The sequence below is a fragment of the Equus asinus genome, chromosome 5 (genome assembly GCF_041296235.1).
Source record: "Equus asinus isolate D_3611 breed Donkey chromosome 5, EquAss-T2T_v2, whole genome shotgun sequence".
Taxonomy (NCBI): Eukaryota; Metazoa; Chordata; class Mammalia; order Perissodactyla; family Equidae; genus Equus; species Equus asinus.
The window spans coordinates 105,340,311-105,625,000 of NC_091794.1; the positions used below are offsets into that span (position 1 = coordinate 105,340,311).

The 284,690-nt window shown below is 48.0% G+C and overlaps 5 protein-coding genes and 3 long non-coding RNA genes across 15 annotated transcripts in view; 3 read left to right on the forward strand and 5 right to left on the reverse strand.

The window, feature by feature from the left end:
* Positions 1–27,863: 27,863 nt before the first annotated feature.
* Positions 27,864–31,023, reverse strand: LOC123285452 (uncharacterized). Its single transcript, XR_006527182.2, has 3 exons — positions 30,890–31,023; positions 30,077–30,218; positions 27,864–29,916 (listed from the first exon to the last, which is right to left on the reverse strand). It is a non-coding gene; the product is annotated as an uncharacterized lncRNA (long non-coding RNA).
* Positions 31,024–108,465: 77,442 nt separating this feature from the next.
* Positions 108,466–118,803, reverse strand: UBIAD1 (UbiA prenyltransferase domain containing 1). 2 transcript variants are annotated; one of them, XR_011503635.1, is made up of 3 exons: positions 117,970–118,803; positions 112,678–112,959; positions 108,466–110,918 (listed from the first exon to the last, which is right to left on the reverse strand). XR_011503635.1 is itself a non-coding variant. In XM_014849802.3 (2 exons), exons 1-2 carry the CDS (start codon positions 118,496–118,498, stop codon positions 110,431–110,433), a joined length of 1,017 nt encoding a protein of 338 aa, XP_014705288.1. In that variant the 5' UTR covers positions 118,499–118,803; the 3' UTR covers positions 108,466–110,430. The 2 variants fall into 2 exon arrangements, 1 of the variants encoding a protein (XP_014705288.1); XM_014849802.3 differs by lacking the exon at positions 112,678–112,959.
* Positions 118,804–123,982: 5,179 nt separating this feature from the next.
* On the forward strand, positions 123,983–243,574 carry MTOR (mechanistic target of rapamycin kinase). 7 transcript variants are annotated; one of them, XM_044769665.2, is made up of 59 exons: positions 123,983–124,123; positions 126,058–126,233; positions 127,156–127,264; positions 127,961–128,193; positions 129,778–129,978; positions 130,745–130,879; positions 134,699–134,974; positions 135,059–135,167; positions 137,938–138,124; positions 139,097–139,225; positions 139,941–140,185; positions 141,913–142,128; positions 142,481–142,686; positions 145,151–145,273; positions 146,195–146,284; positions 146,406–146,498; positions 147,209–147,343; positions 147,583–147,712; positions 149,049–149,299; positions 157,993–158,079; positions 160,644–160,811; positions 161,311–161,423; positions 161,730–161,904; positions 163,060–163,152; positions 163,835–163,981; positions 168,168–168,310; positions 170,894–171,056; positions 171,192–171,337; positions 200,914–200,989; positions 204,067–204,206; positions 204,636–204,704; positions 210,632–210,732; positions 212,512–212,627; positions 213,872–213,949; positions 214,158–214,265; positions 217,519–217,644; positions 217,742–217,873; positions 221,459–221,574; positions 222,691–222,808; positions 225,189–225,440; positions 226,119–226,219; positions 226,901–226,997; positions 227,279–227,377; positions 227,695–227,817; positions 227,997–228,179; positions 228,598–228,732; positions 228,953–229,127; positions 230,462–230,597; positions 231,229–231,376; positions 232,007–232,129; positions 233,313–233,395; positions 234,501–234,573; positions 235,129–235,203; positions 235,591–235,726; positions 236,258–236,323; positions 238,806–238,886; positions 239,164–239,244; positions 241,817–241,922; positions 242,607–243,574. In XM_044769665.2, exons 2-59 carry the CDS (start codon positions 126,072–126,074, stop codon positions 242,620–242,622), a joined length of 7,734 nt encoding a protein of 2,577 aa, XP_044625600.1. In that variant the 5' UTR covers positions 123,983–124,123; positions 126,058–126,071; the 3' UTR covers positions 242,623–243,574. The 7 variants fall into 7 exon arrangements, with proteins under 7 accessions (XP_044625600.1, XP_070367191.1, XP_044625598.1 ...); XM_044769663.2 differs by having other exon boundaries at positions 123,985–124,123; positions 126,030–126,233; XM_044769666.2 differs by having other exon boundaries at positions 123,985–124,123; positions 126,030–126,233; positions 161,742–161,904.
* Positions 179,269–186,073, reverse strand: ANGPTL7 (angiopoietin like 7). The gene is made up of 5 exons (XM_014849808.3): positions 184,859–186,073; positions 182,333–182,433; positions 181,534–181,728; positions 180,649–180,847; positions 179,269–180,415 (listed from the first exon to the last, which is right to left on the reverse strand). Exons 1-5 carry the CDS (start codon positions 185,226–185,228, stop codon positions 180,246–180,248), a joined length of 1,035 nt encoding a protein of 344 aa, XP_014705294.3. The 5' UTR covers positions 185,229–186,073; the 3' UTR covers positions 179,269–180,245.
* A 2,774-nt stretch (positions 243,575–246,348) lies between the features above and the next one.
* EXOSC10 (exosome component 10) lies at positions 246,349–266,526 on the forward strand. The gene is made up of 25 exons (XM_014849809.3): positions 246,349–246,776; positions 248,444–248,580; positions 249,276–249,399; positions 250,458–250,562; positions 250,876–251,041; positions 251,205–251,319; positions 252,388–252,463; positions 252,667–252,777; positions 252,981–253,124; positions 253,635–253,825; positions 254,833–254,989; positions 255,157–255,305; positions 255,470–255,520; positions 256,118–256,229; positions 257,514–257,564; positions 257,725–257,803; positions 257,898–258,007; positions 260,046–260,141; positions 260,394–260,468; positions 261,637–261,724; positions 262,954–263,027; positions 263,858–264,026; positions 264,822–264,883; positions 265,455–265,531; positions 266,385–266,526. The coding sequence occupies exons 1-25, from the start codon at positions 246,666–246,668 to the stop codon at positions 266,413–266,415; spliced, it is 2,661 nt and encodes an 886-aa protein (XP_014705295.1). The 5' UTR covers positions 246,349–246,665; the 3' UTR covers positions 266,416–266,526.
* Positions 266,527–268,792: 2,266 nt separating this feature from the next.
* Positions 268,793–271,586, reverse strand: LOC123285663 (uncharacterized). Its single transcript, XR_006527473.2, has 4 exons — positions 270,802–271,586; positions 270,399–270,613; positions 269,648–270,107; positions 268,793–269,241 (listed from the first exon to the last, which is right to left on the reverse strand). It is a non-coding gene; the product is annotated as an uncharacterized lncRNA (long non-coding RNA).
* A 100-nt stretch (positions 271,587–271,686) lies between these two features.
* On the forward strand, positions 271,687–278,016 carry SRM (spermidine synthase). The gene is made up of 8 exons (XM_014849810.3): positions 271,687–272,151; positions 272,719–272,839; positions 273,281–273,373; positions 274,180–274,333; positions 274,947–275,030; positions 275,120–275,265; positions 275,351–275,473; positions 275,577–278,016. Exons 1-8 carry the CDS (start codon positions 271,985–271,987, stop codon positions 275,595–275,597), a joined length of 909 nt encoding a protein of 302 aa, XP_014705296.1. The 5' UTR covers positions 271,687–271,984; the 3' UTR covers positions 275,598–278,016.
* A 3,799-nt stretch (positions 278,017–281,815) lies between these two features.
* The window catches only part of LOC139045368 (uncharacterized), a 9,142-nt gene continuing 6,267 nt past the window's right edge, over positions 281,816–284,690 (reverse strand). Inside the window, exon 3 of the long non-coding RNA XR_011503639.1 lies at positions 281,816–281,949. This is a non-coding gene — a long non-coding RNA (uncharacterized lncRNA). The remainder of the gene's footprint in view (positions 281,950–284,690) is intronic.

Consider the following 284,690-nt stretch of genomic DNA (forward strand, 5'->3'; position numbering starts at 1 on the left):
CAACCTAAATAGCAAGTGCTGCCATATCTTGAGGGCTTATTATATTCCAGACACTGGATCAAGCCTTTGATGTGCGTAGCCCAAGGTGCCACCAACTCCTCACAACAACCCCATATACTCATCACCCTCATTTGAAGAACCCCGTCCATCTGCTCCAGAGCTGATCCTCTTCACCTGGGCGGGTGGGTGGGTGAGCTGGTTCATGCGGGTGAGGTGGATTGATGGATTGAGTGATGGGTTGGGGGTTGGGTGATGGTAGGTTGGCTTGGATGGGTGGGTTGGTGTGGTGGGTTGGGTGGGGTGTGAAAGGTGGTAGGTGATGGGTTGGGCATTGGTTTGGTGGGTTGGATAGGTGGGTTGGTGTGGTGGGTTGGGTGGGGTATGGAAAGGTGGTAGGTGATGGGTTGGGCGATGGTTTGGTGGGTTGGATGGGTGGCCTAGGGCTGGACAGTTGGGTGGTTGGATAGGATGCATGGCGGACTCGATGACCCCAGAGCACGGTATGCATTTTCCAACCTCCAAATCTTGGCTTTGCCGTTCTTCCCACCAAGGGCTCCTTCTCTCCCCTTCTCTTATGCCTCCTTCAAGGCTCAGCCCAAACCCTGTGCTGTCTTCTCATGCCACCACAGCAAAAAGCAAGTTCATCTCTGCAAACAGCCTAAGATGCCCCTGTTGGTCCCACTCACCTTGCACCTCATCATCTACTGTCTCCTTCTACTTGCCGAATGAGACAGGAAGCTCTTTGAGGCAGACACTGTGCCGCGTTCATCTCAGTATGGTGGTGCCAGATACATTGGGGGCAGGGAGCAAATAGCTGACCAAGAGAAGGAAACTCCAGAGGTTCTCGTCCTGTGCCTCTCAGCCATCTGCCCTGGACCCTTCAGAGGTTGAACCCTAAAACACAGTGGCGCCAGCTCTCCGGGGCCACAGCCTCCAGAGGGCCCTGCAGGTCTTACTGTAGATCCTTCCACTGCAGGGCATCCCCAGCTGTGTGGCTCTCAGTCCTGGAAAATGAGTTTCTGACAGTGTCAGGATGCCCAGGCTGCAAAGACTGCACAGGAGCCCATGGTGGGGACACAGCTGGGGCAGAGACCAGCTGCCCCAGGGTTGGTCCAAGAAGCTTCTAGCAGCCCCTGGGCCCATGGGGAAGGCAGAGCCTGTGGCAGGGGAGGTCTAGGCCAGAGTTTCTGGCAGCCTTTCACAAGATCCGCGGTCACCCCTGTGGATCCTCACTGTCCTCTGCTGGTGACATTCAAGCACAGCCCCCTCCTCCACGCTGCCACTGCCCCCCTCCCGCTTGTTTACCCTCCTGCGGGGGCATTGGGGGGCACACTGGAAGGAGAACCAGTCTCCTCCTATCAAGGCAAATACTTTCTCTGCTAATTGGTATTTGCATGGCAAATCCCGGGTAAAGATGGGATCATTTGCATGTTCTGGGTGTAATGATATTTGATGTTGTCAACTTATTACAATCTTAATCACCACTCAATTTCCTGCTTTCCAAGCTCCCAATCATGCTGCCGCCCAAAAGAACCACCTCTTTGAGACTCTGGCAGAGCCCCACTGGGAGGGAGCCATGTGGGGATCCCCGAGCTGAGGGGACTGCATGACATTCTGATCCCAATGGTGCTCCTCCTCCCTCCTCCCCCCTCTCTCCCTCATCCCCCTTCCCCATGTGCCCCTTTCCCTCCTCCTTGCACGCCTCCTCTCTCCCTCCTCCCCCCCCATCCTCCCCCCTTCTCCCTTCTGCTCCTCTTCCCCTCCGTTCCTCGTCCTCCTCTTTGCTGCCCCCTCCTGCCCAAGGGCCTCCCAGTGCACGGAGTCCTCACTTCGCTAAATCTACCTGTTGTCAGTGGGAAACAGGACAAAGGAGCAGGTCTCCATTGCAAGGTCCGGGGAAGAAACTGCCTCACAATGCGGCCAGCATCTCATTAGGCTATTTGTCTCCAGGAGCAAGACGGAAGCTTCTCTCCAAGGCTGCACTAGGACCCCACTGGACCCCATCACAAAAAAGATAACTATTTTATAAGAACAGCAAAGAATAACTAACATTTAGGGGCACTACCTGAGCCAGGCACTGTGCCCAGGGCTTCACCTGGATTTCTCACACCCCCATTCCACTCAGAGTAAAGCAGGAGGCCTTACCAAGACCTCTGCGGCCTCGCCTGATCTGCCTTCGTCTCCTGCCACCCTCCCTCCCACTGTCTCTGCTCCAGCCATGCTGACCTGCTCACACTGGGCAGCCTCCTCCCTGAACACTGGGCGGCCTCCTCCACAAACACCAGGTGGCCTGCTTCATGAACACTGGGTGGCCTCCTTCGGGCATTGTGCTGGCTGCTCCCTCTGGCCAGAACACTCTGTTCCTGGACGTCTGCTTGGACCACTTTGCCTGGTCTTTCCTTCTCCTGTGGCCTGCCACGACCCCCTCCTCCATTTAATCCTGTAACCCACTGCTCCATCGTGCACACACACACACGCACACTCCTGCCTCCAGCACTTGGCATCCTTCTTGTCCTTCTCTTCTTTCTCTCGTCCTCTTAACAGGCTCCCATGGACTCACCGAGTCTGTGTCTCATCTATCTCCCAGCCTAGACCGGGGCAGGGTCATATTAGACACTCGGATATTTGTCATCTGAATAAAGACACCTTCACAATGACCTGGGGAGGTAGGCACTGTTGTCACCTTCACTTTACAGACAAGGAAACTGAGGCAGACAGAGGTTCAGCATCTTGCCCAGAGCCACACAGGTTAGGTGGCCAGCCCTGGATCTCAACACAGTCTTCCTGACCCCCGAGCTGTGCTCTTACACAGCCCAGTGCTGCCCGGGAATGACAAGCCCAGGGCCCACCCTGTTTGGCTGGAGTCCATGCAGAGCTGCCCGACCAGGTCTAATGGAGAAGTTAGTCCCTGTCAGCGGCGTGGGCTGGGGTCAGACAGACCTGGGTACAAATCCTGACTTGCCACCTAGTCCTGAGCGACTCTGAGCAGTTACCTATTCTCAACCCGCCTCAGTTTACTCATCCACGAAATGGCGCCTGCCTCCTAGAGCTGGATGAGGTGCAGGGAGCAGGTCCTCCAGCCTATTGACACAGCACCCGCGCACGCCAAGCGTTCAGTGAATGCTGGCCGCCCTCATTACCGTTTCCAAGATGTCTAATAAATATTTCCCAGTGTTTCAAGGCTGGGCTATCTGCTGGGTAGTATTACCTGGCCAGGGGGTAGGTCTAATGTACTGACTGGGTGATGTGCCAAGGGCCACAGGCCAGCCCAGCCTATTCAGCGGGACCCAACCCCAGGGCTGAGGCCCCTGTTGTGTCCCCGGGCTCGGTGAGCTGTGCCCCAGGCAGTCTGCTCCCGACGCCCTGAAGTTCACAAACTTGCACAGCATCTGCTTCTTGTTATCAGTTCGGCTGATATTATGATGTCACCACACCCTGTTGTGTTCCCTGGTTGAGAGAGAAAGAGGAATTGGGTGTGAACCTGGGACACACCGTGGAAGGGGCTGTGCCTGGAGCCACATGACCCGGGGGGCTTGAGGAAGGGGCAAAGAGAGAGGAGGCTGGAGTAGGACACACATCTCCCCTTCCTCCAGCCTACAGACAGGAGGAAAAGGGGCTCGCTGCTCCCAACCTGGAGAGGGCTCACTGTATCCAACCATGGAGTTTAAACTGGATCTTTCGAGAGCTCAGGAAATTGGGGTGGGGGCTCTGGTGAATGTGCAGACAAGCAGACAAGCCTATCTTTGGGGACTGGGGAGAGCTGGTGGGCTGGAAGTCCCCACCTGAGGTAGTCACCCTTCCCTGTGCCCTGTGGCCCCGTTGGAGCTGAGCCCCCAGGCAGACCTTGGGCAACAGGGCCCTTCTATTCCACTGACCACAGCTGTGAAGAGGACGGGGGTCCCCCAGATGCTGCTTCCCCAGGCCCCCTCCTAGATAGCCTCGTGCCAGCAGCAGCCGCCCCCCTCCCCCAACACACACACACACCTTGGGCACCACGGCCTCTAATCAGCATCATTGGGTAATCAATGCTCTCACTTTTTGCCTCTAAACGGCCAAGGAAGATGATCATTAAATACTCATGTAGTAATTCGACAAATTGTGGCCTTTTAAACCATCTCAAGGAGGAGAAGCCGGGCTTGCGCCCAGCCTCGCTCCTTCCGTATAGATTTTCCGCGGGGAGGAGTTGGGGAAGGCAGCTTGGCGCGGCTCCGCGGAGAAGCAGGAACAGCCCTCGTGCCGGGAGGGTTTCCCGGGAAAGCACTTTGAAGGAAGGAGGTGCTGGGGGAGCGGGGGGGGGGGGGGGGGGGACAGGCTCTGAACCGATGAATTAAACATTTGCTGAGCTCTTTCGAAGCAGCTGCTACCAAGGAGGGGAGGTGCTTTAATTAATAAAGCTCAGTCGGGGAGAGGGAGCTGTTTTCCGACGCCGCACCCTGCGGCTCCAAGAGCAAGGTAGATAAAGCAGGAGGCAGCCAGTGCCCACGCTGGGAGGGGTGAATGCTCCTCCCTCGGGGTCCAGGCTGAGATGGCTGCTCAAGTGTCCATGCAGCCCCAAGGAGGTGGGAAGAAGGCCTTTCCTGCCTCAAGGCCCAGCCAGGGCTGAGCCCACCTGCCCCATAGGAGACCCTGGAGATGTGACAAAAAGCTCTAAACTGGGAGTCCCAGGACAGGCACTCCATTTGCAGTTCTAAGTTGCTGTGTGACCTCAGGTAAGGCCCCTCCCCTCTCTGGACCATCCAGGGTTCTCGGATGGGGTTCTGGGGAGCCATGAGGCTCCTTGAAGGTGTCTCAGGGCTGCCCATGGGGGTGCAGACAGTGAGGGGTGCAGGCAGGTGGGGCTCTGGGCCCCAGACCCAGCTTCCGCCAGAGCAGCTTTGCTTTGGTCTGCTAATACAGGACGGGCCTCGTGTCAGATGTCCTTTGAAGAAAGAGCCCCGCAGGTCTAAAACGAAATTGAAACCACTGGCTTAGATGTTTTCACCTGTCTCTTCAGGAGCCTGGGCCTCAAAGCTGAATGATTCCCAGTTGGCGGGTCAGCCAACATCAGTCATGACCAAGCACTTAGGTGTGCCAGGTGCTAGGGGCTGCAAAGGAGAGGAAGAAGGCCCTACCCTCTTTCGGGGGGGCTGCTAGCCTAATCCAGGTGTGGCAGCTATGGGGCATACATACCGCTGTTCCTGCCGTGGTGCCCGTGGCAGACATTACTAGTCAATCACAGCCCTCTCTCCTACAGAGGTCAAACCCCGTGCTCCAGGCAGCCTCCATCCATCAGTTGGCCCAGGTACGTGAAGTGAAACCTCTCCCTGCCATCTCTGATTGGTTCTAACAAACAGGAGTTTCCCAAAATGCAATGGGCTGCCTCACTCAGGAGTGAGGATCCCATCCCTGTTTGTCCATTCAGTCAACAGGCATTTATTGAGCACCTGCTGTATGCCGGGCACTGCTCTAGGGAGACAGCAGTTCTGGTGGCTGCTATAGGAGGGAGAGAGATGGAGGATAAAGGTATAAACAAGGTAAAAAGCAAGAGTACCTCGGGTGGTGAAAACGGATGCAGACAATTAAAGTGGTGTGATACAAAAGAAAGGGACTGGCCGGCTACTCTGTCTTGGGTGGACAGGGCAGGCTTCTTTGAGGAGGTGACAGGTAAGGAGAAACCTGAATAATGGGAAGGAGGGGGTCATGCAAAGACCTGGGGAAACAGCATCCTTAACAGAGGGAACAGCCAGTGCAAAGGCCCTGAGGCAGGACAGAGCTTGGTGTGTTGGAGGAAGAGCAAGGAGGCCCCTGGGGCTGGGGCCTGGGGGAGGAGAATGAGGTATACGATGAAGTGGAAGAGGCAGGCGGGGGAGGAGCTAGCGGTTTTTGTGGACCATCATCAGGGGTTTATTTGAGTCTCAGAGTGATGGAAGCCGTCAGAGGGGAGTGACTGGGTCTGATGTATATTTTAGAAAGATCTTCAGCAGCAGCTGGACAATTCCCTGTTGGAGCTATGATAGAGGGGATTTTTTTTCTTAGGAAAGTGTCGATATTGGTGAGTCCAGCATTATGATTCTGTATTCTTGCTGGTTCTTTGTCAAATATTGAAGAAGTCTGCATCTCAGTGTCTTTCCACCTCTGTTTCTGGCAATTTCCACCTGGGGAGCCTCTTTTTTTATTTTAAAAGTTCTCCTGCTGCCCCCACTGCAGTGCGTCCTAGCCCCATCCCAGCCGACCCTGCACGTCCCTTGTGCCCCGCGTCCTTTCCAACTCTCTCGCTCGTCGAAACGGATACTTCCTGTGCTCCCCTCCTCGCTATCTAGCCAACTAATTAGGCAACTCATCTATGCTGATGTCTAAGTGGGTGGATTTCAAGGAGTTAAAAATGGGTTACCTGCCCCAGGTCTTTCGTGGGATGGGGAGCATGGGGGTTGGGGGGAGTCCAGAGACGCCACCTTACCCTAAGGAAGCGGCTAGAGCAAGGAGGAGAGAAGATCCGGAAGCAAATACAGCAAATCACAAATTACATCTCAAGTGGCTCAGTTTACACGTGCGACACGTGCAGGTCCGAACCCATCCCTCTCTAAACCCCAGCACATACCAGGAGGCGCTCGCACTGGCTCCTCCCAACCCAAGCGAGCCACGGATCCTAAGGGGCCACAGATTGATTACAAGGGGTCCTCACACATCCACAGGTTGCCTGCAGATTAAATAAATAATGTGTCTTGCCCGTCTATGCAAGACCATTTTCAAGGGTAGGAGGATGCTGTTGTGGTTCATAAGGGATAAATTCATGTATGCATGTCGGCTGGATTCATGGTCACTTGTTGCCATGTTGGATGTTCTCAGTCAGTGCGTGGGAAAGCACAGCTGACGGCGGGGGGGGGGGGCACCCCGTGGACCAGCTGAATGTTGAACGGAGCGGCTTCACAGAGCGCGCTTCTAATGCACTGTTAGGTGGTGGGAAAGCAGCTCACAAAGAAACGTGTACAGTAGGAGCCTGTGTTTGTAAATATACGAGGAGAAAGGAGGGAAAGCCGCAGCACACAATAGATAGTGAAATTTTATAGATAGCCATTTTAATTTTTCTCTTTGTACTCATCTCTTTTCTCAATATTCTTCCATGGGTATGTGTCACTTTAACCAAATTCTATAAAAGGACAGGAGCTCTCAAGCTGGAAAAGAGTGGGAATGACGGGGCACCAGTGGAGAATTCCATTCATCCTCCCTCCTGTCCTGCTGGGGGGCAGCAGGAGCTGGGTCCCGGGGTTGCCTGGCCCGGCCCCCCCCAGTTCTGTGGGATGAGAGGGGATGGACAGCCTGGGCAGCCGGGGAACAGCAGGCCCTGGGCTGCAGGATCACTCTGAGGGGGCTCTCAGACGCAGCCCAAGAAGACAGGAAACCCTTCGGCCACCCTGGGGGCTTGGACAGCCAGGCTCCCCCAGCTGCCGTCTGCCCCATCGTCAATGTGTCTGGCACCCAAACTGGCCTTCTTGGGGCAAAAAGACTTTGGCTCAGATGTCAAAAAAAAAAGCCCTGTGTTCTCATTCCAATCTGGGGAATGAAAGCCTATATAAAACAGCTTCTTATCGGCCGCTCCAACGCTTTATACCTTCAAGGCTCTTTATTTCACTCCGCTGGCAAATTTCTCCCAACAATTACTGCCTTTGACGAGCCTGCCAGGCTGCAGCGGGCAGGCGGGCAGCCTGTCCTTCACATCCTGCCTGTGGGAGACATACAGCCAGGCGCTCCTGGGGCAGAACAGACGATGGGCGACAGTGGTGGGGCAGCTGTGTGCTCTGCCCAGGCCCCCACCTGCTGCGGAGAGGAAGACCGCCTGGTGCTAAGAAGCCAGATGGGGACTTGGACATATTTGTGAGACAGACTCTGAGCCCAAGGGCATCTGGGAGGAAAGCATTGCCCGGATCCCCTGCCCAGTTGCTCCCCAGAGTGGGAGTCTGGTCTGGCTCTGGACCTCTGGGCCCAGATGCTTCCGGGGAATGGGGCTGCCTCAGTCTTCTCAGGCATCAGTGTTAGGTGTGGGCCTGGGAGGGGACAGAGGAAGTGTCCTCCATGGGCAGCCACAGGGAGCACAACTGCTATGCCCCTGCCATCTGCTCTCTGTTCCCTAGGGGGCTGAAGCAAGCTCCCAACGCCTGCCTCCCTGAGATGCTGGAGAAGGTCCCCGGAGAGCAGGTGCAGTCAGCAGCAGGGCCAGGTTGGAACTGCAGGTGGCAGAGGGGATGACAGATGACGTGATTTGTGTGTTCCTGGGTGAGAGGTTGGACCCTTAATAGATGACATGCCCCTCAGTCTGCTGTTCCTGGCTTGGCAGCCTGGCGGTCATTAGCAGAGCATCCTCCCTTGCGTGGGCGAATTCCAAGGCAGTGATGGGCCTCCTGAAAAGGGTGGTACACAGCCGGCCAGCCAATGCCATGTGGAGGGCCACCTCCACAGTAGCCTGGGCGACTGGCCCAGGAGTCAGTGAAGCTTGAGGGTGTGGGCTGGTCAGCGGCCAGCCTACCCCCAATGGGGACATCTGCCAGTTCTCAGGGCGGGTTGCTGCTGAGACAGATGGGCAATCTCTGAATGCATCCCGTTCCCCATCTGTACCTAGAGCAGAGGGCTTGCCATGGACCCCGGGGCCCCTCCACCTTGGCACACTGATGTTACAGACCAAAAGCTTCCATTCTTGGCCAATACTCAGCCCTCCTCCGGATTGGCCCCACTGCATGGTCTCAGATTCAGGGCAGAGAAGAGCCCGTCATTCATTCAACGAATCTTGGCTGAGCACCTACGAGGTGCTGGGAACTAGGGACATGGCAATGAGCAAGACAAGACAGCTGCCCTCCTGGGCCACGTCTCATCGACCTCTGAAGATGCTGCTCCAGCTCCAGGGCCTGGCACATCGGAGGGCCCCCCCATGGTTTTGCTAAAGAAGACAAAGACCCATCCCTCACCTCTGCCAGAGTATGTCTTCTCCGCTGGTCCTCTCCTCCAAGAGAGAGGAGGGCAAAGCAAACACAGAGAGGCCGGCCGCTCTGTCCCAGATGCTGAGCTCTGAGGGCACAGGGTGCTGCTCATTTTGCCACCAGTGCATTCCCAGCCCAGGACAGCACCCCTAACATTCGCTCATTTATGCCACAAATGGTTTGTGAGCACCTGCTGTGGCTTAGGTATGGTTTTAGACACGGGGATATATCAATGAAGGAAACAAAGTCTCTGCCTTCATGGAGGTTCTTCTCTTGGGAGGAGGGAAATGATAAATAAGTAAAATGATACCCGTGGAAGGGAATGGATGCTGTGGAGAAACACAAAGCAGAGACGAGGGGAAGCGTTGCAATAGGGCTTAAATAGGGTGGCCAGGGAAGTCCTCGCTGGACGGATGCCACCCAAGCGAAGACTTGAAAGAAGTGAGTGTGTGAGCTGCAAGGACTTCTGAAGGCAGGGGGCACCCTGAAACCAGAAAGTTAAGGAACAGTGTGGAGGCGAGTGTGGCCGGAGCGAGTGAGTGAGGGGGAGAGGAGATGTAGGGAGAGGAGGAGTCTCGATTAGGCTGTAGTGGGTTCAGTGGTGGCCCCCAAAATATCTATCCACATCCTAATCCCCAAACCTGTGACAGCGACCTAATTGGGAAAAAAGGGCCTTTGTGTGTGATTAAAGTAGGATCTTGAGATGAGGAAATCATCCTGGATTATCTGGGTGGGCCCTAAATCCAATGACAAATGTCCTATAAGAGACAAGCAGAAGAGAGAGGCAGAAGAGAAGACACGGACACACAGGGGAGAAGGCAATATGAAGACAGAGAGAGAGATGCAGCCACAAGCCAAGGATGCAAACGGCCTCGAGGAGCTGGGAGAGGCAAGGGAGGATTCGCCCCTAAAGAGAGAGCGTGGCCCTGCCAACACCTTAATTTTGGACTTCTGGCTTCAGGATTGTGAGACAATAAATTCCTGTTGTGTTAAGCCATCATATTCACGATAATTTGTTACTGTAACCACAGGAAACTAATGTGGGGGCCATAGCAAGGACCCCAGCGTTCACTGTGAAATGGGAGCCCGTGGAGGCTCTGAACAGACGGGATGTGCACTTCACCGAGTACAGATGATGGGAGGAAGGTTGGAAGGAGAGAGAAGGGCAGGAGGCCACAGCAAGTATCCAGGCAGAAACTTGATAAAGACGCACTGAGTGTTGAGGGCAGGGCACGGCGTGGGGCACAAAATGCCCCTGGGACCTGGCCCCGGCCCTCTCAGAGCTCACTGCCCAGGATGTAGCATGGAGAGGGGACTGCAGAGACAAGGTCTCTGTGTGCAGGGACTCGCAAGTGGTCAAGCTGCTCCTACGAGTACAAAGCGCACGGTAAATAGTGGAACGATTGCACTTGACGTTTACTGCATACTCCCCATGAGCCGGGCTCCTTGCTAAGTGTTTTTCATGCCTTGTCTTGTTTCATCCTCATAAGAACTGTAAAAGGTGGGTCCTGTCTTTCCATTTTGCAGATGAGGAAACTGAGGCTTGCTCAAAGACGTAGAGCTAGCGAGCGGCAGAGGCCGAATTTGAACCAGCTCTGGCTGAGGTCAGAGCTGGGATCCTCCTGTGTCTGGAGCAGCAGAGGGACAGTGGTGGGGAAGGGAGGAAAGGAGCTCGGCTAAGGTCGCCCAGGCAACTGGAGGCTGAGCCGGGACTCGAACCCAGGACCTCCATGGTTCACAAAGCACAGTGCACATGTAACAACCAGCACCTGCCAGTGCAGTAGGAACCACGGGAGGTTCAGAAGCAGGGAAGCTGGGCAAGGGTGAGCAGAGGGTGTCTTCTCCAGGCACATGGGACTCAGCTCAGGTGGCAAGAGGGCGTGGGGCGTGTGAACCCAGTGGAAGAAGTGAGTCCCCCAGTCCAGCCCTCCCTGCCAACTGACCACCAAGGTCCTCAGCTGCTGGCCCAAGCCATCTCTGCCTCCACCAGGCCTGGGACCAGGGCCAATGAGAAGCCAGGGGCCCTCGGATAAAGACCAGCAGCCAAGCCAGGAGCCATCTGGGTCTGGCTGACTTTCATGGGCTCCGCCTCCCCTCCTTCTCCCTTCTTCTGGATTAACATTATCGTCGTCGAGGCCTGAGCAAAATTAGCCACATGCTGGCAGCTTATTTTTAATTGTTTCCAAATTCGCATCCTAATTATTATGCAGTTCTAAATAGGAAGTGATGGCAGGAGCAGAGAGTTTGTTTCGGTGACACGAGGAATGAGGGATTACACGTCCTCAGCAGCTGCCTCGGGGACCCCAGCCCCCACCTCCTCGCCTGGTGTTTTGTCTCTTCTTGTAGCTGTTCCTAATAACTACATCAGGCCGGAGAGTGGAGCAGGGAGCTGACACCTTCCATAAAACACCCGTGGAGACGGGGCACTGGGGAGGCCCGGATGACGGGCAGAGGAGAAATGGAACACGGCATGGAGGCAGGTGCCGGGTCCAGCCTGCTGCACGTGGGAGCACACGCATGTGCCCAGCCAGGCCTGTGATGTCCACAGGCTGCTGACAGGGGAGAGCAGGTGGGTGGGGAACGTCAGGGGCCAGGACAGGAAAATGAAGAGAGCAGGGACCTGCCCCACCCATCTCCATCCCAGCTCACACACACACACACACCCTCCTCCACTGAGCTCACCTCCACCCCCATCCTCATCAGTAATTCATAGAAGAGTGAGCCTTAGTTTTGGGTTTTAGATCCTTTTGAGAATCTGACAAAAGCTGTAGGTTCTCTCCCCTAACGATGCACACACACGCAATTTCAGGGGGCCAGAGCCTCCAGAGCCTGTCCGGGTCCCCCGATGACCTTGAGTCCGTGATGCTACGCAGTGGTGAAGAGCACGATTTGACGGCGGCCCACCTGGGTGGAATGTTGACTCCATCATGTACTGACTGTGAGGGATCTTGAGGCCACTTCTGTAGCTTCTCCATGCCTCACGTAGTGCATTTCTAAGTGGAGAGGGGATAATAACATCAACCCTTTTCTAGAAGAGCTGTGGGCAGTCTAAATGAGCTCATGTGCCTTAAGCAGTTAGTACAGCTCCAGACACATAAAAAAGATTCTGAATTAATGTTGGGTACTGTCAAAAGGAGGGGAAAGGACTCGAGAGAGAAGCATTTTCGTCCTGATTCTGCTGCTAACCTGCCGTGTGACCCTGGGCAAGTTACTGCCCCTTTCTGATCTTTGATTTTTTTCCTTCCATTGAGGACATTCTTTGATTCTCCAATTTGTTGAAATCAGAGATGTAGGGCTGTTGCCTCTGGGGTAAAAAGAACAAGAGACCTGGCCCCACCCTCCAGGAGCCTTCACCTGTCTCTGGCTCATTTCTCATTCTTGTGGTAAGGATGACAGGAAGGAGAGGTGTGCACTGGGTCAATCAGGGAGGGCTTCCTGGGGCCTCCAGAGCTGGGATTTGAAAAGCAGGAAGGGTTTGAGTCCGAGGAGAGGCAGGCAGAGGCAGTGGGAACAGGGTCAGGCCTTGGGGATGGGGGTAGGGGACAGTCCTAAGGCCCTTCTCAGCTCACAAAGTCCTGCTGTCTGCCTGGGGTGTGTGGGGAGGGGTCCTTGCCTTGCTTACCGCCGCATCCTCAGCGGCCTGCACGTGCATGCACATAGTAGGTGCTCAAGAAATGCTTGCGGACAGGCAGGTGGGCACACCTGTGTTCCCAAGCCCTCGGCCCCTGCCTCCCTGAGGTTGCTGGTCCAGGCTCTCCACTCTTGCCGCCCACCCCTCCCCCGCAAGCAGAAGGGAGCCAATGAGCTGTGGGTGCACAGGGTTGAGCAGAGAGTTGTGACCTAAAAGCCAGTGAGGATAAATGGGGCTGATTCCGTTACTCCGCTGTCATAGCAGAATGAACGCTGCACGTTGGGGGGCCAGGGACCCAGAAGGTGAAAGATCAAAGAAACATTTGCTCCACCCTGTCCCCAGCTTGGGCCTCTGGAAGCTGGGGTCTCCCAAGACCAAAGGGTCTACAGCCGGGTCATGGGCCTGGGCACCAGGAATGAGGGCCAAATTACCTTTGTTCCAGCTGGCGGGTGAATCTAGACAAGCCCCAGGTAACACACACGGTGCTGGGGGCGGGGGTGGGAAGAGCCTGCTCAGCATGGAGTGTACAGGATGCATGGGCACTTACAAGTCACTTCTTCCGCTCCCGGAGCCTCCGTTTTCCCACCTCTAAAATGGAGATATCATTACCAGGACTAGAGATCGTGCTGGTAGCCTAGCGCACAGCAGCTGTTCTTCATGCCCCCTGGGTGGGGTGGGAGTCTGGGGCAGTGAGCCACTTACTCTAAATCCCATTGGATGGGTGGGGGCGGGTGAGGGAAGTGGGAGATGGGGAGAATTCCCACTACTGAGGCTGCACAACAACCCGAAGAAGGCCCGGCTGTAGGGTGACGTTAGGGTCCTAAGAAAGCCCCTTATGGAGTCCCCTCTCAGTTATTTCTCTTGGGCCATACAGTGCTATTTAGGGAAAACACATTGGCCTCAATCAGAGCTGGCTGTGGACCCTTGCACAGTCTCCTGGTGGATCGGCTTACAAAAAGCAGGAAGGAAAATTGACCCAAATGTGTCCACTATTGCTGGGTGTGGGACCTTGGAATGGCAAGGACGTGGCTATGAACGAGCCCTTTATTGGTGGGGTGACCAACCTGGGCTGGTTCTCCCAGGACTGAAAGGCCCAGGCAAGCGAGGACAGCTGGTCACCCTATTTACAGACCACTGGCCATGTTGGGGTGAGGGTAACACACACCAGTGGATGAGGGAAAAGAATTACCTTCCTTATTCTGAAGCGCGGGCACCTGTAGCTTAGGCTGGAATTCCCAGTGACGGCAACACACACAGACTCAAAAGTGTCAAATCTTGGGGGCCGGCCCGGTGGCGCAGCGGTTAAGTTCGCACGTTCCGCTTCTCAGTGGCCGGGGGTTCGCTGGTTCGGATCCCGGGTGCGGACATGGCAGCCATGCTGTGGTAGGCGTCCCACGTATAAACTAGAGGAAGATGGGCATGGATGTTAGCTCAGAGCCAGGCTTCCTCAGCAAAAAGAGGAGGACTGGCAGTAGTTAGCTGAGGGCTAATCTTCCTCCAAAAAACAAACAAACAAACAAACAAAAGTGCCAAATCTTGGACACCCCAGATGGAGGCCAAGTCTGTGTTCTGAAGACAACTGGAAATGCGGCCTGGCAACTTCCCGGAACTGGTGGGGGGCGGTCCCTGGAGAGGAGCTTGAGTAAACTAATTTCATAAAATGCACTGAGTAGAAAAATCCACATTTCTAAATTAGCACACCTTATTTTAGATATGCGCTTTTAAATAGATGCATGTAACTAAACTAATAAATAAATTTATAAGTAGATATTTAACCACTTTTTCCAATGACATAAGAAAACATAAATTCAAGTTGGCCCAACAAAGTCCCGTTTGCTGTCTTGGGTTACCTTCAGCATCACACCCCATGCCTGGGTGACATGGGCCCCATGGACAATCGGATCTATTCATGCTGCACAGGGCAGGGGCCTCATTCACTCATTCATCAAACAAATATTTATTGAGCACTGTGTGCTAGGGGTGGAGTAGGTTTGGGGGATAGATCAGAAGCTCAGTTGTGTGTATGTTACATTTGAGATGTCATTTAGTCCTTCAGGCGAAGATGTTGTGTGGGCAGCTGGATATCCGACATCTTGGGGCTGAAAATAGACCTTTGGGGATCATCAGCATTTACGTGGTGTTTGAAGCTATGAGCTTGGACGAGAGCATCTGGAGGGCGCGGGTAGATGGAGAAGTCTGAGGACAGAATGTGGGGCAGGTCAGCTTGAAGAGGAGGAACCAGCCAAAGAGGCAGAGAGGAAGCGACCAGGGATCACAGGCAGAGAGCCAGGAGAGGAGGGGTCCTGGAGCCAAGAGAACAGGTTCAAGGAGCGGGGAATGGCCCAAGTCAGCTGGGGTCAGAGCCCCAAGACCAACGTCAAGGAGCTTTCTCCCTACGTTTTCTTCTAGAAGTCTTACAGTTTCAGGTCTTACGTTTAAGTCTTGAATCCATTTTGAGTTCATCCATTTTTGTGAGTGGCGTAAGATAGGAGTCCAAATTTACTCAATTCTTCTGGAAAGGACAAGAACAGAGAGAACCAAGAATTGACCACTGACTCTAGCAATGCAGATGTGATTGGCGACCTTGGTGAGAAGTTTTGATGGAGGGGTGGGGCTGAGGGCCCGATTGGGTGGCTTCAAGAGGCACTGGAGGAAAGCAATTGGAGACAGCAAGAGAACTCTTTCAAGGAGTTTTGGTGTAAAGGGAATGAGAATAGGGAGGCAAGATAGAGAAAAACACGGTGTAGAGAAGATTCTCTTCTTAAGATGGGAAAAATAATAGCATGCTTTATGGTGCTGGGAATGACCCAGCAGAGAGGGAAAATTGATGATGCAGGAGAGAGCGAGAGGAGGACATCAGTGGAGCACTGTCCTTGAGTGGGGACGGGATGGGACACCAGGGCATATGTGGACAGCAACTTTCCCCAGGGGTGCAGGGCCCCCTCGTGCCCTGGGCTTGGCCCCCCCGGCCTGTCTTATGTTCCGGAGCACCCAGCACAAGGCCTAGCTCCCAGCTGGTGGGTGAATGAGTGGATACAACGGGGCTCAACACACATCTTGAAAGAATTTTAGAAAGCAAGCTCTGGACCCAGATAAACCTAGGTTCAAATAGTTGCTCTGCCACCCAGTAGCCGTGCGACCTTGAGCAAGTTTCTCAACTCCTCCAAGCTTGCATTTTCCTCTCTAAAAGGAGGAGACTAATGGAACCCACCTCGTAGGCTTGTGGGAGGATTAAGAAGGTAGTCGTGCACAGTGAATCCTGAACGTGGTATCTGGAACGTGGGAAAGTGCTCTGGAGGGGTTAACTACCCTCATTATAAGCAGTTCAATAAATTCCCCATCTGAGCTCATGCACAGTTTAATAATATCCAGCGTGTAGAAAGAAATAGACGTACCTATAAAATTGCAACGCACATGCCCCACGATCACTCACAGCCACCCTGACCGTTTATGACCCTCAGTTGCCACGGCGATGAGCCAGCCCCAGGACCTGCTGTTCCTAGACTTCAATCCCCCGCCCTCTTCCCTGCAAGGAAGTACATGGGATGAGTGACAGCAACCTTATTAGAGAGATAACACTAAATCTACTCTATTTGATCTTTTTTTTTAAAAGCAAATTACTCACAGGGGTTGGTACTTCAATGACTATTAGTGACACGTTGCTTGAGCATACTTGCAACTGAACTGCACACCAGGGTGGCAAGCAGACTGTGATGCTAGTTAGGGAAAAGCAAATGAACAAACCAAAAATGTGAGACGAGCTTGGGCGGTCAAGTAGGGCTTCCTGTAGGAGGCAACCCCTCAGGTGAGCATCAGAGACAAGAAGGCTTTGACCAGGTAGAGAGGAAGAATTATGTGGTTCTGTTTTTTTGTTTTTCTTAGCAAACAACTGAGCAAATGGATTTGATTGGATTTGTCCTTTTAACCACCTGCTAAGCCCGCCAGAGCCACCTGCCTCCTCCCCAGGGACCTACACTGCCACACCTTCACCCTCCCAGAAGACATCACCAGACTCTCACTGTCCCCTGCCCTATTGAGCCACCCAGAGGAAGGGGCTTGGGGCAGAGAGAGAATTCGATCAACCCACAGCTACCACTTGGGAAACGGTCAATCATTCAGCTCCAGGGACAGCTCCAAGCCCTCTCCAGTCAACCCCGGGGTCCCCACTAGAAGGAGAAAAGGGCCTAGCAGACGGAGGAGCAGTAGCCGTGGTGGCAGCTGTGACATTTGTGGAGCCCTGCCTGTGTGCAGGCCCTGGGCTGGCTCTGTTGGGGAGCTTTGCTTTGCATAAGCTCATTTAACCCTCACAACAACAACTTCCAGGAAGATACTATTATTGCCATTTTACAGATGAGAATAATGACGTCAGAGAGCTTAGGTGACTTGTCCAGTGTCACACAGCTAGAGAGAGGCAGAGCCAGCCAGGACTGAACTCTGGCTGTGCCACGCCTGACAGCAAAGTCCAGGGAGTGGGGGAGCACAGGGGCAGAGAGAGCCAAGGGGCCTGGAGGAGGCACAGATTCTTTGCCCCTTTGCATAAGATGAACACAAACAAGCTTCCACCTCCTTCTAGCCCGGGTTCCTGAACTATAGAAGCCGCACAACCGAAACTGGGTTTCCCAGACTCCCTTGCAGCTAGGGTTCTGGGAGCAAATTAGGTCCTGCCAGTCACACGAGTGATATCCAAACCATGTGACCCACCAACAACCCATAAGCTGCCCTCGTGGGGCCAGCCCACCTGACTCCAGAAGCAGGGAGGGTCCCACCTGTTTCCCAGGAGGCAGATAGCAGACTTGAGAAGACAATGTCAGCCCAGCAGGTCTCAGGGAGGGAGGGGGAGAGCAGGGACATTGAGGGAGGGCCAAGGCAGGATGTGTGGTCAGAGGCAGTGTGGCCTAGTGAAGACTACAAGCACAGACTGTGTTGACAGTCTTTAATCCTGGACTTTAATCCTGGCTCCACTGCCCCCCTAGCTGTGTGACCTTGGGTGAATTACTTAGTCTCTCTGTGCCTCAGTCTTCTCATTTGTAAAACAGAGATAATAGCACCTACTGTACAGTATTGTTGTGAGGATGGAACGAAATAGTGGATGCTGAACAGAATGAGGCCTGGCACCTGTGAGCACTTCATAAATGTGAGGTACTGTCATCATCACATCGTAATGTCTATTTGTTAAGCTCCAACTCTGAGCAAGCCATCCCCACATCGTATGTCATCCTCACGACCTTCCCGCAAGGTCGGTGGTGTCGCTTCCATTGTACCAGGTGAGGCTCCAGGCGGTGCGGCTGGCAAGGGGTGTGGGGGAAGGAGACGATCCCAGATTCCACGGGCCCATGCTGCCTCTCCGTGAGGCACAGGGGGTCTCAGGAGCCTGTGCAGACGGGAGGGCTCCTGGGGCACCAGAGGTCCCATGGCCTTCCCTTTGCCCAAGACAGCAGCAAAGAGACATCTCTGTCTTCGTTGCCTCCCTACCCTGCAAATTCCCAGCCCAGAGTCAAGGCCTTGCTCCCAACCGCTGGGAGAGCGTGGTTGAGTTATGTCATTCTCCCAATCCCAGGCGGCCTCCTCCCGTGCTCCGGGCAGCCCCCGAGGTCTTGAGTCTCTGCCTCTGGGAGTGGAGACTGGCCCCTTCCTGAGCTGCCAGGGGCCTACCCACCACTCCTAAGGAAACCAATTATATTTGCGTTTCATTTGGAGTTGAGACAACTACTGCCGAGGGCTAACAATGCGCCAATTGATTACCAGAAACATACGCGGGGAAGAGGAATCATTCATTGGGCAGGAGCCACAGCTCCTGTTCCTCTAACTCAGATAACCAAGCAGCTGTTGGCAGTTCTACCCCCGTTCTGGGCCTGTTGGAGTTTGGGGAGCTGCCAGGACGTCTTTTTTGGGGAAAACGAGTCTCCAGGATGGGGCTGTGTCCCAGGTCTCACTCCCTTCTCAACCTTACCTCTGTATATGGGGATAATAGAACGCACCTCATGAGGCCAGCTGAGATCACCAACAGTCAGTCAACAAACACTCAATGAGCCCCCACTGTGGGCAAGACTCTGTGTCTGAAGATGCAGAAAGGAAGAAGACACTGTCTCCAATCTCAGGGCGCTCCACAGACCTTGGTGAGAGCGACAAAAGCTGTGGGCCCTGGAGCCGCCAGAGCTCAGAGGAGGGAGACGGGGCGGTGGAAGGAGACCTGCAGTGGGCACTGCGGGGTCGTCAGCCGCTGTTCGCTTTGAAGAGCCCAGGTCTCCTCACAGACTTCCCTTTGCTCCCTCCGCTGGTCTGGCCGATGAGGTGAGGACTACCCTGTGTCTTTGTGGCCCCCGTGCAGCGCCCCACTCCCCTCTGCTGTGTGAATGCAGGCACCTCGCCCCACCTGCGGGTCAGTGAGTCTGGGCTACAGGGAGGCTGTGCTGGTCAGAGACACTTTGGCCACAGATGTTTCAAAGATGAGATTCTGAGGTCTGGAAAAATCCAGGTTATGGCTTTTCTTGGAGACGAGCTTCGGATGGCACCCAGCTCCCAGCAGAGGCGCTTGACTTCTCAGAGAGGGCCGTCCCAAGTTACCAAGAAGCAGCCTCGTCTTGTCGGCTCTGAGTAATCTGCGACTCTTAGGAGGCTGCAGGAGCTGAGGGAAGGGTCTTGGGACCTAAGGCCTCGGATTGTCAGCAGGATGCTCTGCGTGCATTCTTCAGGGCTATCGGTAGGTTTCATCAGATTTTCAAAAGGGTCTGTGACTCCCTAAAAACATTAACAAACACTGCTTTCTTGTGGCCTTGAAGAGAACTCCACTCTCTCTTCCCTTCGCCCCCCCCCACCTATGGCCCCCACCCTGCCCCCAGGCTCATCAATTCTGAAGGAAAAAGCCGGGCATCTGATGTACTTCTTGGGGGCGACAAAGCGGTGAGAAGGGGGAGCGCGTGTACAAACAGACGGCTCTCCAGAAGAGAGGAATTACGCGAATTACAATTGATTTTCCACCGTTAATGAAGCATGAACCCGTGTGATTGCATCTTGAAAAGATTTATAATTATTCATTGAATCTCGGAAGATAATTAAACTTCATTAAACGCAAACATGACAAGCCTTCAGAGCAAGCCGCGACCTCCACGGAGGGTTCCAGATCAGAGCAGACGACGCGAGGCTGGGACCCTGTTGGGGTGCAGGGTGCGAGGACTGACGAGGAGGAGAAGGGAGAAAAGGAGGATGGGAGATCTCAGGGAAGAGGTGCCCACTGAAAACGCAGACACTCCTGGGTCTTCTGATTGCTCTCCCTCGCCTTTGGGGACCCCCTCCTGGGGACCCGTCCCACGCTCCCCAGCCACCCCTGCCCCACCTCCTTCCTCTTGGCAGAGGAGGAATGCTGGGAATACAGGGCAGCATCTGCCATCCTGCTCCGTGGCCCTGCTGAGCCCAGGACCTCGGAGGGGTTTCGGGGACAGCATGACCTAACAACAGGGGGAGGATGACAATGGGGGTTCTTCCAGACCTGTGGATGGCAAAGTAAAGTTGGGGGTGGAGAGGACCCGGGTGTCGTTGTGTGCGCAGGCGCACGTGTGTGTGCACAGGGTGTGTGACGTCTGCTCTGTGAGAGCAGTAGCTCCTGCAGTCAGGAAAACCATCCGGCAGGAGACACACCAAACTGCTATCAGTAGGTACCTTTGGGGGAGGGGGGATGAGAAGGGGTGGGATAAACAAGGCAATTTCACCTGTTTTTCCATAATATGCTTATTTAGTGCTTAAATTGCACAGTGAGCATATATTCAGATATAACACATGTAATTAAATTTTTTTTTTTAATATATATCACCATGATCCGTTTAGTGGATATTTATAGTTGATCGCCAGGCTCTTAGCTAAGTGAGCCGGGCACAAAGAGACGACTGAGTCCAGTCATGTCCTTCCTTAGGGAGTGCACAGTTGTGTGTGTGTGCGCACACGCACACACAGGCGCATGCACACACAACACAGGACTGGCTGGGCTGGTTATAAAGAATGTCCCCCATGCCACTTCTATAGGCACAAAGGAGTCAGACCCAGCTGGGGGGTGGCCCTGGTTGTGACCTCCTGGGGGTGGGCACCCAGTCCCCCCACCTTCATCTCTTCCGGGCTATCCCTCTCCATCCTGTGGGGACCCCGCCTGAGGACCCCTCCCATCCCTCTCCCCAGCCTGACACCTCCACTAGGCTAAACCCACTCTCATGAATGATGCCACAGAGCCCCTCCTCTTGCCAGGTGCACAACCCTCTCCCCTGTATCTCACTGTTCCCTGAAAAGTGACAGAAGGCAAGAACATCGCTGAGGCCGCCCTCCCCTATCCTTTACGGAGCTACCTCTTGGCTGGGACCAGGTCTTTCTAAGGACAGACCGGGAGGGAGTCACGCCCCAGCGTGTGTCTGGCCCAGATTCCGTGGCAGGGCTACGAAGTCACTGATGAGCCAGGCGCTTGATGGAGGAGGTAAGGATGGCGGCACAGGGGTGTCTTCAAGGCAGGAGGATAGAAAGGTGGGGTACCCTCCCTTAACACCAAGGTTAAGATCCCAGCTCCTCAGCCAGACAGCCTGGTTTCCAGTTATAGTTCTACTATCTTGCAACTATGTGACCTTGGCCAAGTTACTTAACCTCTCTGAGTCTCAGTTTCCCCATCAGTGGTTTAATAACACAGCCTCCCTTATGGGGTTTTCAGGAGAAGTCAGTGAAATGATACACATAAAGTATTTGGCATAGTGCCCAGCACAGCAGAGGAGCTCAAGAAATGGCAGCCATTGTGATTTGTATAATTTGAATTATTTCTCCAGACACCATCCAGTCACTTTTTAAGGGCCTTTACTTCATGGTGAGCTCCCAAGAACAGAAAATGTGTCTTATCGATCTCTGTATCCCCTTTGTCTGACCCAGGACTTGGCCCCTAGTGGGTGCTCAAGGAAATGTTTGTTGCATGAATAAACGAAGAAAAAATAAAACCAAGCCATATGGCTGACTTCTAATCTCAAGGTATCTTCCCTAGATGAGCTACTTAAAATATCTTTTAATGCATGGATAGGCTTGTGGGAAAGTGAAGAAAACCTTCAGGAGTCAGAAAGGACAAGAGATGCAATTCAAGAGAAGCAAGCCAGCGTTTCCCTGGAGCCATCTGGTCAACCCAAGGCCTGGCCTCTAACACACTGTGGTGGGAGGACGGGAGACCAAGTCTGAGCCTGTGTAAGGAGGGAGGTCAAGTTTGCCAGCCCGGCGTAAAGTGAGATGCCTCCAGAGGAGAAGCCTACCCTGGCACTGGTGGGAAGGGGAAAACGGGGGAAGAAAGCTCCCTCTGTGCGAATTCTTACCCACAAGCTCACCCTCACTGGGCTTGGGGCCAGGATTTATTCTACTCACGCGGCTTAAAAAACCACAAGCAGAAAACTGACCCACCATTGGTAGTGGCCCCTGGCAGCAGCATACATTAATTCTCTTTGAAGAAACACCCTCTAAAGCCAGGCCTCGAAGACTTCCTACAGAAAACAAGTTCCAAGAAATGTGGGTGCACAGTAAAAAAAAGTCGAAACACACAAGGAAACAAGCTCCTCTGAGCAAGAGCAGAAACAGCTACTAATCAGACCTGCAAATGCGGGGGTTATCAGAGAAAGACTATAAAATAAGTATGCACGTCTGTTCAAAATGTAGAAGTGGGTACCAAACGAACGACAGTGGAAAATGAGATTGTGAGAAATTACCAGGACGATCTGAGAAAGAATCAAATAATATATCTAGAAACGGGAAGTATAATAGTTGAAATTAGAAACTTAATTAACGGGTAAGACATAAGATGAGACACAGCCAAGAAGAGAATTAGTAAAGTGGACGAAGGATAGGAATGCCTTTCCCAGAAGACAGCAGAGAGAGACAAAGAAATGGAAAATATAAAAGATTAAGAAACGTGGAGGGTAAAATGAGAGGATCTAACATGTGTTTAATCAGAGTTCCAGAAGGAGGTATTAGAGAGATTAATGGAGAGGCAAATTCAAAGAGAAAAGAGCCGAGAGTTTTCCAGAACTGTGAAAAATTCCAAAACTCAGATCCGGAAAACTCAATGAATCCCAAGCAGGATAAATAAAAAGAGGTCTCCACATAAACACAGCATACAGAGACTACAGAATATCACAGACTTTGAGAAAATCTTAAGCAGCCAGAGATAAAAGAGAGATTGCGTCAAATAGACTGATGGCGGGGTTCTCAAAGAAAACCGGAAGCCACAGCATAACACCCTCAAAAAGCCAAGAGAAGACAGCTGTCACCTGAGAATTCATAACCTCTGAAACTGTTTTTCAAGAATGAGAGCAAAATAAAGACATTTTCAGACAAACAAAAACTGTTGGAGTTTACAGCCAAAGCCCTTGCCAAAGGAAGTCCTAAAGAATAAACTTCAGGAGGAAAGGAAAATGAGCCCAGCAGGAAGGTCTGAGATGTAAGAAAGAATGGTGAGCAAAAAAGAAACAGTGGGTAAATTTAAACAAACATTGACGATTTAAAATGCTTAATTTGTGGGGTTAAAACAAACCAACAAGAAAGATGCAAAATCCAGGGCAAGCAGACTGGCCGCATTTTCAGGTCTTGGATCTGTGTGGGAGCAGGGTGAAGACAGAACTCAGCGATGACAATTAGAGCCTAAATGTGCATGTTAAATTTTCTAGGGTAATTACACCAGACTAGAAATAGCAATGTATTATAACTTCCAAATTAATAGGGGGAAAATGGAATGAGGGGGTGAAAAAGCTTCAATTGATAAAATTGAAAGAAGGGAGGAAGAAAGGCGAAGGAAGACGGGAGGGAGGGAGGGAGGGAGGAGGGGGAATCTGGGGACCAGAGAGCAAGTTAGAGGTAAAGTGAGGACGAGGGTGCCCTTTCCCCAAAACCACGCCATCTCCCCAAGTCTGCACAGGGGTTATCGGAGCAGGAAGCCACTGTGCTTTCCCAACCACAACAGAAAGGTGTCTGACAAGAAATCCTTTGATCAACAGACACAGAGAGTAATAACGATTGTCTCCGTGACAAAAGTCATTAACGTATGCACGGCAACTTACACTGTGGGCCGCTCCGTGTATAACTCATTTGATGCTCACAATGACCTATGAGGTGGATGACGGTAACGTGCTTGTTGTGCAGATACAGCACCCAAGGCCGAGGAACATGAAGTGACTCTCAAGGTCGCCCAGCTGGGAGGTGGCACTGTAGGGATTTGAAGGCAGACCGTGTGACTGCCCTGCCTCGGTCGTCACAGTTGGACGCGGGGCCCGGCCCACAAACATCCAGGTACAGGGACAGGACTGTGGAAGTGGGCAGTGTACCGGAATGATCCTAATTAGAGCCTGCGTCTAAAACAAGAAATAAGACAGCTATGAAGGACAGCTTTGAGTGACTAGGGAAATTTGCATATGGGCTCTATGTTAGATGATATTATTGCAATAAGATTGAGTGTCTTAGTGGGATCGTGGTAGCACGGCCGTGCAGGAGGATGGCCTCGCTCTTAGGAGATAGATGATAAAGCGTGTGCAGTGGAAGTGTCATGATGTCGCAACTTTCAAATGTTTCAGAGAAAGAAGTATAAAAGGAACAATAAAGCAAACATGGCAAACGTTAATAATAGGTCAATCTAGGTAAAGGATAAACAAGCATTTATTGTCATATCTGTTGTTTGTGTTAACAAATCATCCCTGAATTTAGAACAGCAGCCATTTATGATTTCTTGCAAGCCCCGGGCTGGGTGGGTCATGAGTCTGTCTTCAGCTGGTGGGTGGGCTGCAGCCCGGCTGATCTGGGGTGACCACGGTTTGCACAGCTCAGCTGTCCCCCACGAGTCTCCCATCCCGAGGGCGGGCTGGCCTGGGCGTGTCCTCGTGGCGGAGTCCAAAGCAGGAAGAGGAAAAGGAACACACGTGCTTTCAAGCTTCTGCTTGCCTCAGTGATGCTGCTGTCCTTCTGTCAAAGCAAGTCACAGGGCCAAGGCCAGGCTCAGTGCAGGGAGACACTTCCAAAGAAGGTGACACGGGGGCAAGTGTCATTAATGCAATCAATTTACCACAATTGTATGCAATCTTAACTTTTTAATAAACTTGAAATCTTTCAAAATAAAAAGAGGGCTATATTAGGGTACTCCAGAGAAACAGACCAATAGGAGATATATATATATATATACACATAAAGAGAGAGAGAGAGATAGATATGAAAGAGAGAGAGAGAAAGAGATTTATTATAAGGAATTGGCTCACATCATTGTAGAGGCTTGAGAAGCCCCAAGATCTGCTCCCAGTAAGATGGAGACCCAAGAGAGCTCACGGTGCAGTTCCGGTCCAAAAGCCGGCAGGCTCGAGATCCGGGAAGACCTAACGTTTCAGTTCGAATCAAAGGTGAAAAAGAGCCCATGTGCCAACTCAAGGCAGTCAGGCAGGAGGAGTCCCCCCTTACTTGCAGGAGGGTCCGTGTTTTTTTCTATTCAGGCCTTCACCTTATTGGATGAGGCCCACCACATTGGGGAGGGCACTTTGCTTTACTCAGTCTTCCAATTCAAACGTTAATGTCATCCTGAACACCCTCACAGACGCACCCAGAATAATGTTTGACCAAATATCTGGGCACCCCATGACCTAGTCAAAATTCACCCTAGTCATAAAATTCACCATCACAAGGGACAGAAGAAAAAAACCAATCTAATCATGTCACTCCTCTACTCAAAACTCTTCCCTACGCCCACTAAAAGGCGTTTACAAGAACGTTTGCTGCAGCTTTACTAGTCAAAGCCCCAAACTTGAAGCAACCATGATGTCTGTCAAAGTCATCATGGATAGGGAAACCATGATATATTCCTAACACGGAAGAATAAACAGCAATGAAAAAGACTGAACTGGGACACGCAACAGCACGGATAGATCTTATTTACGAGCAAAAGAAGGGAAAACTCAAAAGCCTGCACACTGTAGATCTCCAATTATACGACATTCAAGAAGAAAGAAACGCATCTAAGTGGTTGTCTTGGGGAGGCTTTATTGGGAAGGGCCATGAGGGAACGTCCTGGGGTGCCATAAATGTGCTGTATCTTGATCTGGGTGGTGTTTCCATGGATATGATCATGTAAAAAAATGTATTAAATTGTACACTTAAGACTTGAGCGCTGGGGCCGCCCCATGGCCATGTGGTTAAGTCCGCGCGCTCTGCTTCGTGCTCGCCAGTTCGGGTCCTGGGCACAGACCTAGCACCGCTCATCCAGCCATGTAGAGGCGGCGTCCCACATACTAGAACTGGAAGGACCTACGACTGGGATATACAACTATGTACTAGGGGGCTTTGGGGAGGAAAAAAAAACAAAAATCGGGAAGATTGGCAACAGATGTTAGCTCAGGGCCAATCTTTAAAAAAAAGAAAAGACTTGGGGCTGGCCCCGTGGCCGAGTGGTTGAGTTCGCGCGCTCCGCTGCAGGTGGTCCAGTGTTTCGTTGGTTCGAATCCTGGGCGCGGACATGGCACTGCTCATCAGACCACGCTGAGGCAGCGTCCCACATGCCACAACTAGAAGGACCCACAACGAAGAATATACAACTATGTACTGGGGGGCTTTGGGGAGAAAAGGGAAAAAATAAAATCTTTAAAAAAACAAAAAATTATGAAAAAAAAAGAAAAGACTTAAGCTCTTTGTAAATTCGATCTCAAAAGGATGGAAACACACATAACATCTCTTAAAACTTGGGTTTGCAACACCCCTGAGTAAGACCCAAACTCCTGAACGCTCAATTCAATTTAATTTAGTTGAGCACATGTTTATTCTCTCTCTCCAAAGTGCCGGGTTTAGCAAGCAGGGCGGCCTGCTAACCTCTCGCTGCCTTGCATAGGTACTTGATAAATGTGCGTGAATCCATGTGGGGACCTCCAGGGATGGGGACCTCGAGCGTACTGGGGCATCAGATGGGCTGTGGGTGGCGTCTCTGGTTCCTGGCTCCTTCCAGGCCCACTTTGGTGACTGCGCAGTCGCTCCATCTCGCAGGGGTGGCTCCCGTCCCCCTCCTCCACCCAGGCCCGCGGGAGCCAACCCTGCCCCTCACTGCCGCACACTTTACAGCCATTGTCAAACATAATGATTCTTACCCTGGAGAGAAATTGGGTTCCATTTTATATTTTATTGCCTCAAAAAGGACGTTTTTTACCTTCACACAGTCTGCAGCCAGCAGGAAAAGGACGATAAATCTCAGCCAAGATTTCCACAGAGATAGATGCTCCAGCAAGGAGACCACAGTGTCCCAGGCAGGGAGAATAAACAAGCAGTTTGTTTCTGCCTTGCCACCCCACAAATGTGGGGCACCTGTCCCCAACACCACCTGGCAGCCTCAGGGCTGAACACAGAATGGGGGAGGGGCTGTGGCTCCAGATCCCCAAGAGAGGGCCAGGTGGAAAGAACGGCCTGAGCATCGGAACTTGCGCCTCCTCCTGCCCTCCCATCTGCATTTGGCAAAAGCCTTCTTCCCCGGGAGAGGATGCAGATGGTTTGCCAGGCACTCATCACGTGCTGGCCATGTGCTTTATCACGTGTGGTTTTCAGAGCCCCGGGCTGTGGGTGTGTGTGTTGTCCCATTTTACAGAGGAAGGGACTGAGCTTCACGGAGGTAGGCATGCAGCTGGGGAGGAGCGAGCTGGAATTTGAACACGGGCCTTCTGGGAATCCAGTCAATGCTCCAGGGGTTCCCCTCGGCTCCCGAGGAGCTGGCCGGGGAGACCAGAGAGACGCTGAGGCGGATGGCAAGCAGGAACCCAGGTCCACGGCTGGGACAGACTCCTCAGTTGAAGGCCTGCCCCGGGAGTTGCCCTGAAGCACGGCCACTGTAGTCACTTTCCCTCAGTCGCTGTGTGACTTGGACAAACCTGTTAGCATCCCCAGAGAGGTTGCTGTCTTGCACACGGTCACACAGTGAAAGGCAAAATCAGGACAAGAACTCAAGCCCTGTGACTCCTAGCCCAGGGCCTTTCTTTTCTTTTTCCCAATTTTTTTATTGTGGTAAAATACACATAACATAAAATTTACCATTGTAACCATTTTTAACTGTACAGTTCAGTGGTATCAAATACATTCATAATGTGCAACCAGCAGCACCGCCCACGTCCAGAACGCTTCATCTTGCAAAACTGAAACTCTGTCCCCACCAAGCTATAACTCTCCTTGTCCCCCGCCTCAGCCCCCAGCAACCACCAGTCTACTTTCTGTCTCTATGAATTTGACTTCTCGGGGTACCTCAGATAAGTGAAATCATACTGTATTTTTTCTTTTTTGATTGGCTTATTTCACTTAGCATACTGTCCTCAAGGTTCATTCACCTTGTCCCATGTGTCAGAATGTCCTTACTTTTTAAGACTGAATAATATTCCATTGCATGTATAGACCACATTTGCTCACCCTCTCATCCATCCAAGGATGCTTGGGCTGTGCCTGCGTTTGAGCTGTCGTGAATAAGGATGCTGTGAACGTGGATGTACAGACATCTCTTCCAGACCCACCGTCTTTCTTCTTCCCCATCATCCTGTCTCACGGACTGTCTAACAAATATCTACTGTTGTTCCTTTCTAACACGTTTGAAAGTGTGTAGTTTAACCATTGGTTATTTAATAACATCGTGGAGTTGTAAAATCTAGCACAAAATAAGCCAGTCACACAATACCACATATTGCACAATCCCGTTTCCATGAAATGTGAAGCACAAGCCAATCCTGAGAGACAGAAGGCAGATTGATGGTAGAGTGGGGAGCAACTGCTAACGGATACTCTTCTGGGGTAACGGAAACCTTCCAAAATTGATTGTGGTGAGGGTTGCACAACTCCGTGACTATACTAAAAACATTGATATTTTAAATAGGTGGATTTTATAGTACATGACTTATGTCTCAGTAAAGCTTAAAAACATCTGTTAGTCTCTCTCAGCCCCAGTTTCCTTGTCCGGAAACGTGATTGTGAGAGCTGCCTCGTGCTGCTGTTATGAGGCTGAATTAACACTTGAAAACCTCCCAGCCAGATGCCCAGCCCACAGGAGAAGCGCCCCAGCCTGCTTTAAGCATGATGTTCTCAAGAGCACCAACCTCTCAAGAGGCTTGAGAGGGATGGGGTAGGGAATGTCTACAGACGGTGGCCGAGAAAATTCTGTCTGAGGAGGTGACATCTGAGCAGAGACCTGAAGGAAGGAGTGAGCCATGCAGCTATCTAGAGGAAGAGCATTCCAGGCTGAGGACACAACAAGAGCAAAGGCCCTGAGGCAGGAGCATACTAGTTGATTTCAAGGGATAGCCAGTGTGGCTGGTGGGCGGGAGCGGGAGGGGAGAACAAAGGAGGAGTTCAGAGAGCAGCAGCGGAGCAGATCGTGTGGGACTATGGGCTGCGGAGGGACCTGGCAGGGCTGTGAGCAGAGAAGGGACATGACCAACTATGGTTTTAGCAGGACCCCTCGGGCTGCTGGTAAACAATAAACTGGCAGGGGCAAGGGTGTCATCAGGGAGACCATTTAGGGGGCCACAGCCACACTCCACACAAGACTCGATGGTGGCTCCGACCAGGGCAGGGCGGTGGGGATGGGAAGAAGTTTCTAGCTTCTGGTTATTCTTTGAAGTCAGAGCCGACAGAATTTCTTGAGACGGCGTGGGTGTGAGAGAGAGGCAGCAAGAACTACTCCAGGGTTCTAGAGCTGAGCCGCTAGGCAGTTAGGAGCGCCATTCAACAAGGCAGGTGGGATGAGGTGGGGTGAAGGAGAGGGGTTTGGATCTGCTAAGGCGGGGAAGCCTGTTGGGAACCCTCAGGATGGCGCGGGATGTAGGAGAGCTCCAGGGTCCCTGATCCACGCTCCCAGGGTGTGGAGGGCCCAGCCTGACCATCAAAAGCCCTCCCCAAAATGGACAGGCGTAAGTGGGGAAACCCCTCTGTCTTTCCCCCCGTCGGGAGGAGGCAGTGTGACCATGCTCAGAAGGAAGATACAGATGATCGCTGAGCAGGAGGCCGGAGCAAGACCTTGTCACACCCGCTCTGTTGCTGGGCCTCTCCTGAGAAGTTTCTGAGAGGTTCCCCAGAGGCAGCCTGGCTGGGACAGAGACCATTGCTGGGCAGATGAGGTGGACAAAGGCCTCGAGGAGCCGGCAGCTGGAGCTGGGCTCTTCCACATCTTGGCTGCCAGGAGCGAGGTGCCAAGTACATGCTTTCCAAGGATGCCCTGGAGCTGGGAACGGACCCTGCAGAGGCTGGGAAGGAGGATCCCCAGAGGCTGCTTGCTCGGTCCCAGGTGGGGCTGGAGGAAGAGGAGACCAGCCTGTGTCCAGCTGGACACAGCACGGGAGGCAGCCGCAGCTGAGGAGGAGCAGAAAGTGGGTCAGCAGCCCGGGAAGATGGAGCAGCGGCCCCCTGCCCACTTCATCAGCCACGACCCGCGTAGCTGGCCCACAGTCGGGCCGAGACCGCCCCTCCATCCCGGGCCCTTGCAGAGACCAGAAATGCTGAGGAGATGTACCCGGACGGAGACCTGGAGTCCGTCCCTCCGCAGGGTGGCCAGCCTATTCCTTGGCTTCGAGGGCGTTCACACATGCATTCGGTCAACACGTGTTTCTTGAGTGCCTACCAGATCCCGGCCACTACAGAGCCTTGGGATACCTCTGTGAACAAAACAGACAAAAGTACATCCCAATGGCGGGGGCAAGGCAATCAGAGACAGACGAGAACCAAAGGAAACAGAGAGAGGAAGTAAATTAGATGGTGTGTTAGAAGAGAATGTGGGCCGCGTAGGAAAACCAAAAGAAAAAGCAGAGCAGAGTTGGAGGGTTGGGAGTGGGGTGAGCGGTTGTCATTTTAAACAGTGAGGACAGAGGGGGCTCTTTGAGAAGGTGACATTGGAAGAAAGACTTGGAGGCGGTAAGGAGTGACACTCCGGCCCAGGGGTGCCCCTTAACCTTTGCCTCCTTCTCCTCTCTTCCTGGCCCTCCCCAGGGACCCCCATTTTCCTCCCCCTTATCCTTTCCCACCTCCTCCTCCCTCCTCTCTCCCCCTTTCCCTCCCTCCTTCCCTCTCAGAGAGGCCGGGTGTAATCATGGTGAAAGATGGGGTGTGGGGACAGCAGAGAGAAAAGGACGGTGGAGAGGAGCCCCGCCCTCTCATAACGCCCCCCAGCCTGGGAAACGGGGCTCCCAGGGGAAGGGGAACGGGGAAGGGGCTGGAGCAGCAGTGGGTCCCTGAGGGGTCCCTGTCCCCCAGGGGGACCACAGGACCAGAGAGGCTTCCAAAGACGTAAGAAATATGGTTTGTGGGGAAGGGGAGACATATGGCTTACCGCCTCCATAGCAGGGCCAGTTAGAAAACTGGAAATTAGGTCACGGTCTCTGTAGCCAGAGCCAGTGTCTACAGCTGAGCCAGGTCTGCCCTGGGGCTTTGTTTCAGGCTGCCAAAGAGACAGGGAAACTGCTGCCAAGTTCTGGTAACTTCCCACAACCTCCCCTCCACATCCACACCCTCCCATCAGGACACGGTACCCACCAAGTCTCCCTGGGGGCGAGGGGAGGACATAGGGCATTGTTTATGGGGTGAGGGAGGCAGCCCGTGGCAGCTGTGCCCTTCCCTCAGTGTCCTCCAGCTTCACTATTCCACATGGCCACACACCTTGGCACTGCAGGCCAAACCTCAAAAATCCTAAATTCTACATTTTCTATACAAAACGGGAGGGGGGTGGTTGGCCGACACCTTCCACGTTTCCTGCCTGGAAACAGCACCCAAGGAGGTGTGGACGGTTTAAGGAGGAGTCCTGGCTCCCCCAGAGGAAGGTCACCAGCTGACAGGCCCTGGGCCATGGCCACTCCCAGGAGGAGTGAACGGGTGAGAAGAAAGCTTGACAGTTCCCTTCCGTACATCTGGAGGACTGACAGGATTTTGACTCTTCAAGAAACCTACAGCCGCTGGACAGCCCACCGGCCGGGTCTCACCCCCGACCAACCTTGACTCACCTGGGCAGGGGCAGGACCACTGAAAGGAGCCTGGAAGCCCCTAAGCCTCCCTGAGGCTCTCTGCCAAGTGCAAGGTCCAGTTTGCTGTGGCTGCTTCCCTGGGGTCTCCAGAGGCCCCACTGCCCCTGGCAGGACCCCCACCCCCACCCCCACACACCCCAGCACTTCCCCAGACAGAAAGCAGGTGGCAGAGGGAGAAGCTGGGGCTGGAGGCAATTTCAACAAGTCGACTGCCTCAGTGGATGGGGCACCCCTGTGGACAGGTGTCTCGGCCTGGGGAGAGGCCGGGGGTGGGCCCAGGAAGACCAGAAAGAGAGGATACTGAGGGGGCTCGGAGCCCCACAGCAGCAGCCTGGGCTGCTGTCTCCACCGATGTTCTCACCACCTCCACACGCTGACCTGGAGCTGGAGGACCTCACGGGGGCGGTGAGCAGGGAAGCAGAGACCCTGGCAGCCAGCAAGCAGGGTCGTGGTAGGTGGGCTGTGTCCTTGGGAAGCTGGGAAGGAAGAGAATCATCACTGTGGCAACCGCCTTCTTCCTGCTGGAGGAAAGAGGCCTGGATCAGGCACCATTGTCACTACGCCCCATCCTGAGCAAGAGGCAGGGGGCTGGAGGGGGAAGGAGGGGGCAGCTGACAGGTGATCTGCAGCAGAGGAGACCAGGCCCTGTCCAGCTACAGGGGACACACTCCAGAGAGACAGGACATTGCCCACCTCCAGAGGGTGACGGCATGGTGCCCACACCCAGCTGGGCAGTTAAGTTTCGCAAGAAGCATGATGGGACCCTGGCAGTTTCTCTGCCAGGAAGGAAGACTGGGATGGAGGGAGCCAGGTTTCCTGAGCGCCTCCTGTGGCAGGTGCCTAAGTTCTTCCATACTTCAGCCTCGTTTCCTCCCCATCACGATCCCGCCAGCTCTGGACCACAATCCTCATCTCGCAGATGAGAAAAGTGAAGCACAGACAAGTAAAGTGCATTGTCCAAAGCCATAGAACGCTGAAAGAACGGCTTTGACAGTTCAGGATAAAGGAATTTGATGGGAGGAAGAACTAAGATACGGACCAAATGGGACTGTGAAGGGTAGGCAAATGATTACGCCAAATGGCGGAGGGGGCTGGGCAGGACTAAAAGGGCAGATAGGGGCAGGGCCACGTGATGAGGGAGTCAGCAAGAGCGGCAGAGGACGCGGTGCCCTACGGAAAGAGATGTATGTCATGGGTCCTGTGCATGCCAGGTGCGTCCAGGCAAATTGCTTGTTGCTTCCTGAGCGTGGAGTGTAGAGTGGCTATTGGGTGTTGTGTGTAGTCATGATGGCTGTCAAGTAGGGTGTGTTGAATGGCATGAATATTGAGTGGCTTAAGCTTTCCGTGCCTCTCCCTATTCATCAGCAAAAGGAAGATAATCGTACTCACTTTCTAGATGTGTTGTAAGGATTAAATTAGTTTATTTCTGGGAAGGTCTTAGAACAGTGCCTAACACTGTAAGTGCCCAGTTAACATTAGCTATTATCGTATTATTATAAAGTTCTGTATGTTTTGCAATGGATGCACTGCATGATGTGTGCCCTGTACATGGTGTGTGTGTGTTCTCCGTGGGGAAGAGCAGGTGATGTGTGCACACACTGTATGGGGGTTACATGTTGTGTCTGTGTGTACGCATGTTGCACAGTGTGTGTTGCATGGGTGTGGAGTGCATGGGTTTGGTGGGTGTGTAGTGTGGGGTGTGTGCATATTGTGTGTTGCCTATGGTGTGGTTTGTGTATTGTGTGAGTTGGGTGGTTTGTGGGTCTCGTAAGGTACTTGTATGTTCTGCCCTTTAATTAGTTCATGTTGCAGAAAAACCAACCCAGAGGACCCTAGGCCTTCCAATGCCCAGTTTCCAAAGGGGGGTTGCCCCACCCTGGGGAAAGGGGCAGAGAAAGGAGGGAGGGGGCTGAACAGCTCTAGCTGCCCACCGCCTGCCAGGCCCCCAGCACCCCGCTTCTAGCCCTCCTGGACCTCCTGACTGGGTCAGGCCTCTCCCAGGCCTTCAAGACTGGAGCACGCCCTGGAGACCCAAAGGAAAATATCACGGGCTCAGCTGGAGGGATGATGAACAGGGAGAAGGGCTGGTTGTGATGGCTGTAATGAGTGAGCAGCCCTGCCGGCCTCGTAAAGGCCGGGACTGGAGCCGCGCAGGGGAGAGCCAGGCCAACTTACCGGCTGCCCAGGGAACAGGCACAAGGACCCTGCTGCTTCCTCTGGCAGGACAGGCAAGGAGAGGGGAGCTCTCCAACCATTGGATAGTTTACGGGTGAGCCAGGCCTGGAGCCAAGGTTGGGCTGGAAGACAGAGACGTCCTAGAGAACGGCTGTGGGGTCAAGCCACTCACCCTCTCCCGGCCGCCAGGATCACACGATAAGAAATGATTTCCTCCTCCCTACCTCCCCGGGCAAACCAAAACCACTTGAGACTCTGCAAAAGGAAGGGGCCATAAGCATCTCAGACAGATCAGACCCACAGGTCGTGCCCACCTTCTACATGGCAGCCAGACCCAACTGCCTGCACACAGCCAACACTCCGGGCTCTGGCCTCAGGCCCTTGCACATGTCTCTCCCTCTGCCGGGTATCTCTCCCCTCCTCACACCACCACCAGCTCCAGCTCATCCTTCAGGTCTCAGCTGAAAAACCACCTGAGTTGGAAGCTTTCCAAAAACCTCATTGTCCCAGCTGGGGCGGCCCCTCCTGTGGCCCCACGGACACCTGACTCTTCCCCTCTTGCAGCACACACAACCACATGTCATAATTGCCTGTGTACCTGTGGGATCCTTGAAAAAAGGAACCATCACTTATTTCTTTCTTTATCTCCGATGCCTGGCAGAGTGCCTGGAACACGGAGCCCTCAATAAATGTTGGCTCGGTGAATGGAGGGGTTTTTGAGTAGATGGATAGGTGGGTGGTCGGGTAAAGTCCTGAACTTTTGCAATGTGGAAAATATGCTTTCAACTTACGCTGATGGCAAACCTTCCAGGGTTTGTATAATTCCCAAGATGACGTTACCAAAATATGACACTGAGTTCCTCTTCCCCACAGGCACCAGACAAAGCTAGAGTCAAAAAGGCAGAGGGAAGGATTAGCACTTTGGAGCTGGGAATTTACAAGCCATAATTCAGTGCCTTGAGCTGCAGGGAGCAACGGCCAGAGTAGAAGAGGGAGCCACGCAGTGCAGCCTCAAACCAGCCAGTCCTCCGGGACAGGGCCTAGTGGGCGGGAGGTTCCGGAAGGGAGTTGCCCACCCTGCCCACCACCACCCACAGACCTTGGGCCTAAGGCCAGGACATGCCACCCTTCGAAGTCAGCAGAATTAACATCTCACAACCCAAAACAGGCAGATGCACCATCTTCAGAGATGGTGGGTCAGGGTTGCAGGAAAGAAAGGAGGCCTGGCATCTCCTGTGTCCAGAGGGCAGAGTGGCTCTCAGCTGAGGTGCAAATCTCAAAGCTTCCCCAAGGGATTGGAGAGTCAAGTCTAACCAACCATGCTACGACCTGCCTGTCGTGTGCAAAGAGTGTTCCTCCTGTGCTGTCCTGGAGAGAGGGAGGGACACTGTCTGACAGCATGAGCATCCTGGCTGCTTAGAAGCAGTGGGCCCTGCTGTGGGCAGGGCTTGTACCGCAGACAACTCTCAGGGCCTGACTCTGCCAGTTCCTCTCTCAGCCACAACCTCTGGGGAATACACAGTCCAGGTGTCCTAGACGGTGGGTGGGTAGGAGTCAGGGTCATTGGAAGGGCTTCTCCTCACTATAAACTGATCAAACTGATCACTTGGTTTATCAGGTAGGAATAACACTCAGCTACAAGTATCAGATCACTATGAACTAGTGGCTCAAACCCACAAGGGTTTAAACTCTCATGCGCAAAAGTCTAGAGGTAGGCAATACAAGGCTTGTAGGGTCTGTCCATGAAGTCGTCAGAGACCCAGGATCTTTCTCTATTTCTTCAAGGTCGCTTCTTAGTCCAATATGGCTGCTGGTGCTCCATCTATTGCAACTACATTCTAGGCAGAAGAAAGGAGAAAAGAGACAAAAGGGACAGCCCCTCTCTTCTCAAGAGACTGCCTAGAAGTCTAATATATCACTTATGCTTACTTTTCACTGGTCATAACTTAGTCACATGGACACATCCACGTCTGGGGACTTTGATTGGTGTAAGTTCTCTTGAGAGCCTTGGATGAACTGAGAACATGGAGTATTTGAACTTTTAAGTCTGATTGCAGAGCCTGGACCCCCAGGAGTCCCAGCCTCAGCCGTCAGTGGGCTTCTATCTTTGCCAAAATTACCCAGCTAATAAGTGAAATAGTCAAGATTGACACCAGCGCTTCCTGTCTTTGCAGCTCCTGCTCTTAGTTGCTATGCCACACTGTTGCCTTGAGTTCCAATTCTGCCTTCACCCCCTTACTAGCCATGTGATCCTACGCAAGTCTTCAGAGCCTTGATTTCTATACCTATAAAATTGGAATAATAATAACGCCCACATCAAATGGCTGACTTGTGGAGCAAGACAGATAATGCATGTAGATAGAGGATCAAGATCAAACGTAGCAGATCAAGAAAAGGACCTAAATCTGTTTAATGCTAGAGCTGAATTCACGAGAAAGGTGCTGGACCTTGCTGGCACCTGGATATTCTCACAGATCTTATTGATGGAAGAGGCCATTCTGCAGTAAGTGAGAAGAGAGCAACCAGGGGCTCCTGGAAAAGTCCGTTCTATAGCCCAGGGAGGGGAGCAGTTGCACAAAGTTCTTGTCTCCAAGATATCCATGGAGGGTCTGAGGGAGTTCCCTCCCCTTCCTCTGTCTCTGGCCCAAAGCCCTTGGCCCTATGACTGTCAGTTGGTCCAGAGAGGAGCAGACTGCAGAAGGAGGCTGCCCATTGCCATGGAAACAAAGGCCGGAGCCCAGCACCCTGCAACTCCCAGAGACATAGCGGATGTGCCGCCTCTGGGTTCCCAGTCCCCAGACAGCCCTCCCACCCAGCACGCACGCACGCATGTGCACACACACACACCACACACACAGACTCCCAGCAACCAGCTGGCTACCCCAGTGGACTAGCAGCCATTCAACTGGGCTGTGCCAGGGGACCAAGTTTCTCTAGCTGGCAGAAGACCAAGTCTCTTGCCAGAGAAGCCAGTCCCAGTGGTCAGGGACAGCAAAGGGCAAGGCTGACGACAAGGGCTGAGACAGGCCACTGAGGACAATCCTTGGTTGTCACACTCACAAAGCCACCCACCGGGCTGGTGCATGGAGGGAGCTCACATGCCCACGCACATAAGCCACATGCCAGCAGAGGCTCTGGCCCTGCAAGAGGCAAATGCACTTGCTGTCCTGGAGAGAAGGAGGGACGCTGTCTGACAGCATGAGAGTCCTGGCTGCTTAGGAGAGAGGTGGGCCCTGCTGTGGGCAGGGCTTGTACCCCAGGCTCAGCCCTGCCCAGAATCAGACACCTCTCTGCAACTCCAGCGTCATAATTGACCATCAGTGGATGCAATAGCATATTCACACAGTCTCGCGATATCTCCACAGATTACTTATTCATCACAAGACGGAAAAGATACCTTTCTAGTGGATAAATCTGGGAGACAGCACCTTAACCAAGTGGTCAACATAGGGCCACCAAAAATGGGACAAATTAACATTACGTGCCTTTTCAGGAGATGAAATAATAAGTACACGACATCTCCTATGTAGTATTCTCACCAAAAACGTTTGAAGTGAATCAGATCAGGAGGAAACAACCAGACGTATTCAGATTGTGGGGCATTTTACAAGACATCTGATATGGACTCTTCAAAAATGTCAATTACAAGAAAGACAAAAAGACTAGATTAAAGGAGACTAAAGGGACGCGACAATTAAATTCAACGCACGATCCTTAGTGGATCCTGAATGACGGGGAAATGGCTCTATCAGACATTTTTAGAACAACTGCGGAGCGGGAATGTGAACAGCACGTTAGATAACATTATTGGAGCAGTGCGAAAGTCCTTGGCTGTGATAACTGCATCATTCTGGTTATGCGGGAGAAGGTCTTTGTCCAGAGATGATAGGAGCTTCTGTATGTAGGGATGACTGCAATTTACTTTGAAATGATCAGAAGAAAATAGAGAAGGAGAGAGAAAGTAGGAACATTAAGAATTGATGAATCCCTGTGAAGGATAGACAGACGTTCGATAGACCGCTCTTTCAACTTTTCTGTGGCTTTGGAAATTTCAAAATCTAAAAATAAAGCCTTAAGAGAAAACGACTCTTTAAAAAGGAGTCAAAAGATTCCATATCCTTCCCAATTTTTCCGGGCATCTCTGCAGTGGGGGACGGGGGCCTCTTCCATTTTGTTCTGGTCACCTCGGCCTCCATGCTCTCTGTCTTCACCCAAATTAGCTTAGTTTGTGGTCCGTCTTGCCATCCCATGTGGCTTTTCCAGTTTTGCACTAGGTCCCTCTCCTGGATTTCGAGAGGGGACAGTGAACCCCTCAACGGCGCTTCCTGGTGACTGACAACTTTATTGAAGGTTTAGCAGGTAACGGAGGTGGGCGTGGCAGGAAATTTAGTATTTGGCAACCTCTTCTTAAAAGCTACCCCCGGTCTCATCACTCCCTTACAGCCCCACCCTGTGGCTTGACTGCTTACTTGAGTCCCTCCCCTCTCCTCTCCTCTTTTTGCTTTTCCCATTTCTTTCTTCTGCCCTGTGGTTTCACAGTCTCTTTGCAGTCCCCTTCTGACCTGTGTGCAGAGGACCAGCCCAAACAGGCGAAACAAAGAAGGATCCTCCATCACTTTGGCACCAAATTCCTCTTGGTGAAGCCAAGTTTACTCACTTAGTCTTCCATGCTCTACACTCAACTCCTTGAGAAAACTCAAGACCCCCACTCCCATCCTAGTAACAATAAGAGCTATGACTTTTGAGCAAGGACCGTGTGCCGGATATTGAGCCAGGCCCTTTGAACGCATCATCTCTAACATTCCCAACAGCCCCATGAGGGGGACACTAAGGAATGTGAGATTCAGGATGGCTGATGAACCAGCTCCCAAGTGGAGATGCTGCCCAATCCGGGCCTTTTATGATGCTGTCCAACTCAGCTGAAGGGTGTTTCATAAGCAGAGGCTGCACACCTTGCAGAAGGGCACACCCTGCCCAGGGAAACAGAGTGGGGACTGGGACTCAGGACGCTCCCTCCCAGGCCTAGGTGCTCACCTACTGGCCCAAACTAGGCACCACCCCTCCTGCAGAGGGCGGGAGGCCCGCTCTTGCAGTTGATAGCTGGAGAGAAGGCCACGCGGCAGAGAGGCTGAGGCAGGCCCGAGGTTGGGAGGCCAGGAGTGGAGACTGGCAGATGGCCACCCATTCACTCCATGATTTCAGGGTGGCGCGAGGGGGACTGCGGGCTGGACTGGGCTGGCTGAGCCTTGTGCTGTAAGAACAAGGTACCCGAACTTGGGTAGAATAAAACAGATGGAGTTCGGAAAGAACTAAAGAGACTGGGATGGTGGGGAGTGGGCAGCAGTTAGAGTAAGAAGGTCTGTGACGATGGGTCAGCTCAGTGCTTCCCAGTCCAGAGTGTGGATCCCAGGCATCAGGAATGTACTGGGGTGCCTACCCCCAAAATGGGAAAGGCCACTCTCCTCCACCTCCCCCGTCCTCTCCTGACTCTCCAGCCATCCCCAGAGATTCCGCCACCTCTGCTCCCTCCTGGATGCAAGCAAGATGAGAGACTCAGGAGAAATAAGCTTGAAAGGAGACTGGAAATTTAATCCAAAGTAGCAACAGTGAACTGTGCGCTGGAAACCAGGGGGAAACTGAGTTGCAGGCAATCGGCGCACAGCAGCAGAAGGCTGAGGCCTGGGAGCTAAGGCAGAGCAGCAAAGGGCAGAGACAGGGAGGGAGTGGAGAGAGGATGGGGAGAGGCCAGCTTAGCCCCATGGCCACGGAGGCGGAGGAAGCTGTGACAGAGGGGCCCGAGGCCTCCCTCCTGGGAGACTGGGACGATATTAGATCTAGATGGGAAGCCTGGTATTTCTTCTGAAATATGAATGAAGGTCATTTTGGTCTGGGGACATCTGAGGAATGTGAGAGGAGTGTCTGGGAACCAGGAATACAGAGAGACAGACAGAGATGGAGGGAGAACCAACTTTTTTGTTGTTTTTTTTTTTTTTTGTGTGAGGAAGATGGGCCCAGAGCTAACATCTGGGCCCATCTTCCTCCACTTTGCTTATGGGACGCCACCACAGTATGACTTGATGAGCGGTGTGTGGGCCCGCGCCTGGGATGTGAACCCGTGAACCCCGGGCCACCAAAGTAGAGCACAGGAACTCAACCACTACACTACCTGGTGGCCCCAGATGCAACATTTTTTGAAGACTCTTTCCTGTGTCCTCTAATTTAATACAGCAATCTCCAGAGGAAGATGTTGTTATGCCCATTTTGCAGGTAAGAAAACTGAGCTCAAAAAGGTTCCATTATCGGGCCAAAGTCACCCAGTAGAAGAGCCATTGACCCCAAACCTCCCAGACTGGGCCGAAATGGGCCTCCATTTTGAATTTATTATCAAAATGGGATCCCTTCAAACTCTTGGGTGAAGTTGAAGATTGGTGAAGTGGGAGACAGAGGACTTCCTGAGGCCACATCCTGAGTCCAAGAGCTGGGTCTGAGCAAGTATGAGCACACAGGATGGGGGGGCAGGTAGCCCCAGAGAGACGGCGGCAGGCATAGGGAGGCAGGGGGACCAGGACCTCACCCAGAGGGCTACTTCATGGCCCTTTCAGCAGCCCCATGGACTGGACTTTGGGCAGAACCAGAGCACCTCCAGAAGATGGGGTAAGATGGATGTGTCAGTAAGAGGAGCCCAGAGAGGCCACGCCCTCCTGTGTGGTGTCCCCAAACAGCAGGCTCCCTCATGACCACTGTACCTCCTTTTGGGAAGTAGACTTGCATTTGACACCCGATTCTGCTGCTTCGTGTTTGACTATGGTCAGTCACTTAACTTCTCTGAGCCTCAGTTTCCCCTTGTGTTAGATGGAGATTATGATCATTCCAGCCTCATAGAGTTCCCAGGAGCCTTCATCGAGAGAATGATGTCTGGTAGTCATACAGCTACAAACCCATTCCCATTATCTTCTTATTCAAATACATATTTAATGCACCAGAAGCATCGCCTGTAAATTGCCCTGGTGATTCTTATGAACAAACGAGCTTCCCTCATGGACACGCTTTGGGAGCCCGGATGTTCAGATTTGGGGGGGACACCTATGTGCTACTACATACTACACAGTCTTCCTCAAATTTCCCAGCTGCCGTTTGTGCTGTAATTTTCATCTTTGGCTCCTACGTCTCCTCCCCCTCACCCCTGCAGAATTCTGTGCTCATTTCCAAGTCCACAGTCGGAATGCAGGAGGTGAGCAAATTCAGAGCTGCCTGTTGACCTCTCCAGGCCTCGTGTGGACAGGGGGCTGCACCAGGACTTAGCTTAGCCCTCTGTGGCTGCGCTTTACGTCAAGCCATTGGGCCAGGAACGGAAACAACGCCCGTGCCTCACCATCTGCAGTGTCTTAGGTCAAATTCCCCAGGAAACAAACTCCAAGGCAGAGATTTGCAGGCAGGAGGTTTGGTGGGGAGAACTCTCCTTAACAGCATCTTTGAGAGTGCGAGGGAAGCAGGATCAGTCAGAGGGAGGTGTCGAAGTGCGACGCAGCTGCAACAGAGGCCTCAGCCCATCCCACAGGGATATCTGGAGCTGGGCTGGCCCTTCAAAGCTCTCCCAAATCAAAGCAAAGGGCTCAAACGTTTGCACCCCTGCACTGACCAGTCATTGAATCCAAGCCTCCCTTGGAGAAGGGACATAATCTTGGGTGAGGGTGAGACCACTCCTGTTGGCAGAGGCGATTTTGAGAGAGGGACCATCAGCAGCCAACATTTCCAGCAGCTGGGGGATGGGTGCCTTGGCCCTCCGTGGGAGATCTCTGTGGGTCACCACAGCATCCACTACAGTCCACCCCTTGTTCTGCTGGGACCCGCTTGCTCCATATGGTAAGTCTGCCCATCTAGGGTCAGTTCTTCCAGGACTCCGGTTGGTCTCTTTCCCTGTAAAAACTTAGAAGAAGATGGCTAGTGGGTTGAACTACAGCTTCTCTGACACTGCAGCTGGTCCTGAGGGTGCAACTGATACCCTTGCCTCCCTCCTCTCCTGCCCACTTGAGATGCCCCTCAACCGCAGCTGGCACCTCTGCTGGTCAAGAGAGTTTACCTAGTGGGATGACCCAGACTCATCTCAAACTGGCCTGGGCCCCTGGTCACCAAGCCCTTCTCAGTTCTTGACTGCTACACCTGTCCATTTACTGCCAAAAATGGACAAGGGAGTGGCAAGAGACCACCTAATGGATCACTGGGGTACCAAAATTGATCTGCTTTCTTGCCCTCCTTGTGTAACAGCAATCCTACCTTCTCCTGCCAGTTGGTCAGGGTCAATTACTCTTGCCAATTTGGTGTCTCCTTTCCTCGCCTGCTAGTCATGGTACAAGGAACCTGAAATGACCGGCTGGCCAATGTAGGCTAAAGTTTAATGGAACTCTAACTCTGTACCCTGGAGAAAGTGTTCCCCATCTGGGAACCAAAACAGATCTTAGACACACAGAGCTGAACAGTGCAGGGACAGGAAACGTAAGTTGCCTGAGAGTGACAGTAGTGAAGACTCTCCTGCTTGTACCCCTTAGATTCCAGACTCACGTATTTTACCTAGTGGGGACACAGCACCATACAATGGTGGTTAAATTGGGATGTGTATTGTGTTCTAGAGGATAGCGCTCTGTCCTCACAGGGTGTCATCTCTCAGCTGTCTCTATCAGGCTGATCAGATGCTCCAGCTCTAGCAGGACCCAGAAGTACATGAAAGCTATTTTCGAACAGTGTATAATTTTCCACTGCAGATGGCGTGGCCTTGTTCCAGAACTCTAGGGATCTATGTTGTTATCGCCTACGGGCTTGCCATAAACTCCTCATCGTGTCTTTTCTCACCACAGATCCGTCTGTTATCAAAGAGTCTGCAGGTCACATGACCCAAGTAGCGGGACTGTTTGTACGCCAGCCGGGAGCTGCTGCAGACTCTCCTGCCTGGGGCCCTCCCCAAGCTGGCAGCCTTCCATGCCGCTTGGTGAAATGGGTTGGAGCAGTATTTGTCAAGTGTGGAATAGGCTGCTTAAAGAACCTAAAAAGGCCTACTGGATGTTGTGCTTCCTGCTGACGTGTGGGAGGTGCGAGATGCCATCATGTGGCCCTTCCTTTGGAGGGGATGTCCTGGCATGCCTCAAACCACTGTACCCCTACAAATGTCACTGAGATGTAGCCCGCACCTTCTAAAGCGCATCTGTCTTACCAAGGCCTCCAAAGTACTTGCCATGTCTTGCTCACCAGGCAGATTAACACAATGTCATTGATACAACGGAGAGTGGGATGTTCTATGGAATGATGTGAGGGGCCAGACCCCTTTAGTCCAGGCTTTCTCAACCTTGGCATGAGTCACATTTTGGACCAGACAATTCTTTGTTATGGGAGCTGTCCTGTGCACTGTAGGATGTTTAGCAGCATCCTTGACCTCTACCCACTAGATGCCAGTAACATCCCTAACCGACCCCCCATCTGTTTTGAAAACCAGAAATATCTCCAGACATTGCCAGATGTCTCAGTGGAGACCCACTGTTTTACACTACCTTATGACAGAGGGTGGCGAAGTTCACATTTGCATAAGGCGGAACTGTCTGTGTTTACTGTTATCCATCTCACGTGAGGGCAAGCTGCTTCTGATCACCCCTCCTGATAGAAATGGAAGAAGAATGCATTCTCCAGATCAACACAGCCCACCACGGACCTGAAACTGTGCGGATCTGCCCTGGCAAACATCCATATGCAGCACGGCAGCTGCGATCAAGGCTACTGTTGGGTTGCATTTATGGAAATCTACTCTCATCTTCTAGAATTCATCCAGTTTTTTGTAGGGGCCAAACTAGTAAATCGAATAGGGTAAGAAGAGGCTCACTGCCCAAGCATCATAGGTCTTTAAAGGTGACGCTAATCTCTGCCATCCCCCTGGGGTGTGAAGTTGGGTTTTGGTTATTTGTTCACTTGTTTTGGTTTCCACTTGGCCAGGATGGAGGGCAGTTTCGGAGGCTTCCATTCGGCCTTGCCCGCTGCAATAGCCTTTAGCCACAGGCCAAGGAACACGTGGGAGCTCTGTCAACCATGTGTGTCCACTCAAATTACATGTTCAGGAAAAGGGAACAGGTGGGTTCATGGACTCAGTGGATCTTCCATGGTCAAAGCTTAGAGCAGGATTCTATGTATTTTCTGGCTCCCATCTGCCCCTCTTCCAACAGGACATCATAATGACGTCTCGGATTCCTACATACCAACGTCATCTTGGACCCTGTATCCAATAGTCTTAGAAATGTCTGGTTAATCCCCTTTTCCCCTTGGAGTACAGTTACCCAAGTAAATGGCCGAAGGTCCTTTTGCAGAAGGACTGCGGTAACTGTTGTCATGTACAAGTGCCATGGGGATGCAGGCTCCTTCTTCCTGGGGATCCAGCCTCTCCTTCACTGAATGGGTTCTGGGTCTGAGCACTAGCTCGGGTCTGGAAACCAAGCAAGGGCTCACGGGCTTTTATTGGGGCAGCCGCTTCAGCCTCCTGGCCATCTGGCCTTGAATTCTTTGGGCTCTGTAAATTACATAACACTCTTTTTGGCTGCCCACCTAGCTTGCCCCTGGGACGCCGTGTTCTATTATTGACCGTATTCATAGCTCTCTGCAGGCCGGGCTCCCTACTTGCCACTCTGACCTTGTGGCTTACTGCAGTAATGTTGCCCGCTTTGCTCATGATGTTGAAGTTCCACCACTGGCCTCTATTATTTCAGGATGCCGTCATCCCTCTCGCTCTCAGGGAGCCCAGCTCTGTCACAGCTTCTCCTACCATCAGCCTCGGCTTACAAACGAAAGCCACCATTGAGCTTTTCAGCCATGCTGTCACTCCTCTCACCAGTGCGTTCCTTATCATTCCAGTACACGGAGTGTCCTCGGGCCTTTCCAGAGAACACAGTTAGCAGGTGGGTTTTCTGGCTTTAACGTGGTCTGTCCATCCTGGCATGCCCACTTCTCTGAGCCTTTGATATCTTCCTTCACCATCTGCCATGGCATCTCTGGCGTTCCTAGTTCGCCTAGTAGGAGCCCTTGCTTTTTCCAAGCTTCCAAGAGCCATCCTAACATCAGGTTAGCACCATCTCCTGGGCTTCATGCCAGGCTGTTAACTCCTGGATCCCGGGACGGGTTCCCTTGTTGAGGAAGTCTCCCCATCCCGCTTCATGTTCCATTGCCTTTGACCCCAGCACCCTCATGACCAAATCCCATAGAAACTTCCAGTTTCTGCCGGCACGTGTTGACCAGATCCTGCAGCCTCTTCGGTGTATAGTATCTTTCTTCTCTGAGCATAACTGGATTATGTTGTAACTTGACTCTAGTTACTAAGGTTTGGCGGCCAGAACGGGAGGTGGAGATACAAATTGCCTTGCAAGCCAGAGGCCTCTGCATCATCTACAAGCAAGGCGGGGAGTACCCGCCTTTGACAAGGAGGAGTGGGCCACCTCTGCAGGCCTAGGGGGGTAGGAGAACTTGGGGATGCAAGATTTTCAAACGCATCCACCCGGATGTCCCCATCCCTCTGTCATATATCAGTGTCCCACTCTTTCGGGGGCTCCGACCTTGGAGTAACAGACTTGCCAGAGCTGGGAGTTCAGCCTTCTCTGCGGCTCCACTGATAATTAAGTTCGGGGCCTCATCCTCAGCTCGGGCCGTCCTCGAGCTGCACGCGATGAGCGTCTCTTGATCTCCGCTGCCAAGCAGGCTCTCTGGATTTCACACCTCACTTCGATTTGTGATTAATCACCCTCAGCCTCTCATCGTCTTTCTCCTATGCATTGGCAGGCCCCCCGGCACTAGTTATCTGACTCCATAGTCCTCGTAATTATACTTCCTCCAGACGCCTCAAAGGCCCAAGATAGGATACCGCCAATGCCATTCCTTCCATGACTCTCCATCCCAGCTCCCACCAGTGACAGCCTGAACAGCCGCACTGCTACAGCATGACAGGCGCTCTCAGGACCCCGCCACTAGAGATGGGGCTCTCATGACCAGCTGACCAGCAGGAATGCAGCTCAAAACCCCATTTTAAAGTCTGTTTCTGTGACCTCTTCCAATGCCAACTGTCTTCACTCAGAACTCAGAGGTAGGGATTTCTGAGAAGGAGAAGAGCAGCAGTGGGCGGAGGGAGGAGTGGACTGTGCGGCGGCGACCACAGATGCCTCACGGTGATGCCACAGGCAGCTCTGGGGCTCGGGCAGCCCCTAGCCTTGTTCTCAGATCAAAGAGTCTCCTACAACCCTACGAGGAAAACACTATCATTATCCCCTATTTATAGATGAGGAAACAGCTCAGAGAGGTAAGTATCTTGCTCAAGATCACACAGCTTTAAATGGCTGAGCTGGGATTTCCACCCAGATCTTTCCCTCTCCAATGGCTCCTTCCAGCTTGTTCTCCACCTCTCCTAGGGCTTGGACTTCTCTGTTGGATCTTCAGCTTCTCACCAGCAGAAAAGAAGACAGAGAGAAAGGGACTGTGTGGGAGTTATCCCAGGCCAGCCTGGGCATGGCGGCCGTCACTTCTACCCATTCCATTGGCCAGAACTCAGAGCTCCCCGGTTCCCCGGGAGCCTGGGAGGCGTAGTCTAGCCATGTGCCAGGAGCAAAGGAGCAATGGGTTAGGCCAGTTTCAGCCACAGTAAGGAAGCTGGGTTCCTGCTCTCAGAACAGGGAACAGAGCCGAGAGCCTGCAGCAGACAAAGCCTTCCGTCTCATTAACTTCCTATTTGTTCTCAGCAAGGCAGGGGGTCGAGGAGCACCCACGGATGACGCCCGGGAGCTAAGTGAAATGGCAGCGAAAGGGAGTGAGGTGGGAGGTTCGGTCCATCCAGCCCCACTCGAGGGCATGTAGGGAACAGCCACCTGAGGGGAAGGCAGGCCTGGAATCAGGTGCACGGGTGTACACAGGGACCTAGAAGGCGGAAGCTGCTGTTACCCCAGCAGAAGTGAGAAGTGAGGCTGGGGGGTCCGCGTGATTCACCCGCACCTGGGTGAGTGAGAGCCCTGAACAGTCAGGGAAGGCGAACCCTCACTGCTGTCAGCCTGCCTTGTCCCAGGGAATTCCTGTGAGGTGTGTGGAGTCGGGCCTCAGCTCCCCCTGCCATAGGCTGCATCCCGATGGGAGCCAGGGCCTTGAAGAGCAGGCCAGCCGTGCCCTGCGGTGGGCTGGGGTCCTCCACCTCACAGAGTGGGCATGAGGAACTAGTCCTCTTCCTGCCGGAGCCTCCAGGGTCCCAGGCCCCAGCTGCTTCCATCCCTCCTCCCATGAAGAGACGTGATCCACTTTGTTAAAGGCTCTGAAAAGTCCAGCAGGCAAGAAGCTTGTTTCTCTTAGCTCAAGCAGCATTTCCCAGCCGTATTTCAAAATTGGAAAATACTGTTATAGTTAAAAGAAAAAACCTAAAGGTAAGTCTAAATGGCAGCCTGAATACGTGCAAGCTATGGCCCCTGTGCCTGTCTGAGCCTCCCGGAAATGGAGATAGTAAGAGAAACTTCTAACACGTGGGACCAGCTTAAGGATGACACAGGATGACGTGTGTAAGAGCATCTGCCACTGAGCCGGTGGTTTAGAGACTAACTCCTCTGCCTCGTCCCCAAGCCTCCCTGTCCCCAGGGAGACCCCAGCTCACACCCATGGGATGCCCTCAGGACTTTGCAAGCTGCCACCTTCTCTGGATCAGGAGGTTCCGCTCGGCCAACGTTGCCGATGGCAGGGAGGAGCCAGAGCTCCGGGTCAAGTTGGAGCTGCTCTCCTCCCCCAGGATCCAGAGGCAGAAGCACGGCTGTCACTCCGGCCCCAGCCCCGAGCCATGTTCACCTGCTCCCACTTGGGGCCTCTCACCCACCCCCACAGTGGCCTCTCCCAGCTCAGAGCCGTGATTATGGCGGCCGCTGCAGATGGCCTGCTGACAGTGATTACCGGCAACCTTCAGAGCTGGTTAGAAACATGATTTATAACCAAATTACAGGGATTCTATCGCAGGAAACCTGGAGGGTTTCAGCAGCCGCCTTCCAAGGAGGTCCCCGCCCCACCCCCAGCACGGGATAACACGGGAGTAGGCTTCTCCATCAGGGAAACGGGAGCACCGAAGGGGCTGGAGAGTCCCGACCACCTAGGATTAAAGCTGAGCTCTAGCTTTTACTGGCTGTGTGACCCTGGGCAAGGCACCTAACTCCTCTGGGCTCAGCTTTCCCATCTGTAAAACAGGAACAATAAATATAGTGCCTACTTCAAAGGGTTGTGTGGGGATTAAGTGAAATAGTCCGTACAAAGCGCCTGGCACAGAGCAAAGCGGCCCTCGCTTGCTCCATAAATGGGCGTTGTTCTTACCAGTAAGAGAAGCAGAGACTGGGGACAGGCCAGCTGCCCCAGAGCCACACTTCTCTGGGGCTCACACCTGCTCCCTCCTCGTGCTTCTATGGATGATTATTGATGGGCCTCTGGGAGAAAAAAAAAAACGAAAAGTTTGGCTATTCATCCAGCATGGCGTCCAGTCTGAGCAGTCAGTACCTGGCCAAATTGCTGGTGCGTTCTTTCAAATGTCATCCCTGCCATGACCCTAGGGGACAACGAGTCTTGGAAAGCCTGTGTTAGGTCCAGTCACCCGTGGGGTAGGTCTCCCCACCCCATCACAGAGGATATTTGCACCCCTCACTCTGGAAAGTGCCGGAGTTCAGGCTTTTGTCTGGGGCTAAAATGGAACACACCTGGCAGGGGCTGCAACAGCCAGGGTCACCGTGACCCCAGTAACTGGCCCAGCCGAGGATGAAAGGTCTTCCTGAGAAAGGGCAGCGGCAGCCCCAGGAGATGAACGGGAAGGTGATCACACGTGGCCCTGAGAGCACCCTGGTGGACACGACCCAGTCAGGGAGCTCGGGGGCTCTCCCTCCGGGGCTGGGCTGGGCTAGAGGAGGAGGCAGAGAGCATGGGAGGAGACGCTGCGGGGCCGCTGTGGGCGCAGCTTGTGGTGGTTGAGGCGCTGCCTGGAGCAGCCCAGGCTGGACGCTGGGAAGGCAGGTGGGATGGGGGTGCCAGGCGCGCGCGCAAACACACAAACACACACACACATCCCCCACATACCCATCCACACCCCACACACCCATCCACACCCCACACACCCATCCACATATAACACACACAAACCCACACGTACACACACCCCCCACATACCCATCCACACACAACACACCCATCCACATATAACACACACACACTCATCCATACACCACACACACAGACACACTGACAAACACACATACACACATTCACACGCTTGCACAGGGCAGGCACTGATTTGCCAAGGATTTGCCCCTCGCACCGCTCTTATCCAGGATCCTCCCATAACCTTCCCTGATCGGTCCTCCCTCATGGGTCCTTGGAAGCCCAGATCTGCCTCGAAGCCAAGAGACTCTGTTCTCTTTGAAAACACCACAGAGAACAAGCAGGACAATGGCAAGAGTGAGCCCTGCCAGGCAGTGTGGCCACTGCCAACACTCCCTCATCTGCCCCAGCCTGGGCTGCTCAGAAATCTTGTCACATTCCCGATTGGCCTGGTCCTCACAACAGCCATGCAAGGGAGGTGTCATTATCTGCAGATTACAGCAAGGCTCTTGAGGCTCAGAAAGGGCAAACAACTTGCTCAGGGTCGCCCAGCTCCACTCGCTCCCCGTCCAGTGCTCCTTCCATCCCTGCACAGGCCTGCAGAGATGGCTTCAGGGGAAGAAAAATTAGGTCACGAGGAGGAGCCCAGAGGCTATTGCAGCCATCCCCTAGCCTTTAGGCAGCCTTGCCTCCCACTTATTTGAAATCTTCTTCAAGAGAAGGAAGGAGCCAGAAAGACCAAGATTCCAAAGCACAGAGATCTGAGCATGTGCTTCAGAACTGGGCTTTCTGCTCTTCTTCCAGCGTGATGTCACTTGACCTGCCAAGCCTCAGTTTCCCCATCTGTAAAATGAGCTTATCTGTAAAATGGTTGCCTAAAAAAGGTAACCAACTCTTTCCGGGTTGGTGTGAAGATTAATTGAGATAACACTGGGTCTGCTGCAGCTCAACAAATAATAGTTATTATTAAACATTAAAGGGCTTATCACACTCTATGTATTTACAATCTTTTCCCAAATCCAAAAATACGGCAGTCGTTATCTGATGCCCGATTCTGTCCTCCTTAAACTTTATACGGAACCAGGGTACGTTTAAATAAGGCAATACGCACATCCGCCACGAATGTTGGTTTCCCTTTGAAAATACAATTTCTTTACTACAAGCTCAACTATGACCGGCTGGCTTAGCAGTCCTTAGTTATTTCTCCCGGCTTGACCCTGGTACACCCAACAGCTGTTCCAACCTCCTCTCCAGCCCTCAGCCTGCCCTCCCTGGCGGTCAGTGACCTCCATTCCTGCCACACTGTTCCTGCTTCCCAGGGGATGAGGCCTCTGGCTGTCACCCAGACTTTATGCTGACCCCCAATCTCATCTCATCAAACCAAATTAACGTGCCATTTTGTGCACTCCTTTGGGTCAGGCTATTGTTTCTCTCTACTCCCTTATTCCTCGCCTTTCTCCCCACTCCGGAGCAGAGACATTCTTCCTCCCTCCGCCAATGTTCCTCGTCTGTTTCCTTTGCTGGTTCCTCTTTTGTCACCAATCCTCATCCCCGCAGCTGGAGGCTTCCCACCAAGGCTGACCCCTCAGCCCCCACACACTCTCCTTTCTTATCTTTCAGAAAGTCAGCCATCCCCCCTGGCTTTTTAAGCATAGCAAAGCCAAAAGAAACCTACGTTTTAAAGATGTGAGGAAATAAATAGCTCGAAAGAGTGGGAGTGGGCTTAACCAAAGGCATATAGCAAATTGATGGCAAGACTTTTAGTTACCCAGCGATTCCATCCCTAGGTGTAGACCCAAAAGAATTGAAAACAGGGGCTCCAACAGATACTTATACGTGAATGTTCACAGCGATATTATTCACAGCAGCCAAAAGGGGGAAACAACCAAGTGTCCCTCAACAGTGAATGGATAAACACAATCGATGTGGTATCACCATGCAATGGAATATTATTCAGCCAGGAAAAAGAATGGAGTTCTCATACATGCTACAACGTGGATAAATCTGGAAAATGTTGTGCTAAGTGAAAGGAGCCGGATATCTACACACAAAAGGACAAAAATTGTATGATTCCACTTATTTGAAATCTCTAGAATAGGCAAGTCCAGAGAGACAGAAAGTAGAATAGGGGTCACCAGGCGTGGGGGAGGAGGGCATGGGCAGCCACTGCCCCCTGGGCACTGAGTTTCTGTGGGGGGTGATGAGAAAGCTCTGGAAATGCATAGTGGTGATGGTTGCACGACAACGTATGCTTAACACTACTGAATTATACACTTGAGAATGATTAAAAGGCTAAATTTTATGTATATTTTACCATAATAAGAATTTTTTAAAAAATCATAGTTAGAGGACCTGGATGCACTTGCTATTCTGCCATTAATTAGATCGCAAGTCACCTGCTTCCCAGGCCAAAACTCTGAGGTGCATACAAACGGTCAGCCACTGGCTATTGATTGCCAAGTCCTCACGACCAGACCTTAGCAGCTACAGTTTTCCCCCGAAACTTCAACAACCCCGACAATAATGACCATTTCTTGAGCTCCGCCCACACCGGGCACAAGGGCATCATGCTCAACCTCAGCCTAAACTCGGCACGCCCTCCGACTCAGCCCTCTTCTTCACGCGCCCTTCTGCTCCTTCTGTGGGTTTCTGTCACCTTTCCTTTAAATACCTGCCTTATTGGCCCCTCCCCCTGTGGCTGTCACCCACACCCGGCTCATGTAACCTGCGACAGCCGCCCAGTTGCTTCTCCAACCCTGTGTGCTCCCCGCTCTGGGCACCCTGGTCAGACCCAGCAGCAGAATCTGTGCCCTTCCCTCTCCGGAGGCGTAAATGTGTCTACACAAAGGGGCCTAGAGTGGGGGCTCAACACCTCCAGGAAGGGGCAACTGACTGCTCTCCGTGGTCTATGAGCAGAGTCCACGCTCCGGGGCACGGCATTTGGGGACCAGACCACTGCCCCCTCCTCCAGCTGGCCTCCAGACAGCTTCCCACACACCTTACCTTCCAGCCAACCTGAAGGACCGGCCAGCGCAGCACCCACCATGCGTTTAAACTTCCACGCCTTTGCCTTTGCTCTTCTTGCTGCTAGGAATGGTCTCCTCTTGTGACTCAGACAACCTCCCCACTCACCCCTCAAGCCCCGATTGTTTATCTGCTGTGTGAAACCTTCTCCGACGCACCCCGGTGACAGCAGGATTAACGATCCCATCCGTCTTTGTGCCTCGCTCACCCTCTGGCTCCCCGCACTGCAATCTCGGTGTCTGTCTCCCTCCCTCCACCGAGAAGAACTCCCTGAGGGCAGGTGATGGGCCTTAGTTCTATGTTCTCAAAACGCAGCCAGGGCTGGCCTTTAACAGTTAACTCGCTTTTATTTAAAAAGCAGTTATTGACAGTTATTGACGGGTATACAGTGGGAACACAAACCATACAGTCCCTCCCTCGTAGAGCTTAGAGTCTGCAAGAAGGACAGAACAGCCAGCGCAGAAAAGAGACGTGCGAGCGGAAGATATTGATGACTGCTAAGAAGATAGAGATGTTATGAGAGAAACTCAGGGGGAACCTACTTTGTGTGAGTGTTTGATGAATTAACAAGTCAAAGAATAAATTAAACCACCCAATCAAAGAATGGTGGAGAACTCTATCACATAAGGACCAGTTCTAATGTAGTGGTTAGAGCACAGATGTTGGAGCCAGCAGCCTGGGCTCGTATCCCAGATGTGCCACAAACTAGCTGTGCAACCTTGAACAAGTTGCTTAACCTCTCTGTGCCTCACTTCCTTCACTGATAAAATGTGGGATAACAATATTATCTCAACTCATTGGTTATTTGTCAGTTTGGGCCGTGTAACAAACAATCTCAAAATCTCAGTGGCTACAACCTCTACATTCCTTTTCTCTCTCCTGGTTTTTTGGGTCAGCTGAGGTTCTGCTGGGCTTGGCCTGGATCAGGCAGTCTTGGCTCCGGGCCGCAGACTGGGTTCAGGTCAGTTCCGTGTTTCCTCCTTCTCCGTGGACATTGGGGGTTAGGGTTTCAACATGTGGATTTGAGGGGACACAATTCAGTCCATAACAGGTGGGAAATATACTCTCCTCACTCTAGAGGGAGCGCCTGCCAAGTTAGGGGGGGAAGACAGGGTAGCAGGAATCCCACCCACCACAGACCATTACAAAGGATAAGTGTGCTCATTCCTGCAAAGTGTTGGAGGCAGCGTCTGGGGCTTAGTAAACGCTAAACAAGTTTGGCTCTTTGTTACTTCAGGTTCAGCTAAAATACCTACTACCCGATAGTTTCACAGTGTATGAAATCGTGCATTTTATAAGCGTTCAATTCACTCTATGTCAATTATATCGCAATAAAGCTGCTTTATAAATGGATAGCTAGATGATAGATAGATAGATAGATAGATAGATAGATAGATAGATGTATTTATTTATTAAAACTCAAGGCCCCTTAATGCATTGTGGCTTCCTGGATTTGATCCTGAAACAGAAAAAGGACATCAGTAGACAAACTGATGAAATCTGAACAAAGCCTGAAGTTTAGTGAACAGACTGTACCAATGTTAATTTCTTCGTTTTGATAAATGTACTGAAATCACATAAGATGTTACCATTAGAGGGAACTGGGTGAAGGGGTGCCAGAACTCTCTGTACCATCTTTGTAACTTTTCTGTGAATTTAAAATGGTTCCCCCAAAAGTGTTAAAAACACACAAACAATCCCTCCACAGCTCCCTCTTTCTGCCACAGGGTAAGGAATTTCCGGCTTTGGGGCCTTGCCTTCATTTCCGCCGGCTGGTGGGTTAGCTGCCAAGATCTGATCACACGTCCAAAGTAGCAAGCACAAGAGCATTTTAGTGCAAATGAGGAGCTGAGCTGAAAGGAAAAGGCCAAAAATCACCCAAACTCTTGCAGGCCACGAGCTGCTTCCCTGAACCAGGTGGTGAGGTGGCGACTGTCCAGCAGGGTGGCCACCAGCCACACGTGGCGGCTGAGCACGTGCAATGTGGCGGGCTCAAATCGAGATGGCCTGTAAGAGTAAAGACTTAGTACAAAAAATAGAATGTAAAATAGCTCACTAGCAATCTCTACGTCAATTACGTGTCGAAATCCTAATATTTTAGATATATTGGATTACATAAAATATATTAGAATTAATTTCTCCGTTTCTTTTTACATTTTTTAATGTGGCTGCTAGAAAATTTTAAATTGCCTTTGTGGCTTGAATTACGTTGCTACTGGACAGCTCTGGTCTAGAGGGAGGGAGCGAGGCGTTGCAAGGGCCAGAGGAGTCCGGCGGGCAGGGTGGGAGTCGGGCTCAGGCCCCAAGGAGGAGAGCAGTCCTGGCAGCTGACATCAGAGGCGAGCAAGAGTCCAGAAAAGCAGTGGGATTTACTCAGGCTACTTCATGCAAATCTAACCTTTCTACCTGCAAAGCAGTCAGACTGTTTATGACGGCCGGGCTGCCTAAATTAGAACAGGCAGCCGAACACAGCGGCATATAGAAAAGGCCAGAAGGTCCTGAGACAGCCACAAGCATCCTCCCCCTTCTACCCTGTCTGGGTGGCCACGTCGCCTGGGAAGACACAGTCTCCGGAACTCAGGAGTCACCCTTCCAGTCCAAAGTCCACAGGGAAGGGGAAGCCTTCTCTGTCTCCAAATGTTCGTGTGGACAGTCCCAGGGAAGGATTCTGATTGGCCCAGCTTGAGTCCTGTGCCCATTCCTGAGCCCATCACTGTGGCTGTGGCTGGGTCACATGGTCTTAGGATAATGTGATTGGCAGCTCCTCCAGAAGCACATGGAGTAAGCAAGGAGTGAGGAGAGAGCAATGCTCCAAAAGGAGGTGAGCATTGTCAAAATAATTCAAATAATATTTTAGATATATTGGATTAAAATCCCAGCGGCTCCTAGGCCCTTACAACCCCAACACCAGCTTGGGTTGCATTTTCCTGTACGTCAAAGTAAACTGAGCGTTAGCCCTTTGAGAGATCATTATGCCAGGGCCAGAGACAGAATCCAGGAGGTTATATCCCATGGGGCTTTCTGGGCATCCCTGACTTGCCCCACATGGGCGAACAGGACCAAGACCAGTCTAGGGTCACGAGCTGCACGCATCCTGACCCCAGCCCCACCCAAGGATTTGGTTTCCTCCACGATGTATGTTTCCTGAGCCCCATGTTGGGCTCTGGGCAGGATACTGGCAACCCAGAAGTGTAGAAGTGTAGGTTCCCTGTTCTTGGGAGCTCACAGCGTGCAGGAGAGTGGAGTGGAGCAGGTGGCAGTGGGACTGGCTCCATTTGGGGGGTCCTCGAGCCCAGTCCTCCAAGGCCGCCCTGCCCCTGGCACCACCTGATATGAGGCACATGCCTCTGATACCAATGCTGCATCCCCAGAGCCAACCTCTGATGTTAGCTGCAGCTGCAAAGGATGGTTCTATGAGGATGCTGACGCCTCCAGCTGGCCGCATCCCACCTTGAGGCACTGCAGATCAAAGACCTTCTCAGGCAAATGCCGCCCAGAAGTGGTGGCAACCGTGGAGACCTCATTTCCAGACATTGCAGTCCTGAGATGAGGAAGCCTCCATAAGCCTGGGTCCTTGAGGGACTGTGCTGGGCAGAGCATGGCCCACCCCCTAGACCCACTGGACATACAGTGTGAGACATACGTCTTTGTTGGGTTAAGCCTAAGCCTAAGCCTAAGGGGAGTTGACACCCCCAGGGCAACGCTCGGCCCATGGGGAAGGGAGCCAGTGGATAGACCTCCCGTCCCTCGGCACACGTTCTGGAAGGCACTCCACCTGTACCAACAGCAACAACCTCAATATGGCACCCTTATATGGCTTGTCTTGCCTCCCTGACTCTCTGTCCCCACTCCCGCTTCCCAATTAAACCACCTGCACTCAAGTCCTTGTGTCAGGCTCTGCTTTGGGTGGCAGCCGACCCCAGATAAGACATCCAGGTACCCGCTGGCACCATGGGGGTGCAGAGATGAAATGTACATCATCCCTCTCTTGCTACAACTAAGAGTAATAACCTACCGAAAGACCCCACTGCATGGGGCAGCCAAGGCCACTTCAAGGGGCTCCCAAGGAGAGGCCAGGGGACAGCCCTCAGTCCCCCTAGCCCTAAGCTCCCCCACCAGAGTGATTCTCTGGCCAAGGCTACACAGCACAGCCCCACAGAAGCCCCTGGGAGTGGCGGCAGCTTAGCTGCCAAAGCCAAATGCACAGAGAGAAAGCAATTTCCCCTTCTCCACTAATTGCTTTCCGCAGCCTGGCCCAGCCCTCCTGCTGCCCGCCCTTCTCCTCCTCCCCTTCTCCTCTCTCCGCCTCCCAAGGACAAGGACACAGAGATACAGCCCCCCTGGGCCCAGCTTGTCTCTCTCAAAACGAGTTTCTGAAATGTAATCCGGAAAGTGACGGGTAGACTGCGCTCGTATGGCCCCCAGGGGAGGGGGACCTTGGGACTCCGGTGGGCCTGAGAGGGCTCTGGGGCTGGGAAACAAGCAAGCACTTCAGCTCCACTCCTCACCTCATTCACTTCTTCACTGGGGTGCTCTTTCCCTCCCTCCTTCAATCGCTCCTTCACTGTGGCAGAGGTGTTGGCACAGCCCGCCATAACCCACCTTCTCCTCCGCATTTTCCAGTCCCCTGGCAGTCAGGAAGGGCCATGTGACCTGTTCTGGCCAAAAGGCTGTAAGGGAAAGTAACATGACTCCCTTCGAGGCTGAAACATTTGAGAGCCAGTGTGCAAGCTTCACCTCTCTGATCCCCTGCGGTGGCAACTGTGGAGACCTCATTTCCAGAAGTTGCAGTCCCGAGACGAGGGAGCCTCCATCAGCCGGGGTCCTTGAGGGACTGTGCTGGGCAGAGCATGGCCAATCCCCCTAAACCCACTGGACATGCAGTATGAGACATATCCCTTTGTTGGGTTAAGCCTAAGGCTTGGTGATGGATTTGTTGAGCAGCACAGCCTGTCCTGCCCTGGCTGATCCACTTGTTCACGGACTCACACATGCTCTTGCTCTTCTCGTTCTCCTCCAGTCCCTCCCCTGTATACACCGAGTGTAGAAGCCCAAACTTGGTCCCTTGAGATGCGTCGGGTGGCCACATCGGGCTGATTGATGCAAACAGTTTCTGGAATGCCTGCAAAACACACAGAGACTGAGGGCAGCGGCTGAACACACGAGTGCAGACCAACAGAGCAGGCTTCTTGTAGCCGCATGAACTGAAGAACCTGTTGCTGACGCGGTGGTTGCCCCCGAGGCACAATTTCCGAGGACGTTGTGGTGGCCAAGGAGAAGAAACAGGACAGGGCACCGCAGAGGAGCTGGCATCACGTGGGCGTGGAGGAGGCTGCTAGAGAGCATCCCGCGTCAAAGAGCCTCAGAGTCACCAAACGCCCCGCCCCGTCTCCTGGGTGAGGAAACTTTGGCTCAGAGAAGTCCATGGACTTCCCCAAGCTCCCAGGGTTAGGGCCCATGGCTTCAGATTCCCACGAGAACACCTGCCTCTCGAGGTGTCCCGAGGACATTTTTGGGAAGCGTGAATGCCAAAGTCCCACTCTCTGGAAACCCAACCAGAGTCCCCAGTCTCCAGAAAAGGCATCATTTACCAAGCACTTCTGAGGTGCAGAGCCTGAATAAGCTGTTTTAATAAAAACAGAAGAAATAGAAACCCCAGGCCCTGCTCAGCTGTGGGGAACTGAGGATAAATACCCCCAAATAAGGGACAGAGACAAAACAGCCGCATTTTGTCATAACAGGTGTGAAGGGTCAAACCTGGCACGTGGTTTGAAGTAGGGCCTTCCTGGTGGCATTTCCTGTCCTTCCCTCTTCCCAGCCTTGTCCCCTCCTTGCTGAAGCCCAGGGAAGTTGCCCCCAGTACACCTTTGCGCCCCCCACCCCTCTATGCTACACAGGGCTCCAGGCTCCCCCCACCACCAATCCACCACAAACTCCTTTCCTCCTGCACTTCCCCATGTCCTCATGATGCTCCAGGAGTGGTGGCTGAGCAAACTATGTGCTACGAACATCCTGCTGCATCTTTACCCAGGCTGCACCTTCACTGAAACACCCCCTCTCTCACCCGATCCCCTTTGCTAAGCTGGCTCCTACTCAAGCTTCAACTCCCAGCTGAGGAGCCCCCTCCTCCAGGAAGCCTTCCCTGCCCTCCCCCCTCCTCAAGGCTGGCCCTCAGCAAGTTTGGTGGTCCTCAACAGTGTTCCAGCGCCCTACGCGTGATGCCTCACTTCAGGCCTCGCTGTGTTTGGTTGGCCTGTTTGTGACTCTTCTTTCTCCAGCTGAGAGTGAGTTTCGTGATGGTAAGCAGGGACTGGCTTTCATCCGTTTCTGGTCCTCCAAGCCTAGCCCAGGGCTTGGCACTTCAGGGGTGCTCAAGAGATGTTTGTTGAAAGCATTCGTGCACGCATAGGGGCTTGAACGTAGGAATAAATTGTAGACAAAGGAATGAGTCTCTGATGGAGAAAATCTGGGAGCTAAGTACGGAGTGGAAGTGTGTGTGTGTGTGTGTGTGTGTGTGTGTGTGTGTGTTGTTGCCAGGGGACCATATTGTTCAGTCCGTTCAGCCACGCCACACAGATATAACCCTCTACCTGCGTGTTTACAATTTTCGTGGCAATCCTCATATTCTGTCCTGTCGCCAAATCTCTCAGCAGACCATGTGCTCTGGTCGGGGGTTCATAAACTCCAGTCCCTGTACTGTACGCTGAACCTGCTCACGGTCATGGACCAAACCATTCAGTGTGTTCTGGAAGCTCAGCCAGAATGTAGGAGGCGGAGAGAAGAGGGCAGTTTTGGGGGAATCTGCTGCCCCTCCTTATCAATCTTGACCTGAGAAGACACCAGGAGGCATCTGCTCGCAGCCGCCCACTGACGCCACGGCTAGGCCACACTGCATGTGGACCGTGGAAGGGAAAAGTACCTGCTTGTGTAATTAACGAGCCACCCAGTTATCCGAGCGGCTTCTTGGACCAGGTGGAGTAGGAAGGCCAGGAGGTGCGGCGGGCTTGGCCACACACTTTCCAGACAAGGCAGCTTCCCAGCTCAGAGGAACCTCCCCACCCTCACCTGTTGAGGGTCAGCTCTCCAGCCCTGACCTTCCTCTGTAAGCAGAAGCGGCATCCCCCTTCTTGGGTCCACCCCCATCCCTTGCCACAGCCTCTGTTCAAACCTCTCTCACGGCCTTGCATATTTGCTTATGTGTCTGTGTGTATGTCTCCCTCACTAGCTTGCAAAATCCCTTGTTGCAGGAACTAATCTTAGTCATTTACATACCAGGGTGTGGCAATCCACGTTTGATGGATTAATTGATGGGTGAGTGGACGGATGGGATGAGATCTGCCAGGAGACACACTGTGGTCATAGGCACCTTTTGAGATCTTACTTTGTGCAAAGTGCCGTGCTAAGGCTTGTAGACATGCAATTTTCTCGTTTAATTCTTACAGCGACCCTATGAGTTAAGTAATTATAAGCCCATTTATGATGAGAACACAAGAAGACTGAGGTTGAGACAGAGCTCCATGTCACAGCCAGAAAGTGTCAAGGCAGAAATTCAAAGCTAAGCCGAGTGAGTGACTCCAGATTCCATACTCTTAACCACTCTGGCTGATAGCCTCCTCGTGGATAGCCTGCCTTTTCTCTGAGCCTTGGTTTACTCGTCCTTGAAATGGGCTTGTAAGGGTGGAGCTGGGCCATTGTGGCTTCCAGGTCCCCAGGGAGCGTGTCTTTCTGGGTCGCTAGCTTGTGCCCATAGTGGGGCCCCTATCCAATAAGTCACTTCCTTGGTCGCTCTCCTCCCCCCTACAGTGGCTCCTTGACTTTTCCCCATCCCCCCACTCCTCTGCAACGACGCAGATGATCACATGTATGTTCTTTTGCTGCGGGAGGGAGGCCACCCTTCAGCCCCTGGGAGGAAGCTTCCCTGTGTTGGCAGGAAACCCGTCACAGTGCATGCTGGATCCTGCTAGCTGGTCACCAGCTCGCCGGGGACAGGTGGGGGTTCCTTTCAACACGCTCTCCCCAAATTGCCTTCTCTCTCCCCTCGGCCTGTCTCCCTTTAATCCAACAGGCCATGAATATGGGAAATATCCGTCTCGTTTCTGTGCAAGCAGCAGGCAGTCCCCCACACTATGGAAAAGGTCCAAGGCTCCGTTCATCCACCCGGAGCTCACGACGGCCCAAGTGCTGTCAGAATCCGTAAGAGATCCAGGCTGACAGCTGACCCCACAGCCGCCAGCACCGGAGCGCAGACTCCACATTTCTGACCACTGAGGGGGACAGGTGGGTGCTGCCAGCTTTTCCAGACAAGAAGGTTGAGGAGGTGGCTTCCCGGAAGCTTGGTTGAACTGGGAGCAGATGACAATTCTTAACCGGCCTAAACCATTTCTATCAAGGTGGGCTTCTTGGAAGAGGAGGGATTCAAACTAATGTTGAAATGAGAGTGGGGACATTGAGGAAGGCTGGTTGGGAGAAGTGGAGAAAATGAGGTATTCTATTGGAAGCGAGAGAAGAAGGCGGTCAGGAAAGGACAGGAACAAGGTGTGTCTGGCGGGCTGTGGAAGAGGGGAGGGGCTGACAGGGGCCGCCTGCCTGCTGATGAGACACAGCAGGAATCAAAGCAAGGAGGTAGGGGGCACAAGGGCAGGGATGGGGGGAGGGGACCCTGGAGGCCAGCAGGCAGTTGACAGTGGGGCCAGCCAGAGAATGGCGCTCTCCAAAAGGAACCAGCCAAGAGCTGGGGAATGAATGGCTTTGCTAATTGGCTGTTTTGTTTTTATGTATTTTCATTAGCAAGATAAAATAACAACTTATCATGTAACTGTCTCCTTGTCTGGGAAATAAATGCCTGTTAACCACCAGAGTGTTCTTGGCTGCTGAGTGAGCCATAGCTCCTCTGGCCCAGGGCTTGTGGGTTCCCGCCGGGCAGAGGGCGAGAAGGTCACGCAGCCAGTCCCCTGACCTCATACCCCAGGCAAAAGCCACAGCACTGAGCCCAGGACTTCCCGCGGGGTGGCGGAAGGGGAAGGTCATTCAGCATGTGTCTGGGTCCGGTTGGAAAGAGCTGGACTAGGGTGAGGCCAGCCCCTTCCTCAGACCCCCAGAGTGACACGTCTTAAAGAACCAAGAGGTGAGTGGCCGCCACAGGTCCTCTTTCTCCCTTGGTCGGAAGAGTCTCAGTCATTTCTCTCCTCACTCAGTAAAGCCCTCACCCCCAGCCAGATGAGGATCTCACCCAGAGACCCCTCCCAACAGCCATCTTGAGACAGGTGCTCTGGAAAGGGGCAGTGGGAGGAAAGCCAGGTCTCCATGGTGACCCTGTCCACTCTCCCTCACATCTCTAAGCGGGGGGAAGGGCTGAGGAGGTGTGGTTGGTGGGGAAGTGGGGCAAGGGAGCCTGGTTACCCAGGCAACTCTCTGAGGTCCCAGCCAAGGGCCCTGCTCCCACGGGTGGGGGCTGGTGTTGTCATGGAGACTCCCTGGCAGCATTGCCAAGGCTGGAGGCCTGGTTCCCTCCCAGCCCCGGGGGCACGAGTCACCGGAGGCAAAGGGATCAGGAGCCTCTGGGAATTATGTGGATGTCAGGGCGGCAATTTGCCAGGGAAGAAAGTTCCAGAAGACAGTGTGCTCTCCCCTTGGCTTCTCCCCACCCACCCCCAACACACACACACACACACACACTGCCCCTGCTCCTAACCTGCCTCTAGAAACCTGCCTGTGCCCAGCGCTCACCCTGTGGCGTGTGTTCCTGTTTCTCCATCTCTTGGCCCTCCTTTCTCAATGATGCTGATCATTTCAGGCAGAGAGCCTTTCCCAGGGTCGCCATGACGACTAACCAAGCTGTTGGTCTCCATAGTGACAAGCCCTCAAAGTTATTTTTATTTATTTACTGGGAATTTCAAAGGATTTCCCACTCCCTTGCCCAGGCCTGGCATTTGGGACACTGAGGTGGATCATTCTCCACTGGGCCTGGAGAAGGAGAATGAGGCCTAAGAATGTTGAGATTGACAGTTGAAATGTGGCAGGAAGGTGGCCAGTGAGCACCTCCTCCAAGCAGAGCAGGAGGCCTTTCTGGGCTCTTCTTCCATCTGCCAGACGCCTGGGGAGGCTCTGAAGAGCCACTTAGCAGCCACCATCCTCAAGGAGGTTCCAAGCGCAGCTTCAGGGGATGGATGGGTTGATTGAGGCATATCCTGCTTCACTCTAAAGAATAACCGATGGAATTTACAGAAACATACAGAGGCCCAGAAGAATAAAAACAAGTGGATGAGAAACTCGCAACCAAGGGACAATAAGATGGTGCCTGGCTAAGGGGAGAACACAAGCATGCAGACTATAAGGTCCCAACAAGTGAGAGGTGCCATAAACCCAACTCTGAGCTGCCTGGTGGCCATAGCAAAAAAGGAAACAAGATTTATAGTCTTGTAGGACAAAAAAATGATAGCTCAGGAGAAGCGTTGGATCTAGGAAAAGTATAAATATGAGGCTATGCCCCCTGCCCACCTTAAGTCCTCCCTACCAGCATCTGACTCAAGCCCTCACTTTTTTCGCTTGTTGGCTCTGCCTTGTTAGTTTTCTCTCTTTCCAATAAACCCTATTCTTTAACCCATGTCACAAGATGTTGTGTAATTTAGCCCAAACCTTGTGCATGACAGGAACCCAGATAGGACCCACGAGACAGAATAAATAGAGACCTGGAAGAGATCCACCTGTACAGCAACTTATCACCATCTAAAATCATATCCACTGGGATGATTTTGGTTGCAAACAACAGCAGACCTGACTCAAAAAGGCTTCACCAAGTAGGGGATTTGTCACTTCACAGAACAAGACATTCTGAGGTGGGGTGGCCCCAGTGGTGAATTCTGAGCTTCCCTCGCATCATCCAGTGCCCTGGGTCCTTTCACCTTTGAGCTGGGCCATTTTCAGTGTGTCCGTTCAGCTTCCTCAGTGTGGCGGCTGGGGTGCCAGCCATCACTCGCAGCTGTGTCCAATAAGGGAAGTGGATTCTCTTCTGTGTCTTGTTTTAAGAAAACCATTCCCAGAAGCTCCCAGTAGATATCTCATCAGGTGTCCTTGGCCGCATCTGGGTCACCTGCTCCTGTTAATCCAACCCAGGGCAAGGGGGGACGAGGTGAGCATGACTGGTCAGAACAGCTGGTATTCACGCTGTCACATGGGAGGAAGAAGGGACCCCTGAACGAAATGAAGGTTCGGCCCACTGAGGAAGGAAGGGGAGGGGTTTCAGGTAGGTGTCTTAAGTGAGGGCCCCACAGAAGCAAGGCTTGAGGGGGATGAAGCTTTGGGTGCTGGTGACGTAAGGACGTGTTCCTAGAAGGAACCCATAAGGGAGCAGGGAAGCAGGACAGAGAAGCTCTATGGGAGAGCCCTGGAGCAGAAATTACAGCCCAGGGGCCCAACTCAAGGTGAGAGAGTGGGACTTTCATTCTCCAACACTCATCAGTCATTGGCTAAGAGCTGCCTCTGGGAAAACGTAAAATCCTGGGCCCTTCTGGTTCTCTACAGGGGAGCATACCAGCTCACGTAGCCCAGGGACAGACCTCTGAGGACAGTCACAGGGGCAGGCCAGCCTTTAGAAGCAAAGCACGCACAAGCTGAGGGATACACACAAAAATAGTAGCAGGGATCCCAGAGGCATCTGGTCAACCAAGAGTGTCCACCACAAAAATGACCTGTTCCCCAGCTGGAATGCAAGCACCACGGGAACGGAGAGCGGGTCTGTCTTGCTCATTTGCTGGTTTTTCAGCCCCAGCACAAGGCTTACACGTGTCGGCACTCCATAAATACGTGTTGAATAAATGAATGAATGCCCCAGGGTCTGGGGCTTAGGAGGGAGCTTCAGCCAGGCCTCAGGGCCTTACCAGCAGATGGGCCCACAAGGTGCGTTCCAGGCTCACCGCCGCCATGCTGCTTTCCAGCCCCAAGTCCCTCCTGCCAGGAGGCAGCCCCCCACCTCCAGTCCACTCTAGACTTTTCCAGGTAATTGCTCTGTCTCCAGAGAGCTGGCGGCAGCCCCTTGGAGAGCTCCCAGCAAGCCAAGCCCACAGGTTGAGCCTTGATCCAGAGGCACAGAGGGTGGGGGCCATGCTCAGGAACTGAAGGTACCCACGGGAAACAACTCAGCTCAGCGTTGTTATTCTTTAAAAAAGTGTAAATGAATTCATAGCAAACAGTGCCGGTGCCTCACCTTCCGAAGGCTTCTACAGACATTACCTCATGCATTTCTGACAACCACTCTGCGTGGAGGGTGTTACTGTGTCACCGTCTTCACCCCGGAAGGAAGGAGGAAGAAACTGAAGCGCAGAGAAATGAATTTACCTGCCTACAATCAAAGAGCCCCAAGGGGTCAGACTCTTTGATGCCAGACCCCATACCACCTTGCCTCCTGCGAGTTCCAAGAAGACCCCTTTCCTGGCGCTGAGCCCCCTGGATCACCACTGACCGCATCAGCCTCTTCCATCAGCCTCTTGCACTGGACCATGGGCTCATGCAGAGAAAAGACCACGTCCCTTTCACTGTCATGCTCCAGGCCCGAGGCAGTGCCTGTGAGATAGTCCTCAGGGGCACTCACAAATATTCCTTTTCTCTCCCCTTTGGGGCGCATGGTAATGGGACACTTTCCTGCCCACTGGAGGCTGATGTGGCCATGTGACTTGCTTTGGCCCATGAAATAGAAGTGACGTGTCATTTCTGAGTGGAAGCTTTAAGAGGAGGTACATATGACAGCAACATACAAGATGGTGGCTGCTCCACCAGCCTGCTTCCCAAAGTGAGCATGACATAGAGCAGAGCCCCAGGACGACCTGCGATAACAAGAAACTTGAGTGAGAAATATGCCTCGCGACCTTATGCCACTGAAATTGGGGGGATGTTTGTTACCCCACCACAGTCTACGTCTCCTGACTGACATGGTGCATGTTAGTAGAGTCTTAATAAATGTTTATAGAAGGAAATAAAGAATGGAGAGAAGAGGGAGGGAGGGAGGGAAAAAGAGAGGGATGCGAACAAGGACTTGTGGTCCCCTCTGAGCAGAGACAAATACTTCCAGACCCCAGCAGTATCCTCCAGAAGCTGATCAGGTAAGTGGGTTCCCGCCACCCAAACACCCTCCCCCTGCCCCCCACCACGCTCCAGGATTCTGAGGTCCGGAGGTTGCCAAGAGGAACCTGGATCTTCCAGCCCAGGATTCCCTCCCCAGCTGTGGAGAGGGCAGCCCAAAGCCAGAGAGTAGAGAGGCTATTTCCCCCCTCCAATTGAAGACTTCTTCAGCCAAATGAATAATTCATTGTAAATGACTTTGAGATGAGTCGAGTCTCCATGTTGCCTCCCGATTATATGTACCATAAAAAGCAATGGCAGTAATTTATCTCCTTCCTCTCCAGGGGTGGGCCATGGGGATGGGGAGGAAATACTCGGTGCCTGGCGTGGGGTTATGAATCATTCCTCTTAGCAGTTAAGCTGCAAGCTGCTGACACTTTTACTGATTTGGCATTAAATAATTCCAGCCTTGGTCTGGAGGCACAGAGAGGGTCCCACTTCCCTTCTCGAGGGAGCGCCAAGGGGATTGAGAGAAGTGGGGCAAGAGGCCCTCAGGCGGGGAGGGGTAGAGGGAGGAGGTGTGTGCAATTTGGCCTCATTTGTTCACCCTGAAGTTGTCTCTTTTCTGAGATTCGGGGACAGAGCCTGCTGCACGTGACAAGCCCTCATCTGAGCCATCTCAGCTGCATGGGCTGCAGAGGGACGCAGCCAGCAGGGACCAGCTGCTCCCGGGATGCTCCCAGCCTTTCCAACTCCCAGGCAGCTAAGAGGCAGAAGCTCCCGGCCCTCCTTCAGAGGAACCAGGTCTTTGTGCTGGAGAAACCCCAAGAACTTCACAGCCACTACTGCCTCCTTCCATCTTAGACAGCCACAGGAGTGAAATACGGTTCCCAGATTGCAGATGGAGAAACTGAGGCCATAGTGAGGCAATAACGAGATAAAAGGCACAATACAAAGAGAGAGAGTGGTGGGTGGGACACACGTCCTCCAAAAGCCAGACCAGAACCTTCTCCCACACCCAAACGGCCTATTCTACTCATATACCAAGAAGACAGAAGTAACCCAGAGAAATCCAGAGCTGTGCATCCCGTCCACAGATCTTTATTCTGACAAAAATATTTCTGTTTTACACTTGAGGGGCATGGTCAGGATCCTATAGAAACCAAACTCTACTCGCCTAACTCCACGTTCCTGCCCCACCCTGGCCAGCGACAGCACAGACGTTTTGACACAATCCCAGGCCCCACCCTAGAGCCACCAGTTTATGTGTCACGACCTCCAGGGGAGGGGTCTATTTGGCTGAGTGTTTAAAAAGAACCCCAATAGCAGCTTTATTTGCAACAGCCCCAAACTGGAAAGCAGCCAGCTGTCCTTCACCAAACAAACTGGAACATCCCTACAAGGGAAGAAGGCCCAGTAACAGGAAGGAGCAAACTCATGACGCTGCCAACAACTAGGATGAAATTTCAGGGAATTACACTGAGCGAACAGAGCCAGTCCCAAACGGCTACACACTGTACGGTTCCATTGATATAACACTCTCGAAACGACAAAATTATAGAGGCAGAGGACAGATTAGCGATTGGCAGGGGTCAGGGATGGGGCTGGGGTGTGGCAGGGATGGGATTGGCGTTGACGTGGTTATAAAAGGGCAACACCAGGATCCTAGCACCAGCGAACTTTTCTGCTTCTTGACCGGAGGTGCATATGAAAACTTACCCATGTGATAAAATTGCATCAACACATGCACAAATTAGTGCACACAAAACTGAAGAAATCCAAATAAGACCAGTGGATTACATTAATGTCAATTTTTTGGCATGATATTATACTACAATTTTGAAATATATCAACACCGGAAGGGGAAGGGTACCAGGACCTCTCTGCATTACTTCCCACAACTGCATGTGAACCGATAGTGATGTCAAAATAAAAGTTTAATTCAAAAATTTTTCAAAAGCTCCCTAGTGATTCTATTCAACCAGGGAGGAGAACACCTGCCACACTGAGCTTTCTTTTGTAATTCAATGTCCCAATCAATACAGTCCACACGCTTCCCTCTTTCACGGTCAAGGAGAAAATGTGCACCCTTCAGGATGCGGCTGTCCGTGGCTGGCCCGGTGCTAACCGGATGACAGACAATTCCTGCATCTCGAAGGCTTGGAAAGGGAGCAACTTCGGACAGGCCCAGGCTCTCCTACGCACCAGCTCTGCAACTTTGTGAAATGATTGAGATGCATGAGTGTCTCTGCAGAGTGGCACATTAATTACCCCTGCTTTAAAGGTGGCTTAGGCTGGAGATGTGGAGGGGAAAGGCCTGAAGAGTGAAGTCACTCGGAGACAGAAGCTGTTGGCAAATGTCTGGTGGGTGGTGAGGAATCTGGGGTAGGTCTTCACTTCAACTCCGGGTCTCCATTCCCATGGGCACACCTGTGCACCTGCCACCCCCTCAGCCCCCCTGAACTCTCGCAGTACAGGATTCAGGGGCCAAGGTTGATTCGAGGCTTCCTCTGTCTCTGTAAGACCTGCTGTGTATCTACCCAGGTAACACAGGGCAGAGCTCCTAAAATGGTTTCCCCTCCGGAATCAGACACTGGTACCCTCCAAGCCACCAGCCCCAGAGGGCAGGTGGGCACTGAACTTAATCAGGGATATCTGATGTTTTCCCAGCTCGTGTTTAAAATAATACAAAGCCTTTCTCTCTGTCGATGGGAGCCTTCTTGTAAAGTCCGCAGTGTGGACAACCCAACTGCTCAGTCCCGTGTGTGCAGACCCCACCCTCGGTGTGCACATGAGTGCATACAAACACACACAGACACACACAGACACACTCCTGTGCCACACACGCCTCCTTCCTGTGAAGGACTTGGATTCTGACGCGAGAAGGGTAGTTTTGAATGTCAGTTCCTTGCAGAGCCCGTCTCACCTGGATGAGACACAGGGAAGCGGAAGCTGCAGCTGGGACCCAGGCACTTTCATTATTTATGAAGCTTTCGTTATTTCACGTATAAATAATCGATGACTGCAAAGTGTGGCGGGCCCCGCCGTGGAATATTCATGAGCCACATTTTCTGGGGTTTCGGCTGCCACCTCGGCCCATATGTGCACGCACTCACATATGCACACGCTCACACACACGCCCCCAAATAAAAATCATCGCAGTAGAGATTTCATCTGTCCGGCTGGGGCCCCGTCTCCGGGAGAGCGGCCGCTTGCGCTGTCTCAGCACTAGGAGGGTTTGCTCGCCTGGTAACGCCGGAGCTAAGCAGTTCACCAGGCTCCCAGTCAAAGATCAAGAATCCTCTGCGTGTGCCCGCTGAGACCCTCCCCCCAAGCCCGGACCTCGGCCTCCGAGGGGCTGCTGCTGCACACTTGGACCCCTGTGCGTCTGGGAAATAGTTTTGTCCCTGAGTTTCGTGTCTGCTGGCCCAGAGAGCAGAAAGGTCTGACCTCCTCTCATCATGGGATCCCACAGGGGGAGGGGGAGGATGAGCCAGATGGAAACAGCACGGCCCCCCAGGTCCTGCAAGGCTGGCCCTTACCTTTTCAGCCCGTATTCTGCGTCCCACTCCGGGCTGCAACTCCTTTCTGTTCTCTTGACTTGCTTTTTTTTTTTTACTGAGGAAGATTATCCCTGAGCTAACATCTGTGCCAATCTTCCTCCATTTAATACGTGGGTCACCACCACAGCATGGCTGACAAGCAGTGTAGGTCTGCGCCCAGGATCCGAACCCACAAAACCCGGGCCACTGAAGCAGAGCATGCCAAACTGAATCATTAGGCCACGGGGCGAGCCCCATGTTCTCTTGACTTTTAATGCTCTTCTCTCCTCCAGGGCTTTCCATTTGCTATTTATTCTGTTCCCTTTGCTTGAAATACTTTTCCTTTCCCCACCAATGCCTGGCTAGTGCCTACCCACCCCTTGGGTCTCCAGTAGATGCCACCTCTTCTGGGTCTTCTTCTCCAACTCCCCAAGTTGGGTTAGGCCCCTCCTCTGGGTTTCAGGACCTGGACTCCTGGTTCTGGAGCTTATTCCACCATGTTGTCATGATCTCTTTGTTAATGTCCCCCTCCCCATGCACAAACACTGGATTGTAAACTATGTGACAATGGAAGGCTCTCAAGAGGCCTCATTTTGAATCCAAGTTCTGCCACTTACTAGCTGTGTGTCCTTGGGAAAGTTATTTAACCTCTCTGTGCCTGAATTTCTTCTGTAAAGCTAGCATAATAAAAACAGAACCAACCTCATAGCGCTGTTACGAGGATTTAATGTATCAATCCAGTGGACGTGCTTGGCCCAGTGCCTGCCCAGAGCTCAGTAAGTGGACAGTCCCTCATCCCTTCTTGACCGTCCCAACCTCCCCAAAGCTCTGAAAACCAAAAAGCTCTTCGAAACTCATTTGGCAGCAAAACCTGAACTGAACTGACCTTGGAGGTACTAATGGTCTTTATCCACTTGCTGGAACTAGTCATAGATATTTTGCTACAGAAATATGAATATGTTGACATGTTCTGTAATATATAGAACATTAAGTTTCTAAAATCTGGAAAAACTTCAGAATGTGAAATGCATCTAGCCCCAAGAGCTTCCATGAGGACTCACAGACTGACAGCCTTCTCATGACTTTTATTATCGATAGGATAGTAATGGGGACGCACCCATCCCACCCAGCACCATGCCTGGCACAGAGCAGCCTCCGTAAATCCAGGGTGACAGTTGCCATAGCGACTGGAGTTAGCCCCGCTTCCCTCACCTCCTGGGAGACCATCCTGCCACCCACCCCCTCAGAGCCCCGAGCCTCAGGCCCAGCTTGCTGACTTCCCAGAGCTCACGCTTTGCTGTGGTGGCAGAAGCGGGCCACCTGGCCTGTCTGAACTCTGGTTTTGCACAGGAAGCAAATTACTCGTTCTAAGTCACAGGTGAGGAGCAGGGAGCCACTGCCTCTGTCCCTGCTCGCGGGAAGCGGCTTCATTCTTCCAGGAAGGCAGGGGGATGCTCTCAGGTCCTCCCTGCCCCTCTCTACAACAGCACCAGGAAGAGCCTGGAAGGGAGGGACCCATCAAGTGAAATTGGACTGAGTGCCGATCCGTGCTGGTCCTAACGTGTAGATAGTAGAGATGTTAGAGAGCGAGCGATAGTATAGCTAGACACTATGGATATAGATGCTATGGATAGAGAGACAGATGAAACAGACCTAGCTAGCTGGACAGTATACCACCACTCTTTCCATCCTCACATCCAGCTCATGGGGTGTGTTAAGATTTAATGGATCCTAATAAATAAACTCACTGCCTCCCCACTCGAGTTCAGATCCAAGTGAGAGAGAGATGCTGGCACCCCACAGATAAAGGTCAAATGCCAAGTTTAGCACTTGCCCAAAGCTCAGCTGCAGAATGTGACAGGGTGGGGAAAGGCTGGTCACTTCCCACCTCCTGAAAATATAAAGCCCATTTTGTTGATGAGGAGACGGAGGCGAGTGAGTGGAGGAGGATTGGAACCCAGGGCTGTCTGTCTCCCCACATCATTCGGCCTTGCTTGTTGCTCTTGACAGGCCCCAGAAACACCCGCTCAGGACCTCTGGGAGCCTGCGGGAAAATGAATCCCATATGAAAAGATGTTAGAGGTTGGGGAGCCTGCCGCAGAGCCCTGGAGTCTGGCCAAAGGCTAGCCCATTATTTCCCTCCTCCCTTTCTCTCCCTTTCCCCCCCTCCTCCCCCTTCCTCCCTTTCTCTCCTTTTCCCACCCCTCCTCTTCTCCCCCTCTCCCCTCCCCTCCCCCCTCCTCTCCCCTCCCCTCCCCCCTCCTCTCTCCTCTCCACGCCCCTCCCCTCTCCTCTCCCCTCCCCTCCCCCTCCTCTCCCCTCCCCTCCCCCTCCTCTCTCCTCTCCCCTCCCCTCCCCCTCCTCTCTCCTCTCCACTCCCCTCCCCCCTCCTCTCTCCTCCCCTCCCCCTCCCCTCTCCTCTCCCCTCCCCTCCCCCCTCCTCTCCCCTCCCCTCCCCCTCCCCTCTCCTCTCCCCTCCCCTCCCCCCTCCTCTCTCCTCTCCACTCCCCTCCCCCCTCCTCTCTCCTCCCCTTCTCCCCCCTCCTCTCCCCTCCCCTCCCCCTCCTCTCTCCTCTCCCCTCCCCTCCCCCTTCCTCTCTCCTCCCCTTCCCTCCCCCCTCCTCTCTCCTCCCCTCCCCTCCCCCTCTAGTGCCCATCCTTATCCTCCTCTGTCAGATCACCCTTGCTCATTTCCTTCTGGTTACCCTGCTTGGTGAAGCGGCTGTCCTGGTTCCATATCTGATCTGCACACCTGAGCCAAAGGAAGGACTTGCTTTCAGGAGCCACTTCCATCTCCAGCTCATTAAACAGCAGGTACCCTTGTCTGGGTTCACCTGTCATAAGCCTGATCCATGTCTGCCAGCTGGAACAAATCCCACGAGGGAATCAAGCAACCCCAGTCACTCTGAACACCTGCGGGGAGGGCAGGGGGCCCAGTGGCTGGAAAGCCGGATCTCAGGCAGTGCCCTCTGAGGCTGCCCTGATTCTGTCTCATATACTAGAGTTGTGGTCAGTTTATAAATCAGGCAGAGAAAGCTGCCACAAGTTCAAGGAACAGGGTCCCAAGTCCCAAGATTGGGCTGTTGCTGTCCCCCACACCCAGGAGACCCTGGCCCTGCCGCAGAAATGGCAATATGCTTCCTTTTATGAACCAGCCACAAGCGGGCTTTCCAGAATCCTGAGGTTGCATGAGCTCAGCATGAAGGAGCCCTGTGATTGATTAGGGGCGTCTGCCAGGGCTGCAGCCTGGGAGATGGTGGCGCTCAGGCCATGTGTTCACTTTCTCAGCATTTGTGATACCTTATGGATGGCCGTTAGGGAAGGACACTGTGGCTGTGTCACTCTGGGCGTCGGGGTTCTGTGTGTATGCATGCATGTAATTTTGAAAGATATACCTTTACAAAGCTGCTCATAAATCAATGGTCAACGAAAGCCCTTTCTTCCACACCATATGGCCTGTATGACCTCCAGCCAGCACAGAACTTTCTGGAGCCTCATTGCCAATTTACAAAACAAAGATGAAGCTGCCAGTTGGAGCAAGGTTGAATGCATTAAAGTCCTCCATCCATTTATGGAAATAAAGGATTTGGGCTTTTTAAAATTATTATTAAAAAGCCATACATTCTACAGATCAGAGACAGACAGGGGAATGCAGGACACAGAGCCTCAGACTTGCTGGTCTCCAGGTCCCCAATAGGTAGGAGCAGCCAGAATTTCAATTCCTCTGGGATGTCGGAACCAAAGGGCCTGCTGGTGCATGTGAATTCCACCATCAAAATTCTGCAAGAGCGTTGCATCTCCTGGGGCAACAGATGAAGTCCTTACAGCAGGTACAACAGGCTACATCCTCCGGCCACCCTCCCCTCCTTCACTCCACACCTACCACGCCCCCCCCACCCGGGCTGTTCCTTACACACACAAGCACTTCCTGCCCCAGGACTCCCTCGCTTCATATTTGACCTATTTCCTCTTGTCCCACCTTCCAGGGAGCTGGACAGGGCCAGCTCAGGAGCTTCCGACACAGGCACTGTGACCATGACACGTCATTGAACTGGGAAGGGAGAGAAGCCACGGGCTCCGTGCCCCAGCAGTTCGCCACAATCCGAGAACCCCAGCTCCTGAGGCTGGGGCTGTGTCAGCACTTCGCCCCGCCCGCCTCACCACAGTGATTTATGGGCCCTGTCAATCTGCAGGCTGAGCGGGAGACAGCTGGAAGAAGAGGGGATCAGGAGCAGCGATCCGATCCGATCCGTCAGGCCAAGGCAGGACTGCGGTGGGGGTGGGGGGGCGGTTTGCAGAGAGGGGCTGAGGGTTCATCAGGAGGGTGGGGTGGGGCGGAGGTGAGGGGGTAAGGCGGCGAGAGACCCAGACCCTCCAGGTGACAGTAAGACAGAGACCAGGATGGGGACCCCAGCATGCTGGGTCAAAGAGGCCACCGCCCCCAGCCAGACCCAGTGGCTGGGGCACAAAGACACCCAGAGTGGAGAATAACAAAGAAAGCAGGAGGAAGGGAAAGACAGCGAAAGCGAGCTGTGTAGAAACCCACCTCAGGAGTTTCTAATTCTCTTTATTCTGAAGACAAAAGCGAAATGAAGATGACAGACGGTGAGAGACGTTTAGTGGGGTCTGCTTTTCTGCAGACACGCTGGAGGACCTGGTTGAAATCACAAATTAGCACATTTCCTATCTCTCGTGTGTCACAAGCCCTGGCAGGGATCAGAAGCACCAGCTCCACCTCCCCCTAGGTCCCAGCCCCTGCCAGAGGCAACTCTCCCGCTGTCTGCCTCACCCTGTTTATGTCTCTTTGCCCCTGCAGCTCCACATCTGCCCCACTCTCAATTGCTTCTCACCTTCCCAGCCTTAGATTTTTCTTGCCACTCTCTGCAGATCTTACTCCTTGCCAGCCACTCTCTCAGTCAGCCTCCCTGTCCCTGGTACTTTCTACTCCTTCACAGTGTCTCCCCCACCTGCCTCCCTCCTGGTGTGTCCCCCTGGGTCTCCACCTCACACTGTCCTGGGTCCCCCATCTTTCAGTTGGCAATTGGCCCCTAATGTTCACCGACTGCAGATGCCCCTGTCCCTGCCGTGAGTCCAGGCAGCAGATGGAGTGGGAGAGTGGCATCTCCAGGCCTGGAGGGAAAGGGAGCCCCCACATCTCTCCTAGCTGCAAGCAGCTCGGCACAAAGGCGGGGCAGCCCCGGGAGTTAGGGGAAACAGAACAGCAGCCAGCAGCTCCCTTTTATCCAGAGTGGATTTGATATTCCAGGTCAGGCCCCGCTGAATGCTCAGGCGCTCGTGCACACGCGGGAACACAGCACAGTAGCCACGCACTGAGCAGCCTCAGACGGCCTAGCAACCAGACGTGCAAATCCACGTCCCTCCACAAGCGTCCAGGAACCAGAGACCACCCCCAACTCCAATCCCCAACCCCCCCAACTCCAGCCCCAACTCGCCCCAGCACAGAGATGTCCCCCTTCCCCCAGGGCCCCAGGAACCCCGCGGTCGGGGAAGGTGCCTCCGGGCGTCTGCACCGCCCGCGCCCGCGGGAGAAGGACGAGGGTCCCCAGACTGCAATCCGCCGCACTATGAAGACGCCAGCCTCTCCCAGGCGACGGCCGAGCAGGAGGAGGGACGGCCTTCTGGACCAGGCTCTTCAGCTGGAGGAAGGAAAAGAAGAGTCGCTCCCAGGGCACCGCGTCGGCCCGGGACCTGCCCCTCTCCCGAGGAGGAGCCCATCTGTTTCCAGGCTTCCGCCATCTCTTTGTTTCCCGCTTTCTTTGTATCCCCTTGATTTATGAGACTAGGGGAGACGATCTCTTCTCATTTAACTTACTTTGAAGCTGATTCAAGTTGTTTCAATAATAAATTAGTCTAAATAAAAAGCAAAGTTTTCACCTGCGGCCATGCGGTCTGGGGGGCGCCGCCTGCTCCCCTGAAGGTTCCGGTAGGGTGGGCGGTGCGCCCCCTAGGGGCCAGTGTGGAAATGGCAGTGCCTGCCCCGGGAACCAGGCGGCGCCGATAGGCGCTACATATACACAGTAATCGTGGATATGGACTACGCACGCACTATGTACATTATATATGCACTGTATGCACATTAAAAGTGCACTATATGTACACTATGTGTATATATGCACTATATATGCACTACATGTGTACACGTACACTATTTACAGTATATGTGCGCTATATGTGCACTATATATGGACTAATCTTATACATGCACTACACACACACTAATCATGTATCTGCACTACATTTACTCTCTACATGCACTATGCACAGCACACATGCACTATATACACTATATATACGGTAATCACATATACGCACCACGTATACTCTCTACATGCACTATGCACAGCACACATGCACTATATACACTATATATACGGTAATCACATATACGCACTACGTATACTCTTACATGCACTATGCACAGCACACATGCACTATATATACACTATATATACGGTAATCACATATACGCACCACGTATACTCTCTACATGCACTATGCACAGCACACATGCACTACATATACACTATATATACGGTAATCACATATACGCACTACGTATACTCTCTACATGCACTATGCACAGCACACATGCACTATATATACACTATATATACGGTAATCACATATACGCACCACGTATACTCTCTACATGCACTATGCACAGCACACATGCACTACATATACACTATATATACGGTAATCACATATACGCACTACGTATACTCTCTACATGCACTATGCACAGCACACATGCACTATATATACACTATATATACGGTAATCACATATACGCACTACGTATACTCTTACATGCACTATGCACAGCACACATGCACTATATATACACTATATATACGGTAATCACATATACGCACTACGTATACTCTCTACATGCACTACGCACAGCACACATGCACTATATATACACTATATATACGGTAATCACATATACGCACTACGTATACTCTCTACATGCACTATGCACAGCACACATGCACTATATATACACTATATATACGGTAATCACATATACGCACTACGTATACTCTCTACATGCACTATGCACAGCACACATGCACTATATATACACTATATATACGGTAATCACATATACGCACTACGTATACTCTTACATGCACTATGCACAGCACACATGCACTACATATACACTATATATACGGTAATCACATATACGCACTACGTATACTCTCTACATGCACTATGCACAGCACACATGCACTATATATACACTATATATACGGTAATCACATATACGCACTACGTATACTCTCTACATGCACTATGCACAGCACACATGCACTATATATACACTATATATACGGTAATCACATATACGCACTACGTATACTCTCTACATGCACTATGCACAGCACACATGCACTATATATACACTATATATACGGTAATCACATATACGCACTACGTATACTCTCTACATGCACTATGCACAGCACACATGCACTATATATACACTATATATACGGTAATCACATATACGCACTACGTATACTCTCTACATGCACTATGCACAGCACACATGCACTATATGTGCACTATATGTATACACTAATCATGTATATGCACTGCATATGCACTATGTACATTATATATGCACCATATGTGCACTAATCATATACATGCACTACCATTACACTATATGTACACTACATGTTATAGACTGAACGTGCCCCCCCCCCAAATTTACGTTTGAACCTAATCCCCAGATGGTCTGAGGAGGTGGGGCCTGCGGGAGGAGATTGGGTCATGAGGGAGGAGATCACAGTGTCTGACCCCAGAGACTGCTCCAGCTTCTCCACCTGCACCTCTCATGCAGGCCCTACCCTCTAGAAATGCCCACATGGGGTCCCTGATCAAGTATGGGACAACTTGTGCCATGGGAACTCAGGGCCAGAGCCACTCAGACCTATATCCCAACCATGGTTCTGCCAGTGTTTAGCTCTGTGACCTTGACATCTCTCAACCTCCGTTTCCTGGGTTGACAATGGGGATAACAGTAGGTCCCACCTTGTAAGGTCATGAGGATTATCCCAGAGTTGGATGGAGGCGCGGGAGCTAGTGGAGGGACTCAGAGAAGAAATCTCAATGGAAGAGAGGGGCCTGAGAGCTAAAATGATTCTTAAGGCCATGCAAGGACACCCCTAGGCACACTCCCCCAACCCAACAGAGGAGGGCAACAGCGAGAGGCGGCAGGAAGGAGCCGGAGGGCTGGGACAGTTCACAAGTACGTGGGGGGGTGGGTCTCAGGCACCACCCCAAGGAGTGAGATGTAAGGAGCATGATGTTTTCTGGCACAGCTCAAGCTGTCCCCACAGCTGGGGAAGTGTGGCTCAGTTAGGAACCTGCTAATGACATTCTCTGCCACCTCCAGGCTGACTGAGCAGGCCTCCAGGCCTCCCTGCCAACTCCAGGCTGTAGGGGGGAGGGTTCTGTCTGGGTTTTAGGATCAGGGCTGGGCTGTGGGATGGATGGAGAGCACCTGAAGGATTTTCAAAGACCCTAAGTAGTGGAAGCGTAGACGTGTGCTGGGGCACGGAGCTCAGGCCAGGGGACCAGGGCTGAGAGACAGGACAGTACTGGGCAGCAGTGGGCCGGGTGAGAGTCACGGCTGGGTGTGAAGATGGAGACGAAGCTAGGGTCACAGCCCAGCAAGGAGGGGCTTGGTGGGGCATAGGGGAGCGGACAGGGGCTCCAGGCAGGCTGGGGAGAGGGGAACCAGGATGGCCACAGACCTGGGCCGGTGAGGGGTCCTGTCGAGGCATCTGGGTCAGGGAGAGAGGCCACAGCCTCCAGGTGGGGGGAAGCTGTCGGCAGCATGCTGCATGGCAGCCACTGAGAGGTACTGCGTGCTGGGGACAAAGGAGCCTCAGGAGGTGACAGGATGCTGTGTTTCCCCTAAAATAACAGTGGCAGGGGTTCTTTTCTTGTCGAGAGAGAGAACAGTTCAACTCTCCTTCTGTGAGCAGCTCTGCGGGCTCCTCGAAGCCCCTGCCCACTCCAGGGCCAGGGCTGGGCCAAGTGTCCAGCGGGGTCCTCATCAGGCCTTCCTGCCCACGCCCCGACTGCCTCCAAGCAGCCTGCACCCTTTCTGTCTCTCCTTCTCCTTCCCCCCATATTCAGCTTTATTTTTATCTCTCACTTCCACCTCCAGAGGTAGAAGTTCGCGCTCCTCAGTCCCGGGGCCCAGGCTGCTCCCCTGTCAGCTGTGGCCTCTGTGGGGACCGGGCTGGCCAAGGCCAGAGATGGGAAGGGGACATCCCTCTGCCCGCCCCTGGCTGGCTTGCAGGGTCCACTCAGTTGGGGCAGAACTCTCCATGGAGGGGCCGTCTGCAGGGAGGGCCGAGGATCAGCCACAGACCCATTTATAAGCCAGCCCTAATAAAAAGTGACATTCTTGCCTGCTAGAAAATATGGTGCCATTTCCCCATTCGTGTCCAGCCCAGCTTGTGGGAGATGGAGCACATTATTCCATTTCCGTCACAGCCGCCTCCCGCCCCATCACCTCCTGGCATGTGCTACGGCCCTTATTAATAAGGAGCTGCCTCCCCGGGAAGCCGCCCACTGTGGGAGCAGCCATCTCCCTCTGATGCTCAGCACCAGAGGCGGCACTCAGGCTCGGAGCTCCAGCGCCACCCCAGCTTCCCTCCCCGCCTGCCTCCCGTACTTCCCAGTATTGCCATATCAAGGCCTTGGGGCATGAGGGAGCTGAGTTGCCCAGCAGGGATGCCCCAGGGGAGCCCCACTCTGGAGGCTAAATATGCATTCATTCATTCAACAAACGTTTATTGAGCACCTGCCATAAGGCACTCACTGTTCTGGGCCCCAGGGTCAGAGCAGTGAGCAGACGGGTGCCTGCCTTGATGGCACTGACAGTCCGGTGCAGGATATGGACGTGAAATGAATAAGCTCCGAACAGATGAGGTAATCTTAGATTTTAGACAGTCCTGCTAAGTCTGATGCAGCAGTGAAACAGGAAGAGCAGATGGGGAGAGCCTGGGGCTACTGTCAGCAGGGGGTCAAGGGGTGCTGTCCTGTGGGTGACACCCGAATGGTGAGAAGCCAATGCCTTGAGAAGATCTGAGGGGAGAGTGTGCGGGCAGAGAACGGCGGGCAGAGGTGGGCAGGGGCACCGAGCGCAGGCAGTACAGGGGCGGAAGGGGCCCGTGCTGGGGGAGGGGTCTGGTGGAGGAGGGGTCACGGCTGAGAAGCTAGAGCAGGAAGAAGGGGCTGCATGAGGTGCAGGGCACCAGAAGGACCTGGGATTTTTTTATAAGTAGAATTGGGAAGCCGTTGACAGTTTTAAGCAGGTCTGTTCTTTTAAAATCCCTCTGGCTGCTGGGCAGAGAGTAGCCTGGGTGTGTCGGGGGAAGGAGGGGGCCATGGGCTGTACCAGTGCAAGGTGATGGGGAACTGAGCGATAGTGGGGCAGAGGGTAGAGAGGCATCAGATTGGGGGTACATGTTGCAGGTCGAGCTGGCCGCATTGGCAGATGTACGCTACCTCTCCACTTCCTCCTCTCTTGCAGGAGTGTGGACTGTGACCCACCTCCATAGCCACCCACCTGGGGGCTCTGTCTTCTCTGTCCCTCTGCCCCACCAGCCTGAGGCTCACTCTCACGCCCTGCCAGGTCATGAAGCCATGTCTTCGTTACCTGGAGGGAAGAAGAGAGAGACCCCGCACCAGACCGTGTGCCTGGCGGTCAGGCCCCAGCTCAGCAGAGAATCCAACTCTGCTCCCAAAACCACTGAGCAGCTCAACCCATTTTGCAGAGGGGAATGTGAAGGCACCGAAGTTCGGGTTATTCTCCGCTTCTGTGCTAGACCTGGGACCCGAGCTCCTCCCAGCAGCATGGGGAGCAGGTAAGAGTTCAAACTGTGCCATCTGCAACCTGGGTGTGAATTTCAGCTCCACCAGACACAAACTGTGTGACCTTAAGAAAATGACTTACCTGTCTGAGCCTATTCACTTGATTAAGTCTTTCGTTTAGTCAACAAATATTTAGTAGCACCTAGTATGCTCCAGGCCTTACAGTGGATGCTGCGGATGCTGCTGTGAACAAGAGGAACTTACACTCTCAGAGAGAAGATAGGCAACAAGTCAACAATGAGTACCATGACTTGTGATCCCTTCCAGGAGCGGAAGATAGGGTTCGATGGAAGATGATAATCAGGAGAAGGAGGCCTCTTTAGACAGAGCGCTTGTGAGGATGAAACGGCATCATACATGTAAAGCCCTCGACTCAGGGCCTGGCACATGGTAAGTGCCAGGACCCGCGAGCCCCTATTTCTAGGGGCCCAGGAGAAAGGGGGAGGGTGTCAGAACTGCCTTCAGCTCCAAGCCCAGAGCTGGCCAAAGCGGGGAGCCTGCTTTCTCCCCCCACAGGTCAGAACTCAGCACTGGCCACTCTTGTGGGGAGGCGGGATAGCCCGACTCCTGACTCTGGTCTGGTGCTCACCTCACTTCCTGGAGTGGGAGAAGGAGAGGGGACTCCTAGGCCCCTCCTCCAGTGACCAGCCCTCTGGGCTCAGATGGGGGGACACAAGGGACAGCATGGAGGAGGATCCATCTCTCTAGGCTCCAGACAGAATTTGCAAAACCTCCACTGTTCCTGGTCACCCAGGGCTAGAAACCCCTCTGAGACCCTTCCTGGGGACAGCTGGGGGAAGACACGGGCCCCTGCCCAAAGCGGGAGCCAGCCCTGCCTCCTGCCTTTCCCCACTCCCTGCAGCAGCCGTTCGCTGCAGTCATAAAGATGCTTTATAACCCTCTGGTAGGGAGACAGTTCAGCAGAGCTCCTGAGCTGGGCGGGTGGCTGCCCTGACCTTCTCCCAGACGGGAAGGGAGGAGCTGCCATCTTTCACGGGTTTGGAGTTGGAGTGAGAAGGGACAGCTGGATATCAGTCTGAAATGGTCCTTGTCTGTGGGTGCCCCTGCTCCCACCCCAAGGAACCGACAGCAGAGTTGGGTCTAGGCTCCCTTAAGAAACACCCTCCTGCTCCCCAGGGACCCCCATCCCAGCCCCACTTCTATCCTGCTCACCGCTCCCGGCATTCCTTTCTCCCCTCCCCTCTCCCTGCTGGGGCAGGAGAGAGGCACACAGCACCTTGAAAGTCATCCCAGACCTCCAGGGGGACCTCCTGATCTTTTCCAGGCATCTCCATCTCCTGGGGTCTCCTTTGCCTTTTTGAAAAAGAAATTAATAGACTTTATTTTTTAGAGCCGTTTTGGGTTTACAGAAACAATGAAGGGAAAATCCCATATACCCTCTCCTCCTGCACACAGTTTTCCCTATTATTTGTGTGTGTGTGTGTGTGAGGAAGATTGGCCTTGAGCTGGCACTCGTGACAATCTTCCTCTGTTTTATGTGGGATGCCACCACAGCATGGTTTGACGAGCAGTGCTAGGTTGGCTCCTAGGATCCAAAGCTGTGAACCCCGGGCCTTGGAAGCAGAGCGCAAAAACTTAACCATGATGCCACCAGGCCGGCCCCTAGTTTCCCTTATTATTAACACCTTGCATTAGTGTGATCCTTTTCCTTTTCCACTTTCCAACTTTGGGCCCCAGTGTCCTACTCTGGTTCTGCTTCCCCCGCCCTGGTGCCAAGGCTAGTACACCAGGTAACCAATGTACCAAGCAATTGATACAGCAAGTGACTGAAGCACCAGGTGGCTGATGTGGATGCTGCCCTTCCTAGCACTCGCCCCTGCCTCCCCCTGGGCCCAGCTCATATGACTGGTCTCCTGGCCCCACCCACCCAGGAAGATTGACAGCTAGGAGAGAGGGGCATTGGGTTGGGACACCCAACCGTTCTTCATCTCCAAGGTCCCCAGCCACCTCTTCCTCTGAGGACCCCAGCCAGGTAAAGGACAGTGCTGAGACTGGGTGGGGCAGAACAGAGGAAACCCTGGCCTCCCTGTGGTCCCTCCGACTTCTCGTAAGAAGTTAATAAAATTGCAGGCAGGAATGACCCAGAGGACATGATTTACTCAGACTGGGGAAAAGCTTTCAATAAGGTCCCTCCATAAAAGGCCATTAAGGGAGTGGAATAACCACAGGCTAAGGGGCAAGTGTTATGGATTCCAGAGTGGTTTAAGTGGAGGAATTAAAGAGGCATTCAGAGCCGCGAGACGTTATTAATAACCACACTGGGCGCTTGTAAGGACTTTTCATCTCAGCTGGCTTTGCAGGCACTAGCTCCTCAGCGCTCAGGTCTCTGGTGGAGATGGAAGGAACGAGCACTCTGGGGGCCAGGCTCACCCCACTTTTAAGCTGAATGAGCAGGTGGGATGGGCTGAGGTCTGGGAGGTCAGGGGTCCCTGGAAGATTCTGGGTGACACACTTTCTAGTGCTGAAAGATGAGACTCCGGAAGGAAGGGCAGCCCTGGGGGAGGGCAGGAGCGTGGGGGTGAGTACGACGTCCAGCCTTCAATCCTATGACCAGGCTGAGGGGCGTGTGACGTTTGCAGCATGTGGGAGCAGAGAATCCACGTTTCCCGTCTGCAGGCTCCAGTGGGAGAGTCCCTCCGAGGAAGAAGAGGCTACTCTCCCTGGCCTCCTTCAAGCTTGCCCATGAGGACCCCTCTGGAGCCTGGACACGGGCCTGAAGAAGCTGCGGTCTCATCTTGTATGTGGGCCACCCCAGCCCACCCGAATCTCCTGGATGAAAAGCCCAACACCCATAAGGTCCGAGTCCCTCCTCCTAACCCATCTTTCAAGGCTCAGGTTAAGTGACACCTCCTCCATGAAGCCTTCCCAGCCCTCACTTTGACCTTGACCCTCTGAGCTGTACCCTCCTCACTCCCTACTCTTGATAATGCAGACAAGGATCCCCACTTCCACAAGGTTCCAGCCCAGCAAGGCCCAAACCTAGGTCCAGGGTCATCCCATTCAACCCAGTTTCCGCTTTGGGTCTTCCTAGAGGCCTGTGCTCCTAGAGACAGAGGGGCACAGAGAGGCCACAGAGAACCTCAGATGGGGCTGAATTCCAAGCAAGGCACCTGCACCCCAGCTCTGTTCTTCTCTGTAAGGTACCCTTCCCAGAATATCTCTCTCCTGCTGAAATTAGCATTCTTTTAAATGTTTTCACGCTCTCCCATCCTTCCTGAAATGTGCATATTAACGGGGAAGATGACCACCTCAGCTACTTCACTGGGCCTGACATTAGTCTCCAAGACCCCATTACACTCAACGCACCTGGTCCTCTGGGCTTAGCCTCATAAACTCAAGTCAACTCCAGAACATTCCCCGCTGCCCAAGGCTTGCAGCTGCAGAGGGCCAGATGCCGCCTGGAGGGCCAGGGGAGGCAGCGCGGCCCTGCTGGGCTTGACGTCCATGGGAAGAGACCCCAGGGGGAGCTGCCTGCCTTGGCTGCCCCTTACTGAGTTTCTCACACCGGCAGCCTCACCGGGGGCAAGTGACTTCCTCATTTCACAGAAGAGGAAGCTGAGCGTGTGAGAAGTAAAGGCATTTGCTGAAGCTGAAGCCAAGATTTGAACCCTGGGTGTTCTGGGCTCCAAGCCCTTGACCACCACACTGGCACTCCCCAAGAAGTGGCTTGCGTAAGGAAGGTGATGGGCAGGGGGCAGTCCTGTGATGTGGCTTGACCACCTACTGACTGTGTGAACTTAGGCAAGGGCAATTAGGAGATAAGAGCAGATTTTTATTTATAGCTCTTCATGTATATAATACCTTTAATCTTCATTGCAACCCTGTGAGGTAGATACTATTACCACCCTTCTATAGATAAGAAAGTTGATGCACAGAGAGGATATGTAACTTGCCTAAGGATGAACAGCTAATACCTAGCAGAACCAGGATTCAAAACCAAGGAGTCTGTCCTCTTAACATCCACATTATATTGCCCCCTCGGTAAAGACAGGGCAAACCTACCTATTACTCCATTCTTCCAGATGGCCTCCCGACCATTCACAGCTGGAAACTTCTTGTCCTGAGTCCAGTGTAACTTTCAGATCAGACTGCATCTTTAGAGCCCATGCGACCTCTCATTTGGCCCAACTGAAGACGACAAAGAGCAGGGAGCCCACCCCTCAGCTCTGTCCTGCACCCCACCCAGCCAACCGCTACTTGGGGAGATTCCCATGGGCTGATGGTCATCCAGCAGCTAAGCGTGTGTGGCTTCATCCTGAAAATTCCTCAATAGAATTCTTTGGGCTTTTCCACCAGGATTGGGACTCCCCATTGGCAAATCGGGACACCCTCTCTGCATCAGCCTAGGTCTTGGAGGCAGGTCAGGGCAGCGTCCAGGGGGTTCAGGCCCTGGGACTCCCATTCCTACCAGAAAGATGCCAACAGGACAGGTGACCCAGAAACACCCCTCTCCCCCCAGGTCCCTCCACTGCTGGGCAAATGTTTTGAAGCCTCCACCATCAGGCCAGACTCTAAGAGTGCCTAGAACCAGATCTCTGTCCTCCAGAATCTCACCCTCTGCCCCTAATGAGGGTCCTAGGCCACTGTCGGGTCTCAGGGACACATTCCTGAGTTTGCTCCAGCCACAGAGGGCAGCGAGGAGGCAGGCGAGAGGTGGGCTGGCCGGTGAGCTGCCAGGTCAGGAATGGGGTCCCTTCTCCCTCGCGGGGATACAGCAGTCCTGGGGCCTCCCTGATGTGATTTATCAGACAATGACAACCTTTAATGTCCTCTCTGCTATAATCTCCTTTATCTTAATACAATCTTTTCCTGTCGAACTCTCCAGAGCCCCGACTGCTATTTTCAATGGAGGGATTTTTTTTTTTATTACGACTTGATACTGTGATTACCGTCGAACTCTCACTCTTTGTGGAGGGGAAATTAATAAGTTTTTCTTAAGCACTCTGCACAGGCCCTGCATGCTGATTAGGCCGGCCGGCTCCCCCAGGTGGGAGTCAATTATCAATCTGGCCTCTCGCCTGCCAAGACCCAGCAGTTCTCACATCTGCGGGGAGCTGGTTAGGAGGTGCCAGCTCTGGTGCCAGCACCTCCGGCAAGTGCTGGACATCCCGTGAGGGTCAGGGGTTCACCCCGCTCCGTGCCTGGCTGGGTTTTGGGGCAGGAATTAAAGATGCTGAATCCTAGAACCAAAAGAGACCTTGTTTCTCAGTTCTTCAGTCCTTCCCTTCCTGCATTACAGAGGGAGGAACTGAGGCCAAGCAAGATGTGACTGGGTTTCAGTCACAGACAGCTAGGGCCAAGGCTGGGGCTGTCACTCCTCGGTGACGTTCTGGTACTCTCACTCCCTCCCTCCCGGGAAAACGCGTTTGCTCTTTCCTCTCCGTCTGGCTGCAGCCCCTCTGGCTGCACTGCTTGCCTTTGTCCTGTTCTAATTGGGCTGAAGGATTGACAGGTGAGGTCTCTTCGCCCCACAGAGACAGTAACTGGAAACACAGCCCCAGCCCCACCGGATCCTGCTCTGCTCCCAGCTCCAGTCATGCTTGGCTTGGTCAAGGGAAGGGCTCCCTTGGGCATCCTGCCAGCCGGCTGCCTACTCGGGCAAGCATGGTGGTAAACAAAGAAAACAAACAGCACCCCTTCTCCCCTGACCATGGCCGTCCTCTCAGCCAAGCTTGTCACAGCCACCGCCCTGGGAAGTGGGGAAGGGGAGGGACCAGGCTGACGCCACCACCCAAGACTAGGGCAGGCTTGGCAACAAGGTGGTCCTAGTGCAAAGAGGGACCAGGGGACCTAGAGGTGGTCTCAGGAATGGCCTGGAAAGTGGAAGAAAGCTCCTAGGTTGCCCCTGAGGAGACAGCCCTACCCTAGCCCCCACCCAACTACACTGACGGAGAGCAGAATTGGGTGCAATAGGAGGGAGTCGGGTTAGACGGCAGGAGAGGACTGTCAATCATAAGGAAGGTTTGCCCCTCCCTGGAATCACCAGAAAAATGACAGCAGTCAAAGGAAGCTCAAGTTGAAAGCTTGAGACCATCCCTCAGAAATCGAGACCTGGGCTCCTCTGACCGCGTGCAGGGCAGAGAGTCTTGACCTCCTTGCTCCAAGGGAGAACAATGGATTCAGATCATCAGGCCTCAACTTCTCTTCAGCCTCTGAGCTGCATGATCTTGCTTGCCTCAGGTTGCAGAATGAAGACACTGGGCCACTGTCACCTATAGACAGCACCTGAGAGGAGAGCTGAGCGGAGAGACACACAAAATTTGGGAAGAAAAGCAACAGATCCAAAGCCGTCCTGTTAGCAGGACTGAGGCACATGGGGTTGGGGAGTGAGGCACTCATGTACTTTTTCAGTCATTCAACAAACAGAGCACCTGAGACGGTCCCTGTCCTCCTGGGTGCCCACGTTCTAGAGCCAGAAGGCGGTCATGAAACAGGGAACCACATAAAATGACTTCAGCCAGGTGAGTGCTCCATGGGGAGAGATGCAGAGAGGTGAGGGAGCTGGGGAGAACCAGAGATGAGGGGGCTGTCTGCCCTGTGCAGAGGTGACTCGGAGGGATGGGACGGTCTCCCTTCTCCCACCAGCTGTGGCCCCACAGCTCTCTAGGGTGGAGACAGATAAGAAAGCTCCTCCCTTCCCCAGTGGGGGGCAGCAGACAGGCTCCAAGCAGGCAAGGTGATGGGCAGGCAGGTGCCTGGGCTCAAGGGAGGCTGGGCTATGAGAGGGGAGGCTTAGGTGGGCACCTGTAGGGGGTAAGGGGAGGGAGTGGACGCTGGGGCTGAGCTCTGAAAACAGAGTGACAGAGCATTACTCTTACCAAGTAAATTAAACACATTAATCACTCTAATTAGCACAACTGCTCAGCAGGCCCTTGGCTGGGCTATTAATACATTGGCACGGTCTCCCCCCATGGACTGGGTGACCTCCCCACAGCCGACTAGTGCAGGAAGCCTTGGTGCCAGCTGCCAGCCTCAGCAGTAGGAGGATGGAGAATGGGGACCTGGGTGCTCTGAGCATGGGAGAGGCCATGGTACCTCTGGCCACAAGATTTCTTCGGATCACCTAAATGGCCACATTCCACTAGCACCTAAGCGCCATGAGGTAGGGACCTTGTTGGCCTGGTTCGCTGCTGTAGCCAGCCCCAGCATCTAGAAGAGTGCCTGGCACACGGTAGGTGCTGGGAAAGTATTTGCTGAATGAATGGATGAACGAATGAATGCATGCTCTCTCACTTCTGGGCATTTGTACAAACTGACAAGACCTTGCTTGAAACACTCACTTTGCCTAGCTAATTCTGCAGATCCTTGTGTCAGCTTAGATGCCGTCTCTGCCCTGAGAAGCCTTCCTGTCCCCCAGGTGGGACGACATGTACATCCTTTTTTGCACCTGGAGTCTCCTGTGCTTAGACCTATTGTAGAACTTGACACACAACATTACAATTGCTTGTTTATGGATCTCTCTCTCCCATGAGACTCAATGCTCTGTGACAGCAGGGGCTGGGGCTGGGTCACCATTGTGTTCCCAAGGCCTGGCCCAGTGCTTGTACGTGGTAGGGTTCTCACTAAATATTTGTTGAATGACTGAGTGAGTGAATCAGTGAGGAGTGGGAAACCAGCTGCTGGGCTGCTCTGAGTCGCATGTGCTCTTCCCTGACTTTGAGTGGGCTGAGAGCAACAGGCACGGACAGCGAAGGGAAGGCGGAGCCTGAGCCCACAGCCCTGAATGCCCGGGCTCCTCTTCCAGGCACTCGCATCTCCCCGATCTGTGCTTTAATAAGAGAGATGCCAACCTCACAGACCAGAGCCTCTGGGTCTCCAGGTGAGGTCTTCCTGTTAGCACATGCCTGTCTCCAGAATTTCTTGGTAAGGCACCCCCAGGGCTGGTCCCTCTACCCGGGCCCCACCTCTCACCCCCAAGAAAGGCACAAGGCCACGCTGGGAGCTCCCTCTAGTGGCAGACAGGCCCTGAGGCTCAGCTCAGACTTGACCTTGTGCCCAGGGTGGGCGGGCAGGTGTCCAGGATGATGTGGTGGCCTCAGAGACCAGATGTTTGTCCTTCCATGGTGAGAACATGTGGAAGTACTCAGGGAACTGGAAGATGCCGCCCAGATGTCAGTGGGAGCAGGGGAGAGGGTACAAGATGAGGCTGCAGGAGAGTTGGCTGGGTCTCTGACTCGGAGGGCTGGAGAATGGAAGGCCAGGAATCAGAAGATGAAATCAGGTCCACATGAGGCCCCTCACTGGGCATGTGAGAGGTGGCTTGGGGCGGGCACCCTCTGCTCAGGCGTGCCTCTGTGGCCCCAGGGCCCTGTGAGCTCAGTGCGGGGCCTTTGGAAGCAGCACACCTGAGTGAGCATATTTCTGTTACTTAACCTCTCTGAGCCTCAGTTTCTTCACCAAGAAAATGGGATAACACCTACCTGGCAGGTGTGGGGCTTAAATGAGACAAAACTGGTGAAGCTCCAGGCACATAACAAGCACTCAGTGTTTATTATACCCAACGAGCCCTGACCAGTCCACCACAATGGGACCAGGAGCCCCTCTCAGTGCCTGCTCCCCAACATGGACTCCCCCTGACACCCTCTTATGCCCCATCATTTTTCTTCTTCCCTAAAATGAAAGTCACAACTGAGTTGATGTTGGGTAAACAGTCCTGACCCCCGACCTTTCCTCTGAGCAGGACCAGAGGGAGATTTCGCCCATGATAGGCCAATGGCTGAGCCCTTCAGGGACACCCTGACCCCACCCCTCTCAGAGTACTGGGGCCCAGGCGTCTCCCAATGGAGGTGGGAAGGTTATTGGCCAAGGAAGAAGGACTATGATCTTCCTAGGATCCCACAGTTCAGTGGATGTCAGTTATTTCTGCAGCCTAGTCCCATTTCGTCTGAGAAACCGCCCCCATTCCAGGTGGTCCTGGTGAAACTGTCAATCAAGTGCCCTGCCTCTTCAAAGGGGTGGGCATCTGGCCTGGCTAGGCCAATCACAGTATAGACTTATTCCCTTGGGCACTGGTGATTGGTCCAAGTGTAGCCATGTGACCCAAGCAAAGCCCATTGGATCCCTTACCAGAATATAAGCTGTAGGAGGGTAGGGAGTTTGCGGGTGTTAGTGCTTTGCATGTGGTAGTGGTTCATAAATGTTCGCTGAGTGGATGAATCTGATGGAGTTGCCAAGTGTGGGGATGGGGGTGCTGGTGTGAGGCTGGTCTCAAGGCACCAGGAGGAGGGGTCAGGGTTACCACTAGCCTAGACAGCATCTGACATGTATTAGGAGTAGGTGAGTCCTCCTGGCAGATGAATTAGGAAAAGTGCCCCACTGGACCAACGCTGCCTTGTCCCAGGGCACAGAGCTTGGCAAGGGGAGCATTGGGTGTACTTCGGCTCCCACTCGGCTCCTCAGCTAGAGCCTTTGAGCAGTGCCCAGACCGCCAGCATGTGTAGCCACCACCTCCCTGCCACGAGGACAGAAGAGAGAACTGCTGGTAACGAGGCTAGAGATAGACAGACGGACAGAGCCCTGATGACATTATTTGATCCCTGATTCCCCTACCAATGGAACCAATAAAGCCCCTTTTGTGCTGAAGCTACTTAAATTGGGTTTCTATAGCTACCGAAATGTCCTGATCGGGACAACAGCCAAGTCTCAGCCTTGCATTTCCTGGGATCCTTAGGCACCCGGACACAGTCCCTCCAAACCCATCCCTCCTGTGGGCGTGAGGATATCAAGCCAAGAATAACTGGGGCTGGCCCCGTGGCTGAGTGGTTAAGTTCGCGCGTTCTGCTGCAGGCGGCCCAGTGTTTCGTTGGTTCAAATCCTGGGCGCGGACATGGCACTGCTCATCAAACCACACTGAGGCAACGTCCCACATGCCACAACTAGAAGGACCCACGACGAAGAATATGCAACTATGTACCGAGGGGCTTTGGGGAGAAAAAGGAAAAAAATAAAAAATCTTTAAAAAAAAAAAAAAAGAATAACTGTGGTTTTTAGGAACGGGGCGTGAATCCCAAAAACTGGACCTGATTTCCAGCTCTGCCCCGTAGTCCCTGGAGCCAGCTGACCTGGATTGCGATCCTGGCTCCATCACTTACAATCCCTGTAACCTGAGGCAGTCCCCTAACCTCACTGGGCCTCAGTTTCCTTATCTGCAGACGCGGGTAAGAGCAGTATCCACTTCATAAGGTTGTTGGGAGCGTTCAATGAGTTAATATGCGTGGAGCTCCTTGAGTAATACCTGGTACCTAGCGGCAAATGTCAGCTGGTAATGTTATTACTACCTGTGGACCCTTGAAGAAATCACCTCCCCATCTGTAGAATGGGAATAAAGATCCCCGAGCTAGAAGGTTGTTATGAAATTAAAATGGGCAAAGCCATAGGCCCAGGCCTTCACACACAGCACGTGCGCAGTAAATGCTAGCGGAATCTGAATCTTCGGCTGCTTCTCTGAAACCTTTGAACTGAGTTCTCCCGCTGCCGGAGCCCAGAGAAAACAAGTGTGCATTTCAGCAGGAAGCCCAGCAATGAGGAAATAAATCCTCATGCATATTATTCCTGAGTAAAAGTTCTCCTGGGATGCTCCTTGCTGGTAGCCTTCTCATTCCACAGCCAGCACGCGGCAGGGGCTGCCGCGCTCACCTCTGCTCGCTCGCTCTTGCTGGCTCGTCCTCCAGGGGAGAGAGGAAGGGAGAGGGGAGGAAATTGAAAAGTCTTTGAGCCTGCCGACGCATGTCACGGAGTCCTGAGGCCCAGTCCGCCAAATCACAACCCAGTTCCCTGCCCGTCCTTCTCTGCTGTTTCCTGTAATTAGTCTGCCTGAGCATTTAGGGGAACCCTGGGAGGATGGGAAGAGGGGGCAGGAGCACCTGAGGCAGGGGCTGCAGAGCAAAGCAGAAGGGAACCAGCTGAGAGGACCCCTGCCCAGCAGAAAGGGAGCAGCGGGGACCCACGCCCTGATGTCCCGTCTGGAGACACGGCCTTCCAGAGAGCTCGTCTGTGCTGGCTACGCTGTCTGCTGGCCTTTGACACCACAGGATAAGCCGGGACCTGTTTCCAGCCTGCCTCGGCCATTTACTAGCTGTGCCGCTGAAACTGGGGGCCGGGGGTTGGGTGGGGAGGGCTGAGCTTCCTCATCGGTAAAAGGGGAATAAGCGACACTGGCCAAGTCTGCGATGAGACACGGCAAAGACTCCATGGAATTGAAGTGTGGACATCATCCTGAGATGGACAGCTTTCCCTGCCTTTTGAGGAAGTTTATCTTCCCTCAGAGCTCCAAGCTTGGTGCTTCCTGGCTGGATCGCCTCCCACTTCATTTCTGGGGCACAGGGAGGACTGCAGTTGATTCTCCATTTTAGAGTTGAAGAAACTGAGACTGAGACAGGGGAAGGTGGCAGGGTCAAAGTCAAGCCCAAGAGAGGCTTTCCCCAGGATGAGGCAATCTGAGCCCTGCCACTTTTAGCTGTGTGATCTTAGGCAAGTCACTTAACCTCTCTGGGCCTCAGTTTTCTTACCTGTAAAATGGTAGGGTGATGATAATCATTAATAAAGTGCACGGCACATAGGAAATGTTCAAAATAATAGTTAATACACACTGATCACTGTCTCTGTGGCACGCTCTGTTCTAAGTGCTGTTTTTGTTATCATTCTCATTAGCAAGCACAAGTCTCCCCTCGTATTTTCTCCTTTCTGGTGAGGGTTACATTGTAAAGCTCCTCTCCTGCCGCTGCTGCTTCGGTTTCTTTCCTTCTCAGAAACACCTTCCAGAAAGCTGTCTCCCTGAGCCCTCGGTGGGTAACGAGAATGCCCAAATACGACCAGATTTGCAGCCTCCAGGCTTGGAGGAGCCCAGGGAAAGGGGAGAGCAGTTTGGTGCCCCTTCTAGTCCCTTCTCTGAGCCTCCGACTACGTTTTCAATCTGAGGACACGAGGCTGGAATCCAACATCCGCTCGGAAAGGCAGCGAGAAAGCAAGCTGCCCAAGTGAGCTGCTGGGAAATCCCCTGAAACGGCTCCCTCCATTTCCCTCATTTTCACAGACGATGATTTATGAAGACATCTGTCTTCCAGCTTAAATCTGCTTCCTAGGACTTGAGCCGTCTTCGATGTAAAACTAATGAAAGGTTTATGAGTTACTGAGCTCCAGGTACTGTTGATAAACTCCCTCGCATGCCGTTGTTACGGCTCGTCGTCTGCACAGCCGCACCTGCAGCGTGGATCATTCTCACCCTCCCCTCTGGAGAGGAAGCCCGTTTGTGCCGCCGCTCGTCCGCTCCACCAGCGGGCAGGGAGAGGTCCAGCCGGCAGGGGAACTAGGGGCTGGCAGAGACCCCAAGATGACGTGGAAAATTTCCAGAAACAGATGGTGGTGATGGTTGCACAACAATGTGAGCATACTTAATGCCACTAACTGTACTCTTCAAAATGGCAAATATGGTAAATTTTATATTAGGTATATTTTACCACAATTTTTTAAAATTGATTTTAAAAGGCCACAGCCCTTGGCCTGGCTGCTGCCTCAGCACTCCTTGCAGTCTGGAAGATCCATTTCCTAAATACAGGGCACAAAGCTACTCTGGGACCTCATAACCTGTGGCCTGGAGAGCCTTCCAGGTGTCTGCTTCCATCTTTCTTGCTGTACTGTGAACCCCCTTATCTGTCTGATGAACTGTGGCTCCCTCGTGGGAGGATGGAGCCTCACATCACAGATGCAATAAATATAAGCTTAGTAGATAGAGTGGACCCTGGAAGCAGATCCTAGCTCTGCCACTGAAGGGCTGTGTGGCTTGGAGCAAGTTACTTACCCTCTCTGTGCCTCAGTTTCCTCATCTATAAAATGGGGAGGTACCTACCCCATAAGAAGCTGTAAGAAGTTAGCACTTTTACTATACTTGGCACCAATAACACCTAGTAAGTGCTCCATAGAGGTGGGCTATTCTTGTCCCCAGCTTCCCCTCTGCTTCAGTTGCTGCTGATGGCATTTTCTTTGGCGTGAAAGATGTAGCAAGGTGAGAGGGGGAGGCAGCAAACAGATGGTAAAGCTGGGTGGAGGGTGCGAAATGGTGGCAGAGTTTGAAGTAGGTATGCAGTGAGGGTCTGCCTTCCCAGACTGCAGTTGCTCACGTCCTAATTTCTGAAAAAGAGTCACAGGACACAGTTGTCACAGCCTTTAGGGGCTGGCCACTCTGGAGGCAGATACAGCCACCCCAGGGACCCCTGGTAGCCAAGCTATCAGCAGGGATTGGCTGGAGTGTAGGGGAAGCGGGGAGCAGTAACAGCCAGCCCTTATGATCGTATGTGACTTCTGAAGCCTGTTCATAAAAACCAAGGCAGCTTCTGCCTTGTTCTCTCTCGTCTCACTCACTCTGAGGAAGGCACCACCGTGTCAGGAGGCTCATGTAGGGAGAAAATGAGGCCTCCTGCCAACAGCCAGCACCATGGGAGTGAGCCATCTTGGAAGTGGGTCCTCCAGCCCCGGTCAAGCCTTCAGATGACCACAGCCCCAGCGGATCTCTTGACTGTAACCTCAAGAGAGACCATGAGTGAGCTCCTGACCCACAGAGACTGGGAGAAATAATAGATATAGGTGTTTATTATTGTTTCAAGCAACTAAGTTTTGGAGTAATTTGTTATGCAGCGATGGATAATAGAGGTGGGCCAGGGGGATGGGAAGGCAGGGCCAGGAGCGTCTCACACTGGGGTGTGGAGCCGATGGAAGACACCCTGTGCACCTCCCCTACACTTCCACCCTGGTTTTTACTCAAGTGAAATTCACTTCTGAGTTTTGCTGCTTCCCAAACCCAGCCTGCCCTCCGCCCTCCACGCCTGGAACCTGCTGCCTTCTCGGTGCCTGGAGGCTGGGGAGGGGGCTCGTCCTTCTCACCACCCCGGCTGGTGGCTGGGGGCTGTCTAATAGAGAGATCGAGGCGCTGCTGGCAGGAAAGGCTCTGCAGCACCCGGGAGCCCTGGAGATTTTAATCCTCTCCCTCTTTAATCTTTCTTTCACCTCCTTTGGTTCACAGGTCTCCACACACATCGCAGAGTTTCGAAAGATAAGCCCCACAACTAGAGATGGCAACACACCCTCCTCTGCTCCAACAGGAGTAGAATTCAGCCAAGCAGGAATCCACAGAATCTCTCACTGTATTCTGGGAGCTGGAGGAGCCTGCAGCCTCAGGGACCCAGGAAGCTCCGCCCCAGACTGTTGTTTCCTTTGGCCTCTGGGTCAGTCCTGCTGAAATCCCACAAGGTCCCTGGATGGGCTGGGAGCTGGGGGCCTGCGTTACCTCCGGACTGGCTGGGCCAGGCAGAGGCAGTGTGGCTTAATGGTCAAGAGCAGCGGCTTTTGAAGTCAGACAGGTCTGGAAACAAATCTCACCTTGGCCACTTCCTGCCATGGGACCTCGAACAAATAATTTCTTTCTCTGGGACTTGATTTTGCTGGGCACTCAATAAATAGGCCAGGAGTAGGACTTGAGTGTGCAGGTGACCCCTCCCTGACCTCGGTCCCCCTCAGCCTTCCTCTCAGTAAACCAGCAAGCAAGGCAGCTCTCTGGCCTCTGGGCGCCGGCCAGGCTGGGACACCGTGTGACGTAAGGACGTTTAGCAATCCTTCAGGCCAAAGAACCCCCACATAACAAATTCATTCTGTGCAATAAAAAACTTGGCTGCACCCCTGCTCAGGGCGTCTGAGACCCAAATTGCTGTCTTGGCACCTCAGAGACAGAGAAAGAAGAAATGAGCTCAGGGTCTCTGGGAAAAGACCTTAAAACCTGTTTAGAAATCAGATATGTCTGCCTGGCCTCATCTGCCCTCCAGGTGAGGATGAAGGGAAGGGACTCTGGAGGGCTGCCTGTCAGGCACGGAAAACGGTGAGCAAGGAAGAATAGGGTTCCAGGAAGGGGTGTGACAGGGACCCACAAACACAGGGGCCTCCCAGGCGATGCTCCTTCCCCGACCCAGTGAAGCTCTCGGGGCCGAGGGAGAGAAGAACTCCCTGGCTGGTGTTAGGATGAACAGACCTGAAACGCAGACACAGACCAATAAACAGCCACCGCCTTCCATTCATCCAGGCCCAGCTCGCCCCTCCGCAGACCTCGTCCGGTTCCTCTCTTCCTCCCCAAGGCTGCCTTGGATGCTTGCTCATTCCTTCCTTCCTTCCTTCATTTGACAACCTGACGTTGCCATCCTGTTGGTGCCGGTGAACAGGGAGGGCCGGCAGAGTTAATTAACCAAATTGAAGTTCTGAACTCCAGAGCTTACGGAACCAGTCAACCCCCTCAAGTATCCGTCAAAAAATAGGATATCATGGGGGTGCCAAAGAAAGTGAGAAAAATTGCCCAGGGAGACTGGGAAGGCCTTCATAGAGGAGGGCACATTTGAGCTGGGTCTTAAAGGCTGAGTAGGAGCTCATCTCATGAGTAAAAAGAGAAACAGGAGGAGGAAGAAGTGGAGGAGAGGGGGCAGGTAGGGCATTCTAGGCAGAGAAGGCAGCACATTCAAGGCACAGAGGTGGGAAAAGCATAGAAGGGTGTTTTGGGGGGACACAGCAAAACACAGAGGTGGATTTCACTTGAATGTGTGGAGAAGGTACATGGGAGTGTCTTCCATCAGCTCCACACCCCAGTGTGAGATGCCCCTGGCCCTGCCCTCCCATCTCCCTTCTCACCTCTGTTAGTTATCCATTGCTGAATAAGAAATCACCCCAAAACTTAGCTGCTTAAAATGATAATAAACACCTATATCTATTATCTCTCCCAGTTTCTGTGGGTCAGGAATTCAGGGGCAAGCTCACTCAGGGTCTCTCTCGAGGTTGCAGTCAAGATGTTGGCCAGGACTGTGGTCATCTGAAGGCTTGACCGGGGCTGAAGGACCCACTTCCAAGACGGCTCACTCCCATGGTGCTGGCTGTTGGCAAGAGGCCTCAGTCTCTCCCCACATGAGCCTCCTGACATGGTGGTGGCTTCCCCAGCGTGAGTCGGACGAGAGAGAACAAGGCAGAAGCTGCCATATTTTTTTATGAATTGGCTTCAGAAGTCACATACAGTCATTTCTGCAGTATTTTACTGAACCCCCAGATCAGCCCTATTCAGTATGAAAGAATACCACACAAGGGGGTGAACACCAGGTGTTGGGGCACCTCCACGGGGCAAGCCTTAGTCTACAGAGTTTCAGGGAAGCAAACACTCAGATTCCAAAGCAGGCTCTTCCATCAGTTTCCATGAGGCTTTTCAAGGCGCCTTCCAATAGTGACTGGGTGGGTGGGTGTGGTATAGGACAGGGCTGGTGCCGACCTTCCCTGGGGGATGGGCCTGTGGGTCAGGAGGACCATCTGTGTCTCTCAAATCATGCCAACATGTATCATATGTGGCATAATCATGCCAACTGAATCCTCCTCTAGTCATTGTGCAACTACCCAGCAGCTTCTGGAGTGGTTATCCTCAAAGCAGGCCCATAAATGTGCCCTCAGCAAATCTCTGAGACAGTGGCAGTTGGGTGCCCCACACTTGACAGGGACCAGTTGTGCTCGTGAGATCCATGCAGGTGCCTGGGACCGACTCAGAGGTTAGAGAGGTACTTGAAAGCTCCCAGGAAGTCTCTGTACGCCCAGCCCAGGTCCTGGACCTCAGACCTGCCTGCCCCTCAGGCTGCACAGGCCATGTATGATTGGAATGCCAAGTAGCACCTGCAGACAGTTTTATCACACTCTGTATAATGTGTAAATACCATTAAGTTAGACAGATTTTCTCATTAATTCTCGGTCCCAGTGACAGACCAGGAATTAACACAATTGATTTTCCAGTCCCTACTCATTATCAATCATCCCCAGAACTTAGTCACATTTCATCTGTTCCACCTGGGCCCCAGCATCCGTTTGGAAGCTTCAACATATATTAAACTAATAAAGAGCAATGGGCACTGCGTGTCAGGCCTGGAAACTGGTGGGGATGAGCAAAGAAACAAATCTTGGGCAAAAGTTGCTTCTGGAGTTTCTAGATGGAAGAATGCACAGAGTATTTGAGGGCACAGTCCTGTCCCCTAGGATGCTGGCATTGGCCAGTGGACGCCCAGGCAAGGGTGTTAGTAACTAGATCAATTATGATTCGCTATGTGACAAACCACCTCAAAACTTAATGGCTTAGAATAACAACTGTTTATTTGCTCGTGATGCTGTGGGTGGACAACTTGGGCTGGTCTCTCCTGGGCTCACTCGTGTGCAGTCAGCTGGTGGCTGGGATGGCCAGAGAGTCTAAAACTGACTTCACTCACATGTGTGGTGGTTGGTGCTGGATGTCAGCTGGATGGTCTGAGGACCGCAGCTGGGATGGCTCATCTTTGCTTCGTGTCGCTTCTCACCCTTCAGGGGGCTGGACCCGACTCCTTCACCTGGCAGTCTCAGGGTTGTCCCAGGTGGAGGAGAGCAGAAGCTGCAAGGCCTATTGAGGCCTAGGCTGGGAAGTCGTACAGCATCCCTTCTGCCACATTCAGAGTAAGACAAAGTCCAGCCCGCACTCAAGGGGCTGGGAAAGAGACTGTGGCTCTTGATGAGAGGAGTGGGGCTAAGGCACACTGCTAAGGGGCGTGCCACAGGGAGGGGGCTTGTTGCAAACAGCGTACCACCGTCCCCAATCTAGGATCAGGCTCTCGGGCCCTCCTCCAACCCTTAATACCGAGAGGAAGTGGCTCTGATTCAAGACCTGACCTTGGTACCCATCAAAGCAGGAGAGAAGTGTGCGTCCCAGTGACCTGAACAGTGACCACATCCAACACTGAGTGGAGGGACAGGAGATGGAGGGAGGAGAGGACCTATGTCGAATTCTGAATCGTGCCTCAATCTGACTTCCCTGCTACCTGGAATGCTTCTGAACCATCTCGCCCCCAAGGCTGAGCAGCGTGTGATCAGAACTGCCCGTTGGTTTTAACATCAGCAAGAGCATGCGCACTTACAGAAGCAAATCTCTCGCAAACAAGTGTGTGTTGTGTGTAAGACACTGATTCCAATCCAAGTCGAAAACAATTGAGGATTATCCGCTGCCTTCTCCTGTCTGTGTCATCCCACCCTAATAGAGAGTACTTGATTCCAATGATATAATTATGGAAATGTTAGCAATCTCTACTTGACAAAGGGGTTTTGGGGTAAACGTTTTACTGAGGTGTATTGTACATTCAGAAGAATGCAAAAGTTGTACGTGTGTACTTCAGCGACTCTTCTCAAAGTGAATGCCTGCTTAATCTGTGCCCTGAAGCCCCCTTCGGATCCACCCCCCAACAAAGGGCAACCGCTCTCCTGACTTCCGACACCATAGATTAGTTTTGAAAGGTTGTATATTCGTAGGGAAGGTGCTTTAAAGACGCCCATCCGCCCAGCCCAGGTCCCAGCATGGGCGATAACTAAGTTATCGTCACTGGCTTCAGGGTTATTGGATCAGGCGTCCCTGCTCTAGGGCAAGGAGATGGCCTTTCAGCTTCTCAGGGCTCCTCTGCATCCTAAGTGTCATCAGGGCAAGCCCTTTGCTCCAGAGAGCACCTCTTTTGCCACACGAGATCCAAGCATGGGAGGAGGGGTGGGGGTGGGGATTGGGCAGAAGAGTGAGGGGAGGGAAGAAAGGGCCACCAGAGGTCAGCAAGCCCCTGGGGGCTCCAGCCAGTTTCCTTCCATTTTCTCCTGGATGACGTTCCTCATCCAACCCCTTGTCACTCAGGATTGCGAGGCAAGCTGTTAGATGGCGTATTAATGCTGGCGTGGAAGGCAGCAGAGCTGGCGGGACACAGTGAGGAGGGGAGGGGTGGGCAAGCTTCAGCAGACCCTTCCTGTGCTTCCCGGAGCAGGACAGAGTGGGTGGGCCTCAGGGAGATGGGGCAAGCCCTCCCTCAGCTCTGGTACTCAGGGAGCCCGTGCGCTCACCTGGAATCATCACTAGACAATAATGATTGTCTTTATGGAAACCATTTCGGATGAATTCTAATGTGATTCATTATGTGACTTTTTTAGAAGTTCTGCTACAAGGAGGTGAAATAGGTTCTGAATATTAAGTAGTAAGAGGTTACAAAGGGCATCTCTGCCTGTCGGTATTCTCCCCAGTTAATTCGCTTCCTAATACCCATCAGGTAGAGGGGGGATGGGAGAAGAGGGCCTCCTCCAACCCCTACTCTCTCTTATTTCATCCAAGTTGTCCAGGTGGCCCAGGGTACTCTCTGCCCGTGGGAAGCCACTGGCTGGGGGCCTGAGCTCACCTGCCATCAGCCCTTTGGCCCTAACTGGGGGAGGGGACAGGCACAGAGCAGGGTGTGGCACCAGGTAAGGCAGCAGGGGCGTGGGAGATGGAGGAGATGCTGGGCTTCCCTCTCCGCCCCATCTCTGCCCCTTCCACCCTACTGAGATATGAAGGAGGCCCCTGTGCGGACAGAAGTGGCTTGAGCTTCTGGGGGTTGAGGGTCAGCAGGGCATAAAGAGTTTTCCCCTCACTCCAGCCAGGGGCACAGGCCGGGCCAGGTCTTTAGTCTCACCCTGCCAGTCTCAAAGCAGAACGGGGCAACCAGCGATGCGTGGTACCAGGTTCCTCTCAGAACTCTCCCTTAAATTCCTGATTCTCTCATACAGCCTCGCAGGCCTTCCCTCCCGGGCAGCAGCCCATGGGCTGGATATTTCTCTTCTCATCTGTCTCCCATGAAAACTTACCCATAGTGTATATCATTCATTTTGGGTCCCCTCCTCTGTTCTCCACGGTGACCGGCAGATTTCTTTTCCCTCTGCGAGCCCTCCTTAGTTATGTGCTCGTATTTTGGCAAGGACCTTTGGGAAATATAATGCCTTCATTCAAAGGACTGACTGATGGTGGAATTCGAGGCGCTGGGGCAGGTTGCTGCAGAGCTATTCCGGAGCAGGCGAGCCTCTGAGCTCCATTAAATCGTAGCCACGTGACCTGATGTAAGAGGACAGACTGTTCTTCCCGTGAAAAGTTTTCATCTGCAAACCAGCATGCTGCTGTCAGGTGTAGGGTTAAGCCATCAAGAATGCGCTCAGCAGTAGATGGTTGACTGACTCACTGAATGAATGAATGAGTGAATGGATGAATCCCAAACAAGAATGGAACTCAAGACCTTGATCTCATCAGCCCTTGACCTCATACAACCTCCCAAATTCTGGGAGTCAAAGCAGAAGGCCAGGGGTCCCCATCATCCCTTCCTCTAACATCAGGGTGCAGTCCAGGTGGTGGATGTAGGCACGAAGGAAAGCAACCCTTCCCAGAACCAGTCATCAGCACCCACTGGCCTGGACAAGGGGCCAGCGGGGCAGCTCCTCCCCAAGGCTGGCCCAGAACACCCAGGGCAGGGGACGAGGTCTCTCCCTGCCTCCACTCCATCCAAAACCCGAAGTCCCACAGAAGTGCATGTTCTGGAAAGAGCCTGAAAGAGACGCGTGATTCTGTCCCGTTTCTCCGTTCCCCCTCCTGCACTTAACTGCCTATTAGGGACAACGAGATGGGAATAGAGGACAATAACATCTGTTTTTCCAACAAGCCAGTGACAATGCAGATCTGGAGGCGGAGCTCACGTCAGCATTGGGGCCCAGATGCAGCCCTGCAGCTGCGGAAGCAACTGGCACTTGATCATTTCTCAGAGAGATTATCTCCTGATCAGCCGCTCCTCTCCTGTTTGCTTTATCCTCACCCGAGGAGCCATCGCTGCTCTCTGCAGGATCAGGCCGGCCCCTCTGCTTGCTTTTTATCCCTGTCACGGGCTGGGCCCCTGTTGCAGAAGCAACCTGGAAGCCACAAGTCCTCCAATCTCAGTCCTCCCTTCTTGAGGCCAGGACCAAGGCTGGGACACTGGCCCATACCACAGAGCATGGTGGAAAGAGCACTGGGTTAGGAGCCAAAGGACCTGGCTTCTAATCCCAGCTTGGCCACTGGCTCTGCGAACTTAGACAGCTATGTCTGCCTGGGGACATTGACAGCAAAGTGCTTAACCTTGCTGCAGGAGCCTCAGTTTCCTCTTCTCTAAGATGGGCACTCTCATAACTCCATCCTAGAATTGCTCTGAGTCTCAAAGGTGGTAACACACATATGTGAGCCTCATTCGGGTCAGACAGCAGATGAGCTGAGAACAAGGAGGGGGAGATGTGCTCTGTGGGTTTTTGTAGGCGATCTTGTCTGAGGCTGCTCACGCCTAAGGATGATGTCTACTAGATTTGCAGAAGCCGCACTTCTGGTCCAGATGAGAGGGACGGCTGAGGCAGCCTCATGGGCCAGGCTGCACAAAGCAATAGATTCATCCGCCCCATTCTCAAGCAGTGGGAACCCGAGGCCCTCTCTCTGCTGGGCCCTCAACCCTCCCTCTTCGGCCTCCCCTCTGACTCCTCCACCTTGTGCGACCAGCACGGGAAGCCCCCACGTGCAGCAGGGGCTGAGGGGGAGCTGCAGAGAGGGTTAGGGGAGGGAAGTGAGAGGAGAGCAGGAAAGAGAATGGAGAGGAAGACAATGACAAGAGAGGCAGCTGTGGTTCTTTCAACATTTTAAAAGAGATTTAAATTGAATATGAGATTATAAAAATACAACCCATCATGCTTTCCCTCCTTCAAAAGAAAGAGGTGTTGAAAATGAAAGAGATTTTTAACCAAATGAGTGCCACATTTAGAGTCAGAGAAGAGCTGATTCGGGTTGAGGCGCTGCCGTCCTGCAGCCACGTGACCTTGAGCAACTCACCTACCCACTCGGCCCGTGAAACCAGCCCAGCACACACTCTCAGGGCCATGGGGAGGCCAGGCTGAGATGCACGGAGAAGGGCTTGGCGACCCCCGGGTTGCTGCCCAGACCCAGAGTCTCTCCCGGGATGGCAGTTAGGCAGTGTGCACGGGCTGCTGTCAGTCCCCCTGCTGCCTCAACTTCCCCATCTCAGGACAGAATCCCAGGGGTGAACGCCCTGCTCACAGCAGCCCAGGCCACCTCCAGGGGTGGCCACCCAGGCCAGGTACCGAACTGCTGAGAAGGACAAGAGAACGCATACCACAGATCAGCCGGGGCAGGCAGTGGGGTTCCCAGCGCAGAGCCTGGCCCCTCCCAGGAGATGGGGCCCCTCCTGGAGAAGCAGGCTCTGGGCTCTGGGGAAGCAAGATTAGCTGCAGCCACCGATGGCCCAGGGCACAGATTACACAGCACGCTTGCCCACTTGACGAATTCGGTTATCCTTGCACTTCACCATCCCCTCACTGTCCCTTCTTGGAAGAGGAATGACTCTTCTCAGCAGAGCAGCCCACCTCGTGCCCAGCCTCTGTTCTGAGCTGGCAGGATAACGAACGGCTCCATCTCCCTGCCTCTGCCTAGAGTGGCTCTGGGCTATCATTTGCTCACAGCCCCCATGGTTTCCTTTTATTCTCTCTGGAATTGCGCGGAGATTGGTTATCTGGTAATTGAGATTGTTTTATAAGATGTCACTCATTGCATTGGGTTCCATTAATTTTCGGCCCTTCCTGAAACCCAGAATAATAACTGCCCTGCTGGCTGGTGGGGAGGTGTCCCCACATGTACACAAATGCACACACACATATGCATACACATGCACATGGGCAAATTTTTTAAATATAATGACAACCCTGGTAAAACAGACTTCAGACGTTTTCTGGACTTCCTTCTCTTGTTGACCTTCAACAGGAACCCAAGGAGATGATATTACCTCTCCCCATAGCACAGCTGGGAAATAGGGCCCCCTCAAAATTCCTTTAACCTAGAGATTTTGGAGCCCCTAGGAATGACAGGCCGTTCACAATCGTGGTGCCTAAGACCATCTGTCTCTCCATCCAACACTTTCTTAGCACCTGCTTAATGGTCAGGCTCCCAGGGCCATGGGGCATTCAGATGGGAAGCCACCTTGACAGTCTCTGGCCCTAAAGCTAGAACCTCAGGGATACTGGGCTGGGGGGAGTGACAGCCATAGTCACCTCACTGGGATTCCAGTCTCAGCACAACCAGGCTTAGGTCTCCCGGAGAGAAAGGCTCCAAATGGGTCATCCCTCGGTTTCCTTATAGAGCCCTATGTGGGTGCCCCCCAAAGGAAATCCCCAAAGGGACCCCCCCACACACACACACACACACACACATAGTTTTACAATTTATAGTTTCATTTCTTTTCTGTCTCCTGCCTATCTTATAAGCTCTTTTGAGGACAGGGACCTGGCCTTGTTCATCTTCTATTTTTACTTTTTAACACAGTGCCTGGTACTTATCAGGTGGTCAATAAATGTTTGTTGAGTGAATGAATGAACGTACCAGGCATTGTGCCAGCACTGTGAAGAACACCGTCGTGTCAGTCCTGGGTCCTCAGCCCTTTAGTTGGGAAGTCTGAGATTATACAGAAACAGCCACATTATAAGATGTTCATCAATCAGAGGGAAAAGGGGACTCGCTTTAGGAAGTACCTGCTACATACCAGGCACCATGCTAAGTACTCTAGGAACCATATTTCATTTAAACTCAAAACTACCCTGCAAGGCAAATACTATCATCTTCTTTCACACAGAAGGACCTGGAAGCTCAAAGAGGTCACACAGCTTGACTGAGCCCACCCAGTAGGCGAATGATACACCCTGGACTTAATTAAACCCAGTGCTGTCAGACTCCATGAGTGTTCTGCCAGTCGAGCCCTGTGAAGGATATGAGGAGTGTCCGGTTATCTGTCTTTCCTCTGGGTTGTAACATTCCTGGGGATGGGGACCAGGTCTTATTCTCCATCATACCCGAGAGCCTGGCAAGTGCTGGAACCTAATACTTGCTCAATTAACAGTGAATGACTGACTGGTGTCACAGCCGCCTGCAGATGGCGCCAGAGAGGATCAGGGGTCAGAAGACAGTGAAAGGCGTCTGTCCAGAGCAGTGAATTGATCAGAGTCTGCAGCAGTGGGGCATGGAGAAATTAACCTCTGCTGCCCTCATTCTCCCACAGCCCTTGTGCCTCTGTTATGACACTTGGGATGGCATCAGACAACTCACGGATGTGCTCTCTCCCCACCAGCTCTCTGTGAGTCCTCACAGGGCAGGGGCGTGCCTCACTTATCTTGAGTCCTGGGACAGAGCTCAGAGCAGGATCTCAGTAGAGGTGCTTGGCCAGGGGAAGTGTCTGCTGGAAGGCCTGAGTTGGTGACAGTGGTGACCTCTGACCCTCTGGGCAACTCCCCCAAATCTGGGCTCCTCATCGCCTGGCCTTCTCTGGCCCCAGTGCAGCCTAGAGCCGATGCAGTCTTCCCATGCCCCTGACATGATGCCTTCCCTGGGCCTCGTCCCTCAAAGCCATTCATCTTGATTAGGTATTGGCAGCCTTGGTTGATTAAAGGCCCCATCATCCACTCCTGTTTGTTTCTCAGGAAGGAGGCGTCAGGGTTTCTCATTCTTCAGGCTTTGACCTTGGCAGTGGTGCGATGGCCCTCAGCACACTGGCCTCAATGCTGCAGTTGTCTGGCTGTGTGCCAAAGAGGTTGATTAAGGAGATCTTTGCCCACACTCTCAGGCAGCAACCAGAGGGCATTCTCCAGCTGGGGGGAATTGCTGACAGCTGTCCACCAGCATGTCGGCATCCAAGGAAACAAGCACCCTCATGGCCACCTCTTCCTAGAAGCTTTGATGACCACTCATCATCACCTCTTCCTGGAAGCCTTCTTGATTAGCTCCATGCAGCACCTCTGTCTCAACCCTCAGTGCGCTGTGGTCATCTCTGCTCATAGTTGACGTGGGTCAGCCTCCCTTCACTGAACCCCAACAGTGAGTCTTCTGTGTCCCAAACAGCATGTAACTATCAGCTCCTGGTGCTGCTCACCCTGAAGGTGGGGAGGGGCTCTTTCAGTCTCCTCCCAGGTGGCCCCCCACATTCTCAGGAAGCAGAGTCACCCACGTTCCTGATGTGGGAACTCTGATGCAGTGGCCGGGTGAGGACCACAGAAAACAGGGAAAATGAAGACAGCCAGATAGAGGAAGGAGTAGAAATTTAACCTGAGAATGGACCTTCTTGTGTTGTTGTGGGTGGGCAGTGGCCACTCTCCATTATTCAAGGATGGGCAAACTTTGACCTAAAACCTTAGTCCAACCAGCCAGAGCAGGTTACACAGCAGGCTTAATTATTATCCCTGTAGGGCCAGCCTCCTGGAGGCGTTGGAGGATACAGGCGGAGGGGCTGAGGGGGCCTCGCCTTGAAGACCAGAGGGCAGCAGACCAGTGCCAAGGCTGAGAGCATTGGTGGGGCCAGGGAAATTGTGAAGGCTGTGTCACTCTTTGACGCTTCCGAAGCCCCCTTTCCCAGGCACCCCCACCATCAGCCTTGTTCTCCCTTCCCCACTACCCTCCCACTCCCAAGGGCAGACCAACTGAGTCCCCACTGTAGAAGGCACTGCAAGACACACAAAGACAGAGACGAGGAGCAGAACTGGCACTGAAATAGTCCAAGGTTTGCATCGTGCTTCCATCACTAGCTGGATGACCCTGGGCAAATTGAGTAACCTCCCTGAACCTTGGTTTCCCCTCTTATGAAAAAGAGATCTTAATATCCTATTCATGGGGTTGTTATGGAGATTAAAAGAATGTATCTAAGCTTTTAGAACAATGCCTGGAACATAGTGATAGCTTTATTACTGTCATTCACTCAGGCATTCAGCAAACATTTATTTAGAGGCTTCCATGTTCCAGGAAGATGAGCTGGACCTTAGAGATCTTGAGAGTTCCTGGCATATTTCCCTTCCATGTCCAACCTCAAGTGGAATTCACCTGCACTTACTGCTCAGGGGCAGCACAACTCATGCCCACTTAAAGCTCTGCCGCCTGTTGGTCAGCCCTAGACGGTCCACCCACTCCCTGTAACTCAGTCAACAACCAGTGATGGAGCCCCTGCTCTGTCGTCCCCACGACTGCGCTACTAATGACTGAAGATGATAAATAAAACAGAGTCCTTGCACTCGAGGCCTACCACCTACCGGGGGAGGTTGACAATAGATGTGTTGACAAACTGATAGATGTGTCACACACACACCATGCTGGGCCCTTCCCTGTTCAACCCACTTGTGACCCTAATGGGAGACAATTCTAAGGCAGGCTGGGGGACAGAAGGATAAGGATATGGCAGGAGTGAATGTGGACTTGAGGTGGCCCTGGAGTCACACCACACAGAGGACTGCCTCTCTGGACATATTAGCATCATAACAGGGCCCCAGACCAACCTCCCTTGACCCCTGAAACCTGGCTGAGTGCCTGTGATCAAGACCTTCACTGTCCCTCTGAAGACCCTCCCAGAGCTCCCGCATCTTGAGGTGGGTCAGGAGCACGGAACAGGCCTGTGCCTGACAGTTATAGCCTCTCCTCCACCCCAGGAACCTTGTCACCCCTCCAGGCAGGGGAACTGACCTGGTTTACACCACCATTTGGCAGCCTGGCTTAGTCACCCATGGTGGGAGGGCTGTCCCAATGTGAAGAAGGGCAAATCACAAATGTCAACTGGCTGAGACGCAAGTGCCAGGTCCTCGCCAGAGGCACTACTTTTACAGCAGCCGGCACAGTCTGGAGCCCGTCGCGAAAGAGCTGACAGTCCATTAGCAGCAGAGTGGTCCACGGGGCTCAGAGGAAAGGAGCTGTCGTCCACCTCGCTTCAAGGGCTTTCGAGGATGAAATCTACTGTGTGTGCATGTGTGTGTGTATGTGCACACACGTGTATAATCTTAAAAAAAAAGGAATATCGATCACAGCTCTGCCTGTTAAAACGGGCAGACAACAATCTGACATCGCAGAGGAAATGTCAACACATTTCTTGTACTCTGTCCTCCCAACCCCTGGGGGCGGGTCTGAGACACAAGCCTGTAATAACAGAACCACCACATCGAGGGATCAGAAGACCCTTAAGGTCTTCTCATACACCCCCTCTCTGATATGCAACTCTTCGCTTCAGTGTTCCTGACAGGGAATCAACCCTTCGCTTGAATGCGTCTAGTCACAGGGAACTCACCGCCCATTGGGACATTTCAAACATCTCACTTGCTGATTCCTCTCGTGGCTAGAAAGTCCTTCCTGACCTAAGAGCTTAAACTTGGGGCCACATAACTTCCACTCATTTGGTCCCAGTTTTGTTTTTGAAGTTACACGCAAAAAAAAAAAAAAAAAAAGGCCCAATCCCTTTTCCCAGGACAGCCCTCTTGCAAGTCCCCTTTCCATGCTGACATGGCCATAAGCTGTCTGCCTCCTGCTTTCTGGTCAAGATCCAGTTTGTTAATAACATCTGCAAAATGTGGTTCCCATACTGAGATGCAGAACCCCTGCCACAGCTGTTACCAAAGTGAAAACAGACACGTATGTGCACACACCCGCACACACACGTGCACATAAAGTTCCTCTAACCGTATTTTCATCCATTCCCCATTTCATAGCACATCGTCAAATGCCTTGCTGAAATCCGAGTGTACTATATCCACGGCATGCTCTTGATCTAGCACCATACTTGCTCTAACAAGAAAAAAGAAACTAAAAAGGAAAGGTGCCCAGAAACGGCCCAGCCCCGACCTATGATCCGACAACAGGGGGATGGGCAGGACCTGCGCCTTTCTTGTTCGGGACACTAAACTCCTCTTAATTGCACCTCGGATCACATTAACCTTCATGGAAGTCAGAGCTCATTACTGACTCAAACTGAGCTTTGGGCCATGTCACAGGCTCAGATTTTTGTTTGTATTAATGCAGAAGTAACAGAAGAGTTAGTAAGATGACACTGACGTATTTCACTGCTCCACTCCAGAAGAGGCCAGTGCTGAGCTTCTAAAGGCCCTAGGGTGGGATTTTGTGCAAAGGTCCTGCAAGGGTGCAGAAGGAGGGAAATGCTTTGACTAGGGCAGGTGGACAAGGTAGATCATGGAGAGAATGGGTGCCTCCCCCAGACTGGGCACAAATGGGGATGAGGTGGCAGTGACAAGTGGCCTGCAAGCCCATAGTACTCATCAGCAAGGAGGGCTGCTGTCAAGGGGCATCTTGAACCCTTCTAGAGCACTGTCCAAGAAACAAGGGGAGATTCCAGGCCGAACCTCAGCATGAAGTAGCAGAGAAGGGACCTTACAGATGTTGAGCAAACAGAGCAGGGCTCAGCCAACATCCTAGATTCCGCCCCACTGAGGCCCAGGGGTCCCAGAGGGATGGGACCAGGCCCAAGAGGCGACTAAGGTTGAATTTCCAGCCACCCCACTGGGGAGCAGAAAAAATCTGACTCAGAAATAAAGGCATGTGATGTCGTACCCCAGAGTCATCAATAAAATTCATACCGACCACAGCTACTGCTGTCACCCCAGAGATCTTGCCCCTCTGATGTGATACAGTTGACTTCCGGGGCCCAAGTATATAGCTTTACATTTATTCATGCTAAATTTTTCCTTTGACACATCAAAGCAGCTTCTTGATTTGTTCTAAGTTCTTCCTCCAAGGTGTACAGAACCTGTGATTTGGGCTGCCTAATTCTAGTCATTGACAGCAGGTGCTGAACCTGGCCGAGCAAAGGGCAGCGGGCAGGCTCACAGGTGCTACTACAGGCTTCCTTTCGCACTGACACTGACTCGCTGAGCAGTCGGCTCTCCCGCAGTTTGTTTCCCAGAAACTCATCCAACTAGACCGTTATCCATTCCACACCTCTCTGCTTTGTTCATAAGGATCCACTGTCAAGCACCTAGATAAAACCCAAACATACTCTGTCTTCTACATGTTCTTAATCTACCAGCACAGGGACCCTATCGAGAAAAAAGAAAAATGAACGCAGGAAAAGACAGAAGGAAATGAGGTGAACCTGGCCTGACTGGCTCTTGGCAAATCTATAGTGGCTCTGAGTGCTCACTACTGTCTGCTCCAGGGGCTCATTAAATATGGTCAAGCTCTACCCAAATTCATCACCAAAGATCAGGTATCCCACCCACACCCCCACCAAATGTCCCAACATCCCTGCGCTGGTCTCCTGAGATTTATGAATCAGAGTTCACAATCAGACAATAAGAAGCAGGAGGAAAGCAAAGAAACACTGGAAGCCAGACCACTGATAAACAGTTTCTTTTTTTTTTTATTAATAGGTCTAAAGAAAATCTTCATTGAGTCAGGGGATGTAATACAAATTATGGTGACCTGTATATAAAACCTGGCACCAAATTGGGCCTTTCAGAAATATTTATATATAAAAATATGCACTAAAATCTGCACCAGAACGCAGTGCAGGTTAACTGACACCCCCGATGGGAGTGCTTACAAGGGTGGGTCTGGTGTGTAGACGCAGGGAGGTCTTGGTCCTACAGCCTTGGGGGGAGCCCCATGCGAGAATGGCCTACTCAGAAGAGGAACCCGAAGAGCATATCTTTGAAGGCAGGACCCCTGTGAGCACCGAAATGCCACAAGCCTGGCATAAAACAAAAATGGTGCTGGAAAGAAAGGCAGGAGAGAAAGGCTGTCCTTTCCCTCGTCACTGAGCTCTGACCACTAGTAGAGGATTCCGGATCTCTGCAGACAAACCACCTAGAGGAACTTTTGCAATTTCCAAATATATTTTTTCCAAGGAAGCTGCCCAATTCCGACTCAAGGAGCCAAATCACAATTAGCCTGATTTTAAGGATTAAGAACTAGTTCTTATGCCATTTTCTGCAGGCCAAGACTGCAATACCTGTCAGGACGTCTATGGTCACAACAGAAAAGTCTAACAATCATGGCCTCAACCTATTTGTCTTGAACCAAATACAACTGAGCAATTCTAGGCCAGAAACTATACTTCACAGGCAATGAAATTAAATGAAAAAGCAGCTTCGATGAACATTGGAATTCCCCCTTCAGAGTGCAAACGATCTTTGCACAAGGCAACTGAAGCCTTTGGGAGAAGCAGGGTCATTATTGCACTTCCGTCTTCAAGGAGGAAGACACAGTTCCTTCACTGGCAAGCCCTGTCATTCCGGCTGCCCAGGATCAGGACTGTTGTCTATGGGCCTTCTCATCCACGGAGGAGCTGAGGTCCCTGGTCTGCTCATCCGTGGCTCTGTGGAGAGTGGCAGCTTCCCTGACTCAGTTGCTAAGCTGCTGCCCAAACAACTGGGCTCCACGGATGGGAAATACACCAATGAGAACCTGAAAGAAACGGAGGGTGGGCGCAGTGGAGCATCAGGAGGGCCAATGGGGGCAGGGGAAGCAGCTGCCTTGTGGGCTTCAAGTGGCCTGCAAGGACATCAGTGCCTCTACAATTTCAGGGCTCCTAACAGTTACTGAAAGGGCTGGGAGTCCTTCCTGTCATTCTAGTGGATTCCGAAAAGGGAAAACAGCCGTCCTACCAATTTCTATCCAAAAGCAGAGTGATTTCTCAGCTGCCTTGAGGGTGGTTTTTTTTTCCTTCCCAGTCCCCAGCTCGATGGTCTTGCTGCAGGGTTATCTGACACTTTTCTTCAACTGTGGCAATAAATGAAAGGAGAGATGAAGGACTAAAGCGTCAGAATCACAATTTAGGCAAAAAGCCGGGAGCCACGTTAGGCTGTTAATGAGGGACTTTCGCTCTCAAGCAGTGTATTTCAGGACCCAAATGCTCAGAGGAAGAGACAGGTGCTCCCCGTGTCACTGGGGCCTGGCGCCAATTATTATTGTATCTTGCAAGACCCAGATGACAGAAGACACTTCGCCAAGTTACTATGGCCCTTTCAGGACAGGGGGCCAACGCCAGCGGCTCCTTCACCAAGTCTTAGGGCATTTTAATCCACTTTAAAATGACCTGACAACACCCTCTAGTGGAAATTACAAATAAAACATGGGCCAGGCATCCCATTGACCTTCTGATACCAGAGTGGTTTCAAGATTCCCCATAAAATGGAATAAAACAAAAACAAAACATTATCTTTAAGAACATAAATAATAAAAAAAAGGTGGGAGTTCCCCAGCCATCCTTAGGTCCCTCTCTGCCAAATCACCTTCCCTCCTCAGAGACTCTGCCTTCAACACGCTCTAAGAAAGGGCAACACATTTGGGAGAGCTGTCGGTCCCCTCAGAGTTTGGGCAGACTGCCTGCTGGTGCCAGAATGATGCCAAAGACATAGAAGAGTCCCAGCAGGAGGTTGAGTTTGGCAGTCCTCTGGGGCAGTTTGTTGAACGTCTGGCTTCGGAACTGTCTCTCGAGGGAGAAGGCCATGGGAATGGTGAGCAGGGGGAGTGCCAGGCTGATGCTGCAGTGCGTGGCCAGGATGCTGAAGATCAGGTAGGGCAGGAAGAGCAGTGTGTTATACAGCATGTAGGAGAAGGTAGGGCCAATGAGGATAGCGAGCGTGACGATGCCAGCCTCCCGGTCGGACTCCATGTCCCTGGTGTTGTTGGAATGGAGAATGGCCTCGGTGCTAAGGGCGAGGGGGATGGCGTAGACCAATGGGAAGACTGCCAGGGACCCCACCTGGACGGCATAGGCGAACATCACTGCTAGTGGGCCAAAAGTGATGAGGATGATGAGGTCTCCCAGAGCCACGTACTTGAATCCAATTCCTACGGCCAGAAAACCCAGAGAGTTGGTGTGAGATCAAGGGCTGGAAATTGAGGGACTGTTCATCAGTCAAAAAGCAGACCACTTTGGGCTGGGAACGGTGAAATTCTTAGACTGTGAGGGTGGGCAGTCATTGAGCTCCCACCCGCTCCAGGGCAAACCTTGATTTCTTCTCCAATGACAGAGGTACAGAGAATACTGGTCTTGCAGCACTGGTAGGTTTCAGAGTCGAACCCAAGTTCCCCTTCCTACTGTCCCCCAACAAAGCCCCACAACAAAGAGCAGAGGCTTCGCACTACACACACAGTTCAACGAGGATCTAACAGGTCTTACAATCCCGTTCACCCTTCACCAAGCCCTGCAAGACATCGCTTCTGTCTGTAGCACGCTTAGATCAGTCCTTCACAGAATACCCCTCCCAGTCTCTAACTTTTCCACCTCCCTCCTCAGCTACCTCCAGAGCCATCTTCTGGTTTTGAAAACCCCAGTGAATCTCAGTGAAATTCCAGGATCTCCAAACTCTAACACGTGAACAAACTTCACCCACACAATGAATGAAACAGCCAAGACAGTGAAGTTATAACGCTGCTTCCCCTCTCTGGTTCCCATGAAGTGAAAACTCTCAATCAGCCCTAATTTTTCCTCCTGTGCTGCCAATCTACTTCAAATCCTGTCTAAGTTACTTCTTTCAAACCTGCCCAGTTTCTCCATCTCCCAGCCACACTCCATCCCACCTCACTCCATCCCCATATCCAAGTCATGGTCATCCATACCTGGAATACTGTGACACCCTCCCAAACAGTCCCTGGCTTCCTTTCTTGTAACAACCTCCCCCTCCCCACCCCTAATCTAATCTCCACACTGCTGCCAGAGCCAGCCTTCAAAAATACTGATCTGACCACGCCCCTCTTCCAATAGACACCTGAAAACCCTTATCAACAAGTTCTCCTCAGGACAAAGGCCTCAGATCTCTCACTTGGCTCACCTCTGGCCCTGCCCGGCCTCTCTCCCGCCTTACCTTGACTCTCCTCCCGTCTCCACTCAGACTTCTTTCAGCTGCTCAGAGCCTTCAGACACCCCTCCACCTTTGCCCAACTAACTCCTATTCATTCTTCAAGACCTTAAATACCACTCCTCAAGGCAGCCTTCCTTCACCCTGGAGACCACATTTGGTCCCCCTGCAAGATGCTCCCGTGGCACCCTGACTTCCACTTTTATAAACTTCATCACACTTCTAATGACTTAATCTCTGTCTTTCCCACCAAACTGTAAGTTCCATGAGGGCAGGGCCTGGGTCTGGTTTCTTCACAGCTCACTCCCCAAGGCTTGACACAAAGGCTGAACTGAACACAGAGCTACAGTAACAAGCACCTGGAATTTGGGACCAAGGTCAGCCAAAAGGTCCCGCTCAGATTGAAACAGGTAAAGCAACACGGAACAGGAGAGAGGCACCCACTTGAGAAGGCGAGCCACACACACACCACCACCAAAGCCTGGGAAACCTCCAGATCTAACCAAGCTAACCAGACGCAGCCTCAGGACCAGAAAATGAAGACAACCACTGGGTAAGCAATTGCATTTTATCCAGCCTAGAAAGATAAGGGACACTGATCTGTAGAGGATCTAAAGGCCTGGCAGCCAAAGAGCAAGAGTCAGCCCAAGTTTCCCTCCACACCAGCATTTGGTGCTAGACCACCTCCAGTGCTTTAGAATGAAGCATCCCCGGGAAAGCACATCACAGCCACGGACCCCGATACCCACCGACACACAGCAAACTAATTCTGTACTCCCCACGCAGCATTTTCATAAACAATTTGGTCTTCTGAGGACATGCCCTCCAGAAGGAAGTTCTCTCAAGGAGAACATCAGCTCCAGTTCTAAATTAGGAAGTCGATGTCTCTTGCAATCTCTCACACATTTAAGGGACTGGCCCTGCCCAAGGAAGATGCCGGGCAGCAATGCTCCCAGCATGATCCAGCAAGTTTCTCCACCAGCTGCTTCTCTTCTTTTGCTCAGCTCTCCAAAGAGACTTCAGGGCTCTGGCTATGGAAGAAAAGACAACAGCTCCAGAGACTTGACCTTTGGCTAGGTTACCCAAGAACATTTCCTTGGCTCAGCTGGCAAAAAAATGACATAAGAATAAGCCCCACCTTAAACAGGCCCTACACAAAAACCAACCACAAACCCACTCTAGGGATGAGAAGGGTCTGGCAACCTTCTTGAGATTATCTGACACAAGAAAATAACAGAGCCCATGGGGAGAAAGCCCTGTTTCCAGAGTGTCAGTCACACGGCCCAAGGCTCATGTGCACCACCTGGTTCAGAGAGGGGGCCCTACTGGGAGTGTCCTTTTAGGCATTCCCACCCCTGCCAACACCATTTTCCAAATAAGCCAGCACAGTGAAATATTAGGCCGGTTCTCCACACACAAGCCAGAATGAATTTGTTAAAACATGAATAAAAATGTTGGCTAGGATATGGAGTAACTGGAACTCGCATAGATTGCTGGTGGGAACGTAATGGCAGTACAACCACTTTAGAAAATACTTTGGCAGCTTCTCATAAAGCTAAACATCATCTACCCTATGACCCACCAATTCCATTCCTAGGCATTTACCCAAAAAAAATGAAAAAAAAAAATCCACAGAAAGACTTGAACATGAACATTCAGTCATAATAGTCAAAATATGGAAACAACCCAAATGTGGCCAAACAAGAGAACAGATAAACACATTGCAGTGTGTCCACAGGATGGATCCTACACGGCGATACAAAGGAACTACTGACGCAATCCCAACCCGATGAATGTCAAGACCACCGGGCTGAGCCAAAGAAGCCAGGCTGGAGAATTCACACTGAATGATTCCATTTATATAATGATCTAGACCAGGCCAAACTAATCTACGTGAAAGAAATCAGAACAGTGGCTGCCTCTGGACAGGGGTGGGGAGAGTGGGGATCGATGGGGAAGAAGCACAAGAAAGCTTCTGGGGGTGACAGAAACACACTGTATCATGATAGGGGTGTGGGTTAGATAGCCATACGCATCTGTCAAAATTCATCAAACTATAACATTAAGATCTGTGCCTTTCACAGTATGTCAGTTTTATACCAAACAAAGTCGATGTTAAAAAACATAGATTATGTCATTACTTTGCTCAATACATTTCCACATCTCCACATCTGCTCATTCAATAAATATTAAGTACTGACTACAAGCCGGGCACTGTTCTGGGCACCATGGGCCCAGGAGAGAACAAAGTGACTAAAATTCCTAACCCTAGGGAGCTTACAGTCTAAGTGGGAAGACGACTAACAAGTCAGTCCTTTGCATGGTATGTTAGAAGGTGTACCTGCCATGAAGAAAAATAGAGCAGAGAAGAGCAATAGGGAAGGTATTGTGGGGGAAATACAGAGGAGTATGTGTGTAATTTTTTTTTCAGCTGCTGCAAAAAGCTTTAATATTTTCTCATTTTAAACAGAGCAGAAAGCAAAGCCTCACTAAACAGCTGATATTTCAGCAAATGGGTGGAGGAGGTTAGATCGCAAATCATACAGATAGAAGGGGAATGAGCATTCCAAACCCAGGAGACAGCATCTGCAAAGGACCTGAGGCAGGAGCACAGCTAGTATGGTCGAGAAACAGCCAGGAGGGCAGTGTGGCTGGAGCAGGGTGAGCAAGAGGAAAGAAGAAGGGGCAGGTTAGAGAGCTGGGGAGAGGGGTGAGGGGGGAGCAGACAATGTAAGGCCCTGCGGGTCACTGCAAAGACCCCGGCCTTTGCTCTGAATGAGATGGGAGCCTTGGAGAGTTTTGAGCAGAGGACTGATGTAACTGAGGATTACTCTGGCTGCTGGTTGGGAGCAGCCTGAAAGGGACAAGGGGGTGTGCACAGGGATCAGTGAGAACCTGCCGCAGTAATCGAGGGAGATGACAGCGGTGGTGGTGGGAGGTGCTGGGAAGTGCTCAGGGCCCAAATGCATTCTAGAAGTAGAGTCAACAGGATTGTGATGGACTAGATGCAAGATGGGAGGAAGACGACTCAAGGATGATGCCATGATTTTTAGCCCAAAGAACCAGAAGGATGAAGCTGCCATCAAGTGAGATGGGGAAAGCTGTGGCTAGAGCAGGTTTCTATGGGGAGAAGATCAGGAATTTGTTTTCAGACACGTTAAGCTTGAGATGCCTGTGAGACCTCTAAGAGAAGTTACTGAGTAAGAAGTTGGATATGAGTTTGGAGTTTAGTGGAGAGATCTGGTCCAGAGGTATAAACTTGCAAGTCACCAGCTTAACAGATGACATCTGAAGCCATGAGACTGCCTAAAATCTCCAAATCTAGCTCTATTTACTCAAATAGAGCTAGAGAAAAGAGGTCCAAGGACTGTGGCTGTTGGTTGGGAATGAGGAGGAACCAGCAGAGGATGCTGAGGCCCTACAAGACCAGCATGGTCTAGCCCCTGTCCATCTCTCCAACTATATCTCATTCTCCCTCTTCATCACAGTGGCCTTTCGGTAGATCCTAGAAGATGCCAAGCTCCCTCCACTCCAGGACAATTGCATTTGCTGTTCCCTCAGCCCTGAAGGACTCGGCACCCAAATCAGACCCCAATTCTGCCCTATGGCTGGCTCCTTACCCTTCAAGTCTTAGTTTAAGTGTCACCTTCACAGAGAGGGCCTCTTCCCTCCACCACTACTTTGCACGTTCTATTACGGCACCCTATTGATTTCCTTTATTGAACTTTTTACAGTTGGCTGCCAGGACACCACAGTCTCGGTTTTCCTCTTTCTCTTCCAGATGCTCCATCACAGTTCTCTTTACCTGTTCCTTCTCTTCTCCCCACCTCTTAACATTGGACTGCCCCTGGTCTCAGTCCTGGTCCCCCTCACATCTCTGCCAACACTCCCTTCTCCAGGGACCCCACCCAGTCATACAACTTTATCTATGTGCCAATGACTCCCAAATATATATATATATCTCCAACTCAGACCTCTCCCTGAACTCACCCTCCTATATCCAACTATCATTTTGTCATCTCCATTTGGAGATCTCATACATTAAGATGTGCAAAATCAATTTCCTAACTTTCTCCCCCAAAATCTATCTTCAATCTTCTCTACCTCACTTAACATCGATTCTATTATTCCAGTTGCTCAGGCCAAAACCTTTGAGTTAGGTTTAACCCCTCTGTTTCTCTCCTGTCTAACATCCCACCCATCGGCAAACCCTGTCTACCTTCAAAATATACTCAGAATCTGACCGCTTCTTCCCTCTCCACTCTGCCACTCTGACCCAAGCCACCAATCTCGCCTGGACTACTCAGCAGCTTCTTCCTTGGTCTTCCTGCCTCTACCCTCACCCACTCCCCTTTATCTACTCTCAGTACCTCAGCCAGAGGCACAGTCCTAAAATTAAGGCATACACAATCTGTGTGCCTCTCTGCCCTCCCTAAACATACTTCCCTAACTTTACCTTCTTTTACTCTCTCCCACATTCACACACTGGACTCTGTGCTGTTCCGCAAGCTTTTCAGGGACACTCCTGCCTTTGGCAACTGCCATTCCAAGATGTGGAAAGCTCTTCTTCCAGCTACCTGCTTAGCCAACACCCTCACCTCTCACCTCCTTCAAGCTTTGCCCACGTTACCTTTCTGATGAGGTCTACCCTAATCAAACTACTTAAAATGGTCAGCTGTGTCCTCCTTCCTTGCTCTACTCACTTTTTTCCCCATGGTACTTACCATCTTTTCATATACTATAATCAGGACACCAATCCATCGTGGCTTACGAGGAACTTTCCTGGTTACAGCACCAAAAGTACCACATCCTGGGAACCCTCTCAGCACCGAGCAAAGCAAGACATTGGTCATCTTAACTATAATTTACTAACTACACTTACTATTTTTACTTTCTGTCTCTCCTCACAATATATAAAATAACTCCCACAAGGGCAGGGACCTGTGACTGCTGTGTTCATGCAGAACAGTGCCTGGCTCCTAAGAGTCACTCAATAGGGCTTAACCACCTTCCTGTCACCGCCTTAATCAACCTGCTGCAAGGACTCACCTCGCAAATGAGCTGAAAGTAATCAGCTATAGAATTTGGAGTTCTACAAATTAAATTCCACTAAAATTGGAAACTGTGGCATTATAAGGTAGGACCAACAAAAGGAAACTAGACAGAGCAGTCCCCCTTATCCACGGGGGATACGTTCCAAGACCCACAGTGGATGCCTGAAACTGCAGATCATACAGAACCCTAGACAATGTAGATACTACGTTTTTTCCCATATACATACATACTTGAGGTACAACTGCAAAACCAGCACAAATTTCTTTTTCCTACCTCAAAATGTGACAGATAGATTTGTTCTTACCATAGATCTTAGCAACCTCAGCACATAATTTTTTTTCTTTCCTTATGAGGTCAAGAACTCGTAACTTTTCACTTAAATGGAGAACTTTATGGTTTCTCTTTGGCATATCCAAATTGCCAGCATCATTACTCTTGTGCTTTGGGGCCATTATTAAGTAAAATAACAGTGACTTGGACACAAGCACTGCGATACCAAGACAGTCGATCTGATAACCAAGATGGCTACTAAGTGACAAACAGGCAGGGAGCATATACAGTGTGGCTCTGCGGGACAAAGGGATGATTCAAGTCCAGGCGGGACGGAACAAGATTTCATCAAGCCACTCAGAACAGTTCGCAATTTAAAACTTATGAACTGTTTCTTTCTGGAATTTTCCATTTAATATTTTTGAACCTCAGCTGACTGCAGGTAACTGAAACAGCAGATAAGGGGGACTAATGTATCCAAAATTTCCATACGTATGTGTCATTCCTAACACCCATAAGTCAAGCCAGGATCTTCTCAACTCACTACTGTTTTCCAAAAATCCGCATGACCCACACATTACAGATTTCATGTAAATGGCCTGGTTCAGAAAAGAACCTTTCATCCCTCTCCTCTAGACCTATAACTCCTATGCAAAGCAGCAGTTTCCAGGACATGCAACCAAGACTTGCAGCACAGGAAACAGGCCAATTCTTACCTCCTGTGTAGAGAAAGGAGCCAGACAGGCCTCCAAAGTAGATGAGAGCCAAGTGCTCCAGTTTCAGAGGGGACAGATAGTAGAGGCAAGCGGCACAGACACAGCCCAAAGTGTAGAGGAAGACGCCAAACCGGACAACATCCTGGGGCTCCAAGATTCGGTCCACCAGGGTCCTGTCATCACTCTTTTTGTGGTCAATGCCCTTGGAAAAGTCATAGTAAGTGTTGACCAAATTGCCAGCCCCGTGCACAGCCAGGACAGCCACGGCACACCCCACCAACAGCCTGGGATCCAGGACGCCCTGGGATCTGTAGGCAAGGGCACTGCCCAGGGCCACCGGGGTGAGGGAGGCACTGAAGCTCCAGGGCCGCAGAGCCAGCACGTAGGAGGCGCACTTCTGCCTCCAGGAGCGCTGGGGGGGCCTGTCCTGCTCCAGACAGTCGTTCCCCAGGAGGTCCCTGTCCCCGGCCTTGGCCGTCTCTCCCGCCTGGATGTTAATCTTCTCCCCTGGGACCTGCGAGGCCGCCATGGGTCGTGGCTGAAGTCAACGTTAATAGTGAGCCACCCACACAACAGCGACCGCCCTGCGGCGAAGAGGGACGGGGCGGGGCGGGGCGGCCGGACCTGACCTTCCTGCGGTTCCGCCCCGGGTAGGGCTGGAGAGGCGGCGGGGCCCGGGGACAGCAGAGAGCGGCCTAGCACCCCACGCGGCCCGGCGGCACCGCCCCGGCCTCCTGTCGCCTGGACGAAGCCTGCCTCTGGGCCTCAGCCCCGGGCTAGAAGAGCCCAAGGCCAAGCTGCAGGCGCCTAGCCCAGCGTACCGGGGCCGCCATCTTGTGCGCCCGCCTCTGGAGGCCCGCCCGGAAACAGGGGCTGAGGCGCCGACTGGGCCGGGCGGGGCGGGGCCCTGCCGGGCCGGGGCCGGACCGGCGGCGGCCGCGGACTCCAGTCCTTCTCTCTCCGAAGGTTCGAGCCCGTAGCTTCTCCAGACCCGCTGGAAATAGCCTCATTTAGTATCACAAAAACGCCCACGAATGCTTATCGCTTTACGACTCACCAAGAGCTTTCACTCACCTAAATAGGGCTCATTCATTTTTTCGTCCAACAAGCATTTATTGAGAGCCTGCTGTATGCAACAAGCATTTATTGAGCACTTACTATGATAGGCAGAAGCGAGCAAAATGGACAAAAATCAGGGAACGCATTGAGGGCGGTGAGAAAGGTGTAATTATCCGCTCCCTCCCTTTTAAATGGGAAACTTGAAGCTCTGAAATGGAAAATAATGTCTAAGAAAGTACTGGCTCCAGTAATAATCACATCAGCATTTACCATATGCCATGTACTGCCTGCCTGCCTTTTTATTCCATAGTCTGGTTTATTTACTTATTCATGCAAATAACCTCCCTCCACCCCTCCCCACCAGGTGGCCATTGTGTCTCCATTGCCCACCTTCTGGGAGCTTATGTCGGCATCTGTAGCTGGTTCTGGCTGGAGAGAGCCAATTGCTAAAGTTTCAGGAATTTTGTGAGCAGGTCATTAAGCACAGCCATTACTAAAAATTAAATTACACAAACTTACAGTTAAACCATATTAAAAACAAAGGTAAAAAATACTCAAAACTTATTACTTTCTAATTATCACTACATTTTACTGATAATCACTACATTTTAGTATTTATACTCTTCAGGTTGTTTACATCTGTCGTATCTGCATTGTGGAAATACTACATGATAATGTGCTACTGCTCATCTCTTCCCAGCTTTTCATTCAGTGACATCCATTGGTAGCTTGAAATCTGCCACGATGGGAGTAAGGTGGTTTGGTGTTTTGTTTGTGTGTGTGTGTGAGGAAGATTGGCCCTGACCTAACAACACCTATTGCCAATCTTCCTCGTTTTGCTTGAGGAGGATTGTCCCTGAGCTAACATCTGTGGCAATCTTCCTCTATTTTGTACGTGGGACACGCCACAGCATGGCTTATTGAGCAGTGTGTGGGTCCACACCCAGGATGCGAACCTACAAACCCCAGGCCGCCGAAGCGGAGTGTGCCAACTTAACCACTACACCGCTAGGCTGGCCCCATGATGGGAGTATTTTTAGTGCACAAATCAGCAAATGCTTGATAATTGTTTTGTTGATCATCTAGACTTAAGAAAGTGACAAGGAAAAATTAATAATGCAGATTAAACTTAAAAGTCTGTCAACTCTGTAGCTGTTACTTGGTGAATACCAGCAAAAGTTTGAGGAAATATTCTTCCAGTATTGGAAAATTATTATCCAATTCAGCAAAAAAGCTTCTAATGTCATTGACAAACTAGTGAAGTTTCAACATATCTCTTGATTCTCTCATTTTCCTCTTACTCATTAACATAAAAGAAAATATCAACCAACATTCATGTGGAAACTATACTTATTGGTCAATTGCAGCCATAAGGAGGCTGCATAATATCAAAAAAAGCATACTGTTAGAATCAACCTGCCATATGGAAGGTTGCCCGTTACAATAAAGAATATTGTGTATTTTATTGCTGTTAGTAAGCTGTGTGCTACACATCCTTTATATGTGTTGTAATAACATATATAACACATAAAGTTGTAATACACATATAATGTATATGTACACAGGACTGACTACATAATTTTCGTGCCCAGTGCAGAATAAAAATGCAGGGCCCTTTGTTCAAAAATCATTAAGAACTTCAAGACACAACATTACGACCTCACAGGTCACATAGCCATGCAGACAGCCCTGTATATATACACTCGCCCCTCTCCTTTACCAACTAGTTGGTTGTTAAACATTTACAACTCCACCACCCAGCACATACTTGCAATACTGGCCAAACCTGAGTGTCCTATGCTGCCAAATCAGAGAAAAGGAAGAAGCAGATGCGTTAAAATCCTGGCTCCATCACTTACAACTCTACGACCTAACCTCTCTACCAGTTTACTCATGTATAAAGTGGGAACAAAGCCTGCCTCACGGAAATGTTCAGGAATAACAGTAACAGCACTTATTGACTGTCCACATTTGTCATACACTGTTTTGGTTTTTTTTTTTTTTTTAGGTTTTCACACTTTTTTTTTTTCAAACAAGTTTAGTAACATGGATACATGGGAGAACCCCAGGGATACTGAGCAACTCGGGCATGTGGCCAAAGCTGACACCTTATTTTTTTCTTCTTCTTCTCTCCAAAGCCCCCCAGTACATAGTTGTATATTCTAGTTGTAGGTCCTTCTAGTTCTGCCGTGTGGGATGCCGCCTCAGCATGACTTGACCAGCGGTGCCATATCCACGCCCAGGATCCAAATTGGCAAAACCGTGGGTGACTGAAGCAGAGCATGCGAATAACCACTCGGCCACCGGGCAGCCCCAGGCATACAATGTTTTAGGGGCTTTACATGTGTTAGTGTCTAACTGGGCAACACTGCCTACTGAGATAGGTACATTGTAATCCTTCCTGTTTTATAAATAAAGAAATAGGTACAAAGAGATACTTGCTCAGATAGTTAGTAAGGGTTGGAGCTGAGTTTCAGATTCAGTTAGTTCTACTCCAAGTTGCTTTTACCCACTAGTCTATAATGTCCACTAAGAATGCCTGATACTTTGTAAGTGTTCAATAAATATTAGTTACTATTTTAACATAATGGATAAGAAAGCTCTTTGTAAACTGAAAAGAGACCTACAAATGCATCTATTACTGTTGCTATAAAATCATCTTTGATTAACTAGAAAGCAGTTAATAAAAATAAATAAGTTCTGGGCATGTAATACAGCATGGTGATTATAGTTAATAATATTGTATTTCATATTTGAAAGTTGCAAAGAGAGCAGATCTTAAAAGTTCTCATCATAAGATAATCTGTGTATGACTCCACTCATATGAGGAATTTAAAACTATGGACCAAGAACAGTTTAGTGGATACCAGGGGAAAGGTGGGGTGGGGGGTGGGCACAAAGGGTGAAGTGGTGCACCTACAACATGACTGACAAACATTAATGTACAATTGAAATTTCACAAGATTGTAACCTATCAATAACTCAATAAAAAAAAATAGTTCTCATCATAAGAAAAAATTTTGTAACTATGTATGGTGACCAATGCTAATTAGACTTATTGTAGTGATCATTTTGCAGTATATACAAATATTGAAACATCATATTGTACACCTGAAACTAATGTAACGTTGTATGTCAATTATACCTCAACAACAACAAGAAAAGAAAACAGGGCTTTATCACGTCTTAGGGTGGCAAAAATCTCATACATTGCTAGTAGGAGTGAAAATTCATACCTCCCTTATAGAGATCAGTTTGAAAATATCCATCAAACATGAGTACACATGGATTTACCCTCTGACTCTATAATTCCATTTCTGCGTATTTATCTTGGTACACCTGCCAGGGAATAAAATTATATATGTTTAAACGCATTAGTAGGCAGCATCATTAGTAATAGCAAAAATTTGGAAACAACACGTGTCCATCAACAGAGGACTGGAAAAATAAATTATGGTATATCAATATGATGGAATACTAAGCAGTATAAAAACAAAAGAACAAGGAAGGCTTCTATATGCTAAAATGGAAAGATTTCCAAGATGCACTAAAATTTTAAAAAGTGCAGAACAGTGTATATAGTGTAACAAAAAGGGAAAATAAGAATATATATTTATATTTGATTGTATTTGCATAAAGAAACTTTAGGGATACTTAAGAACTAAGAAAATAAGTAGTAAAGGGGTATGGTTGGAGTAAGACTTTTCATGATAAATATAATTTTTATTTATTTTGAGATTTGAACAGTGAATATACAACATAGTTGAAAATGTATAATTAAAAATAGAGATGAACACAAGTGAAAAATGTGAAATTCAGAGGAACAATTAGTTCACAGAAGAATCAATACAATGAAAAGATTCTAAACCTAAAGTAGTAATCATATATATATATTTAAATCTTTCAATAGCCACAGAATATTACCAAACTTTTTTTCCAGAAGTTTAGGACTTCTGGAAACTTACATCTCTTCAACAAACATTTCTTTTTATTACACCAGTAATTGATGGCAATGTATAAAGAAAAAAATTATGCTTTCCCCAAATCCCATTACATCTTAGTTTTCTGTTTCCCCATGTGAACATAGAACACATAAGAAATACGTGCTTTTTAAAAATTATCTTATACTGTTGTATGACATATTTTTGAAACAAATTGAGAACTCTTTTCCTTCTTAGAAAATATTCAACTACGTTATCTTTATTAGTGGCTACATATGTTCTCCTTAATATGAATGCTTATTTTATCAGACTCGGATTATGAGTTATTTAGGAATTTTCAATGTTTATTATAATAAACAGAATGTATTTTAAAACTGAGATGTCAAATTCCATTTTTACAAGTGATTTTTTGAAAGGATGACAATAATGATGTTGCTTTGAAATTATTTACGAGTGGCTCATCTAGTTAAAACTTGGCAATGGTTTTTCGCAAATGATCTTGTGAGCTAGACAATTTTGGGAAAGTGGGAAAATTCAAGTAAAAACTTGCAAATGCATATTACACTTAACAAAAGAGAAATGACGGGTGCAGGGGGAGCGCTAGTCCGAAAATTTGACATCTTTTGCTCCAGTAATCACAAGGCGCCGGCATCGTTCACACTCTGGTCTCAGAATTAAACCCGGCGGGGTCGCTAATGCCCGCCCACCGCCTCCCCGTCCCCTCTAACCACACCCAAACAGCGGACTCCGTACGGCTGCGACCCCAGCGCCGAGGGGAATTATAGTAGGGATGCACCGGATGTGTGCGTGGAAGTGCCTGAAGTCAACTCACGACCGATTGGCTCTCCCGAGCGAAGCTAAGCCTCCTTTCGCCTGCCACTGGCCGCGTGGTTTGTCTATTTGAACAGTCCCCGCCCCCTGGGGAAGCCGGGTCCCGAAGCCTCAAGGCTCCTTCATTACTATTGGCCCGTTTTCCAGTCCATCTTCTTCTTACGCCTGTCGATTGGTCCTTAGGGATGGGAGCCCGCCCTCCCTCCCTCCCTCCCTCCCGGCTTAGAGGACAGCGGGCCAGGCGGGTGGTGGGGTTGGGGGCCTGAAGTGGTGGTACCGGCGCTGGCGGCGGCAGCAGCTGAGGTCTTGGCCGAAGCCGCGCGGTGAGTCTGGGGCCTGGTACCGACCCCTCCAAGGCGGCGGAATGTCCAGACCCACGGCAAGCATGGTCCGTGGGGGGGGCCCCGGGAAGTCGCTTGTGTGGGACGTGGGGTCCCCTCAGTACCGGCCCCACGGAGTTGGGCGCCGCCTGAGCCCTTGGTCCCCACCCCGTGAGGCGACGCCCACCTCCTCCCGGACGCCCAGGAGACCTCTGCACCCTTCAGCCTGCTGTGGTCTCTGGCGCCGCGAAGGCCGGCCCATCCGCTCCGGTACTGCCGGGGCGCCTTTGGATCTCCTTGCCGGTCAGCCACCCCTTGTTGTGAGCCACCTACAGATTGTCCTCAGAGGGACCAGCGTCAGTGTCAGCCCCGTGCACTCCACCCCGGAAATTTCTCAAGGACCCAGTCCCGGAGCTGAGCTCGGTTCCATCCTTGGCTTTCACCCTTTGCCTCCCCGCCCCCATCCCTATTTCAGCCGCCCAACTTTAACTTTTGTGAGCCCTCGCCGAGACCCCTAGAGGATTTGACTTCCAGTATTTTAATCGAATTCTGCCTGGAGCAGATGGTTTGTGAGTCTTAGACCTTATAAAGATACACTGATTCTTTCCTGAGAATGGTAATTCCTTGCCAGCCTTCCTCCCCCTCATCACAGTCGCCACACGCGCGCTCTACCGTAGTTTTCTCATCAGGGATCCTTAGGTTTCCTCTCCCCTGAAGGATATTTCCTTCTACAGTCTTTTTCTTGGCAACAGAGTATTTAAAAGCTTTTCAAAACCAGTTATTCCCTGTTTTTTTCCTGTGCATCTCACAAATTTTTTCAAAAATAAGAATTTTGAAAAATTGATTTTCTGGTATAATCTGGACATTCCTAGGATAGCTATGGATGTTAACTGCCAGGGCAATCTGGGCTGAGCCCTGTTATGTCCACTTTATTGTGGTTGCCTGATTATTTATGTCCTTCTAGATCGTAAGCTCATTGAGGGAAGGGACGGTACCTAATTGAGGAAGGAAGGAATGATTTCAGGAGCTAATCAATCTCTTATAGCTCACATTCCCAGTACTAGTATTTTGTAGAGCTGCACCGTCCAGTACAATGACCACCAGTCACATGTGGCTTAGCGCACTTGAAATGTGACTAGTCTAAAGTGAGATTGCCGTAAGTGTAAAATGCACACTTACACTGAGATTTTAGAGACTCAGAACAAAAAAAGAATGGAAGATGTATCAATAATTTTTTATACTGATAACATTGAAATGATATTTTGGAAGTATGGGATTAAATTAAATGTATTAGTTACACCTATTTGTTTGCCTTTTTTGATATGGCTAGTAGGAAATTTAAAATTACCTTTGTGGCTTGCATTATATTTCTGTTGAACAGTGCTGCTATAGAATAATACTTTCCCTCTCTAAGTTGAACTCTTTGAGGAAAGGGACAGTCTTGGCGTGTTTTATTCTCTCTGCCTCTAGTACCTGGCACTGTGCCACTTACATAATGATAATAATGATGATAATAGCTAACAATTGCACTGCGTGCCCGGCACTGTTTTAAGCGCTTTTTAACATGTTTTAACTCATTTAATCCTCACATCAACCCTATGAGTTAGGTGCTATTATCCTCCTGTTGCAGTTGAAGAAACTGAGACATTTTAAGTATCTTCCTCAAGGTATATAACTTTGAATTGGATTCAGAACAGGTAGTCCAGCTCCACAGCACACAATTTGACCCTCTCTGCTACCCTGCCTTTTGTAAATGGCAGTCATTGTTAAATGAATTGAGGCTTTCTACACGTTCCTCAGTGAGGTCTCCCAACCTTTTTAGGATCCCCTACCTGACATGGGCTGGGTGGAGATTTGTGTTGAGGAACTGGGGCCATAAATAAATTCATCGCCATGGTTTGTTATCCAGAATATTTAAAGGAAGCTTCTCTCCAAAGAAGCTCAGGGCAAGATGCTTGGGACCGGACCTGCCGCCGCCACCACAGCTACCACCACATCCAGCAATGTGAGCGTTCTGCAGCAGTTTGCCAGTGGTCTGAAGAGCCGGAATGAGGAGACCAGAGCAAAAGCTGCCAAGGAGCTCCAGCACTATGTCACCATGGAGCTTCGAGAGGTTGGGGTTTCTGTGATTTGGGGCCAGCCATCATGGAGTGTTTGGGCTAAATGTACCATCACTGGTTTAGATTCCTTTTGACAGCTAAGTAAGGATTCCGAAAATGCAGAGGTTCTGTTTTAGAAAGGCACCCAGTTTCTCATGACCGTAGAAGGTGCAGGTTCCTTTGCAGTGGTTACACATTTCTGTGGCATTTCGTGTGTTGTCATATTTTAGGAGTCAGCGTAGTCAGCTGTTTTTAAAATTTTTTTTCTTTTTCCCACCACATTCTAGACCCTCAGTTCTTTCTGCTTGGTAACAATGGTTGGGATGATGGGGCTGGCCCAGTGGTGCAGCAGTTAAGATCACGCGTTCCACTTTGGCAGCGCGGGGTTCACTAGTTTGGATCCCGGGGCGGACCTATCCACCGCTTGTCAAGCCATGCTTTGGCGGGCGTCCCGCATATAAAGTAGAGGAAGATGGGCATGGATGTTAGCTCAGAGCCAGTTTTCCTTAGCAAAAAGAGGAGGATTGGCAGCACATGTTAGCTCAGGGCTAATCTTAAAAAAGAAAAAAAAAAAAACAATGATTGGGATGGGTTTGAAGAGTTGATAGCTTGAGGCTTTCTAAATAGAGACCAGACTTGAGGTCAGGGACAGTGTGTCTTGTTCATCCTTGTACGCCTGGTACTAGGTATAACCTAGGACGGGATGTGGCCTGCCATGGAGTAGATTCTCAATAAGTATTTGTTAAACAGATGAGTTGCAAGTTCAGTTGTTTTACAATTTAAAACTATAGAAATGGGCAGTAGCTTTGTCGTCTTTGGTTTGAACTGTACCTGCTGGCTACCTCTCATGTCCTAATCTTTGGAAGCGCCCCCCCCACCCCCTACCCCGCATAAGGGAAACATTAGAAATTGTTCTGAGTACATCTTCCTTTTCAGATGAGTCAAGAGGAGTCAACTCGCTTCTATGATCAACTGAACCATCACATTTTTGAACTGGTTTCCAGCTCAGATGCCAATGAGAGGAAAGGTGGCATCTTGGCCATAGGTAAGGACAGAGTCTCTGATGACAATAACAACTAGGAATAAAGGACTGCTTACCTTTGTGTCCACTGCACTCCATGTTTGCCACTTACTAGAGGCTTAGTTCATAATTGTTTAATGAATTTGGAGGAGCCTGGTGGCTTTCAGTGTACTTATTCAGGTATTCTAGCAACACTACTGGGACGTAGGCAAAGCGTGTTTTTTCAATACAGAGTATCAGAACCGTTAAGGGACTTTTCTAGGGCCAGACAGTATGTCAGAGCTGAGACTAGGAGCCAGCTTTCTTTCCACTTCCCCATGTTGCTTTTTGCAGGCTCTGGTTTCTCTGTGGAGCAAAGTTTGGCATAGTGGGGCTCACAAATGGAAAAGTAGAACTGGGGTACAGTGAATAAAGGCAGGTCTTTTTCAACTCCCAGGGACTGCTCATCCATCCTGTGAATTATTACTCAGTCCCAGTTTGTTTTCTTTTCCTCCCTGGGAAAACAAATTATATATACTAAAATGAGGTCATTTTGCTTTATGTAAGTAGTTCTGGCACAAATATCAAACCTCTTGGTTAAAATGAAAATTATCTGCATCCTTACCATCTGGAAGGTGCAGTCTGTACTCAAAAGGAAGGGGTCACCAGCTTTCCTTTTAAGGCAGTATTCTTTCTGGACAGCATGTGCACGTCCTCACCTTTTTCTTTCCTCTTTTCCAGCCAGCCTCATAGGAGTGGAAGGCGGCAATGCCACCCGGATCGGCAGATTTGCTAACTATCTTCGGAACCTCCTTCCCTCTAATGACCCAGTTGTCATGGAAATGGCCTCCAAGGCTATTGGCCGCCTTGCCATGGCAGGGGACACTTTCACTGCTGAGTACGTGGAGTTTGAGGTGAAGCGAGCCCTGGAATGGCTGGGTGCTGACCGCAACGAGGGCCGGAGACATGCAGCTGTGAGTGCCTGTGGGGAGGAGCACAGCCAGGCCTCGGGAGGGATGGCACCGTGTCGAGGTCCCTCACTCTGTTTGCTCAGGTTTCTGAAAGGCAAAGAATAAGAGAGAACACTCTAGGCAAAGGCACTGTGCTTCTTGGTGGCCTCAGATTCTGTCCCGAATTCCTTTCTCTCTTCACCCTAAGCTCCATAACTGAACAGGAAACTTTAAATTCTCTTTTGTTGCTTGAGAGGCAGCCTAAGTGCAGTGCTTATCCTGACTTCTGATTTTCTAGAATCAAAATTGCCTACCGAGCACAAGCCACCCCTCAGCCACAGGCAAGAAGAAGCCACAAGACAAAGGGCTTACAAAGCCCCAGATGACTGTACAGTCTGCACTATCCCTTCGGTATCTTTGCCGTGGTCTCTGCACGCACCCTGGGAATGTGGAAGTACTGGGATTAAGAGAGGAGCAGGGGAAGTAGGTACTTTCACTGGCCCTAGTGGGAGAGTTCGTCTGCCTTCTCCCAGGCCTTTCCTGTTTGTTTTTTAGACATTTGATGATTGGTACCTAGCCCAAATTTCCTCTTTCCCCATTGGCTGCATTTGGGGGAGTGGCAGCTTCTTATCCTCTTCTTCCAGTGGCATACCTCACAGCTTTTGGAGGCTCGTCCCTGAAAAAGGCTGGTTTGATGGGCTAGGATTCCAGGCTGTGGGACAGGGGAGAGTCTGTCCTTAAGAGAGAGAATCTAGGAATGAATGTGGTACGGATCAGAAGCATAGGTGGGATCTTTTCCAGTCCACTCCCTCCTTAGGAGGCAGCACCACAAGAAAGGAGCATGGTATGGGGGAAAGGGGGACACAGTTGGTTAGACTGTGGTTCAAGTCTTGGCTTTGCCACTTCTTAACTCTAACTTGGAGCAACCTCTGACCTTCGGTTTCTTGCATTGTCAAATGAAAATAATAGCAAGATTAAATATTAAACAGGATAATTCATTCATTCAATAAATGGGGGTTTTTTGTTTTTGTTTTTTTGAGCAAGATTAGCCCTGAGCTAACTACTGCCAGTCCTCCTCTTTTTGCTGAGGAAACTGGCCCTGAGCTAACATCCATGCCCATCTTCCTCCACTTTATACGTGGGATGCCTACAACAGCATAGCTTTTGCCAAGCGGTGCCATGTCCACACCCGGGATCCGAACCGGCGAACTCCGGGCCACCGAGAAGCGGAACGTGCAAACTTAACCGCTGCACCACGGGGCTGGCCCCCATTCAATAAATGTTTATTGAATACTTGCTGTATTCCAGGCACAGTTGCAGGTTGTCAGCATAGTAGTATAAAAAGCATAGAACACATCTGCCCTTCCAGAGTTTATGTTCTAACATTAAGCATTCTATGTTTGTAAACACCCTAGGATAGTGAACATTGAGGTGTTTGATCAATTTTCCTTTCCTTCCTAGAGCCCGAGAATTTCCTAGCTGAAAGAGTAGGCCCGTCTTCTCTTTTCCTAATGTGTAGGCTCTACACATAAAAACAGAGGCTGTATTCCTGAGAGAACAGAACTCTCTGGTATGGACGAGAGTTCTCACTGTGCCTTTTTCTCCTAGGTTCTGGTTCTCCGTGAGCTGGCCATCAGCGTCCCCACCTTCTTCTTCCAGCAAGTGCAACCCTTCTTTGACAACATTTTTGTGGCTGTATGGGATCCCAAACAGGCCATCCGTGAGGGAGCTGTAGCTGCCCTTCGTGCCTGTCTGATTCTCACCACCCAGCGTGAGCCAAAGGAGATGCAGAAGCCCCAGTGGTACAGGGTGAGGGGATGGTTCCATTCCAACCACCAGCAAAGCACATTTATATAGAGTGTCACCTGGCCCAGAGGGCAGCAACAGGCCCCTTGCCACAGAGCAAGCATCACATTTGTTTTGGTCTCAAATGATTTTAAAAGCTCAGTATGAGTCGAGTTATTCTATTGTATTTCACTAAAGCAAAGATCTGTTGATAACCACACCATTATTTTATGTACCAGTAAGAATGAAAGTATGATTCCAATTAAACTCTGATTGACTGCCTTTTATCAACAGTTATAAGACATCTCTCTTCAGAGATGTTAAAATAAGGAGAAATGGGTGTCTCAGAATTGATGAACTACAGTTGATACTAATTTAGAAAGTGCCAGTTCTCTCTCCTAGTATCATGAATCCTGTGCTGATTGCTGCTGCCAAGAGAACTTACTAAGGAACCTTGTGCTACAGAAAGAGCCCTGAACATGGGATTGGAGACCTAGGTCCTAGTTTTGGCTTTGCTGTGTAACCTTGGACAAGTCACTTAATTTCTTTAAGTTGCTGTTTTTGCGCTATTAAATAGGGATGATAATGGTATCTGCATCATAGTATTATTATGAGAGTTGCTCAATTAAATGAGAGGACTTGATGAGTTGGTATTGTTGATGATACTGGCACAAGGTGCTGAGCAGGCACTGTAGCCCTTCAGAATCTTCAGCCCATATAGATGGGATGGGCCTGTGTTCTTTCTAACTTTGGACACTGGGTAATTAAGGCATTCCATATCTCCACGTAGCACACATTCGAAGAAGCGGAGAAAGGGTTTGACGAGACCTTAGCCAAGGAGAAGGGCATGAATCGGGATGATCGGATCCATGGAGCCTTGCTGATCCTCAATGAGCTGGTCCGAATCAGCAGCATGGAGGGAGAGGTGAGAAGCCATGTCAGAGGGGAGTCCAGGCTTTTCCCATGCCATTCTGTGAGCAAAACAAGGCAAGGTCTTTGTCCTCATGGAGCGACATTTCATAGGGGAAACAAGCAATAAACAGGCAAACAAGATCATTTCAGATAGCAGCCAGTTCTGTGAAGAACTGAGATGGAGGGTAATGGGGGGAGGGGTGACTCCCTTCCTGAGGCAGCGCCATTTGAGCTGAGACCCACATGACTTGGAGGAGCCAGCTTGCAATGGGCAGGGAAATTGTGTTCTAGGCAGAGGCGTTGAGATGGGAAAGAGTTTGACAAATTCAAGGAACAGAAAGAAGGGAACTGGTTCACCACGAGTAAGGGAGAGGGAGGAGGGGCCAAATTGTTCATAGTAGATGCTGGCTTTTATTCTCACTGAAGGGTAAACATTGGAGATGTGTACACAGGGGAAAGAAGTGATGTCATCCATTTTTAAGAATCTTTGCCACCTTGTGGGGAAAGGCTTTTATTCTCACTGAAGGGTAAACATTGGAGATGTGTACACAGGGGCAAGAAGTGATGTCATCCGTTTTTAAGAATCTTTGCCACCTTGCGGGGAAGGGCTTGTGGACAGGAAGCAATGAAAGCAGGGAGGCTGGTTAACAGGTGTGTTAGCTCGAAAAGCAGCTGTGAAAATGGGTTTAAAAGTGCAAGGGGGGCCAACCCCATGGCCAGGTGGTTAAGCTTGTGTGCTCTGCTTCAGCGGCCGGGGTTTCACTGGTTCGGATCCTAGGCGCGGACATGGCACCGCTCATCAAGCCATGTGAAGCAGCGTCCCACATAGCACAACCAGAGGCACTGACAAGTAGAATACACAACTATATACCAGGGGGCTTTGGGAATAAGAAGGGGGAAACAAAAAAAGAAAATTGGTAATAGATGTTAGCTCAGGTGCTAATCTTTAAAAAATAAAAGTGCAAGGATCTTATTAGGGAAATAACCTGGGAGAGAAAATGGGGAGGGAGCTGGGAGAGGTTTGGAGAACCATCGGACTTCAGTGTACATCTGACCCTGAGTGAACAAGAGAGAGAAGAAAAGTTGGGTGGAAGTATCCTAGTCTGTGCTGCAGTGTCATCATGGGGTCCTCAGGCCAAAGTCGGCCGTCAGACGAGGCCTGCCTTAGCATTCCTACTGTGTTCTGTCATGGGCTAGAAGCAGCCCATGGAAAGTATGGCCTTGGCACAAACATGGCCATAGATTTTGGAGTAGCAGCTGGAGCCCTTGGTCAGTTATATGCCTTGCAGTTGGAGGTCCTCTTCTCACAGCTACCATAGGAGGCTATTACAGTGGTCTGGGCGAGCGACAGTGGTGGCCTTGACTAGCATTGGCAGTGCAGACACTGAGAAGTGGTTTCAGTGTCAGTGCACTGACACTGGATTCAGGATATATTTGAGAGGCAGAGCTCCATCTGTGAGTCTTCCTGTGGGGAGCTAGTTGGTGTGGAATTTCATCTGAGGGCTTCCTGCTTTAATAGACCCAGTGATCATTTGGTAATGGCTGTGCCATAGAGGTGGTGTGGTGTGTGCTGCAGTTTGTGTAGCCCAACTAGTCTGACTTTGCATCCCCTCTCCTCTCTATACTTTATGACTTGGGTACATTACCTCCTTTAGCCTCATTCTCCTTACTTTAAATGGGGGTCTTATCCACCTCATTGGGCTCCTGTGAAGTGCTTAGCACAACACCTGATGCATAGTGGGCATTCCATAAATGGGAGCCCTCAGAGATTTCCCCACCCGAGTATAACATGGTGCTTTCCACTGTAGTCCTGACGTCTCTGGGAATTTTGTCTTCTCCCAGTAAAACAGGACAATATCACCTGACTCATAGATTTAAATGAAATAGTACTCATGACAGTGCTTTGTAAATTATAAAGAACTACCCAAATGTAAGGTATTATGGTTTCATAACTTGTTCATTCATTCAATAAATACTAATTGAGCTCCTACTATGGGCCAGCTATACCACGTCCTCAGAGCTAAAATAATGCAGCAGTGAGTAAAACATTGCATTCTAGCAGGGGAGGCAGACAGTACACAAGTAAAATATATCGTGTGTCATGTGGCAATGAATGCCACGGGGAGAAGTAGGGCAGAGGAAGGGAACAGGAGATGCTGGCGGGGATCAGGGAATACGTTTTAATGTATGGTGATGCTTGAGGACAGTCGTGAAGGAGGTAAGAAAAAAGCCATACAGACATCTGGGTGGGAGCATTCCAGACATCTGGTTCTGCAAGCGCAGAGGCTCCCAGGCAGGAGCACGCTCCTTTTTGTGGGGAGCAAAATTGCTGTTGTGACTGAGCCGAGCAAGAGGAGAGAGGTGATGAGAGGTGGGTTGGAGGAACACCTGGGTGGGGGGGGCACATCATGTGGGGTCTGGGAAGCCACTGTAGAGACCTTGTGTGGGAAGTTGTTAGTGGGTTTTGAGCAGCAGAGTGACATTTGACTCATGTTACAAAAGGATCGCTCTGGCTGCCATGTTGAAAATGGATTATCGGGGGGCAATGGCTGAAGCCAGGAGTCTAGTTAGGAAGGAACCGCAGCAATCTTAGCAAGGCCTTTTGTGACTTGGACTATAGTGGGAGCTATGGAGGTTCAAGGAATGGCTGGATTCTGAATTTGGGATTTGGACGTTGGTGGGGGAGAAAGAAGAGTCAAGGTTTTTGGCTTAGCAACTGGAAGGATAGAGTTGCCATTTACTGAGATGGGAAGGCTGAGATGGGAGGAGCAGGTTTGCATAGAAGGTTAGGAGTTTGCTTTTGAACATGTTAAGTTTAAGATTCCTGTTGGGCATCTGAGCGAGATATTGAGTAGTTGTGGGGAGAAATCTGGCTGAGATACAGATTTGGGAGTCCAGCATATAGATGTTATTTCATGTCATGAGACTGGATAAGAACCACAAGGGAACTAGAATAGTTGGAGAAGAGATGGGGTCTGAGAACCTGAGGTCGGCAGATGAGGAACCGAGAGAGACCAAGAAGGTGCAGCTGGGGTGGGGTGAGGGGTCGGAGGAGAGCCAGGAAGGGTCCAAGAAGCCAAGTGAAAAAAAAGTTTCAAGGAAAAGGAAATATGAAGTTGGATCAAATGCTGCAGAGAAGTCAAATAAGATGAGAACTGAGAATTGACCGTCAGATTTGGCAGCATAGGAGTCATTCACTGGTGACCTTGACAAAAATACTAGGCAAGATTTTATGAACAATGAAAATATCTGTGTGGAGAAAAGTTTGGCAAATTTTTTTATATCCTCAGTTTGGACTGTTGGAGGATGAGTTATTAAGCATTTCCTCTGCATAGGAAAGAGTCATGAGTTCTCAGCCAGTTAGCTCATTCCACAGCTCCTCTGGAATTCCTAGGACTCTGAGAAAATTACTTGCCTGAGTTCTTTCTACCTGGGTTTCTGGGGAGAAGAGAGCAGAATATCCTTAACAGGATGTTGGTGTGGGGCTGCCCCTCAGCCTTGCAAGAGGCTTCATTGCTGTGATCTTAGGCTGTAGTCACAGATTTTTGCAAGTCAGCTTTTCTAAGCCAAGAGCGGTGGGGGTCTTTGGCAGCTAGCGCCTTCTGCTGCTTCCTTGTTCAGTAGGTGATGCTCTCATTCCTAAATTGGAACAAAATCAGGCGCCCTGCATGGTTCTAGGGAAATCCTAATCCTAAAGATGAAGAGTGGCCACCCTCCACTTTGGAAATAGTACCGTTTTAGGGTTGGGTGAATGTGTTACTCTGTAGACTCCACACTGCCCAGGTTGAATGCCACTTGTAAGTAAAGATGATTTTTCCCTCTACGTATATAGCGCCTGAGAGAAGAAATGGAAGAAATCACACAGCAGCAATTGGTCCATGACAAGTACTGCAAAGATCTCATGGGCTTCGGAACAAAACCTCGCCACATTACCCCCTTTACCAGTTTCCAGGCTGTGCAGCCCCAGCAGTCAAATGCCTTGGTAGGACTGCTGGGATACAGCTCTCACCAAGGCCTCATGGGATTTGGGGCTTCCCCCTGCCCAGCTAAGTCCACCCTGGTGGAGAGCCGGTGTTGCAGAGACTTGATGGAGGAGAAATTTGATCAGGTAAGTTTCAAGAGGTCTGCTCCCTCTGTTCCCAAGCTCCACACCTCCCTTTCCTTTGCCAACCCTGTATCTTTCCTCTCTCAGGTGTGCCAGTGGGTGCTGAAATGCAGGAATAGCAAGAACTCGCTGATCCAAATGACAATCCTTAATTTGTTGCCCCGCTTGGCTGCATTTCGGCCTTCTGCCTTCACAGGTGAGGATGTCCATGGAAGACATCATTACCCATTTAAGGGTAATTAAACAGGGAAGAAGTGATTCCAAAAAGTGTATCTGCTTCTCACATGAAGCAGTGCCAACTAAGGGGCTAGTCTCTGGTGTCTTTGCCCTCTGTCCAATTTCAGTGGTATCTAGTTCAGGTTTTTTACAAGTGTCTGAGGCAGCAGACACAGAAACAGTCAGGATGTGTAGGCAGAGAGGCCGTTCCAAAGCCAAGCAGATTCTCGTGCATGGAAGCCAACAAGTTCATGAATGGACTCAGACTAAAGGAAGGGCAGTTTTGGTTTGGATACTGTGCAGCAGCCTTGCTGTGGGGCAGGCAGGATTTGGTGACCATCCTGCTTCCGCCCCTGAGGTGGTCACCGAGTAAGGGCTGGATGTTTCGGAAACAGATTTCGTCAGTGATATAGATTGTGAGTTCCCATATTCATACCCTGTTCTCACTGGGCAGTGGGAATTCCTGGCTCCTGAAGCTGGCCCAGAACAGATACTGGCTTCTCCCTGAGGCTTTCCTGGATTACTCTAGCTGGAAATACTCTTTTCCTCTTTCATTACAGCCCCCAGCTGTGGAAGGGCTTTGACATCAAACCTGAGGTGAATCCTGCCTCTGTCCTTAACTGTGAGGTTTTGGACTGGTTATTTGACCTTCCTGAGCCTCCACCTCCTGACTTGTAAAGTTAGAATAACAATCCCTCCCTCACAAGCTGAACCACACTAATGCCTAAGCACCTGCTCTAAGTGCCTGGCACAGAGTAAGCCCCAATAAATGGAAACCATTATTATATTACAATTGCCTCTAGTTACTTGAAATGTATTTTGGAAGTAAGGTAAAGGTAAAAATTATATTAATACTCCAGTTGCCTTTTCATACTTAATATCCTGTCTCACCTCCCTACTTGCTAAGTGTAGAAACCCCGTCTTGAACATCTCTCTGCACTTCGCTATGGTGCACAGTGCCTGTGCTTAATAAGCATTCAGGACCAAATGAGAGCCAGGGGAGTAAGTGGAGGGCCAGCCTGACCCTCAGCAGATGCCGTTCCCTAGCACCGACTCATTTCACACCACCCAGCCTGGATGACACAGCAGGAGAAATATATAGCTGGTGAGGTGTTAAATGTGATATGTGTAAGAATAGAGCGTGTTGAGTAAGGATGAGACAATTAGCCACATAAAATCACTGAACCAGAGAGAAATGGTATAATGAAAATCTCCCCATATTTTTTCAGCTTTCCATTCTTCCCACCTGGGACCCAGCAGCTTTTCTCTTTTTTAATGACCAGACATGCCCTGTTCAGTAGAGCTTTAAATGATCTTGGGTTGAAAGTCTCTAGTTCAAAGGAAACTAATAACTAGGCCAAATATGATCAAAGTCTGGGATGTTGGGGAAGCAGTTACCCTAGGAAGTTCAAAAGGCTGCCTAGCAGCAGGATACAAAGGCTCAAGGGGCCCCTAGGTTTATTCTTTTGATGTGGGTTTTTGTTGTTTTATTAAATAATATATTAAAATATGTCACTGAGATTGAGCCTGGCAGCCTCCATAACTACCTACCTCATTGGGAAAGTGCCCACTTTTATAAAGCTTGCAGTTTGGAAGTCATTGCTTGAACTTCCTGATGATGGAGGCTTTGGGAATATCAAAAATACCCTAAGATGGGACTAGAACCTCTAATAATGTCAGATTCCTAATCTCTTTGGATGCTGAATCTGGAAAAGGAAATTCCCCTTGATTGAAGCTCATTTCCTGCTGAAATGCTGTCTCCCTGTGCCAGGCCTGGTGTTCCTCGTTGATGCACTCTGATTTTGGGGTTGTGTTACCTTGGTTCTCAGACTCTTCTTCCTGGGCCAGCATGCTTCATCATCATTTGACCACAAGAGCTGTGGGAGAAGGCATTTCTTGTTAGGGTAAATGCAGTGATATGTATGCGCTGTTTGGGAGTCTAGTTCACTGTCTCCTACATGTGTTTCTGGTGGCCTGCAACACCCCTAACTTTCTAATGGATGTGTGGTCTTGCCTTCTGTGCTATTATGTATGTGCTGGTGGTGCACGGACTTGGGGCCAGCAAGATGGAAGAGAAGAAATAGGAGAAAGGCAAGCAACAGAAAATTCCAGCCTTCCGAGGAGTAATAACACTTTAGCTTAAATTGCCCAAGAATCGCCTACCCATGCCCATTGGCTTATGTAAACTTAATGAAAATACACATGACTTTCCAAATTACAGACTAAATCTTGTTCTATTAAGTATAACTATAACAGAAATCTCTAGGTAATAGCAAAGTGATTTCCAGGCCTAAGCTGAATGGAATGGCCTGTTTATTGCAAACAGTCTTCAATATTACTTTAAATTTCAATATAGTATAAAATAGTTTAAATGATCTTCTCGTCTTCTTTTTGTTTTTAAACAAGATTCAACATATATTTCTTAAACAAGAGCATGTAATCTTTCCCTCAAAATATAATACTAATGGGGACAATTATATGATATTATTGTTTTAGAGACCCTTTAAGTTTTTTTTTTAATTAAAGGAAAAAAAATCTTTTATTTCTAATATTTCCAAAAGATGTATCTGAAGAGTGATTATCAAGAATAAAACTTTGGTTATTAGTACATTCTCTAAATTCTTCTTAACATCTTTCCAGCAGACTTTCTTAATTTATTCTTAAATTTAAGTGTTTTATAGGAACTCTGACCTTTGATATATAGATCAACCCTGACCTTGAGCCATACACTTTGTCTTTTCTGTGCTCAGATACCCAGTACCTCCAAGATACCATGAACCATGTCCTAAGCTGTGTCAAGAAGGAGAAGGAACGTACAGCAGCCTTCCAAGCCCTGGGGCTACTTTCTGTGGCTGTGAGGTCTGAGTTTAAGGTCTATTTACCTCGTGTGCTGGACATCATTCGAGCAGCCTTGCCCCCTAAGGACTTTGCCCATAAGTAAGCATCTCTATTGTGATTTCACCTTCCACCCCATTTGGTTGGAGAGGAAGGATGCTCCATCTCAATTTCTATGGAGCTTAAGCCCATTCTTTGCATCATTAATCTCCAGGGTATAGCAGATTGTATAAAGAACAGCCCTTCCTCAGTTGAGTTCCAGCCTTTTCCAAATGAGATGATATATATGTAAATATTTTGGGTGGTTGAATACCCTGTGAACATGTTAGATGCCAGTGCTGTTTTCAATATTATTATTTACTGGAAATCCTTTTGCTCTTTTCTCTGGCTTTCAAAGGTCTTATTTTGATGTAAGACCTAAAGAGAAGACTCCTGGATGGAACTGAGGAGACCTAATGGTCACTTTTTTCCTTATCGCTAAAGTCAGATAAGTTATTCCACCTCACGAAACTTCCCAATGAATAAAATATGAGAAAAACCTTCAACACCTTACAAGATGGAGAAGCCAGGGTATCTTCTCTAAGGCTAGGTGGTCAGTGTTTATTAGAGTTGTGTCTTTATATTTCCCTGTTTTAGCAGCAAGGATTGCTCTGGTGAATTAATAAGGCTCCCCTGTTTTAAAGCCCAGCATTCTCATCATAGGGTGCATTTTATTCCATGTGATGGCTGTCCCTGCACTCTGGTTCCTGATATATGCATTGTTCAGTTTGCTTCCTAAATAGGTATCTTGGCGAGCACAGTGCTAACCTATATGGTGCCTTTTGTGTGGATTTGGAAAAGGGGCTCCTTCCTCAAGACACTTGACTGCCATCTGCTGGATTGTTGTTTTAAACATACAAATCTACAGTGACTACAGTGTGATGGGCCCCCTAGAATTGTGTAGTAGATAACCTGCACACCCACATGTGGTGGCCCTGCCTGGGTAACCTGCCCTCATTGCCCCAAGGCACTTTTGAGGTAGGGTATCAGAGAATGTTGTTATGTCTAAACTAGCCACTCTTTGGTTCTCTGCAGGAGACAGAAGGCAATGCAGGTGGATGCCACAGTGTTCACTTGCATCAGCATGTTAGCTCGAGCAATGGGTCCAGGCATCCAGCAGGATATCAAGGAGCTGCTAGAGCCCATGCTGGCGGTGGGACTGAGGTGGGTGTCAGAAACCTGAGCTTTTCCCATCTCGGGTAGTATGAGGCTTGAGCCACAGTTCTGGGACTCTGTTGAAAGAGCAAGGCATGGTTGTTTGCACATTAAATTGGATAGGCAAGATAGCTCACACTAAACACATAGTTTCAAATTCTAGTTTCATCACTAGCTAGCTGTGTGATCTTGACTAAGTTGCTTAACTTCTGAGCCTCAGTTTTCTCACCTGAAAAGTGGGTGCAAGAGCAATTCCTATTATCTAGGGTTGTCCTGGGGATTAAGTGAAAGAATGAAATAGCCATTCTAGCACAGTGCCTTGCATGTAAGAAGTGCTCGATTAATGTTTGCTGTTGTTTATGTTATTTTTGGGCAAATTGCGTAAGCTCCCTACACTTTTGTTCTCTTCATCTATGAAGTAAGGATGATACTCTCAATCTGCTTCCCAGATTGTTTATTGAGACTCAGTCTTCTGCAGTGGCTGAGTGATAGTAAACTAGTTCTCCCATGGCAAAACCCAGAAACTTAGAGATTGTTTTGGAATCTGGGACCAGACCTGGAGAGTTCAGGACATTTATTCTATTTTATGGTATCATTTCTACTTTAAAGTCCAAGCAGTGATGGGGCCTGATCCCCTTGCTAGACAAGAAGGGCAGTTTCTTCTCAAGAGCAGACCAAATGTCATGTTTCCAGCCCCAGATGTGACTGATTTCCTTCCCCTCAGCCCTGCCCTCACAGCTGTGCTCTATGACCTGAGCCGTCAGATTCCACAGCTGAAGAAGGACATCCAAGATGGGCTACTGAAGATGCTGTCCCTGGTCCTTATGCACAAACCCCTCCGGCACCCAGGAATGCCCAAGGGCCTAGCCCATCAGCTGGCTTCCCCTGGCCTCACAACCCTCCCTGAGGCCAGCGATGTGGGCAGCATCACTCTTGCCCTCCGAACTCTTGGCAGCTTTGAATTTGAAGGTAAGCAATTGCAGTGGCTTGGGCCAGGCCTGTGGCCAAGTGGTCAAGTTCGCACACTCCACTTCGCCAGTTCAGATTATGGGCGCAGAACTAGCACTGCTCATCAAGCCATGCTGTGGCAGCACCCCGCATAGAGGAACTAGAATGACTCACAACTAGGATATACAACTGTGTATTGGGGCTTTGGGGAGAAAAAAAAAAGAGTGGCAACACACGTTAGCTCAGGGCCAATCTTCCTCACCAAAAAAAGCATACTGAAAAAGAAATTGCTGTGGCTCTTGCAAGATGGTGATGCTGAGAACCTCAAGAAAGGAATGAGGGTGCCTAGAATTTCTGGATCTTGCTAGGGGTCCTGGAGACAGGCTAGCTGATTCTGCAGCTCATTCTTCCTGGACTCTTAACATATACAGTCATACGTCACTTAATGATGGGGATACGTTCTGAGAAATGTGTTGTTAGGCAATTTTGTTGTGGTGTGAACATCAAGGAGTGTACTTACACAAACCTAGATGGTGTGGCCTACTCCACACCTAGGCTCTATGGTACTAATCTTATGGGACCACTGTCGTATATACAGTCTATCATTGACCTAAACGTCATTATGTGGCCCATGGCTGTATTGTTAATTCGTACTGTTTGTTTCTTTGTCCCATACTGAGTTTTCAGGCAGAGGATGTTCAGGGAAGGTGTGCATTGATCCAAGGAACTAATGCTTCAGAGATGGAAAAGTTGAAGATGAATCCTCCTGACCTCCCCATCTCCGTGTAGCTGAGATGGCATTTAATGCTTTAAAAAGTATAACCTGGGCCTTTTAGTGTTTCCATTCCTGTGGCAGTATGATTTCCAAGAGTGCTGTACTGTGTAGTTCAGTTTGCAATTCCAAGCTGCAGATAAACCCACATTAATGCCCTAGGGAGATATATTTCAGGAGAAAAAAATGGATACTTTTGAAATTTAAGATCCTGAAGGTGGTATTGGTCAAGACTACAGGGAAACAAGGCCAGTACAAAAAGCCTAAACATGCCGTCTGTATACTCACAGCCGTCTGCGGTTTCCCTATTGCAGTTCCTCCACGGACATCGATCAGCACCCTGGATAATTTATTTCTAGTGAATAGAAAGTAGCTACATTTAAACCCAGGCTACAGCAGACTCTCTTTTTGATATTTAAATGTACGAACTAAAATACCCAAGATAAATTTGATCAAGAATTGTTTTACTCTCTGGGAATATAAAGGATTCAGTCAGAATGAAACAAAATAATTTGTCCTTTGAAGGGAACAAAGAAAGGATTAGGATGGGAGGGATGCCTGTTTTTTTGCTGAGGAAGATTCACCCTGAGCTACTATCTGTGCCAGTCCTCCTCTTGTTTGTGGGTTGCTGCTGCAGCATGGCTAATGAGTGGTGTAAGCCTGTGCGTAGGATCTGAACCTGTGAACCTGGGCTGCCAAAGCGGAGCACACGAAACTTAACCACTATCCCACTGGGCCGGCCCCGAGGGATGCCTTTTTCTGTCTCCCAGCTCTTTCTCCACTTCCTGTCTGCTTTTCGGCTGATTGGAAGCCTGTTTGTTACCTTTTTAAGAGAAGAGTTCTGGGTCAATATCTTGCTCATCGATACCTCATTGAAAATGAAATTGTTAGTCATGAAATGGAAAATGCATCTAGCAAGTTTCATACCTACTGTCCACAGCAGCAATGTTGATTCTCTCTCTACCTTTGTATCCAGGCCACTCTCTGACCCAGTTTGTCCGCCACTGCGCGGATCATTTCCTGAACAGCGAGCACAAGGAGATCCGCATGGAAGCCGCCCGCACCTGCTCCCGCCTGCTCACGCCCTCCGTCCACCTCATCAGCGGCCATGCTCATGTGGTTAGCCAGACTGCAGTGCAAGTGGTAGCAGATGTACTCAGCAAACTGCTCGTGGTTGGGATAACAGATCCTGGTAAAGTTTATGAGAAGAAGCAGTCTAGGAAAGTTTAGGCACTTTGGGCTGTTGAAAGTAGCCAGTTTCCTTGCATGGCCTCGCTAGAGACCTTCAGCCTCAACAAGCTGATGTTCAGCTCTTTCTCTGACAAGGCATTAGGCATGGCTACTCCAGATTATTGGTGAAAGATAATCTGTCTTTAGTTGTATTATCTTTGCTCCTATGAGTAGAGAAAAGAAGGACAGGTTAGATGACAGAAAGATATCTAGAATACTCTCACTAGACCGATGGCACTGGAGGTGGGGCCTGGGATAGGACTGAAGGGATGAGATCGTTGAAGAAGCGTTCAAAGGCTCAATTGCTCTTGCAGACCCTGACATCCGCTACTGTGTCTTGGCATCCCTGGATGAGCGCTTTGATGCACACCTGGCCCAGGCAGAGAATTTGCAGGCCCTGTTTGTGGCCCTGAATGACCAAGTGTTTGAGATCCGGGAGCTGGCCATCTGCACTGTGGGCCGGCTCAGTAGCATGAACCCAGCTTTCGTCATGCCTTTCCTACGCAAGATGCTCATCCAGGTAATGATATGACAGTCAAACCTAGAGGCAGTGGGGAAAGGGCTCTCATCGTGAGAGCTTTTTGGGGAAAGAGAGCTGAGGACAGGGAAGAGGGAGAAAGATTGAGATACCTGGTAAAAGCCACATTTGGCTCCAAGAGTCACATATTTTCCCAGCCTTGTCATTGCAGTTGTAGTGCTTATCACCTCATAAGCCTCTTGTCAGTATGACTCCAGGGTGCCTTTTAGTCCCAGGCTAACCTCTCATGCAGCTCTCTTTTCTCCTGGCAAGTCACCAGCGATTCCATTTCTTGGCCCTCTTTGCTCAGTCTGCTGCAGATGGTGTCAAGCATCCCAGCCCCTCTCTGTCCTTTCACTCTCCTGCTTTTCTTGCTGATGCCAGGTCGAGCACAGAGGCCAAGTCTGAGAATGGTTCCAGCATTGTTTCTCGTAGTCATTGCCCCTGGTGTGTGGTCCCTGGCTTTCATTCTTAAGTAATGTGAGATGCCAAGCTAAGCTGCTTGGACTAGAGCCTAAGGTAGATTCAGGTTGGCATTGCTGCTAGATCTAGTAGAATTTTCAATGCCTGTGGAAACCTGATTCCTCAATTTCTGTCTTCACCTACCCAAGTAAGTTCTCTGGCCTCCTGTGAGTGATGCTTGGTCCAGTCCTTCCTGCCTCAAGTTATTTCCACCCACCTCTGCTGGGTCTCAACGTAGTTCACCCAGTCGTTTCCTGTCCCCTCACCTCCACCCTGTCCCCACCTCGCCCTCTGCTTCCTGACCCTGCCCCATGGTTTCTTTTGAAATAAACACTTTTCATAACATATAAATAACTTAAACATAGAACACCATTAATCTATGTAACTTTCGTCTTAGAGAAATGTCATTTATCCACAGTATGTCGTAATTAAAGTGATTATAAATTTTATCACGTTGGCACTTCTGTTTTTGGCTTAATAGTTTATTTCTTTAAGTGCTGGCCTGTGTTGTTAGGAGTGCTCATCATTTTAAGTCTTTGTAAAACACTTAAGGTTTTGGGAAGGAGAAGAAATCATTGTTGAGCCTGCCAGCTCAAATTGTGTTGAAATAGCTTGATGTAGGAATGCCTCCTGATGAGAACATCAGTGTGTTCATTGAGTCAGCAGACATGTTGAGCACCTACTGTGTTCCAAGTACTGCTGGGTGCTGGAAGCATGTCAGCGAACCAACCAGGCGAGGCCAGCATCCTCCAGAAGCTTGCAGTGAGCTCTCAGGCCATCTCTTTCTTATGTTGGAGAACATGAAACATGTTGAGTGAATTTACCCTGTGCTGAATTTATCCCTTGAAACTACAAAATGTTAAATAATTTTTCTTGATTTAAAACTTTGATACAGATTTTCTAAAGTTGAATTACACATTTCCATGCCTTGGTAAGGGACATTACCTAAACGTACTTGGCCTTTCTTGATGTCTTGATCATCAGGGTGGGCATTGGGCATTATTATTAGGGTAGAGCAGTGCTCTCTGGCTCTGGACGTGAATTTGGGGTCTTTGATTTGGCCCTGCGCTGCCCCAGAGTCATGCTCTCCTCACTGGTACCCATTTCCTCCCAGTCAGCCTTCTCTTCTTGCTGTTGTGGGTCTGTTCTTAGTATCCTCTCCACCCCCTCTCTCTGTTGCCTGCTGTGACTGGGGAGAAACAGGTTGCCGAGGGGATCCCAAAAGTCAGGATTATTAAATCAATAACCTAGACAAAATATAATACTAAATTGTAGACTCTTCTTCTGGGTAGCTGAGTTAACATGGGCTTTGTTTTCTCACTGTTCAGAGATTTCCTTTTGGCAACTTCAGCTCTCTAGAAGTCTGTCTATATTAAATTGTTTATTGCTGTGTCACCCTGAGCAGAACCTGCTGATTTCTGTGTTTTAAGGATGTCAGAACAAATGGTTATCTCTGTTCATTAATGTCCAAGGGGATTCTGTTGATATGATCCCTATTTGAGTTTATCTAGATGTGCCTGAAACTGCTACTGAATATCAATATTTATTTCAATATCATAGCTGTTCTGACTGTTCTTTGATTCCTTTGTCATTATTTATAGGCCTCTTAGTGATTTGCTGTCTGGACAAAGATTTTTTTTGCAGAGCCCTTCCTTCATTCCTCATTTCTGTAACACCCTGCTCACAGCTGCCCCTATTGGTCTGCTCAGTCTTCTTTGACTGTGCTATGCTGTTAAAACTATGCTTTGGAGAGGACCATGGGACCTTGGGGTGCTGTGACAGAGGGAGAAGGGGCTTGTTTCAAACAGTTTTTCTTCCAGTCACTGCTGTATCCAAGACTGTTCTGTGAGCTGCAGAGATGTCCTTTGTTTTTAGAATATCTAGCAGCTACTTGATCCTCAGTGAAGTTCTGGTTCCTTCCCCTGGTTCCCTGCCACATTTTCCCGTTTGCCACACAGTTCCTCCCTAGAATTTCCTCTGCCATACTGAGCCTTCTTCCTTGCAGATTTTGACAGAGCTGGAGCACAGTGGCATTGGAAGGATCAAAGAGCAGAGTGCCCGCATGCTGGGGCACCTGGTCTCCAACGCTCCCCGGCTCATCCGCCCCTACATGGAGCCTATTCTGAAGGTATCTCCTAATAGCTGGAGAGGCTGGCCCTTTCTCTCTGGGTTGTCCTCTGTCAGCTCGTTTGGGATGATGGGAGTGTTTCAGTTGATAATTTCTGTGGTCCTGGGCTCAGGGACAAGGGCCATATCAAGCACTCTCAGTTAAAGAATACCAAGAATCTCACCAGTTGTTGGTAAGGGCTCTCCTTATAAGAGATAAGATACAAGATACAAGATAAGATACTCTTCAAGCACATCATTAAATGTGCTTGGAGGGGCCGCCCCCGTGGCCAAGTGGTTAAGTTCGCGTGCTCTGCTTTGGCGGCCCAAGGTTTCGCTGGTTTGGATCCTGGGTGCGGACATGGTGCCACTTGTCAGGCCATGCTGAGGTGGCATCCCACATGCCACAGCTAGAAGGACCCACAACTAGAATATACAACTATATACTGGGGGAATTTGGGGAGAAAAAGCAGAAAGAAAAAAAAGATTGGCAACAGCTGTTAGCTCAGGTGCCAATCTTTAAAAAAAGATGTGCTTGGAAATGAGAAGTAGTAGATAATGGCATAAAATAGCTCCCCCAAAATGAAGGAAAAAATGAGCCTTAAAATCTGAAACAACCTTCAAATCTGAATACGTTAGAGTCATGCGAAGTCTTTCATAACTTGTGTAAGTCTGGGCAAATGCTCACACAGATATAGTTTGGAGGAGGCATGGGAAATGTTTTTATATCGTGGCACTCCCCTCCCCACCCTATATGTCACACTTGTGCTCAGGATGAAGAAAAGTTTGAGAATCCACATTCCAGAGAAATCTTGGATTCATAAAGCCTAGAAGTAATTTATTTATGACTGAGATGGTCTCTTGGGTGAATTTTACTTATGTAATAAGAAAGGTTTCTAGTAGATTCTGCTCTGCATTCATTTTCTCATATCTTCTTTCCAAGGCTTTAATTTTGAAACTGAAAGATCCAGACCCTGATCCAAACCCAGGTGTGATCAATAATGTCTTGGCTACAATAGGAGAATTGGCTCAGGTAAGGGGACAACTGCTTTTTCCATAGGGTAGAAAGACTACTATCTAACCTCTGAGGAAGTCAATACTTTTTAATGCCAGAATTTCTAATCTTATCTACCACCCTCTTTTCCATTTTGCAGGTTAGTGGCTTAGAAATGAGAAAATGGGTTGATGAACTGTTTATCATCATCATGGACATGCTCCAGGACTCTTCTCTTTTGGCCAAAAGGCAGGTGAGTACTACTCCTTCTTGATTGAGCAGGACAGGCCCCAGGAGGCCAGGGACCTTGTCTCTCTCGGTCACTCAGTATTCTCAGCCAGTGCCTAACACAGAGCTTGGCACATGATAGGTACTCAGAAATGTTTGTTGAGTGGGTAAAAAGAAGAAAGACTTGGAGCCAGAATTAGCTGTCATCCTGACCCAGAGTCACTTTCAGTAAGTATCAGGGCTGATCAGTGCCATTTCCTGTAAACAAAAGAAAATGCCGATCATCTGCCAGAGCCCCGGCCCCTAAAGAGAAAAAGAAGGCCTGGGCCTCTGACTGTGGAGGCTAGCAGAGCTTCTGCTCACCCTCCCCCAGCCTTGGCTTCACTGTGGTCATTGAGGTCATTAGGTGACTAGACTAAAATTAGGAGCAATCTTAATTTCCTTTTGAGTCATAATTCTCCTGTTCATCATTCAGGATATGGGAGGCCTATGTGTTTCCTTTGAGAAAGGTACAACTAATCTTTCTCTTTTGATCCAGTGATTGTTGTATTGGTTTGTAGCCTTGTTTTCATGTCCTGACTCTCAGGATTTCTGTTCATGGTTAGTGTGTTACTGGAAATTCTTTTCTTGTAAAAACCTCCAAGACTTTATTTTATCATTTAAAAAACAGTACAAACTATGCTTTCTTTGCTCTCTTACTGGCTCAACAAACCATGTCATCTTTTGCCTGTTCAGGTGGCTCTCTGGACCCTGGGACAGTTGGTGGCCAGCACTGGCTATGTGGTGGAGCCCTACAGGAAGTACCCCACTTTGCTTGAGGTGCTGCTGAATTTTCTGAAGACTGAGCAGAACCAGGGTACCCGGAGAGAGGTAGGGAACATGGCAGACTTGGTCTTTGAAGACTGCTGGGAGAATGGAGAGAGAGAGAAGTTTGTGGCATTAACATGCTCTGATGGTATTGATTAGACTCCCCATTTCTCTCTGTTTTGTTCACGTAGCTGGTCATCCGGGTATTAATTGGGTATCTGGAACATGAGAGGAATATCCATGAAACCTGTCGTAGTCGGATGTTGTGATGTTTTCTTTTTCTCCTCCCCTTTCCCACCCAGGCTATCCGTGTGTTAGGGCTTCTGGGGGCCTTGGATCCCTACAAGCACAAAGTGAACATCGGCATGATCGACCAGTCCCGTGACGCTTCTGCTGTCAGCCTGTCAGAATCCAAGTCAAGTCAGGATTCCTGTAAGTTGAGGGGAACCGTGAGAGACTCACCAAGTTCCTGCCTCACAAAGCTGTTGCCGGCCGTACAGAAAGAGCCTTGGGTTGGATGGATAACTATGAAATTATAGCATACTGGCTTACTTCGAAACATTTGAACGGAAAGTCACTAATTTCCTCTTGAATCACAGCAGGGATGCTGCTTCCCAGTGTGTCCAGAGTCCTCACATCCGTCCAGATTCTTTGTCAAGGGTCAACAGGCTAAATCTTTACTCACTTTTTGGTACTGAAGAGAGAGATGTGAATAATCACCCCATCGTCTCTGTTCATCTCTCATTCTTTGTTAGTGCTTCTTTGATGTTTTCTATTCCTATGGCACCCCAGGAGGAAGAGGGTAGAATTTATTCTCCCTGTTTTGATTGATAGGGAAATCTGAGGCAAGGCTCAAGGTCATAGAAAAACTAGTAGCATTCAGAATCCAGGGCTCTCTTTTCCATCAGGTGGTCTGTCCTTAGAGCCCCTTTGCCTTTTGACAAGTAGCCTGAGTGACTGGGTAGGATGTGGAGAGTTTTCTAGACTTAACCCATTGTCCATCAGGGCAGGCTTATTTCTGAAAGTGTGGAAGTTCAACAGTGGCTCTCCCAACTATTTTGCCAAAATAAAATAATTTGTTTCTAAACTCTGTGGTTGGGGTAATATTGCTTTCAATTTGTTCTTCTGTATATTCAAGAACTATGCCTGTGATGTTATCCTGTCACACCCATGGCTGTCAAGAGCAGAGCCTGAGCCATATCCCTCAGGTTTTCCTCCTTACTTGGCAGCCCCAGTCATCCAGTCTCTTGATCCTTCTAGTTCCTCCCCTCCTCATTGCACTACTATCCTCTCTCCCCCAAGTCCTTGAGATCCTTGTTGTCCAGGTCAGGTAGCATTTGCCGCTCACTTGTCTGAATTCCCCGGGGGGACCAAGCAGCTGCTGAACAGATGTTTGCCTAATTTAATTCCCTTTACTTTCATTTGGGGGAGTAAGTATTTTTATTGATGGTTTCAGTTACAAAGTTGTGAGCTGTAATGATAAGCTTAAGTTAAACATAACAATTTAAAGAAAACCCATCACGTACTGTTTTAGGCTTCTGTAGTTTGGGTAATGGAAAAGCCAGAAACTATTTAGTCCTTGATGGTGAGAGTCTAGTCATCGGTTGCTAATATACCCCGTATTCCCGATGGTGTTAGAATATAGCAAGGAGAAAGATATGAATGCTAATGATTGTCAGAAGGGTTTTTGTTTATCATTAACCATGCTCTGCCTAAAGTCAGAATCATGTCACATTTGGCTCATGATTCTTGCCATCATTTGTCCTAGCTGACTACAGCACCAGTGAAATGCTGGTCAACATGGGGAACCTGCCTCTGGACGAGTTCTACCCAGCTGTGTCCATGGTGGCCCTGATGCGGATCTTCCGAGACCAGTCCCTCTCTCACCATCACACCATGGTTGTCCAGGCCATCACCTTCATCTTCAAGTCCCTGGGGCTCAAGTGTGTGCAGTTCCTGCCCCAGGTCATGCCCACGTTCCTGAATGTCATTCGGGTCTGTGACGGGGCCATCCGGGAAGTAAGTAGCTAAAACCCCAGCCCTTGCTCCTCCCTGCTCCGAGCTACACCTGCATGGGAGATCCATCTCCAGCTCAGCCCCCTAGTCATGCACTGTGCTTGCTGCTGAGCCTAATGCCTCTCCTGCCCCTTAACTTCCAACACCTAAGCCTACAGATTTAATCAGCTCAGCCCAATTTCCTGGTTTATCCCCTCAAAATGGCTAAAAGATGAATGGCCTATGGCGATGAACAGTATTGTTCGTCTCAGTAATCTAGAGTTCAATACAACTGTCTGGTAGAATGTTCCACAGTTTGGATTTCTGGTTGCTTCTTCTTACATTTAAGTCAAACCTTTTCAGTGAGAATACTGCGGAGGTGAAGTTGCACACGTCTCACTGGATCTCTTAATGTCAGTTTGTCTCACTATTGTTGATGCTAAGTTTGAGCCGTGGTAAAGTTGGTATGCATCAGATCTCTCCATTGTGAAGTTCCCTTTTCCCTTAGTCATTAAGTAATCTCGGGGGTGAGACTCTGAGACTGTATGGCTGTCCTGTTCCCCGACTACCTTTTACCCAATGATTTCAGCATCTCTTGATGGTCCTGGCCTGAATCAGTTGTCATACTGGTTACAAAATAGTGACTTTCTAGTTCTGTCATTCCTTCTACTTTTAATAGCTGGCACTTTTCTATGAAGGCTTTTCCCCTTTTCCTCCCGCTTTCTCTCTCGCGCTCTTTTTTCTTCCTCTAAACCACAGAGCACACAGTGGTTCTGTGATTCCTCTACCTGCACCGCCACTGGCAGCAAACCTGCTAATAAAGTTCAAGGGGACTTTGCAGTTCCTCCTCTTCTCAGAAAATATTCCACAAGGGTGTACAGTCAGCATACTGTGCTTAAAAGGTACTTGAATTAGTTATTTTTCCCTCTGTGGTCATATGTCCAATTGGGTACACTTTTAGAGGCGAGAGGACCTTTTTAGAAAGTATAGTTTTTGACTTTGTGCCTGGAGTGTAGAGGTACAGTTTATTTTTATGTAATCAACCTTATTGAATTCTTACTAATTCTAGTAACTTACCTGTACGTTTTCCCAGGTTTTCACTCTAGGTAATCATATAGTCTGCAAAAAGACAAAGACGGTTTTGATTTTTTTGTTTTAATCTGTAAACCAGTTACTGCTTTTCCTTACTGTGTTCCTAGACCTTTCACTACAGTGTTGATTAGACCCAGTGACAGTGGAAATCTTTAATCTTCTTCCTGATTTCAGTGGGACTGCTGTTAAGATTTCACCACTAAGTATAGTGTTTGCTGTAGGTTTTTGGTGGATAGCTTTTTAAAGGTCATAAGTGTTCTCTTATGGTTTTAGTTTGCTAAAGAGTTTTTATCATGAATGGGTATTGGGTTTATCAAATAACTGCCTTTTCTTTATCTGTTGTGTTCATGTGGTTTTTCTTTCAATGCGTTAACATGTTGATTTACAGTGATAGATGTTCTAATGTTGAAACATCCTTGAATTCTTGTGTTAAAACCATCTTGGTTATGATTTATTTCTTAATATATTCATTTTGTATCTAATATTTAATTTAGAATTTTTGCGTCTATGTTCCTGAGTAGAATTGGCCTGTAGTTGTTTTTTTTTTTTAACTATAGGTTCAAAAATCTGTTTAGCTTTTTTGTTTCTGAGACAGTTTTGGTCACATTTTTCTAAGAAATCATTTGTTTAAATTATAAAATATATTGGCATGAATTTATTTACACTATTCTTTTATATTTTAATTTCTTTTTTCTTTCTTTCTTTTTTTTTTTTTTTTGCTGAGGAAGATTCACCCTGAGCTAACATCTGTGCCAATCTTCCTCTATTTTGTATGTGGGTTGCCACCACAGCATGGGCGCTGATGAGTAGTGTAGGTCCACACCCAGGAACTGAACCTGGGCCACCAAAGTGGAGCGTACCAAACTTAACCGCTAGGCCAGGTGGCCAGCTTCTATATTTTCCTTTCTTTTTTTTTTTTTTAAGATTTTATTTTTTCCTTTTTCTCCCCAAAGCCCCCTGGTCCATAGTTGTATATTCTTCGTTGTGGGTCCTTCTAGTTGTGGCATGTGGGATGCTGCCTCAGCATGGTTTGATGAGCAATGCCATGTCCGCGCCCAGGATTTGAACCAACGAAACACTGGGCCGCCTGCGGCGGAGTGCGCGAACTCAACCACTCGGCCACGGGGCCAGCCCCCTATATTTTCATTTCTTGCTAGAGATTTGTCATGGTATTTTTCATTTTCAAAGAACCAGCTTTTGCCTTTGTTAATCTCTCTTGTATCTTTGTTTTCCTTTTTTTTTTAGGAAGATTAGCCCTGAGCTAACTGCTGCCAATCCTCCTCTTTTTTTTTTTTTTTTTTTTAAAGATTTTATTTTTTCCTTTTTCTCCCCAAAGCCCCCCAGTACATAGTTGTATATTCTTCGTTGTGGGTCCTTCTAGTTGTGGCATGTGGGACGCTGCCTCAGCGTGGTTTGATGAGCAGTGCCATGTCCGCGCCCAGGATTCGAACCAACGAAACACTGGGCCGCCTGCAGCGGAGCCCGCGAACTTAACCACTCGGCCACGGGGCCAGCCCCGCAATCCTCCTCTTTTTGCTGAGGAAGACTGGCCCTGAGCTAACATCCATGCCCATTTCCTCTACTTTATATGTAGGACACCTACCACAGCATGGCGTGCCAATCGGTGCTATGTCTGTACCTGGGATCCAAACCAGCAAACCCCGGGCTGCTGAAGCAGAACATCTGCACTTAACCACTGCGCTGGGCTGGCCCCTATATCTTTGTTTTCTACTTCATTAATCTGCTCTTTATTATTACTTTCCTCTGATTTTTTCTGCTTTAAAAAAAATTATGTTTAAATATTAGCTCATTAATTGTCAGTCTTTCTTCTTATCTAATGTAATCTGTTAAGCCTATAAATTTAACTCCAGCTGTTGTTTAGCTGCATTCCAAAACTTTTTAAAACTTTATTGAGATGAAACTTACATACCATAATCACTCTTGTTAAGTGTAAAATCCAGTGATTTTTAATGTGTTTACAGAATTGTGCAGTCTCACTACAATCTAATATTAGAAAATTTCCATCACCCTGGAAAGAAACCTCCTGCACCTTTGCAATCATTTTCCGTTCCTGCCCCAAACCTAGGCAACAACTAATCTTCTTTCTGTCTCTATGGATTTGCTTTTTCTGGGCATTTCATAGAATTGGAATCATATGTTGTTTTTTGTGGCTAGCTTCTTTGAGGTTCATCTGTGTTGTAACATTTATCAGTACATTCCTCTTTTGTTGCTGAATAATAATGTAATATTTTCATTATTATTCATAAATAAGTATTTTCTGATGTTTGTTATGATTTCTTATTTTTAGAAAAAGGAAGTGTTTTATTTAGATGAATTAAAATGGGTGTATGACTAATATGAAATAAGCAAAGCTCAAATCAAGTCATGGAATCCTTGAAATGATTTCTTCTTTCACCATTGAGTTATTTAAAAGTGGATATTTTAATTTGCAAACTTACAGGATTTTAAATTTCTTTTTTGGATATGGATTTCTAACTTACTGCATTGAGTTTACGATTCTTTGATATTTGCTGAAACTGCCTTAATGATCTAATGCTTGGTTGAGTTTGAGAAGTGTTTCTCCTATGCTGGGAATAGTGTGCATTTCCTACTTTTATACACAAAGTTCTACACATGTCATTAGATTTGAAGGTATTACTAGTTCAAATCTTTTGTATCCCTATTAGTTTTTTATCTTCTTTATCAATTACTGAGAGAAATGAGATAAAAATCTCCCTTTACAAGGTGTATTTATTAATTCTTATAGTTTAATCGTTTCTGTTTTATATATTTTGGGGGTTTTATCATTAGGTACATACAAATTTTAAATCATCATATCTTCCTGGTAAACTGAATCTTTTATTATTTTGCAATGACCCTTTTTTATCTTTAATAATACCTTAAAATTTTTTTGCTTAATATTAGTATAGCTACAACAACTTTTTTTGGAGGGTGTATGTCTTTTTTTATCCTTTCAACTGTTTTGTGATATTTTTGCTTTAGATGGATCGCTCATAATAATAATACATATGATAATACAGCTAGATTATCTTTTAAATCCACTTTGAAAATCTTTGTCTTTTACTCAGTGCATTTAGCCCATTTGCATTTATTGTGATTGCTGATATATTTGGGTTTACTTCCACCATCTTACTTGATGCTTTATTTTTGTCCTGCTTTATCTGTTTATTTTCTTTCTTTTCTGTTTTCTTGGGGGCTTCATTGAGCTTTCATTTTCTTATCTTTTGCCCTCTACTCGTTGGCCACCTTTAGTTTTCTTAAATATTTTGTAATGGAATATTTCAATCATGAACAAAAGTAGATAACATATTAAAGTTTTATACTCATCAATAATTATTAGCTTTTTATCAATTTGGTGTCATCATATTATACACTCACTTTTTTTCCTGGAGTATTTTAAAGCAAAGTCTAGATATCATATTATTTCAGCAATAAATATGGGTTTTTTCCCATATCACTCAATCTCCCTCCCTTCTCTTATGTTATTATCTAGTATCACTTTGTCTTAACCACCAAATTAAACATTATTACCGTTGTTTTATGCAGTGTTTGTTTATATTCTTCCACAACTTGCTATTTCATTTCTCATCATTCTGTCTCCTATCTCATTGCTTTCTCCCGAGATCATTTTCCTTCTTCCTGAGGCAAATTCCTCTTGTGAGCATCTGTTGAAGTAAACTCTGTTTTTGTTTATCTGAAAAAAAATCTTTATTTCACCCTCATTTAAAATCTTCATTTAGCTGAGAATACAATTCTGGGTTCTCCTGCAACTGTGGATATTATTCCACTGTTTTCTGAATCTTTTTCTTTTTTTGCTTTCTTTTTTTGCTGAGGAAGATTTGCCCTGACCTAACATCTGTTGCCAATCTTCCTCTTTTTGTGTGTGAGCCACCACTACAGCATGGCCATTGACAGACGAGTGGTGTAGGTCTGTGCCCAGGAAGGGAACCCGGGCCACTGAAGCCGAGCATGCCAAACTTAACCACTAGGCCACTGGGGCTGGCCTCTAACTTCTTTTGTTGCTGTTGAGAAATCACGATTCCTTTTTACTTAATTTCCCTTTTCTCTATGGATATTTAGGTCTTGTTGTTGTTGTCCTGAAGTTTCGCTGTTGTATATCTAAATGTGGATTTCTTTTTCTTATCCTATTTGAGATTTGTGGGCTTCCTGAATATAAGGATCCACATTTCTATTTTTTCCTTTCAGTATTTGATTCAACATGTAGAGCTTCTCACTCTGTCCTTAATGTCTCTTAGTTGCTTGTCCAATTTGTCATCTTTCTCTCTCAAAGATGCCTTATGGACATTTCTTCACATCCATTTTTTGCTTGCTAATTCTTCAGCTATGTCTTTTTGACCTGTCATTCAGTTTTCAGGTTCAACTACATTTTCGCATTTCTAAAGTTATGCTAGGTTCTTTCAAATATGCCGATTATTTTTTGGTGGTATCTTGTTCCTTACTCATATTTTTTTATTCTCACTTTTATTTCTTTCAACTCTTTAAGCAGATAGGTCTTTTCTATCCCGTAATTCTAATGTATGTAAAATCCTTGATGGATCTGGTTCTGTTGTTTATTGTTTTTGCTAAGTCACACTAGCAGTGGTCTATCCCTATATGTGTTTCATAATTTTGGATCAAGTATTGTATTCAGCTGGGTTTTCCCTGGGGCAGCACTAGAAAATCTGCTCTGAAGTTGCATCTCTCCAGAGAGGATTTACATTTGCTTCTGCCAGGTGATCTGGGGGAACTTTAAGTTAATTTCTTGGCTTAGAGTTTCTCAGGCCACACAGATAGTTAAAATAACTCCCTAAACTCATATAAGAGTGGCCTGAAATTACAGACTCTTAGGGGAAACGTTTTTTTTTTTAAAGTCTCCTTTTTTTTGGTGAGGAAGAGTGGCTCTGAGCTATCATCTGTTGCCAATTTTCCTCTTTTTTTTTCTCCCCAAAGCTCCACTACATAGTAGTATATCCTAGTTGTAAGTCCTTCTAGTTCTTCTGTGTAGGATGCCCCCACAGCATGGCTTGATGAGTGGTGCTAGGCCTGTGCCCAGGATCCGAACCCGCGAACCCTGGGCCGCTGAAATGGAGTGTGTGAACTTATAAGTGCTACACCATTGGGTGGGCTCCTAGAGGAGTCTTTTTTTTCTACGTAAACCCCACATCAAGACTGACACATTTTTCTTTGTCTCCTTTTGCTAGTAGACAGATTGGGAGGGGGGATTCATCATTTTTCTTAATATGTAACCCTTTGAATGTCTAGCTTTATGTGAAAGGTTTCAGTTCTGATAATCTAATAACAATGTTTGCTATCTGTTATGCATTATTTTTAAGCATTTCATGGGAGGATTTGGGGGGAGATCTAATCCACCATATTTTCAGGAACAAAACTGTATGCTCTTTTAAAATACTAATGTTTTTGGGGGAAAAAGAAAAAAGCTTGAGAAAGAATCGAAGGGAAAAGAAATAAGGTGGCCACCCGGGCTCTACCTATAATGAGGTACTTGCCTGTGTGTATCCCCCCTGTTGCTACTCCTTATGAATTGGCCACTGAGAGGCTTCCCCATGTACATCTAATAGGAAATGCCGCAACAATCAGGAGGCATTTCTCCTTTCTGTCCTGTGGTTTGCCCTGACCTCCCTGCCATCCCCAGTGCCCTGCTTCTCCAGCTTAGATTTTCTTCCCTCTTTCAGGTTTCGCATGACAAAAATTTAACTACAGAACCATCAAATTTAGAGTCTCATGTCCCTTGATCTGTAAGGTATTTTTTAGGGACCATTTCACACAAACTGTCAACGTGATTCTGTGAGGAGGCCCAGGAGGTGGGTAGGGATGGCTCTACTGAGTCCAACCTGTGCCATGTGGTGACCAGCTTCTACCACCTAGCAGCCATTGATGTCCCTGTCATTGAGAATTAGTCAAAGCTCTTTGGGCCCAATCCTGTGTGTCCTGTCAGTCTCACCTCTTCAGGTAATGAGTTCTGTAAGTCTGTTAGTCAATATTTGAAATAACACTTTTTATTTATCCCTAACACCCAAGTTTCAAAATGTGCATAAGAGTGAAAATATGTATGTTTATCACTAAATTATCCTTGTTAGAGGAGGGCAGCAAAGACTGAGAAGGCTATAAAAGTCTTTTGGGGAGGGGGGTTTAGAATATGATTTACTACTTAATATTGACATGTAGCACTATTTGAAGATGAGAACAAAATAAAAATACACCCCAAAGACATCTTTAACCTGGATGTCCCTTACCCAAGCCCTCCTCATTCCCATCCTTATTGAGTAGATGGCATCTCCTCCTAAAATTGCAAGGTACCAACCTAAAGAGAATCTTATCCCATCCCTCCCTCAATTTGCTTGCTGTTTTAGTTGATAATTTCTTAGAGACACAGTTAACAAAGACCTAATTAATTGAGTTAATTACTATAAATCAACTATGGTGCCCATAATAGTTAGCCGCATTTATTTTAGAAAGTAAGTGGTAGTGAATTAGGGCTGAATAAACAAAATATATGTTTATAGCTGATTAAAAATTTCATGTCCATCTTTTTTTTCCAGAATGGAAATAGCCCATATTTATTGAATAGTGACAGGCCAGGCACCATTCGTATTAACTTGTTTCACACATATTAACTCATTTACTCCTCACAACAGCACTGTGAGGAAGGTGCTGTTATCCCCATTTTTCAGACGAGCAAGTCGAGGAGCAGAGATGTTAGGTCATTTGTCCAAGGTTAGCAGCGTGTCCCGGATTTTCATCCAGGCGGTCTCGATCATTGCAGCTTCCTTAACCTCAGAGCAGCTCTCCCACTGGCGCACTACGTGACCAGAACCGGCTAGTAAGGTCCTCAAGTGCCTCTCGATCCTGAAGAACTGGGATGATGCAAATTTCTAAGAACTGCCTCATTTTTTCAATGCACACGGGACCCAAAGGAATGTCATTGTTCATCATTATTTACTGACTCAGAAATGTCTTTTTCACTTGTTCAAATGAGGCTCCAAAAAAAGACCCACACATTACTGTATCTATTTTCTGGCGGCTCTGTGTGGGTCTGTGGTGCTGGTCTCTGAGGCTGATCTCCCAGAAAGGACTCTGAAGCCAGTCTTGCACCAGATTGTTCATGTCCATTTTTAAGTCTCTAGTGACTCCAGAAATCCTTCAATGATGGCTCATATTCATTGAGCACTTAACATTCATTGAGTATTCATGTCCCTGTTCTGATGCTTTCCAGGTCTTAATCCCTTTAATCCTTAGAACCAGTCTGTGAGACAAGTACTGTTATCCCCATTTTCCCACTGAAGAGGTGGGCACAGAGAGGTTAAATGAAGGTCGTAAAGCCATAAGTGACAGAATGATTCAAAACAGGCAGTATGGCTCCAAAACCCCTGCTATGCAGTAACTGGTTTACCTGGTGTGTAAAGCCACTGACAGTTGTTTTTAGCCACCACCACCGTCACCATCACAGGTTTTAAGTCTGATTCTTTGTAACTTACTTTCAGTAGATTAGGTGGTGCAGAAACCGGTTCTGTAGTTGTCTTTAGGTAAGCCTGGGAGTTCTACATCCTTCATGGCGCCAACTTGCTGACCTCTTCTCCTTTCAGTTTCTGTTCCAGCAGTTGGGAATGTTGGTGTCCTTTGTGAAGAGCCACATCAGACCTTATATGGATGAAATAGTCACCCTCATGAGAGTGAGTAGAAATTAATGCTTCGACCTGTTCATCAGTGTTCGGGTCCAGGAACATTCAGAAGCAGGTTTGGATAACATGGTCATTTCTTTCATGGGTCATTGTAGAGCTGTTACAACCCGAGCTAAAAAGTGGAGCAAGGTGTCCTCCTGGGTTACAAAAGGAGAAGGAGGGGCTGTTGCTGCAGGCTCCCAGAGGCAGGAGTCCAGGGTGTGGAGTCTGAGGAAGAATCCCGAAGTGATGTTCTGCCAGAAATAGACACTTGAGTTCTTTAATTTCGCTTTAATATCACAACAGTGCTTTATCGTTCCCACGAAAGCCCTCTTCCTTACTGCCCGTAAAACCACGGCCTTAAGAGAGGATTGGGGATTGGGTTTTCCTAGGGCCGTTAAATACGATGGACTCCTGTCAGGCACTGAGGAAGAAGCTGATGCTTTACCCTGCTACCTGCAAAAGCATAAATGCCACCGTCTGACTGCAGTGGTGTGAGGAAGGCTCACGTCCCAGATTTTATACCATGCTTTGAGCAGGTGCAGAGGACTCCCCATTGATGGCAATATTGTTCTTCTGTTTGAGAGGGAGGCCTGCTTCCTGCTGTTCTATATAATTTAAATGTCTCTGTTGGGAAGGTTGCTTTGCAGAGATGACTATGTCCTCAAAGAATTGGAAGATAGTTCTTCCAATGGTTTCTGTTCTTCTACACCAGACCTCTATAGTTAGCTTGGAGGAAGCAGCAGGACCAAAATCAGAGTGTCTGGCTTCAAAAGTGGAACTTTCCCAAAACTGGGTCTCAGAACTGAACAACTCCTATATGTATAAATAATTAGAAGCTGCTCTGTTCCCTGACTCCTGCCACAGAGGCCTCTGTACAAGGAAGAGTTAGGCAGAATGCTAAAGTTGTGCAGAATGCTAAAGAGCCTGGTGGGTAGTATTGGGGGGAGCAGCAGGGGAGAAAGCAGTGGACTCTGTGGTTTGAAGCTGAAGGAATCGGTGACTTATTCTCCCCAAAAAGACTTATGACCAAAACAGGGATTTGAGGTGGGGGCCTCACACCTGCAAAATACAGCTTTCATTCCCTCCCAAGACATAGAAGGTGCCACAGGGGCCCTTCCTCTGGCTATTAATCCTGAGTGTTCTAATGAGCTCCCTTGAGCCCAGGAGGAGAAGAGTCTTCGTGAACAGTGATCCAGCCCACATCCCTGGGCAGGCTGCCTGGCTTCTTTGAGGTACAGAAACCACTGTGAGCAGCCGATAGTAACACAGTGGGGAGGTGGGTGGCCTTTCTCTAAAGAAGGCAGAGTGTGAGCCAAGTGCATGAACGTCAGACGAAATGTGGAGGCCATAAAATCTGTGCTGTTTCTTTGCCAAAGCTTTTTATCTAGAGAAAATAGCTTTTTCAGAATATTTCTCTCTCCAAGCAGAGAGAAAATTTTACCAGCATCTTTTAGTATGGTTTTTACTTTCTAAGCTATTATGCTTAAAAAAATTTTTTTTAATAAAAATACTTTCTGCTTCTATAAAGCCTTTCATCTGAGGAGTTACACTTTTTTTCACTGACTTCTACTCTGAATTATTTGGGGCCCCAAGAGTATTAATATGCATGTGTTGCCATCATTAGTAGAGTTTCTGTTGTCATCGTCTCCTGCTTCAGAGGTTTTAAAGAAGTCAGTGGACAGCTATCATTTTTAGTTGATTTGAAAGTACAGCTTTTTCTGGAGTCGGAGACTTGGACCAATTTGCCTTGTAGTACTGAGGCAGGATGCGGCAAATTGGCCAAGTCTTTATTTTAGTAACTTATGTGAAATATAATTATATGGCTGTAGAGAAGTGCTCCTTTTGTGGCACTATCCAGGACTGAAAATATGGGACAGATGTCAGATGCTATCTAGCAAACTCTAAATCTAGAAAGGGCAGGAAATCTTCTTAATACTGGAATTGCCCTCTGGTAGAGACCAGGTGGTGCCCAAAGTAAAGAACCCACCTTGGACAGCTTGAGAGCTAGAGTGACATAGACTTAGTCATTCATTCATTCTGTAAACATGTTTGGGTGACTGGAAAATGCTGGGTACTCTGCTAGATTCTGGGGAGACAGAGATGGATCAAAGGGGTTTCTCGCCCTTAACTAGCTTACAGACTAGTAGAGGGTGGGTGGCAAAGAAAAGTAAGTATTACAGGCACTAGAAAAGAGGAGGGCAAAGGGACCCAACGAGGATAATGGCAGGAGAACAGGAAAGCCTTCGTAGGAAAAGTGAGACTTGAGCTAGGTCTAGAAAGACCAATAGGGCTTAGGCTCAGCTAGAGGTGGGATGCTAGGCAAAGAGCAGCATGAACAAGGCACAGAGGAGCGAAGCAGCTGGGCGCATTTGGAGAAATGCACTTTCATTTGTCACTATGACTGTGACATAGGATACAAGGAGGCCCAGGGAGAGGAGGGTAGAGAAGGAGTCCATCTTGAGGCAGACTGTTCTCACTATATTTTTGCTTCTTTTTGGCCATCTCAGTTCCTTGGTTCATATTTCAACAGAAGGGCACCTGGCTTTGCTCTTCTACTTCTTCCCTCTTTATAGGAATTCTGGGTCATGAACACCTCAATCCAGAGCACAATCATTCTTCTCATTGAGCAAATTGTGGTAGCTCTTGGGGGTGAATTTAAGCTGTACCTGCCCCAGCTGATCCCGCACATGCTACGTGTCTTCATGCATGACAACAGCCCAGGCCGCATTGTCTCCATCAAGGTGAGTAGCCCAGGGCATTTTCTCAAGAGATTTCAAGGGTCCATCAGAGTCCCTGCATGGTCACCTATGGGGCAAGACCCTGTTTGGAGTGTCAGGGTGATGCTCAATCCACAAGACCAAATCCAAGGAATTCTAATATCCAATGCATGCAGTTTACAGTTTATAGAATGTTTACAATCCTCTCTTGATTATTCTTACGTTTTGTCTCCTTTAATGGATTATTCTTGGTAAATGTTTTATCCCAGACCAGTTTTCTCTATTATTCAGCGATGGATTCCTTATCAATTGAAATAACCTCAGAGAAAGCAAAGTAATATATAAGCAAAATAAAATGAGGGGAAAAGATGCTGCAAAAAAATATAGTGCAAAGCCACTTAAGAAGGCTTTTCAGAGTCCCCACAGAGTTTTGAATTATCCATCCCACTGTCCCCTCCAGGTACTTAGATACTTGGTACCTGACTGAATTTGCTCATCTCCATGCTTTGGATCCCTTTTGCAGTTGCTGGCTGCAATCCAGCTGTTTGGTGCCAACCTGGATGACTATCTGCACTTGTTGTTGCCTCCGATTGTGAAGTTGTTTGATGCCCCTGAAGTTCCACTGCCATCTCGAAAGTAAGCACCTGCTCTTTGGGACTAACAGTCATCAAGCTTTTAATCTTTTGTTGAATATGTCCTTTTCTTAAGTTCCCACGCCACCTTTCTACTTTTTTTGTTATTTCAACTCCCCTTATTTTAGTCCAGAAATGTCCCACATTTATGGAAATCTTAACTTTCCCCATCCCACTGGAATATATATTGGATCCTTGTCACCCAAAATACCTCAGAGGCCATTCCTTCCCATTCGGTGCTGATTGTTAAGGTAACCCTCAGCCACTTCTCTTACTTTGGGAATGCATGTTAGCAATTACCATATGTTAGCGATTGTTGTAGGGCAGCGTTAGAGACGGTGGACCGCCTAACAGAGTCCCTGGATTTCACTGACTATGCCTCCCGGATCATTCACCCGATTGTTCGAACACTGGACCAGAGCCCAGAACTGCGTCCCACAGCCATGGACACCTTGTCTTCACTTGTCTTTCAGCTGGGGAAGAAGGTAAGGCAGGAGTTTTAAACAGACATGCTCTTCTGCCTGCCTTGGGGAAGAAGACTTTGTGAACTCCTCTATTGGTTAGTCTGTAGGTCTCAACCACTGTCAGAGAGCTAGGAATTGTTTGCACTTTTTTGCTTCATTTATTCAGCAAATATTTATTGAGCCAGCTATGTGGGCTAAGTGCTGTTCTGGGGATAAGACAGTAAACAGAATGATATCCTTGTTCTCACAAAGCTTACATTCCAATGAAGCAAAGTTAATAAGCACAGTTTGTCTCATAAGTGTGACGGGAGGGAGTGAAGGGAGATGCTGTTTATTTAGGGTGGACAGGGAAGACCTCTCTGATAAATTGACCTTTGAGCAGAGACCTAAATAAAGTAAAGGCCCAAGCCCAGAGAGTGGGATGCAGGCTGAAGCCACTGCATGAATAGCACGTGCAGAGGTGCTAGATGGCAGCATGCTTGGAGTGTTCAAGGAATAGCAGGAGAGCAGTGCGACTTCAGAGGAGGGAGCAAAGGGGGAAGTGCTTGGAAAAGGTCATAGAGATACTGCGGGGCTGAGCTGTGGGTGGTGCTTGAAACTGGGATTGTTGGCCAGTGGTTCTCAAAACGTGATCCCCAGAGCAGCAGTGGCAGTATCTACAGAGATGGGAACTTCTCAGAAATGCAGATTCTCAGGCCTCACCCTGGTCCTACTGAATCAGAAACTCTGGTTGTAGAGCCCAGTGATCTCTGGTTTCATAAGCCCTCCGGGTCACCTGGGTGATGCCCACTGAAATTTGCACACACTGTCTTGAGCCATTGTAAGTCCTATGGCTTTCACTCTGAGCAAGATTAGAAGTCTTTGGAGGATTTTGAGCACAGGAATACCATGATCTGACCTAACAGTTTTAAATGATTACTCTCAGTGCTGTGTGGAAGAATGGACTGAGCTGAGAGTGGAAGCAGAGAGACCATTAAAAGGCTGTTGCAGTAACCCAGGTGGAAGATGATGGGGACTAGGATTATAGCAGGAGGGGGTAAAAAGTGATTCTTCTGAGTATCACAGAGCTAGCCCAAAACTTGGAAGAAATAGCTATAATGTAGTGGTGCTGGTATTCTTTTCTCTGCTTTGCTTTCCAAAGTAATGGTTTCTGATCTCTTCCCTCTCCTGCTATAGTATCAAATTTTCATTCCAATGGTGAATAAAGTCCTGGTGCGACACCGAATCAACCATCAGCGCTATGATGTGCTTATCTGCAGAATTGTCAAGGTGAACTGCACTTCACTTCACTTTCAAAGTCCCTCATTGTCTTTCCTAATTGATATGCTTGTCATCTTAGCTGTGGGAGTATATCTAGCTTTTTAGCTCTGAACTAGGGATTGGAAAACTTTTTCCATAAATATAGTAAATTTTTTCAGCTTTGCAGGCTATGTGGTCTCTGTTGCAACTACTCAGCTCTGCCACTGCAGCATGAAAGCAGCCATATGCATACATAAACGAGTATGCATGGCTACATTCCAGTAAAGTTTTATTATGGACTCCAGAATATGATTCTCTAATAATTTTCACATGTTACAAAATATTTATCTTCTTTTGATTTTTTTTCAGACATTTAAAAATGTAAAAACCATTCTTGGCTCTTGGGCCGTATAAAAACAGGCCGCAGGCTCTTTGCCACCCTTGCTTTTCATCCCTTTTATCACTGCTCACAGCTGTTTCATATTTGCCAGTTGCATGCTCTTACTACAAAGTCAGTGCTTGTCAGTGACCAAGAAAGACTGGTCTGCAGTGGGGAATACAGCCCACCCATGATTCATTTTGTCCATATGTGGAGTCATACCTAAATCCTGGCTTTTCCAGAAGATCTGAACTCCTCAAGGTTTAAGGATGTTTTCTAAACTGGGAGTGTCTAGTGGGGTTGTGGGTTTGTTCCATGAATCTCTGGTTGCAGGGATACACCCTTGCTGATGAAGAAGAGGACCCTTTGATTTACCAGCATCGAATGCTGAGGAGTGGCCAAGGGGATGCATTGGCTAGTGGACCAGTAGAAACGGGGCCCATGAAGAAACTGCATGTCAGCACCATCAACCTCCAAAAGGCAGGTCCATCGTTTCCCCGGGGACTTGGAAAGGAGAGCCTTCCTGCTCTTCTGTCTTGTTCACAACTTTCAGCTCTTGTGACTTTCAGTTTAAAACCACCAAAAACCAGCCCAAGCATTTTTCTGAAAATTTATATACTATGGACATAGGTCACTTTGTCTTTCTCCAGGTGTCTGAATTGTACGTTTTTTTAGTAGAAGGAAAAGAACAAAGTGTCCTTTTGTGCTGCCTTGCAGCTTTGATAGTAGAACGCTTTGTTGCAAATAACATTCTCATTTTTTATATGAATGGAACACAACCAGTGAGCCCCTAGTTAGCACCTGATGCAGGCTCTTTAAAGCACTTCTTCTCAAAGTTCTCAGACTTGTTTGGCTTACCAACAGCTAGGAACTTGTTAAAATGCTTATTCTGATTCAGGGATTCCAAGGTCTGGCCCAGCATTCTCCACTTCTGACAAGCTCCCAGGTGATGCCAATGCTACTGGTCCATGGACACACTTTGTATAGTGAGGCTTTAGGTCCTTGCAGATAAGTACTGAATTCTCTATGCTCACCAAAACCTGGAGTATAACCAGCTTCTCACCATGTATGCCACTGGCCATCCACTTAAATATAGGCAGTTTCCAAGCATATCTAATGGATCTGAGCAGAATAATCATAGTTATGTCACTGATTTTTAAATAAATATACCAGCTTGCTTATGTTCCACATTTTGCTTTAGACTTTAGTGTTTCTGGTGGCTGTAAGAAGCTCCCAGTTGGGATTTCAACGCAGTATTATTCTTCCTTTATTAGCAGCTGACCCAAGGCAGCTGCGCTTCATCTGTAACAGCAGATAAAGGTAAAGAACTGGGCAGGACTGGGTCCCAGCTAACTGGTTCTCTTCTTTTGGCCAAGCCCATAAAGATTTGAACACAGACCTATGTGCGTGTGCTCACACACAGCTTTGGAACACAGGGTCTGTTACTGACGATTCTGCCAGTCATTACCTGCACAGACAGCTGTAAGGTGACCACTGCGAGAAATGTTTAATGATTTAAGATGTAAGTTCTCAAATATCCCTGGATCAGGAGTGAAGCTGCTTTCCCTCTGTAGATTTTGTAATTGCTATTCTGAGGCTTTGGGAGGAAGAAAAAGTCATCAGTCACCTGGTATTCCCAAGCAGTTGTTGAGGCCCCCCTGCTGACGCTTCACACTTGAGGGAGGGGTCGGGTAAGAAGGCCAGACACACATTTCCACCCAGGTATTTTCAGGCTGCCTAGGTTCAGAATGTCCTTCCAATCAGGCAGCCAGCCACCCTGCTTTAGAGCTTTATTCTATTTTAGGAAATCCCCCACTAGTCTGATTTGCTCCTAGGAGGTTTTGCTTTCTGCTCGGGACTTGGAAAAATAAGCATAACCTTTGCCAAACAGTGTAAACAAAGAATCTCTAGTTTATCTCACCTGAGAGAATGGATCAAATTCAAAAACCCTAAGCAAAATCCTCCACAGCTAGAGTCTCAGATCCATTTCGTCGAAAAGTAAATTGTGCTTCCACATATTCATGTGATGATAATTAGAGATTGGTATATTTGTCAGTTTTAACCAGCTTTCAGAATAACAGTTGCTACCTCAGTTGCCTTTCTATTGGGTTTGCTAATAGAGGATTTAAATGGTACAGAAAATGTAAAAACCATTTATAGATACCTCTAGAATGCCTTCCAGGATTTTCAGCAACTTTACCGTCCTGTGATAATCTATTTGGGCTTACCTTCTAAATGGAAAAGCTGGCATCCCGTCAGCATGCACCAGCGTTAGCAGAGGAGGCAGTCAGCAGTGGGTGGGTGGCAGAGGAAACTGGCTAGTGTTTAAACAGTTACTCCATAACCCAGAGAATTGGGAGTTGATTATGTTCTGACTTACAGAGCAGCAGGGAATGGCCCATGTGGGGACTTAGCCTGTTCGATAGATTGTGCAGTTGTCCATTAATCTAACGTTTTTTTGTTTTTGGGGGTTTTTTTTTAAAGATTTTTAATTTTTTCCTTTTTCTCCCCAAAGCCCCCCGGCACATAGTTGTATATTCTTAGTTGTGGGTCCTTCTGGTTGTGGCATGTGGGATGCTGCCTCAGCGTGGCTTGATGAGTGCTGGCATGTCCATGCCCAGGATCCAAACTGGCAAAACTCTGGGCCACTGCAGTGGAGCGCACGAACTCAGCCTCTCGGCCACGGGGCCAGCCCCAATCTAAGGTTTTTTGAATACCTATTTTCTACCATTTATCAAATGGTAACAACAACAATGATAGCAATAACAACTACCAACATTTGTTGAGTGCTTTCTGTGTGTCAGGCATGGTTGTGAGCACTTTATGTGTATTGACTCATTTAATCTTCACAATAACCCTATGAGTTAGGTGCTGTCGTTAATGTCCCCATTATTACAGATGTGGACATTGAGGTACTGAAAGGATAAGTAATTTGCCCAATGTCAGCTAGTAAAATGGTGGAGCCAGGATTTGACCTAGGTAGTGTGACTCCAGAGCCCAGTCTCTTAACTACTATGCTGAACTGCCTCCACCTTACCCAGGCTCAACCGCACGTCAGAGTGCTATTTCCTTGTATAGCAATGCTTCCTTCTGTGTGTCCACCTCTTAAAAGGCCACGTTCTACAGTGCAGCTATCCAGAGATCCATTGTGTAGGGAGGAAGCCAAAAACCTATGGATAGAAAAGGCCTTGATGTTCCCATTTCATTCAACAGAACAAGGTCTAAAAGTCAAGTCTTTGGTATCTAGTGTCACTCTTCCTTCTAGTTCAGGGGTTCTCATTGTGTGGTCAGTGAGAATCCTTCACATAGTTTTTCGTTTTGTCTCTTGCAATATCTCTACTTCGGTTTCTGACATAAAATAATAGTTTATGTAAAATTATTCATTAATAACTCATCAAAGGCCACAGCAAGTCTCCGGTTTCTCCCAGAGAGGTGACGGGTTAAGTCGTTGATGCGTGTCTTTCACTCACTAAGAACTTCTGCTCTTAAGCAGTTTCCTAGTTTAAGGAGGGTCGACGTGTCTGTTCTGCTGGAAATCTTTTAAGAATATATTTAGAAGTTAGGGATTTAGTAGTTAGGAGTAGGCCAGTTGAGAGAGATGTCATTTTGATGATAATTGCAACCACTTTTTGCTCATGTATTCCAGCTAGGCCCTGTAAATGCATTATCCCTAGATGAGGAAGACCAAGGCTCGGAAGCAGCATATAAGTAATTTGCCCAGAGTGCTGTAGCTGCCAAATGGCAGAGCCAAGGTTCCAACCAGGTGTTTCTAACTTCTGAGTAATAGGCACTCATATATGCAGCACTAACTTTGTGCCAAGAATTGTTATAACTCCTTTAAATTTATTAACTTAATTAATCCTTACAACACCTTATGAGGTGGGAACTATTATCCTCATTTTACAATTGAGGAAACTGAGGCACAGAGAAGTTAAGTAACTTGCCCAAGGTCAGCCAGTAAGTTAGATAACTGACATTTGTGCTCAAGCCACTGAGCTCCAGAGTGTGGCTTCTGGTCACTATACTCTCCCACCCATCTCCAGAGCCTGAATCTTTCCGTCCATCTCCCCAGCTGCCCCAGGTAGTAACTCTTGATGCCTGAAGAGCTCAGAGTTTTGAGGAGAATTGGGGGAGATAAATCAGAAAGTAAAAATTAAATCTGTTCAGCTCCTCTTGTCTCATTCTACCATAGTGTCGTGTGCTTTGGGCTCACTGCTCACCTGAGTGTAACATGATTCCTGATGGTGTAAACCTGAGCCATTTCCTGCTCCCTGTGTGACTCTTTGCTGTAAGATGAACCAGTGTCCTAATGCAGAGTGCCCAGGGCCCATCACGTATTGCTAGAGGCCATTAGGCTTTGTTGAATGCACTCTGAGTGTGACAGTCCCCATCCATTCTGTGTCTGCAGAGCTCTCTGCTTTGCTGATAGAGTCCAGCACCAATGAGTTGTAAAATAGGCTTTTTCTATATTGTACTATATTCCAGAGGTTTTGCTTTATGGCTTTTAATTAAATATTACTCTTTTATGTTTGTGGTCTGAGGGAGTTTTATCATGAGAGGTATAATTTTATAAATCAAAGAAGTAGAATAATCATTAAATCGATGAGGCTCTTTACAATTGGCCCTTGAAGCTCATGGTTTCCCATTGTAACCTGTGGGATTACAGGCCTGGGGAGCTGCCAGAAGGGTCTCCAAAGATGACTGGCTGGAATGGCTGCGGCGGCTGAGTCTGGAGCTGCTGAAGGACTCCTCATCACCCTCCCTGCGCTCCTGCTGGGCCCTGGCTCAGGCCTACAACCCAATGGCCAGGTATGGTGTGTCAGGGCTCCCTTCTTCCCAGCTTCAGATGGGATCAAGAGGATCAGCACATAAAAAACGTTATATAAGAATTCGTTTTTATTAGCGATAACAGTAAAAAGGCTGGTATTTTTAATTTTGCTAACTTGTCTGAGGAAACAATAAAGAAAAAGGCAAATTGAACAAGCTCATATTACAGGAAAAGCATTCATCTTAATCTCGCTGGTAGATCTTTAGTAGCTTTAGGTCTGGAATTTTAATTTCAAAGTCATTTACAACTATGAAAACAACTATGTAATAGTTTAGTATATCCTGTTTCCAATAATAATGATATTCTGATTATTTATTGCTGTATTACAAATACCCCAAATCTTGCTGGTCTAGAACAACAACAGTCATTTATTTCACTCATGAATCTGGATTTGGGCAGGACCTGTGGGGACAGCTTGTCTCTGCTCCGCATAGTGTCAGTGGGGGTCTTTGTCCAGGGGCTAAAGGATCTACTTTCAAGAGGGCAAACCAGGGCTGACTATCAACTGGAAATCAGCCCTGGGTAGCGGCCTCAGTTCCTTTCCACGTGGATCACTCTATGGGTTGCTTGTGCTTCCTCACAGAATATTGGCTAGGTTCAAGAGTGAGTGTCCCCAAGGGAATGAGGCAGAAGTGCATGGTATTTATATGACCCAGCCTTGAAAGTCACATCGTGTCACTTCTGCCACACTGTTGTTCAAGGCAGTCACAAAGGCCCACTTAAGTTCAAAGGGAGGAGCGTTGGATACCACCTCTTGATAGGGGAGTAGCAAGATTCTAGAAGATACACATGGAACAGGAGATGCTGTTGTAGCCATCTTTGGAAAACAGAATTTGCCATAAAAAATACTGTTGTAAATAGTACATCTTAGCCATTAAAAATTTGGTTTTTAAAAAGTTTTAATGCATGTAAAAGATTTACATATAATGTAAATGAATAAAATGGAATACAAAATAGCATAAATGTATGATTTCAACTATTAAAAATATATATACACAGGAAAAAGGTTAGAAAGTAATAGCAACAGTGATTATCTCTAAGTAGGAAGTTTTAAAGAGTGATTATTTCCTTCTTTATTTTCTAAGTTTTTCTGCAATGGACAATTATTTATAATGAGGCATAAAGTGGTGATTTAATTAACAAGCAATCCTTCTCGTTAGCAAGAAACAAAAACAATGCATTTCATTTCACTTTCATCAGCACAGCTGGTTTGCTGTTTGGAGTGTATTTAGCAGGAGAATGATGGTCCCTGAGACTGTCGCTTTGACACCATGATTTGGTTCATGTAATTTCAAGTATTTTTTAATGCTTTAAAGATAGTTCCCAGGATTTCCCTGTTTCCATAGTGTGCAGATTTCATGTGCTCAACTGATATAGAGTACCTCTCTTCTGCTCCATGTCACTTCTAAGCAGTGTCATCCACAAGAGGCTTGTGATAAATATATATATATGCATTTATCCCCTTAGTGCCAAATATGTTCATTTGGGATCCAATGTGGCCTCGGACCTACATCAGAAAGCTTATTTCTTAATTTATATAGAACTTCTTTTGGTCTTCATGTTATCCTCTGAATTTCAAATTTAATTTTTTCCATCGGATTGCAAAATTATATACATTGGTCTAACTTAACCTTTTTAATGTGTAACAAAACGTATACATGGGGGCTTCAAATGCTAAACCCATACATCATATGCATATTCTGTAGTTTCCAACTCCCCTCCCCTGACATTCACCAAAAAAGAGAGGGTAGGATTAAAGTTTAGATATCAGGAGTAGCATGTCCATCCATGTGGTGCTGCAGTGATTTAAAACAGCTGTAGTAATCTTAGAAATGGCCCCTCTGGTTCCAGGTCTTTGTAAGGCTCCAGCTGTTAGCGATTGGCTTAGAGAATCTTAGGACTTATGGATTTGGGGTCTATTTTCTAATGCTTCTGGTTTCTTAAGTTCTGTGTCATTTTGTTTATGACCATCCAACTAAGGGTTCTGGTTATCATTTGAAAAGCAATAGCAGATGATGCCTTTGCCACTTCTGATCTTGGGAATTTGGACATTGCCTAAGAAGCATCCCAAGAATCATTTGAAGATTATTATTTTCTGAATCCGTTAATGCCAACTTCTATGTTGGAAATCCCCTTTCTGTTCATCCCCTCCAATGAAGAGAAGTGATGCAAAACTGCCATGAAATGTGCCTATGGAGACAAGTTACTTTTCTTTGTTCTTCTGTCTCCTCCCACCCCCACACACAGTTCTCTGTATATCAGTGTCTATACCTGCTGTAAAATACAATAGTCACTAGCCACATATGATTATTTTAATTAAAATTAAATAAAATTCTGTTTCTCGGTCAACTTACCCACAATTCAAGTGCTCAATGGCCAGTGGCTACCATATTGAACAGGGAAGATATAGACCATTTCCAGCCAGTTCTGTTGGATAACACTGGTCTATATGTATAACCAAAATCAATAATGCCAGAAGTAGATTGGTAGATGTGACTTTGTGGCACCAGGCAGAAGCATGAGAGGCATTTCCAATATCTTTTTCCACTCCTCTCTGCCCTCAGGGATCTCTTCAATGCTGCATTTGTGTCCTGCTGGTCTGAACTGAATGAAGACCAGCAGGATGAACTCATTAGAAGCATTGAGTTGGCCCTCACTTCACAGGACATTGCTGAAGTCACACAAACGCTCTTAAACTTGGCTGAATTCATGGAACACAGTGACAAGGTGAGACTTTTCCCCATTGTCCAGTTGGAGCCTGACAGGGAACCATGGGTGGTGGGGAGAAGCAGCCACTCAGCCTGCTCTTGTTTGTGCCCCATCTGCCATTTTCCTATGCTGTGGGGTTCTGCTCTCCTCTAGGGCCCCCTGCCATTGAGAGACGACAATGGCATCGTCCTGCTGGGTGAGAGGGCTGCCAAGTGCCGAGCATATGCCAAAGCACTACACTACAAAGAACTGGAGTTCCAGAAAGGTCCAACCCCCGCCATCCTAGAATCTCTCATCAGGTAGGCTATAAACCCTTTTTAATTGCTGCCTTCACCAAAAATGACCTCTCTTCTCCCACTGCCTGGTGCCCATTCACTGGAGTCACTTGGAGACTTCTGCTCTGTGAAATCTGCCATAGGGTCTAGCCAACACATTTAAATGAGATGTGGTTGCAGATGGCTCTCCCCAGTATTCGTGCCATAATTGTCATTTCTGTTGACCCTTAGCACATGAGCTCCTGTTGTTTTCCAACCTGTGCTTGCTTGTCCCAGTGAAATCAGTCTAGAGGCAATTTTGTGGCAATAACAGCCTAGGAAACACAGAGTTTATGTCTGGGTTAGATAGCACTCTCTGGAACAGGAGTAGGAAGTAACTGGTTCCTGTGCCTCAAAGGCCACCCAAAGGCAGGGTGGGGTTTTATTGATAAATATCTTGGTGCCTGAGTCTTCCTCCTCCGGAGTTCTAGGAATATAAAAGGCAGAGCGAAGTCTGAGATTCATTGGTGTTTTCTCCTGATTTGGTTATGTTCTCTCCTCTCATAAGATGGTTTTGAGTCTTCTGGGTATAGAAAAAATAGGTTGTTTAATAAATTTTCTGGTGTTATGAAATTATAAGCAGCCTGAAATATTAGCTCCTGTTCCTGAAGAACTGTTCACTTCCCCTAATGATTATCAGAGAATATTAACTCTGGGATCTAATTATCTTCATGTAAGTGCTAATGTGTCGATTATTTCGCTACAGATAGTTTAGGGAAAAATCACCTGGTTAATAAATCCCTCCTTTGTGGCTGAAGCAGCTGTGTATGGAGTGTTCTTCACTTGAGAGGATAATCAAGTAGCCATGTTCTCTGATAGCTCTGCTTTAGAGTAAATGCTAAAAAGTGTTCCTTTAAACACTTTAAAAAGTGACCAAGAAGATAGAAGTAGAATCATGTTTTTTCCCAAATTGGACTCCGAGAGAATGTTGATTTCTAAAATACCACAGAGGAACTGTTACAAACATGCCATCCTATGGCATAGGCTTCAGTTTCAAGTTAGGCACCGAGAATGTGAAAACCTGTGTTTTCTTCTTCCCATCCGTCCATTCATGCTTAGTGAGTATAATAACTTCAATGTCAAATAACTAGTTTTGCACATTAACTTCCTTGCTATCCTTTTTCTCTTTGATGCCTCCCTGACACCTTCCTTATCCTACCCTAGGTTTTTCTCTATATTTGACACAATCATAGAAGCATTAATGTTTATACAGATTTATAGTAGAAAGACATAGTCAGAGCCCTGGAAAAGTGTTTAAGAAGGTCATTTAACTTCGTAAGCCAATATAATTGAAAATAAGTCCTCAGAATTTCCTGCAGATTGATCTTGATTTTAAGAAAACAAACAAGTAAAAACCTCTGTTCCCAGGTAAAGCCGCGGCTCTAAGCTCTGGTTTTTTCCCAGCCTGATTCAGCTCAGCTTGCAGTTTTGCCTCCTTTCAGTTGGTCTCCCAGATCTTCCCACTACGCTTCTTTTTTGTTTCCATTTACAGCTTTTCCTACTGATTTCATAAAACTGCTTCTTCTAAGCACCATTACGATGTTCTGCCATCACTTTCACTGAAGAAAGTTTTAGGAAACAACCTTAGGCAAAGCTGCTATTAATGCTCTCAGCACTCCCTCAGCCCTCTGGATGAGCCTCATGGAAACTCCTCCTGGAGTGAGAGCACTGGGAGTTGTACGTCCCTGAGCCACTACTTTGGTTCAGTGGTGGGGACATTGCTCTTCAGTGATAGATTGAATTCCCTTCATCACAGTAGCTGCTGGAGAGCTTGCAGCTCAATTCCTGGCCCACCTCTAACAGGTTACAGGCATCTTTCCTGTTTTGTCTATTGCCCTCTCCCACTTCAACTTTATTTTGTTTTTCCTACTCTTACTTTCCCTTCACCATTTGTCCACTTTTGTAAAGCTTACTCTAGTATAAACGTTTGAGTCAATTGCCTTAAATTGTCTTTGAAAAAATCAGGTTAACCATACACAAAAACATCTTTGCACAGCTCTTTCTTAGTTTTTGTTTTAAAGAGCTGTGCTGTGCTAACAACATTGTTCTCTTGCTGCCAGATCAATCTGTCAGTCTTCCTACCTGTTGACGTTTTTACCTGTCTGCTCTAGGACAAGTTAAATCCCGTGTGTAATCCCCAAACCAAGGCTAACATGGAGACACGATAAACTACCCCCATCTCCTCAAAGCTCCTGTATTTCAGTAATTATAATGGCTTCTTAAGGGAACAGAGGATTAAATGGGTATTGGATTACTTGGAAACACACACATATAGACACAGCTTTTACTTCGTCAGCCCATAGCATTAGGGTAAGGTCTGGTGGCCTACTGACTTAGACTGTTCAGGCTGCTGTAACAAATTACCACAGACTGGGTGACTTAAACAACAGACACTTCTCACAGTTCTGGAGGCTAGAAAGTCCCAGATCAGGATGCCAGCATGGTTGGGTTCTGATGAGGACCCTCTTCCAGCTTGCCAGATTGCCAGCTTCTCCCTGTGTGCTCACATGGTGGAAAGCAGAGGACAAGTTCTCTGGGTCTCTTTTATAAGGGCCCTAATCCCATTCATGAGGGCTCTACTCTCGTGGTGTAAACACCTCCAAAAGGCCCCACTTCCAAATACCATCACGTTGGGGATTAGCCTTCAACATAGGAATTTTGGGAGGACACAAACATTTGATCCATAGCATTCCCCCTCTGGCCCTCCAAAATTCATGTCCTTGCATGCAGAATACATTCATTCCATCCCAACAGCCCCCAAAGTCTTCACTCATTCCAGGAGCAACTCTGAAGTCTCATCTAAATATCGTCTAAATCAGGTATGGTTGAGACTCTAGGTACGATTCATCCTGAGGCAAAATTTGTCTCCAGCTGTGAACCTATGAAACTAAACAAGTTATGTGCTTCCAAAATACAGTGATGGGACAGGAATAGGATAGACATCCCCACTCCAAAAGGGAGAAATAGGAAAGAAGGATGTGGTGACAGGCCCAAGCAAGTCCAAAACGAAGCAAGGCAAACTTGATGAGATCTCAAGACTTGAAAGTAATCCCATTTGGGTGGATCCTCTGCCCTCCAAGCCCACTCGGGTGACAGTGTGCCTTCTGGACCCACTGGGGTGGAGGTCCTGCCCCTGTAGCTTTGTCAGGTAGACAAGGTGACTCCACCCCCACAGCTTTGGGCAGAGTTCATCTGGCCTGTTAAAAACAAGGCAGTGATCCCCTTTTTTGAGAACAAGGAGGCAGCCCTGATGATCTCTAAATCGCCTTTCGGATAGTTTTTCCCTTGTCTTGAAGAATAGTGCATTTTCACCTGAATATTTCTATAGTCCTGTCCTGTAAAATCCAAGAATTCCAAAAGCCTGCCTTCCTTGCTTCCTGTCTCTTTGCTGTTCAGTTCAACCTGGTAGTTTTCCTGCTAGAGTAGCTGATTAGGTCCATGGTTCACACCCATACTAATCTCCTTATCAAAGCATTGCATGGCTATATCCTTAGCGGTCTCTTCCAAACACACTTTCTCATTTTTTACAATATGCATAGGCTGAGAATCTTCCAAAATCTTTAAGTTCTAGTACCTTTCTGCTTAATAATTCCATCTTCAAGTCATTTATCTCTTCTCACATTTTACTATAAGCAATTAGGAGGAACCAAGCTACTCCTTCAACACTGCTTAGAAATCCTCTCAGCTAAATATCCAGTTTCATCACTAACAAGTTCTACCTTTCACAAAACACTATAAAATGAACGGTTCAGCAAATTTTTTGCCATTTTATAACAAGGTTTGCCTTTTCTCTATTATCCAATAACACATTCCTCATTTCCATCTGAGACCTCATCAGAATGGCTTTTATCATCCGTATACCTACTCACATTCTGTTCATGATTACTTAGGTGTTCTCTAAGAAGACAGAAGCTTTCTCTCCAGCTCTCTTCTTTTCTTTCTGAGTTCTCACTAGAATTGCCTTTGAAAATCCCTTCATGGCAATCTAGGCTTTTTCTAGCACGCACCTCAAAACTCTTCCAGCCTCCACCCATTACTCAATTCCAAAGCCACTTCCACATTTTTGGGTGTTTGTTACAGCAGTACCCCACATCTCAGTACCTATTTCCTGTTCTAGTCCATTCGGGCTGCTATAACAAAATACCATAGACTGGGTGGCTTAAAGAGCAAACATTGATTTCTCACAGTTCTGGAGGCTGGGAAGTCCAGGATCAGGAAGCAGCATGGCTGGGTTCTGGTGAGGGCTCTCTTCCAGGTTGTCAGATTGCCAGCTTCTCCCGGTGTGCTCACATGGTGGAAAGCAGAGAACAAACTCTCGGTCTCTTTTATAAGGGCCCTAATCCCATTCATGAGGACTCCACTCTCATGGTGCAAACACCTCCCAAAGGCTCCACTTGCAGACACCATCACACTGGGGTTAGGCTTCAGCATAGGAATTTGAGGGGGACACACACATTCCATCTGTAGCACCTGCTCTTCCTTCTCACCCCAAGTAAAAGAGAGCTCAAAGTTGGGTGCTTGCACTGCCCAGTCCCTGACAAGTAATCCCATTTTTTTTTCTTTTTTTTTATTGAGGTAAGATTGGTTTATAACATTATTTAAATTTCAGGTGTACATCATTATATTTCTTTTTTTAATTTTTTATTTTATTTATCTATTTATCTTTGCTAAGAAAGATTTGCCCTGAGCTAACATCTGTGCCAATCTTTTTTTTAAAATTTTTTTTTAAGATTTTATTTTTCCTTTTTCTCCCCAAAGCCCCCTGGTACATAGTTGTGTTTTTAGTTGTGGGTCTTTCTAGTTGTGGCTTGTGGGATGCCACCTCAGCATGGCTTGATGAGCGGTGCCATGTCCGCGCCCAGGATTTGAATGGGTGAAACCCTGGGTCATCGTAGCGGAGCGCACGAACTTAACTACTCGGCCATGGGGCTGGCCCCTGTGCCAGTCTTCAAAGCACTGAACTTCACCACTAGGCCTCGAGGCCAACCCTCTTTTTTTAATTTTTTAATTGTGGTAACATTGGTTTATAACATTATATAAATTTGGGGTATATGTCATTATATTTCAATTTCTGTGTAAAAGTAATCCCATTTTTAAAAAAATTTTCTGATTGAGACATCTGCAGAAGTAAAACTAAAAACAGGGCCAGTGCTTATGGGTGGACATGCAGCTCTAACAACTGGCTATCAGGCCTGTTCTTTTTCATACTTTTCATACCTTTTTCTCTCACAGATCTTAGAGGATGTGGTCAGAGCAAAATGTTCTTTATCTTTAGGAGTGACACTGAGCTCTCCTTTTGGTTCCTGGTGGTTCTGTCTTCTTTAAGGTCAGAGACTGTGCTGTACTCATCTCTGAATCCTTGGCATCCATCGTCAACCTGCACCAGAAGAGGTGCTTTAAAAATGGTAGTTATGGTCAGACTTTGCACCACTGCAGGTGAAGTGGCTGGGATAGTCTCTGTGTTCTTTAACAACTGCTCTCCCTTCCCCTCTGCCGCTCTCTCTCAGAAGTTTTCTCAGAAGGGTGAACTCAACCACAAAGGCTGACTTAGAGCCTCAGTTTTTTGTTTTTGGGGTTTTTTTATGGTAACATTTTTTTTTTGAACATTAACCTGTCACAAAAAGTTGATATTTCAGTTTCTCAGTTGTGTTTATAAAAAATATGAGTAAATTTCAGCAACTATAGGTTTTGATTAGTACAATATAGATGCTTTCCCCCCAACTTTATTGAGCTATAATTGATGACTATAATTGTATATATATAGACAATGTGATGATTTGATATACATTATGGAATGATTACCAAGATCAGGATAATGAACACATTTATCACCTCACATAGTTAACTCTTTTTTGTGGGTATGGTGAGAATGCTTAATTAAGATCTACTCTTAGCAAATTTCAAATATATAATACTGTATTATTAACTATAGTCACCATGCTGTACGTTAGATCTTCAGAACTTATTCATCTTCTGACTGAAAGTTTGTGCCCTTTGACCTGCATCTCTCCATTTCCCCATTCCCCCATCCCTTGACAACCACCGTTCTCTTCTGTTTCTGTGAAATCAACTTTTCTTTTTTTAAGATTTCAAATATGTAATACCATATATTATTTGTTTTCCTGTCTTATTTCACTTAGCATAGTGCCCTCCAGATTCATTGATGTTATCAGAAATGGCAGAATTTTCTTCTTTTTTATGGCAGAATCATATTCCATTGTGTGTGTGTATATCACATTTTCTTTCTGCATTCATCTGTCAGAGGACATTGAGGTTGCTTCCGTATCTTGGCTATTATGAATAATGCTGCAATGAACATGAGAGTGCAGATCTCTCTTTGAGATGGTGATTTCATTTCCTTGGGATGTGTACCCAGAAGTGGGATTGCTGGCCCATATGGTAGTGCTATTTTTAATTGCTTGAGGAACTTCCATACTGTTTTCCATAGTGGCTGTACCAGTTTACATTCCCACCAATAGTGTACAAGGGTTCCCTTTTGTCCACATCCTCACCAACACTTACTATCTCTTGCCTTTTTGATAATACCTGTCCTACCAGGTGTGAGGTGATATCTCATTGTGGTTTTGATTTGCATTTCCCTGGTGATTAGTGATTTTGAACACCTTTTCATGTACCTATTGGCCATTTGAATGTCTTCTTTAGAAAAGTGTCTATTCAGATTCTTTGCCCATTTTTAAATTGGATTATTTGCTATTGAGTTGTATGAGTTCTTTATTTATTTTGGATGTTAATACCCCTTATGAGGGGTTCTGGTTTGCAAATATTTTCTCCTTTCTGTAGATTGCCTTTTCAGTTTATTGATTGAAACAATTTCTTATATTGTGCAGAAGCTTTTTAGTTTGAGGTAGTCCCACTTGTTTATTCTAGCTTTTGTTGCCTAGAGCCTCAGTTTTTTTTAGTTAGGGGGTGTATAGTAAATGAGAGAGAAAATTTTTAGCTGCTTCTGCCATAGGCATCTTACGTTCTTCCTCCTCTTCATCTCCTTTTAACCCCCTGATCTTTTTTTATTTTTTTGAGGAAGATTAGCCCTGAGCTAACATCTGCCACCAATCCTCCTCTTTTTGCTGGGGAAGACTGGCCCTGAGCTAACATCCATGCCCATCTTCCTCTATTTTATGTGGGACGCCTGCCACAGCATGGCTTGCCAAGCGGTGCCATGTCCGCACCCAGGATCCGAACTGGCGAACCCTAGGCCACCGAAGTGGAATGTGCAAACTTACCCACTGTGCCACCGGGCTGCCCACCGCCCCACCCCCACCCCCCACCCCCCGCCACCGATCTTTTTATCCTCTCTTTCCTAGCAGTATTGTGCTGGCTGCCAGGGATCTCAGATTCCCCTTCCTGCCTGTCCCATGGGATGCCTTCCTACAGTGTACTTCTCTGCTCACTTATTTCTTTGAAAATCCCCGAGATTCTTGTTTTTAAGGTTAAGTTCCCAAGAATCAAAGGACTGTAGGTACAGTAGAAAATACTGAGTAAGAATAATGGCCTACCTTATACTGACTGGTTCGAGGGAATGGTTCTTTTTGGCAAGGAAAAATGCCTTCCTAAAGGTCAAGATTATTTGACATCTGTTATGGCTAAAGATATTTTCCCTCTTCATATGTATTAGTTTGTTCAAGTAGAAAGTAAGAGTGTTGGTTTGCAGAGTGTTTTGAAGCCAGTGGTGGCGTTGGCCTCTGTCGGGGTTAGGTAGGTGTGCCAGAATCTGACCTCTTAGCAGTGGCTGCTGCCCTTTTTGTCCCTCGCTTTTTCATTTTTGGCTTCCTGCTCCTCCCTTGGTTTCCCTGAAGACTGCACCAAACTCAGAGTCTTTGTCACTGCTCACCCTCTGATTTTTCAGTTCCACTTTTTACCATGCTCTAAATGGTAATGGTAATCATTTAAAAACAAACACATTTTAAAGGAGTTTATTGTAGAAGGAAAAAGAAACTTTGAACGTTTAAAACAAACTACAATATTTTATTTTTACAAAGGAAAATACTTATACACAGCATGAACTATTAACCGTAGTGTCATCTACCTTCATTTTTCAGCCATTTTTTTATAGATAAAAGAGGAAGCTCTTTGAGCCCTTTTCTTACAGAGTAAATAGAAAATAGAATAGATACAGCTATATTGACTGTGACTATTTTAAGGCAGTTTTGTGCAAGCATCCACAAGGGACTTATCCCCACCTGCTGCTGGAGCTCCCAGCTGCCACTAGACCCACTTTAGTGTACCTGATTGAGGCCGAGCAGGGAAGGTGCTCAGAAGACACTTGCAAGGCCCACTGCCCTGCGCTTTCCTCCAAGCGGGTCCAGCCTGGGTCGGCTCACTTCCAGCAGAACAGTTCTTGTCATTTTAAAAACAACATATAGACTGAAGGTAAAAATAGAACTGAAGATTTAAAAATAGAAACTCCTCTCCTGCACCACCCTCTTCACTCCTTTCTCTCACACCCAAGACCCCTCCCGGAGGATCAAAATAGAATGGTTGTTTTTAGCAAAGGGATTTGTTTTCTGCCCTCACGTAACCTAGGCCTTAGAGTAAATGGATCAAGTGGTCTCACGATTATTATTCTTTCACAGAAAAATTATGTGGAAAAGAGAAGCCACTGCTATGTCAGGGGTCACAGGTGAGAACCCACTCAGGCCAGCCCTCTGAGAAGTATGTGCCAGGACCCAATGTGTTCAAATACTTCATCCCATTTACTGTAACATCCTTGGTACATATAATTTTATTGTGCACCTCAGAGACTTACTCTCTCAGTGGAGGTTATAGGCCATTTTCTATCCCCACCCTTTCTATGCTCTCTTCCTCTCCTTCCGCACCCTTGCCTAGCCTCGATTTGTCTCCATTTCTACTGCCCTGCTCCACAGCAGGTCTCTCTTTAGGGCTTGAAGTCTTCTGGGCGGATTTTCATCTCCACCCGTTTGAGGGAGTAGCTGGACCCATGCCAGCCATACCAGGTGATGCCATCCAGGTGCTTGTTGTGCTCGCCAAGGCGGTAGTAAACCCCGTTGAGGTTGGAATCTGTGCAGCAGTTGTACCAGTATCCACCTGGCACAGGAAACAGTACTAGTAAGCTGAGTATGTCCTCCCCTGGGAAATAGCTAAGAGATTAGACTTCGGGATTTGTCAAGTGTTTTTGAACAGTAGCTAAGCAATTAGAGCCAATATCAAAAAGAAATACCAAAGCCAGAATACCAGCTATGCAGTTATAAATTCACTCTTTCTCCTCAAGTGGGACTGTGGGCTTACCCCTGAGCTTGACCCCAGCCCCCTAATCTTACCTTTGCGGAGCTGTGCGCACTTATCTAAGCAGTTGTCATTGTCCTTGTCCTTGGTGCTGAAGGCTGTGTTGTTATGATAGATGAGGGCATCGTTCTCCACATTGCCACTGTAGTTCCCCAGGAAGAGGCGATAGCTGTTCAGTTCATTGCCCAAAACAAAGTGGCTGTACTCTGCATAGCGCAGGTTGCCCTCCCAGTCCTGTCGGGAAGGAGGCAGAGCCTAGAAAAACTGCAGCAGGATTTTGTCTCATACTATCCTGCACCTCTTCTCTCTCTCCAGCCCACAGCCATACATCTTTTTTCTGCTGGGAATTTAGTAAGGCTCTATTCCTTGTTTACCACACTACCCTTGGAAAACAGGTCCCAGATCAGACTTCTCTCCTGACCCACCATATGGCCTTGGTTAGTCTCTCTTTCTGTATCTCTTCATGTCCTTGTCTGTAAGGTGTGGATGTGTGTTTTTGCTGTATCCCACTCAGAGATGTCATGATGAAGTAGTTTGTCGTACTCAGATGAAGTAGTTTGAGAATATGGTGCTGCTTCAAGGCCTTTGATGAGAGTTGCCAACCAATGTCAATAAAGTTTGCACATAGAGGACTTTGTACCCCAGGCCAGAGCAGGGACCACAGTGTTTCAGCCCAGATGGCTGTTGGGTTAGTCTGCTCTGGCCTGAGTCCAGCCTCTTTCTTTGCACCTACAGCCTCACGTTTATGAAAAATAGGAAAAAAACCTATTCTTTCTTGACTGTACTGCAACCTGCAGGAAAACCATCATAATAAATATACAAGCCTATCGTGAATCAGAACAGGAATAGTGCCCCCAGAATTGTGCGCAGCTGGGTGTGGCAGCCTGATCCAGTACCAGGGACCCAGGCCTTGTGCTCACCTCCATCTCCACACGTAGCCGGGTTGGCCGTCTGGAAAGCCGGTGGATGTGTTCATTCCCCAGCCAGAAATCCCCACGGATGCTGCCAAAGCCCTGCTTGTACTGCTTCCAGTCCCGGTAGAAGGAGACAAGGCCACTCTTTCGTCTCTGAATGGTAGTCCAGCCGCCGCCTGACGTCTCCATGTCACAGAATACCTGGAGCGGGGAGGGTGCTCTGGTCAGGGACCCGAAGAGACAGGCAGCAGGAGTGTGAGGGTGGGCCTCCCTACGTTTCTCCCCTCCCCGCAGAGCCAATGGAAGTGTGCACTGCCACAGTCACACTGGCTCAGGCAGCAGTGATTCCACTCCAGTGCTGCTGCAAGCCGGGGCAGCGGGGTGGTTTGCTGAGAGAACTCTCAAAAAATGAGGATGGGGTCAAGTGTACATATAGTTGAGAGGAAACAAAATCCAGATACTTCTGATATACTCTCTACATGTTCTCTTTTTCTCCTCCCCCAAAGAATAAGTGCTCTAGGACATGGCAAGAGATTTCAACTAGTTAGGTGGTGGTTATGGAATTATCTAATCTAGGTTAGAAGGTTTGGTATTTGGTTGAAAATTATTCGAAGGGGCAAAACAGATGCCTACATGTTTTTCCCCGTTAAGTTGAGTTTTTGGATAGCTCTCTGGTGTTTGGTGTGTTTGTTTCTCTGTCTTGAGTTTTTCTTTCTTTAGTCTGTGAGGATCCCTGTCGTCCCCAGCCCTTTGAGGGGTAGAGGACAGATGGTAGAACATGGGCAGTGGGCTGTAAAGACCTTACCTCCAGCTCGGGGCTGCCCAGGAAGTCATCAGGAGGAAGCTTGTACACTCCAGAGATGCGGTAGTTCTTCTGGTAGAGGGATGAGCAGTCATAGATGGCATCTACAAAAGGAGCAAACCACAGGGATGAGCATCCAAACCCAGGGCTCTGTGGCAAGCACGCATTCCTGCTATATCTAAATTGAAAGTTAAAAAACTGAGACTTCATTTCTACCACGAAATTCACATGAGTTTTCATTAGTAGGCAGTGTCTGGATTTGGGAGAGTTGGGCATTGAGAGACCAAGAGGGGATGTATTTTGGCTCCCCTGGTGGTGAGGCTGGGAGATGGGGAAGCCCTTCACCTGGATAGCATCAATAGGTCAATCAACAGGTGGTTTCAGGTCAACTCTGAAGTAAACTATCCTGCTGTAGTTCTAGGCCATGAATTCTGGAAACGTTACTGTGTATGAGGGCCACATAACAGATGTTCCTGTTTAATAAATTCACCTTCTAGGACAGCCAGCCTCTATTACCAGAAAAGTCATGAGTATCTCATAGTGTCCGGTTTTGTTGTTGTTTCTTGGCTTATTTCTTTGTTTTTGTCGTCTTTAAGAGGTCATAGCTACTGCCTGCCTGCCAGGACCCTAATTAAGGGAGATAGATTTTATAGTGTTTCCCCCTTAGCCTAACACTGCTTGATTCTCACATGAAAATGCAAACACCTTGAGGAGCCCTTGGAGGCCTTGCCCTGGCAGTGTTAGTAAAACAAGGAGATGAGAGCATTGGACAGGCTGGGTTTCACTCTGGGGTTGATTTAAAGCTTCCTCAGCTGCCCTGGGGTCTACTGCTTTATGCCTGATTTTGTCTCCCTGTTCTAAATATCGAAGAGCATTGTGGAAGAGACAGCCTTTCCTGCTAGGATTCAGAGAGTGGGAACTCTCACTGTCCAGAAGGCCCTTCTTGCTCTCTGTGTCTTTGGATTCTTTTCCTGGTGACCACCTCACTGGGCCTTTCAGAGGAGAGCACACAGATGGCAGATGGTGGCACTTCCTCCTGAGAATTGTCCCAGCACATTGGAGGAGGGGACAGGGGGGATGCCAGCCTTTGCCATCAGAGTTCTTCATTTCCTATTACTGATGAAAGCATCAACTTACTGCTTTCTCCAAGTGGCTACCTGCTTAGAGTATAAAGGTGACTCAGCACCTGGTGAAAGAGAAGAAAGATCAGGAATGATATCCTGGGCAAGAAGAGTAAGAGGCCTGGCAGGAGAGCTGCATTTGACCCCCAAGAAAGTCCCTGCTAGGAGGTGAGAAAACCCCGTTTGAGGCCTAGGAAGTGGTGCCGTCGGATTCCTCAGTCAGGCCTGGTCTTCCTTGTGTCTGGTTTCATCTCACAGACCAAATTAGGACTCGCCTGCCTGGAAAGTGGCCTAAGAATACCTTTCAGCCCCAAACTGAGGGTCAGGAAGTACAGGCTTAGAAAGTGACTTACACACGTTGCCTTAGGTAACGGAATAGTCAAGCTTATTTCCTTGTAGAACTTTTTCTTCATTTGAACTGAGGGTTATCAGTGACTTAATTTGTTCTTCTTGACTTGCTTTATAATGTGACTGAAAGTTTTTCTATCAGCAAGAAACGACATATCTATGGGATAGGCTCCTTACAACTAATAATTTCCCGATAACTTCAGAAAACCAAATTTGTCTCTCAACAATACATTCATGTTGGGCCGTCTGAGCCAGGCTAACCAGAAACTGAAAGTTATTTTGCACAAGAAAACGCTAAATATGTCTTATTTTGGCCTACTGAAAATCCAAATTTCAGCATTGCATTTTCTTATTTCCTGTAGTATTTGGGAGAATTGTATCTGAGATCATGGGAAAAAAATAGAAATATGGGAATTGAGGACCCACAGGAGCCTCTCCTTTCCTGAACACAAAGGAATTCTTAGAATGGCTCTGAGCAGTGTCTGTACACTCAATTCTCAGCCAGTGAGAAGAGAGAGGTTTGCAGAGAGAGGATACAAATTTTCATTCATGCCCATTCCACTAAATCTTAGAGACATGAGACAATTGTTTTTGGCAAAACTTTTGCTTCCAGAGCAACAGGGGTTATGTTTTTGGTGTTTGTTCCTGCTTCCTTAGGAATGAGGGTACAGCTTGTCAGCTCTCGGTTAGGAAGTGGACCAATCAGGAGACTTGAACCATGTTTCTAAGACTTGCTGTGTGACTTTGGACAAAGCACACAATCTCTCTGTGCTCTAGGAAGGTAATTCATTCTTTCAATATGCTGAAACATTGTGTGAATAAGAGATCTATGAAGGTACTGGGTGAGTTTACAGAACATTAGAAATCAAAAGAAATACCCTGTAAGCCTTTACTAAAGAGAAAATAGAGCCAGTGACATGTACCCAAAAAAGTATACCCCAAAAGAACCAGCAGTAATCATTCTGGCAGCCAAGTTATATAGAAGCAATGCTATAGATGAGAGAGGCTCGGCTCTTTGAGGGGGAAGGTGGTGAGTAGTGTGAGGACGTGTTCTCCTTACCTGCCGAGGTCTGAGTGACAGTCTGCGCTGCCTGCAGCTGCATAATGTCAATCTGGTTGTTCATTTCGGAGTACTTGCTCTCGGCATCTGTGAGCCTTGACTCCATGCGCTTGGTGTTGCTCTCTAGTTCCATCACCTGCATGACCACGCTGACCCAGTCCCTCTCCTGCTTCTTGCTCAGCTCATTCAGCAGACTGCTTAGGTTGGCAATTTGGGCCTTGAGCTCCTTCACCTCCTCACAGCAGGCAGCCACTTTGAGTTGTGCAGGTGTCTTGAGCTTAGGGGGCTTCTGGGGCCACACCGGGTGGCTGACAAAAGCCACGACAAAAATGCAAAGCCAGGTCACAGGTGAGAGAATCTTTTTCAGCATCTTCCCTGGGCCTGGGTGAGGAAGGGTCTTCCTTTGGGGGAATCTGGATATGCCTAGCTAAGGTTTGCAGAGCTGCAGCAATTACAGCCTTACCCTTTCACTCTTGATGGGCTTCCCACTTTGTTGTTTTCTCTCTTGCCTTGCTCTTTGCTAGACTTTCTCAAAGCTTGAGTTTCTGAAAGCGCAGCTTAATTGGGTATCCTATAGCTGTCCTTCCTAAGCCTGAATGCTCAACAAAGTCAGCATCTTAAATATTGTTTGCTGCCTGCACCTCCACTCCCACCATGGCCGGGCATGGCGCTTTAGCCCCTCCCAGCTCATCTGGGAGGGTCAGGTGCCTGTTGGGTGAAGTCAGCGTAAACTTAGGCCAGAGGAGGGGAGGAGGGAGAAAGGGCCCAGTCTTCTCTTTCCTTGCCTGCACAGCCTGTGGGCTGAGATGAGAGGACTGAATTTGTGTGTTTCCAGTTTCGCCTATTAGATTATGCCCCTGCCAGCCACTGGCTCAGCTCTATCAGCAAGCAGGGCAGGGTCAAAAGAATTTCCACATTCCACTCTAAAGGTTATATAATCATGGAGTGAGCATAAGGTAGGCAAAGAGGGTTGCAAATAGGACTCTCTACTCACCCAGGGAGGCCTGTTAATGTAATCCATGCTATTTATATGAGGATCTGGTGTATTTGGACATCTTGCTGAATGTGCTTTTCACAAGACTGGTTATTTCTTTCTCTGATCATCATTCAGTGTTTTACAAAACCCTCATTCAACCTGGATTTCACACTAGCTCACATTTGAAAATTTCCAACTTAGAAAAGCTCTAAAAATAGAAGGGTAGAGTAAATCTCTTAGGAAGCAAAAAAAAAAAAAAAGACTGTTATTTGTATCCACACGATTTGCTTTTTTTAACTTTTTTTTAACATGCTTTCTCCTTCAACAAAGAGTGAGCCAGTATTAGCTTCTCACAGTTGACATTTGGCAAGAAGGTGTCAGAGATGACAGCAGGGATGAAAACTTAGGACTTCTGGACATGGTTCTGGGATGGTCACTCGCACTTCCATCGGTCTTTAGGCAGAACAGAGAACAGGCCCATCCTGGGCCATGGTTCTAAACTTGGAAAATATATTAAATCAGAGAGAAAAGAATCCCCATCACCTAATAAATCCATATCTAGAGTCTCAATTCCCTCTTTCTATGCAATCTGGTTTGCAAATCTGAAATTATTCTCTACATATGATATAGATCCCTGGAAATGGGAATATTGTAACTTTTATGTACTATATTTGAAAGACACTCTTCCTTTGAAAACAAATGGAAAAAACTTGGGATTTCAGCAAACCTTAAATTCTTAAAATGAACTTTTCACTCATATTTGGTGTGGGTCCTTCACACACAAGCCTGCCACCTGACAACTCTTCTTCCCTGCCAAGAGCCCCCAGAGTCCTTTTCCAGTTGGGGCTTCTAGCTGCTCAGAAAGTCATTTCTGTTCAGGCAATTGGAGTTACCAAACACATTTTTTTTCTCTAAATCAAAAAGCAGTAGTGGATCAAGGTTTGTTTTCTCACCTCTCTAGTCTCCTTTGCCTACTAAGGGGTAAGGATGTTGCTGGCACCCTACAGCAACTTGTCATTCTGCCCAAAGGAGTCTGTTTAGAATTGGCATTGTCAGCCGGTCCCTGGTCTCTTTTTGCAAATACCTAGCCCAGCTGGGCACTGCAGTCTTAGCTGTATGGAGTTCATTTCACTAATGAGAACCTGGCCCCAACTGTCAGCATACAACAGAGTCGTTTAGCAGGGTCTGCTAAACTCCATGAGGATCTTCAAGATGATCTGGCCATCCGGTGACACTGAGCTTAAACAGCAAGTGTGCCACAAAAGTGCTGTGTGCTATACAATCATATGTAACATCACATGGGACCCTACCATCTTGGAGCTCCCGTGTAGCAACAAGGTAGAGAAAACATCATGGAACAATGGAGCTTTATGGATTCCCAGTCAGCTTTTTGTTTGTTCTTCCTAGTAGCTGCTTCCCCTGCCCAAACAGGAAAATATTATGAATAGATTTTCATATCAGGGAAGAAAATAAATCAGTCATTCCTATTTGCAACCCATGGAGCAATCCTTTTCAGGAAAGGTAGGAGGGGGTTCCTAAATTTGGACCAGAAGCATCTAGCTTTTAGCATGAGTGCCTACTCTCTGACACTTATTTTCTGGAAACTTATTTCTCACATAAGGTGTAAGTTGGAGACAGAAGCTTTTTTTGTTTGAAGATTTTCTTAAAGTGCCTAAGCTGCCCAAATGTCAATAAACCCTCCCAAAATTTTGAGAAAAATAGCTAATTATAAGTATTTCCCATGCCAGAAGATTATCTATCCTCCAAAATATCCACAACCCTCAGATGTCCTAGATTCTGAATTTCTAAAAGAAGGAAAAATAAGCCCTTGTTTTGAGTACAGCTAAGGCGGTAAAGAAAACGAGGATGAATGCGGGGGACTAGAGCAGTTTTCCCTACTCTGAGAGGCTTCTAATCCCTTCTCTGCCCTTCAGTGAACAAAGTGACCCTAAAAATTGGAATAGACTGAAAGAATGTGGAAAACCTGGGTTGGACATCTTAGAGTTTTTCCTTTTCTCCATTTTGCTGGTGGTGAAAGACGATCATCTTGGTGCTCCTGGGAAAAACGTTTATGAAAATAAAGCTTATGTTCTTAAGGAGAAAAGCCAGTGAGCTGTTACTAGCCTGGAACTTCTCAAAGACTGCGCAGTTGGAGCGACACTGCCTTGGGTGGCAGCACGGGCTGGAAGCATTCGGGCAGCCTCAGGATCACAGAGCTGAGAAGGCCTGGAGGTGGTCTCTCCCGCCCAAAGGGAGTGTCATGTCTCATTTTCTTGAAAATGTCCCCATTGGAGAGACTCCTCCTTTTGTAGTGTATTCCTGCCCCTGCCTCGTCTTAAACCATCACTTTCACAATTGGTGAGGAAGAGGAACAGCTACCCAGAGTACCAAACTCTCAGTTTGTTGAATGATTACATCTCAGAAGAACCTGCCTTGTTGTTAGTTTGTGTACTTCATGGGAATATTTTAGTTCTGAAGTCTTTTGAGTCACAGCTTGTCTAATCATGTATAGCCATTTAATACCTGACCTTCTATCTCGCAGTCCTAGTTCTGTCTCACCTGAATGCCTAAGTCCATCACACAAGATCTTTCTGTCTCCTCCCTAAGCCTTCTAAATTCCACTTCTACCAAAGAGTGTGTCCTGGACTTATTAGAAATCATTTCTCTCAGGCCTCTTCTTAGAGCCTATTATTTAATTATAGCACCTAGCAAAAGAAGTCTGTCTTTGGTCTCTCTCAGGACTTGATAGCAAACGTCTGTTCTGTTAGCCACCATGCAAGTTGCAGAACTCAGCGAAAGTACCAGCCCAGCCTCAAGTGCCTCACAGTCTAGTTGGAGAGACAGCCGAACCCTAGGACAGTGTGACATGCTAGGATAGGCGACAGGGAGGAGAAGTGCCCAACCCAGATGAAGTTCTGGAAGGCCTCCCAAGGGAATTGATACACAGGTTTTACAGAAAAAGGAAGACGTAGCCAGAAGTGGGAGAAGGCAGTCTGAGCACAGGTGCAGCTGTGTGCTAGATCTTGGCTTACTAGGAGTACTCGAGTACTCAAGCATGGTTTATGAGTCAAGAAGGGAGAGGAGTGGTAGTGAGAGTTAAAGCTGGAGAGGTGGAGGGGAGCCAGGCCTGAGGGACCCTCTGAGTGCAGGTTAGTGGCGTGATGATTATTCTGAGGACAGAGGGGCTGTGGAAGGAATCCAAGAAGCTTTTGTCTCTTGTTGCTTTGTTTTCCTGAGTCTCACCAGGAAAGTGGCTTTTTGTAGTTTCGAAACAAGATTTTTAACTGGAAATGGGTGGTTTAGAATTGCAGTGCATTCATATTAATGCCCTGAAGGAGTCATCTGGCTTGAGGATTAAGGAGGCGGTATATGAAGGACTTTAAACACTTGGGTCTAGAATCAGACAAATCTGTATTCTAATCCCTTCCCGTCACTTGATACTTATATGACCCTGGGCAAATTACTTAACTTCTCTGAGTTTGCCAGTCTGTGAAATCGAGATAAGAATCGTAACTAGTTCACCTCACAGGACTTTTGTGAGGATTAAGTTAAATAAAGCAAAGGATTAAAATAGCTAAGACATTTTTAAATAAAAAGAATAAATTTGGTGGAATTACCCGACTAGAAATCAAGATTTATCATAAAGCTACAGTAAGTAATTAAGGCAGTGTAGTAATGGCACAAGGATAGACAAATAGATACATGGAACAGACTTATATGTCCAAAAAACAGGCCCACACATATATGGACACCTGATTTATGACAAGATAGCACCACAAAACAGTGAAGAAAGGACAGTCTTTTCAAGAAGTTCTGCTGGGTCGACTAGACAGCCTTATAGGAGAAAAAAGACTCTGACCCTTACCTCACACCATATGCAAAACTTCAAGTCCGGAGGAGATTTAAATTCTAAGTGTGAAAGATAAAACTAAAAGTTCTAGAAGATAATATAGGAGATTATCTTTAGCATCTTGGGATAAGCAAAGATTTCTTAAGATTCAAAAAACCTTAACCATAAAGGAAAACATTATTAAATGCAATAAAAGGAATCATCTCTGCCCTTTGGAAGACATCGTAAAGCGTGTGAAAAGGCAAGATGTCTCCAATGTATACCTCTGTGTATACTGTATATATACAACTCTTATCAAACAATAAAAAGTGGTCAATTAAAAGATTGGCAAGAGATGTGAATAGGTACTTAGTTCACAAAAGAGGATATTCAAAAGGCCAGTAACACATGAAAAGCTGCTCAAGCTCATTAGTCATTATGGAAATTCAAATTAAAACTATAACATGCCACTACACACCAACCAAAATGGCTGAAATGAAAAACGCTGAAAATACCAAGTGTTGATGAAGATGTAGAGCATTGGGATTTTCATGCACTTCTGGTGGAAATGTAAATTGGGAAAACCACTTTGGACAGCAGTTTGTCCCACTCCTGTTTATTCCGGAGGCCTGTGTAAATGGCGTATCTGATTGCTTCCACCTGGCCTGTTGGCCTGTCAACCTTCATCACAGCCTGAGGGGCCACACGCAGAAGCTAATGTTGAGGACAAACCAAAGAAAGTAACTTGTCCCCATTAAAACAGCCATCTCTCTGGGCTACCGTATCCCCCGTAATTTATGCAGGAACCTAACAAATCTTGCCTGTCCCCAAGGAGGAATCAAATGACCGTTACATTGCAATTGCAGAAAATCACTCTTAGGCAGAGACAAGACCCTGTCAGGGGTGCAGGACAAGATCACAAGTCCACGTGCAGCCACGCCAGGGCTGCAGAGCTTCCCTTCAGGCCAGACGTCTGCTGCCCTCACTTGGGCAGCACTAATTGGAAAAGAGGCCTGGAACTCTTCGAGAAAGTTAGAAAAATTGAGCCAGTTGTGCTTGAGCACCAATTAATGGCAAGGGTGACTGAGCTTTACAGTCTTCCAGCATGGGGCTTGGTGGGCAGACAAAACCCGCTCTGTGTCTTAATTCTAAACACATGTTCCCAAAGTGTCACTATTGTGTTGCTTGGAAGTACGAGTCCTGCTTTTACAGTTGTTTCCTGGCTTCCAGAAAAGGTACACAGTCTTGTTCTTTTCCCGCCCCTCTGCAGAAGAAAAAACACTCAGTCCAGAGGGGTGAGGATTTGCTCAAATCTCCTCACTTCTTAGCAAAAATACGTTCCAAACCTCTAGGCTCGTGCTGACTTCAAACGTGCCAGTTGTGCCTCTAGGAATCTGTACCCCTTGTGGAAAAGCTCCAAGCAGCAAAGAGTGGGTGGACAGAGGAAACCCTGTGTGGCCAGAGCACAAGCACAGATTGTATCTTTCATTCTTAGCCCCATCTTTTTCTTTAATGTCCTTTTACGTCCAGCCATACCCAAGAGGTCAGGTCTCTGACAGGTCACCAGTAGAGCATAACTTTACATCTGGCTGCTCTGAAGACTTCTTACAGGTTCACTGTACAACAGCTTGCCTTTATAGAGCATCTTACAAACCCCAAGGAAAGCTGCTTTTTCAGTGCATCAGTGAGGAGCTGTACGAAGGGAAGAGTCCTAGGGTTTCTCCTAAAGCTGACCAAAAGGACAGAAGGTCTTTCACTGCAGCCCAAGACCATTCTTAAGGGGAGAAGCTTGCTGTAGTTCAGTAGTAAACCTCTGCTCTTCCACTGCATCTGGCTCATCCTCAGGAACACCTTAGAGTTACAGGGACCACTCTTATGGTGAGTTAGAGCTTCTGATTTTTATGTATCCCTGTGGGAGGGGAAACAAACTGCTGGCGATTAAACTGTGTCACAATACTCTGAAAGCTTAAATTGTATGCCGTATCATGATTTCAGAGATGTTAAAGTGTGAAAAAAGTGTGCGTCTTAGAACTTAAACAATACGGTAGGTGCTGGGTTCTGCCCCATGGATGCCTCTGACACAGTGTGTCCCAGTGATGATGAAATATATCAGTGGTGACGCCGCTGGTCTCTCCAAATTCTTTTGGATATCTCATTGGCTGTAAATCTTAGTAATCCAATTATAGTGTCATGGTCCTCTTCTGTCAGTTTTTCCTTACCAAGAAAGTAGGCATATTCTTTTCTTTTCCCTTATCCCAGAATGGGCATCAGTATTTCTACAATGTGGCCTAACTCCTTAATGGAGTAGGCCAGCTCACATCTGCTTATGCAATTAAGTGTGGAGAGTTCAAAGCTGCCAAATCACTAGTTGCCAGCTCATTTAATTTTTGTTTCCCAACTTCATCCACATAATAGACTGAGTCAGAGCTCGTGGACATGGAGAAGGCAAGAAATCAGAATTTTACCCAAAATATCAACTCTGCTTTGAGTCAAGGCAGTTGAAAATTAGCTTTGGATTCAGTCTATCAGCCCTCCCCGTTTTGTTCCTTTTCACCTTCCTTTTCCTGACAGCGTCTTCTTTCTAATCATCTCTCTCAGAGCTCTTCATTTTGCTTTGGATATGAAGAAGCGGAAAGGAGGAGAAAAACCTCCAGGCCTCACCAGAAAAAGAGCAGTGCTCATTGTTGTAGAATAAAAAGATAATGGCCAATTTGTCAAGAAGTGTTGACAAGAAAGATAAAGTTGGAAGTAATTAACTGGCTGACATGCTGGGAGTGATGCGCCTGCCAGTAGCTCCCTAAATCAGCCAGAGCCTTGGAAATGTGACAGCCATTCTTCATTTTTACAACATGCCTCTGTCAGGCCCCTGGGTTGGAAGGCCAGCACAAATCGTGTACTTTGACTCTCTGGGGCTGTGCGGCCTCTCAGTGCCTTATGCAGGGCTGTGCTAGGGCACCTGGCCCTGCGTCCAGCCAGGAGGGCCTAGAAGTGATGTGTCAAATGGGACAGCTTGCTGGGCTATTGCTGAGCACTGTGTCCATCCTCAGAGGATGGGCACTCTGATTCCCAGAGCCAGCTTTCCAGACTTCTCCAGGACAGATAACCTAGGGAGCGTAGAGTGCTGAAGGTGAGCTCCTGAGCGGCACTCCTGGGGGCCTGGTAATCTGACAAGTGCTGCTCTCAGCTAGCCAAGAGGCTGCGCCCACACACTGGGTTCATGCAGGGCATCTAGCAGCAGGCTGGAATGATTGTGTGGCCATTACAAGTAATTATGAAGACTCTGGATAAAGTGGGAAATGCCTGTTATGTGAAAAAGCAAAATGCAAAATTGTATGAATGCTCTGGTCACTACTAGGTATAAAATATGTATTTATTTATACAGAATATGCACTGGTGAAAATAGTATTTTGAAGGGGTAATTATATTGTGGTGAGCTTCCCTCACCCAAATTTTTCGTAATTAAACGAAAACGACATGCCTCCCCCACCAATCTTGAAGAGAGGATTTTTTGTCTCCCTTTCCCTGATATACCCAGCTGTTAGCATGCTGTCTCTTTTATTGTTAAAGGCCCCCATTTTCTCACATACAGAGTTAGCATGGCCTCTTAAGTATTGTCACAGACATACCATTTAAGCTGTGACCAGACAAAGTAAGGGGCTAAGGCACAGTAAGAGCTCTGTCTCCTTAGGCTGCTCTGGACTGCGAGTCAGGAACCCATTTTGATTGTCCCTTTGATCACCCCAGGTGAGCCACCTCTCTTGCACCAAATCTTTTTATTTTGGTGCCTTAGGTCCCCAAGAGCTCCAAGGACACCTTTTAATGAGGCCAGCCTTCTCTTTCTTAATGTGTAGGAAAAGAGTAAAGTCACTTTTCCTAAGTTCCTGAAGCAAGAAAGGAAATCTGACCCTGCGAGACTCAGGGCTATTTTCATCACCTGACCCCGGCTTTCAGTGGTAACTCGAAGGCCTGTCAGTCTGCCTTCATTTCCTCGCTGCCTGTGTGTAAACTGCCTCCCACCACCTTTCTCCATGTCACATCTCAGATGTTCTCACGTTGCCCTCTGTCTTCATTGCTGTGGTTTTTGCTTTTAAATTACCCTATTCAAAAAGAGACTGTTGCATCCTTCACTTCCCCAGGGCATTCTGCTGCTCCCCAAGTCCCAGGGTATCTGCCTGATAAAGACATCAGGACCTGGTCAACCCCAGATCTTCCTAGTTCTGTGTACAAATCAAGCTGTTTTGTCTTTTGTCATACATTGGGCACAGAGCTAAGTGCCAGTGCTGGGAGAAATGATGGGGTGATCAGAAGCAGGTACCCATCTGAAAGAGAAACAAGAAAAAGTACTTGATCTGGTGGTAAGGACTTGAAGCAGTGTCCAGCTTGGCCTCATCTTGGCTGCTCAGGAGCTCCTCAGTCAGACCTGCCGAGGTCCCCTCTCAGCTGTGTTGCATGTGTCACCAGCCTGGTGCCAAGGGAATTCAGAGAATTCTTACTTGACAGGGAACCAAATAAAACGCAGACTGTGGTATGCACTAGAAATAGACAGGAGGAAGAACGCCTAGAGCCATTTAGGAAGCGTGTGTATCATCCTCGTGAGTTCCTGCTGGGAGCACTAGGAAGGCCTAAGCGGCCCCCAGATGTGACTGCTGATGCTCCTCTTTGACTGACTCACACAGGCTCAGGCTTTGTGTTGAACCTCACTTTCCCTTAATAGCAGAGGTCACCGAGACGTCAAGGCTAAGCGATGAAGTTGGTCACCAAAAGAGCCATACAAGAAGGAATTACCAAGCCAGATTACTTTGGATTTGACATCAGTCCAGAAGCCTATGGAGCAACAACTTAGAAAACCCATCAAGAAACAAGAGTTCTTCAGGTCTCTCTTCAGGTGGTAGGGATGGCATTTGGATGCCAAGCTGGAGACCCTCTTGTTGCTTTGCTGTGAGTCATCATCAAGACCTTGAGCAATGGCCGACCCTTTCTGTCAGTCTCATCCTCAGTGAAACTAGTCACCACCTGTGCATGAAAAGCACTGAGGAAAAGCTTGAAAGGGAAAGTCATGGAGAAGTAAATAGGCCCCACTCCCAGCACTGGCTTGTCAGCCATCACTCTTGACAGGGAACCACCAAGGAAATGAGAAGCTCCTTCACATCTGAGTCACTTACTCAGCTCACACACTTTCCCTACTTTTAGAAAGAGATTTTCAGAGAAGGGAGAAAAGATGCCTGGTTTAATCTGTTTGATATAGAAGACATTGAGGCAGTTTCTTATCTGTGTTTGTTAATTCTGCTCAACCCTAGAAAGTGTTTCCCTCAATTGCCAAGAATTTTCCCAGTTTCAAGCTCTTGAACTCAGCTTCTTTTAATAAAAATTAAATCTTGGGGTAGGGGAGCTGGGTGGGGAATGAATGAGTGGATATGTCTGTATCATTGTGTCTTACCCTCTTGATAGCTTAATTCACTGTGTTTTCCTGTCTCTCTTCAGTGTCTCTCTGACACCAGGTTCATTTGTGGGCTCTGGGTTTTATTGTGTGGCTAGGCACTTCCTGTTTGCTCTATAGATTCACAGCTGTAGAAGATCTCGACTGGATGTTCTCACTGGAAAATGGAGTAGCATACAGATAACACCTCTCCCCGTGTTAAGACAGCAGCAGGAATCGGTATCCACTGGCTTAGAAAGTTTTTGTGACACAGCTCTCTTTTCCTTCTGGCCTCTGCGCATGGAGAGGAGATGGGAAATCTGGTCGACCTGTCATTTCTGCACACTTGTCGTGGTCACGTTGCTGCCTAAGCCTCCATCTCTCTAAACGTGTGTGTTGTGGGATCGTTTTAACCAGACCAATGTCAGTGGCGTCTGGTTTGTGTTGTTAAGCACTCCTCTGCTGTTGGGTGGGGGCTTTGAACAGTTTGCCCTTTTGAAGCTTCCAGCATTAATTGGGAAAGACTGAGGGGCACACAAAGGAGCGTTTACAGAACAGGCTGTAGAAAACTTCCAGCTGCCCAATAAATAAGAGTTCCTCATTAGGGGAGCTTTTGAGCAAAGACGATTTCTTTACATGAGCCAAACATACAGTCTCTCCCTTCAGTCTCATAAAACGACATCTGAGTTTAAAAGGGGACTATTTAAAGGAGCCTTGTGTCACCCAAGTATGCAGAAGACTGGAGACTTAGTAGCTGGGAACTCCTGAGCTTCCATAGAGGCTTATTTATCCCACACTTTGCGTTCTGGGCTCTGTCTATAAACTTGGCAGCCTTGAACAAGCTGCCTCGGAAGAGCCTCCTGGCAGCATGGCTGACTTGTGTTGGGCAGATTTAAGGTGTGTCAGTAGCTTCTGAAAGGAACTAACGAATAGGGGATGGGAGCTTAGGGGTCAGAGGGGAGTGTTAGCCACAGTATCAATAAGGAAGTTAAAGTGGAGGCACTGTAGGGCTCCTTTCTCCTGCATGGGAATTACATAGAGAGAGAGAGAGAGTCAGCTAATTGAAACATCCCATCCAGTGCTTCGTTCATTCATTTTACAAGTATTGACTGGGTGCCTACTGATGCTGAGACACTGCCCCTCCCATTGCAGAGTTTATAGTATACTCTTAGTTATTACTTAAGATTATTTTAAATGGTACAGTTTTTAAGGGCAAGGATGATATCCAATAGCCTGTGACCTACTGGGCCAGTTTCTTCATATATAAAATGGGAATATTAATAATAGTGTCTGCTTCATAGGATTGAGATTACACAGATAAGCAGTAAGCATGGTGCCTGGTGCATAAAGTGAGCTTTCAATAAATTTAGATATCTTTTTGTTGTTATAATATGTTGCCTCCCATGATAGAGTACCAGAAGTCATGGAGGAAGGAGAAAAAGTTGAAGGTCACAAACAAGACGACAGACTTTCTTGGCCACCAAGAGTTTTGTTCACTTACCTCTCCAGAACCTCTACATCTGCGCTTGCATTCTCCAGCAGCTTCGTAGGCATGCCTGGGAGACTCCACACAAGGAAGGAAGAGAGCACTGTAACTTAAGGAGAAAGCTCTATTGGAAAGTAAAATCAAAACAGGGAGGAGGAAGGAATAAAGAGGTGATAGCAGCTAGTTAACTTAAAATCTCTACTCTGAACAATTGAAAGTGGGTGTGTACAGTCTCCTTTCCTTCAGGTCCTCAAATCAGAGACCAAGAATTTAATATTTGGGGGGCCGGCCCCGTGGCCAAGTGGTTAAGTTCGTGCACTCTACTTCAGCAGCCCCGGGCTATGCCGGTTCAGATCCTGGGCACGGACCTAGCACCACTCATCAAGCTATGCTGAGGTAGCATCCCACGTGCCACAACTAGAAGGAACCACAACTAAAATATACAACTGTTTACTGGGGGGCTTTGAGGAGAAGAAAGAAAAATAAAATCTTTTAAAAAAAATTTAATATTTGAAAGAGACCCTTTCTCAGACTGATCCCACTCATTTTTCATGGGTGTGTTTTAGTCCATTCAGTCAACATTGTAATTTTTCAGTGATTGTCCTTACTGTTGGACAAGCACTTATCGTGGATCTCAAGGTACACCCCCAGTTTTCATGGCAGTCACTAAAAGTCCTGGTCCGTAGTTCCCCCAGTGAGCCCACCCGCTCTCCTTCCTTCCCGCTGGGCTCTGTCTGCATCCTCACCTGCCTCCACACACATCCAAGTGGGAAGTATTGTGCAGATGCCTTTTTTGGACTTTCTCTTGAAGGAGTTGGGACCATATCATGAGTTATTTTTTTACTTTACTATGTCAGTCTGTCCTTAGAGGAAGTATTTCAAAGCCATAGCAATATTAAGGTAAAATTTGTATTTCTCCTCTGAGATCTGTAGTCACTTCCTGATTTTGATCAGTTTGTTGCAAAACTCTTCTTTTTATGCACAAGGAGTGGGTGAGTAGGGTGGGAAGAGGCTTTTGCTTGTTTTTGTGTCGCTTTATCCCCAAAGTGAGGCAAGCTGTGGTAATGTTTATAAATTTTCTTGAAAATAGAATGTTCCAGAACACAATGTTGGGAGACATTTGTTAGAACTCCTGGATTTTCATGTCTGATTCTTGGTGTTAGCGTCTTTTGGTTCAGGCAAAGAACACCTTATCTTCCTCATCATCAGAACAGTTTATTCCTACCAGGGCCATCCCAATAGTTTATGTTAGAACTAAAAATAAGATATATAACATATAATTATATATATTTATATGATATATTACTTATTTGATTATAATATGTAGAATATATACTGGCTTTTTTCCTGTCTTCTTATGCTTCAAAAGTCTTTATTTGGGTTCAGGGGACTAGATAATCACAAATCCATACCCAGTAATATTAATTATTAATACAGTTTATCCACCCCCATGTGAGCAGGCAGCAAAGTTGAGAACATGACTTACAGGGCCAAAAGGAGTGGGGAACTGCTTCACAGCGAACCTGCAGTGGAGTTAGTCCCTTTGGGCTTTGCTTTTCATTCTCAGCTTAGAAAAACTCTAATAGGGCTTCCCAAAGGAAACCATAATGTTATGGCTTCACTTTGAAATTAAAAACATTTCTGAATCCTTCATCAGACTGTCTTATTGAGAACATTCTGGCTGATTGCTTTGCTTAGGACCAGCCCAGAAGCACCAATGGATCCACTCAGGAGATCCCACATGAGGTTGCCTGTAGGAGAGAGAGGGATATCTGTACGGTGACTTTCCCCTCTGGTTGCAGAGCCTGGAGCCTAGAGTTTGAGCACCAAACTCGAATAGTCCCATTCAGGATGAGTTTGGAACTTGCCTTGATTTCCTAGTGCTGGCTCAAGTCTCAGTCCTAGATGTGTTTTTTCTGTACACAAGCATATAACTGTGTTTGTTGCAACTTCCATCATTCAACAAAAACAAATGAGGGAAGAAGCATTTATAAGGACCTGCTTAGCAATTTCATATCCGTTATTTCACTGAATTCCCTGAAGAACCCTGTGAAGGAGGTAGTATTAGCCCCAATTTATAGATGAGAAATTTAAAACTCAAAAAAGATGACTTGCTTATGGTCACATAGCTTGTAAGTAGCAGAACTGGCCTTCCAGAAGTGTGAATTCAAGTCTTCTGACTCCAGATCTGAAGCTCTCCACCCCCACTCTGCCTTAACAAAGAGACAGAGGGCTGCTTCTGACCCTATGGGGCCTGCCTACGCTCATCGTGAGCCGGGGGAGGATCACTGCCCTCACGGGCCTTAGTTTCACCAAGCGTAAAACAGGACTGATCACACCTTCCTTCCCACTCTCAGGGATGCGTGAGGACAAAGGAGTGATAGCCTGGAAAGATTATTTGAAATGTGCTTTGTAAACATGAGGCATTAGATTATTACTTTCACAAATGTTAACTTCTCTAGTTCCTCCCATTTCTGGGCAGTTCCCTCTCAGTTTTATTGGAAGAAGTGTGGCGGAATTTGAATTTTTTAAAATAATATTTATAACAGCAATCTCTTGCCATACTACCACATTGAACCCAAATCCTGGAATTTCCCAAAGCCACTTAAAAATTAATTCTAGTCAAGTGGACAGTTTGTACTCAAGGCAATAAACCAGATCCTTGCTCGTTAAACCAGTCTAGACTCTCAAGATGGTCTGTCACATTTTGCTCCCTACCTGTAAACAGATAGAATCATTGTACAGCGACTTTTTCAGGCCTGCTCGTTCCCTCTTTTCCTTCCTTGCCTAACTCACGCTTCTGTTTAGTGTTGGGTTAGTTGCTGTTTTCTCTCATGTTTACGTAGTTCCTATTGGAACAAGGGTCTGAGCCCCACGGCTCTCCTGCTTTCAGGATCTCTGCAGCCTCTCTGACGAAACGCCTCCAGGCCCCAACCCTTCCAGTGCTACTGCTCCCCTGCCCCAGTACAGTCACAGTCCTCCCCCCCACCTGGCCACATACTGCCTACAGATGACATCAGCAAAGTCGTGTAGTGTTAGTGAAAAGCATGCTCTGCCAGAGAGACCAGGCAGGTAACTCTGGATGTGGTCCCCTCACAGCCTGCTGCAGAGTAGGGGGTGGTCCTTGAGGAGGGTCTAAGGACGCATCTGAATTTGAAGGAGATGGTTCTGTGAGGGGAGCAGTCAAGATGGTTACACAGCCACGGACCCTGGGGTTCTCTGTCATTCATGTGGATGACCCAGCCTCAGTCCCACTTCTGTGTCACCCACAGAGCCTGATGGTTCCTTCCCCCTCCCCAAAGCTCCAGTACATGTTGTATATTCTAGTTGTAAGTCCTCCTCATTCTTGTGTGTGAGCACTGCCACAGCATGGCTGCCGACAGACAAGTGGTGCGGTTTCACGCCCGAGAACTGGACCTGGGCTGCCGAAGCGGAGCGCGCCAGGCTTCAACCACTAGGCCATCCGGGCTGAGTCCCAATGATTTTCTTTTTTTTTTTTTTTTTTTTTTAAAGATTTTATTTTTTTCCTTTTTTCTCCCAAAGCCCCCTGGTACATAGTTGTATATTCTTCGTTGTGGGTCCTTCTAGTTGTGACATGTGGGACGCTGCCTCAGCGTGGCTTGATGAGCAGTGCCATGTCCGCGCCCAGGATTCGAACTAATGAAACACTGGGCCGCCTGCAGCGGAGCGCGCGAACTTAACCACTCAGCCACGGGGCCAGCCCCAATGATTTTCTTTTTTAAAACAAGATTTAATGTACATTTATTCTTAACACATGGAAAATATAATGATTTTATACTGAATAAATGATATTCATTAAACCAGAGGAAAAGGAGGAATTTTCATTGTTTTTTTCTAAACTACATTATCTTGAAACCAATTATTTTTATTTATTTTATTTTGGTTGTTCCTATTACTGAAGGCAACTGATGAGAAGAAGTAGGAGTTAGAAATTTAGAGGCACCTCATCTGGTTGCGCTCTACAACAGGGATTATTTTGGATCTAGGGTTTCTAGTTTTTAAAAAACAGACGTATGCTGCCTGACTTACAATATTTGACAGGAAACCAGTCTCTGCTGGTTGGAGGAAGGGCCCCAGAGCGAGCACGGCTTCCTATCTACCAAATGTTGCCCCCTCAAAATTAGGAGTGTGGGATCAAGACGAAACCATTCCTCAGATGACGTCATTCAAGTTGAGCTTTCTGGGTGGTAATAGATAATTGATGCTTTCTCTGCATCTGCAAGACATTGTCCCTAACATACCGGTGAGCCATTAGCCCACAAGTGACCCCACACCTCTTACCCTCCGACACGTTGAGTGTAACCACCTCTTCCTTTTGTTTTCCCAGCATTAATAATAAGCTACAGCAACCAGAGGCAGCTGCCGGGGTGTTAGAATACGCCATGAAACACTTTGGAGAGCTGGTAAGTGCCTCATTCCTTTTAGAAAAGCAAGGGGTAGTAACTTGGCTAGGGAGACACTTGGCCACAACCTTGAGAAATTTACTTTCTTTTTCTGTTTTTTTTCCCAATGATAACAGTCTAATGCTGACTTACCTGTATCTTAAGGATGAAGGAGACAAAGGCTATATGGACTATATTCAGACTGAATGTAGCTCATGAGAAGAGAATCTATATCGATAAATAAATACATTTGTTTATGTCTATAAATAAATCTGATACACATCAAACTCTTAGCATGTGCCCAGCCCTTTGCTAACTGCTGTGTGTGCTTCATCTAATTCACTCCTCACAAGAACCCTATGACTGGGTACTACTGTTACCCCACTTTGCAGATGAGAAGACTGTGGTCCCAACAGATTAACAACCTTGCCTAAACTGAGAGAGTGAATAAATGACAGAACCAGGGCTGGAACCCAGGCAGTCTGGTGCCAGAGCCCAGGTGTTTCACCCTGACCTGAGTTCTCTTTGTGTCATCTGTGGCAGCTAGCATTGCTACTGGCCCACAGTTAACACTCAGTACATACTTCAGAAGAAATCAAAGCCAATTCTCCAGAAAAAATATATTATAATTTATACCTGATATTGAGGGATTGTTCCATTTCATTATTGCTTACATAGCTTCTTCTCTCCTATCATCTTTGCTCTACCAATATTAAAATGTTTCCATTACTCTCTGTGGTCCTGGGAGGGTGCTTTGGTAACTTCCTAACTGCATATAAGGCATCGACTTAATCAATTTAGCATTGACTTCCTGGAAGGTCAAGAAGTTCTGGGTCCATATATTTGATGAGGAACCTTTCATTAGTTGTGTAGGTCACTTACTCTGGTTTGCCTTAATCAAGAGCCCACTGTGTTAGAGTGAAGAAAATTGTGACTACTTCAGAGACTTTTGCCTCACACAAGGGCTAGTAAATTGGACTGAAACTTTTAAGAGAATATTTTGCCATCTTGAGCACATATCTGTAACTAGACTAAGAAAGCACCTCTCCAGATGACAAAACAGAAGTGACGACATCTCATCCATCTTTGCCACAATCCTTGTTTGCAGAGGGAAGAAAGTCAGCAGAGAGGGCACTTAATGTAGTCTACCCAGACAAAGATGTCCTCTCCTTTGATATCCTTAGAGCTTTAGACTACAGTGAGTGCTGATCGAAACAAGGATTCCACAAACATCTGGTGTTCAGGTGATCTGCCAGCAGATAGTTTCTACCCCAGTGGCTCAGAGTGCCAACCTTAAATGAAAGTTCCTCCGTCTCCAAGTTCTAAAGGTGGTCATTAGCTCCAGGATTATTGCTAAACCCATGGTGGATTTTCTGTTATATTTAGGTAGCTGAATCATATTAAGCTTGACAATGGTTTGCTTTTTCTTGGCAGAGCCCGTGCTTTTTCAGCACAATTTATGTAACAGCAATCTCATTAGCATTTTGTGTGATTCATTGCTTAAACCTTATAGTTTCTGCAATCTAGTGCAATTCAAAATATCCTGCCCTGTCTCTGACCTGCTCCTTATGCCGCTCCCTCGACTTTCTGCTTGTTCATACTCAGTGTATGCCATACATTAGTTATTAGCCCCTTTTCTCTTTTCCACCCAATTTAGAAATTCAAAATGGGAAATATACCAGTGTTACTTTTTAATTTAAGAGTTTTTAATTTTACAGTCTCTTTGCAGTCACTCTTTTCTAAGTTTTCTCTTTCATATTTAGGTATAATAGAGAGGCGCTATTCTACACAGGCTTAGAAAATAAAGCTTAGATAGTTTTACCTTCCGTGGAGCCAGATATGCCCATTTTGTCAAACCCCACTGCAGCTGACACTGGGGAAAGGACTGTTGTGACAGCAGCAGTGGTGCAGGGGCAGCAGAGGGGCTTGGCTCTGCTGAAAACAAGTGAGAGGAAGTAGGTACAAGCTAACAACCTAAAATAGAAATGACCTCCTTACAGAGGTTCCAGAAGAAAAGACCCTTTCAGAGTGCTTAGCAGAGTAGCTGTCAGTATATATATTACTCAAATATCAGTTTCATTTAGAAAGCAGACGAGGATAATGGGGGAAACTTAATGTGGGCCCTGCATTATATCATACAAATTCCACTGCAGAATCATTGTTGTTAAAGAAATCCCTAGAGAGGCACTACCCTGGCCTGGTAGAGAAATAGTCATTTACCAAGCTGGTGATGAAGAAGCCCAGAAGACAACTGAGGTGGAGGACAGGTGGAGGGCAGACAGAGACATAAAACAGTCCCCTGACCATTTAGAGAGCTGGACTCCGCACCTTCTAGACTGCAGCACCTCTCATTCACATGGCCAACACTGAATTTCAGCGTGGCACACCATCTGCTCGGGTAATGGAATCCATCCTTTGGCCCCTGACACTGGTAAAGCTGCCAAGTGCTGAGCAGGAGGGAACATTGGATGGGAGACTGTAGAAGAATGGGGGAAAGGTTTTCCAAAGAATTTTAAATGGTAGTGTCATATTGTATTTTAAATTATTTCCTGAAAACTTAAAAATGTATTAAAAAATGCAGAGAATCAAGAGCTTTTAAAAAGTGAATTGTTTTCCTCCAGCAAATATGCAGATGTGGCCTGATCTTTCTGGCCCCATCAGGAAAGCAGCTGCCATCCCTGCCATGTGGCCCACCATCAGAACTCCAGCAGATCAAGGCCTTGCCATCCCGTGGGAGCTCTGGTCAGGGCTTCCTGCTGTCCCAGATGATTTCCCCTGTCCTCACATCCCTGAATGCTGGAATTCTGGTGTCCCCTGTGTCTGGGCAGGAAGTGATGCAAGGAGGATCATGGCCTGACATCTGCTCTCAGATCCCAGGATCATTCCATCAGTGTGCCAAGGAATCTGCATTTCCACCATGACCAAACATACCTCCAGATATTCTGAAGTTCGTTTCAATCAAAGCCAAGACATACTATGATAGGTGAAGTGTTGTTATTCATTCAGCACAGCACCTTAGGAAAGAGTGTGTTGATTTAAAAATGCGCCTCCTTGTTCTCTGTGCCTCACAACAGTCCTCTTTCTTTTCTACTTGGCAGGAGATTCAGGCTACCTGGTATGAGAAACTGCATGAGTGGGAGGATGCTCTTGTAGCATATGATAAGAAAATGGACACCAACAAGGATGACCCAGAGCTGATGCTGGGCCGCATGCGCTGCCTCGAGGCCTTGGGGGAATGGTGAGCTGTGTCAGGATGATGCCAAGTGGCTGCTAGAGACATCATCTCTTTGATGTTTGGATTTGAAAGGCTTCCCCCAACAGAGTTCTCACCTAAGACTCTCATTTTTGTTTCACTTGGTATTTCCCCAGAAGTCATCTGTCACTTTGGTGTTTTTCACTTCCTGTCCTGTCTCAGTGCTAAATAGAAAGGCTCTTTTCTTCTTCTTCTTCTTCTTTTTTCTCCTTTTAACTAAACTTTGTGATGCTCTAGGACGGGACAGGCTTGGGCGTGCTCTTGGGATCTGCACCTACTCCTTCCATCTGCCTCTCTACATTGACCGGCTGATGAAAATCTCATATCCTTACTCTGCAACCTTGATTTTTTTCTTTTCTTTATTAGCTCTTGCTAATGATGTTAGAAAAGAAGAACAAGTGACTCTCTTTTCAGGTGCTTCATCTTTATTGAATGCTTACTGCATGCCCAGACTATGCCAGGCTCCAGGGGACAAAAAAAGAGGTAGAGAACAAGGCCTCCCTCCACCGTGAGGTTGATGAGACCAACGCATTATAGATAGTGAAGCCTGAAAGTACAGTGACAATGGTGTGAGGGGACAGCCTTGCAAGGACTGAGGTGGGGAGACAGGTGAAGGAGAATGGGGAGAGGGAAAAGGGTGTTGCAGGCAGAAGCCACCGTCACGCTTACCTGAGAACACATGCCCAGCTCTTCGTTTGGGAAGTTGTTGGGAGATGTTAAAGAAGAAATGGTCCCCATTCTGTTTTCCAGCATCAAGTGCAGTTTTTTAAAATAGTTAAAACAAAATGCCATACTACAGTTGTTAAATAGCTTAACTACAGTTTTAAATAATCAAAATGCCAAACTCCGTCCCCAGGAGCAGATTATCCCAACTTTCTCTTGGACATGAGACTACAGGTCCCCCTATTCATTCATTCAGCCAGTAATTATTGAGCACTTACTCATTGCCAGTGTCTGTGCCAGGCCCCGAGAACACAGCCATGAACAAGACAAACACAGCCCCTGCCTTCCCAGAGCTTACAGGGCATACAGCCAGGCTGCTGTGATACAGAGTGATAACAGTTATAAAGGGGAAGCCCAGGGGGCTGTGGGAAATTGGAAGGGGCTCTAATCCAGGCTTGGGAGGTTCTGAAAGGCTTCCAGGAGGAAGTGATATCTAACTTGAACTTGCACAGTGAGGAGGGGTGAGCACAGTATGTTCAGGGTTCTGAAAGCTGAGCATGGCTGGAGGGTCAGATGTGATGTAAAGAGGTAAAAGGTGAGGCAGGAGAGGTGGGCAGAGGCCAAATCAGGTGGGGCTTTAGACCAAATTAGGAGTTTGGATGTAACCTGAGAGCTACTGAGAGGTCATCCAAGTATTTGGAGGGCCATGATTGATTGATTTGCGTGATAAAAAGAACCCTGTAGGAGCACATTAGGGAGTGGATTGAAGGGGCCCAGAGAGGAGATGGGGAGACCAGTTCAGAGGCCACTTGGGGAGAGGTGGTGGTGAGAAAGAGGGGAGGGTGAGGGCAGTGAGGTGCAGAGAAGGGGCTGAATCCAGAGATGTTTCGGAGGCAGCATTGACAGGATTTGGGGACTGATCAGATATGGACATGGGGCCAGGGGCGTGGGGAGGATTACAATTTGAGCTTCCAGAATGAAGGTGAGGCTGGAACACCCAGAGCTCCTCAGAGGCCAGATCAGCCCGAAGCCTAAGGTTTCCCTGAAACCAGGCCTCCCAGGAGCTGTCTAGGGGTCAGAATTCTGCAGGCCTGTGCCCTTGTGTTTGGATCTGCATATGGAACCTCTGTGCCTGAAGGCTTTTTTTCCTTTAATCAACATTCTTGTATTCATATTTTATTTTTAAAGCACTAATTTTTTTGAAAAGGTAATGTGCACATGGCACAAACTTTAGTAGTATAAAACAGTGACAGAACCGTGAAAACTGAATCTTCTCCTTGTCCACCAGCCACCCAGACTTGCAGGCACCGAGACCAGGTCCTTATGTATGTGCAAGCATGCACATTATTGGTGTACTCTATACACTGTATTGCACCTTGGTTTTTTTCACTTAATAAATCTAGGCCACTGCTCCATATCAGTACCTTATAGATGTGGCCTTATTTTTTTAATGGCTGCATAATATTCCATCATATCTGTAAAGCTCAATCTGTTTAATATAGGCAAATTTTGATTTGTTTAGAAATTTTATACCTTGGAAAATTGTAAGAATATTGTTGGATAAAAAAGTAAAGCTACTGAAAAGAATGATCTCTTGCTTCACATACTCTTCTGTACCTAATTACAGATATTCTTTTGGTAAACCATTGCTATTTTTATTTCTTAATATAAAGTTATTGCTATATTCCTAAGATAGAAGATGTTGTGTTTGTATTGCATGAAAATTTATTGTCAATGAATTTAACCTTAGGCATTGGATCACATATATACAAATAATAGTCTAAAATTATTTGAAATTGATTTGTCTGATTTAACCATTATAAGGGAGATTCAAATGTTATTGTTTATTCCCATAATTAGCATTCGATATTGATTCACCTCAATAAAAGCTTCCTCCTTGAGGAAGCATATCCTATCAAATCTTCTTCATTAGTTTGTATGACTAAAGCTGATTTTTTTAATGTCCAACAGGTATCTAAAACTGCAGTGTCCAATATGGTAGCCACTAGCCACATTTGGCTATTTTAAAATTAAATAAAATTAATAATTCAATCGCATTAGCCACATTTCAAATACTCAGTAGCCACATGTGGCTAGTGACTAATTTATTGAACAGTACAGATATAGAACATTTCCGTTGCTGTAGAAACTTATATTGAACCGTACTGATCTAAAGCAAAAGAAAAGCATGTTAACAAGAATTAGCTACATTATTTCAAAAACAATTTTTTCTGCTTTCGAATTGGTAATCATACAACCATATATGATTAAGAGAAAGATAAAATGTAAACATTTTAAAATTCAACTCTAATCAATTCCTAAAATGCTTTTCTGTCTCCCTATTGCCCTTGGATTTACATGTAAATGTCATAGCCTGGCATCAACGTCTCTCCTGTTGTGACTCCAGCCCATTTCTCAGTGAACTGGGCCTCGTAATCTGAGCTCTGGCCAAGCTATTCACTCTTCTCCAAACCCCAGGGAATTTTTCTATCTACATTTGTTCATTCCATTTCCTGAATTGCCTACCTCCTCCTCTGCTCCTTTTTCTACTTTTTGAGATCGTCCCCATCTTTCACAGTCCACCTGAACTGTTTCTTCCTCCTTGAAACCTTTCCTGGCCCCTTTCCCCCACTTTTCAAAATTAGAGACAGCCACTTTCCTTAGATGGGTTAAGACAGCTTGGATGTACTGGAGTAGACTTTAGATGTGATGTTGTCTAATCCCCTTGTGTGACAGTTGGGAAACTGAGGCTAATCGAGGTTGACAGAGCCTGCCTGAGTCTCCCAAGAGCAGTGATCCGGGTCTCCTGATGGTGCAGTACTCGGTCCCGTCTACCTCTGATCTCTTGGGTTTCAGTTTTATAATTACCTATAAAGTACACGTGCCCAGTGATGCTGACCAAGAGATTTAAGAATGCAGCAGACCAAAAGAGATTTTTAAAAGAGATGAAAGAAGCAGAATTCTTTTCCTGACCATATACAGGTGTCTTATATGGTTTATTCACTCAGTTCTATTTAGAGTGCAATTTCTAAATTACTTTTGCTTTGAGTATATATCCTGAACATGCCTGAGGCAGTTGTTCACCAGAAGTGGCAAGGAATGATCTGGGGTTACCAGTGAGCTACGACCCTAACGCTTTCTCCATGCTCATCTGCCTCCAGGAAGCTAACTACAAGACGTCGCCGCCCCCAGCCCCATGGCACACACAGCCACACCTGCAGCCACGGTGAACCTGAGTAACCCCCTTCCCAACACTGTTCCTTATGTGACCTCTGGGTCCTTAAGAACAGATTCCTCAGGAGTGAGATCATAGGCAGCCAACCACTTAGGTGTTCCAAATGAAAGAACCCTTTCTGAGGTTTTTGCAGCTGCACTAGGTTGGAAAGTCATGATCTTGGAGGACAGGCATTTTACCCAGTCCTCCCTGGTGTGAGTGAGAGGTGTCAGAAGACAGATCCTAATGTTTGCCCCTCAAAGAGTTTCCTATTTTTTATTTATTTGATTTTATTCTCCCCCCTGCCTTTGGGAGTTAGGACTCAGTCTATTCTGCTTTTTTTTTTTTAAAGATTTTATTTTTCCTTTTTCTCCCCAAAGCCCCCCGGTACATAGTTGTGTATTTTAGTTGTGGGTCCTTCTAGTTGTGGCATGTGGGATGCCACCTCAGCATGGCTTGATGAGCAGTGCCATGTCCGCACCCAGAATCTGAACCAGCAAAACCCTGGGCCGCCGAAGCGGAGTGTGGGAACTTAGCCATTCGGCCACAGGGCCGGCCCCAATTCTCCATTTTTATTTGTAACAAATGTTGGTGGGAGAGGGACCCCACCCCTGTGTATACCAGCTGGGTTCTGACAGCTGTTGACATGGCCACAGTTTGAAGGTGGTGCCTGTATCACTGTCAGGTGGCCATCTTTCCAGGATGCTGCTCCTGCCCTGCTCCCCACTTTGTCTCTTGACGTAACAGTTTGTGGTGTTTCATATTGAACTTGCTCCCTGCCTCTAGATGAGAAGCAATGCTAGATCCCCATTCTCATAGCTCAGAAATGGGTGGTCCTGACAAAAGAGCACAGAGATGCTGAATTGCCTCTGGTGGCCACCAGCTATAAAAACTTGAATTCTGGACAATGATGTAAACTGTTATGAACTCAATTTCAAAAAGAAAACAAACCTTGAATTCTGAAGTTGGAATGATCATTTGGAGATCATGTAGCTTTCTCCTATAACTCCCGGCAAAGCCCCAACAAAGACATACTGCCTAGAGTTGCTGTTCCTATGCTCTGAGCTAGTGGGTCTCAGACTGTGGCCCGTGGACCACAACATCAGCATCACCTAGAAACTTGTTAGAAATGTCCATTCTCAGGCCCCAATCCAGAGTTCCTGAATCAGAAATTCAGGGGTTGGCACCCAGCAATCTATTTGAAGGAGCCCTCCAGTGGATTATGATGCACATGACAATTTGAGAACTATTGCTCTAGGATAACCCTTAGCAGGACCCAGTAGTGAAGCTTTCTAGGTTTAGACGGCAGGACACCAACACCAAGGTTTATCCTGCTTCTGTCACTGAGCTTCATTCAGTAAGTACATAGGGCAGGATGGCTGCCCACTTCCTCTTCCTCTTTTTGATTTTGGCTGTGTGTTAAGCTAGAATGTGTATGTCCCTGGCTCTCTTGATCACCTGTCAGAGAGACATTGAAGTTAACGACTGCCATGCCATTATGCTGGATAACGGCCCTGAGCAGTTCTTCTAAATGTGGTCACCAGTCAGCTTCTCAGGGAGCTCAAACTGGATGTCTTCAGCATTGACTGACTTCAGCATCTTTATCTCCCCCCCCCACCCCCCACATCACCTTATAGTGCAGTGCAGCTCGTGTCCCATGAGGCTTCTGAGCTGGGCCACTTGGAACTCCCAATACCAAGTTAAAACATCCTGCAGCATCTCTTCCAGAAAGCAGGAAAGATTAAGGAATCTCCTCGTGGAGTCTTGAAGCTCACATGAAAGCAGCGGCTCATTTGTACACTAGCACAGTTTTATTTCCTTTCATTCAGAAGTGGAACATGAGAGGGCAACAGTTCTAACAGTCAATAGGATGTCTCTGTTCTTGAGAGGGCTTCCACTCTCTGTGTGTGTTGGAGTCTGTTGAGCACCAATATCTCATAATTCTTACCCACACTCATGGTAATTGTGCAGAATTCTGAGAATAAGCGGCATCTGGATTTCTGGTAGATATGACCATTGTAGAGCCTTCTTTCTTCTTTGCAGATTGATTTCATTTGAGTTTCATGAGTTTCATTTCAGACTGCAACCATTTGTATAATACTTTTAAGAGCCACTTCTCCCTATAGCTTTGAGCCCAAAATTAATGTCCAGATGTGTCTTCAGATTGCTTTCTCTGTAGGCCTGCCAAGGGAGAGAGCCAGGAGTTCATTGGCATAGGAGAGAAGTTATTTAATATTTATGAAGGGAGCCAGATGTTCAGGACGTTTCACATCACGTAGAGTTAAACACAGTCCCTATCTTTGATAAATTCACTCTCAGACAAATTATGAGCCACCAGGCCCTAGAAACAACAAATTGCTGGTCACTTCTCTATTATATGACCCGATAGAAAGTGCTTTGCATTTAAAATCCCTTGGGCCCCTATCATCCAGTTCCACTGTAGCCTGCAGCTAACCTGAGGGGCTTGAGAGGAAGATGGGCAGGTTATGGAGGTGATTTCTGTTAACCCAACTGTATGATTCTTTTCCTTCAGGGGGCAGCTCCACCAGCAGTGCTGTGAAAAGTGGACCCTGGTTAATGATGAGACCCAAGCCAAGATGGCCCGGATGGCTGCTGCAGCCGCGTGGGGCTTAGGTAAGGCTTCTCTCACAGGCACTGCAGCAAGGTAGAGAGAGCGAGGCTGGGGCTTGCATTCGAAAAGTAAGACACTGGCTGCAGGTAGAGATGTCAGGTCTATAGAAGTGAGCAGTCTGTATCCACTTCCAGCTCTGCCATCTGTCCTTTCTACCTGACAATTTCGACTAACTTGTTAGATATGGGTAAAAATGACTTTTCATTGGGAAGCCAAGGGAAACAGTGAGTAAGCATCAAAATTGAGATATTTAGTGTGGTTTGTTTGTTTTTGTTTATCTTAAACAAGTTACTGGTTTATTTTTCTCTCTTATAAATGAAATCTAGAGGTAGGAATTCCCAGACTAGTATTCTGGCTCCATCACCATTAGTCTTTTCCCAAATTTCTGCTTTGAATGGGGCCTCCATTTTCAAGTCTACCTCCTGGTCCAGTATGGTTGCTGGAGCTCAACCCATCATGTCTTTATCCCAAGCAGAAATAAAGAGAGAAGATAGCTCTCTATCTCCTTTTATTTCTTAACTTTTATTATATATATACATATATAAAAGTGAAGAGAATAGTATAATGAACTGCTGTATGCCCTTCACTTTCTCTAACAATTATAAACATTTTGACAGTTTCGTTTTCTCTGTTCTCCTTGTTGCTGCCCAACGCTCATCCACCTTACTCCTACTCTTCAAGTATTTTAAAGCAGAGACTTCCTTTTAATCCCCACAGACAACTGTAGGTTTCTGACACCAGGCCCCAGCTGAGAGGATTACTAATGTCTGTTCCAGAGGCGTTCTCAATAAGAGAGGAAAGGGTCCATAGTATATCCCAGGTGAAAAGCTTCACCTGTGGAGTCCAGAGAAAGTTTCCATAACCTTCGATCTCCGCTCTATACCTCTTGAGTCACAGAGTTTATATCCTTTCCTTTCATGAGCTCTGGCCTGGATCCGGAAACATTTTTCAAAAACAAATTGCTTCCTGAAGAGTCATCGTTTAGTGTTTGCCTTTGCCCAGAGGCATAGAGAATGGATGAGCTGGTGGTCTGGAGTGAAAGACAGGAAAAATGTCCTGTAGGATTGGCAGCCCTGCGGTTTCCAGCTAATGAGGCTGATATCTTTCCTGCAGATGGTCTTGGAAATCCTGGCATGTGATACATGCTCACCCCACCAGGGGAAGTGAATCTCTCTTCCTGGTTGCAGCCATTTCCCCAGTCTGCCATGATACAGAGACTACTGTGCTATGACCCAGCCCATCTTTCTGTTATAATAGTCTCTTAAAATATTTATCTCCTCTCTTCTGAGGCAGAGGTACTGCCAGAGTGAGGCAGGCAAGCTATCTGTCTGATCCTGTCCCTTGTCTGGGTAATGGCCGTTTTCAATTGTATAGGGGAAAATGTAACTTCCATTGTACCATTGAACTGCGAGGTGCTTCACTAGTAGGGAATAAAGCTGTTCCATCTCACCTAGAGCGTTCTCTAGGTTAATGAGGTGCTGCATTAAACCCTCTTGACATGCAGGCTATGCACTCTGCAGTTTCTCCCATCATTCATGGCGCTCTCTGGGGCAGCAATGGAGTCCTGTGTTTGGAAGACAGAAGTGGCTTTTTTTGTTAAATTGGCTTGCTCACCCCACAGAGCACAGCGGGTCTCTGCAGGATTTTGATACATCAGGCTCAAGTTTGTCTTGTTTGAACCCAAGCTAAATGCAAGTAACAGTGACAAGGCCTATTTGAGATGCTGCCTTTAGCCCACAAGCTGACTGCTCTAATGCTTTTCTGTGTGTGTGTGTGTGTAGGTCAGTGGGACAGCATGGAAGAGTACACCTGTATGATCCCTCGGGACACCCACGATGGGGCATTTTATAGGGCTGTGCTGGCACTACATCAGGACCTCTTCTCCTTGGCACAACAGGTAAAAACCTATGTGTACCCAGACCATCTAGCAAAGAAAAGGTGATTCTTTGTAGTCGTGTCAGCTCCTAGGCACACGGTGCCTGTGCAGACAGGCCGTTGTGCTTCAGCTCTGTCGCTTGGCTCTGTGAGCTCCTTAGAATGGCTTCAGAGCACAATACTCAGTATGAAGAAGACTGCCAGCATGCCAGCCAGGGCCACTTTCTAGTCTGAGAGGGACAGATGTGTTCTGGAAGTTACCATTTAGATTGCTTTTGAAATTGGCTTCTTGTGTCATCACTGCATCCTTTTTGCCACCTTGCCTTAGCGTTCCTTGAAGTAGAGAGAAAATGTTTCACCAAAGGAGGATATGGAGAGCAGCAGTGCCCCCTCTGCAGCTGAAATCACTCCCCAGGTCCTTCTGGCTATGCAGGTGTGTCATACATTGATCACCTTCTGGGAAAGCTAGCACTTTATTTGAAAATCCTGTGCTGACTTGCAGGGTGAAATAATAAAGCAATCACATCCACTCTGTCAGGCACTAGACTATCTTGAATGAGGTGCTTGGGTAAATGACCTGAGCGCTTAAGGGACGAAGACACAGTAATTAACCTTAAACATTCAAAAAAGGAAAAGCTCCGCATGAAGGGTTTTTAATTGATGAAACAGAGAAGACCCGAACTGCAGTCCTGTGGCCATCCCTGGGGCTCCAATTTACATGATGAGAACTGAGACGTGGGCCATCCATGCCACAGGCACAAAAGCTCCCATTTACATGGAGATTGGGCATCCATCTGCCAATCATAGAGGCACCTCTCATGAGGACAAGATGCTTGGAAGCCAGAGACAACCACCTGGAGTCATTCGGGTGTTTCCACAGTCTCTTTTCACAAACATCCCCAGCAAGGAAAAGTTGAAAGAAGGTAGATCCCCAAGCTGTTCTCTTGAGATGCAAGAACGCTGTGATTCTGTTTCTAAGCACGTATTTCCCCTCACTTGTTGCCCAAGATTTGGGGTGTTAACATAGATCTATGTTAAGATTTTGGCTGCCATACATTAGTATCTTTTCTGAAAAATTAGATAATGCTCTTCTCTAGCCATTCAGTTCTGGGAGGTTTCTTCCCTTCTTTGGTGAATTTTTCTCTTCATCACTGGAATTTAAGTGAAAGAGAGAACTTCTGCAGCTACCTGGGAAGCTTGAAAATAACAACTACCCTCAGCTCCCAAGTCCACAGCTCAGTCCAGGGTTCTCCTTTTCTCATGTAGTGCATCGACAAAGCCAGAGACCTGCTGGATGCTGAGTTAACCGCTATGGCAGGAGAGAGCTACAGTCGGGCATATGGGGTGAGTGTCGAATAGTCTGCACACGGTTGTTTTAGAGGTCCATTTCAGTTCATTTTTCAGAGTGGGCTGCTGAGGACTCACAGGCTGCTGCGAACTTGGCTGTGTGTTCTCAGCAGATACCCTGTCCTCAGAGGGAGTGATTGAAGTGAATCCTGGCTTTTGGATTGTTCGCGCAGTGTTAAGATGGAATGTGATTTGCTTCCATCAGGCCATGGTTTCTTGCCACATGCTCTCTGAGCTGGAGGAGGTTATCCAGTACAAACTTGTCCCCGAGCGACGAGAGATCATCCGCCAGATCTGGTGGGAGAGACTGCAGGTGAGCTTCATAGAAAACCCAGCTTATCTCACCCAGCCATCTCTCCCCTCATCTTGCTCAACATGCGCTTCCTGCATCCCCACAGAGGCTGGTTTGCATTCAAAGCAAAACACTCAAAGCCTTTTCACCTAAACCTTTAGCTGTGAGAGAATGACCAATTTTCCAGCCTTCATTTTCCCTTGTCTAGGAATAAAAGAAAATGTCTTTGGTAAGTGACACTTATGGCCAGCCAATTGAGAATCTTAACCTCAAAATTGGTGGTTCTCCCCTTTAGCTGCACAGTAGAATGACCTGGAGAGCTTTTAAAAATCCAGATACCCAGGCCACTTCCCAGACCAAATAAGTCAAAATTTCTGGGGATAGACCCAGGATCAGTATCTTTTCAGCCTCCCCAGATGATTCCAGTATGTAGCCGACGCTGAGAACCGCTGCTCTAAATCCACTTACTGGCTGCTTGCATTCCTTTATTTAAATTGGGTTGCCTGATGTTCTCATTTACCAACTCCTGCCATTTACGATTCCGCAGGTCATAATCGTCCCTTGATTTCTATTCAGACTTTTTTTCTACTGAAGTTTTCCCTCAGAGACAAACTTTTCCAAGTGCTCCATCAATGTTTTTATTGTACATTCTGATCATTTTATCATGAGGAGCTGTCAATTCCAGGATCTGGGAGTCAGCAGTCTTAAGTGTCCTTGGAAAGGACACGTCTCCCAGATTCCTTGCATAGGTAGGAGGGGAAGTTCACTAGCAAAGGAGAGAAAGCCTTCACAGCTCCAGAAGCCGCTTGTCCCCCTGCTTGTCGTAATCAACCTCCTCAATTTTAAACTGTTTCCTCTTGGCCCAATCCGTAGCTAATTCCAAATTCTGGTCGCCAGACCTATCAAGGTTTGTGCTTCCAGGCTTTTCAGTAGGCTGTGGCTCCAAGTTGCATTCCAGTCTAGGAAGCTCAGGGCACATTCCACTGGAAAGGAAACATCAGCGGGCAAAGGATTGTCTATGAATATGGTCGTTTATGCTCTGAAACCAGCACATACAGTTCTTTCACATGTTTTATTAGCAATTATGAAATGCCCAGTGAGTGTTTTGATGGAAAATTGTCTATTGGACACCAGAAAAAAATTCCACAAAGCAAGCATTTCCCACTTGACTTGTACACACCCCAGTTTCTTAAGTGCCTGTAATGGGGTGAAGAATTTCCAAATCAGAGTTCTGATGAATCTTCTGCCGTTCCAACAAGGGGTACTTTATCCAAAGAAAGACTTGGAAGGTGGGTGGATTAAATGAGTCTTAGGGAAGGGAGACCTATGTCTGACTTTACTGTGTCCAAGATACCACCATCATCTTAAGCCTTCGTGACTTTCCTATCTTGAGACAGCAAGATGCTTTTTGGTTTACAGGGGGCCAAATTATTTCAGCGTCTGGGAGAAACTAGCAAATGTTGAGAAGTCACCGAAGCGATCACTCAGTGTACTTTTTTCTGTTTTTCTAACTTTCCAAAACACTATTGTCACACTTAATGGGATGGAGAGACATGGTCCAAGGCCCGAAAATAAAACTTTAAGTTTGAGGTAGAAATTTGGCTTTCATGAATGGCTTGCTGTCAAAATATTCAATGAACTGCCTAGGCTGGAAGACTGCTGTTTTGTGTTCGAGTCATCTAAATTGAAATCCCCAGCTAGTATCTCTTATGGGGCAGTTTGAGAGGTCAGCCTTACTTGCATTGGGTCTCTTCTTGCCTTGGGTTCTTTATTCAGGCTCATACTGCATCCTGTCATGTTTAAAAGCCCACGACCATTGTTCCTAGACTTTTAGACTTGTCTCCATGGAGGACAGCTTGTTTGGTTTCATGGAATTCACTGATGAAGTGATAGAGCTTAGGGCCGGCCCGGTGACGCAGCGGTTAAGTGCGCCCGTTTTGCTTCTCGGAGGGCCAGGGTTCGCCAGTTCGGATCCCAGGTGTGGACATGGCACCACTTGGGAAAAAGCCATGCTGTGGTAGGCGTCCCACATATAAAGTAGAGGAAGATGGGCATGGATGTTAGCTCAGGGCCACTCTTCCTCAGCAAAAAGAGGAGGATTGGCAGTAGTTAGCTCAGGGCTAGTCTTCCTCAAAAAAAAAAGTGATAGAGCTCAAAAACCGTCTTCCCTGGTGGTTTATCTCTGGAGTCTGGCATCTTATCAGCGAAGGTGGGAAAGGAGAGGCTCACTTTACTCTAAGTAGTCTTTTGATACAAAACTAGCTTATCCCCTTTGATAGCAACTAATTCACTCTATTTTTTTTTTGATTAGAAAGAATTTAGGGTCCGCCCCATGGCCGAGTGGTTAAGTTTGCACACTCTGCTTTGGCGGCCCAGGGTTTCAGCAGTTCAGATCCTGGGCGCGGACATGGCACTGCTTGTCAGGACACGCTGAGGTGGCATCCCACATACCACAACTAGAAGGACCCACAACTGAAAAAAAATTATACAACTATGTACCAGGGGGATTTAGAGGAAAAAAAAGCAGGGAAAAAAAAAAAAAGATTGGCAACAGTTGTTAGCTCAGGTGCCAATCTTTAAAAAAAATTAAAAATAAAAATGAAAAGACTTCATATGTGTGAATGAATGAGGCACTTCCTCTCCTACATGCAGGTTTTGGTCTGAGGCAAATAAAAATGAAGAGGAGAGAATCTAAGCAAGGCCAAAAGTCTTAGTGCATGTTTAGGCTCTCATTTCAGAAATATAAATGCCACCAACTCACAGACAACATCATTTGAAAATTTAATTATTTAAACTTCTTTTCTACTTAGGTTTTTGAATTTTGAATGATCCATTTTAAATTTAATTTCTTTGTTAGTGAAAGTCATCTTCAACCAGAGACACTGAAGCAAAAAATTAAAGTTGAAAATGTATTATTTACAATCCAGAAAAGAAATTTAAATCATTTAATTCATTTAACCCTCACCATAGCCTTGTGAAGTTGGTGCTATTTTTGTCCCATTTTACAGATCAGTTACAGGGAAGTTAAATAACTTGTCCGAAGTCACAGATGGTAAGTGGCAGAGCTAGGATTCAAGCTCCAGAGTCCGCGTTCTGCTGCTTCTTGAGTGTTGAGAAATTTCTAAGGCGTGTTTCATTCACAGCACCCTTCACCTGAGAAAGTCAAGATCATAAAAATGAATCTCTTTTTGTTTCGGGGTGGGTTTCTCTGTTGCTTGCAGGGTGTTAAGATACAGCAAAGGACATATCTAATCCTCACTTCTGAATGTTTCAGGGCTGCCAGCGTATTGTGGAGGACTGGCAGAAAATCCTTATGGTGCGCTCCCTTGTGGTCAGCCCTCATGAGGACATGAGGACCTGGCTCAAGTATGCAAGCCTATGTGGCAAGAGTGGCAGGCTGGTGAGCAACCTCCAACACACAGGTGGGGTGGGAGGCTGAGGAGGGAATGGTGCTCCTGGGCCGCTTCTGTTTATACCCTCGCCTCTCTTGTTTTAAGGCTCTTGCTCATAAAACCTTAGTGTTGCTCCTGGGAGTTGATCCATCGCGGCAACTTGACCATCCTCTGCCAACAGTTCATCCTCAGGTGACCTACGCCTACATGAAAAACATGTGGAAGAGTGCTCGCAAGGTCTGTATCTGAACCCACCCAACAATAGACTGTTTCTCTAGAATGCCCACCCAATCTGCTTCTCACTGCCTCCTGAGTGCCTGAAAGGAAGTAGCATCCAAACCACCATGTCAGGGAATTTGCTCCTGTTAGGAAGCTATTTGGACTGATTTCAAAAAATGAATCATATTTGAGGAGATGCACATACACCATTGATAAAACCAGTGGGTATAATCAGAGTTATTTTTATTAGCAGCCAGAATGTGCTGGAATTCAGAAAAAGCACAATTTCTGCCCTGTAAGAGAAGATGGGCTGTTCAGTACCCCAAAAAAATAGCATATTTGTGAAAACACAGACTGGAACTTTCACAAGACCAATTTGGTTTTTCAGACTTCTTGTCTACTTTCCTATCATCAATTTGGGATTCAAAAACAACAACACCCAGAGTGTAATGCTGAAACCAGTAGGGAAAGTCATCTTGAAGCCAGTATAGAATTCCTCTTACTTTATTTACAGAGAGGTCCTTGGGAAATACCTGTGGCTCCTCGTGGGGCTTTTTTGTTTTTATTTTTTTAAACGATCTTCCTGGATGATGGTGATGATTAACAAAAAGTAGGCCCTGGAGGCAAAATCAGCACCTGCTTTGGCTCCCCTATCATCATCCTTACCAAACAGAGGAGGGAGTCCCAGCTCTCCTTCTCTCCCTGTTGTGGTCCCCACAGTGGTGCCTGAGATGAGAAAGGAATGCGGAGCAGCCCCTGCAGCCACGGCCCTGGACAGATGTGATAGAAGAGCAGTTGTGTCCCTGCTGAAGGCATGCTTGGGAGGGCCTTGGACTGTGTCTAGAAATTGACATCTTTTGGAAATGGTTGACTCTGTGACTGTGAATGCCACCCACAAGTGGGGTCAACAGCCCTGCACCCAGGCACTGGGTCTTTGACTGGGGTTTACCTCGATAGTAATGGCCCAAGTTTCCTTCTCCAAATGTGCTGTTTGGGTTTTTTTTCTTCTTTTGTTGTTGCTTTTGGGGGTTTTGTTTTATTTTGTTATAGTCTCTGTAAACCTCCCAGGCCAAAGTAGTTCTGATTCAAAGCCTGACCTTCCTCCAGGCAAATGAGGAAAACAGAAGGTGCTGGATCTGAATATAGTCTGGTTTCCTTCCTATGTATAGCCTCCAAGACTTTGAGTGTCTTGCCGAAGGTAGGCAGAGGAGCCTTTTGGCTAATATCTCAGCCAAGGAGTGGCTTCTTTCAACATATGACCACAAGTTGGCCTGTGATTATAGCCACAGATTATAGCCTTTTCTTAGGAGCCCGAATTCTGGTGGGGAACCATAAAACCACATGGATTAAGAACTTAGAAAGCTATTTAAAGTTTTCTGAACTTCAAGTCCAGAGCTAGAGATTTCACATTTTCAGAAGAGTTCAGGAGCTACCCAAAGAAAACCAACTGCTTAATAATAATTGTGCTATGGAACAAGTCACTTTAGTTCTCTGAGCTTTATCTTCCTCCACTATAAACAAGGATTGTACTCTCTGCCTTGCGTAAGGCAGATGAAAGTTCTGTGAGAAAAGCAGACCCTATTCAGCAAGAAGGCATCAGGCAGTGTTTTCTTAGACTGAAACACTTCACAGAATCTAGAGACAGGCTGGTCCTTCTGTGAAATTTCACTAAGTCAAGAACATCGTTCTTGCCCACCAACCACCCAGGCCATCAGGACCCAGGACTACTATGCCCAGCTTAAACTCCAGGCCTGAGAGAAGCCGCTTCCACAAGGGACCAGTCCTGCATCTATAAGAAGAAAGAATCATTTTTTCCCCTCCTCACTTACTAGGGATGGAGAAAAGGAGTTTTTAACAGAACATTTTCAATTCCTTGAAAATAAGTCGCCTCCGTGCCAGAGAGTAGGAAGGTAGATTGTCCCCTGCTGGGTAAACTTACCAAACTTAGTAGCGGGCTTTGGATTGAAACTAATACCCAGCCTCCCTGGTTTGGGCCATTTATTTTTTGTTCAGCATGTTATTGAGTCTCTCGAAAAGAGTTTAAATGCTTTTCTGGACTGTCAGTGGCACATGGCTTGCAGGCTCTGGAAGCACCCGGCATCAGAGCCCCTGGTTCCATCCTCACCTGTGTGACGTGCACACAAATCACCTGGGGTTGTCAGTCACCTGTTTAGTGATTGATCTTTTTATTACTGCTCAGTTCTTCTTTTTCTTTCTAATCAGATTTAAGTCTGGTCAGTGTAGTTCTCACAGAAGAAAAATTAAAGGAACATATATCACTTCCCAGGTGTAGGATGCTAATGTAGTTCATTTTTCAAAGCCAGTGGTGAATAGCAGGATTCTGTGAAGGCAGATGTCTGAGGCAGAGAGGTGTCCTGTTAATAACTGTGGGGAAATCTTTGTGTCTGCCCTGTCCTCATACATGGATTAGCTGCCTGATAAATTGTTTGTCACATCATTCTGGCTCTGGGTCAAGCCCTTTTTCTTAGTGCCAATTAATTCCTTATGTGGAAAAGTAGTTGAGGTTGGTCCTGTCCCCCAAAACCAGGGAGTTTCATTTTCCTTCAAGGCCATCATCACTGACATATTCCTGTTAAAAAAAAAAAGACTCTTATATGATTTACTGTAAGGAGACTGTTCTGAACTCATTTGAAGTGTTGATTTTTTTCCCTCCTTTTCTGCAGCAAAGAACACTTAGCCTCTTTTTCGTATTCTCTCACATCCGTTTCCCATCCAGTGTTGTTGGAGTTAGAGTTCACCATTTTTTCCATTTGAGCTTTTGATGTTTGTATGCTTTATCTGTCTTCCATCCTTAAAGCCCATTGAAAATAGTGCAGACTCCGTTTCAAGATACTGGTGTGTCTGGATGTGGCTGGCTTAGACAAATGTCTTGTAACTTACTCCCAGATCTCTGACCCTATGTCTCTACTCTTCCCAACCGAAATGCCTTCTGCTTACTTTGTATAAAATCCCATAGTGTAAATATATCTACCTGCTTGAGGATGCTCTGAAGATTTTGCTCCTAAGCCACCCTATTCAACTAGATGTCTGCTTAGCTAGTGACGTCTCCCATTTCCACTTGGATGTGTGAGGGGCTTCACCCATCTCTGGGTTCTTATTTGGATACTAAGAGTTCTATTAGATTTTTTAAACTGTAGTTTTTGCTATGCTGCAGTGTCCAAGGTACCATAGTGTTTTAAACAAATACTCAAGTTTTACTAGCCTGAAACAATTTCCCATAAGCCTAATTTCCCCCACGGCAATGTGTTGATAGTAAAGTAAGCAGTTGTTTCAGGTTACTTCGTATGAATTGTTATTTGGGGTAGCCAGGCAAGTAGCTTTTCCAAGGCTTATTAAACTAGTAATTACAGTTGGCAAAGGAGAGCTGAGACTTGAGTTGAAAAGATATGAATCTTCTTGAAAAGCCCAGCCATCTCCCAGCATCACACCCTGGTCCTCTATCCTGCAGGGTCCTCACCGTGTGTTCTTGGGTGTTCTGTTTAGAGAAGGGTTGGTTCACATGCCTGTTAGATGAACAGTGGTTTCTTTCCCCTGAGGTTGGGCCACGTGCCAAGTGCTCCCTGTGCATTTGTCCTACTACAGATCGATGCCTTCCAGCACATGCAGCACTTTGTTCAGACCATGCAGCAGCAGGCCCAGCACGCCATTGCTACTGAGGACCAGCAGCACAAGCAAGAGCTGCACAAGCTCATGGCCCGGTGAGGTTCCCACTGGCCAGGGCCAGTCACATTCTATCCCTGCCATGGCAGCAACCTCTGCAGCAAGGGGAATGGTCAAGGTTCCTTGGGCAGCCAGTGGCTTATAGCTCTCTCACCCTTCCTGTAGGGATCCCAGGCAGCCATCAAACCGTGCCACTCCAAAGTCTCTGCCACTTCTTTTCCCAGGATTCAGCAGCCCAAGAGCACCCATGAGCTGTTCTCCTCCTGGTGTCTGGCTTTAGAGTTTTCAAATGCCAGATGTACTGCTAATTGATGTGTGACTTTAGATAAGTTACTTAACCTCTCAGTGACTCAGTTTCCTCATCAGATAAAAAGGGAATAGTTGGGGAACCGGCCTGGTGGCGTAATGGCTAAGTTCACCCAGTCCACTTCAGTGGCCCAGGGTCTGCAGGTTCGGATCCTGAGTGCGGACCTACACACTGCTCATCAAGCCATGCTGTGGCGGCATCCCATATACAAAGTAGAGGAAGATTGGCACAGATGTTAGCTCAGCGACAATCTTCCTCAAGCAAAAAGAGGAAGATTAGCAACAGATGTTAGCTCAGGGCCAATCTTCCTCACCAAAAAAAAGGGTGGGGGGATAGTGAGAGTCCCTATTTCTGAGGGTGCTATGAACTGGTTTGAGGATTAATAGAAAGAATACAATGTCAAGCATTCAGAGCAGTACTTGGAATAGAGCAGCAATCAGTAAGTGATAGCTATTAACATTGCCATTATAACGAATGGAGAAGAAGGGAAAAGTAAGGGAGAAGCCATATAGCAGTCAACAAGAAAAATTACTCTCTCAGCTCTCACCCACAAAAATTGGATTTGGGATAGATAGGTCCATACAGACCTCCCAGGACCAGGTACCTGGTTTCTGCTAGCATTGAAAGACAAAGATCAAGGAGAAGAGAGAATACTGTAAAAATTTATCCCAAAAGCCCGTATCTTTCCTTCCATGTGATTGAGAATTCTAGTAGTTCCATCACGTTGCTTCCTGAGGGCAAGCATTAACATCAGAAAGGCTTCCGTGCTCTCCTAATGATTCATCATTCTCCTTGGGAGGGCTGTTTGGGAAGGAAGCCACATGGGGGCTTGCTTCTCTGTTTTCAGGTGTTTCCTGAAACTCGGGGAGTGGCAGCTGAACCTACAGGGCATCAACGAGAGCACCATCCCCAAAGTCCTGCAGTACTACAGCGCCGCCACGGAGCACGACCGCAGCTGGTACAAGGTAACGCAGAGACGGCGGCAGGTGTCTGCAGCCTGGCGGGGCGCTCCTGCGCAGTTGTGGTTCATAGCAAAGCCCTGGTGGCACTGGTCGGATCCTGTGAATTTGCTTCTTTGAGTGCAAGGAGCTAGTCTGTCAGAGGCTCCTTACAAGTTTAACTGATACCGAAAGATTGATAGATTCTTTTATCGCAGAAGTAATTTATTACACCATTGTTATGTGTGTGGCACTGAGGAATGCTGTTGTCTTATAGACTCTTAGCTGCTTATTTTCCTAGGAGCATCTGGACATATGGTTAATCTCTGGAATTTTATCTTCCCTTGGGTCATCTGTTCCTTCCCAGCGTCTTTCTGATTTCCATCCCTGCCTGCTCCTCATCTAAGAACTTAACTTTCTCTGTTTTTATTGGAAAGCTCTGGGTAACATCCTGTTATGTCAGAGGAAATTTTTCAAGAAGATAAACAGAATTAGAAAATGTATAAAAGATGTGATTGACTGGTAGAGGAGTGATCCTTAGAAGTATACATCTTTGGTGAGAGCACACATTCTCATTTTTTTATGTCTTTTCTGAGGGGCCTCTTGGTAATAGTTGCTTGGTATAGCAGTGTCATTGATTTCTTTCCATTATCTCCTTAACTTCCAAATACTTTGTGAATTAATCCCTCTGGGAACAAACTTGCATCTAAAGACCACAGAAGCATCTACAATAAAAATCTTATCCTGGTTTAAGCATGCTTCATTCTGATCTGAAAAATGCCCATTTCATGAGAGCAACAATAATGATTCTCTATAGGATAGCTTTGGTCCGAGGCTGGAAAAATAAATCCAGTAAACCCTTGATTAGCTGGAACCTTGCTAATTAGAACTGTCTCCTAACCAGATTACTTTTCTTCATTCAACTTTTAGGAAAGAAACAAATCATAAGAAAAAAAAACTGGTACCAGGAATTTCAGTTTTAATTTTTTCCTAGTGTGAGTCCTTTTGGGTTTATGTTGTTTTCTACCGTCAATGGTATAGTCCTGTGTGCGTGCAGGGGCTGTTTCTGTCTTGTTTACCATGTCCCTCAGCTCTGCCTAGCATATGGCAGATAGACAGGAAGTATTTTTTTTAAAGAAATGAAGGTATGTGAAAACCGAACCTGGGTCATTGTAGAATTCTTACTCATCAAATAAAGGTCAGTTCTGATCAATCTACCCTAAGGCTTAGGTGGGGAAAGGGACACATTTATGTTAAAGAAAGGTTTTGAGCAAGGGATGCAAAGGAATTTCCTGATTATCCAGAAATTCCAACTATGAGTGGATTATTTAATGTCCTACTATCACTGCAAATTTATAGGACCCCAAATCAAACTCTGCCTCATGCTGTCTCTACCAGTGATGCCATAGCGTCGCTGCAGCTCAAAACCTCAGAGGTGTGAATAGTTCCTCCTTTATCCAAATAAGAACCGAAGGCTTCTTCCAGCAAATAGTCATTGGGCGCTAGCTCTCTGACAGGCCATGGGCCAGGTGTGAGGGCTAGACGATGACCGAGATTCACCCTCCGTAGTGCTGCTGTGCTCTTGATGCATTCCTTCCCACTGTCATATAACCTAGTTAAGACTTTACCTTCACTCCTCTGGACCTCTGCTCTCTTGAGTAATCTGGTTTATACACTGCTGCCAAAGGAATCTTCAAAACCCAGTAAAGCTCTATTTCCTACAGAATGAAATGGGACCTCCTTTGCCTACTATGCCAGCCCCCTCATAATCTGACCCTGCCATTTTGCTAGTCTTCCCCGTCAGTGCTCTCCTGCATGTACCCTAAGCTTCAATCAGATTCGTTTGTTTCCTATGAACCGCCCTATGCTTGCCCAACTTGCATCTTTCTCCTTGTTCTTCCCCTACCAGGAAGTCCTCACTGCTGCCCTCTCTTGTCCCCTCCTTGCCCATCAAAACCTGCTCTTCAAGACCTACCCCCAAATCTCTCCTCTCTGTGAAGTGTTCCCCATCCCCATCCTGGTATTCCCACTGTCTGTGTCCTACTGCCCTGCTCACAATCTGCCAGTCTTTAGGTTTGTGAGTGAGCTCCCCTATTAGATTAGAAGGTCCCTGAGGCAAGAACCATAGCTTGCTCCTCTTGTGCCCCTCCCCCACAGCATTCACTGCAGCCCCTGATACAGTAAGCTTGCCACAAAATGCATGAATCCTGTTGACTTCAGTAAAATGCCCATTCCCTAGTGTTTTGTGGAAGTGGAGTTTTGCTCTACTGACCACTGAGAGGAAAGGGCTGTCAGCACTCTTCCTCACCTTTGGCCTCACGCTCCTCTGAGCCCCTGATGCCTGAGCCTCCTCCCACTGCTCTTGTTCACAGCCACGTTGTCTGTCTTCCACTCTTGCCCCACCCAGGCCTGGCATGCATGGGCAGTGATGAACTTCGAAGCTGTGCTACACTACAAACATCAGAACCAAGCCCGTGATGAGAAGAAGAAGCTGCGTCACACCAGTGGGGCCAACATCACCAATGCGGCCACTGCTGCCACCACAGCAGCCACTGCCACCGCCACTGCCACCAGCACTGAGGGCAGCAACAGTGAGAGCGAGGCCGAGAGCACCGAGAACAGCCCTACCCCATCTCCTCTGCAGAAGAAGGTCACTGAGGTACCATTTCCTTCCTCCTCCACTGAGGACTGACCCAGTCACCAGGCATTCTGAGGAATGGAGTGGTTGTTAAGCTCAAAGGAACCTGAGCTTCACTCTGAATTGCCAGATCAAGCTAGAAAATGTGGTTTATTTGCTGTCCCGCGTTGTTTGAGACAGTGCTTTTGTGCATATATTTGTGTTTAGGGAGCTGACATAGCCCTAAGCTGAAGAATGAGTTCCTTGTCACGCTTCCCACAAGAATGAGCTTATTCTCCTAAGGCCCTGCACCTGTGTGTTTGTGTGGCCATGCACATCTGCAGGTCCACTCGGAGGACAGAGCCTGGCGGGACCCATCCTCTGCCTTTTCTCCTCCCTCTTCCCTCCCAACCCCTGCCCTTGAGCTGTCAGTTTAGACTTCACGGGGGCAATTGCCAGGCCCAGAGATCAGCATGTTCAGAGCTTCAGCCCCACCTCCTCCTGCCACTGTTAGCCCAAGATAATAACAGTTATGAGACAATTGCCATTTACTGAGTGTTCACCATGTGCTAGGCGCTAATCCAAAGACTTTTCATGCATTAACTGATTTAATCCTCCTAACCACTCTTTGAGGTAGGTACTGTTAGTATCCTATTATGCGTGTTTTACAGATGAGAAAGCTAAGGCAAGAGTGTCATTAACACATGTGTGTTCCAACAGGATTTGTCCAAAACCCTCTTGATGTACACTGTCCCTGCTGTCCAGGGCTTCTTCCGTTCTATCTCGCTGTCACGAGGCAACAACCTCCAGGATACGCTCAGGTATCAGGAAAGGTGGTAGAACCCCTGGGTAGGCAGCACACAGAAGTTACACATCCAGTCCTCTTTGCCTTCCCCCCAGCTGATGAGTACAGCCAAGAGGAACAGCCAAGCAGGCCCCACCTGTGTGGGTGACATTTGCAAAGATTAAGGAGAAGTGGCCTGAGGACTCTCCACGTGTGGTTTGTTATGTAGGGAGGAAGAAGCCCATCTGCTTCTTGCAGTATTACTGAAATCCCTTCATCTTTTAGAAGCAACTCTGAGAGGCTTGAATGGCATAGACCAGCCAGTCCAGAGGCCACAGGTGATAAGGGTGGCTTCCTCCTTTTTTGGGATCTTTGGCCAGCTAAGTCCCAGGTTTACCCTGTTACCACTGTTCTACAGGTGTCTCTGTGTGTGCAAGGATTATCCTTGGGTTCATCTTAGATTTCTGAGCTAATACTGTGGTCCTCTACATTATCTGGAATGAAATAATCATTCACTTGGGATGACCCTCTCCTCATATTCGTCAAGTACTGCTGGCCATCACCACCCACTCACTCCCAAGTGGTCCCAATACCAAACATTGGAGAGCCACTGATTTGAGGCCCTGCCAGTTCTACTCAAGAGTCTTAAAGATGAAAAACAAATAGACAAATGCTGGGAAACTAAATTTTCTGTGACTTTTTCATTTTTCTTTTCCAGAGTCCTCACCTTATGGTTTGATTATGGCCACTGGCCAGATGTAAATGAAGCCTTAGTGGAAGGGGTGAAAGCGATCCAGATTGACACTTGGTTACAGGTAAGGGTGGGTCAGATCTCCTTCCTCCTCTGTCTCCTCTTGGAATCAGTGTTCAGTGTAGCAAGGCAGCATGCATTGTAAGGTAAGGAAGTACGAATCGGTCCCAAGGTCAAGACTTCATATTTTCTCTAGTTTCTTTTAGAGAACTAAAGGGAATTAACCATTTCAGAGCCTAACAGCATCTACCAAAACAAGTTGTAAGACCTGGTTGTTGCCCAGAAGAACAACTGGAGTTGTTTGCTTGTCTCATATGTTGCTTACTGTATCTTTTTGTATGCTAGGTTATACCTCAGCTCATTGCAAGAATTGATACACCCAGGCCCTTGGTGGGACGTCTCATTCACCAGCTTCTCACAGACATTGGTCGGTACCACCCCCAGGTATGTGGAGACCCTGGGCAGTTTCTCATCTAATAACTGACCTTCTGATTTGGTGCTCAGCCTTTCCTAAAGCTGCTCTAGAGACACAAGTGCAGGAACTGGGAGCCACGGATCCTGTCCTGCCCCTGGAAGGGTCTGCCCAGTGGCAGTCCCAGTGGCCCAGGGGTCTTCCTGAAAACAAAGAGCTTCCCCCGAGATTGGGTAGCCTCAAATGAGTATCAGTAGCATACTTACCATTTATTTTCACATCCACCTTAAAGTTAGTCAGGCTCCTTTCACACATCTGTTTGCAAATGTTGCTTCTGTATTTGCCTCAGGCCCTCATCTACCCCTTGACTGTGGCTTCTAAGTCCACCACCACAGCCCGTCACAACGCAGCCAACAAGATTCTGAAGAACATGTGTGAGCACAGTAACACCCTGGTCCAGCAGGCCATGATGGTGAGTCACTGGCCCTGGTCACCTAGCCAGAGGTCTTGAGTGAGATTGTTTTTTCTTCCTCACGACAGTGCTGCATAGTCCTTCTGGCTGCCAGAAAGAGTACCTCCTATTTCTCCAGGCCAGGCCTTTCTGAGTTTAGCTTATCCTTGGTGCTTCTCTCCTTCCCCTCTTTGATCCAGGTGAGTGAGGAGCTGATCCGAGTGGCCATCCTCTGGCATGAGATGTGGCATGAAGGCCTGGAGGAAGCGTCGCGTTTGTACTTTGGGGAGAGGAATGTGAAAGGCATGTTTGAGGTGCTGGAGCCCCTGCATGCTATGATGGAACGGGGACCCCAGACTCTGAAGGAAACATCCTTTAACCAGGTATCAGATAAAAAAGCATGAAATGACGTGACCCAAAACCTTTATCAGACTCCTTTCCCTCTAGCCTTTCTACTGACTTGAATAAAATGTACTCTGGTGGAGATCACAGGATATAAAAACACTAGAAATTTAATTGTCTTTAACTTACAAGAACATTCCCAAAATTTTAACTGGAAAACCACAAGTCTCCTCCTAAGGTCATTTCATCTCTCCTCTAACCTTACTTTACTTAACAGTCCATCCTAGGATTGGGAGCTTCAGGACTGGGGAGCTGCAAAGCTTCCCTTGCTAAGCAATCCGTGCAGATGCCTTCTAGCCATAGTGTGCTCCTGAGGGGCTCTGCATGCTCAGGGGATTTAGCCCTGAGGCTTAGTCGACACCTTGACAATTTGCATATTTCCCCTCCTTTCCCTCTCAGGCGTATGGTCGAGATTTAATGGAGGCCCAAGAGTGGTGCAGGAAGTATATGAAATCAGGGAATGTCAAGGATCTCACTCAAGCCTGGGACCTCTATTATCATGTGTTCAGACGAATCTCAAAGCAGCTGCCTCAGGTAGGATCTTCAGGTTGTAGCGGGGTTGACTGTCATTATCGTCCTTTCTGTTGTACTATCTGTGACCGTTCTAACTCTCATGCCCAAGTACCTGGTTTCACTTCTATGTGTGGACTTTAGGACAAGTCATTGCTATTAGCGATCCATTGAAAAACACTTAGAATGCATTTAAATTCCTCCCTGGAAGCAGAAAACTAAACCCTGTGGTAATTATTCACAGCTCACATCCTTAGAGCTGCAATATGTTTCCCCAAAACTTCTAATGTGCCGGGACCTCGAATTGGCTGTGCCAGGAACCTATGACCCCAACCAGCCGATCATTCGCATTCAGTCCATAGCACCGTCTTTGCAAGTCATCACATCCAAGCAGAGGCCCCGGAAGTTGACACTTATGGGTAAGGACCATTGTGCACTTCTACCACCTATGTCTCCCTCCTACCCTGGGTGAACCCCCTCCCCTACTCTGAAGTTACTGCTTGCTATTCACACTGCAAATCTTTTATATGCTCCATCTCTCCCGTGTTTATCAAGAAAGGAATAGAGGACAAGTGGATTTCTCCTTGTTACATCCTCCTTGGTACTCCTAGTTTATTCGTAGAATTGTGCTTGTTTAATTGAAGCCTAACAATCCTGCACAAGAACAAGCGGAAGAGAATTGTAAAGGCACGCAGCAGGGGGAACTAGTGGTAGGCAGCTGTTGGGGAACTGATGTGGCCAACAAGGAGGCATCTGGACGCAGGTGTGAAGGCTGACAGGCTACATTGAAGGAGGGGCTTCTGGGCTCTTGATTGTTCTTTTTTATCATCACAGCCTCTCTTTGTGGGAAATGATTGTGTAAAATGAACAAACTTAAGGAGAAGTGAATTCTTGCAGTGAGGTTTGTTACCTATCTAGGATAGTTTCAGGAGGCCTGAGTCCTCTGGTGGCACTTTAAGTGCTCTCGCCTTTAATAATGGCTCATTTTTTTTAAATGCAGTGATTATTCACCAGCACCAATTAATTGTGGTCCATAGGTGATTGTCTGTCCTTGGGCTGGCATCTTCTAAAACGTGGGTTAGTCAGGTTCTCAGCTGCACTTAATTAAAGAGATTTTAATGAAGGAATGGTTTGCAAAGGTGTGAGCAGGGTTAAGAGAGCCAGCAGTGAGAAGCTATTACTCACCCCCACCCTCCAGACCTGCCAGGGCAGGGAGCCCATCAGGGGCTTGTAACCTGGAGAGGCTATCCATCAGTGCTGTAGCCTAGGTAGAGGGACACAGTTACTCCTAGAACTGTAGCCTGGCTGTTTGTCAGGGGCAAAGGCCCTGACTTCCCCCTCTTCCCACCCTCTGACCTCCTGCCAGTGCCCCCATTGGCCAGGCCCAACTGGGAGCCTAGGTGATACGGTCTCTAGGGGTCAGGCTTCCCAGGAAAGAGAAGGGCAGAGAATGAGATGGGGAGGGGAACCTATAGAATGACCATCTCTGTGCAGAACCATTCCTGGTCCTTAAAGACAGACCTTTTTTTCATTTTATTTGTTTTTCACTTGAACAGCATCTCATTGGGGGACCATCAAAAGCAGTACCATTCTTTCATCAATTCAAGGGGGAGTGTTTTTTTCTGTTTGTAAGGAAAGTGTGACAGGGAAGGTATATGCAGTCTGCAAGATCTTGTGAATACAGTGGTGGTCTGCCAACTAACAGGTGTGAGACCCTCTGACCCACACCAATTGCTCCCACCATTCCTTACAGGCAGCAACGGGCATGAGTTTGTTTTCCTCCTGAAGGGCCATGAAGATCTACGACAGGACGAACGAGTGATGCAGCTCTTTGGCCTGGTTAACACTCTTTTGGCCAATGACCCAACATCTCTTCGGAAAAACCTCAGGTATTCAGGATGCCATGATAACAGCAATGATTTGAGAAGTCTTCTAGTTTTTTCTTACATCTCTCCCATGTAGTCGTGTACGTTTACAAAATAAGTTATAAAATTATGTACCCAACAGGAAGTCATCAATAGCCAAGGCGTCAAACAAGGAGAAAAATTCTCCATATTTTTAGGGTACTCTCATGGACTTGAAATGCTTTTAACAACCTCCAGAGGATCCACAATGGGACAGTTGGTGACCATTAGACTGGAGAGTCTGCAAATTTGATGTGTTTTGCCCCTCATGGGATTACAGCCTAGTCAAACCTTTCCTATCCTCAGTACTCTCTTCTCTTTCTGTTAAGAACATTAATATTAAGCTGAGAGATTATTTTAGGCTTAGAAATAATCACTGGATTACTCCCCCAAAGCAATGAGTTTCTTAAGGAGGTTGAGAGGACTGATGTTGCTTTCATTCCATCAGTGCCCTGACTTTACCTGATGCTTTATCCTTCACAAAAGGTCCCTCGTTACACACCTCACGATAGCCCTGTGCGGGGGAATTCATTAAAACTAGTTTGCATGTGTAATGAGCAGGTCAAAGGTGTACTCTGTTTACCATACAATAACCATGCTTTCCTGTGGGTGCCAGCATCCAGAGATATGCTGTCATCCCGTTATCAACTAACTCGGGCCTCATCGGCTGGGTCCCCCACTGTGACACTCTGCATGCTCTCATCCGGGACTACAGGGAGAAAAAGAAGATCCTTCTCAACATTGAGCATCGCATCATGTTGCGGGTATGTGTTGAGGCTGCCAAACCCAACCCTCTAATGTCTTAGAGGCAAAACTCACAAGTCGGGGAATCTCTACAAAGCTACTTTCTCCTTCTTCTATATATGTGCATCACTGAAAATTCTATTTGAAGAAATTAGCTATTGAAGCAGGTTCAATGAAGTGAGTCCTAAAGCGGATAACCTTCTCCAAGAAACAGGACCCTAAAGCATAGAAATTAGGTTTTCATCATCCTAGGTGAGACTGGACAGTGTTATTTATCAGACAACGTAATATCTTCCAAAAGCCAGAGGTATGCAGAGCACTGACCATATGGAAAAATAATGGTTAGTCAATGTGTAAGTAATAAGAAAGAGAATTGCTTGCTACCCAAAACCTTAAACCCTCATTCACGCCAGTAGGCTGGTCCTGAGGTGAGGCCTAATGTTTTACCCTTAGGCCCTGGCAGTTCCTGTGGAAATCAGGTTAGAGTAGCCACTCTGTTTTTCCTTTTGCAACGTTCTTGTTTTCTTCTCCTTTTGGCCAAGGTGGTCGTATTAGAACCCAGCTCTGTCTGGACCCAGAGCCTTATTTCTTCCTGGGTTTAAGCTGATTGTTTTGGGCTGCTCTCTCAGAATGGTTGTGTCCTGATGCAGATGGCTCCAGACTACGATCACCTGACCCTGATGCAGAAGGTCGAGGTGTTTGAGCATGCTGTCAATAACACAGCCGGGGACGACCTGGCCAAGCTGCTGTGGCTGAAAAGCCCCAGCTCCGAGGTATGGCACATTCGCCTCTTAATGCACACCTCTGCCCTTCGGCACACCCAGTCCTGTCAGGAATGGCTTTCCCGTTTGCTCGTGCACACCTGGTGGATTCGTCTTTATTGTGATTAGCTGTTGGTTATGTGCAGTCTTTTATAACAAAAATTAAATGAGTGAGCCATGCAATTTAGCAGATATAGATTTAGTAGTTTAATGTTTCTCCCATTGCTTATGAGAATATTTGAGGTCTTTATATATTAAGGATATTAAATCGTTTTCATATATGTTATAAATTTCCTGTTTTTTTTTTTATTTTGTTAATGGTATGTTTCTTGGTTTGCCATTTTTGTTTTGCTTTGTTTTTGATATATAGACATTTTTAAAAGTTAGAAGTTAACAGATTTCTAATCCTTTTCTTTGAAGTTTCTACCTTTGGCTTTGTATTTAGAAAGGCCCTCTTCACCTCAAGATTACATATCTTTTTACATATATTTTCCTGTACTAATTATAAGATTTGTTTTTACATTTAAATCCTTAACCCAGTTTTGAATTTGATTAGGATTTAAATTTTCTTTTTTTAAGATGGTTACCCAAAACCATAGTATTTATCAAACAGTCCATTCTTTTCCCCACTGTGTAAGAGAGTCTGGTTTTATTCTACACTGAATTCCGCTATGTCCTTGGATTTCCTTCTGGGGCTTCTATTCTGTTTCATTGATCTTTCTGCCTACTGCTCCTCAAGTACCATACTATTAATACAAGTCTCTTCTCGTTGGCTATTTTCATTTTTTTTCTTCCAGATAAATTTTGTGATCATTTTGTCAAGTCCACCCCCCCCCGCAAAAAAATTCCACTGAATTTTTATTAGAATTATATTAACTGTATCAAATGATACAGGAGGATATTACATCTTTACAATCTTAAGTGAATTTCCTTAAGTGGATGTTTTCATTTACTCAGGTCTTTATAATCCTAGGCAAAGTTTAATTTTTTTATTCATCTAAGGTCTGTACATCTCTAATTAAGTTTATTCTGAGCATAGATTATTATTGTTGTAATGGTAAATGAGATCTTCATTCCCTTGTACGTTCCAACTGGTTATTGATGGAATATAAGAAAACAACTGATTGGAGTATAATTATGTTGAAACTAGTTAAAGTTTCCAGAGCCTTGGTTTACATGTGTGCCTGTGTTCTAGGTGTGGTTTGACCGAAGAACCAATTATACCCGCTCCTTAGCAGTCATGTCCATGGTTGGGTATATTTTGGGCCTGGGAGATAGGTGAGTGAATTTAATTTGTTTCTTTAGTCTTCTTTCTCCGTTGTAGTTTTCTTGAATGGTTTCATTTTGTTTTTCAGTAAGATTTATGAGCATTTGGTAAATATTTGTATTTTGTACTTTAGGCCTCTTTTGCGGCATCAGCCTTAGTCCCCTATTTATTATCCATGCCAACAGAACAACACATCAAACTAAAGAGAAGAAAAACCATAGTTCAAGGGTACTACTTTCTCCATAGGTTGGTTTAATATATTAAAAACCATATTAAATCTGATCGATTTTATTGATTCAATAAACATTTATCAATCATCACTATGCTAAGATAAATAATTCTATTTCTGTAATTGAAACCAACCAAAGTAGATCCTCCTGATATTTCTGCATAATAAATTTCACCCAAATGTACTGACTGAAAAAGTAGTTTAGAAATATTCAGATATTGACTCACTAGAACGTTTTTAAAAACTAGTTCTCTACTCTTTTTCTCCTGAGATCGTGTCTCATGCAATTCTTTGAGAGTAAAAATAATTTTATCCCACAAAAATAATAAATTTTTTTTTAAAAAACTAGCAGAATGCCTGCTAACAAAAGCCAAATGATCCTGCCTGGTTGGCCCAGGGGCTCAGGGAGACGAGGCCCTGTGGTAGGTGCTGAGTAGTAATGATAGAGCCTTGTCACTCTGAGATGCCAGCACTGCCAGAAATGATTTATCTTGTGAACAAAGACCTTGGGAAAGCAAATTATCATGGTATCAGGGGGCAACTTATGATTCACACAGATAAATCCTCATTTTAGGCCTAGAGCAGGGGTCGGCAAACTTTTCTGTAAAGGGCCAGATAATAAATACTTTAGGCTTTGCTGGCCATATGATCTGTCACAACTACTCATCTCTGCTGTTGTAGCACACAAGCAGCCTGAAACAATACACAGACAAGTGAGCATGGCTGTGTTCCAGTAAAAACTTTATTTACAAAAGCTGGGGGGGCACTGGATTTGGCCTGAGGGCTGTAGTTTGCCAACCCATGACCTAGAGTATCATATACGTGTTGATTTATTCATCAGTGCTGCTCTCTTGACCCCTCCCTGGTCTCTCTTCTATTTCTCAAAGACACCCATCCAACCTAATGCTGGACCGGCTGAGTGGGAAGATCCTGCACATTGACTTTGGGGACTGCTTTGAGGTGAACGCATGTTCCAAAATACCACGTAAAGCTCGCCTTCCCAGATGACCACTTTTCACCCTCCTCTGACCATTTAGGCAAATTTAAGCCCAAAATGCATTATCCTCACCTCTGCCTCTCCTATCAAGGCAATAGAAAGTCAAGCTAAGAAATGAAATCCAGGCTGTTTGGTACTCAGTATAGTTGGACTCTAACCCTCCTTGGGGCAAGGGCCACTGTTCACACACGCTCTTTGAGTGGCAGAATCCTCATCCTCCACACCCCCTACTGCTTAAAGGCCTGGGCATCATGCACATTTGCCTTTTTCTTTTTTCTTCTTCTTCTCTCCCTTTTCTCTCTCTCCCTCTCTTTTTTTTCCTCTCTCTTTTATTTTTTTAGTTATCTTTGAAATCTCTATGACAAGTCCCCTCACTAAACTCAAGCTACTTCATTTCTGTGCTCTAATTGAAATCGGTGCTAGTGATGCAAAGGAAAACCACTCACCTTCGCCTGGCTTTAGCTGAAGAAAACTATCTAACCAGTGGACTTGGGTTTTTTCCCTTTATTACCCTATAGGTTGCTATGACCAGAGAGAAATTCCCAGAGAAGATTCCTTTTAGACTAACAAGAATGTTGACCAATGCTATGGAGGTGAGTGGATATTGGGAACAAGCTGCTTTGGTACGGGGCCAATACAGTTATGACCCTCTCTGAAGACAGACTTGCTTGTTAGATCTCATCAGTTCCCCAAAACGCCTGAGTTATTTCTGTAGTCATTTCCTGGTATTTTCCATTGTGTTAGAAATGATCAATCTTTGATAGTCTTAACCATTCTTCACACCAGACCTTATTTCATATGAATCACAGTCCTGACCTGACCCCTTGCTCTGAAGACATTCTCAGCCTGATACATCAGTAATGGCCTGTACCTGCTTCCTAAGTGAGGGTGACAGAAGCTCCTGACTTGCTTTTGGTCGCTAGGCCTTAAGATGCCAGTGTCAGTGATTTCTGTGGTGAGTGGCTCTGGCCCTTCTGCAGGTTACCGGTCTGGATGGCAACTACAGAATCACGTGCCACACAGTGATGGAAGTGCTTCGGGAACACAAGGACAGTGTCATGGCCGTGCTGGAAGCCTTTGTCTATGACCCCTTGCTGAACTGGAGGCTGATGGACAGTGAGTATTAGCAAGTATCGGGCGCTGGAGTCAGCACACTCCCAAATTAGGAATATCTGACACACTACGTTTCACTAACCTATCAGTCTTCAAGCCTGGAGCCTGAGATACATTACTGAGCTCTTGCATTACATTTTCACAAAGAGGCTCTGGTGGCTGGAAATGAATTTCAAGTATTTTTATTAACTAGAACAGAAAACTCCAGTCATTGATTTAGATATTAATTAAAATATTTTTCAGGATAAATTAAGTACCTTACTGATTTTTGGTTTTGGGGTTATGTTATCTGGTTTACATTGTCTAAGTCCAACTCAGTGATACAGTGTGTCCCTCAGTGTGTCCCTCAGGATTGGATACCCACGCTCACATCCGCCCACTTACTCCTGACTAATATGGTTTTGGTTCTCGCTTAGGGGTTATAGCTTTTGAAAAAATTATATTTTTATGACTGTAAGAAAATATCATGTCAACCAAGTTTCTTCAAGTCAAAGTTTGAAGCACTTTTAATCCTCCCTTTATTTGTTTGCCTAGCAAATACCAAAGGCAACAAGCGGTCCCGAACGAGGACAGATTCCTACTCTGCTGGCCAGTCAGTAGGTGGGTACATCCATGGGAGATTGGAGGTTCTGTCCCCTTTTGTGCAGTGTTTCTGGAACAGGGTGAGCTTCGTGATTGCCATCAGGAAGCATGACTTACAGTAGAAACGGGTGCTGAACATGAAGGAAGTGAACGTGTTTTTCTAGAGGCTCTAAACAGTGATTGGCAGAGATTCTGTCACTGCTAAAATATTACCTAATAGGCATTTATTCAAAACTTGGTCTAGAAATATTTACCGAGCACCTAGCACCTAACATGCTTTTTTTTTATTGCCTCTCAGGATGGAGTGGGTACGTACAGCTCAGAAATTGGATGAAACTATCTGATCTTAATCTATCTGTAAAAACACATATAAAAATATGTCTGAAATATTAGCCAGTATTTAGCATACCCTTTAGTGGTGTCTAGATTGTGATAATTATTAGCTGTATTACCTTGATCCTAAAGCATTCTTAATAGCTCAGAAGTGGGAAGATAGAAGCTGCAGAAATGCACTCATATTGCTGCCTGAGGAGCCAGAAGACCACATAAAACATTGTTTCCAAGGGTGTGGTCCACAGAACAGGGTCCCAGGAAGATAATGCCCCTCCAAGACCCAGTGTGGAAGGCTCTCAGAGGTCTTAGAGTCAAGCTGTTTAGCCTTCCCCTTGTCTCCCTATGCCAGCCTGCCCCTTTTTCCCTCATAACATCTAACAATGGCATACACGGTTCACTCTTTGGGAAATACTGTTGGGGTGTAAAAAAGTAAATGTTCTCTACAAACATTTATGGAACATTTGCAACTGGTTACTTAGCTAATAAGCCGAATAATGTTTAGGGGTGCAAAAAGAATGTGACAGGGGCTGGCCCAGTGGCGCAGCAGTTAAGTGTGTACATTCCACTTTGGTGGCCCGGGGTTCGCCGGTTCGAATCCTAGGTGCGGACATGGCACCGCTTGGCAAGCCATGCTGTGGTAGGCATCCCACATATAAAGTAGAAGAAGATGGGCACGGATGTTAGCTCAGGGCCAGTCTTCCTCAGCAAAAAGAGGAGAATTGGCAGATGTTAGCTCAGGGCTAGTCTTCCTCAAAAAAAAAAAAAGAATGTGACATACAGAGATTGCCCTGAAGAAGCACAGAATCACATTATAGAATTAACCAAAATATATATGAAATGATAAGAGAACAGTACATTTCACTGTGTAGTCGAGTGCCACAGTTTGGTTTGGAATAAAAAGGCTTTGAGACTTAGAGAATGGAGGCATCACTCTGAATTGCACTAGTTAAAGGAGCAGCTCTTGGGTTGGTGGAATGTAAGCTGAGCCTTATTGGATGGATGGAATCTGGATAGGTAGAAAGGAAGAGGGTGTTCTGGGCAGGAAATTGGGGTCCTGGGTTATAGTGTCATCTAGGAACACGTGTGGACTCTACCTTGGACACCATAACAGGATTTGTGAATGATGCCCGAATCACCCACAGTGTCTGGGGTACCTTGTGCAGACAACTGGTCTCATCCAAAGTGTGAGATGAACTGGTTTAACTCTCAGGGTTCACCTCCTTTATATATTATTGGGTGACTCCTGTATGCTGCCTATGGCATGCAGAGGGGAATCAGGACAGCCAGTTCTCGTGGCACCAGATGGTGGAGGACCTGGTTGCTTTTATGTGACTTAAAAGTTAAGTTCAGGGGCCAGCCCAGTGGCGCAGCGGTTAAGTGCGCACATTCCACTTCGGTGGCCCAGGGTTCACCGGTTCAGATCCCGGGTGCGGACATGACACTGCTTGTCAAACCATGCTGTGGTAGGTGTCCCACATATAAAATAGAGGAAGATGGGCACGGATGTTAGCTCAGGGCCAGTCTTCCTCAGCAAAAAAGAGGAGGATTGGCTGTAGATATTAGCTCTGGGCTAATCTTCCTAAAAATAAATAAATAAATAAAAGATTCTGCCATTTAAAAAAAAAAGTTAAGTTCAAGGGGGTCATTAATAAAAGTATTATCATCACTAGCTTCATTTTGAAGGCCTGTGGAGTACAAGGGCAATGTATAAATAACTTCATAATTCTGATTCTAGACTGTTCTCTCCTGAAGGCCACAGTCAGTGGAGGGTGACCCTAAAGCCTGAGGACTTTCTGTGCCCATAATTCATGTATAAATTTCTCTGAGGAATAAGACTTGATTCATGTGTGTGACCCACTGAAAGCTAGTTTCCTTTATATGATTATCAGTTTTTGTCAAACCAAACAAGTTTTGTCACCAGGTCTTGGACTCATCTTCCTATTCTCTATGTCAGGACATGTTGTTTGTTTGAAAATTCATGCTTTGCAGATTTAAAAACTTTTAAATAAATAAAGAGTAGCGTAATGCTTCCCCTCTCCTTTCCCCTTTGAGATAGGTGGGCAAGTGCTACAGGGAGTATGGTATGTGAAGAATTAGAGCTAATACCTTCAAACAGTGGCTTCTTGGCATTTTTGAATTTTCTGCTAATTGATTTTTCTCCTTCTAGAAATTTTGGATGGTGTGGAACTTGGGGAACCAGCCCATAAGAAAACGGGGACCACAGTGCCAGAATCTATTCATTCTTTCAGTAAGTCCAACCTCTGAGGAATTGCACCAATGACCAGCTCATTAAGCAAATAGCAGCTGGGTTGCACCAGGAGAGGGGTCAGTAAGATGAAGCAACAAAACCCCCTTTGAGCAGAAAAGGTTCGTGAATTTCTCATTATATTCTGAGGACAAAGATAGCCACAAAGGAAGAATTGCTCAACACTTACAAAAGTGAATATTTGAGAAACACAAAAGCATCCATTGAACCTGTTGTGATGATCCAATCTTACTGTTATTGATACTTTTGTGTATTCCAGTTGGAGACGGTTTGGTGAAACCAGAGGCCCTAAATAAGAAAGCTATTCAAATTATTAACAGGGTTCGAGATAAACTCACTGGTGAGTGTGTATATGTGTTTACTTAAAAGGAACATAAAATCTGAGAGACTTTCCTTTCCTTGAGTGGGTGGTCAGCCCTATTTCCGGTGGTGCTGGTGCCGAAACTTTGGCTCTGCAGCTAACTGGAGTGTCTCTGAGGCCATCAGTTAAGGACTCTCTCTGATTCTCTTTCTAATGACCAATGAACTTACTTTAAGTAATGTTGTTAGTCTCTTTTTAACAAAGGTAAGTAAAATTCTCTTGGGTCCAAAGTCAGCCAAAATCAGGAAAATTTTTTTTATCATCATGGCGTGATATTAGAGCAAGTCTGACCCCTCTGACTCATTGCCTGTCTGTACTTTGGTGACTGTTAGGGATTGGAGCGTGTGGAAGGGAAGAAATGCCTACTTTTGGAAAGGAGACATGTCACATTGGCTAGATGGTGTGACATGACGGGTGGGAGTCAGGGAAGCCAAAGACCCCAGTTCCACCACCTCCTGTGGAACCCCTGGGCGCTGTCTCTTCATCTGGAAGGTGATGAGAACACCTCCCTCAGAAGGTGGTGAGGCTCAAATGAGACATGGGATGCCAAGTGCTTAGCATTAGGGCCTAAGTTTTGTAGTCAAGGTATATTTATTTATTGAGGACCTTCAAGTGCTAGAAGCTGAAGAAACAGTGTTGGTAAAAACAGAATCCCTGCCCTGTGGGGCTCAGAATCTAAAGGGAAACACTGTATTAAGTGGAAGAGAGGGACTCGGGGCTATGATAATAGGGAATTTAAGTTCAGTAGTTCAGGAAAATCTTCCTTAAGCAACCAACCTGTGAGCTAACATCTGAAAGAGGAGTTAATTAGGGGCAGATTGTTCTAGATAAAAGGAACAGCTTATACAAGGGCCCTGTGGTGGAAGGGAGTAGGGCAAGAAAAATGGTCTGAAAGCAGGCCAGCCTGACTGCCCCAAAAAAAGCAAAATAAGAGGAGCAGCAAGATGAGAGGAGCACAATGCAGAATGTTTTGACTCAGAGTGGGCCAGGGCCAGATCATACAGGATCTACATCCTGTATCCTAAGGGCAAAGGGAAACCACTGAAGGGTTTTAAGTGGAGTGGGGAAGGAGGAGGAGGGTCTGGATGGGCTGGTATTGTGAAATACTGCCTGCTCTGGCTGTGCTAAAGAATGGGTTAAAGGGGAAAACGCAGCTGGCACAGTCATCCAGGCTAGACAGTGATTAGACTAGGGTGGTGGCAGTGGAGATGGATTCAACAGATCTTTAGGAGGTCAAATTAAAAGGATTGGTGATGGGACACAAGGGATCAAGGATGGCTCCAAGCCATTGGTGACCTTCTAGAGCTGCACTGAGCCTGGCAGCCAGACTAAAACAGTTGAAGAGAATGTGAAGTGAGGAAACAGAGACAAGTTTCAAAACTCTTTTTTTTTAATTTTATTTTATTTTTCCTTTTTCTCCCCAAAGCCCCCTGGTACATAGTTGTATATTCTTAGTTGTGGGTCCTTCTAGTAGTGACATGTGGGACATCGCCTCAGCGTGGCCTGATAAGCAGTGCCATGTCTGCGCCCAGGATCCGAACTGTTGAAACCCTGGGCCGCCAAAGCAGAGCACGCGAACTTAACCACTCGACCATGGGGCCGGCCCCTCAAAACTCTTAAGAAGTTTGGCTGTGCGGAGAGGAGAGAGGACGTAGCTGGAGAAGTGGTTAGATGAGAGGCTTTTTTTTCCTTCGGTGGGAGAGAGGAAGATGTTTACAAAACAGTAAGAAGAGGGCAGTTGAGAGGGAGAGTTTGAAGACCTGAGTGAGAGGAAGGATAATTGATACTGTAAGCTCCTAAGAAATCGGGGTGATGGGAGCCAAAGCGCAGGTGAACTTAGCCTTAAACGGGAGCCACAGCTCCCCAGGGTAATGGGAGCCATGAAGAGGGAGCTCATGTTGAACAGATCCAGCACCTCCAACACTGTCTGACATGTCAGGGATCCAAAACTATGTGCTTAGTGAATTAATTAACTTGTAAGGGAGGAGATGAGGACATCTGCTGAGGGTGAGAAGCCAGAGTAGAGATTTGGACATTTGGGGAGGGTAGAAGACTTGAAACTGTCCTTGTAAAGATGGAAAGCCACATTGCCAAAGAAGCATCGTAAGGCAGCCAGGCAGTGCTGAGTGCTGGCTTGAAGTTGGAGAGTGTGAATTTACAATGGAAGCAAGCTGCCCTGTAGGAGGAAAGGCTAAAAATGGAGGCTAGTAGGATTAAAACAGAACAGCGTTTCTCATCCACTTGCCTGATTCAAGGATGATTATGGGATGGAAGAAGGAATCTTCATAAACCATTGGCCACATCTTTACCATTCTTGACCTCAGTAGACTACAGGACTTGCCTCTCCTTGAACCAAGTCTGTATTAGGAGAAGGAGACTGGTGTTTAGTCAAGTCACATGGAGGTGACTTTAAAATCCACCCGTCATATAGCCTTCATACTCATGGATGAGGATAAACTGATTTCAGCTGCTTAGACAGTTAAGCCAAACTGGGGCAAGGAGGGAGCTGATAACCAGGTGCAGATTAAATATTTTATTCCTCCTGTCCCAGGTCGGGACTTCTCTCATGATGAAACTTTGGATGTCCCAACACAAGTTGAGCTGCTCATCAAACAAGCAACATCCCATGAAAACCTCTGCCAGTGCTACATCGGCTGGTGAGTGGGCATGTCAGAATATCTTTGCTAAAATAAGTCAGGACCCCACCCTGTGCCCTAGACTCAGAGTCACAAAAAAAGATTTGGGAGGGTATCCTTAAAGGATAATCGTAGTTTCAAATCTCTTTAAAAGTTTGTGTTCACTGTGTGTGCTCATTGTTCTAAAAAGGAGAAAACTGAGAAATATCGATGCATATTTGGAAGGCAAACACCAAAATAAATTAAAATTACATTAAAAAATGGTTTAGAAGAGTAGATGAGGCCCCCTTATTTGGGGGGGGAGGGGGAGTCTTTTTGGATTTCTGCTGTCAATTCAGAGATACAGGAAGGGCAAAGGAAAAGAAGCCAGAGCAGTGACGGAGAGAGGGAGATGAAAAGACAAATTTATGATTTGGGATTGTAACCTCAGAGACCACTCTGGGGTCTGCTTTGATTAATTGCCCGAGGCACGCCTGAAGGTAGAAACTTGAGAGAGACGGCGATGGAGAAGTGTCCTTCTGGGACTGAACAGGCGTCAGCCCTTGACTGGCGGTGATGAGTGTGTCCTACACAATTAGTTGTGGGAGATCTCAGGGAATGTCCCGGGGGTTGTCAGACCTTGGTCTTCCCATTTTCAATGTATCTGTGTAACGCTTTGAAGAAGCCCAAATTATTAAAATATTCCTTTTCTCTCTGTCTTTTTAGGTGTCCTTTCTGGTAACTGGAGGCCCAGACGTGCCCACAGCATTTCTCTTGAGGCTTTTGTACTTTGGTGTGTGCTTCCACTAAACTGAAACCTTGGTCAAAAAGTTCGACTTTGTTAAATATTTTGAAATGTAAATGAAAAGAACTACTGTATATTAAAAGTTGGTTTGAACCAACTTTCTAGCTGCTGTTGAAGAATATATTGTCAGAAACACAAGGCTTGATTTGGTTCCCAGGACAGTAAACACAGTAATACTACATTAATCAAGCCATTGATTTTGGGGAACAGAAGATCCATAACTTTAGAAATACGGGTTTTGACTTAACTCACCAGAGAACTCATCCTAAGCATTTGCTGACAGAAGAATGGCCTAGTCGTTCCTCTCAACAAGGATAAAGCCAACTCAGCGCAGTCAAGAAGCCTCAGGTCGTGGAGGACATGTATTAGGATTCTGGACTGTAAGGAAGCGAGAGAAGCCAACTGCATCATTTTCGCCCATCCCATTACCTCACCGGTCCGTGGACAGCAACAACATTTGCAAGATGGGCCAAAATGGGTGGAAAAGGTCTGTCTTCTGCCTCACCCACGATGCTGCGACTTACATACTTCAATCCAAGACCCGAACTGCTAGGAAAGGAGCTCCTTCAGATGCTGGGCAGCTCAGCCAAGTAGATGTACAGAGGGGACTGTGGTGCAGTAGGGTGGCCACGCTGGCCTTCCCCAGCACGATTCCTGGGTGTTTTCAGGGAGATCTGGGTGCTCTATGTTTAGAGCAAGGGCTTGGAAAACAGGAATGTTGTCATGGAGGTGCTGAACACAGAGAGGAAAGGCCTAGTACACGTTGGGTATCATGAGCAAAAGACACACTAAACTGAATGCACAAAGTATAAAGTGTAGCCATGTCTAGACACCATGTTGTATCTGAGTAATTTTTGTGCCAATAAATGACATCAGAATTTTAAAAACATGTATATGAGTGGCTTTTTACTCATGATTATTCATGAAGCAGTTATTCCTTCAACATTCAACATTCATTAAGCAGTTAATACTAGGGACTACACAGGATGCAGGATCTATGTGTTGTGGTCCCTTTCTTCGGGGTGTTCACAGGCCAGACAAGGCGGAGGCGGCCTCACGTAGGAAAGGACCAACAACTCCACCAAGCTAAGCGGTGAGAAGAGCCACGCCCAGGGTGTGCACCTCAAGTGGGGCACTAATTCACTGGGGTGCCGGGAACACCTGGTGGGAAGGGGGACATTGGCCATGGATCTTAAAGGAGGAGTGGGAACTTGTCAGATGAAGCAAGTGAGGACGTTCAGAATAGAGATATAAAAGCACAATATCATGCAGGAATGGCAAGTGTTAGCTTGAACCATATTAGATTGCAGGTACTCGATCATTGTTAATATATAAAATGGCCGTTTCGCACAGTTGGACCTCACTGTTCAGCATGTCTGGCTCAGCAGTCAGTAGGGAATAAAAGGAATAATAGGAACTAAAAGGAGGCTAAACAGTCGAGTGAGGCCAGACTGGCCTTGTTTCAAACAGCAAGGAGCTTGAAGCTGATGCTGTGGACAATAGGGGACCATGTGAAATTTTAAAACAGAAGTAGAATCTGAGTAGTGTTTTTAAGAGCCAACTGGTGTCAAACAAGTGGAAAGAAAACGAGAAGTCACAAGCCCTAGTAAAGAGGCTGTTGCAGTAACAGAGAGGAGAGAACATTAAATGGAGCCGACCACTCCTATGTATAGATTCCTCTAAAGAGAGAGTGTGCCTAAAGAAAAGTTCTTCCAAAGAATATCGGTTTTAGTTGTTCAAGTATATTTTTTTTTTCTAAATTCCTTTGGGCCACAGCTATGTAGTGAGAAATACTGTATCATTATAAGAGCTGTTCAAAAGACTTGTATTAGGGGGAGCATGAGAATTACAAGGCCAGGAAGCATATCTTATGTGACTTTGTATCCCCAAAATCCGCCAGAAGACCTAGCCCACAATGGTGCTCCATGGAGGTTTGTTGGAGGACTCTTCTATTAAAAACAAAGATGGATTTAAATCTCAGTAGTGATACTAAGAACAGTTTTAACCCTCACAGCTAGAAAGTCTCATACCTGTCTTAAATTTTCCATAAACCATCCTAAACCATGTATTGACTTTTGCTACAGAAAATGTGATCATAATTTTCTTGGTTCTACGCAAAATAATTATCAAGGACCACAGTGATGTTACTTACCATTCATGAAAGATGAAGGGCATAGGAATGAATGGACTCACGGAAATGGTGGCCATCAGTAGGAAAGACGTACCTTAGGACAGGAGAGTCACTGGGATTAAGATCTTTGGTGAATCCAATGGGTTGGGGTTTTTTTCCTTCGTCTCTCCAAAGCCCCCCAGTACACAGTTGTATATTTTAGTTGTGGGTCCTTCTAGTTGCAGCATGTGGGATGCCGCCTAAGCATGGCCTGATGAGTGGTGCTAAGTCTGTGCCCAGGATCCGAACCAGCGAAACCCTGGGCCACGGAAGCAGAGCGCATGAACTTAACCCCTCAAATGGGTTTTAAACTATATCTAAACAAACCCTTCTGACTTTGTTGAGATGAATCACCACAGGCAGGTGAGGAGATAACAAAGACCTTTGAAGACAGTCTAATTAACCTATCAATCCAGATGGTTTCACATGAAGGGAGGGATGTGGCAAAGAGTGGCTTTCTCAGCATCCTTGCATTCATAGGGTGCCACAGGCTGGGACTTAAAACTCTGGAAGGCATGTAAGGTAGTTTGGAAGAGTCAAGGCTGTAGTGTCAGATTACCTAGTTTCAAATCTCAACCCCACCTCATACTCCCTGTGTGACTTTGGACAAGTTGCTTAACCTCTCTATGCTTGTTTCCTCCTCTGAAAGTGTGGATGATGGTATGACCTACCACAGAAGGCTGTTCTGAGGATGAGACAATAACCCGTGTGAAGCACTCAGCACAGCCTCACATGTGGTATCAGGTTGAACCATATGAAATAAGTGCTCAAAAATATCAGTTGTTAAAAGGAACAAGGCTGGGCCTTTGTTCTGCCAGGGTACCTACGTACTTGAGGTACACAAATAGGGGGGAAAAGTGAAAAGTATCCTGTTAATAGAATATTCTGAATAACGGCAACAGCTAACATTCATTGAACACTTACTAAGCCAAATGAATTGTATTAAGGGTGTGCTACCCCGAACTTAGAACAGACGATACACCCGACTGAGCTTCCCAGAATCCATCCATGAGCTGCCTGATAATACAGTGCCTCGTTCATAACAAGAGCTCTTCCAGGCATTCGTGTAACAAATGTTTGAGTTCCCGCTGTGCCTTAAGAGTGGTTTCAGGGGCTGGCCCAGTGGCGCAGCAGTTAAGTGAGCACGTTTCGCTTTGGTGACCCAGGGTTTGCTGGTTCAGATCCCGGGTGCGGACATGACACCACTTGGCAGCCATGCTGTGGTAGGCATCCCGCATGTAAAGTGGAGGAAGATGGGCACGGATGTTAGCTCAGGGCCAGTCTTCCTCAGCAAAAAAAAGGAGGATTGGCTGCAGATGTTAGCTCAGGGCTGATCTTCCTCAAAAAGAAAAAAAAAAAGGCAAGAGAAATGTGACAGTGGCTGGGAGGAGGCGTGGGGTCGTGTTGTCTTTGTTTTGTCTTTTTAATTGGGAGAGATGCCACCATACGTGTAGGCTGTTAGGAATGAACCAGCATCGAGGGAAAAGATCGGTGACGCCAGAGAGGGGATAATTGCAGGAGCCAAGATCAAGTGGTGAGCAGAGCACGGAACCAGAGCTCAGGAGGAGCTGGCTTTAAATATGAGGATAACTGGGTCCTCTGGGTCCCACCCTAAAGCACAGGGTTGCTAGGATGATACAATCTGAGGTTAAAGAAAAATGTCAAGTCCCCGGGGTAGGGCGGTAGCCCTGAACCCTCAACTCACACTCCCCTCAGCTGTCTCCCCGAAGACAGCCTTTGCACATGCGTGGTGCGCGCCCGTCGCGCCGCCCGAGGCACTCTCGCGAGAGGAGCCGCGCAGGCCGGAAAAATGGCGCTTCCCAGTCCTGGAGAGCCGAAGGCCCCGGCGGCGACAAGCGCAGTCAAGTCAGACGGGGAGATGGTGCTGCCGGGCTTCCCGGACGCAGACAGCTTCGTGAAGGTGAGTTCGCGGGGCCTCGGGGGCACCAGGAGCTGCCCACGGCCGGCCGGAAGCAGACCCGGGCCCTCTCGGCGGCCGCCCTCCCGGCCGTGCGCGCGCCGCGGCGGAGCCCGGGCAGGGGTCGGGGGCCGGGGGCCGCTACCCGCGCCGGGCACAGTCTGTCCCTTCACCCCCCGGGCGTGGGGCCTCGCACGCGGACACCGAGGGACGCCCCTCTTCCCAGGGCCCTCGTTCTGCATGTGAGCGCATCAGCCTCAAACTGTGTGTGTGGAGCGCTGTCTCCGCGTGCTGGGAAGGGCTTCCTTGTCACCCTGATGTCCCCGGCCCTCACGACCTCGCCCCGCCCAGGCCCGAGCCACCCACCCAACTCTGCGGAGGGGCTCCGCCGCTTTCCGCTCCCCACACCTGCCGGCGTCCTCCCCGCCCGCGGCGGCCGTTGCTCTTCTTCCTTCTGCCGAGGTCCAGTCCTACATAATCCCAGACCCCGGGTTTAATGTCCCCTGTGACAGCTGTCACCGAGTCGTCCTCCTCTAAGTGCCTCAACACACTTATCAGTGCCTCCTTGAAGGAACACGGAGAGGGTTCATTTAAATTATTTGTGCACTGCTGCTGAAATATGAACAAAGGTAAAACTAGATTTAAACGCCTCGTGCATAGCTCCTACGAAGCTTCTTACTATGAAACTAAAATAATATGTAAGTTAGCACTACGAGTTCCCAAAAACTCCACTCACATTATATCTAATTAGCAGATGCTATTATTAATTCATTTATTTGGCCCAGAGTTGTTCCTGGGCCACTAGCCATGGTCCTGATGAGGGGCCTGGCGTTCATGCTCACAAGCCACCGTGTACCCCACCATCACTCAAGTTCCCACCTCCTTTCTCTCTCTTTTTCTTGGAAAACGTTTATTACACAACTCACAGTGATGTCATTTAGTCTTCACATGACTGACCGTCATTTATCTATGATGGTCACTTCAGGTTTTTTCTCATTTCTACATAACAATTAAAGTAGAGAACTGCTTGGCGCTAACTGAACCATAAACACAAGTCCAGTTGTGAGCAGTAGCTGTCGTAAATTGATCATCCAAAGGATCTAGAATGTTCTTATATTATTTTCAAATGCTTTCCCAAATGAAAACACAGAAATAATTTCCTGTAGAAAGCTCATGGACCTGAATTTGAGCAGTAATAATAACAGCACTATGTGCCGGCCACTGTCCTGAGTGATTTCATTAGCTCATTTAATCCTCACAACAACTCTGTGGGGTAAGCACTTTTATTATGCCTGTTTTTCAGAGGAGGAAACTAAGGTCCAAATAAATGAAAGAACTTGTCAAAATCACAGTTAATAAGTAGCAGAGCCAAGATTCAAACCCAGGCCATTTTGAGTATTAGTCATATTATATATGTAGATGTTCTGCCTCTCCCTACCCTCCCAAGAATGTAAGCTCCCAAACTTGGTTTTATGTTCACCTTTGTATCCTCAGGGCCTCCTGGGGAAAAATCGGCACTAAATGAATATTTGTTGGATGCGTGAGATTGGATATCTTCATCATCTAGCACAATGTGTTATATATAGTAGATCTTGAAAAAAAAAATGAGTTACTGAATGATTGGGGACCCACGTTTAAATAAACTTGCTTGTTTTTCTGCTTTTTGACAGTTTGCTCTTGGGTCAGTGGTGGCAGTCACCAAAGCATCTGGGGGCCTGCCACAGTTTGGTGACGAGTATGATTTTTACCGAAGTTTTCCTGGCTTTCAGGCATTTTGTGAAACACAGGGAGATAGACTGCTTCAGTGGTAAGTACTATGTATTGTTTTCTTGTGTCGAAAGAAATGAATATAAATAAGTAGATAATTTTTCCTGAAATTTGTTTTTTCTTACCATAATTTTCTGTACTATGAAGAGCTCTAAAATGTAAAAATGAGACAATGGATTTTGATTAGGGAAAGGATACTTAGTAAATTTTGAGTTTAACTTTTTAAAAATGTATTGACTTTTGCACCTATAGACGATGAATCTTTTTGCATTAACATGGGGCTTGAAAACCTAGATCCGAGATTGTCTCACACAACTTGCAGAGTCACAAGTATTAGCTTTGTAATAAGTATGTTAGGACAGACTGTACAAACATTGATTTTGTTTAACAGTTGCATGACAGAATTAGAGGATCTGTTTTAGATTTCATGTTAAAACAATGAATGCAGAGTACATTATTTACATAGTATTTTATACTTTTTTGAATTTAAAGGAAGCTTTGAGGTAATTTCTTCCACTCCTTCAACTAACAGATGAGGAAACTGAATCTTAGTAAGATTTAGTAAATTGCCCAAGGCCACATGACTAGCAATGTTTTTTGCTATAACAGTGCAACTTTTATTAGTTTGATCAAAAAGTATTAGGAATAGTCTGAGCCAAGCATTTCAAGCTTTCTTGCAGATTGTAAACAAGTGAATAAATGTATGTAAGCTAACCTTGGTTTTCCTGTCCTTAGCATGAGCAGGGTAATGCAGTACCATGGGTGTCGAAGCAACATTAAGGATCGAAGTAAAGTGACAGAGTTGGAGGACAAGTTTGACTTACTAGTTGATACCAATGATGTTATTCTGGAAAGAGTGGTGAGTATTGCACCTTACTCTTAAGATAACTAACAAATAAAGAGCTTTTGTATTAAAACATGAAAAGAAACTCAAGCACCTTAGGAAATGAAAAGGAAGGAAGTTTAGCATTTCTTGCCCTTTACAACATTCCATTCCTCTGATAATTCGCTTCTTTTTCCCAAAAATAATATAGTTGTCTTTAAATATATCACTTAAAAATGTCACTACCCAGTAGAAGCTTATTTTTCAAGTACCTTATTACTAATCTCCCTTCCAAATTTGCAAATCCCATTTGTATTGCAAGAGAAGAAGCCTCTGGATACAGAGCCCAACCACAATTTGGAGTGTTTTTACTGTTACTCAGAATCTGCTAAACATCCTGACTCGCATGATTGGAAGGAGATGTGGATCATTCCATCTTGCTTACTGTCCATTTATGCCTAATTCTACAGCAGCACACTGTTTACAGAAATACACAGAAATCGTCCAAAACAAATCTAACCTTCAACCATGTGACAGTCCTGCAAATATTTAAATCATGCTCTCCGGTCCCATGAAGTCATCTTTTCCATAGGCTGGATGCCCACAGATCTTTCAGTAGTTTCTCTTATTTTATGATTTCAGTCCTGCCGTGCTACCCTTTGTCACCTGAGTGCACTTCTGTCAGTAGTGCCCAAACCGATACTGCACGTCTGCTTCTACAGTACAAAGTGGACTGGGACCCCCTTCATTCTCACTCTAAATACTATCCTTCTATGTTTAATATATGCAGTCTAGGGTCTCTTTAATTATTTTGGTGGGCCACATCACATTGTTAAATCATTTTTGAATTTTCGGCCCAATTCAGAACTGTAAAGAGAATTGATCAAGGGCTGGGAGTGGCTGATTACTGCCCTGTCTTTGAGAAAATAATGCTGTAATTACTTGCAGTGACTCTGTAATCACCTCTCATACAGTGATCCACTCTTATTTGTATATATTCTCACACATAAATCTCTGAATATATTTCTTAAAAATTTTAGGTACTTACTTGACTAACTCTGAAAGGAAGATACTGATCTCTCTTCCACTCCTAGGGTATTTTACTGGATGAAGCATCAGGTGTGCATAAGAGTCAACAGCCTGTCCTCCCTGCAGGATTGCAGGTCCCCAAAACAATAGTGTCCAGCTGGAACCGTAAGGTGAGGGCATCTTTTCGGATTAACTAGAGCTTCCAGTGTCCGCTTCGGAGTAGGGCTTTGTCCATTCTGATTTGCATTTCTATTAATTTATTGGACACAGAACTGGCCACTGCCTAACTTCTTCTCATAAACAGACACAACCTAACTACGCCCTCTTCTCTACTTTACACTCCCTAGTCTCACATGCACGTCTACCTTCTTAAATGAATGGCTCTTGGAATGCTCTTGTCTTCTTGGAAAGCATAAATTGGAATTTACTTTTCTAATTCATGGAGTTTCTGTGTTATAAAGTATTTGTATTTGTTGATCATAGGCAGGAGAATATAGCAAAAAAACAAAATCTGAAACCTTCCGGCTGCTTCATGCAAAAAACATCATCCGACCTCAGCTTAAATTCAAAGAGAAGATTGACAATTCCAACACCCCGTTTCTTCCTAAAATCTTCATCAAGCCCAATGCTCAGAAACCCCTCCCTCAGGGTAAGTAGTGTGAACTGTGCCTAACAAAAACAAATAAAGGGGAAAAGGTCTCCCTCCCACCTTGCTTTCTTCAAAGGGAGGCACTTAACGCGTCCATAACTGGACAAGACGTGAACGTGTTTCTCTTTTGTGCTGGTGTCTTCGTCACTGCTTGGGTCTCCAGCGCTCTCTAAAGAAAGGCGGGAGCGCCCGCAAGCTCGGCCCGAGGACTTGGACGTCCCCCCTGCCCTGGCGGATTTCATCCATCAGCAGAGAACCCAGCAGGTGGAGCAGGACATGTAAGTGGTGGCCTCTCTGAACTTTCTACTCCAAGTGCTTATCTTTATGCCGCCTTTCCACTCTGTTTCACTTTTGTAAAATTTGTAAATGAAAACAAAGAATCTGAGGAGTGGGTGATTTTTCACATTGTCCTTCCATGGATCTTATCAGTAAAACCCATTTGTGTTCACAGAGGGCCTTGTCCGAGGATCAGCTTATGTAACCCTCACTGCAGTCCTGAGAGGTAGCAGTTGCTCGCATCCCCATTGTATAAATGTGAAAACAAAATTAGAGATGCTGACTCCCCACAGAACTAGAACTTGAAACCCAAGTTTTCTTAAAATTGTCTTTCCTTTATATCACTCTGCCTTTCTTATTAGGTGGGGACTAAAGCAGTAAGGTAAGGCTCACTAATAAATTCAGTAAGGAAAAGGCGTTTTTCATTGGCATTATAAGCATCTTGGAAAAACTTCACTTAAAACAGACAAAAGGACTTTGCCTTCAGTATAAAGAAAAAAGGTGGTGAAAACTTTTGTTAGTATTGGATTTTTTCTCACATATAGCCAGAGTCTGTCTGAGCATTCATTCCTTCAGCCTCAACTCTGCACTGTGAGACCACAAGCTAAGTGCTAGAGAAGTAAGGGAATGAAAAGTGGCCCTGCCCTCCAGGAACGCACAGACTTAGGATTTTTATTCAAGTATATGATAAGGAACAGAAGAAATACATTATTTGTTGTATGACCAACTGAGATATTTGCCCCATCCTCTTTCACTTCACAGATTTATTATTCCAAACCACAACACATTTTTGTATCATCCACAACACCAACCATACACTGTTTTGCAAATAAGTCCTCAAATCTTTATAAAGGAATAGATTTTTAACTATCAACTTTAAGGGTGAACAAGTATCGCCTGATTTTTTCTGATGCACTTGAATTATCATTGAAATAATCATGCTTTTTATAGAGAAAATATCATCACAATGATATTTTCTCATTTGTTTTTACAAATTGAATTAAAGCAATTGTTTTCCCTTAATCATGGAATTAATCAAAAAGATTTTTCTTTTTGTTTTATTTATTCAGGTTTGCACATCCTTATCAATATGAACTAGATCACTTCACTCCACCAGATTCAGTCCTTCAAAAGCCACAACCCCAGGTTGGTTTATGGGTGGTATCTGGGTAGCCCAGGAAGAATCAAATAAATAGATTAGTTGATGTAGTTTTGGCTTTCCTTCAGTATCTTTAAAGTAAAGGCTTACAACTTTGGGTCATTTCTTGAGCTCAGAATTCATACTGTATTCATGTGAAGCATGATTCTTAATATTCCTCTCTTTTCCTGCTTGTACTCTTATGGTCCAGTTATACAGACCTGTGGCAGAAACACCCTGCCATTTTGTATCCTCCCTGGATGAACTAGTGGAACTGAACGAAAAGCTCTTGAATTGTCAAGAATTTGCTGTAGACTTGGAGGTAACTTGATGACCTTGAGTGAAATTTTTACATTTTCTTTGAATTCATCTACTCAAGAAGTGTAAAATTAATACTAATTTAAATCAATTTTTTATAAAAATTAATCATATAATTTTGCTTTATAACTGACTTTTCAAAATCAGTAAAGGAAAGCTTCGTAATATCGTTTTTTTCCTCTTCTCCCTTCTTTCTCTGTGTTTTAGCATCACTCTTACAGGAGCTTCCTAGGGCTGACCTGCCTGATGCAGATTTCCACCCGAAGAGAAGACTTCATTGTTGACACCCTGGAGCTTCGGAGTGACATGTACATTCTCAACGAGAGCTTCACAGACCCAGCTATTGTTAAGGTCAGCCAGCCTTTCCCAGCTCTTGCATGTTGAGTGTAAGATTTAAGAGCTTTTCAGTTTACTATTTCATTATTTCAACCTAGACCCAATAAAGTTGAGAGAAATAATTGTAATTTCCTACTTTAGGGTACCACATGCTAAACTGCTTTTGTTTTTAAACCCGTTAGAACAGCTAAGACTTAGCTCGTTACCACCCAGAAAGATGTTAAATCATTTTAATGACTACTGCAACCATGCCATCAAGATTGTTTGGACTTAATGACTCCCCTTGAAGCTGGTAGAGCCGCCTTCTTAGAGTCATTGGCTGTTAGCAGTTTCAGACTTTAAGAGTATGCAATTTAGGAATATAGAAGGCTGTGGCCCAAATTAAAGGAAGCATTTAAAACTGAACCCATCTTAATCTTATACTGGCTTCTAATTCTAGTGTTCTGGTAACCTGGAGGCAGAGTTCATTTCAGAGCATAAGTGGCCTTATACCATTGGACTGCATGACTGTGGTTTTGTTTTCAGGTCTTCCATGGTGCTGATTCAGACATCGAATGGCTACAGAAAGACTTTGGGCTCTATGTAGTGAACATGTTTGATACCCATCAGGCAGCACGCCTTCTTAACCTGGGCAGGCACTCACTTGATCATCTGCTGAAACGCTACTGCAGTGTGGAATCAAATAAGCAGTATCAGCTGGCTGATTGGAGAATACGGTCAGTTTGTTCTTGAGGAGGCAATATGGATGGCAAAAGAAAGTGTGGGTGCTCATTAACCTCTCATCCACAGAGACCTGCATTCAGGCTGTAACACTATTTGAATGTTAAGTTGAAAGTCACTGGGCTTTTCTCCAGCTGTTTTCAGGGCATAAGCACAACTGGAAGTTTTAGGATGGTAATATGGAGTTTCTCTTGGGCTGATTCTGTTACACTATGCTTCATGGACATAGGCATTGAAAGAGACGTGCCATGTCAGTATTTGTCCATGCCAGTCTCTTGTTTGAAACTCAGACCTCCTTAGTAGGGGTGGTTGTATATGTGCCTGAGATGCTCTCCCATAGGTATGGGAGAATTCTAAGGTACATAGTTGATTTAGCCTTATAGTAAATGTTTACTATAGTATAAGATTATAAAAGAGTCTGCCACACTTCTGGAATTCTGGCTCAGCTGGATCATTTTCAGATGGCTAGCTTCCTCTGAGGTTGCAGCTGATGTATGAAGAAGCCACTACGTTTTTCTCCAGGTCTGTGTGCCAGAATTTCTAAAGAGAATCTAATAAAGTCTGAATATAAGATGAAAATTGACAAAATCTAAAAACCACTACCTGTTATGTAACACTTTGCCATGTGCCAAGCACTGGGTCAGGAGCTTTAGGGATGTTGTCCTGTGTAATCCTCATAACAACCTATGAGATGCTTTATTTCCATTTTACAGCTAAGGAAAGTGAGCTCCAGGACAGATATCTGGAGCTAAGATTCAAACTCAGGACAACAGGGCCCTTATTTTTAACCACATCATTAACCTGCCACCCTCTCTACCCAGCTGTGAAAACAGTGGCTTCTCATAGTAAGATGCAAGAAATGCTGCTAAAACTATGGTATTGGCTGGGAAGGAATCCTTGCTATCAAAAGGAGCCAGGAAAGTCTTAGCACCCCCGGAGTAGACAAATCAAATTGCTGCGCCTGGGGAACTCGGTGAAACAATTTCCTCTATTCCAATTCTAGACCTCTGCCTGAGGAGATGCTCAACTATGCCCGCGATGACACCCATTACCTGCTTTACATTTATGATAAGATGAGGCTGGAGCTGTGGGAGCGAGGCAACGACCAGCCTGTCCAGTTGCAGGTGGTGTGGCAGCGGAGCAGGGATGTCTGCCTCAAGGTAAAGCCTCACCAGAGCCACACAAGTTCAGACCCTCTCTTTGTTTCTGATTAGGTCCTGTTTCTTTGGTTTGCTCTTTGCATTTATGAAAAGAGCCAAATGTTTTGAAGAGCCGAGGGCACAATTTTGATTCCCATTGATCTTGAATATTCTCTAATATTTTGCAGAAATTCATCAAACCTATCTTCACGGATGAGTCCTACCTTGAACTGTATAGGAAGCAGAAGAAACATCTCAACACACAGCAGTTGACAGCCTTTCAGCTGCTGTTTGCCTGGAGGGATAAAACAGCTCGTAGGGAAGATGAAAGTTATGGGTAAGGGATTAGAGATTCTAGACTGAGTAGGTCTGGTAACAACGAAGTAATGGACTTTTTTTCTTTTTGCCATGAAAGTTGGTTTTGTTTTCCCCCTGGGTTATAGCATTTAATGGAACTTGCTGGCTGAATTTAATATGATCGCATTGTGTGTTTTGTTCCAGATATGTACTGCCAAACCACATGATGCTAAAGATAGCTGAAGAACTGCCTAAGTGAGTCTGAGAACTGATTAATACGTTCTGACTTTCTCAGTAGAGAAATTTTGTCCTTCAAAATCAAGCTTCTCTGATTGTCATTACCTCAAGGCTGTTTACTCAGAGAAGATTAGTGCTCTAAGGAAATTAGCAAGTCCAAGGAATTCAGAATTTCTGCCCTCAGGCTGCCATTTAGGAACTAAAACGTCTGAACTGGAACTGGTTATGGTCATGCCTGATAGTTGAGTCCAGTTTAAGTCTCTGAGCCTACAGCATCCACTTTCTGGGGAGAAAAATGTCTCAGATTCTCTCCTGTGTGCTTTCTTCCAGACTAAGGTATCTCATGACTTTAAGTGTTTTATAATGTTAATTGAAGTGTAAGCAAAGAATCAGAATTCATAATCTTCTGTTCACCCCGTTGCAGAATTGCAGATCAGCAAAGGTGTGGCACTTCCTTCCAGCTTTCTCCTTTGACAGGAGGCGGGCTGTAAGAGAAGTCTACTCAAAGCCTGGTGCACTAGCATTTTGGCTTCACCTGATCGTTGTTCTTGTCTGAAAGCTTGTGAGTGCTGTGTTCCTAAGTGATAAGTTGATTATGTTCTTACTTGTCTTCAGGGAGCCTCAGGGCATCATAGCTTGCTGTAACCCTGTACCACCTCTTGTACGGCAGCAGATCAATGAAATGCATCTTCTAATCCAACAGGCCCGAGAAATGCCTCTGCTCAAGGTTAGAAGCTTTTCTGCTGACAGTTCCCAACTCAGCAGGGCTGTTCTGTCTGCTAGCATCTTACTCCTTGTTGTCTCCTACATACGTGAGCTGGTCTCCTTTCTAAAAACCTCAAGGAGATGATAGGAGCTAGGAAATCCAGTGGGCATGTCTTGTTTATGACAGTCAAAAGCTAAAGCTCATCTTTGTTTTTTTACTACCTTATCTTTGATAATCCAACGTCAAGAGATGTCTATTGACTTGGGCCAATTAGCTGTTGTTCAGAGGCGGTTAACCTGGTGGAGTAAAATGGAGTGGGGATCTCAACGCAGGAGCTCATTTTGGAAGCTGGCAGTGGTCCAGCGGTGAAATGATAGAGCCCTGCTGAGTGTGGTGGTCCCAGAAATGGAGAGGACAGTACAAGAAGCTTCATTGGAAGAGAAGATTGATGAACTTAATAACAGACGATGAGAATGGCTGCTGCTTTCTGAGCACCATGCTCAGTACTTCAGAGGTTCTCTGAATGGCCGATGGATTTGGGGGTAATGGAAGTGGAGTCAAAGACAGCTCTCTCCAAAGATAAGGCCTAGGTGACGGGAAGTAGGAGGCCCTGGGTAGAAGTGGGGATTCAGAAAGCTAATTAGACAAGTTTAGATGAAAGTAGACTATCCAGCTGAAAGTACAGATACGTGTCTCTCTGTGAGTGTGTGTGTGACACGTAGGTGTGAGTACACCAACATGCATCTGTGTGTGTCAGTGTGCTCTTGTGTAAATAACGCAAAATGTTCAAAGAGATTTGCATGTTTTGGTTTGTGTTTTATTGGGGCAATTTTTAATGTGTTGCCTCAGTAGCAATATAAATATGTAGTAAATCATGTTTGTAACTTTTTGAAAGATTATTGATCCAGGAAGACTTAAAATCAGCCCCCTTGAGGTGAAAAAGAAGAGAATCTGAGGATAAACACATTTACAGTCTTGATAAAACTTCTTTCTTACCTCTACCGTTTGTCCCAGTGAAAAGAGAAACCCTCGTTACTAGAGAAGACTCTTTCAAGCTCTTTGGAATCCTTCTCTATTGTGCCTAGTCATGATAAAGGGTTTCATTCTTTCATTCAACAAATAATTATTGAGCACAAAGTAATTATAGTGCCAGGCACATCCCATCCATGATGGGATGAAAGAAAATCTCTGGGCTCTTGAGAAACACAATCTAGTGAAGGGACACAGTCTGTGCTGAGGGAAAAAATTGTATGTGTCATCAAGTTCAGGCAACTTTCCTCAAATTCTCTTTGTTGTACTCTTTAGTCTGAAGTTGCAGCTGGAGTGAAGAAGAGTGGACCACTGCCCAATCCGGAGGTACAGTGATGTATTTGTTTTCTCTTCTTTGGGGAACACATCAGTGAAAGCCAGTGCAAAATACCCTCCCTGACAGAGCCAGTGCCCGACACTGCAGGTGGAAAGCTGCCGCGTGCTTGCTGGTTTTTCATTCTGGCCTCTGGGTTTCTTTTTGATGCAGAGATTGGAGAATGTTCTCTTTGGACCTCACGACTGCTCCCACGCCCCATCAGATGGCTATACTGTCATCCCAACCAATGGTAATGTAGAGGCTCTGGAACGTCCTGGAGAGGCTGGGAATCTGCCTCGTATGCAACCAGTAGGCTTTGATTGTACTGACTTCCGTACCTCTAGGGCCTATGCCAGTGCAGAAACAGGCAAGCCTCTTCCCTGACCAAAAAGAAGAGGAGGCCCTGCTGGATACCAAATGCCTGGTTGCTACTGCAGTCATCACATTATTTAATGTGAGTAACATGGGAACCTCGGTGAGGTGATGTAGAACCACAGGGATTTATTGGGTGCGTCCGACGGGCTGTCTGCCTGGAGTGTTGCCTCCACCTTTGAGATGATGCCAGAGGTAAAGGTCAGCAGCGTGGAGACAGGTGGGCGAGCTGGTGTTTCTACCCTGGACAAGGTGGTCTGTAAGAGGTTTGGGGAGGATTCTCTCGTGAGCTCCGTGCGGAGCAATCTTCAAGGAGGGGTTGGCATCTCGATACTCGCTAATGCGTAGCAGGGAGGAGGGCGTGGACTGCAGCGATCCTTAAGCAGGACATGTACCCTACAGCCACTGTTAAGGGACAGTTCATCCTGATTACCGGAAGGGATGGCGCGAGCTCCCCGTGATGAACTGTAGAGTATGTGCCGCAGGTACCTTCCTGACTGACGCCAGCACTGTCTATATGTGCTTTGGGCGAAAAAGAGAAAACTTTGAAAAGCATTGCTGTACACTGTGGCTCACTAGAGAAAGTAAACAGCAGGGTATGCAGGCACCAGTAAGTGGGTAGAAACTTGTTTGCCATCCCAGAGAGAGGCTGAGTCATGGTAGGTAGTGACTCCGTCCAGTCTGCAGACCCAGCGTGGTCAATCTGGGTCAAGCTGTGTTCCTGGAATATGCATTGAGTTGTGACAGAGACTCCTGGTCTGTCCTACCCAGTGAGCTTTTTGTTTCTGCCAGTGACTTGAACTCCAGGTTCTTTGCAAAAGGAGAACCGAGTGCATTTGTTGGTCAGGATGGATGGATACTAAAATGACCATGGATAAAAGGAAAACGCACAGATAAAACTCTGAAACTACTGCAAACAACAGATGTGGTAGAAAGAAAAAATCCTAATTTCTAGAAAGAAAGAACAGAAAGAAAAGCAAGGATACTATCTATTCGGATAAAGATGAGTATCAAGCTTAGCATATGTTCAAATGATAAAAAGCTGAGTGGTCGCGGAGGTTACAGTGTTACAGTTCACAACCGTTCCATCATGCTAGGACGCGGGGTCAAAACCAGGAGGGTGAAATGCCACCTGTAAAGTGTACTGCTTGGGAGTTAACTTTCTTTTTCACTTAACTACATAAATTTATATTGGGTCTTGTTTCCATAATTCGTGAGAAAAGTCTAGGAGCTTTAGTTGACCACTGAGTTAACTGAGCCATGATTAAGCAGCTAAAAACGTGAATGTGAACTTTCGGCTGCACAGATGTGGAAGTGCTGTGCTTTATCTAAGGGAGGCTATAGTCTCCCTGTGCGCTGCGTGGGAGGGGGTGTGACTACAGAGCAGGCAAGAGGATGGCAAAAGTTTTATGAACCCAGTTGGAAGCAACATTCCGTTGCATAATTTCACTGATTACCCATAAAGGTTTATAATGTTTAAGTTATAAAATTTCAGGTAAGTGTCAGATTATGATCTCAAGTTCTGGAGCCAGGCAGACCTGGGTTTACCTCCTTGCTCTGCCCCTATTAGCTGTAAGGCTCTGGAAGACTTTCTTTACCTCTCCAAGCCTTGGTTTCCTCATCTGTAAGATTGTGAGAATAATACCACCTACCTCATACATTGTAAGAACACAGTGAGAATTCATTGATTCAATAAATATGTATAAAACACCCTAATGTGTGCTATTACAGGCTGTTACAGTGCCTTATACATAGGAGAGGCTTAAAAAAATTAGCCGTGGCCGGCCCGGTGGCGCAGCAGTTAAGTGCGCATGTTCTGCTTCAGCGGCCCGGGTTTCACCGGTTCAGATCCGGGGTGCGGACCTGGCACCGCTTGGCACGCCATGCTGTGGTAGGCGTCCCACATATAAAGTAGAGGAAGATGGGCACAGATGTTAGCTCAGGGCCACCCTTCCTCAGCAAAAAGAGGAGGATTGGCAGCAGTTAGCTCAGGGCTAATCTTCCTCAAAAAAAAAAAAAAAAAATTAGCTGTTAGTACTGTTCCCTTGCTTGCATCTTAGTGTCACAAAATAATTATGGTTATAAGTGATTGTATTGTGTCTGTTTGTCTGTCCCTGCAGGAACCTAGTGCTGAAGAAAATGGAAAGGGTCCATTAACGGTTGCACAGAAAAAAGCCCAGAACATAATGGAGTCCTTCGAAAATCCATTTAGAATGGTAAGTAATAGTTGTGTATATTAAGGACTGACAGGATATGCAGAGATTCCTGCAATCATTGGTGCTTTTTGCCTGGAAAAGAAGCCGGAAGTCTTCGGAGAAAGGAAGCCTCTGAATACAGTGTGTCTCAGCTGTCCCTGTTGTCCAGTTTGGGACTTGGAGTCAAGGTCTTCTAAGATGAAGCCAACAAGAAAACCCCTGTCTGAGTGCCATTTCTAACAGCATTTAATGTGACTGTTTCCATTTTTCCAGTTTCTGCCTTCGCTAGAACACCACGCTCACATTTCTCAGGCAGCAAAGTTTGATCCATCGTCAAAAATCTATGAAGTAAGTGGATTTGTCACCGTTTCTAAGAATGACTTTCTAAGAGAAGGGACTGTCTTAATTATTTGAACCAGGTTTCTGTTTTAAACAAGCCCACCGGTGAACCCCCTGAAAGTAAATGCAAAAAATGCTTTATGTATAAGCACTGTTTCTAAAGAGAGGGGCCAGAACTTCAATCGGATTCTCAAAGGGATTTGGGGACCTTTTAAGAAGCATGTCTTTGTTCTTATTTTTTTTGATTGAGGTTTAATTTACATGTAGTAAAGTGCACAGATATTAAATGTACAGCTTGATGCATTTTTATATACAAATATTACTTTAAGCCTCTTAAAGGTGACAGCTTAAGTTTTAAAACACTCTGTCTTATATTGTTTGGTTTGTTTTTAACAGCATTTTGAATAAGAATAAGAAAACACCTTCCCTGGGTCCCCATGAGATGCTCCTGGGAGCCAGCGTGTTATTGTCTGTTAAAAGCCTTCTCCCGGCAGGAGGTAGCTGCTGCGGTCAGATGGGCGGCCTGGCTCCCTCTGCCCACCAGCACTGTTCTTTCATTAGGGAACCAGACTCAGCCCCAAACCCCGATGGGCTTCAGCCCTATTGTTGGCGGTGGTGCCTGCTGTTTTTAGAAATGGGGAGTCAGGTGGAGTTGCCTCCTCGCCTCTTTCCCCCACTGGTTGTGGCACATTCAACAACCGTACATCCCTTGCAGTGCTTAACGCGCAGTATCACCTAGCTGCGTTCCGTGCCACGGGTGAGTGTGCTGTCGTGAAGAGGCGCGTCGGACTTGCAGAAGTCCTGCCTGGAATCCAGCTCCACTGTTTACTGACTGTGTCCTCTCGGACAAGTTATTTTGCTTCTCTCAGCCTGTTTCCTGTCTCTAAAGTGGGGTGATGCCTTCGTGCCAGGGTTATAGAAGGGATTGAATGAGATGACGGATACGAAAGCATCTGGCCCAGGGCCTGGAATACAGTTGTACTTTGTCCTTCTTAATTAGTACTTTATAGATAAAGCCAGCATGAGATTTTATTTTTCATCTCATCCAATTTGGAATTTATGACTTGGAATGTGTGTGGTTATGAGGTTAGCGTGCCTGTATCCCCTTGTTAAAAAAATAAAGCATTCCTGGGTAGCTGAGTTCTGGAGTTTTTTGTTTTGTTTGTTTTCATTGTAGATCAGCAACCGTTGGAAGCTGGCAAGCCAGATACAGGTACAAAAAGAGTCTAAAGAAACTGCCAAGGAGGAGGCAGCTGAGCAAACAGGTAGCATTCACTTCCTTGTAAATTCAGCCAATGTGTTTGTTAAAGAACAGCCCTTGTCCATCATTGTTTCTCAGCCATTCAACAAAGTGCCTGATACAGAGTGAGCAAAACAGACACAGTGCCTGCCCTGTGGAGCGCACCCCTCCTGAGCGCTGGGGCACAGTAAACCAGTGCATGTGTGATCTGTCAGGTGGCAGTGGGCACTTACACAGAGAGAGGGGCAGGAAGAGCTTAGGCGTGGGCATGAGGGAGTGTGATGGCTATTTCTAGACAGCGGTGAGAAGGCAGTCTCATGAACGTGATGTTGAACAGAGAATTGTGGCGCTCTGGGGGAAGAGTGTTCTGGACTGATGGCACAGTGAGTCTAAGGCTCCGGGTGGTAGCTCTCTGGGCACACTCAAAGAGTGGAGGCAAGGAGGCCAGTGTGGCTGAAGCAGAGTGGAAGAAGAAGAGAGGTGGAGGTGAGGAAGGAGAGCAAGCAGGGGCCTGTTGTAAGGACTTTGGCTTGTGATCCAAGAGAGGTGGGAAGGCCTGGAGGGTTCTGAGCAGAGGAGGGACAGGAACTGACTTCTCTTTTAGAAAGCTCCCTCTGGCTGGTGGTTGAGAGGAGAGCCTGGAGGGCAGGGCAGGGAGTCCAGTTAGGAGGCATGACATAATCCAGGTGAGAGATGCTGCTGGCGTGGACGGTATGGTAGCCGAGGAGGTGGTGAGTAGTTGTCCGAACCTGGGTGCATCCTGCAGTGAAGCTGACAGCATTTGATGACGAGTTAGATGCAGCATGTGAGAAAGGAAGGAGGTGCTGATGCAGGAATGTTATGTCCTGAACAACTAGAAAGATGGGGTTGCCATCAACAGAATGGGACTGCAGAGGGAGCTGGTTTGAGGCGGAAGAGGTTTGGGTTCTGGTCCTTGACGTGTTATGGTTGGGATCCCTACTGAGCGTCCTCAGAGAGATGTCAGCTAGGCTGTTGGATGTAGGGGTCTGAGTTGTTGGGAGAAGAGCAGGTGCGGGGGTCAGACTGAGAGTGCAGGTGCAGGTGAGCAGAGCATCAGGCCGGAGCCCTTCGGCGGCCATCCTTCAGACACGGGGGTAGGGGTGGAGCCAGCAAAGGAGGCTGAGGAGCGGGGCGGTGCACTCACCTGTGCTAACCACAGCGGACAGGTCAGGCAGATGCTGGAGGCTTGGCCGCTGGAGTCAGCACCGCCGTAGACACTTCTCTCTCTTGCAGCTGCCCAGGACCAGGCGAAGGAAGAGTACAGAGCAGCAGCGGAACAGGCCGTGTCTGTCCGACAGCAGGCTGCCGTACGTGCTAACTTTTCTGCTTTTACTTTTGAGAAACCAGATACCCCTGGTGGTGATCAGGAGTTTCCTCAAATATCAGGAGGACTTACCCTGTGCTTCAAATTCATTGCTTTTGTCTTTCCAGTTCAGTTAGTGCCTGCCTCATTTCCCCTCAAAAAAGTTTATATTAGGGGCTGGCCCGGTGGCACAGGGGTTAAGTTGGCACGTTCCGCTTCGGTGGCCCGGGGTTCGCCGGTTCGGATCCCGGGTGCGGACATGGCGCCGCTTGGCAAGCCGTGCTGTGGTAGGCATCCCACGTATAAAGTAGAGGAAGATGGGCATGGATGTTAGCTCAGGGCCAGCCTTCCTCAGCGAAAAGAGGAGGATTGGCAGTAGTTAGCTCAGGACTAATCTTCCTCAAAAAAAAAAAAAAGTTTATATTATAATTCCTCTTGAATGATTTCTTCTGCTGTGTTTATGGTAAGTGTACCACCAACTATAGCAGTAGACAGAGTATTGAAGCTTACAGTAGTGAAGCCTGCTCTGTGTGTCCCCCTCTGCCCTAGTCAATGTTTCATTCTCCACACCTCCCCCCGCCAGGACTCCAGAATGCTTAACCCCTGCCTTTCTTAAGTGGCCTGATGTCTTTCTTCAGCTAGGAACTTGTTCCAACTGGCTTTAGCCCTGCTCAGACTTTCAGTCAGCGCTCCTCTCCCCATCACCAAATCGATCTTTCCTAGCACAGCAGGCAGCTGAATCCCCAGCAGTGTGCTGCCTCTGGAGACACACAGCAGTATCTCCTGTCTCATACACACCCATGCTTCTTCCCTGTGGGTTTGTTCAATCTACAGCTAGAAAACGCTGCCAAGAAGAGAGAACGAACAAGTGACTCAAGGACCACAGAACAGAAACAAGAGAAGAAACGACTCAAAATTGCCAAGAAACCAAAAGACCCAGATCCACCAGAAAAAGACTTTACCCCTTATGACTACAGCCAGTCGGATTTCAAGGCTTTTGCTGGTGAGGCCAGAACTGGTGCCCTGGAAGAAATGTCTGACCATGTTAGATGGGAGGAAGCTATAGAGTAAAGGAGAAGCACTACTCAGGCCCAGATTAAGCCCTCCCTAAGACATGGCCCCAGCCAAGCGTTACTGGAGCAGTCCAGAGAGAGGCAGAGACAGCACAGAGACCACGCCCCAGCACACCGCCCTCCTGCCTCAGGAGCTAACTTGCACCGGCCACAGGGCAGTTTAGCAGGCCAGCATCCATTCTAATCGTGGCAGCATCCTTCCTTACAATACTTGTGCTCAGAAACACATTTTCTCCCAGATAGACACACACACACACACACACACAGTAAAGGTTTTTTGTTGAGAAAGCCTAATGCCCATGAGGTGAAGCTCTGGTTGCTAGTGAGAGTCTGTCTACTTTGAAGGGGCTGCAGGTGGCAGTCTTGACTCTGCATAGCAGCCTCCTTGGCAACGCGTCCCTTTGAGGAAAGAAGGCGGGGCAGGACAGTGGCATCATCTGGCACAGAGACCAGAATGGGTCTCCTTGATGTAAAAGTGGCCAGTGCCTTAGCCACCTGCCCCGACCTGAAAATAGCTCTCTGAGAAACGAGCCTCGTCTTCGGCTGCCTTTTGCCCCTGGTAACATGATGCACGAGTTTATGTCAGCTGTAAGTGCCTTGTCATAAAGTGGGTAGTAAACTGACAGCCCAAACTTCCTGAATATTGTGTGCCCGCCCAGCAGTAGGCCTCTTGTGTATTAACTCGTGTACAGGATCACTGGCCTCTCTCTTCTCTTCCCTTTCAGGAAACAGCAAATCCAAACCTTCTTCCCAGTTTGATCCAAATAAGCAGACCCAGTCTGGCAAGGTAAGAAATACACTGGAGCACTCTAGCGTGCTCACGGTGCTATTTTTTGACCTCTTCCATTGCTGGGAAGATGGGTCCATCTGGGACTCTTCTTCCTTTGCATGTCTTTTCCCTGACTTCATTTCTTCCCAAGTACAGACAATACTCATCAACTATTCCAGCAATAAAAAAGTTTTGAAAAGAGGCTATCAAGGCTGGCGTGTGGTTGTAAGGGTGTTTTTCTGTGTTTGCTGCCATGGAGACCACAGCTGCAGGCCAGAGACGCTCCATCAGTGCCGGCACAGGCCTGCATTTGCCCCACGTGGGTGTGGGTACCAGTCAGGGCCGAACACGGCTGAAAGCTTGGCATGTGCAGTGTAAGGCCTGTGTGGAGCCCTCCGGCTCCCTTAGTGGTTCATCCCAAGGGCCTCGTCCCCAGAAACACCCAGATATGTTCGTTCAGTTGCAAGAAAACCCAAGTCACACCAGAGGGGCTAGAGTCTTGGGCAGGCCATCTGAGCTCAGGGGTGTTTTCCTGTGTGTCTTGTGGTCATGGCTGTCACTCAGCTTAAATGGCTTCCTGTCTTTTCAGAAATGCATTGCGGCCAAAAAGCTTAAACAGTCAATGGGAAACAAAAGCATGTCCTTCCCAGCCGGGAAGTCAGACAGGTAAGTGGCAGACGGCTGCGTGGCCCCAGAAACCCAGCCAGCAGCTCAGAGAACCTCCCCTACCAAATCCCTCTCTTTGTCATTCAGACTCTGAGATAGGAGGATGGAGGTGACTGCCGAAAGTCACTGCCCCCCAGGAGTCAGATTCCAGTCATTCTTTGCTCTCTCCCCTCTTACCACAGTTTTCCTGGGCTTACCTCAGAGGCAGTAGGTTTGAAGTTTTCCTAAATCAGCTTAAATTCCTGAGGAATGAGGGGAAAAAATCAATACACAAATGTAGCTGTTGTCATCATTTAAGAATATTTTAGTTAAAAGCATGAAACCCTAGGGGCCGGCCCGTGGCCAAGTGGTTAAGTTCACGCACTCTGCTTCAGCAGCCCAGGGTTTCACTGGTTCAAATCCTAGGTGCGGACATGGCACCACTCATCAGGCCATGCTGAGGCGGCGTCCCACATGCTACAACTAGAAGGACCCACAACTAAAAATACACAGCTGTGTACTGGGGGGCTTTGGGAGAAAAAGGAAAAATAAAATCTTTAAAATAAAAAACATGAAACCCTACTTTTGAGAGCAGACCCTGAGGTCAGAGGACTCGCCCCTAGGGTGTGGCATGATAAGCAGGGACCTGCCCTAGATCTTTGTCAGTGCAGCCTCTCCTTGTGGCTGGCCCAGCCCACCCCCTGTCTGCTGCAGCAGGGATGCAGGGCTGCCCAGCCTGCTTCTCCCGGACCCGAACAAACCACTCTCCCTCAGTTCCGCAGTACTAAGGTTTGCAACATTTTATAAACTGGCTGAGAGGGAACATCCAGCCAGACTGGAAGAAGTAACTTTTGTTTTCATTCTGTCTGTGCAGAGGTTTCAGGCACAACTGGCCAAAGAGATAGTGTTAGAAGAGAGCCTTGGGATCCGTCAGTGGACTGGACGCACCACATGCCGGTGCTGCTTTTGTACAGATTCATTTTTAAACCATTAAAAATAATTCTTACTGGAAGAAAGCTGGTTTCTGACTTGCCTTTTGCTGCCACCACAGCTCTGGCAGGAGAGGACAGATGTCATCCTGTTCAGATCACCATCTTCGGCTGTCTGTGGGTAAGACAGAAGGATACGGTGATTTCTGGAGAAATCCAGAACCACCTCCGAGGAGAAATGCTGGAGAATCTCCTGACTCGGAGAAGGGCGGGGTCCGCAAGGCTCGGAGCTTGATGCGTCAGCTGCACTGTAAGAGGGCTCTCAGCACTTTCCTCCCTCCACCTGCCTCCATGTGATGTGAGTGCACCGGATGTAAAATACCGTGGGGAGAGGAGCTAGTGGGGTGCTTGAGAGCCAGCGCGGCTTCTGGCACCCGTGGGCTCTTCTCTGTCCCTTTCTCTCTGTTTTTTTTTTGTTTTTTAAAGATTTTATTTTTCCTTTTTCTCCCCAAAGCCCCCCGGTACATATTTGTGTATTTTTAGTTGTGGGTCCCTCTAGCTGTGGCATGTGGAACACCGCCGCAGCATGGCCTGATGAGCGGTGCCATGTTGGTGCCCAGGATCCGAACCGGCGAAACCCTGGGCCGCCGCAGTGGAGCCTAAGAACTCAACTACTCGGCCACAAAGTTGGCCCCTCTTTTTGCTTTTTTAACTTTGTTTTTTCCCAATTAAAAAGATAGTAACATGTTCATTGTAGGAAGTGAGGAAAACATAGAAAAATGCAAAGAAAAATTAAATCATCTGTAACCCTATCACATGGAGATAACCTTTAACATGTTGGTATAAAGGCAAAAACTGTGTATATATTTAATTTACAAGCTTGGATTTATGTTTCAATAATTTTTCACCTTTAAAGTCTCTATTAGGAGACTTTTCTCATTCTAAAATTCATTTTAGGGGCTGGCCCCGTGGCCGAGTGGTTAAGTTTGTGCGTGCACTCCACTTCAGGGGCCCAGGGTTTCACCAGTTTGGATCCTGGGTGCAGACATGGCACCGATCCCCAAGCCATGCTGTGGTGGCGTCCCACACAGAAGAACTAGAAGGACCTACAACTAGAATCTACAACTATGTACTGGGGCCTCTGGAGACAGGAAGGAAAAAAAATTTAAAAATTTAAATTCATTTTAGCTAATCCCCATAATTAAACATTTATTTTCCATTTTTGTACTATTAATAATGCAGCAGTGAACTTTTTGTATAAATTTGTGGCCCAATCTCTGGTTATTTCTTCAGAATGCCACTTGATTTTAATCCTGAGACGGGCTACTAAATCAAGAAAGCACAGAATAATGCTATTATTTTTGTTTTCACAAATACTTAAACAAGGAACCTGTTTTCTTGGAAGTTTTTCCCACAGACTATTGAGGGGGTTGACTGTGTGGATACCCTGTGGGGCTGCCAGGCCAAACCCCACGTCGCTCTGTGGCCACCGAGCGACCACTGGAGCGGGACAGCAGAGCACAGCCATCCCGAGGTACGAGAGGGTCTGTGCGTGTGAGGGCAGGAACGCTTGAGACGGACAGGGCAGCTTGGCAAAACAGGTGTTTCCTCTCTCCTGTGAATACAGTCACTCCAGGGCTAGTGTGGCAGCTCTGGTGCTCAGACTCTGGCTGTTATCCATCCTCAACTCGAACATGGGCCTTCCACCTCACGGGCCGGGTAACTGCCCTGGCTCCATCCATTGCATCCTCATTCCATTCAGCTGGAAGGAGAGAAGGAGACAAGCACCCACTCTCCCTTTAAAAGGATATTGCCCATTTCCACTTCCCATTGGCCAGAACTGAGTCATATGGCCGCAGCAAAGGCTACTGGGAAAGTCATCATTTCGGTGCCCACATGCCCACCTCCAAATCTAGGGTTCTCTTATAGAATTTGGAAAGAATGGACATTGAGGCATAACAAGTGGTCTGCCAAAAAATGGCAGGATCTCTGCTATAAGAAATATGTGAGAATTTTTAAAAGAGAAATTATTTTCTACTGAGGAGGCTTCATGAAAGGTGCATTTGGGTTGGACCTTGAAGAGTCAGGGCAGAAATCCAGGGAACCTGGTAGCCAGTGCTGCTCAAAGCGGGGGCCTCTGAGACCACCTGGGAGCTGGTTAGAAAGAAGAGCCCCATGCTCCACCCAGACCTGCCCAATCAGGACCAGGGGCAGGCCCCAACCCGGTTCTAACAAGCTCTCCAGGTGATTCTTAGACATGTGAAAGTTCCAGAACAGCTGTCCTAAGGGAGGCAGTGTGCCCCAGGCCTCGCTCAGTGGGCACAGGTGAGATGAGAACAGTGGGGACAATGGGTTAAATTTCTCATAGAGGTGAAATGATTCCTTGTCCTTTATTTGGAAAATCCTTACTAGTTTTGTCTTTGTGGCAATGATCTTTTTGTTGTTTTTTAAAAAGTTGGGAACCATAGACAGTAGGAGTTGAGGTCTTCTTAGGTGTCCTTCCTTGGACAGCCCGATGTCAGTCCACAAATGTGTCTTTGGAATTTTACTGGTCCATGGAACCCAAAAATCCAGGACTCCTGAGCCGTGGGATGAAAACAGAAGCCTTGGGGGTGTTTGGAGAGCAGCTGTAGTTCCGGTTCACTGGAGCTTCAGGTCACAGTTAGGGCACTTGGATTCCCAGGACCAGGGAGGACAGGCGAGTGTATGGAGGGGCATGCGTAAGCCAGTCGGGGACTGCTCAGGGATGCGGACCCACGGGGCCGAGACGGCCTGTGCTCTGGGAAGAGGGACCTGGCTGGGCTGGTGGGGTTGGAGGTGGAGAGAGTTTATGAGCAGAAGGGCTCTCAGCTCAAGGAGGCACGCTTCTGTGGTGCCCTAGGCAGCTTGCCATAAGCATTTACAACCAAATAACACCAGGTGATAGCCGGATTCATTCCCACTTATAACCACAGCTGTCTGCCTAGCTGAACACAATGCTTAAAAAATGACTCTCAAGTGCTAACTGCTGGAAAGTCTGTCCGATGACAGACACACATCCCTACCCTGTGGCAGCCCCATTTGGACCACTGCCTCGCCCACCTCTCTCCTCCCATAAACTGTCTACGCTAAAGGAGGTTGGGATAGTTGATCTATGAGGCACTGATGCTTTACAGCTGAACTTTAAATGCACATTGGCCTGAATTCAGGGAAACAATTCATACTGTACCTTGGTTTTCTCCCTCCTGATTTTCCCCATCAGTTGTGAATTTACCAGGCTGTGTAGTGATGGCTACTTCCGGCAAAACCACAGTTTTTCCTCCTTGTGATCTGAAGTTGGGTGGCATTTCCGGGTTCATGGTCCCGTATATCTTGGGGACTTCTTTGCCTGTAATTTATACCGGGTGTCCATTTTCTCTGAACTTGGAAGGTTTGAGCCACTGCTATACATGCTAGCCTGGAGGTCCCACTTGCTCTTAGTGCTTGAGGTCAAGACCACAGTTTCAGCTTCGCCCCCTCTACAGAAGGGCCAGGGGTGTCATTCACGGTCCTTCTCATCTGAGGATGCTGTGCGGGAGCAGCCTTGTTCCACTTGCAAGAGGGCTAGGATGGACTTGACCCTCCCCTGTCCCTTCCATGCAGGGCCTTAGGAAAGCCAGGGCCCCTGTCTGGGCTCAGCTGTGCAGCACCTGGAAGAAAGTCAAGACAGCTGATTCCACGAGGTGCCTGGACAGGCATCCTAGCCTTCCACATTCCCTCAGCCTGTTATCCAGTGCTGCCAGCTACAGACACCATCTGTAGTCTCAAGGAGCTAAGTCTGGCTCAGGGTACACACAAGTGAACAGGCGATCACAACTCAGAGGCGTCAGTGTCTTGATGGAGGAAGCACAGGCTGTGATGATGCAAACTCCTCGACCCAAGTACAGGGTGAACCCAGTCAAGCCTGTAGTAACTGGACATACTGGTCGACTGCGTCTTACCTGCTTTGGCGCTCCTAGCCATTCTTCCACACCTTGGCTCATCTCCCCTTTAAAAGGAGCTTAGGAGCTGGTCCCATGGCCAAATGGTGAAGTTCGTGCGCTCTGCTGCAGCGGCCCAGGATTTCTCCACCTCGGATCCTGGGTGCAGACATGGCACCGCTCATCAAGCCATGCTGAGGTGGCATCCCACATGCCACAACTAGAAGGACCTGCAACTAAAAATATGCTGTGTACCAGGGGGGTTTGGGGGGGGGGGGTAAAAGTTTTTTTAAAAATCTAAAAAAAAAAGCAGCTTAAATTTCACCAAGGCACATGGTTGCTGTAAGGCTTGAGGCGTGCACTGGCTGATAAACATGACTGTGTTACTCATCTGGGGTTAAGAGACACAAAACGCCCTTCCTACCTCCAAGTGGAGGCTGCAAAGCATCAGTCAAGAAACAACCCCTGTCGTGTCACCAGCAGCTCATGCCAGTTTCATCTCCCTGCCTTGGCATGCGAAGAACTACACGTGTAGAGCAATTAGCATTTAATATTTGGTAATTAGCATGCTTAATATGATTCAGAGAAGTTACTTGACATTTTCGTAAAAACAGAAAGCACATTCTCGCCCTTCAAGGAGCAAGGCCCAGTTTGTCAAAAAACTGCATGCCAGTCTTTTTTGGTGCTGAATATGCATGTGTTGGCCTCTTCTGGGACACTGCTGGTAAATTTAGAAACTCGTTTAGAAGAGAACTCCTTCTTATTCAGCAGCCATAATACCCTCTTGGATCAGAGACTCTAAGCGAAAATGGCTAAACCGAGCTTCAGTCTCGGGGCTGTGATGGTCCTTTTCAAGTAAATGAAAACCTTCCGTGCGCCCCCGACAAACCACACACTGTTCAAGTCCAACAAGGAGCCAAATGTGGGGCCGCGGCGAGAGATACAGTCTACCCCATCGCTCCAGCGCAACAACGTAACTCTTCGCCCGACAATGTAGCCGCCGGCTCCCGTTTCTCCAGCCCAAAGGCTCGAGCCGGCGTTCCGCACGTCCCACGCTCGGAAACTTCGCACCGAGGCCGAGACGTCAACTCAACTTTCCCGTCCCGAGTCGGGCACCCTTTCGCTCCCTCTCTGCGGCCCTCGGTGCCTCCCGGATCCCTGGGAGGGGGCAGGGGCGCTGGGGCTTCACCGCCCGGTCGGCGCGGGGCCGGACGAAGGACCCGGACCCCTTCCGCCGGCCCGCCCCGGAACCCACCCCGCGGCCGGAGCCCGGCCCCCCGGCCCAGGCCCCACGTGGCCCCTCGGAGCCGGCCGCACTACCCTGCTGCCGCCGACGGACGGCTGGGCCGGGCCACTGGGCGCCGCGCTGCCGGCCGGCGGCCAATGAGCGCGCTCGGAGCGTCGGCGGGGGCGGTGCCGCGGAGTCTCCGCCCACCCGCGCCCGCTTCACCATTGGAGGCTTTGGGTCCCGCCCCCGCCCGCAGGCACCGCCCCGCCGGTCGGGTTAGGTTGAGGCGCGGGCGGCAGGCAGATCTGGTCCCGTTGTGCTGCGGCTCCGCGCGGCCTTCAGTCCCGGGCCCGCGCCTCGCGCTGCCGGTCCGCCCGCCATGGAGCCCGGCCCCGACGGCCCCGCCGCCCCCGGCCCCGCTGCCATCCGCGAGGGCTGGTTCCGCGAGACATGCAGCCTGTGGCCCGGCCAGGCCCTGTCCCTGCAGGTGGAGCAGCTGCTCCATCACCAGCGCTCGCGGTACCAGGATATCCTTGTCTTCCGCAGGTACCACCGCCGGCCCAGCCCCGCGCCCCCGCGACGGCTCTCAGCTCAGACCGCCCGCTGCCCACCCCCGCGCGAACCAGCCGGGGCTCCTACCCCGATCCCGGCCCAGACCACCCTCTTCCTGCTAGACCCCTGTCATGCGCCTTTTACCTCTGGACGCCCGCAGCTGTCTCTGCCCGTCCCTCCTCCTGCAAAACTGTCATAAGTTCTCATGAACTAGGCCTGTCACCTCCCTGGGTCCCCTCCCAGCCCTGCATCCTGTCTCCCTGCGCTGGGGGCCGGCATTTCGGGCGGTCCTCTTCGGCGGGGAGGGAGCCGGAGTCTGCGCCGACCCAACGCGCTCAGCTCCACGTGTCAGTCCGGGACACGTCAGAGCCGGGACCCCGAGTCCAACCCCAGCCCCCAGCCAGCGGGCCTGCCTGCCGATCCTCGCCACGTGTCACCTCCAGTACTCACCCCTGGAACCCCTGGGCAGGTTGGGGGAGATTCTTCTCACCTAGGGCGACTGGGGGAACGGTGCCCCGACCCCAGGGGAACCAGGTCCCTGACTGTCACTCCTGCCTGCAGTAAGAGCTACGGCAACGTGCTGGTGTTGGACGGTGTCATCCAGTGCACAGAGAGGGACGAGTTCTCCTACCAGGAGATGATAGCCAACCTGCCCCTCTGCAGCCACCCCAACCCACGCAAGGTACCTCGCTCCCCCTGAGATTCACCCTGAGCCTGGTGATAGGAAGCCCAGCCCTCGGTGTCCCACAGAACAGTTCTGGAGGCCCCAGATGTGCCTGGTGCTCAGCCCAGGTGCTTCCTAAGTGGTTGTCAGAGAAAGTGCTAGCAAGGACAAGGAGGGGTGGGGGAGCAGCCCATTTCACAAGGGGGTGAACGGCTGCAACAGTTCTGGCTGAGGCCTGAAGCTTAGGAGGGAGCAGCCCTGGGAGGCCTTTCCAGGAAAAGGGGACACCTGGTGCCAAGTTCCTGAGGCAGGAAAGTGTTTCTGAGAGTAGAAAATGAAGTAATGAGGCCTGTGGACCAGAGGAGTAGAGATACACACCCTTGTTCCAGATGGTTCTGCGTGAGTGCATCTGCCCAGTGCTGGCTGGGCCCTGCTCCTGACTGTGCCTCCCCCTCCCAGGTGCTGATCATCGGGGGCGGGGATGGGGGTGTCCTGCGGGAGGTGGTGAAGCATTCCTCCCTGGAGTCCGTGGTCCAGTGCGAGATTGACGAGGTGAGTGCCGGGAGTGTGGCCAGGATCTGGTTCCAGTTGCCATTCTGCCCTGAGTTGGCCCTGGACCCTTGGGCAAGTCGCTTAATATTTCTAGGCACACAGTAGGTGTGCCATGATGCCTGTTCTTAGTAAGGCTAAGAGCTGGTTTTTAATTCAAGTTTTAGGCATGGCCCAGGGCCTCCCAATCACTAGAGCATCTGCCCATTACACACGACATGCTTTTAATGAGCATCGACCGTGTGCAGACATTGCTCTAGGTGCTAGGGTACATGGTGCGTGGACGGGGCCAGTCCTGCCCCCTTGGACCCAATGGAGGAGACATCAGAGAGTGATCTGATGAAGGCATAACAGGGGCAGGGGGGTGAGAGGAAGAGGGGGAGAGTGGAGGCTGGTCAGGGCAGGCCTCCAGGAGAGGTGGGTTTGAGCTGAGGCCTGAACAGGAAGCAGCTGGCCACGCGGAGGCAGGCGAAGGTTCTCCTGGCCGAGGCTGGAATTACTACAACCCTCTGAAATAGCAAGAAAGCCATTCGGATGGGCGGTTGGGCTAGGGGCTGGAACTGGGATGGTGGAGATGCCGCCGAGCAGCAGCGGGCAGGAGCCAGCCCTCCATGAGGAGCTGAGGGAAGGGGGAGGTACTGGAGTGCTCCCCATCTTACAGATGTGGGAACCGGGTATCCACAAACTGGATGGCTTGCCCGAGGTGACTGAGCTATGCGAGGGACTGCTGGGAGTGCCCCTCCACTCCGACTGCCTCCAGTGCCCCCAACCCCCATGGCCCAGCCTGGTCCCTCCCATCCCCTCCCCAGGATGTCATTCAAGTCTCTAAGAAGTTCCTGCCTGGCATGGCCATAGGCTACTCCAGCTCAAAGCTGACCCTACACGTGGGCGACGGCTTTGAGTTCATGAAACAGAACCAGGATGCCTTCGATGTCATCATCACTGACTCCTCAGACCCCATGGGTAAGCAGGGGATGGGCCCGGGCCCTCTGGCGGCCTCCAGTGCGAAGGCCAGCTTCCCTGTCTGTGCCCAGGCCTGACCGCAGGGTAGAGAACAGGGGCCCTGGACCTGGAGCTGCACTGTCCCTTCTCAGGTGCACTTTTCCCCATCAAATCTGACTATGCAGAGCAGGGGGACCAGGCTGCTGCCCAAAGTGCAGAAGGTAGTTGGGAACCTGGAAAGAGTGGGGCTCTGGCCTTGGCCCACTGAGGCCCCAGTTTCTTCTTCAGCCACTTCTCCGCTCTTGATAGACCAGTGTCAGGGCTGGGGTGGGATCGAGTCCCAAGGCAGGTTGGAAATTCCCCTAGTGCCGTGCCAATGAAAATGCCCCAGGAAGGGAGTTAAAACGTGGACCACCCTCAGATACTGGGGCAATGGGTCCCTGCACCCCTCAAAAGCACCCTTGGTGGGTTTCTGAATTCCACAGATCTGGGTTCAAATCCTGGCTCTGCCCCTTCGCAGCCATGTGGGTCTGTGTGGTGGGGTGACAGTGGCCCTTGCCCCCGCCAGTGCCAGGCTCAGGAGGCCTCAGCCAGCCTGTGTTCCTTATCCCTCACCCCTCCTGCCTCCCCACAGGCCCTGCTGAGAGTCTCTTCAAGGAGTCCTACTACCAGCTCATGAAGACGGCCCTCAAGGAGGACGGCATCCTCTGCTGCCAGGGTGAGCGGGCCTCCGCAGGCAGGAGGGTCCAGGCCGGGCGGGCAGGGCGGTGCCAGCTGCGCGATGCTGATGCTGCCGACCCTCCCCAGGCGAGTGCCAGTGGCTGCACCTGGACCTCATCAAGGAGATGCGGCAGTTCTGCAAGTCGCTCTTCCCCGTGGTGGACTATGCCTACTGCACCATCCCCACCTACCCCAGCGGCCAGATCGGCTTCATGCTGTGCAGCAAAAATCCGGTGAGCTCCTGGCTCTGTTGGGGATGGGAGGGAGGCAGATGGGCACAGAGAGCACTGTCCTGATGCCCCCTGCCCCCGTCCCCAGAACACCAACTTCCGGGAGCCCGTGCAGCAGCTGACGCAGAAGCAGGTGGAACAGATGCAGCTCAAGTACTACAACTCTGCCGTGCACCAGGCGGCCTTTGTGCTGCCCGAGTTTGCCCGCAAGGTGAGTGCCTAGGGGCCAGGACAGCGGGCCAGGGCTCCCTGAGGGGCCACCTCGGCCCCCTCACTACCTAGCGTCCTACTGACGAGGCCTCATGTCCCACCAGGCCCTGAATGATGTGAGCTGAGCCCACGCACCGCTGCCGCCGCTGCCTGGGACCTGGGGCCCCGGAGCCCCCAAGGCGCCTGGGCCCCGCCAGCCCTGGACAAGACCCCCGCCAGCGTGTCCACCAACTGAGTGTTACAGGCCCCGGAGTGCTGCCTGGCCTGCCCTGCTGGGCGGACTGTCTGTCTCCTCCTCTCTGTGTGGCGTTCAGCCTCCAGCCTGTACCGGCTGTGTACAGCTCCGCCTCCACCTGTCGCCCCTCACTCACCAAACACGTGTATTTATAACTAAGTTCTGAATCGTGTGTCCCCAGACCTTGAATGAGCCCAGGCAGAGGCTCCATCAGCCATTATTGGGCGCTTCGTGTGCCAGCTCTGAGCTGGCCCTGGTTCTGGCCTCCGAGTGTCTGTCACATGTCTGAATACGCAGGCCAGGCCCTTGACCTCTGCCATCAAGGAACACGACAGTCATCAAACTGGACCCAAATCTGTCCCAAGAAGCTGCCTTAGCATTCCTTCACCAAGGTCCCACAGGCCAGCGCTGAAAGACCCCTGGGGCCAGGGCTGTACAGTTGACAAGATCATGGTGGGGCCACCCCAGGGCTTTGCTTGTCCTGAGGCTGCCCTGCAGCCTTCTTGGAAGAATGTGGGTCGTGCAGGATTGTCTGGCCCCATCCTGGGGTGGATGCTAGAGGTGCCCGGATGCTGGCTGGGGCTTGGTCAGTGTCCATTCCTTGGGCCTGTTTAAGCGCATCAGGTGTGCTGACTTGGCTCAGGATTCAGACCTGAGTTCTAATCCTGCCTGTCCCCATCATGGGTGCCCTCTGGTAAATTCCTAGAAGCTCCCCTCCAGTGTTGGGAGGCTGAGAAAGCAGGTGTGAGCGGCCACACCCGGTATCTGGGCACAGGACTGTCCCCTCTCCAAGGTGCTGAACCTCCAGCCTGTGCCTGCCCACTCCCAACCACCAGGACTGAGGCTCTGGTGGGAAGGGAGCCAGCACAACAGGGTACAATGAGGGAGGGGGCCTCTAGCCCACTCCTGTCTCTGGATCTGCAGGAAAGGGCCCTCCCTGAAACAGCCGGAGTCCCCAATCCCTTTCCCCCTGGGCAGAGCGCACTCAGGATGTTTGGGTTACCCTGGGAGGCTGGTGGCAGGGAGGGAGACAAGGGACTGGTTCCAGCTTGGCTGGCGGGGGGGGGGGGGGGGGGTGGTGCTAAAACATCCCCACACACCCTGCCCCTACCCTTGGCGGCCACCTTGGACCCCACTCAGCAGGGGCTGGGACTGCAGTCATCACGGGGGGGGGTGGGGGGTGGGGGGAGCAAGCGGCCAGCTGTGCAGCCAGCTCCTTGAGTGACCCCAGGCCAGCCAGTCACACTCCGGGCTCCATGCAGCCCACCCCCACCCCTATGAACTTGGACTCAGCATCTGACACTTAACCCCAGTGAGCAGGTCTGACCCCAGCCCCCCAGCTCTGGGACAGTCTTAAACTCAGGCTTGGGAATGGGCATTGGCCCCACTCACAGAAAGGCCAGGTGGAGCCGGGACTTCTCTGGGCTGCAGGGTGGTGTTAGTGAAAGGAAGACCAGCAATGGCTAGTTATGGAGTGCTGACCCACCACGCCTTAATTCCTCTAGCCTTCACAACCCTCTCTGAGGAAGGTATTAACTGCACAGGAAGGTTAGCTGACATGCCCAGGGCCACACAGCTAGTAAGCAGGTGGTGGAGGACACACAAGGCAGCTGGCCTGAGGGCCACTCCACTCTGCTTTCCCCCATCTGCCTCTGCAGCTCAGCCTGAGCAGCCTGGGGCTCCGCTCTCAGGGTCCCTCCCCACAGCCGTCTTCCTGACCAAGCTCCGGGAAGGTCCATTGCCAGGGTGACCCAGGAATGACCCTGGCAGGGAAGGTTGGCACGGGGAGGGGGAGTTCCAGCTCCGAGGGCTCTAGGCCTGGGTCTGAATCTCACCTCTGCCTCCCGTTAGCTCTGTGGCTTGAGCCACTCACAACTCCTGATTTGGTTCCCCAGCCTGTAGAATGGGGGCGGTGGTCCTTGCCTGTTTCGGGCTTCGTTACAAAGCATCCGTCACACAGGACTCACTGAGCTAGTGGAAGCCAGGCTGGCCTCAGGGCAGAGGCAGAAGGGGAGCAGAGGGCCCAAGTTGCAGAAACAGTTGGGGCCATTTGCCTGACTTGGACCCCCACTTACCCAACGTTTAGTGAATTCTGTACGAGGTACACGTCTTGAAGGGGGTGTCCATTAAGGACGAGCACTGAACCCCACATCTGGGTGGACATGATGTCGACACAGACTGATGCGCTGAAGCGGAAGCAGGGTGTTTGGCGAGGACATGGCCTGACGCCCCCAAAGTCCCAGAACCTGGAGAGGTCCACGACCAGGCCCAGTTTGTGGCATGGAGAATAAAATCAATCCAGTCTAGAATTTGGACATTTAGTTATTTATCAAAATTAGCCCTGCCCCCAGGTTAAGGATTCACATAGTTCCACGTGATTGTTAGAAGAAAAACAGCCGCCCTCCTGTAGCCACTTTTCCCCTCCCCAGAGGCGGCCACATGTGCCTCTTTGCTGATTATTTTGGTGTTTACCTTCGTGTCTCCAAATAAGGTGCTTGTGTTCCTGCTGCGCAGCTTGTCAGCTCTGGTCATAATCTGGGGATTTTCCGCTACAGAAGGTGAGAATTTAGCTCTTTCCTTCCCTGTCCCAACCACGCTCTCAACCATTCAGTGGTAATCTTGGTTGGCTCAGTTCTCAGCGTTGGCACCGTGACAGCTCAGTGAATGTCGTTCACAGACAAGACGGGAAAACTAACTTCTCATCTCCTACACACCTTCTGTTTTCCCTGGAGGTTTTTTTGTTTGCTTAATTTTCAATAAATTTATTACTAATTTAGCCCCAAACTTTTTACCAAGTCTCTGAAGCTCGTCTTAAGGATCTTTGGACTCAACACACTCCCTAAGGGACTGGAAAAGATGCTAATCAATTAATTTTTTATTATGAGATCCTAGTATTTTACTTAGCCCCGTTATAATTTATAATTAATTCATGGTTATGTTTAGTGGAATATTCAGTAACAGGAAATATTAATACATATAACTGCATTTCTTTATTATGATTTGTACCATAATGTATATAACACTTTTTTTTTTTTTTGAGGACAATTAGCCCTGAGTTAACATCTGCTGCCAATCCTCCTCTTCTTGCTGAGGAAGACTGGCCCTGAGCTAACATCCGTGCCCATCTTCCTCTACTTTCTACGTGGGACGCCTACCACAGCATGGCGTGCCAAGTGGTGCCATGTCTGCACCCGGGATCCGAACTGGTGAACCCCGGGCCACAGAAGCAGAACGTGCGCACCCAACCACTGTGCCACCAGGCCAGCCCCAATATAACACTTTCATTTAGGGAAAAATAACTATAGAAAAAATTTTTTTAAAAAAGATCTTTGGACTCTACAGATGTTCTGTCATTTTCATCTTCCTGAAGAACCTGTCCAGAGCCTTCTGACTACCCAAATGGAACTCCCTGCCGGAACTCTTGTCTCTTGGACCCATATCTTCCTGTTTCTTGATTTACTCCCTTGTTTTGGTGGAGCATATTCTATAGTAGCTTTCTGAGAAAGGGATACAAATTTTTGAAGACCTGACATGCATGAAAATGTTTTTATTCCACCTGCACGCTTAATTGATGGGTACAGAATTTGGATGGGTATAGAATTTGAGGGGCTGGGGAAAAAATCCCCTTTCTTCCTGTGTTGTGTTCTTATGGCTGGACTAATAGTAAAATTGACACGAGACTAGATTAACAGGAGAAAACCCCAGTTTGACACGTACGTACCAGAGACCATAAGAATGGCGCTCCAAGAGTGGACAAAGCAGGCAGTATATGTATCTTTTACTTGAAAACAATACATTTGTCAAGAATTGACAGGACAAAGAAACTTAGCTTTGGGGTAGGTAATGAGTGAGGAATTAAGCAGGGTTTAGGCTCGAGGTAGTAAATGAGCAAGGTGTGTCTACTCAGGCTTCTGGGCCCTGATTGCCCAGCCCTGGCGATGAGGATGCAGGGAGAGCACCTTCCACGTGGGAGACGGATGCCCTACTTTCAGGGGAACACAGACAGGAGGGTCACAATGCCCTCTTTGCTTCTCAAGTAACTTTACTTCAAAACAGTCAATACGCTATTGAGGGATATATTGGGGTGGCCTGCCCTAGGCCCCAACAGATCCCTCCTCTGAAACTTCCCTGGAAGTTTCACATATTAAAATTGAGCTGGTAGATTGTTCTGTTATTTCACTGAATGAATCATTTACTCTTCAGTTCAGTTAAACAGTTGTGTCTCACTTCATGAGGCAGTGGTGCAGGTGGGCTCCCAAATTACGTCTGTGGGGCAAGCAATCAGGGATTTAAGAGGAGGCCTTGGAAACAAAGAAAAACAATGCTTAATGGTTGTAGCAAATTATAAACCAGTTTTTGAGCCTAGAGGACACTCAGGCAAGATTTCTAGATGTCAAGGTCAAAGCATCATTTGTAGTTTGAAATGTCTTTGATGATGTCAGGGATGTTCAGGTAAACTTTCTGATGGCTTACTCAGCAACAGGCAAAAAGATTGTTTAAACATGGGCTGTTGTGGCAGTCTCAAGTTTATATCAAGTCATTCAGCTTCAATTTGAAGGGCTTCAGGGAAAAAAAGGCAGCTTTAGTTCTTAACGATTCCAAGTCAAAAGGGGGAGAAAAACTGGAAACATTAGTTTGGAGATTGTAGCCAAATATTTGAAGAAATTAGGAGATTTAAAATTTAGTCCAGTGTTTAGGTAAATAAAAACTTCAAGGAAAATTAATAGCACTAGAATCTAATATTCACAAGTGTGTATTATAGTTTCTACTGAAACATAATTTTTCTCTGTAAAACAACCCTTATTTTATTAAAGATTTTCAAACTAAGACTAATTAGTTTGTAAAATAAATCTAGTTTCAGGGGCCAGCCTGGTGGCGCAGCAAAGTGCACATGTTCCACTTTGGTGGCCCAGGGTTCGGCAGTTTGGATCCCAGGTGCGGACACGGCACCACTTGGAAAGCCATGCTGTGGCAGGCATCCCACATGTAAAGCAGAGGAAGATGGGCACAGATGTTAGCTCAGGGCCAGGGCCAGTCTTCCTCAGCAAAAAGAGGAGGATTGCCCGCAGATGTTAGCTCAGGGCTAATCTTCCTAAAAAGAAAAAGTCTAGTTTCAATAAACTTGGTTTTTTGCATAATTACAGCAAGAATAATGATTGATCATACAGATTCTTTTAAATCTGCTTTGCTGGAACTTCTTATAAGGAATCTCCAGATTGAACTTTTAATGGCCTCTAAAGGCTAAGAAGCCAAGCCAAATATTCCACCTGCAATACCTATAGATTTGGGTGAATTTCTCTCTTCTTGAGGCTCCCAACATATCTTGAGGCTCTTGCACCTGCCAGAAAGTTACCTTCTTTACTCATCTCGTTAGGGTGTAAGGAATCCTGTAAGTAAGGTACCAAGCTGTTTTTCCAAGAAGGTTCACTGGCTTCATAGAGTCAACTTTAATTCCTTAAGTCGTTTAGTCATCTCTGAGTTTATGCATGTCACTCTCAAACATGACATTCTAGTCAAAGCCTTGGTAATATAACCAATGTTTCCAATTGTGTCCTGTTACAGGGAAAACAGATTTTTATTGAACTTATGCAAATAAATATATTGTCATGAAAATAAGGATACTCCCTGAGAGTTTCTGAATTCTGGAGGGATAAGGTAGGGAGAAAAAGCAATTGTTTCCATTTTAATTACAAAAGTTTAATTCACCAAATTGCTGTAAGCTATAGATAGCTAGAAAGAAAAGCTTTCCTTAAATCTGGAAAAACAAAAGATTTAAAAAACAGTAATATTTTAGACAAAAAGTCATAAAATTTATAATCATCCTCATCAGTTCATTCAGTCTGATGTAATTAATTCTTATTCTGTTTGAATCCAGCTTTTCCATTAGGTCTCTTGACTTTGTCTGATGGTTGAGGGTGATAGGAGCACTGATAATTCCAAGACGTTTGCAAGGTTTTTGTTAAGTTCATGTGATTTACCCAATGAAGTGGGTGCCTTGCTTACTGAAGACTGGTCCACCCCAAATGGGAAACAGATTTTCTAACTTTTTTTGCCACCGTGAGGGCATCAGCTTTGCAGCAAAGGAAGGCTTCAACCCATCCGGAAAACATACAAACAATAACAAGAACATATTGACAACCCATACTAAGCAGCAGTTGAATGAAGTCCAGCTTCGGGTGCTCAAAGGACCCAGAGGGAGGAGTTCTGAGGCCTCTTGGGACAGATATAGGTTTTCTTTTTTCCTATAGTGGACAAAGGAACGTAAAAACCAAAAAATGGGGTTTTACAGGGAGCCAGGAAGAACCAAGCAGCTGTCTTAGGTTTCCCATTGCCCTGCGGACTGTTTGTTTAATTTACAGCCCTTGCTTACCCATCTTAATTTTTCTGATTCAGAAGCAGACTATTGCCATGTTATGGACATTGGGATGGCAAAACTCTGGCAATGAGGGGCCAATTTTTTTTTTTTTTTTGGTAGAAGCAGAATGTACTTCATTTACATGTCATAACCTTTATAGATTCTGTTACTGGGCCAGCCCGGTGGCAAAGTGATTAAGTTTGCACATTCCACTTTGGCGGCCCGGGGTTCGCCAGTTCGGATCCCGGGTGCAGACATGGCACCACTTGGCAAGCCATGCTGTGGTAGGCATCCCACATTTAAAGTGGAGGAAGATGGGCATGGGTGTTAGCTCAGGGCCAGTCTTCCTCAGCAAAAACAGGAGGATTGGCAGCAGATGTTAGCTCAGGGCTAATCTTCCGCAAAAAGAAAAAAAGATTCTGTTACTGCTGCCTTTGTATGAAAGTCAGCTAAGGCGCTTTCCTGATACTGTAAGCCTCAACTTTGATGACAGACATTTTACACCAGGACATATTAGACTTCCAGGAATTTCACATAATTTCTGGAACTCGTATATATACATAAAACATAAAGGAGACTTAATGATGTTTCTTATTTTATAATGCTTCCCATGTATTTAACATATCACATAAGCCTAATTAATTTAATATCCCTCTTTTTATAAGGAGAGAGAACAAATCCTTTGAGATATTTCAGGGATCCTCTAAAAAATCCCAAAGTTAACTAGAGGTCAAAAAGACTTCATTTCAAATTTTATTGGGGGAAGTTTATCAAAAATATCAAAGAGGTTTTAAAATACTTGCCTAAATAGGATCACAGATCATTATGAAACAATATTTAATTATCTATTTGACCAAAGCAACAAAAAGATTTCAAAGACAAATAAGGTTACATAGCCGTAAAACCTAAGCTCTTGGGGCCGGCCCAGTGGCACAGCGGTTAAGTTCACATGTTCCATTTCGGCAGCCCGGGGTTCGCCAGTTTGGATCCCAGATGCAGACATGGCACCGCTTGGCAAGCCATGCTGTGGTAGGCGTCCCAAGTAGAAAGTAGAGGAAGATGGGCACGGATGTTAGCTCAGGGCCAGTCTTCCTCAGCAAAAAGAGGAGGATTGACAGCAGATGTTAGCTCACAGCTAATCTTCCTCAAAAAAAAAAAAAAAAAAACCTAAGCTCTTTTAATAGAAGAGACACAGCTTTTAACGTAAAGCACAGGAAATAGTTCTGATAAAACAGAACAAAATAAGGGAAAATATTTTATAATCTCTTATTAGGAGCAAATATTTGAAGAAAATTTGGGGGCTGGCATGGTGGTGTAGTGGTTAAGTTTGCATGCTCCGCTTTGGCAGCCCACTGTTCCTGAGTTCAGATCCCGGGCACAAACCTACACACTGCTCACCGAGCCATGCTGTGGAGGTGTCCCACATACAAAATAGAGGAAGACTGGCATGGATGTTAGCTCACTGACAATCTTCCTCAAGCAAGAAGACGAAGATTAGGGGCTGGCTCCGTGGCCAAGTGGTTAAGTTTGCATGCTCTGCTTCAGCAGCCCAGGGTTTTGCTGGTTCAGATCCTGGGCATGGACACGGCACCATTTATCAAGCCATGTTGAGGCAGCATCTCACATAGCACAACCAGAAGGACCCACAACTAGAATATACAACTATGTACTGGGGGGATTTGGGGAGAAGAAGAAGAGGGAAAAAAAAAAGATTGGCAACAGATGTTAGCTCAGGGCCAATCCTCCTCACCAGAAAAAAAAAAGGACAAGAAGAAAGAAAATTTTGTTTTTTAAGATACAAAAAGAAAATTAAGTTCCAGTTTTATATAAATATACTATTGATATTAAAGCTTTTTTTTTTAAGATTTTATTTTTCCTTTTTCTCCCAAAGCCCCTAGTACATAGTTGTGTATTTTTAGTTGTGGGTCCTTCTAGTTGTGGCATGTGGGATGCCGCCTCAGCATGGCCTGATGAGTGGTGCCATGTCTGCACCCAGGATTTGAACTGGGGAAACCCTGGGCCACCAAAGCAGAGCACACAAACTTAACCACTCGGCCACGGGGCCAGCCCCTATTTTTTAAATCCATAAAATAACAACTTAACTTTTGCTAACTTAACCACATTTGATCACACAAGGTAATATTTTCTTCTCTCCTTTCTCTTTTTTTGTTGTTGTTGAGGAAGACCAGTCCTGAGCTAACATCTGTGGCCAATCCTCCTCTTTTTTTTTGCTGAGGAAGCCTGGCCCTGAGCTAACATCCGTGCCCATCTTCCTCCACTTTATATGTGGGACGCCTACCACAGTATGGCTTGCCAAGCAGTGTCATGTCTGCACCCGGGATCTGAACCAGTGAACCCCGGGCCGCCGAAGCAGAACGTGCGAACTTAACCGCTGCACCACCAGGCTGGCCCCAGCAGCCTGTATTTAAAACAAACATTTTTTCCATTTCTTTTAACCTTAGGTTTTACTGAGTGAGTTAGGCAGGTTTAGTCTCAATTGTGGGCTGTTATCTTTTGGAGTGTTTACATTTTAAAGACGACAAAATTTATAACTTCAAGAGACAGAAAGAAAAAATGCAATTTTTTTTTTAAAGATTGGCACCTGAGCTAACATCTGTTGCCGATCTT

Excerpts from the sequence above, each read along its gene's own strand:
- UBIAD1 (XM_014849802.3), bottom strand. The coding sequence starts at position 118,498 with ATGGCGGCCTCGCAGGTCCCAGGGGAGAAGATTAACATCCAGGCGGGA. Across the intron at positions 110,919-117,969 it reads CTCCTTTCTCTACACAGGAG|GAATTGGATTCAAGTACGTG; the intron begins GTAAGAATTGGC and ends TTCTGGCCGTAG.
- MTOR (XM_044769665.2), top strand. The coding sequence starts at position 126,072 with ATGCTTGGGACCGGACCTGCCGCCGCCACCACAGCTACCACCACATCC. Across the intron at positions 217,874-221,458 it reads TGTGGAAGAGTGCTCGCAAG|ATCGATGCCTTCCAGCACAT; the intron begins GTCTGTATCTGA and ends GTCCTACTACAG. Across the intron at positions 226,220-226,900 it reads AACCTCCAGGATACGCTCAG|AGTCCTCACCTTATGGTTTG; the intron begins GTATCAGGAAAG and ends TTTCTTTTCCAG.
- ANGPTL7 (XM_014849808.3), bottom strand. The coding sequence starts at position 185,228 with ATGCTGAAAAAGATTCTCTCACCTGTGACCTGGCTTTGCATTTTTGTC. Across the intron at positions 182,434-184,858 it reads TGTCACTCAGACCTCGGCAG|ATGCCATCTATGACTGCTCA; the intron begins GTAAGGAGAACA and ends CTCCTTTTGTAG. Across the intron at positions 180,416-180,648 it reads GTGCGCACAGCTCCGCAAAG|GTGGATACTGGTACAACTGC; the intron begins GTAAGATTAGGG and ends TTCCTGTGCCAG.
- EXOSC10 (XM_014849809.3), top strand. The coding sequence starts at position 246,666 with ATGGCGCTTCCCAGTCCTGGAGAGCCGAAGGCCCCGGCGGCGACAAGC. Across the intron at positions 257,804-257,897 it reads TACTGTCATCCCAACCAATG|GGCCTATGCCAGTGCAGAAA; the intron begins GTAATGTAGAGG and ends CCGTACCTCTAG. Across the intron at positions 260,469-261,636 it reads CATCGTCAAAAATCTATGAA|ATCAGCAACCGTTGGAAGCT; the intron begins GTAAGTGGATTT and ends TTTTCATTGTAG.
- SRM (XM_014849810.3), top strand. The coding sequence starts at position 271,985 with ATGGAGCCCGGCCCCGACGGCCCCGCCGCCCCCGGCCCCGCTGCCATC. Across the intron at positions 275,031-275,119 it reads CGGCATCCTCTGCTGCCAGG|GCGAGTGCCAGTGGCTGCAC; the intron begins GTGAGCGGGCCT and ends GACCCTCCCCAG. Across the intron at positions 275,266-275,350 it reads TGCTGTGCAGCAAAAATCCG|AACACCAACTTCCGGGAGCC; the intron begins GTGAGCTCCTGG and ends CCCCGTCCCCAG.